At 37.8% G+C, this 237,145-nt stretch overlaps 7 protein-coding genes, 1 long non-coding RNA gene and 1 pseudogene across 8 annotated transcripts; 7 read left to right on the top strand and 2 right to left on the bottom strand.

Moving 5' to 3' along the window:
* Positions 1-759: 759 nt before the first annotated feature.
* On the top strand, positions 760-35,840 carry LOC149079590 (echinoderm microtubule-associated protein-like CG42247). Its single transcript, XM_089240430.1, has 18 exons — positions 760-1,410; positions 3,756-3,843; positions 4,313-4,391; positions 4,642-4,794; positions 4,929-4,998; positions 6,159-6,260; positions 6,354-6,443; positions 6,554-6,694; positions 7,650-7,796; positions 14,191-14,316; positions 14,411-14,545; positions 16,221-16,334; positions 16,446-16,602; positions 31,881-31,978; positions 32,343-32,436; positions 32,526-32,618; positions 32,734-32,870; positions 35,603-35,840. Exons 1-18 carry the CDS (start codon positions 760-762, stop codon positions 35,732-35,734), a joined length of 2,607 nt encoding a protein of 868 aa, XP_089096556.1. The 3' UTR covers positions 35,735-35,840.
* Positions 35,841-41,380: 5,540 nt separating this feature from the next.
* LOC149079589 (DNA oxidative demethylase ALKBH2 pseudogene) lies at positions 41,381-50,364 on the bottom strand (annotated as a pseudogene).
* Positions 50,365-50,711: 347 nt separating this feature from the next.
* LOC149079588 (uncharacterized) lies at positions 50,712-53,779 on the top strand. The gene is made up of 3 exons (XM_089240429.1): positions 50,712-50,765; positions 51,647-51,926; positions 53,693-53,779. Exons 1-3 carry the CDS (start codon positions 50,712-50,714, stop codon positions 53,761-53,763), a joined length of 405 nt encoding a protein of 134 aa, XP_089096555.1. The 3' UTR covers positions 53,764-53,779.
* Positions 53,780-72,066: 18,287 nt separating this feature from the next.
* LOC149079587 (uncharacterized) lies at positions 72,067-74,226 on the top strand. Its single transcript, XR_016193675.1, has 2 exons — positions 72,067-72,400; positions 73,991-74,226. It is a non-coding gene; the product is annotated as an uncharacterized LOC149079587 (long non-coding RNA).
* A 4,337-nt stretch (positions 74,227-78,563) lies between these two features.
* Positions 78,564-116,597, bottom strand: p115 (General vesicular transport factor p115). The gene is made up of 21 exons (XM_089240196.1): positions 116,463-116,597; positions 112,691-112,777; positions 111,655-111,793; positions 109,973-110,076; positions 109,663-109,821; positions 108,629-108,749; positions 108,021-108,202; positions 105,401-105,476; positions 104,792-104,856; positions 101,544-101,632; positions 101,273-101,430; positions 99,726-99,931; positions 95,975-96,085; positions 94,058-94,194; positions 93,575-93,756; positions 92,113-92,228; positions 91,014-91,152; positions 89,713-89,843; positions 85,743-85,916; positions 82,162-82,344; positions 78,564-79,081 (listed from the first exon to the last, which is right to left on the bottom strand). The coding sequence occupies exons 1-21, from the start codon at positions 116,538-116,540 to the stop codon at positions 78,971-78,973; spliced, it is 2,748 nt and encodes a 915-aa protein (XP_089096322.1). The 5' UTR covers positions 116,541-116,597; the 3' UTR covers positions 78,564-78,970.
* A 248-nt stretch (positions 116,598-116,845) lies between these two features.
* Positions 116,846-134,010, top strand: LOC149079585 (DNA polymerase beta-like). Its single transcript, XM_089240195.1, has 13 exons — positions 116,846-116,992; positions 118,723-118,847; positions 119,022-119,096; positions 120,776-120,834; positions 121,654-121,703; positions 124,930-124,981; positions 127,317-127,371; positions 128,017-128,089; positions 128,949-129,019; positions 129,162-129,248; positions 131,090-131,148; positions 131,782-131,921; positions 133,670-134,010. The coding sequence occupies exons 1-13, from the start codon at positions 116,932-116,934 to the stop codon at positions 133,762-133,764; spliced, it is 1,002 nt and encodes a 333-aa protein (XP_089096321.1). The 5' UTR covers positions 116,846-116,931; the 3' UTR covers positions 133,765-134,010.
* A 12,353-nt stretch (positions 134,011-146,363) lies between these two features.
* On the top strand, positions 146,364-169,648 carry LOC149079584 (clotting factor C-like). Its single transcript, XM_089240192.1, has 15 exons — positions 146,364-146,507; positions 149,053-149,158; positions 150,810-150,934; positions 151,099-151,174; positions 153,068-153,186; positions 156,551-156,718; positions 158,104-158,364; positions 159,558-159,812; positions 161,086-161,367; positions 163,193-163,366; positions 163,459-163,734; positions 163,839-164,072; positions 165,376-165,641; positions 167,811-167,978; positions 169,283-169,648. Exons 1-15 carry the CDS (start codon positions 146,483-146,485, stop codon positions 169,619-169,621), a joined length of 2,874 nt encoding a protein of 957 aa, XP_089096318.1. The 5' UTR covers positions 146,364-146,482; the 3' UTR covers positions 169,622-169,648.
* A 5,642-nt stretch (positions 169,649-175,290) lies between these two features.
* LOC149079583 (uncharacterized) lies at positions 175,291-192,029 on the top strand. The gene is made up of 3 exons (XM_089240193.1): positions 175,291-176,448; positions 185,014-185,200; positions 190,930-192,029. The coding sequence occupies exons 1-3, from the start codon at positions 175,708-175,710 to the stop codon at positions 191,916-191,918; spliced, it is 1,917 nt and encodes a 638-aa protein (XP_089096319.1). The 5' UTR covers positions 175,291-175,707; the 3' UTR covers positions 191,919-192,029.
* A 9,806-nt stretch (positions 192,030-201,835) lies between these two features.
* LOC149079582 (clotting factor C-like) lies at positions 201,836-232,249 on the top strand. The gene is made up of 14 exons (XM_089240191.1): positions 201,836-202,307; positions 206,041-206,149; positions 207,816-207,940; positions 208,635-208,712; positions 213,121-213,196; positions 216,436-216,554; positions 217,519-217,686; positions 217,789-218,055; positions 218,155-218,412; positions 220,019-220,258; positions 221,687-221,926; positions 222,190-222,443; positions 226,691-226,858; positions 231,893-232,249. The coding sequence occupies exons 1-14, from the start codon at positions 202,277-202,279 to the stop codon at positions 232,223-232,225; spliced, it is 2,466 nt and encodes an 821-aa protein (XP_089096317.1). The 5' UTR covers positions 201,836-202,276; the 3' UTR covers positions 232,226-232,249.
* The last annotated feature ends 4,896 nt before the right edge of the window (positions 232,250-237,145 follow it).

Below are 237,145 nucleotides of genomic sequence, written 5' to 3'. Positions count from 1 at the left end.
CTCACGGCCATAACGCAATACGCAATTTACTGATGTTAACGAATCGGGTTGGAAATAAAGCCGCCATATATCAGTGGTCGCCTCAAGCTCGTTTGGGAAAATATCTTGTTGTTTATATATTCTTCGCCCGAATCGAACCTGGGACCTGATGGCAACCTTCACGATGGCAAACGAGTATTATTACCACAACGCCACTCGGGCTATATGGAGTATATAAACTCTACGAGTTTTCCGTGTGCGGCTTATACACCGGACTGGCATCTCTGGTGCGCAGCTGATCAATATATTGGTCTTCGAACGGAGAGAAATTGGCCACCCTGCCATATACTGTATGACATTTCCTCACAATTTCTGTTACTTCAGGAAGCTAAAATTGCTCATCAAATCAGATGTGAAAGCATTTTCAGAGATTCCTATTTTAGACTAAACGAGGACGTTTGGACTCATCGATTCAGTGTCATGTCACGAAGAAGAAAGAAACTGCTATCTCTATAGTAACAAATCAATATTTAATTTGCGTGACATGAGAATCACTGAACTCATATGTAGAGGGTATGTATAAAACTACATCACGTCACGCACATTCCGAGACACACATACACATATATGAGAAACTTTGGCTTCGATTCGTAATTTTCCGACCCGTCTGTTCCTGTCTAGCATAGCATTCTTTGTCTGATATGTGAAGTCTTCTGCGTGTGGTGTATACGCCAAGTTCCGGTAATGGACTCGGTATCAATGCGAACAGATGAATAGAATATGAAAGGGTATCGAGATAGGAACCAACCTAAAAACAACAACAACAACGCTAAATACACCGGAGTGCAATCGAAATTCCGGCAGAAAGAGACCAAAGCCAAGAGGGTTTCGTTCTACAGGAACGGCGACTACTACGACTACGGCGTGCACATGCCGATCCAGGGGCAGAAGCACTTCCAGACGATGTCTCACTTGTCCGATTACCTGAGCCAGAAGTCGAAGCTGGCACAGGGCGTCAGGTACATCTTCACCGAAGACGGCAAGCTGGTGAAGAGCCTGGAGGATTTCGAAAACGGCAGGACGTACGTCGTGTCCAGTACCAAGAACTTCGTCCATCTGCCCTACGGTGGCGTCAGCCGCGTGAAGACGTCGTACGCCGCTCAGACTGTTCCGGTGAAGGACGACGATTTGAAACTCATCAGACCTTTATCTGAGAAAACGCGGGTGAAGAAGAAGACTCAGCAGCAGAAGTCGTCGCCAAAGAAAGCGGGTCGCGAGATAACAGTCGTGGACAAGTCGGATCACAGCCGCAGGTCGACCGTGCGACTGTCTTCGGACGACATCGGGACATTCGACGATATTTTATCGCAATGGGGCAAGTCCGTCAGCCTGAGGAACGTCAAGAAGATACTCACGCCACTTGGTGGACAGGTAAATGATAAGCAACTAGTTTTCTGGTGATTTGATAAAGCTGCACAGCGTTCACTTGATATATGACAAGACATAGTCTACGACACATAAATTACGATAAAAGTAATCAAATTAAAGTTTCATCGGATTCCCAAATTGTCCAAGCGATGGAAACCTCTTTTCCATTGTTAGCGCATGAATGGTTGCTTTACAGACGAGGCGTCTAAAAGAAGGTCATTTTACAGACCCTTACTTTACCAGGGGTCCTTATAGAAATTTCAGTCTTAAGTATCCTCATAATGGGAACCCTTCTCTATTGTTAGTGAAGGGCGGGTAGTCACCTTGCAGTAGAGGTTCTTAACCTAGGGTCCTCATAGAGATTTCAGTGTATTCATGAGCTTGGACACACACACACACAAAAACGAAAAAAAATTGTTTTTACATCGTTGTAAATATGTAATTAATGTTATTTATATCGCTATAAATACATACTTGATATTAGTTTGCATACGGTTCCGTGGAACGTAAACGGATATAAGAACCCTTTTCTCACAAAAGCAGACACGCGTAACACGTATTATTCGAATCTAGGCTTATATTTTTAAGGCTGGTAGTGATCTTATTACAATGGAACAGAACAATGACATCTAGTCATTTTCGCTTACTCTTGGCTAGTAGTAAAATCAAATTAAATTCTGTTGTGGGGACAACTGACAAATCTTGCAGGACAGGACTTCCACGCCGAGATGTCTGGTCACTAAAGTTAAGACCAAATTAGAACGTTTAAGCGAGATGGTTGGATTTTATAGGTGGTGATCGCTGTAGTGCTTGTAAAACTCGGAAACATCAATAAAATTACATAAAATTTAGGTATTCATTAATGCAGTGGTTCTCAACCGGAGGTGCGGGAGAGCATTTTTTGGGGATGCGAGATGGAGAAAAATTGCAACATGTTGACTGATTATCCAGGAAAATTAAAATGACGATAAAAATTGAACTTTTTTTTCAATTCTTAAAAAAATATGGATCATACCAATATTTTGGTATGTTATTACACTTCTTCATCTGTACTGACTTCTGCTCGCAGAAATGTGTCACAAAGAATTTTTGCGTTGTGAAAGTGTCTTTTTCAATTAGCGATCGTATTTGTTTTACGTTTCGGGTTGAGGAAAAAAATACCATTATTTTTTTACCTAAAATATTTCGTGGTTTGTTTACATTGGTACCTCGTGTTATTAGCATGTTGTGCTTAGATTTGATACTGCCGTGAACACACGACTCGGAAAAAAAAGCCTCAAAAAATTTAGTCAACTGTCAAAAGGAACATTAATTTCTAGTTGTTGCGGTTGGAATCAATAATTTTAAGAACTATTCAATGAATATTTTTTTCCAAATCTGAAAATAAAAATTGTAAAAAAATGGTTTTTCTAAGGGAAAAAAATGAAGCCAAAATTAAATATTAGCCATAGACGAAAATACATTAAACGGTAAGTAAAATAATTCATTGACATTAATTATTGGATATAATATACTTAATTACAAAAAAAAAACTGAATTTTCCAACAGACAAAAAACCGTATTATCCAAAGGGGTGAGGGAAGGTAAGTCGCATTGCACTGGGATTGCGGGAAGGGAAAAAAGTCAAGAACCACACACACACACACACTGCATTAATGTATCTTCCCAGTTACATTGCTTGTGAAGAGAAAAAAATATCGTGAATGACATCTTCAGCAACGAGGAAGATGATGATGTCTGTTTGTTCATCGTGAGAAGAGATTTGCCCGCGCCTTACAAATACAAATACAACGCCACAACTGGCAAAATGCCCAACGAGGTGGCTGAGAAAAGAAAAACCCATAACAAATATGGATGTCATGTAATTCAAAAATACAGCAACCCAATTAACAAAAATTATAAACAATATATACACATGATACAATGCCCATAAAAAATATTTATGGTTGCCTTATACTCTAAGAATGGATAGCTTCTCGATTTACCCCAATATGTTTATCGTATTTCTTTTTAAACGTGCCAATTGTGTTACAATTTATAACCTCCGGTGGTAAGCTATTCCATTTATTGACAACCCTATTAGAGAAACGTCACGTGATATCCAATGATCAAATTGTTTGTTTGGTTGAAGGGACGCTAAGAATAACATCCGGAAAACGGTGATGTGTGAAAACTCTTTCTAATTGAGAGAACGTATAGGTCACCAATAATTATCAAATTATTGGTGTAAATAATAATCCTGCAACGAGACTTGTCAGTGAGGCTTGGCCGAATCTCTTTTCGTGATAGACAATCAAAAATATGAAAAAATGCATTACTTTCCATCTCCCCCACTTTCTATCTCATAGGTGCGGAGCATTTCTCAGCTGAAAAACATATCTCGCGACGTACAGACTTTCTACTTGGAAGGAGAACATTCAAATGCATCTAAAGATGGTGAATATTCCTCTCTTTAGTATTAATTTCCATTCATTTTTCATACACGATCCTGGCTTCTGCTGCTGATCGTGATTGCAACAAATCTTGAGAAAATTTTTCATTTGGCGATTAAACGAGAGATTGGATTGGCTACGGTCACAGAAAGCCAAAATTTGGCTAATCTTTTTTTGCTACAAATTGCTTTGATGTAACCAAATCGATGGAATTGAAAAAAATCCAGGGGAATCTCAATGGGGGAATACAATTTTATACCAATCTTCTTTCTCCCTAAACCTAGTTATAACGTCACCCAAGAACTCTCTATAAAGCCAAGACGTCATGATGAGATTTAAAAAAAATTTCCCATAAATGTCAACTTCCGTCATGGGTTCATATAACAGTCACCTTGTGCTAATAGTGACATTAAAAGGAGATTTGACTTTATGAATATTGGAATTTTACTGTATTGTATCGTATTTGTCTATAGTTACAGAAAATTCGAAAATGCAACAACAGCGCAACGTACGCGAAACTTCCAAATTGCCACCGAAGAAACCTCAAATAGAGTGGGTGTATCCTTTTTTTACACAAGTTGGGGTACTTTGATGATACAACTAAATATAAAATAGGGATGGAAGTTATAGCAAGGTCTAGCTGTATAATTTAATATATATAGTCATACAGAATTTCAGTTCATTTTGGAACTCCGATTTCTTGTGGCTTTATATTTACAGTAGAAATGTCACTAATAAAACAAAGGAAAAAATAAAGCAGCCGTGGGAAAGAAAATTTTCTTTGACGATTGATATTTATCAGACACGGATACAACGGAAGCTCTGCTAATGGATCGAATCTGCATCTACTTGGAACCGGTGAGATCGTGTACCCGGCAGGTGCCATAGTTGTACTCTACGACAGATCAGAAGATCGACAACGGCATTACGCGAGGCACACGGAAGACGTCCTGTGGTGAGTAGATAGATACGTATTCATTGAAATGCAGCCAATGTAGCTGATGAGTTTTCTTTATGAAATTAGAATAATGCTTTTGTTACTCATACTACATACTATACACAACCCCTTCCCCCTCCATTCTCATTAAGCATCTGCATTCATCCAACGTCAAGGGCAGTCGCTTCTGGACAAGCTTCAGGCAATGGAGAAACGTCTCAGGTGACACATCGTATTACAACACTAGGGTTGTATTTTTTTAATGGCAATGCAAACTGCTGTACAAATACCATGCATCTAAACCAGCCAATATCTCCTAGATAAGGGGCTCTTGACCGATGGATCATGGCCCTAAACTTGATTAAAGGTGCTTCCTAGATGAGTTTTTCAAATCCACTTTTAGCCAAAGGCTCTTGAGCTATGGGTTATGACTCAAACTTGGGTAGCAGGAGATTCCGAGATGGACAATGCAAATACACTTACAGCCAAGGACTCTTAAGCTATACGTCACGACCCAAACTTAATTCGCAGGGGCTTCCTAAATGAGTTTTACAAATCCACGTACAGCCGAGGGCTCTTGAGCTATGCGTCACGACCCAAACTTGATTCCACAAGGAATGGGCAGTATTGCTTTAGAGATGGATATTAACGATTCCCTTACAGCCAGAGATTCTTGAGCTATGGGTAGTGACTTGAACTTGATTCGCAGGGGCTTCCTAGATGAGTTGTACAAATCCACTTACTGTCAAGGGCTCTTGTACTACAAATCCCACTATAAATCCACGTACAGCCGAAGGCTTTTGAGCTATGCGTCACGACCTAGACTTGATACCCAGGGCATTCGAGACGAGTAGTACGGCTTAAGATATGGGTATTAAAAATCCACTTCCAGCCAGGGATTCTTGAGTTTGGATCAAGTCCCAATCTTGATTCGCAGAGGCTTCCTAGATTAGTTGTAAAAAATCACTCACTGCCAAGGGCTGTTGAGCTATGCGTCACGACCAAACTTGATTCTCAGAGGCTTTCTAGACGAGTTGTACAAATCCACTTACAGTCCTGTTATAAATGGCATCACTGGTTTCACTAATTTCGAAAAACAAACGGTCCCACGGGTCACGGAGCTGATCTTGTTGCTAATTTTGAGTAATGACTGAAGAAGGTCAAGAATACCTTGTCTTAGATAGTTTACGTGGTATCTAGAAAGTATTGAACCAGCAGGCAAAGTAAAATTGGTGTACAAGGATCCGGTGCAGTGTGATTTGTACAACAAAGTGTTGCCATTATTTAAAAAATAACTGCTATAGCTTTCGAAAAATCGCTAATATTAATGAATGTATTTTAATGTCACACCAATCGAGTAAATTTTTGCTAATTTTATACAGGCGCAAATACACGTGTGGAACATCGCCAATCTGGAGACGATCGCCATCGTTGGCCAAGACAGACTGGAAGGCGATGTCATAGGCATCGATTTTTCTCGAGAGGTGGATGCAATTTAGAAACTTTTTTCGAATTGGAATTCAATTTACATAAAATCGAAAACCAACTGCTCATTACCATATTAATAATATTTATAGGATTTCATGATGGTCAACGTAGAATCCGGAAAAGAAGAAGCCCTCACACTTTGGGATTGGGAAAGCGATGCTGTACTCGGAAGAGCTCAGGTACGAGACACGTTCAGTTCATCGCCAAAGTTCCAATATTCACCAAGTTATTAGATCTCATTTTTAAAGTGTGAACTTAATTTTTATTTGGTGAATATTCGGTTTTATAGGCATCGTCGGGTGATCGTATGACAGGAGTGGCTTTTCATCCAATCGAGAATGACCTGATGGTGACTTTCGGGATGCATCACCTGGCATTCTGGAAGAAGAGGAAAGATGGCTTCCTGGCGAGGAAAGACGCCCTCTCACCGGTTCGTACTTGAAGATAATATAGCCAGAATTTATATTTGTAAATTATAGCAATGTGAATTATAAGGCTAAAATATTATTGTAGCCAAAAGTCTCCAAATTTATCTCCTATTAAAGAAAAGCCGAATTGATTCTGACAGCCTCGATCATCCATTTACTCGTCACATGCATCATTCCGTCGTCAATTCACGCACCCTTGCAACCTTTTGACTATGACGATGTTGATCATGTCAATTGCTTTTGAATGAGCATGATCGGCAATCATGAATATAAATTTACCTAATCTCCTTCCCAGATAGAATCGATTTCAAAAAGTGCCAGAATAACACGAAAAACGCCAAACAGGAAACCGAAAAATTATCAGTGATGTAGGCGTGACCAAACAGCCCCTCCTAGAGATAGAAGGTCTCTGCACTGTTTGCCATAAACGTCATTCAGACTAGCTAGCAAGTTTGCCACATTTTGAAACACAGCATCTTCATTTCGTTTCTTCTTATTTCGGCGCAGAATCTTCCTGATTGACTCACAAATACCGCATAGTGATTGGATGTGGGGCATAGAAATCACCAATTCTGAGCCTGATTATTTCTTTTCCTCACAACGGTGATACTGGCACGAGAAGGGAATTTTTTCTCCTGAATATTCTGAGGGAAAATGGACTGCTTACTGACGTCACAAGTAGACTGCGGCGGCCTTCTATCTCTAGGGGGTGCTGGACCAAATTTCTTCTTGTGGGGGGACGTACTATAACTAGAGAGGGATATTTAGCCTTTGCTTCACTGAGATTCATAAATGTTAATAAGTATGGTCATGCGTCCCTTTATTTCATGTTTTCAGATCGTTTTCATCGTCGTTCCGATGAAATCTTTCTCCATTTATATTTCGATGCTACTATTGATTTGTGAATTGTTTGAATCTTGTTTTGTGAATTTTCGTCTTTCATAAGCTTATTTTCAGGGCCATTCTGGTAGAACAATCAACTCTTGGGCGTTTTTACAAGATGGCAGCTTCGCTGTCGGTGACACGAGTGGTTATTTGACATTATGGGCGCCTTCGGATGATGAAGAGATCTTCCTTATAGAGAAAGAGATAAAAGCTCACGAGGTTTGTGTAGTCCATCGATTATTTTAGATTATTGACAATCATTCGATTAACTGACGATGGCAAGATTCCTATGGGAGGGCTATCATCGTATAATCTTGTTTATCATTCCGATTGTCGATTGGCGTTTGATGCTTCGAGTTTGATCACCTGTTATATGATTTTAGATTCACGATCGTCTTCATATATATATATATATAATAGAACTTTCCGGATGCACCCACCCTCCGGGAACGCTTCGATATCTCTATGAGATGGGAAGCGGGGTGTGTCCGGTCTTCAAAGGTCAAAGTCCATCGATTATACCGACTGAACCATGCCTGAAGTACCAACAACGGCAGATATTTATTCATTCTAGCATATATTTATCATATAGGTATATGCTGGATAAGTAATATCGATTAAAAGGGGTATTCTATTAATTCTATTATGTGGGGAGCAAGTGGAGGGGGGGGGGCCGAATTAATAGCGGTCACCTAAGGATAATCACATGCTTCATGAGTAATTTGTCAGTCTTTTGACAGAAACTCGTGATAACTGATGAGCTCCTCTTTGCAAAAACTTAATTGGATTTATTCAGGGGGGGGGGGGTTGCATATTTTTTTCACAAAAACAATTTAATGAAAAATCAGAATTGACCGGTATTACCACTAGACTGGGGTAATGACAGGTCAGTCATTTTACCCATTTAAAAATCACATGATATTTTGGAAAATAAAGCATTAAGAAGTATGAAGCGATCTGCATGATTCAAGCGGAACTTGGTCACGTTTTTCAGAGGAATTTTCATTCAGGGCCATATTTATTAGGGGGCGGTTACCTCAGGCCCCTCTCAGCATAGACGGCCTTCAGGCTCCCGTCGCCCTAGGCACTACTACTAATTTTGCCGACCTCTTCAGATGCTCTTATATTTCGTTTCTTAATTTATTTCCGAAAAATCATTCCCTTCCGCTTAGCTATTTTCAAAATAAAAGTCATCTCTTCACTGTTTGTTTTTCCAAATATGGCTTTATAAATATTGTTTCATACACACACACACACTAATAACTAGAGCCAGGAAATCCAGGCACTAAAAATGGTCAAAATAAGCAGCCAAAAAGACACTAAAAATGCCTAAAATAGGCATTAAAAAATCATTTATAATTAATGGAGAAAGGGGAAGGGTAACTAAAAGCTATGATGTTAAGGGTCCGGAAACTGGCTAAAAATTGACCGTACTCACTGAATCTACTGTTTCTATGATGGATTATAATAATTGGCGTAGGAATACAAATAAAGTATAAAAAATATAGTTGGAAAATACATAGAAAAATAGTAAAAAATAGAAAGAGTCTACGCCGATGAAAATTTTTCATGAAATTATCAAATCGAAATTAGTTCACAATCGTGAGCCGAAAGATAAAATCTAGACAAAAAAAAAACAGTCGACCGGCTTTAATGAAAGTTGGGACCGCGAAAATAAGTCGTACTAAGCGGTAAAACGTACAGTGCGAACGTCATAAGCGGGGTCCAGTGTGTAATATACAATGATACCGAAAGAAAACCGGTTAGAAGTCTTTTTGGAAAATCATGCAAGTAGAACACAGTGCTTTTCGTCATTCCGAAAACATCAGCGTTAAAGAATAGAAATATCTTATCTTTTAATATTCTTCTTCTATTTTTATAAATTCTTATGAAAAATTTATGGATCGAACGAATCGAACATACAGGCATATGAAAAATATATGTCCGGTCAAAATTATTATATGCCCTGGGCATGTCGGGCAATTTGTCCTGCCCTGTTTCCTACATTCAAAACATAATAAATATACCCTAGAAATACAAGTTTTTTCAATAGTTCTGGATCACGAAAACAGAAGAAACATCGTATTAACGATATTTCACTGTATCCGATTTCTTTATAAGTGAGCACAACTTAACAAAATAATAAATTATTCAGCATTTTTTCTTTCCTCGGATAAATGAAACGATACAAATTTGAAAAAAATATAGCCAAAATTTATACGTGTAAAATTATAAAATGATGTTCACAGTCAAAGATAGATGTCGCTAAAAAACGAAACTATTTTATTTTGATACGCATAAAATCGAAACTAAAACTTTTTCGAAATGTAATAATATTTGTCCACCACAAAATAAAAAATTAATTAATTAATCGATATTTAACTGAATAAAATTGCGCTATAATGGAGCTTAATTATAATAAGTTCTATCAAAGAAATAACTTGCAACATATTTTTTCCCGAAAAGAAAAGAAATAAATGATCCTGTATTATGCGTCAATTCAGAAATTAGTGTTTTAGATCGATAACAGAGAACGCGCTAATAAAAACGTTTCTTCTCGCACATGTATCAACATATTCATCGCTTTTTTCAATTTATTAACCAAACGGCACATAATTTTTACAGATGATTTTACTTAAATGAAGTTCGAGAAGCTTCTAAATTCCCCCCCCCCCCTCCCCCTTCATTACCTACAGCAGAGGTCTTCAACCTTTTTCCTTGAAGATGCCTACCTAACCTACAGTGATGAAAATAAGACAGGACAATCGACCTGTAGCGGGAACACAAAAATTTTAACCTTTCCATTTTGATAACAATCGACAGAGCACCCTTAATTAATGCGTACTGGTTAAGGATTTTAAACATAAAAATTATTTTTAGAGTTCTCAATACTGGAAATATCTAATTTCAACAAAATAAGGCCTCTAAAATTCACGAGAGAATAAACATAAAACAATATCAAAATATGCATTTACGGCAGAAAAAATTCAAGAAAAGCATTTTTACCAAAAAAAAAATGAGAATTGGTGACAAAAGGCGTTTATGGCATTTTGGCTGAACTTCCGGGATGTACTATAATATAAATGAGATGCCGCATAAAAATTTTAAACTGTAAATTGTTAGACTTCATCATGGCAACTTATTGTGCTAATCAAGTTAATTGTGTTGCAGAATTACAATCAAAAGCTGTGTTGCAGAATTACAATCAAAAGCTGTGTTGCAGAATTACAATCAAAAGCTGTGTTGCAGAATTACAATCAAAAGCTGTGTTGCAGAATTACAATCAAAAGCTGTGTTGCAGAATTACAATCAAAAGCTGTGTTGCAGAATTACAATCAAAAGCTGTGTTGCAGAATTACAATCAAAAGCTGTATTGCAGAATTACAATCAAAAGCTGTGATGCAACATGTAAATCTTCCAAAATTTCTGAATTGGAACTGGGGGAAAAAAATCTCATTTCAAAATCGTTACAAAGGGACTTATAAAGTGACTTAATCAATTTTTAAAGCGTTATAACTCATTAATTATGGATCAAATCAAAAACCGGAACGCACTTCTCCATATTAGTTTTTCACAAAAAATCTCGTATATAATTATTGGACGGTCAATAGTTACCACTCTGTATAGCCAAAAGTCTGTATCCACTCAGTAGTTCAGACATTTTCTCGAATTTCTGCAAAAGTACCAAGCGAATCACTCCTAAACTTCGGTCATAAATACAATATGGTGTTACTTACCATTTCCAGTGAAAATTTCATCACGAGTGCATTTAGGGCTACTGACAAAAAATGAAATAAGAAAAGAATGTCTTTGATCAACTCTGTATCAAAAAAAAGCTGCAAATGACTTCTAACCGTGAGAATATATTGCACTAATTTACATATTTGAATACTTCTGTGCATTTTCGTGAGAATAGTGTGTATTCTCGAAAATACACAATTTTTTTTATAAAAATTCCAATTGTCATTGATAAGAGTATTTTTATTAGATGATTAATAATTGCGTATATGCAAGAAACATGAATTCTATTTTTTTTTTAATTTGATTCCCAGATATATAGTGCAACTTATACAGAAATTCCAGCTGAATGTCGTGAAAATTCAGAACGACACCGGTGATACAGTGAGCAGTAATTTCGAAACTTACTAAAAATAACTGAATGGTAAGGGATTTCCCACAAATTTGTACTTCGATTATTTTCTGTTATTTCTCAATTGACTCAGTTTGTTCATTTTAGCCTGAGTGACGTGGAGGTGGTAAGATGCTCGTGTACAACCGTGAAGGTTGCCATCGGTTCCCAGGTTCTATCCCGTGGGGTAGAATATAGAAACACACACACACACAAGATATTTTTCGTATAACGATTGATAGATAGCGCCTTCATTTGAGCCCAACTGGTGAACGGCAATAAATTCTTAAAGCGATGTGGCCGGAGTTGGCCGGTGTGTGGTGAAATAGTTTGTTCATTTTGGCACCATACACGCGTTATACTAAACCACTTCTCTTACACAGCATCAGATACGCGTCTTCGCTCATTTTAATAATGATGTGGACTTATTCTCGAAATAATCGGGTAACAGAAAATAATCGTCTATATAATTCAGTTATTTTCAGCAAGTTTCGAAATTACTACTCACTGTATCACAGTATATCTCATAATTTTTACGACACATTCAGCTGGAATTTTCATATAAGTTCAATATTAAGAATACATAGCAAACTGGGGATATAGCATTTTACTGACACACCGTTGAACCTACGATTATACTTCCAAATAGAAAAAGTTTTCAAATAATGCGTAGAGCTCAGATACTCATTCATGTTTCAAGGGCATTTTATTAAAACAAAAAGAAATTAACTTTTTATGCTGTTTCCATGAGCCCAGAAACCCAATCGGAGAGCTGTTGCCCTGTCTCTTCTGATCCCAACTAAAAACATTACACGTTTGAAAGTGAAATATTCACTGAGATTCGAATTAAAAAAAAACGGAGGAAGTTTGGGGGAAAAAAAAGCATTAAATGCGGGTAAAACGGTTTTTCCGCATTATATAAGAACTGTTTTTCCCAACTTTCTTCCGTTTCTTGAATTCGATTATCTCAGTGAATATTTCACTTACAAACGTGAAATGTTTTTATTTGGGATCAGGAGAAACAGGGCAACAACTTTTTCTAATTGGAAGTATACCTCTAGGATCAACGATTCACCAATAAAATGCTATACCTCCTGTTTGCTATGCACACTGTTTATCTGGTAATCACATTATGAAAAATAAAATTAATATCCACGCATGCGCAATTAATAGTCATTTACTAAAAATACTCATATCTCATTGGATAATTATTTATCCACATTTCAAATTTTGTATTCGGTATGGCACATGCATAGCGTAATTTTTTCTGTGAATTTCGTAAAAATCGGTTAAGAACTCGCATATAAAAGCATAAAACATGCGATGTAAATTAGAATTTTTAAAGAAAACATATATACTTTTGTGAATATATATACGTGATATTCTCACTAAAATTCACAGAAGTATTGCATGAAATTAATACAATTTATTGTTATAGTTACAAGTCATTTGCTGCTTTTTCTGATACAGAGTTGAGAAAAACATTTTTTCTTAATTTTTGTAGGTTCCCTAAATGCATTCGTGACTAAATTTTCACCGGAAATAGTAAGTACATAATATATTTATGACCAAAGTTTCAGAGCTATTCGTTCAGTATTTCTCTAGAAATTCGACAAAATGTCGTAAGCTCTTTAGTGAACACAGAATTTTGGCTAAACAGGGTGTCTCAGCATCAGGTTTAAAATCTTCTAGGAGGGGGTAGAGACGACAAGGGGATTCTACAGACGACTCGGAATCACATAGCAACGCGTGGTTGGAAATGCGTCCCTGATGGGGTACATAGAAAACGCCAGGAGTGAAGGGACACCACGTGAGTGAAAATATGTATTAATATTAAATGTTCATCGAAGAAAGTAGCAGGTCGAAAATGTTCGAAATGTTGTCCACGAGCTGTAATGCAGGTCTCCCGTCTCAGTCGCATTGAATCTCGAACATTCTGGAATATTCCGGGAATGTGTGGGATTTTCCTGAAACGCAGGCAGCAAGCTCCTCAGTGCTGTCAACAAGGGTGTCGTACCATTACCTCATAGAGGCTGTAGGAGGTAATGGTCATACATCAATGTTTTGATATGCGTCCAGCTTGGAAGCTGGAAATTACTTCCGAAAGAAGTAATCAAGGCGTGATAAATTCGGTGATCGAGCAGGCCAAAATTCACCAAACTGAAACCACCGCCCCCCTACAACGCCATCTAAAGCGCCAGGAAAGCATTTAAGGCCCAGCAATGCTATGTGATTCCGAGTCGTCTACGTGTTCCCTACTCCTCCTAGAAGTTTGTAAACCTGACGCTTAGACACCCTGTATAAGGTATCTGTATCACGTAATACATATATACAAATAACATACAAAATCGTTCTGTTTTATCAATGTCGTCATGTGACTAGGGCATGGCCAAGTCTCTTCTCTTGCAGAAGACGGACTTTTCATGAAAGATTCCTACAAACATGAATCTGATGCCACAACTAGCTTCTTGCCATTTATTCCAGAGTGACGTAGATGCGCTATTCCTGTTACCTGGTGGAACACTTCTTTCTGGAGGTAGGAGCAAAGAAGACGGTGAACTAAGAGCATGGGATTCCGAAGAAGATTATAGCAACATCGCCGCTACCAAGGTCTATTGATTAATACTAATTAAATTTCAATTCCGAAGAAATTGTAAAACTATATCACGACAGGTATCACAAAACAAGTTTTATGACATTTCAGATACCCAACATCGGTGGTATCCAGGCGATATGCCCGCAGAAACTCAAATCTGATGACGGCACGATCTTCATCGGGACGTCGCACAACACCCTTCTCGAGGGTTCAATTCACATGAAATTCAGGATATTATCACAGGTAGGAAGTTCTGTTCCTGAACACACACTATACAGAGTGCATAGCAAACGGTGGGGGAGAGGGGGGGGTGTATGGCGTTTTTTACTGACGAACCGTTGATCCTAGGACAGTGGTTCTCAACCTTTGCGAGCCCGCGGCCCGGTTTCATTAATTTTTGTGAGTTGAAAGCTCAGTCAAACACACGACCACCAGAAAATGAAGGAGAAAAAGGAAACGGCTAATCACTCGCGGCCAGGTACGAATGATGTCAGGGCCCGGCGGTTGAGAAACACTGTCCTAGAGCTACACTTCCAATTGGATAACCCTTTTTACCCGCATTTAATGCTATTTTTTCTAAATTGCCTTCGTTTTCGAATATCTCAGTGAATATTGCACTTAGAAACATGAATTTTTTTAGCATCAGGAGAGACAGGGACAAGTCTAAGCTCGTTTTTCAATGCACTTTTCGCTTTGTGCTCAGTTATTTATATTTCACGAAATGGCTCAAAAGTTTTCTGGAGGAGAAATAGACGAATATACTAATACAGTCGAATCCCGTTTTAAAGAATACAGTTATAGCGAAAAATTCTCGTTTTAACAAACACTTTTCTAATCCCCCTAGATAAGTTTACATGGGAACAAGGCAGAGACCTGGAATTTCGTTTTAACGAAGTAATTTCTCTGGTCTTTTGGAGTTCGTTATAACGGGATTAGACTGTATACTAAATAGACGATTTACTAATACAGTGACACCTCGGTTTACGAATTGAATTTTCATAAGTTTTATTCATTATTTTTATTTTTTTTACTAGCTTTCACACCCGGGTTTTCTTCGATTACTGGGAGGATTGAAAAAGTGACAAACTATTATAAAGGCATATACACGTCTGAAACGCATTGCTAGGGAACCACGGTAATCAAAGTAAACGTGTTACTTAAAAGTGATTGTTGAGGCCCAGGATTTGTTGCCCAACCATTGTTGCGCGTTTCGGGCATTTGTCGAGCTCTGGCGAAATTTTAAACTAGCCTATCATTCAATCCGGGTCTTGTTTGGTATGTATGCAAAATTTGACGACTATAGGTTCGAAATTGTAGATTTGTATAGAGAACACACACAAACACAGAAAATCAATTTTATATACAGTGGATCCCGCTTATAACGTTTTTTAAGAAATCGTCGTGAAAAACGTCGTTGTAAGCGGGAAAACGCTTTGAACGGGAAATCTCAATGAGAATTTGTTAGAGTTGAGACCACGATAATGAGTCGTACTAAGCGAGAAAACGTTGTATTTGGGAGCGTTATAAAGCGGGATCGACTATTTATAGATTTTTTCTTAAATTTTTCATGTTTAGTGCCGTACTTTGGCTTTTATTAGATGGATTTTCCTTCTTATTTCTCGCTCATATTTTTGATTTCATTGCATATCTCACCATTTTTGAGTGCAGATTTATGTTTTCAACGCAATGTTTTATTTCGGCGTTATTTAGTGCGTTTCAGCCTTTTTTTAGTGCATATTTCAGCGTTTTTAGTGCATATTTCAGCGTTTTTTAGTGCATATTTCAGCGTTTTTTAGTGCATATTTCAGCGTTTTTTAGTGCATATTTCAGCGTTTTTTAGTGCATATTTCAGCGTTTTTTAGTGCATATTTTGCCACTTTTTAGCACTCTAATGACGATGCTTTGAAATTTTTCGAAGGGCCATCGCCAAGAAGTTGTAGACGTCGCTGTAAATTCGGACGAGATGGCTTTCGTAACGGTGGATCGAGATCATTACACTTACAAATGGTCGCTCAGGCACCTCAATTGGAGCGTCAGAACTGAGGTGGCTAATTTTTTTTCAAGTTTCCCAATGCTAAACAATTATGAAAATGTACAGAAAAATTACCTATCACTTTTGGTATTTGTTTTTGTATATCTATAGAACTATCCAGTTTCAGTAGCCATGTATCCTGAAGGTTCTGTGATCGTTTCCGGGGGAACGAACGGGAAACTAGCTGTCCTTAGCTCGGAGAACGGAATGACCGTATCCAATATTTCTGTGGCTTTCGCACCTTTGACGGTCCTCAGCTACTCTTCAGGTAAATTATTAATTTCCAAATTATGAATGTAATTCTTAACAGGGGTCTTCTAAGCATGACTCTCGGAGCTTTTTTGTCGCGTCAATCCGGTCATTTTCAGAAAATGGTTGAAAGCATTAAAAAATGATTAATTCTAAAATAAATGAAACAAATAATTTCGGTATAAATGAATGAATTTTCGGATAAAAATAAAAATAGTTTTGTAATAAGTTACAAAAAAATAATATCGAAATTAAAGAAATAATTCTAGAATGAATAAAGGAAATAATTTCAGAATTAATGGATGAAATAATTCCAGAATTCAAGAAAGAAATAATTTCGGAATGTATAGAAAATAATTTCGAATCAATGAAAAATAATTTCAGAATTAATAAGAGAACTAATTTCACAATAAATGAAAGAAGTAGTTTCAAAACTGATGAAAACAATGATTTCAGAATTGAGGAAAGATATAATTTCAAAATAAATGAAAAATAATTTTATAATAAAGGAAAGAAATAGTTTCGGAATAAAGAAAGGAAATAAAATTCTAGAATAAATGAAAGAAATATTTTATAGATAATTTCAGAATTGATAAAGGAAATAATTCCAGAACAAACTGATGAAAATTCAGAATTACTGAAATTTCACTTGTAAGGTAGATGGCAGCGCCCCCCCCCCCACACACTCACACACACTTCTCAAAAACGGGACGAGCATACCACTGGTATCATAAATGGGATCCGGAAATTTCGCCTCCAACATTCCGTACCCGATACATTTCGCCCCCGACACTTCACCCCTGTACGTTAAGGCAGATTTATGGTTTTATCACTTGTGGATTATATACCAATTTCGCCACCCTTCGCACATCCAGTCATTTCTTGACTACTCATTCCTCTAAATTAGCATCCCAAGACTGTATAGCACCACGTACAAACCCGCACCCCCCTCACCGTAAATATGTCTGTGTCACTCTTTTGGCCGTTCACATCCTCTGAGTCAATGGTTCTCAACCTTTTTTTGTCCATGGCCCCCCCCCCAACCATTTCTCATTCCTATGGCCCCCCTCTTGCAAACACAAATAATTTTCTACTCCCCCCCCCCCCATCCGTTTTTCCATTAATTGCCTGAAGTATATAAATATGTTTGAATTTAATTTGATTAATTTTTAATTTATGAAAATAACGAAAGAGCAAAATAAATGTAATAGAATACAGTAAAAAAAAATAGAATAAATTATTTTCAATCAATGTAAACTCTGCGCTTGAAGACGACACAATGTCATCAAGTTATTGCAAATACAAATACAACGCCACAACAGGCAAAATGTCCAACGAGGTGGCTGAGAAAAAGATGCCCATAAAAAATATGGATGTCATATATTTCAAGAATACAGCAACCCAATTAAAAATGCCCAAAGCCTTAGTCACGTGATCATAGAAGCAAAGGGGGTAAGTTACACATGACTTTCCTTTCCTGAACCCATGCTGATTATCCGACAATACATTATTCTCGTCTATCCACTTCACAAACTGCCTTTTGATGATAATTTCCAAAATTTTCGAGATGGAGCTCGTCAAACTCACTGGACGGTAATTGGGCACCGCTTCTCTACTACCCTTCTTAAATATCGGAACAACATTAGCAAGTTTCCAATCCCTTGGGACGATAATCTCAGCAACACTGCTCCTATATATCTGTGCGACTGGCCCCAGCAATTTATTAGCACATTCCCTGAGGACCCTGGGATAGATATCATCTGGTCTTGGTGCTTTGCTTGCACATACATTTCTTAGAAGATTTTGGACGTCCACGTCTTCTACTTGAATATCGTTGAGGGTTTTATTACCCCATGCAACACCCGTGTATCGAGTATCATTATCTCCATTAAAAACCGACGCGAAAAAGTCATTGAAAGCACTATACATGCCTACATTGCTCTCTAACCTAGAGCTTCCTATCGATAGGGGGACCAACCGTCCACTTACATCCATTATTGATGTATCGAAAAAATGATTTTGGGTCAAAGATAATGTTATCTGCCAACCTAGATTCAACTTCCTTTTTACTATCCCTTATCACTCTCTTCAACACTCTTATTTTATCAGTAAACAATGATAGGTCACCTCGTCCACTTTTATACTCTCTGAATGCTCTTTTCTTTTCAAGATAAAGGTTACGCACGCTATCCGTGAACCATAGAGGGTGCGATATACAAATACGCTTTTTTCGAACAAAGGGTATGACATCGTGCAAAACATAGGACAGCTTCCTATTAAATTCTTCCAATTGGCTTACCACCCCCTACTGATTCCAACCGGTCTTTGAAAACTTCCTCTCAAAACATCAAAGTTAGTTCTTCGAATACAAGGAACCAGTCTTTTGTTATCAACCTTACCCAAGGAAAAGTTACAGTGAAATCTGACTATACGATGATCACTGGAAGAAAGCTCTTCCCCTCACCGAAACATGTTCAACAAGATCCTCAGAACTAGTAAGAACTAAATCCAAAATAGCAGTTTCCCCTAGTGGCTTCTGATACATGCTGATACAAAAAATTTTCGAGCACCAACTTAAGAAAGTCTCTTTCATACTGATCTCTAGATGAAATGTTCACCCAATCAATACCTGGGTAATTGAAATTCCCTAGTTTGAGAACCCTCTTACGCTTACACATGTAGGAAAATTCATCATGAATGAAATTTGTATTATTTCAAATTAGCTTATTTTTGTATAAATGATTATGGTTTCGTTGAGAAAATGTCAGTTGTAGCTTCCAAAATACGCATTTTTGTAGTGATAAAAATCGCAAAAAGTGGTAACAAGCAGTTTTATTAATTTTATTCTCTTCACGCGGATAAAAGTAGTTAAGAGTAGCCACAAAAATTAATCACAATTGAAAAGTTCAACCGTTCACATCGTTTTCAATAATGTATCAAGGATATAGGTTCATGTTGTAGCCATACTATGAACTTAAAAAAATGAACTAAAATACGTGGGAAAAATTGTTAAATATTTGTTTGAAACATTCATTCCAGAGAAATCATGTGCGCAGTCTCAGAGCCGGATTAACCATTAAGCAAAATGAGCACATGCTTAGGGCGTCAGTACTAAAGGGGCACCACCAAAAAGATATCAAATGACATTTTCTTTTTAATGCACGGATTTTTTTTCAACATCCATCATCCGATAGAAGATCCTAAAATTGTAAGAACACTTGATTGTATAGTTGAAGATCATTATCACAAGAATGGCACGAAAGATGAGAATCTAATAATATTGCAAACTAGACTTCACATTATTGCCAAGTTTTTCGATTTTCTTTTCGCAATTTTCATAAAGTACGCCCAGGGCTGTCTCTTAACATCATCATACGCCCACATACAAAGCGATTTTTCTGAGAGAGGCACTACTACCTATAGCTAAAAATTCCTACCTACCTATTTGTATATTTACTCTTGAAAATCGGAACCAGATCTAATTGTCACTTAGTTGCTAGAAATGACCAGATGGGCCCCATGCAGCAAACCAAGTTCTACAGACCTAAGGACGTGATTTTTGTGGGTCATTAGTGGATCAACTGTATAGTTTGATCTATACAAGTAAAAGAAATGCTACCAGGTGTAAATTACGAACTTGAGAATGTATCTAAAAATAAAAAATACCCAATATATATAACGGTGATTCGTCAGAAATAAGATACCTAGTGGCAGGGGCCCCAACTGGATACTTGGTTAGCCGGGGCAACCACTCATTTAGGCACCCCCCCCCCCCATAATGCTGAAGGATAGGTTGAATGGTTAAATCTGCGCCCCCTTTTTGATGCGCGCGGGGCATCCAGACTCGCCTGCCCCCCCCCCCCCAACTACTTGCGGCCCTGCCTATTGGTAATATTATGGCCATTCTAAGATTCAATGGTTTCTCCTTGGAGTGTTGTTACAGCCTTTATCTCATCAACCATTCGTCGTAGTGGTATGGTTCTAATTTTAAAAATTCTCAAAATACGACCAGAAATCACCCTGTACGAGTTTTGAGGATGAAAATACAGTGTACACAAAATAAAAAATGTACATTTTTATACGATCCCTCCCCTCTAATTTCCAATCAGACAGTTGTTGCTCTTTCTCTTCTGAGCCCAACAAACAAATTACATGTTTTTTACTGCATTATTCCCTGAGATATTTAAATTCAAAAAATGGAGACAGGTCCGGGCTCAGGAAAATTTCGCGACCCAATGCAGAAAAAATTTTTGCGGCTCCCTCTAAAAACATTTTATGTAGTTGTTCCCGACTTACAAACTTTTCGAGTTGCGAACATAAATCTTGGAGGGGAATTTTTTTTCAGAGAGAACGCATTTTATTACTCTAATTTTTTTCATTATCTCAGGAACGCGTTGATGGTCTGGATCGTAATCAAACACGATCCATTGAGAGAGAAGGGCATTTAAATTAATTTTACAAAATTCATAGATTATTAATAATAATTAGCACGTGGTCCACGTGCTGACACTTCATCGTGGCTCGAATCATATTGAACAGACATCAGTTTTTTGTCATACTTTTAAAGCGCTTCATCATCTCTTTGTCAAATATACGTTGCACTTCGATAACTTTGATCATTTTTCGAATTTTTTATTGCTATTTTTGTGTAATTCATGTAAATTAGTAGAAGTAAAAGAACCAAGTACTGGAATTCCATGACCCCCACAAGAGTGGGGCTGACAGGCAGGATCATCGTAATAGCATCATAGGCCCCGAGCCAAGGAATTTTTTGGAGGCCTTACATGGAAAATTCTCGAAAAATTCAACTACGTCTCGTTTTTCTGAGGCACCTCTTCTCTTGAGGCTCTTCGGGCACGGCCCGGGGTGGGGGAAGCATGCGTTAAGACGGCACTGCCTAAGGTTCGCACCAGGCGTCCTCCTTTTTCAGTTTTGAATCTGGTAACCCTATCTGAAGACCACATAATCCGTGTTTTCACTTATTTGTTCGATCATCCATATTGTCCGAATGTTTTTGTGGAAAGAAATAATTATTTTTTCTACATAAAATCGATTCTTGCAAACGTACGGATTTTGCTGCCGAAATTTTCGTCTCAGAAAAATATTTTATGCCAAAAAATAACAAAAAGAACTCTTCCCGATCTCTCTTTCATCATCTCATGAGTCGCCTGAAATTTCGAGATCAAATGGCAGCACCAACAGTATATAAATCAAGCCTCCGGAGAGAGTATGACGTCAGCGGTCTCCGTTATTTTCTTAGGGCATAAATAGAGTTTAAAACAATAAATTAAAAAATAATTTCAGCATGGACGAGATAATTCCAAAATTAATGAAAGTTATAATTTCAGCATTAAAGAAATAATTTCAGCATTAATGGAAGAAAATATTCTAGAATTAATGTAAGAGATAATTACAGCATTGATAAAAGTGATAATTCCAGAATTAGTGAAAAACTTATGAAAGAGATAATAACAAAATTAATGAAAGATAATTTCAGAATGAAGGGAAGAGATAATTCCAAAATTAATGAAAAAGACAATTCCAGAATTAATGAGATATAATTTCAGAATCAATGACAGAAATAATTCCAGCATTAATAAAAGAAATAATTTCAGCATTAATGAAAGAAACAAATCCAGAATTGATGAAAGCAATTATTTCAGAAGTAATGAAAGTAATAAAATAATTAATGAAGGAAATAATTCCAGAATTAATGAAAGAATATTCAAGAAATAATGAAGAAAAATTTCAGAATTAATGAAAGAATATTCAAGAAATAATGAAGGAAAATTTCAGAATTAATGAAAGAATATTCAAGAAATAATGAAAGAATATTCAAGAAATAATGAAAGAATATTCAAGAAATAATGAAAGAATATTCAAGAAATAATGAAAGAATATTCAAGAAATAATGAAAGAATATTCAAGAAATAATGAAAGAATATTCAAGAAATAATGAAAGAATATTCAAGAAATAATGAAAGAATATTCAAGAAATAATGAAAGAATATTCAAGAAATAATGAAAGAATATTCAAGAAATAATGAAAGAATATTCAAGAAATAATGAAGGGAAATTCAAGAAATGATGAAAGAAATTTTTCCGGTATTAAATGAAAATAATTTAATCTTTTTTCATCCTTAGATGAAAGTTCTCTGTCCTTTTTTTAAAACCCAATATTTAGAGACCAAACTATACATTTTTATGGAACAATTGCCAGGCGGGAAGTTTGTTTTCACCGAGTCCCGTAATTTCCTTGCATTTGATGTCGCTGCAGTCGCGGTGGCTGGATGCTCCCTCCTGTAATATATAATCTCTGTCGTCTGCTTCTCTCCAGGTTACTTGTTTTGGGCGTCTCCTTGAGTCCTGCAAAAATAACTGACCTGGCAGTTCGAACTTCCAGTTTCTGTATGTGATCTTAGCTTGTAGGGAACCGACTTCTTCTCTGTCGTCTGCTCATTAAGAGGCTCTTTGTTTTGGACGTCTCCTTATGCTCAATTAAAATAACCGAACTTATAGTTCAAATTTCCAGTTCAGTTCACGAGCTTTGTTTATAAGGAACCGAGCGGAATAAAGAATATAGTTTTTTCACTTTGAACTTCATCACCACATTAGTCACTTTTAAATTTGACATTAGATGGCAGCACATTACTATAAAGTGCAGTGTGGAGAAATTCACTTTTTACGATCTTACCTGTCGTCTGCTTGTGTGGAGGTATGTACTTTGTTTTGGATGTCTCCTTGGGTCTTGAAAAAATAACTGAACTGGAATTTTGATCTTTCAGCAGGTCTGTTTATAAGCTTTATTTATAAGGAGCGTAGCTGAATGAAGAATTCAGTTTTTTATACCTGAGCTTTTCACCATCACCACATAAGGCACTTCTGATTTTGAAAGTAGGTAGCAGCACCAACAATATTTTTAAAAATAAATTTCTTAAAGTATTCTAGAGTATTAAATATTAATTTTAATTCCCTTAAAACTGTGTTAGTGCCATTGTCAATTCGCTGCAAATGTTACAAGGCAAAAAAACAAAAAAAAAACTGCTATTGGCGGACGGCGCAACATTTCGAGTCACCCGGTATATACGGATTTTGTCATTGCGTAACGTAGTGACAAAACTGTTCATGTGAACATAACAATGATTCATTATCAGGATTTCAAGCCCATCGTAAAATATAAATAAGGGCCATTCAAGTATTACGTAAGCAGATTTCCAGCCATTTTTTACCCCATTCCCCCCCCCCCGTCAGCGAAAGTCAGCGAAACACTCACCCCCATTCTCCCCCCCCCCGTCAGCAAAATTTCGTCAGCAGCTTAGAATATTTCATATCTTCAAAAAGGGATGACGTAAGCAAACGCCCCCCCCCTTATCATCAAAAGTTAGCAAATCCGAAACCCCCTCCCTCCCCTCGATGCTGACGTAATACTTGTATGACCCCTAATCAGATTTTCAAATAAGAAAATTATCAATTTGTTGACTTCAATTTCGATACGGTGAAAAGCTGATATTTCGTTGGATGACAAGCTTCCTTCAAGTGGCTTTTTGGTTCATAATGTGGCCGCTCTCTCGCAGGCGAACGAAGCAACGTGCGAGTTGGCTTAAAAACACAACACAATATTTCACATATAAGTTGTAATAGTATATACTTGTAATAGTCTGTACTATATTTAATATACAAAGTGCATAGGTAACGGGCATATGGCATTTTAATGGCGAACCATTGGTCCTAGAGGCACACTTCCAGTTGGAAAAAGTACCCAAATAATGTTACTCAGATATTTGATTCATGTTGCCAGGGGTTACATAGTTATTAAAATAAAACTTAACTAATTAACTTTTTATGTGGACACCCAAAACCCAATTGGAAAGTTGTTTTCCCGGTCTCCAACAAAAAAATTCATCGTTTCTAAGTGAAATATTCACTGAGATAGTCGAAGAAAGTTGGGAAAAAAATCATTAAATGCGGGGAAACCATTTTACCCGCATTTAATGCTGTTTCCCCCCCCCAAATTTCCTCATATTTTTTAATTCGCATATCTCGGTGAATATTGCTCTTAGAAACGTGAAATTATTTTAGTTGCCATCGGAAAAGACAGAGCAACAACTTCTTAATTGGGTTCTTTGGCACACGGGGATGGTATAAAAAGTTTTTTATTTTTATTTTATAACTATACAACCCCTTACAACATGAATGACATATCTGTGTTGGGCACGTGATTCGGATACTTTTTCTAGTTGGGTAATACCCAATGGGTATGTCTCAATGACTAACGGCTCGCCAGTAAAGTGCCATACGCCCTGTTACCCATTCAGTCTGCATATGCACGAAAAAAATAGTTTGAGACGAAATACAGTCGACTCTCGTTTTAACGAATACCGTTATAACGGAAAAAAATATTATACAAAGATACGCATTGAGCGGGTTATGGACATTTCAAAGTGAAGACGTGAGAATTTATTGAACTTTTCTGTGAAATCAGCAGATGCATTGAGTCTCAAATAAACGGATTTTAAATTGCTTTAAATGTCGTCATACGCTATTTTAGATTTTTTTTTCTAATGTCCACAACATTGTTCTTGCAGGATAGGAAAATTGTATTGAAATTATTTGGCATGTTGCAGGCCATTAGTAGGCCAATGTGGTGTCAATCTTAGCGGAAGTCCCCATACATTATCTGCTTGGATTGCATATAGAAACCAATCAGCACAAACCAAATGACGTTAAGACCGTCTTAAATATGTTTAAAATCACGTTTTTCCTGTTAAATTGAAAGGAATGACATATGAACATTTGCGATTGAGACACAACAGCTAATTTATGCAATTAGGGGACGTTCAAATATTACGTCATCATCGATGGGGGGGGGGGGTGGTTTGGATAATGCTTACGTCATCAACCACCTTTTATGAAAATATGAAATACAAATACAAATACAACGCCACAACAGGCAAATTGCCCAACGAGGTGGCTGACTTAAGAACATCATGGATCCCCGAGCCATTTTTTGGAGTCCCTACCTACCACTGCTACACCACACATGCACCCCCCCCCCCGCGGAACCCCCCAACGAACCGGTACATGCGGGAATGTGAGTGTACGTGTAGTGCAACCTGACGTAAAGTTTGTTTCGGTGTAATGCTTGTTATGTGTAGTGCTGTCATCTGCCCCCAGTTTTTCTAACTATGAGTGAAGTGTTATGGTTGAATGATTTATCGTTGTAGGACTGTTGCTCTCTGTGGCGAGACTTTTTAACGGGGAGATCGGCTCGCATTTGCGCCTTGAAGTTGGGAACCACAGAAAACCAACTTCAGCCGACCACCACTGTGGGGTTCGAACCCGGATCCTCGCATCACGAGTCCGGCATTGTAACCACTCGACCACCACAGCGGTAATATTTTAATGGCCTTTTTTAATTCCAATATTTTTAATGGCATCCAAAAACGAGAAAACCTTTTCGATAGTTTGTGGGCAATTGAAGCAACATCCCCCTATTGATAAGTGCCCTACAGAGCCACTTTAGTGATCTCAATGTTTCACGGATCCAAGTGATCTTGAAATGTGTCCGGGCCGCTTAAGTGCTCTGGAAATGTGCCACGCATCACTTAAATAATTGAGAATGTGCCGCTGGTAATTTGAGTGATGTGAAACCGCACTGGGGGCCAGTTAAGTGCTCTAAAACTACGTCACATGTCACTCAAGGGCTCCCTAAATGTGTCACGGATCTCTTAAGTGTTCTGGAACTGTGTCTCAGGTCATTTAAGTGATCTGAAAATATGCCACGGGCCGCTTAAATGTTCTGGAATTGTACCACGAGACACTTAAGCGATCTGTAAACGTGCCGCTTAGTTTATTTTTACAAAATTAGGTTTGAAGAGGGCAGGCAGCATCAAGTAACTCCCAGGGCCATATTTGGTCCACAGGCCAAGGAACTTTATGTGATTTATCATTATATGGCTTAGAGGGTGGGTCGCAATGAATTTATTAAAGACAAATTTTGAGTTCATAGCCTTCAAATAACATTGAAATTAACAGAAATTGATTATAACAACATATAAAGGTATTTTCTTCCAAAATTTTAAATTTTATAAAACTTTTTTTTTTTGCATTAAAAAAATAAATTTTTGATCTTAACACGAGAGAGCGCCCCCCCCCCCGTATACGTCTCTGATCCCACCAATATGTGTTAGGTTTCAGAGGAGCAGAGCTGATGGCGAAATTTTGCTGATAAGGGGGAGGGGGGTCAGCGTTGTGCTTACTTTTGCTGACAAGGGGGGAGGGTCAAAAAGGGCTAAAAATTTGCTTACGTAATACTTGAACGGCCCCTTACAGTTTCTTAAGTTATACAATAATGTAGTTTTAAAAAATTTAATTTCGCGGGTATTTTTCCTCATACACATGTTAAATGGTCTTTTGGAGTTCGTTATAACTGAATTCGACTTTGTTTCTTTTCAGTGGAGGCAATGGGTGTTGGCACCCCCCCCCCCTCCCCAAAAATTCATTAAAAAAATACCCCAGAGCAATCGTTCTTTATTCGATTTTTATAAATATATTCCCCATAAGACCACTCAAATTCAGAGGTGCCGCGAGTTCAATACCCAGTTCGTCCTTGTCAGAAAACTTTATTGACACAGGGGTACAACAAAAAATGGCGACTTGACCGCAGCGAAAAATTGCTACCGCAGGGAGTCTCCCATCGAGGGGGTTAGCGCACCAACCTCTCGATGAGTATAAGAAAAAAGCCTGCCGTTCGGAATCCGCAATAAATTGTAGGTCCCGGCAGTGGCGGATTACCGCACAGGCGCATGAGGCGCGCGCCTAGGGCCTCGGCAGAGCGGGGGGGCCTCCAAATAGTTGTGTGCTTCATCCTACATATGAATTTACATGCGTAACAACAAAGCTCTTGAACTAAGTACAGTATCTGCTCTCCCTTTTTTTTGAACTGAAAGAAAAGAACAATTTACAAGACGCAGCTCTCAAGGGCCAGTTCTTCCCCGACAAAGAAAGAAGAGACGTTGTAAAGCGATCATTCAGGGAGGGTCATTTTCAAACAGTATTTCCCTACGAGCACAAGCAGGAGGAGGGGTGAGAAGAGCAGGTCCTAATGTCTGTCCGAAATGAAAATTGGAGTGAAGGCATAAACAGATGTCTCATTCCACAGTATTAAATGCTTTTATGGGCACCAATAATACGACAGCTTGGGTGTAAGCTTTTGTATACAGTATAATGGATGGCAAGATGGCTATCGGCAAGCGGCGACATCGACAGGAAGAGACACTCGTACTAATTAAAATGAATGTAGTAGAGCTCTTATTGTGATTTTGTCTCCCACTTGTTTGAATGAAATACTATAAGCTGGTTCAAACAACATATACATTTGCAATCTATGACTGGAACCATACGACCATATGACAAAAAAAAAGTGGGGTTTGAAATGAATGCTGAATGACATGCATTCTGAATCACGTGATTTTTCTGTTTCTCTTTTAACACTCCCTCCCCGGCTGAAAAAAATCAAGGGGGGTTTCTTTTCCTTCTTTCTAAAAAAAAGAGCTACATTTTTGGATTGATCAAGGAGGCTTGGGTAGACAACATCTTTGTGTCAGACCGAAAAGTGTTTATTGTTAATGTAATTGTAATGTGTGTTATTGTAATGAAAAAAATTTTCATGCCGATCCTCAAGATTTCCTTTAGGATTTAGATTGCAGAATCTCCAAAAATAACGGTAAGCAAAACTAAAAATATATAAATTATCTGATAAATTTTTATTTGAGCATTTCAATTCAACTACAGTAGTCTCTCGAGAATTCGGTCGTGCTCTAATCCAGCACGTCCAGTAGTCCAGGATATTTAGGTGGTGTGGTGTCACTTTTCTCCTGATGCCCTAACCCCTTAACACGTCCTAATATTTCTTAATTGCTGATCAAGTCCTGACTATGTCTTTGCGCGAAATTTCATATATTATTTCAATGGGTTTCTTCAAAGTTAATCCAGCAATTTCGGTAAAATCTGGCACACCGTGGTCTAATACGTACCGGATTAGCGAGAGTCTACTGCAGGGGTCTTCCAACCTTTGAGGCATAGCAGGCCATATTGAAACATTTTATAAAGTACGCGGGCCACAATGTTATACTGTGGCATTTTTCGTTATTAAACGAAACGGGGGGGGGGGCATAATATAGAAGATTTTTATTCACTCTGAATACAAATAATACAAAGGCAAAGGCCACAACAGGCAGAGTGCCCAACGAGGTGGCTGAAAGAAAAAATAATAATAATTCATATAATAATAGTAAAAATAAAATAGAATAAACAAATAAAAAATAATAATTTCTAAAAAAAATTTTTTAAATAATTTCTTTCATTAAGTTTTATTCATTCTGAAATAATTTCTTTCATTAAAAATATAATTCTAATATTTACTCTGATATAATTTCTTCCCTCTATTCCCTCTATTGAAGAAATGTTTTTCTATTAAATATTATCAGTATCTTTATATCAAATCAAATATATTATATTTGAGATATTATCAAATCTTTATTAATCAGTAATATTAAATTACTAAAACTATGACGGATCTCCATTTTTGCCGTGTGGCTGAAGGCACCAGGACGGACATCTTAGATTACTAAAAATATGATGCAGAATTTTACTGTGATTTTTTTTTTTTTAATGGGAGTGTGATTATTTTTCATCTAGTACCAGAGAATATCATTATATTCCCTTATCTTATTTTTGTGTTTATGGTTTCGGTGATGCAAAAATAAAAAAAAAGTTATGATTTTCATAATATTGTTCATTTTAGTGAACCATCTCGTTCTTATTAGGGCCAAAAGGGTGCAGTGGTGGATAAACGCAAATTTGTGGGTGGGGGCGGTGGTTGTGACCATGTGTTCAATTTTTCAGGACGGTTCTGATTTTTTTTGGAAAAAATTCTGAATTTTCCCCCTTTTTTAAGCAAATTTATTTTCTTAGTTTGTTATTCAGTCAAAAACGTAGAAAACATTTTTTTCCCCATTTAATTTTTCTGCTCTCGGGGGGGGGGGGGCAGCCCCTACCTTTAATCCGCCCCTGATAGGGGGGGCCTCCAGTTCAGGTTGCGCCTGGGGCCTCCCAAAATCATGATCCGCCACTGGGTCCCGGGTTCTAATTAGCCCTCGTGTGCAGAAAATGACCGTGGTACGACAAAAATGATTAATGATCAGACCACTCAGTGCCGGTTGAAGATAGCTTTGAGCTAAACTAGATGGCTATCCGTCTGTCTGTAATAGCATGAAAACGATGGGGTTTTTTTACAAGTTTTCATTTTTCACCCATCTACTTCTTGGATTGCATTTACTACTAGCACTCAAAGGAATGTCAATGAATGGTCAATAAATCTTTGTCTGCTTTGTCTTTATGGCAGCCCTCTTTGAATGAAAAGTCTTCGAACACACACGACTTTCTGTTTTTACAGTTACTCCATTTTGCTTTAAACCTCTTCTATAGTTTGTGTCAGGGCCTACTGCCCCCCCCCCCCAAGTCGTAAAACCACCGAGATCACATGCAACGCTTTTTTTTATTTCCTTCCTCATGTTAATGTTACTTGAATAGCGGAAAAATTGCGAAAAATATATTCTATGAATTTTTTGTTTGAAATTAAATTTTTTTTAGTCAGAGTGACTGAAAAAATTTAATTCCACAAACTTCTTCGTGGCCCCAGTATCAGTAGCCGTGGCCCCCTGGAATATCATAGGGGCCCCCCTGAGGCCATATTGCCCCCGGTTGAGAACCACTGCTCTAGGTCATGGTTTCGTTTCTCGCCACTTCAAAAGATATATACACTGAAGAGCCAAAAAAACTGGTCCACCTGCCTAATATCGTGTAGGGCCCCCGCGAGCACGCAGAAGTGCCGCAACACGACGTGGCAAGGACTCGACTAATGTCTGAAGTAGTGCTGGAGGTAACTGACACCACGAATCCTGCAGGGCTGTCCATAAATCCGTAGGAGTAAGAGGGGGGTGGAGATCTCTTCTGAACAGCACGTTGCAAGGCATCCCAGATATGTTCAATAATGAGGGGATTTAGGTGGCCAGCGGAAGTGTCTAAAGTCAGAAGAGTGTTCCTGGAGCCACTCTGTAGCAATTCTGGACGTGTGGGGTGTCGCATTGTCCAAGTCCGTCGGAATGCACAATGGACATGAATGGGTGCAGGTGATCAGACAGGATGCTTACGTACCTGTCACCTGTCAGAGTCGTATCTAGACGTATCAGGGGTCCCATATCACGCCAACTGCACACGCCCCATGCCATCACAGAGCCTCCACCATCTTGAAAAGTCCCCTGTTGACATGTAGGGTCCATGGATTCATGAGATTGTCTCCATACCCGTACATCAGCTCGAAGCAATTGGAACCGAGACTCGTCAGACCAGGCAACGTGTTTCCAGTCCTCAAAAGTCAAATGTCAGTGTTGTCGGGCCCAGGCGAGGCGTAAAGCTTTGTGTCGTGCAGTCATCAAAGGTACACGAGTGGGCCTTCGGCTCCGAAAGCCCATATCGATGATGTTTCGTTGAATGGTTCGCACGCTGACACTTGTTGATGGCCCAGCATTGAAATCTGCAGCAATTTGCGGAAGGGTTGCACGTCTGTCACGTTTAATGATTCTCGTCGTTGGTCCCGTTCTTGCATGATCTTTTTCCGGCCGCAGCGATGTCGTAGATTTAATTTTTTACCCGATTCCCGATATTCACGGTACACTTGTGAAATGGTCGTACGTGAAAATCCAAATTTCATCGCTACCTCAGAGATGCTATGTCCCATCTCTCGTGCGCCGACTATAACACCACGTTCAAACTCACTTAAATCTCGATAACCTGCCATTGTAGCAGCAGTAACCGATCTAACAACTATGCCAGACACTTATTGTGTTATATATTCGTTGCCGACCGCAGCGCCGTACTCTGATTGGTTCCATATCTCTTTATTTGTATACGCATGCCTGTACCAGTTTTTTTTTTCTTCAGTTTATAACCGTTACCACGCTCACCAGGGATTCCTCTTGGGTTGCTCGGAGGAAAAATAGGCCTGAATGACTTAGACATATTTTTCAACTGAGCAACCAAAAGTTAAGATTTGGTAACTGACCCCCGTGGGATCTCCAGTAGGCGTGATAGCGATTGCATTTGCCCTCTGAAGACCGCACACATAGTGTGTTGAAATGCATTAGGATTTTAATATTTTTTCCTTGAGTTTGCCTTTTTCGTTTGTTCCTTCTCGGACCAATTAGCATTACTTAAGCTTATTATATACGATTACAGATGGGAAATGGTTAGCCATAGGCAGTGAAGATGGAAGCGTGTACATCTATGCTACACAGAATAAAGGTTACCTGTACAAGAGATCTACAGTTCTGAAGGTAAAATGAAGCAATATTGAAAACAATATTCTTTCTCTTTATATATGCGTGCGTGCGTTGCGGTAAATATGATAACTCCATTTCGGTTATTATGCATAATCACTGAGCATTTTGGTTTGACAAATTTCCCTTATTTCATCACTTTTACCAGTGATTATGCATAGTACCCAAGCGTTGTTGATAAATTTTATTAAGTACTAACAACATTCACTTCTACTGGCTATTATGCATAATACCCAAAGGTCCATATCCAGACTCAGTTATAGTTGACTATATGTCAAGTTTGACTATATTTAGTAATGTACATACTAAATAAGCAGTTTCTTATGTATCTTCTACTATATTGGAAATGATTACTTATCAGGGAGATAGCAAAGTTCTGAATGTGGACTGGTCTCTCGACAATAAAAAACTCCAAGCAGTGACCACAGACAATGAATTCTTTGAACTCGTTTTATGTAAGTATTTGCATTCATTTACTGTAAAAAGAACGGGCCAAGTTCTATTTGTGTTTCCAATTCAAGGAATGTTTCTTCTTTTGAAAAAGGGGATATTGCTCAAGCACGAAAAATAAAAGACAGTATATCAAATCCAATCGACTGGAATGAACACACATGTACCATTGGGCACAATATAATTGGTGAGTAGAATTAGTTGATGTCTATGTCTCTCTCTCTCTCTCTTCACGATGTCTTCAAAAATAAAAAATGCATGGCGCACACACACAATCAGAGACATATGTGTTCTCGCCATAGGTATCTGGAGCAGCTTGCCTAGAAAAAGAGTAATTCACTACAGTTGTCACAAGTCCGAGTCTGGGAAATTGTTTGCAGCTGGTGATAAAGATGGTATCTTGCGTGTGTATGAATACCCATGCAAATCATCAGATGAAGTAAGTATATACTCGCTTATTCGTGGAGTTTAAATTTAATCTTGCATCAAACGAGTAACTGAAAAGAGCCCCACTTACAGTTTCAATAGGCCTTCACTTCTCTATATTTATATGAGGGAGGTAAAGGGCACCATGTTCATTTTCGTCAATGTTGAGATAACGCTATTAATTTGAAGTACTTTCGTTACACTACACATAGGTATAGGACACCAAGTCCTATTCCAATAATAACAGAGATATTCACATTATGAAAAAAAAGCAAGCTCCATAGAAAGACATACTTAAAAAATCGCTAAACTGCTCTCTAGTAAAATTCACCTTTCGCAACATGGCGCCCTTTACCTCTGGGATACAGAAATATAGGTGATTCTCACGAAATTGGACTAAATTGTGTCCTCAGCAGTTCACATTAAATACATTTCCCACACTTTTTTTTTGTCACTTTCTATCTAATTTCTGAGAAAAGTTGCCACTCTATAATAATTTATTCATCAACCGACTTTTAAAATTTGCTTGAACAAATTTTTATTTCTTAAGGAATATGTTCTCCTGGCTGTCCCCAGCACATTTTTCCAATTTTAAAATAACTTCCTGTCTTAAAAAAAAAATTCAATAATATATTTTTTATAGGTTCGGTATGCTTTTTCGTATTTAATCTTTATGATTCTAAACATTTGTTATCAATAGCTTATAGCCAAATAAAAATTTCGCCCAGGTTTACTTTCCCTTTGGAAAACATTGGTTCAAGTCTTAAAACATCAGTTGTCACCAATCAAATTTTATGCAAAGATGGTTAAAAAAAATGTAGCAATCACTTGAATCTATTTTTAAACCATTAGAATTAAATTAATTCACAAATTAGATTTATTCAGGAAAAAAACGAGGCGAGTTTTTTTATTAAATATCCTTTTCCTGGAATTTTTTTGGGAGAAATATGTAATTGGAAATTATTTTCACTTTAACCATGTGTTCCCGTTCAGACATCTATTATTTCTGAAAAGCACATGTTTGCAATTTTTGCAATGTGCTTAGTTTCTTTTATCATTGTTGCAAAACATGAAAATGTCTTTCTCCTGGCATTAAGTAACTAGAAGGAAGGTTTGATCATAAGTTAGGGTTGACAAAAATAAAAAATATTCAGGTTTCTCGGTCGCAACATCAAGCTGCCGTAATGTTCCATCTAAAAGACTGCTTTGAGAGTGCATATCATGCTCTAGGAAAACAAAGACAAATTAGAGATCTGTTGTCTCACACAAACTTGACGAAAAGGAACAAGAAATACAAAAAAAATTTCAATTGACAAAAAAACTGTTTGGACTATCATTGCTTGTCCAAGTTGTAAATGGGCTACCAAAATAGATGGAAGATGTTCTGATTGTCAATCATTTATATCAAGTTATGAGCTGAAACAGGCAAAATATTTCGTCGGATCTCTCTTTTAACATTGTTAAATTTAAATTAATTTTTTTCATCGTGAATTTTTTAACAAACTTCATTAATGACTATATTTAATTCATCAGCAGGTAAAGAAGTGTCCCTAAGATTTTATTTTTTTGTTTGACATTCAAAATGGCGTCTTGAAAAAAATTGTTTTTTGATAATGTTTTTCATTTTTTGTCTAGTTTTGTGAGAGAATGATTTTACATATACATCATATGACGAGAGAATTCTTCCAGTTTCCGTCTGATTTCTGGACAACTTATGAGAAACTAAAATTATCTGCGCTATTGCTTGCCATGTTTTGTCCACTCATTTTTCTGATTTAATCACAAATTTTTTTTTATTCCAGTAGCATAGAATTATTTTGAGTGATCTTCAAACCATTGGAGAACTGTTTGAATGTCTTTGCCATCAATTTGAAACTCAGTGATTATTCTTTAGAGAACAAAAAGTTTAAAATTACTTTATATATGTCACTGTCAAAGCCTGAAGTTGACCGGTTTGTGAACTGGCCGACCAAGTTGACTCGGCCAATGTACGAATATGTTGATCCCTATATATGAATCACTATCATATTACTTTGATCGTTAGGGTTAGCTATGGCTAATTATGAATGATCATAATTATCACACAAAAAATATGCCTATGTAGCGATGACCCTGAATCATAGAGATCATTATATGAGGGCTAGGCCAAAGCTAGAGGAAAGCCAGAATTTCAGACATTGGCTGGGTTAACTGAGCCAGCCAGTTTGCAAAGTGGCCCAACTTTGGGCCAGTAACATATACTGTATATATGTTCGTTGCACTCCCCTCCCGGAAAAAGTTGAAATGATGGGCCTGATGAGGGTTACCCCAAGATAGATTTGCTTGGTATAAACACAAATGAAAGCAGCATGTTGGCTACCAGACACACCCTACATGGTGGTAAAAGATTAAAATTTCAGCAGGTTTTAAACTCTTCGATCAGAAATGCCATGACCATGCACTACACCTGCATAAGAGTTCAATAGTCAGATGTTATCATAAATAAAAACGTGCAATTTGCAACTTCCACCATCTGATGTCAGACATAGACTGGAGTTGATAAAATCAGTAACTATTTTATTTAAGTATTGGGACCAGGTCTGAACATTCACTTGGCAACCTACGTGTGATTATTATCGAAATAAAATTTTTGCAACATGATTTCTTACATGTTCCATTTGCTATTTACATAACATTAATAACAGTATTCTAACCATGTGTGTGGAAAAAAAATTGATTCTTTCCCCCCCCCCCCCATGTTATCAGGGTATGTATCATCAGAGAAAACAAGGATCCCATGGAATAACTTCCGTTCGTTTCATGTCTGATAACTACTTAGTAACTGCAGGTGGTCCAGGAGGTGCTATTTTCATTTGGAAGCTTGTAACATTGAAATAAAAATCACCATATATTGATCATTTTGACTTCTCATTTGGACATTGGAAAATCATGGTGGATGGTAATGCTAGTTGTGATTTAAACTGATCTGTGATTTTTTTTAATTTTAAACCAGCTATAATTTTTGCTCTATAATAAAACTCTGTTAAGCTTTCCTTTTATAATGTGTCTCTCTCATAATAATTGAAGTTGATGGTATATAGTTGACAAATCAGGGTCTCTTGTTGGCCGTATAAGTGCTCTCACCACTAAGGGTAACCAGTAGTTTGTATAAAATGAACCAAAAAATTTCATATTATCTGTTCTAGTCCCTTTGTATTTCAAAAAATTCAAAATTTCAAATTATAACTAATACTTTGTTTTCATTATAGTAATAAATTAGTGTTTGAAAATAAAACATTGTAATATGCAAAAATTAAGTTCCTCCCCATTTTCTCCATGTGTGTTCATCATGTTTCTCATACCTGTGTTCAAAGCATTATCCAAAAGCATTCATTCAGGTTTTTGATGGTTTAAACCACAGTTTTTGACAGTTTATTTAACATGATGAAATAGTACATGTGTTATTTACCTGTTAAACCAGTTCTTCATACTTGCAACATCAAAAACACAACCCTTAAACATAATTCCCAACTTTTTGATCTAGAACAGTGGTTCTCAAAATTTTCATGCTTCATGGTGAAAATGCATATGTGACGCCTACCCCTCCCTTGCATGTCATCTCATAACTAATGCTTAGCATTACCTACTTTACTGATAATCTTTTCATGCTTTTTTGAACAGATATTTTCATGTAATCCCTCCCCCTCCCAGGGCAAGCAAAACTGATCTCAAACTTGGAAATTTTAAGAAAAACATATCACTAAAACATATCACTATCCGCTTCTTCCATATTAGAAGCAGTTTCATGAAGAAAGTGGAAATCAAATGAACTTTACATAGGTTTAAGAAATTGTACAGTGGCTATCATATGAATCTCAACTCACGGTTTCTCCCAAAGCTTTCAGCCGCCTCCTGTAATCATCTAATTTATCTCCATGTTCAGTCAGGAGAACAAGCAATTCCTCATGCTCTTTTTTCAATATGTCGTAAGATAAAGTTGCTTGTTCATTTTCACTCCTTAATTTCTCATTTTCTGTCCTCAACTTTTCCTTCTCCTCTTGAAGATTCTACAAAGTTGCAAAATAAATATTAATAATGAAATAAAAATATAAAAGAGCTTCCAAACTTGCATACATATTGTCCCCTTTATACCAGACATGAATGTGCAAATCCCCACTTTTTGGGTTCATCAGCTGGTTGAATAATTTGTTTTGCTATATACATTTTGCCAGGAAACTTGAATGTGTTTTCCCTATTCAAAAACATTTGTTACCCCGTTACAAAAAACATGTTGCAATTTTTTTTGGGAAAATGAAATTCATAGACAAACAGTAAACATTCAAACATCGTTTCCCAATTTTCGCACATTCATGTTTCTGTCATAAGGGGGCGGGGGCCATATACAAAACAATAAAATCCAGGCTTGGATTGAAAAAAAGTATATAGAGGGTAAAAATGTGATGATGAGTGTGAAATTGCCAATAGATTTATGAACTTATTCTCGGCTTATGTCCAATATCTGGATTCTGATGGAGCAAACGAAGAAGTAAATCATGATGCGGTGCTGAATACTGCGCAAACTATTTTTGATGAGTTGAACACAGTATTAGGTACACATTTCGAAATGACAAACCACATTGAGACACAATCTACGGAGAATATACCTGAGTTGATTTTGGGTAACAGGATCAAAAAACTTAGAAAAAAGAAAAAGACTTTGAGTGAATCAAATAACGATGTTAGTAGTAATACATCCTTGTTGGCAAATTGAACCCCTCCCCGTAAAGGTATCAAAAGGGGTGTAGATATTTTTGAAACGCCACAGAAAGAGTCCAACATAGCAAAAAATAACAAAAATGGGTCTAAGAAAAATGGAAGTGTCAAGAAAAAAAATCAAAAACAAATAGCTGTAATTCTAGCTCCGATGTTGAAGTGAATAACAAAAACATTAGTGAAGATAACAATGAGTTCTTTCTAGTACCTAACGAAGTTGAGGAAACTCCTCCAAACTTTTATCGAGAGAATTCTGATTTAGATGATAACTCATTAAATGGATCAACAACATCCGACACCACTAGTGAATGTGACACATGTACAGGAAGTACATCATCTAGTGAAAATTCTGATGAAAAACCAACAGACAAATCCATTGAGGGTAACAATAAAGAAAACATTGAGGAACAAACACATACTGAAATAGTTAGAGAATCCTCACAGAATCATGTACACTGGATGATGGCAGGAATAATAACTCTTCAAATTCGTGATAAGAAGACTGCCGGCGAATGTCAAACCTCGGGATATTCAAAGTGATCTTGAAAAACAAGGCATTCCCACGATAAAGATTTGTAATTTGAGGAATTACTCAAATGGTAGATTATTTCCACTCTTTCTTGTTGAAGATTCCATTGAAAATAAAAACTTTGCAAATTTAACAAACATTGGTGATATCCCCATAAGTGTTGAGAGGTACAGAGGTACACAGGCGATTCTTCAGTGTAGAAATTGTCAGGCCTATGGACATAGTCGTTTTTTTCCGGGAACTGCCTGCCTGTGCATTCTGTACTGGGAAACATGAGACAAGAGTGTGTGTACATAAGGGTGATAAAACATACTTAAAGTGCCTCTTTTGTGGAGGTAAACATACATCTACTTTTCCAGGATGTAAAAATAGACCTGAGATACCTGGAGGGAAAGGTAGAATTTTTGAGCCAAAAATTTCAACAACTTATCGACCCCAAATTGACAGTGACTTTCCCACTCTTCCAAATCAGGAAGACAATATTATTTTTTAAGGACAAAATTCACTTTTTGTGCGTTCCCCAAGTAACAAACTGGTGTAACAGTAATTGTGATACAACAAAACAAACTTCTGAGCACGAAATTGACACCTTACGAAAAAAACAGGATGAATTAAATAACATGATACATAAGGGAATGCATCCCTTAGGAAGAGGGAAAACAAAAATCTGATGAAGAATTACAAAAAGAACTACACAAACTAATCTATACAGATGTACTTCATCAAATTATCACTCACACAAATGAGCTAGATATGAGTGGTATAGAGTCACTTAATGAAGATAATTATCAAACCTCCAACGAGGATATGGGCAATTTTGATCGAAAAAATAATGACAAAAACCAAGCAAATACTAAAACACTCACAATTGACACGACTACTAACAAAATTAATGAAAACACTGAAACAATAATTGAGGAATTTGGAAGAATTTTGGGAAATGCTAAGATTGGCTCCCAAAAAATGCAGAAAATACTTGCAGTTTTGATTCAAATTCTTATTACACCTGACAATAGGTCAAAAAACTAATGCTCCACCCAGGCCATTAATTATAATGCGTTTATAATTTGCGTTCCAGGCCATTAATTATAATGGCCTTTAACGCAAATAGCCTACAAGGTTCTAAAACAATTTTTCAACAAACTCTTTTTGATTATCAAGTAGACATAGCTCTTGTAAATGAAACTCGGTTTGTACCTAGTACAAAGTTTAACATAAATGGTTATCAATGTGTATCACTGTGTAATGATCGAATTCACAATCGAGGAGGAGTGGCTGCTTTTATTCGAAACAGTATCCCTCAGCTTCAACAGCTAACAGTGTCACACTCTAGTGATCTGGAAATAGTAGCTATTGCAGTGCATATCAATAGAGTTCCAATGAACTTTTGCGCTGTATACAAACCTCCTCATAATGCTATAGATATTAACATCCTAAGAGAAATATTCAACACAAGAACTCCTGTACTAGTGGCGAGAGATTGGAATTGCAAATCCTCGCTATTCTTTTCCAAATCTACAAATCGTAATATCAAAATTTTGTATTGACAATTTTTTGCAAGTTATATCGTCACCTAAACCGACACACTTTCCGCCACAAAATAGAGGAACGCCCGATGTTATTGTCTTCGGTATAGCTAAGAACTTTCTCTCTGTGACATTCAAATGTATACAAAAGAAATACTTAATTCCTCACACAACCCGTTACTTTTAAATATTGATTTCCTTGTTCCTAGAACCAAAATTATGGTCAAAAAAATTGATTGGGCTGCATACACAAGTAAATTTGCAGATATAACACCCACTATTGTGGAAAATCCTAATTTAGAAGACATTGACCAAGCTGTGGACGAACTTACTGATCAAGAATATCACTGAAACATCTAGTGTTGTATACAAAACCAAAAATTAATAACCAATTTTGACTGCCACGAGAAATCGTGGATAAAAAAATTAGGTACAAAAACAGAATTCGTAAAAAGTGGCAAAGATATAGAGGTGCATTAAAAAAAATAATTTTGAATAGATTACAAAAAGAAATTAAATTAGAAGTTGAAGCGCACGTAAATGAGAGATTCTCCGACTTTGTTGGAAACGCAACAGCGGAAATTTGTGGAAAGCGTGGTGGATCTGCAAAACCAAAATACATTAACAAAATCAAAACCAGTGACAATAACATTGTATACACAAATCAAGAAATTGCAGATGCATTTGCAAAAGCATAGAGGAATAGGGTGTTTGGATAAATCGTCTTTCAGCCTCCTCAATCAAATCTGAAATACGAATCGATTTGAAAAAACTCTAGATCGATGTAGTCTGCGACACGTATGTCACCAGAAAATTCGATAATTTCATTTTGGTCATTGTTTGATATGAGAGTGTCCTTGAGTTTAGAAGCGAAATCATCTAAGTTCATGTATATAAGTGCATGGTAAAAGTCTTTCCATGAAGCACCGAGGGTGAATTCAAAATCATTCCAATCAACGTTTCCCAATAAAATACGAAAAACAAAATCACAGAACACATCTTTCACAAATTGGTGGAGAATAGAAATCTGGTCTTCTGCAAGTTCTAAACTTTGATGTGGAGGGTCATATACCGATAATAAATCGGCGTCATTATGCACTAGCAAGGTTAAACTAGAAAGTACGTTATTTTCATTGAAAATTAAATTGTTCCACTGATCTTCAGACAACACGATACATGTGGAGACACCCTTGACTTTCTCTATAAAAGCACTCTCACCGAGAACGCGCACTTTTACGTGATCGTTAATTAAATTTTCGTACTCACCCTTGTCGCATGCTAGAGACCGGCGAATCACGTCATCACTGTCACATAATCCCTTAAAGTCCTCTTTCGTGAGAGTGATACCATCTTTTGTAGGGTAATATTTTTGTCCATATAGAGCGTATCTTCTCAAATGGCAATTCACATCACTTCTAAAATTGCACACCTTTACGTAGACCGCATTACCCAGTTCATAATGTATCAAATGAATCTCAGAAATAAAAACATCATTCTGATAAATGAAAAGTTTGAAAATTCGCTTGCCTTTACATCTGTCTAAAGGCTGAAACACACTACACTGACGTGATGTGTTGTCACGTCGTGTCGGACACGTTGTAAATTCCGATTCTTGGAAATTCTGTGACGTGGGAATTTCACCTTATATGATTTCAACGTCACAGAATTTCCACGAATCAGAATTCACAACGTCTCTAACGAGACATGATAATCGCGTCACGCCAGTGTAGTGTGTTTCTGCCTTAACTTTTTCATCGGTGATGGTGAAACATCAGGATCGTTGCACATCTTACGGAACGTCAGACTGACTCTTGCTTCCTTCCCCTCAGGGGCGGTAGGAATCCCGTGTGTCCAGAATCGATTCGTTGACGCTTTCATAGTTAGTAGGGAGTTGTCCTGAAGAGTGTATGTAACGGGGTCAAAACCTTTACGGGTGAACGTCATTTTTCTTTCAGCGCCAAGTGATACTGTTGCTATCGGATAATCAGCCTCCAGGTCAGATTCATCGTCCCGATGATTCCCGATTCGACGAGTCCCGTCAGCATAGCGGTTGATGAGGACGAAAGTGAATAGGCATCCCGTAGCTGTTTGTATAACGTCTCTCACCTCTTGGAGAACTGGCAACCAAGGCTTGGCTGTGAATCTGAGACCACTAAAAGAATACGTAAGTCCGCTATCGCCATAAGCAGCATGCTGTCGTGGTATTGGGTACTCTTTTCCACAGACGACGACTTCGTTCGTTCACCAGAAAGTTCTGGTGACAAATACTCGACTTCTTTTTCTAATGTATCTAAGAGTTTTTTCGGAGATTTCAGAATCTGAGCCTTGTAATCCACGTTCTTCTCCATCTCATCAGTTACAGAACTCGAGCAGAAATGATGAGAAGCACAGACTACGAGCAAGGTTTCAAAGAAACGGGGTCGCACTGAGTGAAATCAAGGAACCCTCGCAATTGGACGAGTATAGCCCCGCCCAAATTTAGTTTTACTATGGATTTGCGTGTCCGGAAAATTCACCGCCGGAAAATTAACCGCCGGAAAATTCACCACTAGGAAAATTCACCGACCAACAATTCACCGCCATGCAATTCATCGCTAGGAAAATTCATCGCCGGATAATTCACCGCCATGCAATTCACCGCTAGGAAAATTCACCGACTAACAATTCAATGCGAATCAGTTAACGAGGGAGTGAGCGAGGAGTGAGTGAGTGAGTGACCGACCCAGTGAGTATGTGAGTGAGTGAGTGACCGACCCAGTGAGTATGTGAGTGAGTGACCGAGTGAGTATGTGAGTGAGTGACCGAGTGAGTATGTGAGTGAGTGAGCGACCCATTGAGTATGTGAGTGAGTGAGTGAGTGAGTGAGTGAGTGAGTGAGTGAGTGAGTGAGTGAGTGACCTAGTGAATGAATGAGTGATTAAGTGATTGAGCGAGTGATTAAGCGATTGAGCGAGTGACCAGTGATTAAGTGATTGAGCGAGTGACCAGTGATTAAGTGATTGAGCGAGTGACCAGTGATTAAGTGATTGAGCGAGTGACCAGTGATTAAGTGATTGAGCGAGTGACCAGTGATTAAGTGATTGAGCGAGTGACCTAATGAGTAAGTGAGTGAGGGAGTGAGTGAATAATATCAAAGTGATAACAGGAGATGATTTTAAACATTTTATGGAGTTAATTCATCGCGTATCAACTTACTTTATTATCTTTTAATTCTCTGTTATTGTTCCTTTTAACGTTTCGTTAGAAGATTCTGAGTGAAATATAGAGTTAATGGAATTATTGAATATATTCTATTGTGCAACAGCAATTTGTAATTTCTTCCGTATCATCTCAATTTCTTCTAATAAAGTCATTATTAAAACTTCCCGCCATATCATTTAGGATCACTCACTGGGTCACTCACTCACTTATTCACTGGGTCACTCACTCACTTACTCACTGTGTCACTCACTCACTTACTCACTGTGTCACTCACTTACTCACTCACTAGATCATTCACTTACTCACTAGATCATTCACTTACTCACTAGGTCACTCACTTACTCACTAGATCACTCCTCCACTCAGTAGCTCACTCACTCACTTACTCACTGGGTCACTCACTTACTCACTCACTAGATCATTCACTTACTCACTAGATCACTCCTCCACTCAGTAGCTCACTCACTCACTTACTCACTGGGTCACTCACTTACTCACTCACTAGATCATTCACTTACTCACTAGATCACTCATCCACTCAATAGCTCACTTACTCACTCACGGATTCAGTAGCTCGGTCACTCATTCTCTCACTCACTCACGTACTCAGTAGCTCACTCACGGATTCAATAGCTCGGTCACTCACTCACTCACTCACGGATTCAGTAGCTCGGCCACTCACTCAATCAGTAAAATATAGAATAAGTTGGAAAGGCTTGAATTTAAAAAATAATATCAATGGAAATAAAGTGAACTAAAACAAGTGAAATAAATAATTTTTAAGTGGTGGAATATAAAAATAAACTATAAATGAAAAAATAAGCTAACGCTGAAAATGAAATTATGACACTAAGATAATAAAATCAAATGGATAAAATAAAGAAAAAATTAAATTTTCGAATATAAGTTTGAATAATTAAATAGAGAATAAGTTGGATAAATCAAAATAAATTTTTAAGTGTTTGAAGTGAATAAAAAATAAAATTGTTAAAATAAAAGCATGAATAAAGTGATATAATGAAAAACTAAAAGTAGGTTTAAATTTAAAAAAATAATATCAATGAAAATAACAAAGATAGTGAAAAAACGATATAGATGAAATAATAACGATAAAAAATAAAGAAATGAAAATAAAATGATGACACAAAGATAATAAAACCAAATAGATAATATAATAACGATGAACATTAAAAAATAAAATTTTGAATGATTGAAAAATAAACAAAATGAAAAAGATAATAAAATAAAGAAAATATTAAAATTTTTGAATAAAAGTTTGAATAATTAATAAAGTAAAACATATAGAATAAGTTGGATAAAGTAAAATAAAGTGAAATAAATAAATTTTTAAGTGTTTGAAGTGAATTAAAAAAATAATAAATAAAAGTGATAAAAAATAAAAGCCATGAATAAAGTGACATAATGAAAAACTAAAAATTGGTTTAAATTTAAAAAATAATATCAGTGAAACAAGTAAAATAAATAATTTTTAATTGGCTGAATGGAATATAGAAATAAAATAATAAAGTCCGGGAAGACACAATATCTTTCTTATTTATGTGGTATAAGGAGTGATGTCTAAAGAATAAGCTTTTTAAGGGTGCTGTTACAAATCTCGTTTCGTTATGGAAGGAAATATAAAAATGTTGACAATGAAAACTTGTGTGTGTTTTTTTGTGCATATTTTTGGTATCTAATCTCTTAAAGATCCAAAGACGATGGGTAAAAATAATAACGCTTGGGAAGTGAGCGTTTTTTTGGATCATGTTTGATTAACTTGGATATTTTTTTCATAAAAAGGCTCTTCTCGAAGCAGCATAATTCGAACACTAGTGGTTAATTAGCATCATCATCAACCACAAACGAACTATATCTTTTCAAACTTGAGGATTCGAAACAGCTAGAGAAAAATCTTGGTTAGTTTGGTGCCAAAATTGACATTTTCGCCGTAATTTGGCGACTTAATTTTTTTGTCTTTTAAATTCATTTCTAATACAGCTTCATGTCCAAAGAGAAAATCGGGAAATTGGATAAAATCTTTTATATAACGACATAGTGAATAATTTTCACGGAAGTTGAATAACGGTAGGGCTGCCCTCTAGTATCGTCATCAACGTGGGTCACGTGATCGACCATTTTGAGAAAATTTTTTAAAATTTATTTTAAAAAAGGTTTGTGGAAAATAATTAAAAAACAGTAGCTATGGTTCACAATATTCGCCCTTTTCACCAATAACTCCGTGGACGATCGTCGATCATAGGCACATCAAAATTAGGAGCGACGTTTTTTTAATATACTTATTTAATATACGTACTATTATTTTTATATACTTATTTCATAAGGCACTTCTCTAGCAAGTCTATTTGGTTCAGTAGTTGTTACACTAGCCTGGTGAACGGAGGGTTTTATCAGTTGTCATGGGTTCGAATCCCGGAAGGTCACTAAAATAGTTTTTTTTTTCCAAATAAATAGGACCAACAGCGATTTTGAAAATATATCGGACATTTCCAAGGCGACAAGTAGTCTGGTTCGAGAGGTGTGAAATCCGGAAAAAAAAGGAAGTCAGTCAAAAACGCGCGAAAATCGAAAACATTTCCGGTGGCGCCATCTAGCGGCAGAAATTGGCATTATCGCGGTCAAGCGACGCGTAAGGTGAATTGCATGGCGGTGAATTTTCCGTAAACCATGGATTTGAACTCTAATGAGCGTACAGTCGGCCCCCCGTATTCGCGGGGGGTCGCGTTCCTGGGGTGACCGCGAATACGGAAATCCGCGAATAACCGAAACCATAGGTTTTTTTGTTTATCTCGTTTATTGAACATCTTGAGAAGAGCAGCGGTTGTTGGAGATGCTATCTGAAAAGACACTGTGATTTCTGTTTGAAGTTTCTTCTTCTTCATATCATCAAGTATGTTGGAATATGTTGACTAGGCTTCCTCTAATAATTTTTTTGCATGTGAAGGACGTATCATAAAGACATCGGTGAACTTGTCTTCTACGTAAGAGCTGCCACGGCTCTAGTTATGACAGTAATGGCATTAGTGATAGTGTGTAATTCGTCCATACCTTCAAGACATTTTATGCATTGACATCTTCTATTGCGTGCACAATCATCTCCATTGAGTGGCGTGTATAGTGAGCCTTGAATGTCCGCTTTACCCCCTGATCAAGGGGCTGAATGATAGATGTTGATTAGGAGGCATATAAAGGACTTCCACACCATCAGCTTTGAACACATTGACATCTTGTTGTCCAGGAGCATTATCCAGTATCAAAAGAACTTTGAATGACATGTCTTCACTCTCAAGGTATCTCCTGACTTCCGGAACGAAAAAACCAATCCAGGAAAAGTGCTCTCATAGTCCAAGCCCTCTTATTGTTCATCCAAAATACTGGGAGCTTTGACATCCTTTCTCTTCAATGCTCGCGGATTCGCAGATTTGAAAATTACTTTGGGTTTTATCATGTACCCATACGCATTTGCACAAAACAACATAGTAAGTCTATCTTGAAGTCATAGTAAGTCTATCTTTAAACCAGCCACTCGCTTTTCTTCTTGATTGATAAATGTTCTTTGCTGCATTTTCTTCCAAAATAGAGCAGTTTCGTCAGCGTTAAACACCTGCTGAGATGCATAACCCTTCTCTTCAATAATTTTCTGCAGCCTTTGGAAATTTTCTAGCTGCCTCCTCGTCGGCAGAGGCTTGTTCGCCAGCGATTTTTACAGTGCGTAATCCGAATCGTTTCTTAAACATTATCGTTCTTAAACCTATGAAACCAACCTTTACTTGCATAAATTTCTGATGAAATAGACGTTTTACCAGCCCTTCCCTTTATAGAAGCGTAAAATGTTATTGCCTTTTCCGTTATAATATTAAAATCAATTGGAATACCTTTTTGTAGCAGTCTTGTACTCACAAAAAAACAGCATCTTGTGTACGAGAAACACATGGATCCAGTAGTCGATGCAAAACTTCCGCTGCCACAGGTGCAGCTATACGGCTGAACGAATTTCAGATTCCTTTTTCTTGATATATCTCACCGTAGATTCGTTGATTCCATAATGGCGGGCCACAGCAGCAGCAATTGACTTACTTTCGCCAAGCATAGTCAATATATCCAATTTTTCTTGTAAACCTTTCACTTTTTTTTGTCTTTCCGAAGCATTATCAGTAGCACTAGAAAAATGAGCCATCGTAAACACGCACAACTAAAATTTTGTAAACAAAACACGTGAATGACGATTGCGGAGTGTTTCCATAACAAAAAAATTTCAATGAAGGAAAAAAACCGCGAATACGGGGGGCCGACTGTATAGTAGTTATCAGGTAGAACATTCACCCCGTGAGAACGGAAATTAGTTGATAACCGCAGAGAACATTCCTTGGTCAAGATAACGCCGGAAAGTTAAACGGATTAACATGAGGGACGTGACATTAAAGATAACGTCATTTCGAAAATATATCGGGCATTTCGCAGGAAACAGGAAGTCTGGTGCGAGATCCGGAAAAAAAATATCGCCATTTTCCCAGGCGACAGGAAGTCTGGCTCGAAAGTTGCGAAATCCGGCTAAAAAAAAGGAAGTCGGTCAAAAACGCGCGAAATCGTAAACATTTCAGGTGGCGCCATCTAGTGGCGGAAATGCGCGACGTAAGTTCCGGCGGTCAGGTGTCCCGTACACTACTAGCATGAATGCATCAAAAATAAGTCCAGAATCACCGCAGCCATGTCTTACTCCGTTTAACGAGTCACTCCGCTTATGAGGTCATATTTTTTTTGTCTCCCAACAGTGACTAATTAACGAGGTTTGACTGTATAATGCAGCAATATTAAAATCAGTTTCGCTCATATATATATAATTTTTGTTTTAATTTCAGCTGAGATGCAGTTTTCTAAATAATTTTACAGCAAAAAAATTTATTATTCGACATAAACGGCTGAGACGATGTAAAACGACTGCTAATCGTGATTCTCCCATAACGGATTCTTCGCAATCAATGTATTACCGCTGGGAGAGTTTTTCGCTACTTGTCCCGCGATCCACTGCAATTTGTTTAATCACTGGACTTTGAAATCATTGGTGGTCTGCTGGTCTAACACTGTCATATGATATGTTAATTAAATTATTTCACCTTAAAATGCTAATTTTTAAGGTTAGTATCGCAAGATTTTTCGGAAGATATTCCCTGCATCTTCCGTATGACCTTCCATATCCTGCTGCAGAGCCCCAGACCAGACATTTTATGTGCCCTTCTATAGTGAATTTGTAATGTGAAAAAATGATAAGCGAATTTTCTCGAGCCTCAAGGCTGGAACTCTGTCGGCGAGCCGCCCCTTCCCAATATAGAACCTTTTGCTATACATTAATACAATAGTTTTGTGTTTTTACATAAAGGATTTTAGATATCAGTGGTTTTCAAAGTGCATGTCGCGGCTCCTGGAGGGTATCGCCATGAGTTTTCAACATTGATGCGTGCCTGTTCTAAATTGATTTCTTTCAGCACTTCTGGAAGGCCGAGGAGAAACAATGGCTAGGACAATGAGGGAGGGACCCGTAGTTAGGAAACGTTCGAGAACCACTTGATACTGTGTAAATGAAAATATTTTTTACATAGTCACTCCAAATAAAAGAGGCTCAAACACTCAGAAATCTTGCCTCGATGAACAGTCTAAAGCATCGGTCCTCATTCTTTATCGACTCACGGTGCCATTTTTAGTATATAATTTCTATGGCGAATCACAGGCTCCACTCTTTTATTTATTTATGAAATTTACTGATTTAATTTATTTTCATCGAATAAGGCAGCGAAGTCTCAGGGAAGTGCGCATGGAGCTCTTTGGACTCTATAGAGCACCGTTTTAGAACCGCTGGTCTAAAGGAAATAAACGCACGCAGAAATGGATTAGCCACTGTCAAGATCTTATAAGCTAATTATCCCATATCTGCCTGTATCAGTAATAAACAAGGAGACAAATTTTCCTTCAAAAAATTCTTGCATTCTTTTCAGGCATTCATTTAGTCGACTGAAACAAGTGTCTGAATCGCTCTATCCAGGCAGAATTTCATACAAGGCTACAACAGACAAAATGCCCAATGAGATGGCTGAGAAAAAGATACCCAGATTCATTTATCGGTGGGCGCCCTACGAAGAATGTCTCCTTTATCGTTGCTTAAGAGCTCTATAAAGTTTTTTCGGCAATGGACGCTCCAGCAAGATTCAAGACGCATAGGGAGGAAACAGGCAGTTTTTTATTTCAATTTTTTTTTTGTGTTTGATATTAACGAAAAAGAAAATCAGAAATCTATATAGATTTTTATTTCAGAATCAATTCTATGGGTGCTTTGCTCCTTGAAACTAAACAGCTGGGTACTCGAGCATCCTGACTCTGACACCACTGGACATGGTGCTAAAAAACGTTTCTTTCAGTTAATTTTGTGTGCTTCAACTTGGCAACAGTCAATTTTGAATGTTGTGAGAAAACATTTCATTCACGCTTGAGCATGTAAATAATGAAGTATATGACAGTACTAACTTTCAACTGCTTCACGGATTCGAAGACCGATGCATGGTCATAAAACTATTCAGCAACAATGGTAACCGGGATTCAACAATGACTTTTAGCATGATTATTGTGGTTACCATGACCTCCTCCCCCAAACAATGCATTTTTAATAAAATAATTCCAGTTCTTTTATTTTAGAATCTTTGCAACAATGGCCAAGACTTCCTTATAAGTATAAAAATGATAATAAATAATTCTACTCTGTATTTTTTTCTATAAATCATAACGAGTTGATTATCTTGGTGGGTTTCGGGAGGGATAGAGATTGTAATTTGTGTACTAGTGGAGGCGGGATACTTGGAAGGAAATTTTCTTTCCCTTTCACGTCATTTTACAATCTATTTGGTTTTTAAATACGGATGTAGTGGATGCGGTGTGGAGTGGCGTGGCAAGTCGATCTTTCAAAAACTACGTACAATAAAGACCAATACTCGGTACTCCTTGGTACCGAGAAAACTGGTAAATTTACCAGATCGGGGGGACCTAGTGTCGCTCCAGGTGCTCATGCGTGTGGTTGGAGGGAAAGACCTGGGTTTGAAAGCTCTTCCCAGGCCATGGCATCGAATTACGAATGAATCAACTGAAATAAATAAATTTAAATACCGCAATTTGCACGATGTTCAGATTAGCGTTTTCCCTATGTACATACTTGGAACATTAAAGAAATAAAATCAAACGTGCCTCTGCCTTGTTGGAAACGTTAATTGATTCATTTTCATGGAAAACGTCTTACAAAACGATCAGAACAGTAGCCTTGGGGGGTCACTTTATAACCGGAGGTGGCGTCACCCATTTGCGCTGATAGATGGCGCCACCGGAAATGTTTCTCTGCTCTAAAATGTATTCTTTGCTCTAATAGCTTCAACGTAGCACAATATCCTCTTCTCATTCTTTTCTCCCTCACAAACGTTCCCTGATATGCTTTTGGCTTGCATTTCGCAAGGCTCCTGGAAATTCTCTCGGCGGACGTGACACGCCCCTGACCTTTGTGACGTAGAAAATCACCTTTATCTTCTTTTCCTCTCTCGAAGGGCGAGCGTCCCCATTTCGTCAAAAAGTTGGTTGGGTGGCTTGAAAGAAAGAGGTTCGAAAAAAATGTAGCGTGAGGAGAAGTAAGCCCCCTTGGGGGTGCACGCCGCCCTAAAAATTCGTGAATATATTCTCGTAAAGGGTTTTTTGTTATGAGCAAAATTAGTAGTCAAAGGTTGTACTCAAGATCCGTGATGATTTTTCACAGTGGATGAGCGGAACGACTTCAAAAATCGGGGTCTGTGAAAGGAGAATGTCGTGCAAGAGGTTGGAGGTACGACTCGGCACTTCCGGACAGAAGATAACTGTGAGTAAGGGCTCTCATGTAATAAGTATTCCACCGTTACCCTTAATAAGTAGTCGTCGCACAGCACGTACCTTAAGTGGCATTCTAAAAACTGAAGATATTCCGAGGGCCCGTAACCAGGGTCCTTGGCCGTCTACGTTGAACTGTGGCATTCGTGGGCCTGGAAGTGACCCGAGAACCTGCAACCTGAGATACTCGGGGCACCTATCCCGAGGGCCCGTAACCAGGGTCCTTGGCCATCTACGTTTAACTGTGACGTTCGTGAGCCTGAAAGTGACCCGAGGACTTGCAACCTGAGATACTCGGGGCACTGTCATATTCTCCGGGAACTCATCGTAGAAGCTCATCAAAAAAAGCCCATCTTTCTTGGGGTGGATTGGGGGTCGACACCGACCTTCTCTCCCATAATCCTTTGCGCCGCGTAAACAACCGTCAGCTGCTTCCGTCTGCCACAGTGATGGTAACTCGTGGGAAATTTCACATATTCGTGGGAAAAATTGGCCAAAATTGGTCCTCATGGGAAATTTCTTGGCGTTTGTGGGAAATTTTGAGAGGTCATAAAACAAAAGAATTTTTGTTGAAAAAAAATACGTATATAAACCAAAACAATGCTTTTCTAGTGACCAAATATTATCACCGATAGATGGCAGCACAAATTTCGGAATGTGTGGGAAAAATTTAGTCAAAAGGGAAATTTCACTTGACGAGCTTACCATCACTGGTCTGCCATCTTTACATTTGAAGATCCTTCCGTCCCCATCTGAATCGAAGCTCCTTTCATCTTTTTTTTTTTTTTTTGACAATGGAAACGAAATGCGACAGATGGAAGGATGATGAGGTCAAAGAATTGTTATCAATTTATGAAATGTATTCTGTGGAAGGAAAATTTGACGGTACAGTTCGAGATAGTGAGCTGTATCGTCGAATTGCTGAAGAGTTGTTTGTCTACGAAAGGTATCACAAAGTCCGTTCTTCAAGTTCGCAACAAAATAAAATGTCTGAAAAGGCAATACAGAAATAAGCGGGATAATCTCCGTAGAAGCGGTGCTGGATCCAAACACCATTTCAAACAATTTGAAGAGATGGATCGCATCATGGGGTGTCGGGATAGCACGACATCCGTGATATTTCAGGACCTGGGACTGCAAGAAGCTGATCCAAGTGAGTGCTAAATTATATCTTTTAAAAAAAATGTAGAATGAATGAAATGTAGAAAAAAATTGTTACATGTCATACGAAATTTCACATAATATAATTATAACTATGGTCGCACATTGAGTAATTCAAACTTCACATTGCAAAACATGCCATAAATTTTATTTAAAAAGTTGTCATACTTGTGACAATGTTTTGTGACTGGTAGAATGTGCTTTAAAGTTTTAAAATTTGTTAGAAAATTTCGTTATCTTTTCCATGAAAAATATTTTTCTTAACATTCAAAACTACTTGACTCATAATTTACAATATACCTCCCTGCTCATTTTCTTGTGTAAAAATAAAAAAAAAGCTTGCAGTAATAGCTGCTGTTTGTTAATGTGAATTTCAAAAATTATTTTTGCGGTTTCATTTATTTCTTCAGATTTAGATATATCCGGAGACCCAATGATAATTGGATCTGAACTCGAGGAGTCTATTTTGTCAGAGGACAATGAGTAAGTGCAAATAATCTTACAAATGCCTTTGAATTGTTGATAAATTGATATTGTAACATACAATTTCAAGGCAATTTTATATCATACTAGATCGGGGAATATATAGGCCTGGTAAGGGTTTTTTCATCTCTATGTAAACTCGCTCACTACTGTGGCGTAAGCACTTTATAGCAGACATTGGAGCAAAGCGACAAACATATGAATGAATTTAACAAAAATTGCTGCTCGCCCTATGCCTGTGAGATAAAATGTATACGACAGAAGGAAATTAGCGAGACCTCTAGCAAATTGTTCCTGTCAGCTGGCCCATGGGTATCTCATTTACAGACAGGGCCTGCCTGTCTGTAAATGAGAGAAATACATGTGCAAGGGTCTCACAGACCCAACCCATGCACTATGCTGTTCTTAAGAACTGTCTGAAGAACACATCGTGGGCCAAATAATTTTTCTCTAGCCTGACCTGGCTAATTCTTGAAAATCAAACTTATTTTCCAATGATCCCTCTGTCATGCTCGGGTGGGCACATGCATTAAGACGACACTGTCTGTTAAAATACTTACCGTTTAAGATGTGGAATCTGGTGCAATGAGACTAACAGAGCACTTTCATAACTACCCACGTTCAGTAAGGTCGTCAGCGGACAGACTGTTATGCACACTTCCACTATTACTTAACCATACATGTACGTCGTCCACATTCCTCTACTGAATTTCTAATGAACTGATGCATGCCCGAATGTGCGTGGCGTGTAACTGTTTTGACTAACGTGAAAGTTGTTACTGCGTCATAATTGTTATGTATAGTGCTGTCATCTGCCGTAAACTTTTTCCAGCTAAAAGTGTACTGATTAAATAATTGTACTGTTGAGGCTTTCTGCTCTGTGACGAGAGCACTCTCACTGAAACCTAGCCAGATTAAGAGATAGATACTCAAATGCGCTAGTGCCAGTCGCATGTAGGAAAGAGAAAATGTGAAGGAATTATTAGATCAGTTGTTCCCGACGAAGGGTTAATACATGGTGAGTGAAAGAAAATCAAAAAATTATTAAAACTTTTGTCAGCTACCTTGGAAATGAGCCCTAAAGGCGGTTTACACAAGTTATTAAGTAACTTAATAATTAATTGAAAACTAACTCTCTCTTTTCTGAATTTGAATTTGCATCGTAGTCATGTAATCAAATGTTACAAGAAAGCTTTACTGGCTATAGTGCATGATGTATTGCATTAGGATTCAAAATGCATTGCATAAGTTTCATTTCACATTTTTAAATGATAGGCAAAGGACTGCAGATGAAGGCTTGGAGCAGCTCCCTAGCACGTCACAGGAATCAAATACTTCGAGCGTAGCCAGTGGAAATGAGAGGGGTATAGCTTTATTTATTAATTCCGTATAGCTGTTTCATATTAATAACATGTTATTGTCAAGGGTGAAAAGCATATGAAAGGTTTCAGCAGGGCCATGACTGTGGCTTTTGTGGGGGGAGGGGATCAAACATGATTTTGCTGGTCATTTTTCAGTGGTAGGAGCAGCAAAATTGTGTTTGTCCCATGAAATAATAAATGGTATTTTTGTTTCCTTCTGAAATTTAATGCCACTTAAATTCCACTATCTGGGTCAGTTGCCAAGGGATTCGTCAAGCCATGCTCTAGGGCTAAAGTTAAAATGAGAGGTGATGCCTGCATCTAGTTAGAAATCATACTAGCTGTATGTAATTAAAAAACTCACTGAGCTAGATAAAACCTACTTGATGTAGCTAGCTAGATAAAACCTACTTGATGTAGCTAGCTAGATAAAACCTACTTGATGTAGCTAGCTAGATAAAACCTACTGAGCTAGATAAAAACCTACTGAGCTAGATAAAACCTACTACTAGATAACCCTACTTGAGTTGATGGGGTGTCAGTCAGAAATTTCGAAATCATCAGTGAAGGTCAATTTTCTGAAAAATGACTTTTGCATGACAGTTGCCAATGTAATCAAGTCGCTACATTTATACTGCAGCAGCAGATATTGCTTACTGGTACCACACTTATACTGACCATAGAATAAAAAGATTCTGTTATATCATTTTTAATACTTATTTACTTGCATTGATAAGCTTCTGAGGTATCTATTTACCTTACCCTAGGCGTTAATATTCGAACAAATTACTTGTTCAAGTTGTGGTCTAACTATTGATCCAGATTTAATAACAATTTATTGACATAAATATACAAAGTGGGGAAAAGACAAACCATGAATAGTGGAAAACAGAGTGGCATAATAAAATGCAGATATATGTTTGAAATAAATTTGTGCAGGTGTAGTATCATCTTCGATTTTTAATATATTTGATTTTGTAAAGTAATTTTCCAATGCATTTATTATTATATGCATATGTAATAAATCATTCATATTTCAGGCCAACGCAGCAAACGTAGGCGAATAAATGTGGTAGATGAAACTTGTGGTCTAGTTTTTTGAGTGGGAGTCCTGCGTTACAATGAAAACTCTGTACATAATTTTTTCGAAAATGGCTTGATAGTTTTTTTTTTTTCATTTGGACATTTATTGATTATTGCAACACCATTGAACTAGTGTCAGTCTTTTCTTTTTGCTGTTAACATTGACATGTACTGTACCATCAGTACATTCCAGATCACCTTGTAAATCCCATTGGGTAGGACAGCAACCCAGTTCATCTTGGCAGAAATTATGCAAAACACAGCAAGCCACAACCTGGTGCTGGATGTTTTGTAAACTGGATTCGTTAGCCTTCAACAGGCAGCGCCATCTCCCTTTTAGCAAGCCGAATGCATGTTCTACGTTGACGCGCAGCTACTCAACTTCTTGTTGAATAATGAGCTGAGCTGAGCTGAATAAAGCCTATTTTGCCGGTTCCGTGGCACAAATTCTATGGCCATTCTACCGGTCTTATTAGGGGGTCACTATGGAAGTGACCTATCATGTATCGTGTACGTGCATGAGGTGTATAATGTGTGTTTTGTTGTGTAAAAGTTGGACAAAATCGGGATTCAAAGCTCATAACAACACAATTTTCGCAGGTAAAAACGCCGCCTTCTGAAAACAAGAAACAGTAAGTCATGAGATCAATACGCTATTACAATGGTCAGTTCCGGTTAGTTCGTTCTGAAGCTTAGATGTTATTTCGAGGAAAAACAATACTCGATCTTTTTGAGCATGAAAAAACCTCAAGACTTCTTTTGAGGGCCGTTAAAAATAGATTAAAGATAAGATAACAATAAATAAAAATAATAAAATCGACCATGCCGATTTGAAGTGACATCATAGAGGTGAACTCTAATTTTTAACTGTTTTGCCTTCACACAAGTATCAATGTCCATAAATGTTGGGGCGCCATCTATTATCAACATTTAGAGTGACTATTTCTGATATGGGGGAGCAAATCCTCTACCTGGCTTATACACATGTTTCAAGTTTATAAAATACAATTAGGTAAAATACAATTAATGAAAAATTAAGGAGAAAAAATATCTACAGTGTATTTACAGATTTCCTATATACAAATTTACACTTGCCAAGTTCTATATAGAAGATTCTGCGGCCTTCCATACCTGAAAATTAGCGCTGGATCATAGTCAACAAGTTCAGCAAGCTGAGCATTCTCTGAGTTTCTCAGAGTTTCATACTGGGTCTCCGCAAGTCTCTTTATATGCTCAAAAAATGAATCCATATGAATGTCTCTCCGTATGTCTATGTTCCTCATGTACCAACTGGCACCCGTAAATTTTCTGAAATTTTTATTTTCAAAAATCTGAAGTGTCTGAATATTTTTCTTTGTAGCAAAAGCCCATACAGGTGACGCATAAGAAATAGTAGGACGAATAACTGTTCTATATAGATGTAGCTTATTTCTAAGAGAAAGACCACTCTTTGGGAAAAATATTTTGTTTAGCATCCCTAGGTTCTTTGTAGCTTTCATTCTCACTTGCTCAGTGTGAGCTTTGAAGTTAATTTTTCTGTCCATTACCACTCCTAAATATTTGATATGTGGCTTCGGGGCAAGTGTGACATTTCCTAGCTCTATATGGTAATTAGGGCCCATAGGAGGATTGTGTCTTTTATGAAACCAGATAAAGTTACATTTCGAGTGATTCAACGCTATATCAGAGTCTCTACAGTAATCGTCTATTTCGTCCACAGTTTCTTGTAAGTTATCAAATGCTTTGCGTGCATCTCTGCAGTTCGTACTGATTAAAACATCATCAGCATATTGGCTTAGCAAACCTCTTTGAGGACCAGGAAAATCATTCACATATAGTGAAAACAGTTGAGGGCCTAGGACACTTCCTTGGGGGACGGAAGCCCTGACTGGTCTAATAGTCGAGTATGCGTCCCCTATTCGTACTTGGAACTGCCTCCCACTCAAGTAGTTTCGTATAAAGTAAACAAACTTCGAAGGAAAATTCATCCTTATCAGTTTATAGATAAGCATATCATGGTTTGTTCTGTCAAAAGCCTTTGCAAAGTCCAGAGCCAAAGAACACACATACTCTTTGTGATTCACAGCATCCATTATAAACTCAGTGGTTCTAAGGAGTTGTGTGACACACGAGTGCGCCCCCCTGAATCCATGTTGTTCAGGTCGAATTATTGCATTGTTACTACAGAAATTATTAAACCTCTTGATGTAAATTCTTTCAAACAATTTCCCTACATTAGACAATAAACTGATGGGGCGATAATTTTGTGGGAAGAGCGGATCAGTGCCCGGTTTGTGAATAGCCTTAATAACGGCCATCTTCCAAATCTCAGGAAAATGATCAATCTGCAACATGTTGTTAAAAAGATTGACCAGTGACCTTATGATGTTCGTAGGCAGGGCCTTAAGGGCAAGGTTCGAGATCTTATCACGCCCTGGAGCCTTTCTATTCTTGAGCTTTCTGATAAGCTCATTGACTTCCTCCATGTTAGTAAGCGGTACTTCTGCCGATTCCAAAACCGGGGGTGTGTGTGACTCAGTGTATTCTCTGATACATTCTTGTATCTGTTCCCTCGTCGATGAGGGTTGCAAGTTATTCGGCGCAAATTGCTCTTCAAATGTGTCAGCAAAAGCTTCCGCAATATCAGGGGGGTTAAAAACAACGCCACCCCTTTGCCCGTGAATTCTGCTAATAATTGCGGCTTTTGGCTTGCAAATCTTAAGGGCCCTCCAGAGAGAGCCGTCAGCAATGTTGACTTCCTGCATAAAAAAGTTAAATCTCTCATGAGTGTATGCTCTGATCTCAGCCCTAATTTCCCTCTCCATGCTATTGAGAAGCAATTTGTCACTTCTGATTCTAAACCTTTGCCACCTCTTCCGAACTTTGTTCTTTGCCCTGATTTTGTTCAATAGCTCCCTTGAGAGCCCAAACTGATGCTCACTAGTTTTAACTTTGATAGTACAACGACAGATGGCGCCATTAATCTCGTCAGTAAGGGAAGCAACACTGTCATTTATTGCTTGCTCCGTGGGATTTTGAAGACTAATTACTGGGACAGCCAAAAGTTCATTAGTGAATTTTTCCCAGTCAGTCTTAAGAATGTAAGGAATCTTCCTTGAGATTAGAAAATCAAGTTGCAGTACAATCGGATTGTGATTTGAATCAACAAGCTCTGGGGATGTGATCGAAATTGCCGATTCAATGTTCTTCGCTAGCGCAAAATCAATGACCGAAGCACGTTGCAGAGAGCATGAAGGGAAGTGTGTGGGGTCCTTAGTCGCAATAATATCAATAACATTGTTTTGACAATAATGAAATAATTTAGTGCCTGCCCTTTGATCGTAGTCACAGTTCCAGGCAGTATGATGTAGATTCCAGTCTCCTGCTATAATAGTGGGGGTGTCTTTGTTAAACAAATGTGTAAGCAAATTATAATCCAGGTTATTGTTGGGGGGTTTATACAGGGAAACAATATTAATGTTGATGTTGTTAACACAAATGGTTACTCCCACCGCCTCAGTAGTATTAGAGTTCGGTAATTCAAGTACATCATAGGGAATGTTGCTACGAATGTAAGCAGCGACTCCTCCCCCCCTATTATGAAGTCGATCGCGTCTGACACACTGGTATCTAGGAATTTTAACAGTGACGCTCGGTATGAGCCATGTCTCCTGACAGAGAAAAACATCCACATTATATTCCACAAGTGCCTCTGTTAATTCTTTAATGCTGGGTTTGAGACTCGTGGCATTCCACGAGAAAATCGTAAGTGGCCTCGGAGGGCCACAGGTAGGCATTGTTGTTGTTGTACTAATTTTTGGTGCCTTTTGATAGGAAGTTAAGAACTTCAGTGAGACTACGAAGGATTTCAGAGAGAGTCCTTTCGACCTCTTTGGGCGGTTTACAACAATTTGTTATTTTCTGCATAGATAACATAATAGATTTAATTTCATAATTAACATTAGTCTCTGAGGGAGAGAATTCCATAGAATTAATAGGTTCCTCCTCTCCCCTTTCTAATAAAGTGGACGTGTCTTGTTTGTTTGCATCCAATGTGTTTACCACTACAGCGGGTCTCTCCACTACCTCCTTGACCATTTCTGTCACAATTTCTTGCACATCGCTAGCCATCTTTCTATCCAATGCTTTCTCAAGTTCAATGGCATAATCATGTTGCTTCAAGGAAAAGCCCTTGTAGAGAGGGTGTGCCCCCTTTTTGTTATAGTAGTGGGAAATTTTAGTGAAAGCCAATGAGTTTGGTTTCTCAGTGAGAGGCGTAAACGAATTTCGTCTTACAAGTGGAACATGTGATGATATCTCCATGGGAGCATCTCCCTCTACTTCTTCTGCTTGTACACAGTCCCCAATGGGCTCTCCCCTGATCACTTCTGCAAAAGAGCGGGTTTTATTACTCCGATTTATAAGTGGGTCATCTCTAATAATTGCTGGGAGGGAGGGAATAACTAGTCGACCTGATCCCTGCTGCTGTCTTTGCAGTTTCACAGGGCATCCCCCATAAGTAGAACAATGCTTACCATTACACAAGTAACACTTCTTTAAATTGATGTTGCCTTTATTGGGGCAGTCCCGCCCACTGTGCTGTTGCGCACAAAAGGCGCAACGTGATCTTTCTTTACAAGACACCGATGTGTGCCCTAGAATAAGACAATTTCTACATTGCAGGGTATTCCTGTTTCCTTTATACCTTTCAATTTGTACAGGTATCCCAGCAATCTCTGTAATATTAAATATCTCTTTATCCTTGATTGAGAATTCAACAAGGTATAGTGGGTAGTCATAACCAGTCCTGTAGTTTTTCATTTTTGCTACTTTAATGACCTCATGCCCTTGTGACATGATATCCTCCGCTATATCATCAGGGGGCACATTCACAGGGAGTCCTCTAATCACTATTTTGAGGTTTCTCTCACTTTCCATTTGGAAAGTATGAAATTTGAAATTTTTCTCATTACAGTATCTAGTAACTTTCCTATAGTCATTTTCACAAAATACTTTGATGGACACCGTTGTCGGAGTTGACTTAGACTCCGGCGGGAAATCACACATTCTCCTAATCTCCGCATAATTTTTTAACCATTTGGGGCCCCATTCAGAAAGAACTATTGGTGGGATATTGCTTTTTCTCTTCTTATAACTAACTTGGGTGAAACCATCATTATCATCTGTGTCGAGTACCTCTGAGGGCATGTCTCCACTGTTTATGTTTACATTCTCTTCCAGGAGAGTCTGGGAGCAACTCCTTCGCTGTGATTGATCAACACTACTTATGCCACTGGATATTATAGGAGGAGTTGGTGCCTCCTCATTAGTCTCTTCACTAAGTCTCCTGGGATTGTTAATTTCAGAATCCAGCACCTCACTAGACATCAGGGTACTTCGTCGAGGGGACAAAATAATTGGAGAAGTACCCACTCTAGGAATTATGGGAGGGTTATCCTCCTGCGATATTATGTGATTGTCCTCCTGCGAACCTATTTCACCACCCATATTAGCGGTCCCCACGCTAGAATTAGGGCTAGCAGTAATATCTCCTTCATAGCTTATAATAGAATCTTGCGTATCATCAGAATCTATAGCAAAAGCTAAAGTCTTCTTTTCTGGGGAAGGGCTGATTACATGCAGCCTTTTCCTCTTACGAGAGGTATCCAATTTTCGTGCAATGCTTTCTGGGGACTTGTCTATTTTAGGTCTCTTACGAAATTCAAGAGCGAGAATATGACAACATGGTTTGAGGGCAATAAATTCAAAGAACTCGCAAAGGCCTGTAACTAGAGCCGCAGAGGGGTCCTGCTGAAAACTTTCGTCACTGTTTAGGTGATCAGAGAACAGAGACAAAATGTTATCAAACTTCTCGGCCGTTTCACAATCAGCATCCTCAATTGGATATAGATTAAGTTGAGCATCATGAAAAAATCCCAACCAGGGTTCAATAATACTAATCAATTCCTCTATATTTTCATTAAACAACCGAGCAAAATTATCTCTAATATAACAAAACTTATCATCTATATTGCCGCCATCAACGGGACGGATTGCCGGACAAAATCTGACCATCATGAACAATAGCGCATAATCTCAATTGACTTACCCGGGATGACAAACGCTGGGGATTCGTGGCTTTTCCGCAGATCCTCGATAGAACGTTATGAAACTGACGTCGTCGAAGAGCTCCAAATAGTGCGACTGTTCCTCAGCTTTTCAAATCATCAACTCTCTCATTTGATTTAAATTTCGCCTTTAATGTCGTTTGTACTGAAAGGACTACCTTACCTTCATTTGATTTGATTTCTTGTTGAATAATGCCTGATCGGGTGATAGTGCGCCTCCTGTGAAAGGTTTCATCACCCAATCTTTCAAGGGATATGCTGCATCAGCAACCAAATACGGCGTTATGTATCAGTGCCAAGCAATTGGCACCGATAGTTCCTAAACAACCCATTCTCGCACATTCGATATATTTCAGAATTGGCCAACACCCTGGCATCGTGGACTGATCCAGGCCATCCAAAGTTCACGTTCGTGAACTTTTTCCTGTGGTCGACGATGGCTTGAATTACAATGCTATGGAACTGTTTCCTATTGAAATAATCTTTAGCATTGGGAGGCGGTGCTTTTATTGGTATGTGGCAGCCATCTATAGCACCACACACACCAGGCAAACCATTGTTGAGCAAAAATGCTTCTGTTACAACATGAAGATCATTCCCTCGTGGGAACTTAATCTGATCAATGAAGATTGTATTTATTGCCAGACAAGTTTCCCTTGTGATAAAACACGGTTGACCGGGCGATGCAAAACAAATGAGCGAGATTTCTTAATTCCCCTGAACTTCCCAGCCTTGCCAGAGTAACAGCTACTCGTCTTTAAACAGATAATGATGTCCCGGTGAGGGTTTTCTTTTCCAGTGCTAGCCGCAGCTTGGAAGAAGCTGGAATGTTGACCTGATAAAAAGAAAAAGGAGTTGAAAAAATATGAATTACACAAATGGAAATATTATTATTACAAACACGCAATGTAGATCTTCTGTTTAACTATTAAAATAATTGCGAACTGATACAAAAAGGAGGTTACTACTATTAAGCAGAGCCAGAGGAGTGGGCAGGTTGTTCTCCCTCCCCCTCCCCCCTCAAAATCAAGTGCCAAAAAAATTAAATGTTTTTGTAAATCTGAAAGCTATTGAATGTATGGACCATCCCTTAAAAATTTATTTCTCCACTTATGAGCCAAAACAGTGAATTATCAAAAAGTGTAACACGACCAAAAAGTATATGGTCAAAACATATCTTAGCCAATTTGCAGAAGTTTGTTTTTAGCTGCATAAAGTCAAATATTGCTCAATCGCTATTTGAGATTTCTTGACAAGAAGAATGCAGGAAAAAATACTTGACGTTGAAGTTTATGATATTCGTTTACTTGTATACTGTTGTATCGAACCACTGGAAGAATATGTATATATGTAATTATCTAGATTAACCCAGGCTCCTAGTGCTCCAATATACATTTAGAATAAAACGATGACTCATGAAAAGAAGGAATCAGTTAAATTTCAATAGCATTTAATATTTAGCCAAATGATCATATGAAAAGAACGAGTTATATTTACACAAATAAAAGTCAATTAAAAAATCCATTTCCACGATACCAAAATCTGCATAATACATAGACAGAGAGTTCATCAAACAAAAGAATTTTTTGAAAAAAATAAAGAAATTAATGCGGTACAATACTTTTATATTGTAAAGTACTTGATTACGCATTCTCCCCGCTAGATGGTGGCACATTTTTCGGAATGCGTGGGAAAAATTTGGTCAAAAGGGACATTTTTGAGGGAAATTTTACTGTAAGAGGTTACCATGTACGGTGCCTTTCAACATATATACGCTCCAAGGTTGAAATATTCTCTCTGCTTCCATAGCCTAGATTGTAGAGCACTCGTCCGACAAGCGAGAGACCGCGGTTCGAGTCCCCGTGGGGGGCAGTGATGAATTTTCTTCCTTGTAATCTTCATCTCTACAAATAACCAGTCTTTCGATGAATCTTGTATTGACAAGTGGAGAGGACGTTACTATATGTATATATGAGAATATTAATCTCCCACATTTGCCTTGGTGAACGTTTTTTTTTCGTGGAATACATTTTAATCCACTGCAATCGGCAGTAATGCATTATTTCCCGGCATTGTGATTTTTCCGTAATTTGAACAATATTTGGCAACATTGTTTGGTTTTGGCGTCGTTTCTGGCGATAATTGACAATGTCCCGTATTTGGTATCCCAATGTCCCGTATTTCTCTCGAGTAAATATAGTCACCTTGGACAAATGGGTATAACAAAAAACGGCGACTTGACCGCGGCAAAAAATTTCGAATAGCAAGCCTGCCATTCGGAATCGGCAATAAATTGTCGGTCTAATTAGCCCTCGTGTGCAGAAAATGACCATGGTGTGACAAGGTAATCATATAAGAAAATATGACAAATATATAATAAATATTCTTATTTGTTGTCGTAATTATAGTAATGCAATTTCTGAGTTGGAAGACAATTTTAATCGTTGATTTGAAGGATAAAAAGTCAAGTTGGCTTCGTTGTAAATACGTGAAAAACCGTGACATTTTTGCAAAAGAGTCGGGACCATTCAGAAGAAATATGTCTTTTTCTCTATTTCTCCTTGGGATGGGGGGGGGCAGGTCGTGACAGCTAAAAAACAGAGAAAACCGGCACTGTCCTGGGCCTACGGGACGTATGGTCACTGACGTTATCACCGGTATCACACTATAAAAGTTTGATAAAATATATTTTACAAAATTTTTATAGCGTAATCCCAGCCTATGACAACGTCATTCATCGGTAGCCGGAATATGTCATAGTAGAACTCCTTAATACACCGTATATGAAGGCGTCTTATGTCATAGGAGTCATTCAAGTATTACGTCAGCATCGAGGGGGGAAGGGGGTTTCGGATTTGCTGACTTTTGATGACGGGGGGAGGGGGGTTCGAAGGTTGATTATGTCATCAACCACCCCTTTTTGAAGATATTAAATATTCTAAGAGCTGCTGATGAAATTTTGCTGACGGGGGGGGGGGGGTGGTTAGTGTTTTGCTGATTTTTGCTGACAGGGGGGGCGGAGGGGATGAAAAATGGCTGAAAATCTGCTTACGTAATACCTGAATTACCCCATACGCCGGAATTACATTACAAAAGTGTTCTTTTATAGAACTTTAAAACAACCGTTGTATTTGTATATTGTATATTGTTTGTAACCAATAAGTCTATTCGGTTCATTTGCTCGAATGTAACCAATCTAAGATTATTGGCTGCATTATGTTGCTTTTTTTCTTTATCATCAAACACGCTGTGAATAGTAATTTTCTTTTCGTTTTCTTTAATAAAAATAAATTTATTCTATTTCTCCTCTAAGTAGGGTGTCCACGCATCCGTATTTCCCGGGAGGCACAATTCCATTATGTACACAGGTTTTAACATGGGATACGCTCATTGGCGAAGATCACAATGACGTCATTTAAGATCGAGGGAAATTCTAACTCCGAACCTTTTTCGTCACGTACTAACCGAAGAGCCGAACATTACCGATTCGGAACTATGGCTGTTACGTTTGGCAACTTATCGCCAAACACCAGGATTCATTAAAGATCACGATATAATATTACAAAGATATAAAATTTTATAGCAACATAATATAATTATCATAATAATGATATCTACTCTATAATATAAAATCACAAACTCGAAAAGGGCCTGTTGCTAAGCAACCGAGTGACGGAAGTGGGTAAAGTTTTTGAGTGACGGAAATCTGTTACGTTTTTGTGTTACGGAAGTCGGTTACGATTTTGAGTCAAGTATTCATTTAACTCTAGCACATATTGGGACCCTTTTGACCTATCGGGACCATGTTATGTGCATGTACCGAGAGGCTCCCATATCCTACAGCAGGGCCCTTTGGCTGGAATTTAGATGGCGAGCCCCCAAACCAGCTTTTCAGGGCCCCTCTGTGGTTAATTTATAGTGTGAAAAATCAAAAAGTGATAAGAATCGTTGTGGCCCCTGTCCTTCTGGGGGGGGGGGGTCATTCCGAGAGGTATGTATATATATAAATATACACACAACAGCAGTGCTCCCAACACACAGGGTCGGGGTACCCAGGGGGGATTGTACGTATACCTTCATGGGAAAGTTAAATTGTTTCCATTTCCAGGGAATGATGAATCTTTGATGAATCTCATTGGTTTCTTGCTGCTTTAACGTTGAAAAATTTTCGATAGCGGAAGCACAAGATATATCCAGTCTGGGGGCTCCAAAAAATTTGCGAATTCGGTCACGTGTAGCTGCGTGGGTGGTCCTGGATTTTATTCGTCGGTAAAACGAATACAAATGAAAATTTTTCATGTCATTCGCACCGGGGGATGACCGACAAGCTCCAAGTCGGGGCCCCATGTTTGCAGGTTTCATTTTGGGGGCCCTGGATGAATCTCATTCTTTTCTGTTGTAGAATTTGCAACAGCGGAAGCCCGAAATAAAGCCAGTCTGGGGCCCCACTAAAAGTATGCGAATTGGTGTCCCAGGTAATTGGTTGAGGCCCTCGATTTTATTCGTTGGTAAAACGAATACAAATGAAAATGTTTCATGGCAATCGCAGCGGGGAATGACCGACAAGCTTACAAGTCGGGGGCCCATGTTTACAGGTTTCATTTTAGGGGGCCCCTGGATGAATCTCATTATTTCCTGTTGTAGAATTTGCAACAGCGGATGCTCGAGATAAAGCCAGTCTGGGGCCCCACTAAAAGTATGCGAATTGGTGTCCCGGGTAATAGGTTGGGGGCCCTGGATTTTATTCGTTGTTAAAACGAATACAAATGAAAATGTTTCACGGCAATCGCAGCGGGGAATGACCGACAAGCTTACAAGTCGGGGCCCCATGTTTACAGGTTTCATTTTGGGGGCCCTGGATGAATCTCATTATTTTCTGTTGTAGAATTTGCAACAGCGGATGCCCGTGATAAATATAGTCTGGGGCCCCACTAAAAGTATGCGAATACAACGGGCAACTGATTGGGGGGGCCCTAGCTTTTATTCATTGGTAAAACGAATACAAATGAAAATTTTTCATGGCACTCGCAGTGGGGGATGACCGACAAGCTTCCAAGTCGGGGGCCCCATGTTTGCAGGTTTCATTTTGGGGCTCTGGATGAATCTGATTCTTTTTGTTTTTTAACATTACACAATTTGCAACAGCGGAAGACCGAGATAAATCCAGTCTGGATTCCCCACTGAAAATCTGCGTATTGTGTTCCCGCTACTGGATGTGGGGCCCTGGATTTTATTCGTTGCAAAATTGAAAAAAATGAAAAATTTTCGTGGCCCCTTACAGGGGTGTGCCCGACAAGCTTCCAGGTCAGTGCTCCATGGGAATGTTGATAGGTTCTAATTCGGGGCCCCTGGATGTATCTCATTGATTTTTGTTGTTTAACATTGTAAAATTTGCAACACATCGGTAGCCCGAGATATATCAAGTGTGGGCTCCACTAAAATTCACCGAATTGAATCTGGGGCCCCAGTTTCTGGGGGTGCTTGATGAATCTAATTTTTTTTTTTTTGTTGTTGCTTTATCATTATTTTTATTAAAATTCGCTTCTTCAGTAAGCTGGTGCTTTCACACGTCTCTTTCCATAGCACGCTGATGAAGTGGGACGAAATAAACAAGATATGTTGTGAAGTGAAGTGGGGGGGGGGGGGTTGGCCACCAAAAGCGGCAGGGGGGCAGAGCCCCCCCAGTACAATATAATATCACAACTCAAAAAAACATGCTTCCGACTTCTTTATTAATAAATGCCCCTGTAGGCCGAACTTCGTTCGGGCTCGGACGTCGCTTCGCTCCTCCGGCCGTTACAGGGGGAACTGCCCCCGGACTGAAAATATCAACTATGGTGTCACCACAACTGGAAATATGGCAAAACTTGTAAGATATTCCAAAAACAGACCGCGGGTAACACTATTAAAAGAAAGATTCGAGTGGAACTACAATGAAACTCGAACCCATGACCATTCAATGCACAAACCCCGTACTTTAATCATTTCACCGACTGGCACACGCCGATTGCAGCTAAAATTAGATATATGTATTACTAAACGTTGCCAGTATATTGGCGCCAACCAACAGTCGCCGGAAAAATGCACGCCAATAAATGTCGCGCATGCGCATTACATCGAGTTCCGAAGTCAAGATCGGGTGTGGCGATTTAGTGACGTAATAGTGATCTTAGCCAATGACGCGCATCCCATGTTAAAAATCCTATGTACGGTATGGAATTACGCGTCCCGTTCCCGTGATTGAAAAAAATATGACTCATTTCTCTTGCAAGCACTTGCAAAATAACTGTTTGTCCATATTCCTCTGTAAGTAACTGTTGGGTAATTTCTCACAGATAAAAAAAAGAGACCTCTCTTTTAACAAAAATACCCCTTAAAATTTTGGAGAGGAATGAAATTACCCTCCGAAATTAAATATTGGGTAATACTAGAGTTCAGCGTGTTTATTTTGTTACCTTTACACCCGAATCCGGGCAATAGGGAAAAAAATTGAAACAAAGCTACTGATGCTGCTTTGACATACGAAAGTAGTAACTTTTTAGGGAAGAAGCACAAAAGCCACAATACTAACCAATATAAAGGCACCCTTATCTTTTTGAGCCGTGAAATCGAAAGTTGATAAATTGTTAGAAAATAAATGATTGGATAATGATGAAAATTCAACCAATCGTACGCTTCGTATTGGTCGATGTGTTTATCGCCGCGTGTTTTGAATTTAGCTGGTCCGCTCGGATTGGAACAAGTAGAAAGTGACGTGTTTAGTAAGGTGAAGGTGCAGGTGTCAAGAACTTGTGTCAATGCTCAGTATTTGGATTGAAATTTTGCTGTATTTCCATAAACTACTGTATGCCCAGGGCTGTCTCAACAGCATCATAGGCCTCTGGGTAAAACAAATTTTTCGGAGGCCCCCTCCCCCACTTAGCTATGCAACCTGCCTACCAATTTGCATTCTTACTCATTCCGAAACTAACCAGATCAAATTGTCATGAGGCCTAACGGCAATCAATGCTCTTGAGACGTGGGATCATAGCAAGGCAAAGCGGGGGGACGGACTTGAGGGTCTGGTCCCCCCAAAACATGAGAAAATGACCAAAAAGAAAAAGATGGCCAAATTTATTGTTCTATCACTTTTGTCCCCCCTTGAACGAAATTTCTGGCTACGCCCCCTGCATCATAGGTCTGGAGTGAAATGATTTTTCTGAATCGCCCCCACTTAAAAATAATTGCTTACCAATTCAAACACTTATTACATTATTGAAAATTGTAAACAGATCTTATTCTAATTGTCATGAGGTCCCAGGTCATTTGTTAAGGTTAAAAGTAAAGGAGGCACTGAAATCACTTGTGTGTTTAGGGCCTTCATATGGATTAATCCGACCCTGGATGTAGTTTTAGAGCATTTATGTGGCCCCCAGTGTGGTTCTACATCACTCAAGTTACCCGCTGCATATTCTCAGATTATTTAAGTAATCTGCAGCATATAAGCAAGAAAGACAATCTCTCTTCTTTTATTGGTATCGGATGTGTAAGTTTTATGGTTGAATATACATTTTTTTTCATTGAAAATGTTTGTAATTTTTTTTTGACAGGGTTGGCTTTGTTTTTAAAAATTTTAATTTTTTTTTATTTCTATGAAATCTCTAGGGTATGACCATCTACTGAATAGATCTCGTCAGCTAGCAACACCCATCAACAACATGGTCATCCTATTTCAAGGTGGTCAACTTCCTATAGACAATGAACTGGAGCAGCCAGCAGCAGATGCAGGAGCAGCCAGTAGCGGATGAGCCTGCAGAATGATTCATTAGTGAGTATAGATGACCAACCTTCTCTTGTTTCTTGTATATACGGGGCTCGGCACGGGTCACTTTTTTAGAAGCTGGTCACTTTTATTACCTATTTTTGGGCCCAGGTCACTTTTTTAGCGACTTATTTCACCGATGTCATCTGATCTGGAGGCTATAACACCGGGTCATTTCCTGGGCGGTCGTCCCATCCAAACTATTCCAGAGCCAGACCTGATTGATGTGAATGAAAATCGTCTGAATCGTTGGCAACGCACAACCAAGTTCGTGCAGAAGAGATGGCATAGGGACTACTTGAACACACTGCAGCAGAGAAACAAGTGGTGCTGCCGCCTGGCAGTCGAGTGGTTAGGGAACTAGCTTCTCACTGTGCAGGTCTGGGTTCGAATCCCGGTTCGGGCATGGATGTTTACTAACACTAACAAATTCCCTGGACGGATCATGCTGATCCCTTGGGAATACGTGTGGATCACGTTATTATTATTTAAAAAAAAAAGAAAAAAAAAGACATTGTGAAACAAGGTGATGTTGTCCTTAAGGAAGATCACTGCCCCTCTTGTAGTAGGAGACTGGGTCGCATTCAAGCTGTGATCAAAAGGTGCAAGTAGTGTTGGTCAAGACAAAGAATGGTGTCATAAAGAGAAGCGTCTCTAAAATTTGTCCCCTTCCATTCCAAGAGCAATATCCCTGATATGATTTGTACCTATTCATTTCATTTATGTGTTGTGATGCGGAATGCAAGGATTTTCACGCCGAGTCCTGCCCTCAGGGCTATTACAGCGGCTTACGAAAGGCCTGGCAGCTAAATGTCAATGGGCCAAGAAATAAATTTCCTGACCCAAGGGCCATGGTCAAAGTTAGGTCGAATCCGCTAATGAAATTTAAATTTTCGTAATTTTTTGCAGTGGTGCACAATAGTGCTGGGGGAGAAGCTTTAGAAGACAATGCGACAGGAATATGCGCTGAGATGAATTTGGAAGAGTGGATCCATATCTCGAAATTAATAAAATTAATTCCGGAGTTGAGTAATGCCGTCACAACCCCAATGGGTTAGTCGTTTTAGTGAAGAAGTATAGCTGTGGAAGAAAGCCGGAGAGACTGGACCTCGATGATTGGACCGCTTCGTTCGAGCCCTGGGATTGGCTGGACCTCTCTGCTATCCAGGATCTGAAAAGAAAAAATATGGGAAGGCAAAGTTCCTAGACGATAGGGAAAAGTGTTAAGAAGTAAAATAAATGTTAGTTAAAAAATGGAAAGATTTTTTTTTTTTTTTTTTTGAATTATAAAGTTTTTTTTGAAGAGATTTTTGATTTTTGGAAAGAGGATACCAGGAAAATAAAGGAAGATAGATAACTCAGAATAGGCCTAAGTTATCTCCAGCGTCCATCTTTTTTTCAGTTGCTCCGCTTGCTGGAAAAACGAGCGTAGTTCATCAAGAGCAAGTCCGTCCATAATGTTGTTGGCTGCCATGTTGCCAACGATGGAGGTGAAGTCATCAATTACTTCTCCAAGCGACCTTGATTCACCTCTCGGGCGGGCTGGTGAGACGGTTCGGCTGGAGTTTGCTGTCGGAGGTCTGGACGCGGGAGGCCCCGTTGACCTAAGTCCGGGGGGTCCCCTGGTAGTGGCCGTGGGCAGAGATGTAGTTCTGTCCTTCAGATAGTTGTCGAATTTGGTCAGGACCTTCGCCGGGAGTACAGACTTGGACGATTGTCGGCTACTCCTGTAAAAGGAAAGAGAGGGAAGGATGTTTTTTCCTCCTTGAGCCATGGATTTTTCAGTCTTTTTTTCCCCGAAATTTCAAGAAAGACGGGACATTTCTTGAAATTGGCTGGGTGCGGTCCGGAGCATAGCACGCACACCGGCGAGTCGGTTCCCGGCACCCTGAGGCATTTTCTCGGTTCATGGGAGTCCGTGCACTTAACGCATCTATATGGAAGTGTGCAGGTCGCCGCAAAATGCGAGAACCCGAGGCACCGGTGACACTGGAAGGAGTGGAAGTTCCGGATGTGTCGCTCCACAGAAATGTCCAGATGGTGAATTTTTTTTAATTGCAGAATTTTTCTGTTCTCTTCTGTTTTGGGGAGCGTTACTCTCCAAACACCCGGTTTGGTTGGGTTTGCCTTGCGAAAGAGTTCAGCTTTCCTGGTAGTGAAACCTAGGGTTTCAAGGGCCGTCTTTATGTCGGTAGCTTTGGCAGATTTCTCGAGACCTCTGATGAGCACTGAAAAAATGCCGGAGCGTTTTTCTTTTGGCTTGGGCGTGAGCCCTTCGTTGTGTAGCCAGTCTTTTGCCGCCAGAAAGTCTTTTTTTTCCTGAAAAGAAATTTTGATCAGACCATCTATTATGGTCGCAGAGAAATGTTCTGTGCAAATTCCGGATAGATGAGCGTCTATGCCGAACCAATTTCCCTTGCTGTCAATCATGATTGACCAGGCCTCGGAGCCTTGCTCTGGTTGGCTGTTGGAGGCTGCTGGACCAATGGGCGACGTGTCAGGGATCTTGGGCTGAACGGGCGTGTCCTGAGTCGGGATCGTTGGTTCTCTGTCTGGTTGGGTGGAAGCCATACGTCCTTCAGGGGAAGCATACGGGACGGGCTTGTCTCGTGGCTCCAAGGGTTGGGAGGAAGATTCAGCGTCCGGAAGAGGCGGCGGTTCTTTGGCAGGGATTACCTCGGGTGTCTGTGTGTTAGCACCCGGACATTGAGATCTGAAAGTAGAGGTGACCTCGGGCGGATTTGGCAAGGCCTGATCCGGGAGGATTTCGCTTGGAGGTTCGTCCTCGTAGAGAAGACAAGAGGTTCCCTCGAGATCCTTTAGCCTGACCACGACGTCGTTCTCATAGGACGATGTTCGATGAGATTGAACAATTTCCAAGAATTGTCGTTCAAGCTCACATCGGATCTCGGTGGTGATCCTAGAGCTGATGCTCGTCGCGACGTCTATGAGAAGAATCACGGCCTGGCTCTGGAGATGGGGGTCATTCGCTGTCTCCTCTCTGGAGCGAAGTTTGTAGTCCCGCCGAGTACAGTCCACTTCCGTGAAGAATTTTCGCCATGCAATTGAACACTTATCAAAAGATTCGTGATGCAGCAGGCGCTGGCTTTGCTGCGGCTTGCCTCGGCTTCTTTTTAGTCCTGGCCATGTCTGGACCTGCAATGAAAAAAGAAATGGCTCCCTAGTCGGAGCGAGCAAAAACACGACCGTCCCCTTCAGAGTCTGGGGCTGATGTTTTTTGATGTGTTGTGATATTGATTGAAATTGACATTTCAATGCTAGGCGGGATGTTAGAGCCCAGGTTGTTGCTTGAGTTTTGTTTCATAGATGGCAGCATCTCCTTAGCATCCATGTAGTTGCTTGTTTGTGTTTTTCCTTTTGTTTGTTTTTTTAGTTTTTTCTGTGTGAGTACAGGTGTGCACCTGTCTGTAGCATTCCTCCGGGAACCGTTTCACATTAAGTTCTCTTTATAATTAAATGTTGAATTTCTAAGTGAGCCAGAGTTCTGCTTTCATGAGCTGAAACCATTCAAGTACAGTCCACTATTTGTGTGTCATCAAGACCTTTTCAATATATTTTGTTTGGGGGTAATGTGTGCTATAGTGATAAGGTTTTGTATTAATTTGACAATTTTTAACAAAGATTTTCTTTGATTTTGAAAACATGTCTTATTTGGAAGAGGACCTGGTTGAATTATGTTTCAAGTTAGTGTTCAGATAGCTGGAGAAATTGTATACCATAAAACCTTATTATAGGTCATATTTTTGTATGGCCAGATAATTGTGCTTGTATAATATCACATTTCAAGTCTGATTAATGGGTTTTTTATAGTCTGCTGGTGTTTATAGTGGGAAGAATTTTTATTCTGTTTTTCATTGTTATAAGGTTAATATTCAATTTGTAACATTTTGGTATTATTCTATTAAACTATAGTACTTTCTGCATGCCATTGTTTCGAATAATAAATTTAGACAACATTTAAAGAAAATAGTTCATGTATAACATATGAGAGGTGAGAAATTTTCTACAAATTTTATGAGATCAACACAAAGTGCAGACCTGCGAACTCTGGATTTAGGTAGGAGATTCCAGATTTTTCACCTTTCTTCCTGCTCTGGATTTGTTAAGATTTTTCCTGAAAATTAGATTTTCTGCAAGCTTTCATGTCGTGATGTCAATGACTACCGTTTTTGTTAGGGAAAATACCCATAGAGTGCAGCCGTGATAAATTTTGTCGAAGTTTATCCACAATCATTTATCGGGGGAATGCTCAGAGGCTGTGCAGAACCTGCTGGCAAGGGGGTTGGAGTTTTTTCTTAATCGATAAGAAATGAACCAAAATTTTTTTTATTGGGTCTGTGTTCCCCCCCCCCCCCTTCGGAGAATATGTATTTCTGGATTCCAAAAGTGTTGGCATGTCTGCAAGTGGTTTGGTTATAACAAGAGTTCCGGGGGGGGGGGGGCTAACCTTGAATTGTGGGTAGTGTCATTTATAGGGATCCTGGTAAGTTGAGGTAACATGATCATAGCCAAAAAAATTATATTTACAAGATAATGCATACATTATTTTCTAGTATGGTCATGATTTTTGAGTATCCGCTGGTTTAATATTTAAATAGCCTTATACCCTAATGTGCTAGAACATGTATTTTGATACTGGGAATGAACTTGGGAGTATCTGGGTTTTCTAGGGAAGATGTAACTTTTAACCATGTAATCTTGAGTGGCGTACATAATTTTTATTTAATAAATATTCGGTTAACAACAAAGCATAAATTGTGTTGATTTGAAGAACAAACCTGAGTAATTTCCTGATATCAGAAGGCAATGGTCATTATTAGCGTTGGCTATGGCTTTTAAAATTCGATTCTAAATACCAGCTGATCTCTTACTTGAAAATAAACAAGGTGTACATTGTGTATCGTGTATGAACAATAAAATTAAAGGAGTTTTAAACACTTCAGGACGTGACGTTTCATCATGTTGGTATACACACTTGTGAATTCCAAATATTTTGGGTTGCTCTCAATCTGTAATTAACTACACAAAGAAAATTTTGGATGCTAATACCATTGTTTTTAAGTTGCCCATGTCGATTTGTCCAGCCCTGGTTTAAAATCAAAAGTAATTTTTTTTATATTTGTATCTAGTATGAATATGGATGCTGAAGTGGTTTTTTTTTTTTTCAAATACGGGCAAGACCATCAGAAATGGAAGTTGGACCAAGTAATATATTATCAAAAATCCAGGATAAAGAAATTACTTCACCAGCAGCCACATTCTCTTTTATCAAAACATTCAGAAGGAATCCACTGTTCATTTGGTCCTCGTGGTTCTTATGACTTTTGAAAAAAAATTTGGATTTTTGTTTTTCTTTTCTAGGGATGAGTTTTCTTTGAAGCTGATGGAATAAATGCAGGAGCATTATTTTTTTGATTTGTTTTTGTCATAAATTTTGACTTCTGTGAGTTTATGGGTAATTTGGACGTCGTAAAGATATTAAGAGTTCTGTCTATTTATAAATTTTTATTGTCCACATTGGGAAACCTTGACTAGGCATTGAATTTGCTAAATTTTTGTATTGGTGACAAAAAGGTATTTAATGTCTATATTAAAGCAGAATTGAATATAGGGAATGCATAATATTCATCTTACGGGTCACTTAAGCGATCTGTGAATGTGCAGCTTGGTTCATTTTTACAAAATTAGGTTTTAGAGGAACAGGCCGCAACAGAACCCCCAGGACCACATTTGGTCCGCACGGGCCAAGTGTTTACCGTGGGTCAAAGGTTACCTATGTGGCTTACTGGTATCACTCAAGTGGCTCGCGGCACATTCACAGATCACACTTGTAACCTGTGGCGCTGTTCTAGATCACTTAATTAAGTGGCCCGCGACACGTTCTCAAATCAATAAAAGTAGCCCCGCACTCTTCAAAAGGTTCAGTTAAGTTGAAATGTACCGTGAGTCATTCAGGTGGTCTGAAAGTGTGCCGCAAGCCCTCTGAGTCATCTGGAAATGTGCCGCAAGTCACTTGGAGATGATCTGAAAGTGCGCATCGGGCCACTTGAGTGGCCTGGAAAAGTGTCAAGAGCGCCACTAAAATAATCTATAAAATATGCATTGAGCCACTTAAAGTGTTAATGTAACACAGACCATTAAGTGATCTGTGTGCTGCGAGCGACTCAAATGATCTGTAAATGTGCCTCCAGTCACTTACAGTATATAATCTGCAACTGAACTACATGCCACTTAAGTGAACTGGGGGTTTGCTGCAGGTCGCTCAAGTGATTTGGAAATGTGCTTGGGGTCACTTAGCTGATCTGGATATATGCTGTTGGCAGCTTGAATGATCTGCAAATGTGCTGCAAGCCACTGAAGTAATCTGGAAATGTGTCCCACTTAAATGATTTGATGATTGTTCATGGGCCACTTGTGTGGCTTTGTTATTCGTCCTGGGCCACGTGAGATGACTCCGAGGGTCATGGGTTAGCATGTTTTAAGGCATACGCTATCGATGATCTGGATGTCTATTATTTCCAGAAAGTGGGTAACCATCCCTTCCACAAGAAACAAATTGTATCGGAAAAATATATCTGTTCAAAACTGGGTGATGCAGTGAACTTACAAGCTAAACCGATCTTCCCGACGCTTCACCCTGAGTCCACAACTACCCTGGGTTAGAGTTCAGTAAGCTTCATTTTTTTGAAGGGGGGGGGGGAATTATGCATGACCGTCTCAACATTGGGCAAAGTGATGTTTTGGGGTCCGATACTTAGATGAGAATTACAGCTCACTTATATATATACATACATTTAAAAATCATAGTATGTACGGATCTCACTACTAACGGATATGGAACCCCGGGTCATGCTGCATTTTGAAAATAGTCACATTTCCCCTTCCCCATATTTTACCTGAAAGATTTAATTCTTCAGAGCTGTCTGTGGCCACGGGCAGAGGCACAGACGTGAAGAAAACATTGGGGGGTGGGGGGCTAAAAGTTGCTGGTCGTCCCGTATATACGAGACTCAATCGCGTACACAAAAAGGGTTTTTTTCCTTAAGTTATTGGGGGGGGGCAGCAACAGCCCCCTAACAATATCTATTGTTGGTGGATCCTCAAATGACCTCAGCCACTAGTTTCCTTGATCAAAATTAATATTTTGTCAAACATATTTTTATTCTGGAAATTATCTTATTATCCCCACCCCAGAGGATCGCAACCCATACTTTGAACCCTGATATACTGTATTCATAGTTTCTAATGCTCTCTTGGTAAGTCCCACTGTTCTCCCCCCGACAAGGCGCAATACCATCCATCGTATGGAGTAAGTATTCACAGGATTAAAGAATGATAACTCTGACTCTAGAATAATGCCATTATCCGAACGATATAAAAAAAAGCGATCTGCAGATTTTGTAGACTGTGCTTCCAAATGCCAAAAAATTTCATCTTTTTTCAAAAATAAATCTAAGTCATCAGAACAAAATCTACAGAACCAATCAACCAACAAGGTTGTTTCAATTGTATCGACCCCTGTTACTTCTAGTTGTCTTCAAACTGTATCACAGGAGCTGCAAAAATCAGATGGAGATGAGTGGTGCCAAGGAATGAAACTAGATCTGAAATGGCTACTAAGAAACAATGCATGTTTGACCGACGGGAAATAAACGAAGTGTGTAACATATACTACGAATACGAGTATATATCCAAAAAACACTCTCGAAATGGTATGGTACCCATAGCTGAAGGAATTTGAGTGGATTTTAAAGAAAAATTAAAACTGTGTGTGTGGTAGTTGAACATCTTCAGTCAGAGATCCACAAGAAAGTCACAGAACATCATGAACTGGAGAAAGGTTCCACAAAACATCCATGGATGAAACAATTCCAAAAACATTCAACAGAAGTATTAGGATGTCTTATTAAGCTCGCTTTTAATGCTTATTCTGATAGTTTACTCGTTCGGTTTCTCTCTGATCAGGCCACGCACCCTCTTGTTTTTTTACCTGTTTAATGTATTTTTTACATACCTTCATGTATATATTTTATATTAGAGTACAATATCCCATACCAATAATGCCAGTTTATCGAACACTGCTACAAAAATGACTACTGATTGCGGGGGTCGATATTTTCTCATCAAAAACTGACCCGAGTATAAGCCGACCCTTCCACTTGAACAAATTTTTCTACAAAAAAACTCTGCTTATACACGAGTATATACGGTAATTGAAAATTATTTTCACTTTAACCATGTGTTCCCGTTCAGACATCTATTATTTCTGAAAAGCACATGTTTGCAATGTGCTTAGTTTCTTTTATCATTGTTGCAAAACATGAAAATGTCTTTCTCCTGGCATAAGGTAACTAGAAGGAAGGTTTGATCATAAGTTAGGGGGGACAAAAATAAAAAATATTCAGATTTCTTGGTCACAACATCAAGCTGCCGTAATGTTCCATCTAAAAGACTGCTTTGAAAGTGCATATCATGCTCTAGGAAAACAAAGACAAATTAGAGATTTGTTGTCCCACACAAACTTGACGAAAAGGAACAAGAAATACAAAAAAATTTCAATTGACAAGAAAACTGTTTGGACTATCATTGCTTGTCCAAGTTGTAAATTGAGCTACCAAAATAGATGGAAGATGTTCTGATTGTCAATCATTTATATCAAGTTATGAGCTGAAACAGGCAAAATATTTGCGTTAGATCTCTCTTTTAACATTGTTAAATTTAAATTAATTTTTTTCATCGTGAATATTTTAACAAACTTCATTAATGACTGTATTTAATTCATCAGCAGGTAAAGAAGTGTCCCTAAGATTTTATTTTTTTGTTTGACATTCAAAATGGCGTCTTGAAAAAAATTGTTTTTTGATAATTTTTTTCATTTTTTGTCTAGTTTTGTGAGAGAATGATTTTACATATACATCATATGACGAGAGAATTCTTCCAGTTTCTGTCTGATTTCTGGACAACTTATGAGAAACTAAAATTATCTGCGCTATTGCTTGCCATGTTTTGTCCACTCATTTTTCTGATTTAATCACAAATTTTTTTTATTCCAGTAGCATAGAATTATTTTGAGTGATCTTCAAACCATTGGAGAACTGTCTGAATGTCTTTGCCATCAATTTGAAACTCAGTGATTATTCTTTAGAGAACAAAAAGTTTGAAATTACTTTATATATGTCACTGTCAAAGCCTGAAATTGACCGGTTTGTGAACTGGCCGACCCAGTTGACTCGGCCAATGTTCGAATATGTTGATCTCTATATATGAATCACTATCAGATTACTTTGATCGTTAGGGTTAGCTATGGCTAATTATGAATGATCATAATTATCAGACAAAAAATATGCCAATGTGGATATTAAAATGTGTGGTTATATCACAATGTGTGGTTAAAAGTCGATAGAATGAATCAATAGATCAATTGATAATTTTTTTTTTTAATTTGCTTGAAAAATTTTTTGTTTCTTGAGGAAATTTCCTTCTCCTGGCTGTCCCCAGATCATTTTTCAAATTTTAAAATAACTTTACATTTCAAAACAAAAATATATTTTTTACAATACTATATTTTTTTAGGATCTGTATACTTTTCATAATTTTTAATATTTTTTTAACAATACTTTGTAGTCAAATGAACATTTTCCCCACCTTTTTTCTTCTATTTGTGATATTTTGGAAACATTGGTTCAAATCGTACAACACCAGTTGCCACCTATAAAAAAAATGTTCTTTCAAGCACCTCATAGAGACAAAAATTGAAGGGGGAAACTCTTTATTACATTAACTGTACAATAATACAAACATCTGATGCTTTCTCTCTTCTAAAAAAAGGAACAAAAGCATCCATAAAGACTGTTGTGATAACAGCACTGCTGTCAAAATTTAGATATCCCATGTTTGTTCTCATCCCGAATAAACCATCCCTACCTGAACACAGTTGAATGCACATGCAGCCTACCAAATTTTGTGAAAACAAAATATCATAATTTTAATTTTCTTAAAAATAAACTATAAAAAAATTTTCATATTATGTAGGAATCAAAACGTAAAGGAATAATAAAAATAATGAAACTGAATCCACCGAACAGCAGCATGAACATTTAGCTGCAACTGCTCAACTCAATGTGCCGCCTCCAATAATAAGTCTTAAAACCGGAACCTGTCAAGGATCTTGTTGAGAATCGTGAACATCTTCTAGATATTTGACTTCAGCCAGATCACATTCTTCATCAATTAAATCGTCCAAATTATCATCATCATCATCATCTTCCACCTGGAAAGATTTCAATCCACATAATTGTCTATCACAAGTAATATGTTTGAATTTAATACACTGTCTGGCCAAAAAATAACTTCACATCTGACAAACAAAAACAATTTTATGGGATCAGCTTTAACAAAAATTAAACATTTATTCATTGTGGCATTAATTTTGAGAGGTCAATCAATGTCTTAACATCTATATATTTTTAGCTTGATTTCCATCAATGTTTCACCAAGATCTTTAGTGAATGTATCCTAGAGGAGTTTAATAACTCCCTAACAAAAGCATAGGCTCTCAATTAGATTAAGAAGGGGTTTCTGCGAATGACTCACATTATTTTTTTCTAGCAAATTTTCCGTAGTTTTGACATATCATGAACAATTGAGACATATACCATAACTAGTCATTCCTGTGCAAGAATTTGCATTTAGTTCCCCCAAGTGTGCCTTGTGTGGGTGCAACACTAGGCAGGTGCCTAGTTACGGCACTGGTTGAGACACCAAAAAATTCTTGTATTGATCCAAATTTAATGATATTTCAAAGTTGACCACTATGAAAGATAGCTTATTCTAATAATTAACCACCTTAAATAGAAACAATCTCTCAACAGTATAACAACTCAAATTTACCCATTCTTGTACAATGGAAATTAATATCTCAATGTTTTGGTGTTAAACTGATGGTTTGTATGACAAAATGTTAAGACCTTAGTTCATTAAACATTAAGTATCGCAACATTTTTGAAAATTACCATCACACAAAAAAATAGCACGTATCCCCCTCCCCCTCTTTTTTCTTACTTGCATTACTCTGATGAATGTACATTCAAAGTAGAGAGATGAGACAAATATTCTGCTGCTATTCTGCTTTTTTGCTGAATATTTAGTTTGATTGAATAATACTAAGGTATTCGACAGAACATCTGTGTTTTAAAAAATTATATTAATTAGAATTTTCCATACAAATTAAAAATTTATTGTGAGGTGTATATCCATTTCTATGAAAGAGGTTATATCAGGGTGAATTTCTAGGATAAGGAAAACATGGAACTGAAATTAGATTCCTACTGCAATAAAGTGGAAGTGAACATGTATGTGTGTGTGTGTGTATTACACAAGTTCACTAACTGCTGAAGGATGCACCTAGATAAGATAAGTATTGAGCTACTGAAAGAGGCAAAGAACATCTGAAGAAGAAAAATATGTCAGAAATTTTATGATGCATTACTAGTTGAAAATAAATAATAGTTTACATTTTCTTAATTAGATGTAAAATTGTAACAAGTGTTGAAAAAAAATTGATTCTGTAAGTAATGCAATCAAATGTAACCTGTAATCAAAATGCAATACATCATCGTTAAATTTGCTTGTCAGTATTATGGCAATAATAATCTTTCAATTACCAGTTTTTTTATTTCTATTTAATTGATAAATTGCATGATTAAAATTTTATATCAATCATTTAAAATCACCAATAATTCAATTTTCAATTAAAAACACCAATTTTACTTATAATTGTGATAAATTTTAAGAACATTGATATTTGGACATCGAATATTCGCCACTTGGCCAAAACATCCCCATTCATCCCATCCCTAATCTGCTGTAATTTTTAATAGATGAATTAAGAAATAGATGTTTAAAAAAGTGCTTTATTCCACATATGTACTGTTTATTTCTGTTATTAAATTATCTAGATAATCACTGTACTAAACAATACTCTTATCGTGCATAACATTAGAATATATCTAGTAACCAAAATATTAAATTGTAGGACTAAAATGTCTGTTATTTGGCAGTGCCGATTGTATACGATGCTTAATAAGCTCCTGTAACTTATTCTTAGTGTAAAAGTAAGAATAGCCAAGTTTGACTATGATGTGGTATATATTTACTAGCATTTCTAATGCAACGCTTTTCCAATTGAAGATAAAAGTACAAAACAATTCTTTGAGTATCAAGCCCTGCCAGCTGTTTAATTAGGGTATTGACTAATTAGTAATCTTGAGAATAAATAAACTTGAGAATTTTCAATATGGAATAAAATTTTGGGCAGACCAAGAAAATTTAAAACATCATATTTTATACTCAGCAATTATAATTCAAAATAATAAACACTTTAATCTACATAAAAGTTTTTTGTATCATATCAGGTTCATCATCAGAAAAAAACTATTTGACAATATTCCAAAAAGTTTTTGACAGCTTTAATAATTGAATTATATATGACATGATGTCGCTCTCCACTTGTTAATGCAAGATATACAGAAAACTGGATGTTGTGAAGATATTTATTTTTTTAGATGTTCATTTTTTTAAGGAAGGAAAAAACTCATCTCTGCCTCTACAGAGAGTCAAATCAGGGTCTCTTGTTGGCCGTACAAGTACTCTCACCACTAAGGGTAACCAGTAGTTTGGATAAAATGAACCAAAAAATTTCATATTATCTGTTCTAGTCCCTTTGTATTTCGAAAAATTCCAAATTTCAAATTACAACAAATACTTTGTTTTCATTATAGTAATAAATTAGTGTTTGAAAATAAAACATTGTAATATGCAAAAATTAAGTTTCTCATACCTATTGTGTTCAAAGCATTATCCAAAAGCATTCATTCAGGTTTTTGATGGTTTAAACCACAGTTTTTGACAGTTTATTTAACATGATGAAATAGTACATGTGTTATTTACCTGTTAAACCAGTTCTTCATACTTGCAACATCAAAAACACAACCCTTAAACATAATTCCCAACTTTTTGATCTAGAACAGTGGTTCTCAAAATTTTCATGGTGAAAATGCATATGTGACGCCTACCCCTCCCTTGCATGTCATCTCATAACTAATGCTTAGCATTACCTACTTTACTGATAATCTTTTCATGCTTTTTTGAACAGATATTTTCATGTAATCCCTCCCAGGGCAAGCAAAACTGATCTCAAACTTGGAAATTTTAAGAGAAACATATCACTAAAACATATCACTATCTGCTTCTTCCATATTAGAAGCAGTTTCATGAAGAAAGTGGAAATCAAATGAACTTTACATAGGTTTAAGAAATTGTACAGTGGCTATCATATGAATCTCAACTCACGGTTTCTCCCAAAGCTTTCAGCCGCCTCCTGTAATCATCTAATTTATCTCCATGTTCAGTCAGGAGAACAAGTAATTCCTCATGCTCTTTTTTCAATATGTCGTAAGATAAAGTTGCTTGTTCATTTTCACTCCTTAATTTCTCATTTTCTGTCCTCAACTTTTCCTTCTCCTCTTGAAGGTTCTACAAAGTTGCAAAATAAATATTAATAATGAAATAAAAATATAAAAGAGCTTCCAAACTTGCATACATATTGTCCCCTTTATACCAGACATGAATGTGCAAATCCCCACTTTTTGGGTTCATCAGCTGGTTGAATAACTTATTTTGCTATATACATTTTGCCAGGAAACTTGAATGTGTTTTCCCTATTCAAAAACGTTTGTTACCCCTGTTACAAAAAACATGTTACAATTTTTTTTGGAAAAATGAAATTCATAGATGAACAGTAAACATTCAAACATCATTTCCCAATTTTCTGAAATTCGCACATTCATGTTTCTGGCATGAGGGGGCGAGGGGCCATATACAAAACAATAAAATAAATTATTGATTTTTCATCGTTGATTATTACAATAGAGAAGAGTATGCAATATGAGCTTCAAAGAAGCAACATGTGTTAATCTAGCATTAATGTACAAACCATGTACCTGAAAATCACTAATGAATAAGCAGTGGTACCTCAAAATATGAATGTCTAAACTTACAACTAATCTAGGTTTTGAGTGAAAAACATAACGTACCTAATGTGCAAGAAAATATTTGGCTGATATTCATGATAAGTATGCGAAAAAAGTTTTTGATTTAAAAATATTTTGGGGGATCTGATGTAGTTTGAGCTGCTTTCTTATTACACTGTGTACTATCACACAATTACAATATATACGTACAATCAGAGATGTATGAAGAGGATACTGTGCCCCCCCCCCCAGCCATCCAAAAATTATAAAAAAAATTAATATTTCAGTAAAAAAATTTAAATATCAAAATAAATTTTTTAATTTAAATGATTTTTGAAGGATGGTAACTCAAAATTTCTTGGAAAGAAAATTTTTGTGTCCCTTTAAAAGCCTTTTGTGTCCCCTCCAAAGGTCAATCCTGTGTATACGTCCCCTGCTTAGAATTACAATATATTATATTGCAGGGTTGTTTCATTTAAACCACTTTGGTTTTTTTTTAAAAATCAAATAAAAGTTGCCTAAATATCATTTTTTTCCTTGAAAAATATCATATTGGTTAATTATTAGCCAAAATGTTTCATTTCTACCACATTTTATATCCTTAGGGTACATTCTGATGATATATCTTTAAATGACATAAGATATTATAAGTGGTTTTTTTCAAAAAGTCTCATAAAAGTGGCCAGAATATATATATATTTTTCATATGAAGTATCTTAGTTATTTAAAGTTATATACAAAAGCCGAAATTTCTCATTCTTACAACATTTTCTAACCTTTGGCTACGTTCTGATGCTCTATCTTTAGCAAATTCATGAATAAGGATTGCATCACACATCTAAATGTAGTGGTGTATTATCTCACAGGGTTTCTTTTTCCCTTCAAAAAGCAGCTACAGTAGTGACACCATCATGCTAGGGCCAGGTGGTCCTATAATCCAATAAAGACACCAACTGTCCTTAAAGGACAAAGACTAGTGTACTAGTAGTTACATTACCTCACATACATTTTCATTTTCTTTCCCATAAGAAGTAGCACATCTCCTACTGTATATCTCCCAGTCTTAATATTCAATAGTTGTTTTTTTTTATACTTTCACACACACACTGTTAAGCCCATTTAATCAAGGAAGGTTCTACTGTATAGTAGTAACAGATTTATGAAAAATAATCAGCTATATACAGGGTGATTATAATTTAAGTTTTGATTCCAAAACTATACAATAAGTACTGATCGGAATGACTTGAAAATTTGCATGGATACTCCTGAAGCAATGGAAGTTTCTTTCGCAAAAGAAAAAAGTGCAAAATGTGCAAGTAGATGATGCTGTACTTGGCCAGCAGTATAAATCTATTTTGTGCAACCACATCATTACGGCACCAGCAAAGCAGCTGCTGAAGACCCATTTTGACAGGATGCACCTTGCATCCTTCTGGCTGTGGGGTTACCTCAAAATGTTATAAACAGTGGTCAGATAGCAAACTTTGGTGAATTGCAATCTCCAGCACATTCCCTATATGTTAGAAGTTCATCAGGAATATTAACGGGGGGGGGGGGGGCACGTTTGGTTTAATAAAGCTGAATTGCAAGCACATCCACATTATGACCATGGCATACTCCGATTCTGTAGTTGAACAAGAATTTTTGTGCTTTCAACCTCATAGCCAGAACACGCGGTGGACAACATATTTAACATTTCTTAAGTAAGTTGTAGTTATTTGTTCAATTACTTTGTTTTTTGTGATGTTTCCATGAATTATGAAATCGTGAAATGCTATAATTAAGGTATCATTTTGGCTATCGTTTCCATTCTGCGAGAAAATTTCCCACATGTTGGATGATGTCATTAATTTTACATTTTTAAGTATTTTTTCCCCTTTACCAAATAAAATTGCATTTTTTCAGGAATATTTTTTTTTAACGTGATCCTCACGTATTCCCAAGGGATCAGCATGATCCATCCAGGGAATTTGTTAGTGTTAGTAAACATCCATGCACGAACTGGGATTCGAACCCAGACCTGCACAGTAAGAAGCTAGTTCCCTAACCACTTGACTTCCAGGCGGTGTCAATATTCATGTCAATTTTCAAGTCATTTTGACAATCATTCTTTTTTTACAGTGTTTTGAAATCAGAACCTTAGTTATAATCACCGTGTATATCGTAAATCGTTGCTAATTAATCTGCATTATTTATGCTTCATTAAATACATTATATTCACCTAATTTTTATTACTTTTTGCAAAATAGCTTCCCAATTAAGTATACTGAAAGTAACTGGAGAAAAACCTTTATATATTATATGATTAATAATAACATTAAAAGAATTTTCAAACACACAGTAATCCATTGAGTTAAGCAAAAATAATTAAATTGCAAAAGTTGGTTTTTGTTAAAATGCAATAAATATTTATTAATTAGCATGGGAATAGTGTTAATTACATTAATAAACATTTTATTTTAGTTAATTATTAGAAGTTTGAATGATTTTTCAGAAATTTCATTGTTTTTAATGTTAATACTACTATTTAAAACAAAAAAACCTGGTTTAAACAAAAAAAAACGTTTTTTTTACCAACCCTGTTATATTGCAAGCACATCGATTTATTTCATGTTTCATTCTGCATGGATTACACTGTACATTAATTGAATTCTATAGCTGCATTAATATTGTGAAGATGCAGAATGCGTTAGAAAGATACCATCACTTTAAATGGGAAAGACTGATATCCAAAGCTTTTTATGATACGAATAACTACGAAAGGATTACACTTGTAAGTCAGTGGTTAAAATCCAGTAGAATCTGCATAAGTTGAATTAAATCCACAGAATCACTTTAGAAATGTTTTAGTGAAAAAAGAATAATATAATCAAGAATGCACATAATATTTCACTAACAAACCTGGATGTCAACAGCACTTTTGGTCTTCAAAGATTTGAATTCCTCTTCCAATTTTTCAGATTTTTCCTTCCATTCCTTCAATTCTTCTTGAATCTTAACAAGAGTTTCTGACTGGTCTATTTCATTTGAAGCAAGAGAAGTTTTACCAGATTCTTCCACACTACTTTCCTGGAGCTATAATATTAAACAATAATGATACAAGGCTATGCTTCATTAATACATAATATCTTAAGTAGGATCTGATTTTACAATGCAATAAAAAATCCTAAATATCAAATAAAAAGTTTGAAGACAACCGAAATATTACTATATCTTGAAAACTTCTGCTTGTAGGTGCATAAAAATATTAGAGTGACAACTGCAAGTGAAACTAAACATTTCCTACTAAAAATAATTTGTGATGAATGCTGCATTTTTCAGAAAAAAGTTGAATTTATAGTAAAGATCAGAACTAGAATTTTAAGGTGATGCCTGGCACTTAAAGATCGAAACCTGGAAAAAAAAGTATAAAAACATGCATCGGTTTCCCTGACATTAAAGGAAGAAATTTACATTTTTCTCATATATGTGATGAGACTGTTTCGATCAATCATGCACTGTGAAATCACTTTTTTTTTCTGAAATGAAGATGCCAAAGGCAACATATTTATTGAACACTGAAAATGAAACATACTTGCTCTCAAAGAGCTTTGATGCCTGGTCATGAAATAGTGGGAAGAATTTAAAGATTGAAGACTGGTAGTAAAAGTTTCACAAATGGGCCCATGAATTATGGACTGAAAGATTGCACAAAACAAGGCTTTTTATCCTACCATTCGTCAAGAAAAAAATGATTATTCACAGTTTTTGCATGAAAAAAAATTTTGGTGCAATTGCAGAAGGAATACAACTATTGTCTTGCACACATCAAACTGTGTCCAATGCGATAAAAAAATTAAATGTCTAGTATGCAAAACCAAATGAAAACCTTCCCTTAGAAAACAGCACAGATAAGAGCAACATGAATCAACCAAACAGCATATATCTCACAGTGTCTAGTAGCATGAAGATGTTTTCTTTAATGAAAATCAATTTAGAGATGGACTCAATTTTAAATATTACTGGCTTATGCAATGGTAGAGCCACATCTTAGGAATATAGAGACAGTTTTGACAGAATTTCTATTTCTTGAGGCACTTCTTGTAACTTTTAGACAGTTTTTTTAACAGGATAATGCTCCTGTACATGTTTTAAAGCTTAAAAGATATTGGTTTGAAGCCAATTCAGTGAAATCTTTCGAGTGATAATCAAGAATTTGTTTCCTTAATCACAAAGAGCACTTGCGTGGCATTTTGACTGGCACTCTAAAACGTTGACTTGTCACTCTAAAATTTTCATGCAAGTCATACAAGAACAAGTTTTCAAGATTAGGAGTTTTTTGATAGTCCTTAATTTTTTTTTCTGGCACCTTAAGGCTTTTTGAACAAAGTGAAAACAATGAATTCTTTGAAGGTATTCAAATCAAACAAGTCATGTTTCTGAACTGAATTGAATGAATTATATGCTGAGTACTCATGGATTATGACCACCTTACAATGGATGGCAGCTACATTTATCTACAAAAACTGCCTGCCTAACCAGCATAAATTTGAGGTTGAATTATATATAGTCAGATCCAGGGCGGGACAAGCACCAGGTAGCCATGGTGACTGAAAAATTTGGTATTGGCACCTGAAATTTTCTTTGTGTAGTTACTAAACTGCAGGCTGAGAGCAGCACATAATGTTTGGAATATATAGCAACGGTGTGTGTCTGGTCTTCAAAGGTCAAAGCATATCTGCAACATGAAAGAGGGTTGCTACGTCCTGAAAAAGTCAAAACAAGCATTATTTTGAACCTTTTCTTTCAGGTAAAAATATTTTTGGCACCTAGATTTTTTTTTTTTAGATTTGTCCAGCCCTGATGATCTGATTGCACATATGAAAACAAGTAATAAAAATTTCACATTTTTTTCCCAAAAGCATATTACGATTCCAGAGCTGCTAACCTTCAGAAGGTAAAAACCTTGCAACTTTCGAAGAAAATAAGGCAATTTACATAAAAATCCAGCAAACGTACCTTTGAATGTTTAAAATTTTTCATAGGCAAAATAAGAAGTGCATAAGGTGACCATATTACCCACATTTTTTTATGAAATACAGCTGTATTTTTCATTATCATTTGGTGTTTGAGTATTCTAAAGAAATGTCCAGTTTTTCAATTATGCTATCCATGAACTTTTTATATTTACTGGACATCAGTTGCGCCAGTGTGTATCGAATGCAGCTGTGGGTGCTCGTCTTTATTTTAATGTAAAAAATTTTAATTTTTGAATCAGTTCTCAGGGAAGGGGGGTGCACAGACCGATTCCACAAATTTCTGTGGGTGCTTGAGTACCCATAGCACCCCTGGCTCAGACACTACTGCTTTACATTTTCTCTCCTTAGGGTTTTTTTTTTGTGAAATCATTATATTTGATCAAAATTTATAGACACCCTCTATTTCAGGCCCATCAGCAATTTTCAGCAATGAATTAAGGCTTTGCCCACAACTGGCAATGTCCCTTTCTTTACCAGTATAATTGTGTGTATATAGATCATGATTTTTTTTGTATGTAATTTGCACTGGAATATGGTCAGCAGAGTAATATATGGAAAAAAATGGTGATTTAATCATTTACCAGCAGTTTTATGACTGAACTTGTATGTACAAAAAGTTTTCAACATGAACGGGCTGCCATGTTTGTTTATGTTAATAGATTTAGATGGATTTGACCACCTTTCACACAGGCTAGCATGTCTGGCATCTAGGAGGTGCGATGTCACAAGATCTTTTTATGTGGTGGAAATGGGAGCTCTCTTTCTTATCAAAAAAAAAAAAAAAACAGCCACAAATCAGCAAATTCAACATTCCCATCTCTCTTTTCGAAGTTTTTATTCTTTTTAAGTGGATGGAAATAATTGAAAACCGGCAATACGAATTCGTCCAAAAGCCCTAAGAATGTCATACAATTTATCATTTTCGAGGTAAATCCAGAAAATTGGCAGCTCTGATTCCCAGTGCCAGAACGTGTAGTACACCAATAACCAAGACTGTGGCACTTTTTAGTGCAAGCATTCCAGTTTACAGTAAGTGACATAAAAATTATACAACCATTTACAAGTAGACCAGTAAGTATGTAGGAAAGTATTACTACTATTACTACTCTTAACCCTACAAATGGAATTTAAGGAAAGTGATATTGCACAGTGAGCATCAAATAAATCACTCATTAAAAATTTGAATATGCAATCATTTTCTGTTGCATTGCTATTACTTTCAGCACAAAAGGACTAAAGAGCCCAGGATCACAATCTATCTTGATCCCAAATTGCAGTGGTAGACAATTTTTCTTTCGTATCTCTTGCAGAGAGGCTGGTGCAACTTCTTTCAGTAGCAATATGCTCTGAGATCATTTTGTCATACCTCTACACGAAGAAAATTACGCAACAAGAATTACTACTTAACTTTACTTGCAAACCGTAAAAATTCCTCCATGGAATTTCTACTGCTACAAGGACTGGGTGAGTATGGAACACTGGACACATCTCTTAGTATTATTTTTTACTGTAGGCAAGTATGCTAGTGTCTTGCCGACCAGAGATACCATGCCCCATGAATGGACTATCCCAAACTGATGGCCTCATTACAACAGCATAATCAAAAATTTTTAACTCAAATATCACATGAAGAGTCCAGGCTGTCCACTATGAATGCCAAGATAGTTTGACTAAATGTAAGGCTGGTAGTCCCAGTTTAGTGAGCACGCATTTAGAAAACTCCTCAATGACATTTAAAAATTATATTTGAATTAGATACAATACCATAATTCAATCAAAGCAAAATTTAATTTATAAGACAGAAAAACCTGTACAATCAATGAAATATTCACAATGAAATAATTCATACTTACAAGCTGATTCAATTTTTCATCTTTTTCATCCAACTCTTTCTGTTTGAGTTTAAGCTGAGATTGAAGCCCCTCAATTTCCTCTTTGAGTTGGGCAACATCTTGATTTACATTAGAGCTACCAGAAACTGCAGCTGAAATTTGTGCAAAAAATATAAGTTCATAACTATGAACAAAAATTGTGGTACATTTACAAAAATATATACATATATTCATGAATAAAACTAACCTGTTTTGTTTTTGTTTTTCATTATAGATGTTTGTCATGTACTGAGATTTTCAAATACATAATATGCATTATCACATTACAAAAATAGGAAATAAACTTACCTCTCGTAGCTAAAAAATTAGGACAAGAATTAGGAAAAAAAAATTATTCTCAATACAGAGGAACTTCAGTTTTCAAGGTTTCTAGTTTTAACTTGTTCCATAAACACTTGCAATCAGATCAAACTTTGCCATAACAAATGAGAATGTAAACTCAAAATGATTTGTTTCGTAGCTATCTCCCTCACGCTAGACTCGATTATTTTCAAAAATGAAGAGCAGATTAACTTATTTATATTATTGTATATTGATTAATTTTATATCAAAGGCTCAAGTATTTTCAGAATGGCAAAAGAGAAAGAGCAGAGGAGCTTCACTTTGATATCCCTGCTTGTGCAAATACTCTTGCAAAACTGTCTTGCATGGGCTTGTGTTATAAGCACTATAAATAAGCTGATAGGGCTCAGGAAAGTGCCCTAAGTATAACAATGGCTATTAATCTAGGGAAGATTTTCATTAATACATATATGCTTACAATATATATTTTTTTAATTTGTCTTGATATAAACTAAAATAATATTAGAAGTTCCAGAAAATGCTTAGGCCTGCCTCTAAACCTGTTAAGATAGACTTGCCTGTGTATATGTCTGTCTGTATAATATTTTTCTAGAAATTAAAAGTCCTATAATGGTAAATGAATGGGTTTCTATCACAAACTATAGACATGACAAAAAAAAATAATTGGATGGGCTTTTGTCAGAGTTCAAAATTTTAAGATTCCGCAATCTAGTGGCAAACTATTGAAGTTGTGACTTAGTTCATTTTTTCCTTTCAACATAGTTTAGCACTACTAGATTACATTTCTAGACTTGACTTAGAACTATTGAAAAGTGATTCACACTGTAAAAGTTACAACCTGTCCAATTTTGTTAAGTGTTAACCCAAGATAACTAAACTTAAACCAGTGTTACTCAGTAGTCTATTAGATAAATGTTTAGTTATCTAGGGTTAATAGCACAAAAAAAATCATCACCTACCTTTCTGTGCTTTCAACAAAGCATTCTGGTCCCGAAGTTGTTGGACGGTACTGGAGAGATCTTCAAACTGAGCCTTTGACTTTTCATATTCACTGCTTGTTTCTGAAAGCTTATTCCTCAGTTCTTGAAGCTGCAAATCCTGTAAATAATATATTATTTTTATTAGATATTCAGAGTTGCCAACTGCTACGAATTGTCCGTAGTTTCTACGAACAGCTGCAATGAACTACAGAGCTACAGGAGACTCAATACTACGGAAATCTGTTTTAAAAAATCAGGTCTGAGTTTCTTGTGGTGTTTACTGTTTGTTTCTAATTTTTATTATTACTTTTATAAAATTGCATTGATCTTTACTGTAATGAGGAATTCGTATACGCATGTGTGAGAGTTCAAGAGAAGACAAACTCGGAGCCGATCTGTTTTGTCTGTGCGCAGAAGGCAATCTTTAAAGCGGCATCTAAACCTGCCGATCTACTTGATGCCCAAACACAAAAAAAACCTGTTTTCCGTCAGAACCGTCCCATGCTGTAGGCTAAAAACAGGTTCAGCAAGGGGGGCTTGGACCTGGCTTCATTTGCATAGTCCATAGTGTATGGTCCAGCTTGCAGAACTTGTGTTGGTTAAAGAATGTTTGGCCGTAGGTGCTCTGATACGAAGAAAACAGGGATGGAAGGGGTTCTTGCATTGCTAGACGTCCGTTCATACTACCCACAAGGGCATATGCAGGTTGGGATTGCATTGAATATTCATGAATTATTAAGGGACTCAGCAACCTCGGAACATTGCTTCGGGGAACGGGGGTCTCATGTGGGCTGAGCCCTCTAGGTTCCAGTGCCACTGAGGTGCTGTATTTAATGAGCTTTGAATTAATATTTTAAATAAATTAAATTTTTGAGATTATTTTTTATTGTGCTATGGTTATATTATCTTAGGGGGGTATCCCCCCTCCATGGCAAAGCTGAACATTCACCACTACTGGCAAACTTAAAGCCAATGTTGGCATATCTGGATATTGTCGGGAGGGCATTATGGCAAACTGAGAAAAAAATTCATAGGAGGCAGAAAAATGTTTGGTGGATAGCTTTTAAGATACACTAACCTGTTCTCTGATCAAGTCTTTGTATTGCTGCAACATTCTTTGCTGCTCTGGGGTCATAGATGATTCTGGACCATTCAGAAGAGAGGGTTTTGGCTGTACTGCTTTGATGATTATGCCTTTAAAAAGATTGTTAGAAAAGCAAAAGAAACCTGTCAGTTTTTTGTGAAGTTATAATTTTTTTTCTCACATATTCTTTGTGTGTACACTGTTTTCTTATTTTTAAAAAATGTGCAAGCAGTTTGTGAACAGAAAGACATCTTTTATTACAGTTATGTATGCTCAACACTCACTAAATTACGAACACCTTTCCAGACTACCACTAAACCGTACATGCACCTCATACACATTCCTTTATGGAATTTCTAATAATGAATCAGCACATGTCGGAATGTGTGTGTTCTAAATGGTGTGGCTCTAATGTATTTATGTTGTCAAATGGCATTTGTTCCATGTTTTCATTCTGCCATCTGTCTTCCATTTTCTGAAGTAAAGATGGATATGCTTGAATTCTTATGTTGTGTCAGTATCGTGTTGTAGGTCTGCCTGCTCTCTGCGGAGAGATTTGTTCCAAATGTGAGACTTGCTCACATTAGTGCCTCAAAGCTGAAAAACACAGCAGAGAACCAACTTCAGCCGACCACCACTGTTCTGTCAATGGTTTCAAACCAGGATCCTCAGGACGAGAGTCCAGCACATATGCACACAGCGGCTACCTTTCCAGACTGCAATATGGTTGCTAAAAAATGCTCAAGTCCTGGGGTAATTAAAAATGCAGGCAACTCTGAGAGTATAAACACATAGCTGTATTTTCAATCTAAAAATGATTTTAAAATAGAAGATAAGTATTTATCCTCTATTTGTTGAGTGGCTATTTATCCTCTATTTGTTGAGTGGCTATTTATCCTCTGTATAAGTATTTATTCTCTATATAAGGAGTGGCTATTTGTTTATTCCTACTGTCTACCTAACAGTCTGTGTGTGTATCTAGTGTTGTGCCTGATTTTTCAGTGATGCCATCTATATTTCAGAAGTGAAGTGTAATGACTGAATACTTGTACTTTTTGTAGGTCTGTTGTTCTCTGTGGCGAGACTTTTTAATGGGGAGATCGTCTCATATTTGCGCCTCGAAGTTGGGAGAGAACCAAAGAAAACCAACTTCAGTCTACCACTATTGTGGCAACAGAGGGGCTCGAACCCGGGTCCCTGCGATGCAAGTCTGTCATGATGACTATTCGCCCACCACAGTGGCTGTATGCGGCGACTGTTGATATGTATTGGCTATTGAACAGCTTTATCATTTGAAACAGCCGGCTGTATTTTGTATTCCCGGAAGCAGTCTGTGGCCTTTATCTTAAAGGCACAAGGGGACTTGGAAAAAAAAAAAGTTAACCATTTTATTTCAAAGAACCCAGCCTAGAATGTAGTGTGATGAGAGAAAAAAAATGCAAGCAAGCAGACATACCTTCTAGAGACTTGAAGAGTCTGCAGAATTCATAATCAAAAAGAACATCACTAGCTTGTTGGAACTTTGGATATGGATTCTGAACCGATCTGCTGTAGTGTTCGCTCTTTGACACACCATTCAGCTTTGCCAAAAACGATTCCAGTCCAATCCTTTTCTCTATAAGTTGGCAGAGAGCTTCCCTAAAAAACAGCGAGATATTTAATTTAGTTTTCAAAAAATATGCATCTGTATATCAATTAAAGTAATTTAAAAAACTAGGGAACCCAAATTAAATAATTAAGTGAATATCGATATACTTCAAATGAAAAAGCTGTATATAAGGAGCAATCCCTCAACATTAGATACTCACTAGAATTAAAAGTCTATTCAAAATTTTTCAAGCGCAAGTTATCATTTATATTCATAAACATTCACTTCAATTACGAAGGAGGTTTTGTCAAACATGCTTTTCAAATCGAAATGAAAGAAGTGTGAACATACTTTGAATAATTAGGTTCCACAACACCATGCATGGAACTATCATTAAATTCAATGCATATACCCAAAAGAAAAGCACAAAAGCCTTGTACAATGTCTTCATTCTCATCATGTTCAACCAAAACAACCTGGGATGTGAGCTATAATCCACAGTCAAGGTGATGAACAAAATTTTGAAGTTGCATGAATATTTACAACAACATGATTTTTTTTTTTTTTTGGATTAAAATAAAAAAACAAATAACACTGTTATAAAATTTAAATATCATACCTTAGGGGAAAAAGATTCAAATATTAACATACTAAACATACTATAAAAACTTAACTATATAAATATTTAACCAAAATTTCTCATGATCATGTCATCATGGTGTAGCGACCTCTAGTTGAATTTTTACCCATGGTGGCAAAATGATCTCACACTTCACATTTTTCCCTTGTAAAAGGATTGTTACTTGCAATGCACATTGCAAAGAAAATGAAATGTTTTTCTGAGTAGATGGCGTGAAACCATGCCAATGAGAGGTCCTAAATTTTGCACTGTAAAAAAAAAGGGGAGGCGAGGTAGCCCGGGCGATAAGATGCTCGCTTATACCAAAGGATGTTTAGAGGTGTCGCGAGTTCGATACCTGGTTCATCTTTGTCAGAAAACTTTCCTGACAAAGGGGTACAACAAAAAATGGTGACTTGACCGTAGCATAAAATTGCTACCGCAGGGAGTTCCCCCATCGAGGGGTTAGCACATAAACCTCTCGATGAGCATGAAAAACAAGCCTGCCGTTCGGAATTGGCAATAAATTGTAGGTCCCGGTCTAATTAGCCTTCGTGTGCAGAAAATGACTGTGGTGCGACAAAAATGATCAAATGATCAAAACCTAAATTTTGCTGTGTCCGTACCTAATAGATTATGTTGTTTATTTATTTAAACACCCAGCCATATAGATAGGTGCATAATCCGATGCCTATAATGATATCAAATAAAAATATGATTGCCATCTAGTTCAGCCCATCCAGTAATCCAGCGCCTTTTTAAGTGAGCTTTCTTTGAGCATAGAAGAAAACATGTCAAGTGGATGTCTTTGCACAGAATTTTATATTATTTAAATGGGCTTTTTTTCAATTGATTTCCAGTAATCCAGCACACGATGGTCTGATATGTACTGGATTAGTCAGAGCCCCCAAAGCAGAATGTGCCAAAATCTGTGACGTACGTCGCAGAACAATTAGCGCTACTGCAGAACAATCCGGAAGAATTTTAAGAAAAAGTGCAAAATACACTATTACATGTATGGGGATTTTTACTGCAGAACATTTCCAGTCAAAAGAGGGTTCGTCGCAGAACAGTGCTAAACATTCTGCTTTGGGGGTGAGAGCCTACAATAGTTATTTTCACATTTTATTTTTGGTGACCCCTACCAATCTCAAAACTTATCTCCCCCAACTATTCCTGAAAAAAAAAAATTTCTTTTGCCCTTTCACCTCAAATTTAACGCTCTTCACACAGAAATGGTGTTTTATAACTCAAAACTTTGATTTATAGAAAGTATAGCATAGGACAGTGTTTCCCAGCTTTTATTTTCTATGGGAACCCCTTTTTGTGAAATTCAATGCATTGTAGACCCCATGCAAGGAAGATAAATCCCCCTTATTAAAATCCAAAATACATTGTTTTGTGCAATTTGCATATCACAAAATAAAATTATGTACTAAATGAAAATTTCGCAGCACCAAATGTGTCATTCATGCAATGATAGTGAATAAAAATGATACCATGGACTACAGGCTGGGAAATACTGTCATGGGAGACAAAAATTTTAAAAAATCCAAAGATAAATTTTTAGAATTTCCACTGTAATTCAATACACATAATAAACATTTGAAAACACAGAAAAGGTAATGAAAATTACTTCAGAAGGATACAAAAGGTATATTTGTAGCAATACTTAAAAAGTGCTTTACAGCACTTGGGCAATTACTCAACCATGTGCACATTAGTATCAAAAGACCTATTCTTGTCTGAAGCTTGCCAGCCTAAATTGGATGAGAATACAAATGAATGAATTATTGATTGAATAATAGATGAAATTATAAGAGAATAATTATAAACTGAGGAGATCGAAGTTGAATTCTATTGGATCATGGCTTCTTGGAGTGAAATCCTTTCATAATTATACCAGCTGGGAGATCAATGGATGAAATTATGATTAATAATGAATTCGATTATAAAACAAAATTTACTTGTCTTTTATGACATGCTATAGATTATATGCTCATAATTTAACGAATGAAGTCTGAAAATTAATTATGCAAGAACATTTTAAGGTCATGTTACAACCATACTCAATCATTTCAGTTTCATATATTTATATGATACATACAACATTGTAAAGATGTGTTTTGGTTTGTGTCATACATCAGGGATATGCAACCCATGACTCATACAGTGGAACCTTCCTTAACGGACGCTTCTCGTTAACAGTCACTTTTTTTATCCCCAGTCCTGTGAAATAGGGCTTTAACGTATTTCACTCCCCATTAACGAACACTCTTGATAGCAGACAGTAAAATCAGGCAACCTTTTTTTTTCCAAACTCTAATTTATTAATTTTTGGTCATAAACCGAGTATCTATCACATTCAACTGAGATTAGTATATTTAATCCCAAATCATGCTGGGAAATATGGTAAATCGTCAGATAATTACTTAATTAACTGAACATAACTATGGTCCAGGATGGTGAATCCGAATGGCAATATGAATGCTGGTTTTTTTTGTTTTTTTTTTAAATGTGTGAAGAAAGCCAACATTATAACTGATAATGTTCTCATGAATGTTTTTATCTTCTTCACACTTGTTTTAATATAATTTTTTTATTGCAAATATGTGTAGTGCACAAATCATGCACGGGTAAAAATAATCAATTGGTTTAATGGAGAGAAAAGGTTATAAATTTTTCCGTATTTATCAGACTTCCAACTTTATTTGGGAATTATGCATAATCAGCGGTAAAAGTGATAAATGTGGTAAAATTTAATCAAACTTTATCGAGACGATTGGTTATTATGTATAACCACCAGTGTATCACTTTCATTTTTTAAGTAACACAAACATTTTAACATTAAAATACATAGGAACCAATTGTGACTTAAGCAAAACGTTGTATAAATTATAAAGTTGTATGAGTGAGGTTCCACTGCACATTGCACTCCCTATTTGCGGACAAAACTTTTGGTCCCATGAGTGTTTGTTATCGAGAGGTTCTACTGCAATAGGCATTAATGCGGCCCAACTAGCTATTTCAAATTAAAGAATTAACCATTTCAATGCATATTTAGAAATATCATGCATTTATTAATACCATGCATCAACTATTGCTTGTATTTTGGGTGAGACTCAAAATAGGTTCTTAATACAGTATGGTCCAGAAAACTCAGAAGGTTGCACAGCATTGCTATGTACCATAGAAATATGACTTGAATAACATGGGAACACAAAAAGAATAAATTTTAATGAAATAAACCAAGTAAAATATATAAGCAAACTAAAACAAGGTGATATTTTTCAAGGAATAAAAAAATCAAACTGCTTAAAAAAATGCATGAAATATGAAAAGCATTTGCCAGGTCCATTTCTCTTATTAAAACTGCATAAATATGCTGGCTGATTATAATCAAAATTAATAATTATCAATATGCCCTATAAATAATTTTCCTTAGTATGTTTAACCCATCCATATTTCTGAAGTGATGTTACATTGGAAGTTAAATGGAAGAAATAGAAACACCTTTATTTTTGCTGCTATTTTTATGCCATGTGTGTACGTAAAAAAAAGCCAACCCTATAACCTCTCGTTTGAGACAATAAAAACTTTTTTTCACTCATCTTTGTCTCAGGGAATGTATTTTAAAATAAATTTGCACAAATAAGACAGAAACATATCATGCCAATGCATTTTTCTTACATAAGATTTTCTGATCAGAAATCATGTGAGGTCCCATATGTTTAACTCATTACTTTCTCAATATTATGTGCAATGTCAATAACTGTTATTTATTTTTGACATGATGTTAAGGCTGATACACAATACTCACTGTAAACTCTTCCATGGTTCAAAATGTCCTTTAACCGTTTGAGTCCCAAGCAGCGCAATCGCGCTGTTGAGATTTTATGTCGAGAAAACCCAGTACATTTCAAATATTGTGGACAACTGACGGTGCGTTACCGATTGTTGAAGTCGCGCGCTCAGATTTACTGAAGCAAGTACATCACACAGCTCCTTTTAATGTAAATAGTATATTTTACAATAGGTAGGATAATACTATAATAATGCAATAATACATTACAAAATAAAATTTTTTATTTCATTGTTATCTTCTCAATAATTTTTATCGAACAAAACTTGAAATATTTATAAATTTACAGTACGCATATGTAATAATACAGATGTATTTTATAAAATAACGAATTACAAATTAACAATACTTTTGTGTTATGAACAAACAATTTAAACTGCAATAAATGTGACGGAGCGATGAGAAAAAGACGAGAATCGCGTTACCTAACAAATACAAGAAGAGCTATTGCTCCGATTGGGATTCATCGATGTAAAATAAACAAAACGCTATCGCGCTGCTTGGGTCTTTTCGTACTCATTTAGAGAAAGCGCGTTTGCGCTGTTTGGCATTCTTCGATAGTGTTTTTTCAATACCCCCTGGGACTCAAACGGTTAACAGAGAATAATTGTTATGGGAAAAGTTTTACTTTATAATGAATTATAGAAACTATTCATATTGTGAAAGAGGTTCCGCATCTGAGAAGGGCAGCCCTGTTTCGTCTGATCTATGCTACTATGCGTAGCGCAAGAATTTGAAACCTCTTATCAAAACTTTAGTAGGTGAAAATAAATCTACATACTTCAATAAAAATCTTATATAAATGGTACAAACATATTTAATCTTAAAAACCAACGCCAGGTATTGAATACAAATTCCCACCGAAAGCAAATTATTCTTGTCCTTGATTTATATGTGATCACAAAAAGCTGAAGTTTCATGGAACTTCCAAGCTTGACAGAAAACTATAAATTCACCAAACACTCACTCATAAACGTTTTCTTAGTCTCTGTATACAGTATATATATGTATGTGTACATTGCCTATTGTGGTATCTTGAACTTTCTATTATTATATGTTTATCTTTTCTCACAAAAAGCATCATGAAAACCAGTTTGAAATCCACACTGGGAAGAAAATTTAACCAGACATATTATTACTCCCTATTACCACATGTTAATTTAATTGTATCTCCCTTTTTTAGTCAATTTCTGCTCAGAAAAACCTGAAATGCATTTTATTTAAAGAATTGAATGGTTAGAAAATTTTTAAAACCTAGAATGTTATAAATCAAGATTTCCAATATGAATAGTAAGAAATAGTGAGAGAAATAATTCCAGATTTGACGAAAATTTTCAGAATTGATTAAAGAAATTATTTTTGAAGCAAATAATTTCAGAATTTTTGATAAAAATAATTTCAGAATTAGTGAACAAAATAACATAAATCAATGAGAGAAATAATTTCGTATAATTTCTAACTGAAATTATTTCTATTCCATTCATAAGTTTTTGATTTACTCTCAAGAGCTTCACATATCATTTTTATTTTCTACTCACCTGCTGAAGCATCATGCTGCACTGGCTGATCAATGAAATTGCTGGACTGCCAGGCGCTGTAGCAAGCTGAACCCTCAGAAGCTGTTCTTTTTGTAACTGATTGTCTACCAAAGTGTGGGATAAGGCAACAGCAGCAAACCAATTTGATAACGGATCCGTACTGAAAAGGCCACCACAAAGCAACTGTCCGACAGTCACAGTCATAACTACATCGATAGAGGAAGTATACAAATTTAAGACATGTAACTACAACTCAATATTATGCATACATAAAAAGTATTTACATATCAATTTATATCAAATATTTACTGGGCATTTAAAGATATAATTAGCCTGAAAATAACTATTACAATATACCAACAGCAAATGTCACCAAAAACATTTTTTGCTGCACTGCAATTTTTTTTTGTGCAAATGCTGATTTCAATATACACCATGTGATTCTGAACACATAGGATAAACTTTGAGGTATATGGTAGAGCTCACAAACATTTTTTGTCAAACAATATATGTCTAACTATGAATGAAAGCATTACAGAGAGACTTGTTTGAGTTTTATGTGAAAATAAATTTGTTCTTTAGACACATAAAGAAATCTTAAATATGTATGCTGCTCATATTTGGTATCTCTGCAACAGGATGAGTCTGGCGGCAGAGTCACAGCATTCATTGTTCATGTTAAGGATGACACTAATTCTTACTCTGTAAGAGCTATATGCTTCCCAACAGCAATTCTTAGTTTGGGAGGGTTTTACCAATGATTGTACGGTTTGATTAAATCTGCCATAACCTTGACTTAACAGAAAATAACATTGAGTTAATATTTTATCTTATCTCTTTAGGTCTTGAGGCTTTCATTCCCTTCAGTCAAGATAAAGTGATGTAATCAAATTATGAAGTCATTGATGACACTCTGCCAAACTTTAATACAGAAATGTTACTGGTAAGCATGCAACTGCAAAAATTAAGACTAGTGTCAGTCCTAACAGGAGCAGTATGCATATTCAAGATCTAATGAGTAAACATCAGAAAATGGGGGGGGGGGGGAAACCAACATATTTTCAAGTATGCCAAATTTAATTCAAATGAAGCACGCTCTAGTGCCTTTATGCAAAGTTATAGACATATATTCTTTGACTGAAAAAAGTTTGCCAGTGTTACCATTATTTCTCAGTTTGTTAAAAGTTCAGAGTGAATTAATACCTCATCTGTGTGGAATATTGCAGTGGAAAAGTGCAATATTTATGAATAGACAATTATTTTTATGGCAAGAAAAATTATTGTTTCTCTTTGGTGAAGCCCAAATTAAGTTAATTCTTGTTTTATTCCTGTCATGCAGAAAATCAAAGAGAAAAAAAATTTATATTTTTGGTGTATTTTTTCTGAAATAAATTCAGTAAGGGGTTAAAGGCACTACTGTCTTCTGAGTTAAACTATTGTTAATTATTAATTATGCTTCATAGCTGAAGCCTGCCATAACTTTTTTTTAGTACTGCTTTGCTGAGATATCAAGCTGACTTAGATTGAAGTTTTAATAACAAACTAACTTTCAGTTGTGCTTGATGGAAGTAGAGTCTGTATAATCTGTGCTTGACAGAGTTCATTTCTGTACAGAAGACATTGGAAACAATATAATACTGAACACCTCAGAACAAATGGCTGTTTCTCATTCACCATTGACATGAGCAATATAACAATTGCAGGTCTAAATTCAGAAAAGAAAAAAAAAACACCATTAAACATAACTTTAAATATGTTATATATATGTGTGTGTTACGCATGAATTTTTAATATATTTTTTAACATTTGTCAACTTACTTCGGTGGAGTTGTAGGTGCATTGAAGGTAGAAAAGTACTCTTGATTGCTGTGGTTGCCCCTAAGTGTTTCGGCTACTGTATTAATCGTCTGAAGTAAACAAAAATTGAAAAAATCAGATTAGCTTGTTTTTTTCAGAGCTTTCACAATATCTCAAACTTTTCATCACAACAAACTATAAATAAAGTGTTATACCCAATCATATTTAGCAAAAAACAAAGATATATTTTCGAATTTGTGATAAAAACCTCTGATGAAAATATTTCCATTAAAGTTTGTATGTTGTTAAACTATTTTTTTAATTATAAAAAAGCCTATATATAATTTTAAATTTCAAAAATATATATATTGAATTGCATTTAAAGAATGGGGAGAAAAAAGTTGTGGTACTAGTCATTTAAAAAATACTTGTTAGAACAATTATTCATTCATGGAATGAATAAAGCTTGTTATGTAAGCTTATATAACAAGTGATAATATAATAAGTGATATTGAAACTATATGGGTTGAGCTTGAGAACAAAAGACGTCATAAACTTATTGTTGGGGTTTGTTACAATCCACCGAATAGGGATCAAAACTACATCGCCAAATTGCATGATGAAATTTTCTACATGTGTAAGCGAAAGAGGGTTCTCATACTAGGGGATTTCAATTACCCAGGTATTGATTGGGAGAACCTTTCATCTGGAAATCAGTATGAAAGACTTTCTTAAGTTGGTGTTGGAAAATTTTTTGTATCAGCATGTATCAGAAGCCACTAGGGGTACTGCTATTTTGGATTTAGTTCTTACTAGTTCTGAGGATCTAGTTGAACATGTTTCGGTGGGGGAAGAGTTTTCTTCCCGTGATCATCGTATCATCAGATTTCACTGTAACTTTTCCTCGGGTAAGGTTAATAACAAAAGACTGGTTCCTTGTTTTCGGAGAACTAACTTTGATGTTTTGAAAAGAAGGTTAGCGGAAGTTTTCAAAGACCGGTTGGAATCAGTAGCGGTGGTAAGTCAATGGGAAGAATTTAGTACGAAGCTGTCCTCTGTTTTGCACGACATCATACCCTTTGTTCAAACAAAGCGTGTTTGTACATCGCACCCTCTATGGTTCACGGATAGCGTGCGGAACCTTTATCTTGAAAAGAAAAGAGCATTCAGAGAGTATAAAAGTGGACGAGGTGAGCTATCATTGTTTACTGATAAAAGAAGACTGTTGAAGAAAGCGATAAGGGATAGTAAAAAGGAAGTTGAATCTAGGTTGGCACATAACATTGGCTCTGACCGAAAATCATTTTTTCGATACGTCAATAATGGATGTAAGGGGACAGTTGGGCCCCCTCTCGATAGGAGGCTCTAGGTTAGAGAGCAATGTAGGCATGTATAGTGCTTTCAATGGCTTTTTCGCGTCGGTTTTTAATGGAGATAATGATATTCGATATGCGGGTGTTGCATGGGGTAATAAAACCATCAACAATATTCAAGTAGAAGACGTGGAGGTCCTAAACTTCTAAGAAATGTATGTGCAAGCAAAGCACCAGGACCAGATGATATCTATCCCAGGGTCCTCAGGGAATGTGCTAATGGAATTGTTGGGGCCAGTCGCAAAGATATACAGGAGTAGTGTTGCTGAGGGTATCGTCTCAAGAGATTGGAAACTTGCTAATGTTGTTCCGATATTTAAGAAGGGTAGTAGAGAAGCGGTGTCAAATTATTGTCCAGTGAGTTTGACGAGCTCCCTCTCGAAAATTTTGGAAATTATCATCAAAAGGCAGTTTGTGAAGTGGATAGACGAGAATAATGTATTGTCGGATAATCAGCATGGGTTCAGGAAGGGGAAGTCACGTGTAACTAACCTCCTTTGCTTCTATGATCACATGACTAAGGCTTTGCGTAAGAGCAAAAATGTAGACGTTGTTTACCTTGATTTTCAGAAGGCATTCGATCGGGTCCAACATGGCAAACTCTTGAAGCGTTTACATGAGATTGGAAGTAGGAGCAACTTGCTGAATTGGATAGAATCGTGGTTAAGAGATAGGTCGCAACGAGTTATGGTGAATGGGGAATTCTCTGGTTGGACAGATGTCACAAGTGGAGTTCCTCAGGGAAGTGCCCTTGGCCCCATACTTTTTTCATTTTTTAACGATAAACTCGATCAGGGTATCGATGGGATTACTAGCAAATTCGCAGATGATGTGAAGCTAATGGGGGTAATTGGGAATGAAAGCGATAGGGAGTTGCTCCAGACCAACTTAAACAAGATTGCAGCATCGGCAAATGAATGGAGCATGACGTTTAGTGTTGATAAATGCATGGTCGCTCATTTTGGTTCGAACAACCTATGGTTCTCTTACGAGTTGAATGGTGTCACTATCCCGTATGCAACTAGGGTCACCGATTTGGGAATTCTCATTAACGAGCGGCTTAGGTTTTCTGAACATTGTTCAGCGGTGGTCAAAAAAACGAATAGAATGCTTGGTCTCATTTTCAAAAAAGTCTCTTCGCATTCTCCTAAAGTCATTCTTCCGCTTTTTCGAGGCTTAGTTCGTCCTGGACTGGAGTATGCTGTAAGGTTTTGGAGACCATACCTACAGAGGGACATAGACTTGGTTAAAGGGGTGCAGAGAAGAGCTACGCGTGTCCTTATTGGCACACAGGGCTTGAGTTATGAAGAGAGAGTTCATTTTTTGAATATGTTTACATTGGATGAACGCAGGTGTCGAGGAGATATGATCGAAGTGTTCAAAATTTTCAATGGGATGGATAGGATAAACCATGAACTTTTAGTACACCGCCAATCGACTGCTTTTACAAGGGGACACCAGTATCGATTGGTGAGGGACAATGCAAGGTTATGGTGTCGCAGGGAATTTTTCTCTAATAGGGTTGTTAATAAATGGAATAGCTTACCCCCGGAGGTAGTAAATTGTAACACAATTGACACGTTTAAAAAGAAATATGATAAACATGTTGGGGTAAATCGAGAAGCTATCCATTCTTAGAATAAGACAACCATAAGTATTCTTTATGGGCGTTGTATAATATTTTATCATGTGTATATATTGTTTATAATTTGTGTTAATTGCATTTTTAATTGGGTTGCTGTATTTTTGAAATATATGACATCCATATTTTTATAGGCATCTTTTATCAGCCACCTCGTTCGGCATTTTGTCTGTTGTGGCGTTGTATTTGTATAAGTTAGACATTCTTTTCAAATGAGAATATAATAATAATTTTATAAAGATTACTAACATTACCTCTGTCAATATGTCAGCTGGAACACCAGAAGCCATAAGTATATTGCACAAAAGCTCAAACAAACCTATGGCAACAGAAATATGTATTATACTTCTAGTAAATTGTAAAGTACTTTTTTAGTTTTATTCATTTTAATTATTGGAATAGCTTATTATCCAAACATATATTTTTTTTGTTCCGATCCAGATTTAGAGATTCAAGATATTTACTTGCATACACACAAACTGATTTAAACATTTGATAAACATAATTTTTTACCATACAAGCTCTGTTAATTAATTCCATACTCACTAAAAACATGCTCTCTTTTGTAACCTGAATTTTTATTCCACAATATTTTGGCATAATTTTTTGTCACTAATATTAGAATTTTTGAAGAAGTTCTAACACTAAAATATCTCAATATCACATGTCTTCTAAGTTGAAAAAAAAATACTGCATAAACCATACAAGATGGAATAATACTGACATCTTTAGATATGTCCAAGTTTGTCTACAGAAGTATTCCTCATTCAAACATTTTTTTGTTTCGATTAGAAAATACATCAGCTTCAATAAACAAAAATTTGCAAGCATTTGACAAAGAATAATCAATGATGTTTACTCACCACACTGAAACATAGCTTTCTGGGCAAACAAGGTGACCTGATGAGGATTATTAGGAGAAACTAATATCCTAAGAACCTGTGAGTAGAGATGGGATAAAAAATATGAACCATGAAATTGAAATAATGAATTATAGCTAAAACAATTAAGAAAAAATCCTCTGCTTGAGAATTTTTTTAATGTTGTGGCGCCGCCGCCGACACGTGTAGGAAAAGAAAGCTACTTCCTCAGAGTGATGATTGATGTACGTGCTCAAAGTGCCATCATGTGATTATTCGAGTTATCAAGCAGTTCGTTTCTCGTCCTGTACATAGTATGTTGTGTAAATAAAGTCTGTCCTTTCGTGTAAAATAAAAATGCATGTCTCTGTCTTGAAACTACACGCAACCGTCTAATAATACAACCGATGCCTCTCATAATTCCTGATAATGTCTCACTTCCTAAGAAGGTTTTACATTATTCAACAACAAGCCCTCAGATGACTGAAAATATTCTTATTCTAAGATAAAAACTCCCATAGAGTATTTTCTACACGGAAGAGATATTTTCTTGAAATTTCTCACACAGGCTGTTTTACAGTAGCACTGATTGTTCTACATCACAGTTTTCAGCATATTCTGCTTTGGGATATCTCATATATAGGATATCTCTGCTTGGTCACACATTCACGTAACTCTCAATGTTATACATGACAAATGCTCAAGCTACTCAATCAGTATCAAATACATAAGTTTATTCAGGGTTCACATGCAATATATAGATTTTTTACACTGATTCAAATTCTTTGAAATTCGCAACTATGGATATTGTAAAACATATATAGCAGGAACTGTATCTAACAAACATCTATTTATAAAAATGTATGTAAAAATCTGCATGCAAAAAAATGTTAATGGGAATTTTCATATTTTTGTTGATTCACTCTACATTGAAAATTTCAGTGCTGCAAAAATTTTTCTATACCACAAATTTTTTGACTGAACAAAGTGGCATTATATGAAGACTGCACTATGTATGCCAATTTCACAAATGCACAGACATGTTGTGGCATGCTATACACAGACAATCTTTCATATGACATGTTCCATGTTGTATATTACAATATTAGAAAATTCTCTCAAAAGTACGAACATTTCTTCATCTATATATATAAAATTGGTTTTCTGTCTGTGTATGTTCCCTATACAAATCTATAATTTTAGATCTATTGTCACCAAATTTTGCAAATGTACCAAACGGGAACCGAATTGAATGATAGGCCACTTTAAAAGTTTGTCAAAATTGGGCAAATGCCCAAAATGGGCAAAAACGACTGTCAGGAAACAATGGTTTCTGAACCTCAACAATCACTTTCGGAATGTTTATTTTGGTTACCATGGTTCTCTAGCAATGCGTTAGTGCACACGCCTTTACAATGGTTTGTCACTTCTTTAATGCTGCCAGTATTTGTATAATAGTTTATCCCTTAATAATGGTTTGTGATTTTTTCGATCCTCCCAGTAATAAGGCTTTTTGAATAGGAATCATCAGCATTACTTTGAGAGACAGGAAAGGATGATCCCCATAGAAATCAGTGTTAAAATTGCTGATTTTACTGCAGAAACGTGGAAATTTAGTGGGATTTTCCGCCCCATCAATAATTTTAAAAATTGTGAATTGAATTCTTGATTTTTGAAATATTGAGTTCACTTAGAGATATACGAAGCCCAGGAGATTAAATATGAAGTAATTAGCCGGCCCTACTGTTGAGTTGGATATCCATGCAATACCACTGATTTCAACTTTTTATTTACAGTCAAACCTCGTTAGTGCGTCACTGGGTTAACAAGTCACTCCGCTTACCGGGTCACTTTTTGGAAGTCCCAATTGTCTTCAGGCAGGAATCGGCACAGTTATGGCTTACTCCGTTTAACGAGTCACTTCGCTTACTAAGTCATATTTTTGCTCTCCCAAGAGTGACTCATTAACAAGGCTTGACTGTATATCTTCTCGAGCATGAAAATTAATGTCTCCGCATTGTCTTTTAATATTCAACTGCTTAAATTCGTATAGCTTAGGTTGTTTTAAAATTAATTATGGGTCCGTAAAGTACATCGAAGTAATTCCACAGCTTTAACTTAGCATTTGTGGAAGCTGAAACAGGCAGATGGATAACTTGAAGTTCAAGGGGGGAATCAAATGCCTAGTGCCTTTTAAAGAAAAAAATTCATTTCTACGTTTCTTTAAATCTAAATTTGTTTGTTTCATGAATCGTGCAGGAAGTTACCATATTGGTTAACTTGGACACAGTTTTTATGCCCCTCAAAGAAAGAGGGAGATATCATGTAATCCGAAAATTGTTATTGAAAAAAACCAGGGCAGCGTTAGGTTTTATAGCCAGTTAGCTATAATTTTCTGCATTTACAAATTTCCATCTCACAGGCTGAGAATGAACCTTCTAAATAAAATCATACTGAAGTTAATGAATAAACAGTTGTAATGAAACATGGTTAAAGAAAATATACTATTTACACTGGAGTTAATGCAGAATTGTACTCAAAGCTATCTATGAATGCCCTACTGCCTGTAGAAGGATGGGGGATGAAAGAGAATGAAGATATTTAATGCATATAAAATTTTCACCTGCAACATCATGTGTATGTTATTTGTCTTCTGAGCAGACCATCCTCTTTCATTTGTATCTTGAAGATCAAAGAATGGTTGTAAGTGCTGTATGTAACTCCCTTCTCTGAAGAAAGTCTGATTGGAACTATTGTTCTTAAGCAGAGTCTGTAAGACTAGTAAACAGTCTTCTACAATAACACCTTCAAATTAAAAAAAGAAAAACAATAATTAATTTTATTAATCTGTCTCGGCATTTATCTCATTTATCTGCAACACATCTAAGTTACGCTCAAATAAGTGATGACTTTCCATATTAGTCTGCAAGAAAAAAGAACTTTCTATGAAAAACTAATTGAATGATTAAATATTTAATATCTTCAATACTATCCTATTAAATATTAAATTAGACTAAAAAAACCTGCAAACTGGTGGTCTATTGAAGTTTTGCTGCATTTTACTTTATATAAACATGCTTACACAATCACTTCATAATTGGTAATTATGAACAATTAATACACGAAACAACAGAAATGTGACATACAAGGCTTTCATGTTTCACAAACAAATGTAAACATGAAAATAAAAATCTACACTGAAAATGACTGGATGGCAGCCGAGCAGCTCACCTCCATCACTATATCCTTCATCTTTGATAATTGATAAAAGTTTATCAAATGCATTCTCAAATGCGACTATCTTTTGTATGTTGGCATTATTCTTTGTCAAATGACCAAGCAGCAACAGTGTCTGAAAAATAAATTAAAATATACATACATAAACCTCATTTGAACTGTTGACAAATGCTGAGCATTTCACTTAGGCCGGGACTACACTATAAAAGTTTTGTATAAAAGTGCTTTTATAAAACTTGAAGAATACAACCAATAAACTGATCAATTGCATTTGCTCAAATGTAACTGATCAGCTCATTGGTCGTGTTTTCCAAGGTTCATAAAAGCACTTTTACAAAACTTTCATAGTGTAATCCAAGCCTTACACACATATACACACATTTATTTACAAAAACTTTTTTTTACTGAAATTTGAGAGAGGAAAAACGTTCCTATTTCTAAAAAAAAAAAAAAAAAAATCTAGGTTTCTTTATACAAACCTAATTTATATATATATCAACCTGGGGGGTTTTCTATGCAGGTGAATTTTGCTAAGGGGAAAGGGATTTTTTTTTTTCCGACAAGCTTATTTCCAAAAATAATATACATATTATTGATTGATACATATGATTGATACATATTTTCATTTTGAAGAAATGATAGAATTTGTGGGCCTCACCAAATGAAAGAATTTTTAATGATCTCAAAAAAGGTTTCAGAAGTTTTGATTTATTTGTTAACTTTGGCATTAATTTAAATTATCCAAAAAAATGTAGAGTTTTTATTTGTTGAGTATATCAACAGCAGTGATCCACCAGGAATTAATCTTAATTGAAAATTGGTTCTCAAATAAGCACATAATAAGGTACTTTTAAGAAACAGTGTTAAGGATTTTCAATGTCTGGTGGCTGGCTAAATCATACATTATAATTTACTATAATCCTATGGTTGACTACTCATTCTATACAAGATTAGTAGACATAGTGGACACATTCTGCTTGTATTCAGATTGAAAAAAAAAACACAATAAAAAACTAAATTATACTCACATCATTTCTAATTATCTCCCGGGTATCTAACAACAAGTCCATCAGCCTAGAAACGCCCATGGGGATAACCAATACACAATCTTGCAATTCTTTTGGCTTATAAATAAGAAGTGCTGTCAAAAGTTTCACAACAGGCCAGCGGACTTTAAAATCATATTCCTATTGAAACATTTAAAGTATCTATTTGATGAACCATATAAAAGGAAAAAAATACAATGACATTGAAGCACGTGAATTAATGTAAAAAACATATAACAGTTAATGAACAGAATAACCTGATTCCTGATAAATCAGTATTTATTAAACTAACCTCAATGAGATTCAGCAGCAAAGGCACATTATCAGACTTTTTTAAAAATATTTCCGTGAACTGACATCCAAGATTTTCATCAGCCACTGACATCTGTTCATAATCTTCAAAAGAAATTGAAACATTAAATATGGTTTCATTAAATTTTAGCTATAGAATCCACAAGTTCATACAAAGTACAGCCAATGCTCGTTATAACACCCCAATTCGTTCCACAAAAAATGTATATTATACTAGGAGGTCGTTATATCAAACGTTTTGAAAAAATTTAACTTTAGCTTATCTGGTAAATATTGCGAAAATGCATCGATAGAATAAAAAAAACCTTTTTATTTTTCATTATAATGGTGCAATGAAAATGTATCTGGCTTAAAAAAATCAAATACATTATACAGTATGTATAAACATATAACATAAAAATATATAGTTTACTTACAAAATACTGCATATGGCTTAAACCTACATTTATTCTTTACTACATGCAGTAAAATCATTGCTTACTTGCCTGTGCATTCCCCCATTCAAAATTAAGCAAAATTGTCCAATAAAATTTAGAAAAAGATACAAAACTCCACCTCATGGGAAGTGGGAATGAGCCCTCATGTGACAAAATGAAATGGTAAGCAAAGTTTCAAGTGATGACACTAGCTAAATGCTAGTGATAGCACAGACTTTTATGGAAGTAGAAGTACTGTAGAAATACTAACGTTTTATCTTTAAAACATTATGTTTCATGCCTTTCTTTAAACATCAAAAGTCAATGTGTTACACACTCAATCACAGATTTTGTTCATTTCTTTGCAAAAAAAAGAACGGGAGCTTAGCTTAGTTCAGTCACTGTAATGGAATAAATGACTTTTACTGGTTGTTGTATTGGATAAAAATCAACATGGTGGATATAGGAAAATATTTAGGACCTATTGTACCAGTCATTATAGCGAGCATTGGCTGTATAATACAGGGGTTCTTAACCTACGGGCCACATTGACTTTCAGGATGTGTTGCTGTCTGAATCCAAACAGTTCTAATCCATTCACAGCCGGGTGCTCTGATCCATGGGTCCCGACCGAAACTTGATTTGCAGGTGGTTCCGAGAACGGCCCTACGAATCGATACAGCCATGGATTCTTGAGCTATGGATCATGACCCAAACTTCATGAGAAAGAGCTTCTGGGAGGGTCATACCAATCCACTTACAGCAAAGGATTCCTGAGCTATGTCACGACCCAATGTTCATTCGCAGTGGCTTCCTAGATGGGTTGTACAAATTCACTTAGTCCTGTTATAAATTGTAGCCATTGAAAAGCATTTCAGTTGTAAAGGAAGCAGCAGACTGTGGTAGATTTAATTGGAGTACATCACAAAGACCTATTGCATTTTATTGCAATGATTATTATGTATTATTACTGCATCACCAGTTTCACTAATTTTCAAAAAAAAAGTTTCATGGGTCGCGAAGCTGATTTTGGGTTGTGGTTTGAAAAGGTTAAGAACCCCTGGTATAAAGAATGCTAGATCATCAATAAAAATTTAAATTGTGTTTAAAAATTAAATATGAACATTTTTATCACCGTGTAGCAATACATATATATATATATCTGTGCAAAGCTATATATATATATATATAAATAGACTTGAGTGCTCAAATGATGCAATATGAGGAGCAAGTAATAAAATCTTACCATCGTCACCCTGAACACCGCTAATCACATTACAAATAGCTTCTAAAGCATAGCCCACTATTTCATTATCAGTATGATCTTGTTCCAACACTTGAACCAAGGCATCCATTGCACGTGTTCCAACCTCAACACGGAATTTCTGTAGAGAACAATAATTTATTGTAATTCATAGAATTAGAATTGTGAAAAAATATAATTGACATTGGTGCAATAAAACAATAAGCTATTATAAAAGAAAATGTAGCCATTCAAAGGCATTTCAGTTGTAAAGGAAGCAGCGGACTGTGGTACATCACAACGACTTATTGCATTTTAATAGAGAAATCAACAGTGTAGTGCAGAGGTCTTCAACCTTTTTCTAGTCGCGAGCACTGGTTGTGCCCAATCTTCAAAAAAGTAGTACTCTTACGGCAAGTTTGACATCATGAAATTAGAATTTCAGTCCTTGAATGTAATTTGTACAAGGTATTTAATAGGAACGTTGATCAAGTGCTCGCGAACATGAAATCTAATGTATCTAATGATCATAAGCATCGAGCACTTTAGGTGCTTGTGAGCAACGGGTTGAAGATACCAGGTGTAATGTGTATACCTAGTGTTACACATACTATATTTTCAGGAGGTGCTGCTTTAAATTTGTAAGTAAGAAATCGTCAGTTAAGTGTTTCACAAACTAGTGGTTTATTTAATTGTGGATGTGATTGATCAATGTGACAAGACTGTTTTTTAAGGGTAGGCTTGTAATCTGGCCTCAAATTAAAAAAAAAAAGACCACAGAAAAAAGTTGAACTGATCACCACTATGCTGTTGCTGGGATTGATCACAAGTTTTGGCATCATGAAATCTCTCCATGTCCACACTGCAGCTAATTAAAACATGTTTCATAACTACTTTCACTGAAATCTGCGCACAAATTAAATACTTTTTTTCATTCGTACTTTGGTATATTCACTACTGAACGATTTTTTAAGAAAAAAATTTACAAATCTCATCTTAGAACATTATATTAGAACTTAACTCCTGTGACAAAATTTACCTTTGATAAAGCTTTGAGGGCACGACATGCATCCCTTCGATCATCAAGAAGAGTGGATGTGAGAACTCTTTCCACAAGTTTCTCAACCTACAAAAAATACACATAACTAGTTTTTAAAATCATTCCTGCAAACAAGAAATTTCAAACATATCAACTGTGACTACCTCAAATATAAAAAATTACATACTCCTCTTACAATAATAATTTGATAAAACCAACATATTTACATTAAGAATATGAAAATTGTTTTGATCCTAATATGAAAAATTAAGTTGAATGAAGAAATAAATTTCAATGAAGATTCAAAAAAAGGGGAAAACATATGCACTCATTGATAGCCAACAGCTGTGAGAAAGAAGAAACATAGAATGACATACACAATAAATTTATGGGAAAAAAATGCCAGCTGCATCTATTTGATGACAGCTCGTCTTGACAGTAACACATGTTCAATAACTGTCTTAGGTCTACACTTCAGATGATAAAGGAAATAATTCAGCCTGATAAAAGATGCATTTATCATCCATTGAGTAACTCAATTTGTGAGACTGAAGGTTTTTATTTCCTTTTTCATCTCATAAGTACACATGGTTAGGATGATGCAAAGAAAAATCACACACATTAGCAAGAGACCTCTCCCCCCCAACGCTTTTTTCTTCTTCATGAGGCTCCCAAAATAATAGCCAAAAAGTGTACTTTTGTTTCTGCACCTAGTCACTTTTTATTGATGATTTTTCTTATTAATTTGGATATAGTCGACCACGTTCTCTCAGAAATTTTCATTGGAATATACATAAAATATTGCTAACAATCTATTAGCTTTAGCAGAAACATTTTTTCCTTATATAGTTTCCCATTTAATCTATAGATATTATCATTATCACCCCCCCCCCCAGCACTTTTCAATGTACTTGGAAATTCACTTAGATATTAACAGAAAACAATGAAGCGCTGTACAAGTTCTACGGTTAACTTTACAGCGTGGAGAAATTATAAAAGAAAAGTTCTTTTGTGATCAAAGCTGATTTTCTAACTAATAACATCCATTATTGTTCACATAATCGCTTCCATCATTGTTTCCAGTTTTACAGAAGCTTAAAAACTACAATGGGCACTAACTATACTTTGGGGGAGGGAGAAAAGTGGCATAAACGTAATTCAGATAGGCTAAAGAGAAAACATCAAAGTCTCAGATTGAGAAAAGAACAATTGCTGTAGTCCTATAAGGGTTCTACACAAAACATGGATGTTATTTCAGCGGTTTTGCAAGGGTGATGAAAAGGTTGGAGAAATGCCTCTCTAGAGCAGGGTAGCAAAACATTTTCAGCCTACAGGCCAAATATATGATATGACTACTGCTGAACTTATAATCCTCCTATCACAAGTAGAGACTTGGCCATATCATGCCAGAGGATTAAATTTCAATTTATTTCCGTACATGAAAATATTACAGTATATAATATTATATACTGTAACATTTTCCGTAATATAAATATAATATTCAATTATTTTAAGTAAAATAATATTGCACATTGAGAATGGCTTGTCAGCAACTGAGCTTTTATGTTTGGCTTGCCTTAGAAAATTATAGAATCCCTCAATGTAACATGACATGCCCTAGCCAAGTTTCATCTCATGTGTGAAGAACTATCTGTCCAGGGCAGCAAAATTTAGGGGGGGGGGCAGCAATTTTAGGTGGGAACAAAAAAACACTGTTTTAAAATTATCTAATTCTCAGGTTGTGGGGGCAGCTAAATCATGTTTGCCCCAGGCAGAAAAAATTCTAGTTATGGCCCTGCCCTGCCTTCTGTGTATTTATACTTTTCTTAGAACAAATTTGATGGGCTAGATCTAGATGGAACCACTTCGCTAGCCACACTAAGCCTGTGGGCCGCAGGTTGTGTGCCCCTACTATAAAGTACATATACCTCAATGGTAAACCTTCAATTAGGCCACACACCCCCCCCCCCCTCCATGAACTGGGAATTAAATTCTCGCACACCTACTAAACCTCAATTTATACTCTCCCACTCCTTCGAATGGACAATGCAACATCCATGAAATCAACAGCTTGTATAACCGAACATTTCGCAGCTCACACAGTGACATATTTATAGGGACTCAGCTGGCTATAGTCCAGGGTGGCAGGTTCAGAGACAGCAAATTTGAGGAATGAGTGACCAAGAAAATTAATAAAATTAAGGATGGCAAAATTTGTAAATCTCTCAATAAATCCATCTCTGACCAGACAGGGACCAATTGGGTCAGTAGGTGACCAAAAAAGTGACCTAGAGTTTACAAGTGCAAGAGTGGCCGAGAGAGTGCGCATGACCAAAACAGTGACCTTGTTGTAAAAATGTTTCTCCCATATAAGTATTTTTAATTCCTTTTAGCGAATCATAGAATTGAACACTTTTTTTTTTTTTTTTGCTCTCTTTTGACTGAACCCTGCCTTTACTTCTAATTTTCGGCGAAAGCCTTTAGAAGTTCATCATATACCGACCTGTTGTATTTTTTCACTTGGTGACTGTTGTCATGCTATAAACATTTTCTCTTCTGTCTCGTTCCCCCATTTGGACGAAATTCCAGAAATGGCACACGATTCCTACTGACCAATCAGAAAATAACATCTGTCAGATTGCTCCAAATCTAGAAGTATCACACACGTCTTGGCAAGAACTTTAACGGTACACAGAGGTCCAGCTTTTCCCAGCCGGACCAACCCAGACTGCTTTGAAATTCAATTTAAAAATGTGATAAAACAGAATAGACCTTTAAGTTTTCCTGTTATAGGGTGATCCCAGGTGCAGGGGTTGATGGTACGCGAGTGTGGTTTTTATTTTATTTATTGTATTTAGAAATGCTTTTGGTGAGATTATCCTAGTTTTTATTATAATTTTTATTTAAGCGGCTTTTAATACGATTCTTTCCGTAATGTGAGTTTCTTTTTTGTTTTAATTGAATTCCTATATAATGATAGGTCACAGATTAAATGTTTTTAAACTATATTTTTATATTTGTGTTGGATTAATTTTTTGAAGCTTCATAATTAAAATGTAATGTGCTGCACTACGTCAATGTTAAATTTTTTTTTAATTTCGCACACATAGTTTCTATTTTTAATCAAAATATGTCGCACTATTCAGCTCGCAACAAGCTAGGGTGCGTGCAAGCACGTGAATAACTAAAAGAGTGACTTATAGAGTGTGCGAGCATGGGAGTGACCAAAAGCATGACTTAGTGGCATGGGTGTACTTGTAGGAGTTGGAAATGGGTTATAGTACAGGGTGACGAATTCAAAGAAAAAGCCATCAAGAAAATTAGACTAGAATGGGAGACGGGGGGACAAAACCATAAACGCGCCTCTGAGCTTACAACAAAATCAATAGCTAGTACAACAGAACATTTTTCAGCCCCAGCCTCAAGATTGTACACTCAGTTAAAAATCACTTTTATAAAGTAAATACTTTGAATTTTGATTAGCACAAGAAGTTTAACACCAGTGACACATTTAATGGGAAATATATATATTTATTTTTTTGATACAGCGAGGAATTAGAATTGATTTTTAGTCAAATATGAAAGGTTTTTTTTTTTCACAAAATTATGAATTATACACAGTCAATATAAAAGGAATATTTTACATTCAGTATGGAAACCGAATTACCGGTATATGTCAATTAAATGGGAAATATTTCTTTACAGCGTGTAATAGGTAGAGAATTAATTGATCTTATTGAACACTATGGGCGTTAAATGATAAAATAATTACCGTTTCGGCGCCCGTGGGTTGATGAGCATCTTGAGGTCCACCGAGAACTGACTTCAAACCACTCTTGAAAATCTCCATGTTTACATAATATGACGCCTTTGAGAGAGAGACGTGTCTTCCAGCTCCCAAGGAGCATACATTAACATATAGAATAACATGACCATATTTTTTATTAATGAAAACGGGACATCCTTGATCTTGCTTCTTGGAAAATATAGAAATAATCAATAGTTCTTGCTGAATTTTAAAAAAAATAATCGATAATGATCATTGAGAAAAGTAATTATTGATTGTGAAATAAAGTTCTTTTTCCAAAAAAAGTCAACTTTAGATAATTTTTTTTAAATAATTTTATCTGAGTGGTAGAAAAATTGTGGCAACAGCACCTTTGTTTACATTTGTTTTTTTCAAAATTCGTTTATGATGAATTTCTCTAAAACATACGCATTAAAGCGTTTTTGAATTTATTATGGCAACAAAACGCAAAAATCCATCCGGTCCTAACAGCGATATATGTGATTTTTTACTCGGTAAGGAATACAGTTTATCTATTATATCAAATTACATTTATATTACTAATAATTTACTTTAATACTCAAATATACTTCACTGTTTCTCTAATATTAAATCAATTATCATTTTTACATCTTCATTAACTAAGTTTTTGATTGTGTTTGCAGGCATTCAAAAGAGTTATAATGTGATTTATACTCATTCAGTGATCCTCAACGCAGGGCCATGTGTCCCACTTGCTGCCCTGAGATATTCTAATGGGGGTTATAAGTGGAAATCAAGTGGAAGGAGAGCCCCAGCGAGTGTTGAAAGGGACCACATGACCAGAGAAAACCTGGCTCATATGATTGAAACAGGGCCCGAATTTAAAATGGTAACAGCTATAGTATAATGTGATCCCTTTTTTTGGCGATGATTTGGCAAACGGGCGCCCTCGAGGAAAAAAAAAATCTCTACATGCGGAACCTATTTTTGGTGCTACTGAGCACGGTTTTTCTGTTGGTCGACAAAGCATTTTTCACCCTTTCAACTCTATTTGGCACCCCTCCTAGAGCGCTGCCCAACATGGCCGCACGGTCTATCCCTTCTTGGTGGGGGAGGGGCATGCTCTTAACCCATTACTGCGCACTACCCTTCAAAGTTGGAGCTTCAACAAAAAAGTTGTAGGCTGTCTACTTAGGTCTAAAGTGGTACACAGGTATAATTTTGTAAAGATTGCACTTGCCGCTTTGATTTTGTCAGTGTTCTGGGTGTTCCATAAGCGAGAACACTGCGTCACCAGAGCTCTGAAAATTGTCTCTAAGCGAGCATCACAGTGAAGCGCATAAATGAGTAGGCACAGTGCCAGATTTCCCTAAAAGCTAGACAGGCTGCAGCCTAGGACCTCAAAAATCTTGAACTGTTATTTTTGCAGAAATTGCTCAAAGATCAAATTTTAAAACATAGAAGTAGAAAGTTTAGAATTTTGTTACCTCTCACAGTGGCAATTAGTAATTAACAAAGGACAGCTAAAGTTGGATGTATGGTGAATTCTGAGGCTGACACTATATGAGGTGGAAACCTGTTTTAAATGGAATCGAAATATAGTCTTTTCAATGATTAATGCTTTGATTTGCACCTTTATAAAATAGACATCTGTCTACAACGAAATATTTTTGTCTCTTGACGTTCCATTTCATGCAATTTTCACTGTCTGTATGAAGAGTTGGACATATAACAGTCCCCCCCCCCCATTACCTTCAATAGTCTAAGGCCCCATCAAATAATGTCATTAAATCCAGCCATGATCTGGCACCGGGTGCCATAAGCCGTAACTGGGGGTAACCCGTAACATACGGGTCAATAACTGATGAAAGCCATAATTGTGTATGTAAACAAAGACATCAGTTTCGAGATTTATAACTGCATCTATGAAGCTTCAGAATTTGAGAGTGCCATATATCTGTCAAAAGAAGGTAAAAAATTTTTGTTTAACTCAGCCATTTTGAAAGCAGCTTTTGTCTGACTGTTCCCGCCGCCTAAGGGTTAAGGCACTATTTGATGCACTGTTTATTTATTTGAACTCACATAAAATAAAGTTGCAATTTAGCTTACTGCTTAATTACTTAACCCATGCTTATATTCAAAGATGCTGAAAACCAAAATAGGCACAGAGGGCTGGGGGCTCATTGATTGTTTTTGCCTCTGTTAAAATGAAAATTATTAATTCAGGTTCTATCTCATTATAATTATTTCAACATTCTTCTAGAGATTGCTGATTATGAGCGCAATGTTGAACGAAACATATTCAAATACAATGCATATCGAAAAGCTGCATCTGTCCTTACTGATTTGCCAACGAGAGTGGAGTCTGGGAAAGATGCACAGAAACTAGTAATTATTCAATTTAATTATTAAATTTTGCATATAATTCTATATTTTAAATACATTTTTCACAGGAATATGATTTGATTGTTTTGTTATTTTTTGTCAGTCTGTCTATCGATTTACGGCATATTTATATTTAATTCAATTCCTGTTGTTTAAGATGTTTTTTTGTATTTTCAGGATGGTGTTGGTAAGAAAATTGCTGACAAAATCGATGAGTTTTTGGCAACTGGAAAAGTGAAAAAACTTGAAACGGTAACTCAGTTATTTTTCTTATAATTATACAGTAGAACCTTGATTATCCAATGAAATAGAGATACCTACTCATATGTGGGAAAATTAAATTTTCCAGATAATCAAATATACATCAGTTTAAAAAGCTAATAATGCATAAAAAGCAATAATTATAATTCAACATAAGTAGGTAGGAATACACACTAAATATCTGTATTGTACTTTCAACCAATTTGGTCATTTTTGAAAGAAATGGGTATTTTCTGAATATTATGCTGAGGTGAACCCAGAAAGAAAAGTTGTATTGTTTTCGCCAGGACTCAAACCCAGGCCCACTTGCATACAGAGCAAGAATGCTGCCATCTACTCCACTTGAGACACCACTCTGCCTTCCTTATTTCATGCGCTGAAGTAAAGGCATTATTAGCCTATCTCAATTTCAGGAAATCACCTCCAGAGGTAGGATGGTAGAGAAAGAGATAGACTGCTTCTTGTCAGCTTATGATATCGAGGAAACAGATGTTTTCCAGATATTATGCTTAGGTGAACTCAGAAAGAAAAGTCATCTTGTAGGTGGTAGCATGCTTGACCGGTATGCAAAAGAGCATGGGTTTGAGTCCTGGCAGAGACAAGATGACTTTTCTTTCAGAGTTCGCCTCAGCATAATATCCAGAAAATATATGTTTCTTCGATATCTTGGGCTGAGAAAAAGCCATCTATCCCTCTTAGTCATTCTTTGTTTTACAGATGTATCACAAAGTTGTTTTATTTCGACCCTCATTTCTATTCCAAGAGCATCCAATAACTTTGGTATTTTGCAACACATGATCACTGAAAATGTAGATGAAGCTGTTGGTATTGCCCATTTCTTTATAAGACACAAAACTGCAATGCTGTTCTACAGGAGTAATGCATTTGAATGAATTTCATTAATCAAGTAATTAATTATGGTTTTTTACAAGACGGATACATACATTTGAGCTCATTTTCTGATTATACTAACAATGCAGATTTAGGAGAGATGCCATCCACAGCATAAATTTGATGGCATGTGATGTTAATGTTGCCTCTCGATATAACGATAATCTCTCGACAACAGTATTTTTTCCTTGGTTCGCAGAGTATAGTTATAGCAAGGTTATACTGTATTTGTAAATAAGCACTGCTATTTTCAAAAATAAGAACTAATTTTTTTAACATGAAAATTTTTATCTAACTTATGCAACCATCACTCACTCAAACATTTCAGATATCATTCATACCTATTATTTGATTTTAGTAGTCCACAGGTCGAGGTTTTTCATTCCAAACAAGTGACCCTATCCTAATGTGTGAGGGAGAATCTGATCGATGGAAAAAAATGAAATAAAAAATATTGAAATACACGCCGTTATGAAAATTTATTAACTGGCCAATGCCTGATCAATTTCAAGAACTTAGTGATAACGCAGTACAAATTGTAGTCAACTTAAGGAATGTTTAGCCACTTTATGTCAAAGTAGAGAGGTCCCACCCCCTTCAATAAATTTAGTATTGTGACAACCACAGCAGTTATAAATATTGAGTTGCTGAGGTAGTCAAGTTATCAAGGTTATACTGTACTGCATCAATAATTGTATTGATTTGTATTTATTGTATTGAACTTGATTTTCTTCTTTCTGTAGAACTAAGCTCATGTTTTTTCCCCTTTCTTATCAAAGATAAGAGCAGATGACGATAATGCAACCATCAATCTACTCACAAAAGTTTCAGGAATAGGGTTAGTTTTTCTCCTCCTCCATATGCTCTTATAAGTTAATGTTTAAAAGTTATGTTACGTTTATATAGTTGAACTTGGTCAATTCGAAGCTCAAGGACACAGCAAAAAAAGTTTGAATTATGCTATTCATCAATGCAGGATAAATATTTTTCACTAAAACAAATCAGAAACTGTAAAAACAATAAAAATATATTGTATGACTGAATGCTATCGCTTACTATTGCCTTGTTTTCTTGTTGTTGTAACTAGTGTTTGTATAAAAAGTAAACAATCACGAAAATTATTTCATTTGTGAATTTGTATTTTTTACCACCAAACAAGTAACTAGGATTTCAGCACTTCAGCTTTTAAACATTCTGTCTATGGGGAGATCCACATACTCTCACACAAACTTTCTTATCTTCTGAGTAGCCTTTGCATCTGCAATTGGCAGGTGCTAATGAAGTCCAGTAAAAACTGCAGTTTCTTGTGGAGAGTGAAAGACCCATGTATGTGGTACTGATAGCAAAAGTGTTGTTTCTCACAGCCACAACAAAAAAAGACCACAGATGCATAAAAATGTTATGCAGGAATTCAGAGAAAAGAAACATTTTACTAATGACATACCTGAATCAAATGTGGAATAATCCAAAACATGAGGGAAAAAAATCAAACAGGTAATTTTAACATTAAATTGAATGGGAAAACTCAATGGAAATTCTTAGAATTAAAATTATCTAAAAATTTGAATTAACCAAGTTCACTTGTACTGTGATTCCTGAGAAATTTTACACTCATATAGTCATTGTCTGTATTTTATACTTTTGGTTTCTTACTCAGCCCTGCTGCAGCAAAGAAGCTTTTGGATAAGAAGATTACTAGTATTGCAGGTAATATACAATAATACAATCAGCAGTCCAACTAACAAATATATTGTATTATTAATAATTTGATCGAAAAATTGTTTTGCCATGGAAAAAATAGAACATTAGAAAATTTTAATATGCCGGATATATGGATAGGTGATGGTTTTGGCCATTTTGTATACAGCCCTTGTGTAAATTATGAAAATGAAAAAAGAATAACATTGAATATTGTAACTAAAGGCAGACTTTTTAATTTCTGCTGACAAAAAGTAGAGTCCTTCAGGAAGTTCTGTGAATTTTGTCCAACACATTCGAGTCCTATTGTATTAATGTAATAAGCAAATCAAAAGTCACTTGTATAATCATAATAGCAATGATGTCTACACCAGATAGTCAAAGGAGCCAAAATCTGGTTATACAGGAGAGCCACGATATTAGGATTTCCAAATTCCCAACATTTTGAAGCCCTTGAGAACAGGAAATCGTATTTCCAGAGAATTCTCTGGAATTCCCAAAATTACTTATTTGCAGTGAAACCCCATTACCATGACTTCTTCTTCTTATACGACATTATTTTAGGCCTCGGTTACTCTTTATACTTTTTAAAGTTGAAGTATTTCATTTACGTGCCACACAACTTCAATTACACAACGTTTTCATGACGCGAACCCCAAATTTTATAACTTATTGATTAATATTTCAAAAATTCTGGGTCTAAATGAGATTTGTAGCTTCAACTGTACAAAGTGATTCCCCCCCCCCCCAAATTCTACATCACTGGTTTTTTTGGCATTTAAATTCATTCAGATTGAAAGGCTGATAGTCATCCCACTTAAAAGTAAAAAAAAGGAACCCCCACGCTTCTTTCTGCAATCGCTCTTTTATTTTCTTGTAGGATAGCTTAAAAAACGGAGTCAGTTGGGAACAAGTTTTCCCGCCAAAGTGGGCAACATAAAGCCATAAAACTCCCTCCCCCCCCCCCCCCCAATCACTATCAGGTGATTAGACAAGACTGGTTGGGGAGATATTACACAATTATTCTCCATGACAAGGGTGAGGAAAATATATTAGGTATAAAGCATGTTTGACTTTAGAATAGCAGAGAGCTTTCGTCTTTTTCAGAAATGAACGCACTCCACACACAATAATTCGGATAGCTATTGATACCCCCATTACACATTTAGAAATCACACCACCATGCCCTTTTTTCAGATGTTATCTCTTTCGTTCATCTCTCCTGTTTCCACTTCCCCAAAATAGTATTAAGATTTCATGGTAGGGCAGTGTGGGATTAAACTATCTCTGGATGTAGTATGGTTTACACAAACTGAAAGACCCCCCCCTCCCTCCACGGTTTTCTTTTTTTCAATCTATTCTTTCTCCCCTTCCGCATCTCTTTCCCAAGCAATGTTACACTATAGGTATAGAAGATTAATTAAATTTTCAACAAATATTCCCAATGATGGTTTTTTTCATTAACTACTTTATATTTCATTTTCAGTATTAATGTGTCACAACCATAATTTTCCCGATTTCCCTGGAATTTTTCTCGGATTTTTTGAGAATGGGGAACCGCAAAAAATTCCAGAGAATGGGTTTTCTCTCCCAGAGAAAGCCTATACGTTATCATTCTCCTCTACTTTTAGGCTCAATGGGAGTTACGATAATTTGATTCTTTCCGCAGCATGAGACAGTGATATCCAATGTTTCATGATGATAATTATAATTCAATATAAAATGCTTTATACAGTCATTGCCATAAAAATTTACGCACCCAGAAGAAGTCGTCAAAATGAAACGAAATTTTGCACATGTAAGTACTACGTTGATATAAGTAAGTAATTAGAAAATCCAAGATAAAGGATCATTTATTGCAGAAAAAAGTACAGATGAACAGAAGTTTTAGTACTCTGTTGGACCCCCTCTAGCGCGAATGCACGATGCGGTACGAGCGAGCATTGAGGCATACAAGTTCCGTATGATGTCCTGAGACATCTCGTTCCACAGTTGCTGTAAATGCGCCTCTAGTTCGACCAACCTCATAGGGTGTCCAACTTGCCGTCCCAAATGATCCCAGATATGCTCGATTGGTGACAAATCTGGGGATAGAGCAGGCCATGGAAGGATGGTAATGTGGCGGAGGCAGTCTTGTGACATCCTTGCTGTGTGTGGCCTAGCATTGTCTTGTTGAAAAATTTCTCCTGGGAGCCCTGCCATGAGTGGCAACACATGTGGCTGAAGGATGTTATGGACGTACCGCTGGGCTGTCATTGTGCTCTGGATCAATATTAGGGGTGACCGTGTATCGTAAGCAATGGCACCCCATACCATGACACCAGCTGTGGGAGCGGTGTGTCGCTGTAAAGCGAAGGCAGGATTGAAGCGTTCACCACGGGGCTTCCACACACGAACACGATTGTCATCACTGCTCAAGTTGAATCTCGATTCATCGCTGAAGACGACCTGGTTCCATTCCGTTGCAGTCCAATCCTGTCGTGCTCGACACCACTCCAAACGGAGGCGTTGGTGGGTGGGTGTCATTGGCAGCACACGTAATGGGCGCCGCGATACCAGATGTCCTTCAGCCAGGCGCCTTGCGATGGTTCGAGAAGACACAGGGGCCCGTAGTGAAGCTGCTGCCTGTGTCTGGATAGCGGCCAATGAGGCAGTTGGCTCTATGCGTGCGTTTCGGATGATGTGACTGTCTTCTCGACGACTGGTCTGTCGAGGGCGTCCTGAACCTGGTCGCCGTGTAAATGCCGTCTCTTCTGTCCACTGGTCCCGACACCTCCTCACAGTAAAATCAGAACGGCCTAGTTGACAAGCTACTCGCCGAGCTGACCACGCTTCCATCATCCCGATGATTCTTCCCCTATCAAACTCTGACAACTGCTCATATGGTCTTCGACGGCGGCGTAACGGCATGTCTACCTCAGCATTTCCTTTGCAAACGATTAAATACACTCCAGCAAGCTCTGCTTACCTGTTTTATACTCCAAGGAGAACAAAGTTCAATGCCCTCTAGTGGCATTACGCAATGCGCAATCACGCTGCATTTCTAATCATTTGCATATCTGCCTGACATGTACATTCAGGCCAACTTTCGTTTCGATCCCACAATTATTTCTTGGTGCGCAAATTTTTATGGCAATGAGTGTAAATGCAAAAATTGGATTGGAGTTAGGTTTCTCTGTCTCTCAGGTATTTATAATATAAAAAATTATAATTATAAAAGACGTTTCTTTTATAGATCTGAGAAAGCATCAAGAACTATTGAATCATCATCAGCAGATTGGATTGAAGTAAGTTTATGAATTTGACCATGATCATTATGCACATAGCTCCGAAAATATATGTTTGAACTTTCCAAGACACCAGATCAAGAAGCTGTGTCTACCCTCTCAATGACAGCCTGTATTGGTCTGATCAGTATGCATGGATTATTCATGTGAGAAAGATATATGCTATAAAACCCCCGGATGCAAAAAGCTGTGGTACATGAACAAATCTGGCCCCCAAAGCTATTATAAAAATATTCCATTACTCTAAAATAGTGATTCTCAACCTATGCTCCGCGGCCACTCCAGAAAAGTAAAATTGATCTTTAAATTCAAATAAATGAATGAAAAAATTGCCCATGGGGCTCCGCCATACAAATTATATACTAAAAAGAGCTTCATGAGTCAAAAAGATTGAGAACCTCTGCTCTAAAAATATGATATAAGGTAGTGATGGGCAAACTACGGCCCTCTTAGAGGTTCTATCCATCCCACCACATATTTCAAAATAATGCTACAGAAATTTTCAATTTCAGTGCTTAAGAAAAAAATCATTTAAGGGGAAGCTCTTTTTTTTTGTATACAGGAAACATAATTGTGAGAATTTAAATAGAAATTGATTTAAAAACTTTTGCATATGCAAAAAAATTAAACACACATGCAATAAATATGCATAAAGTTATCAAAGTATACTTATTTAGTTTTTGGCAGTCATAAAGAATAAACAATTGTCTCTCATTTGCAAACAGTGGCAGTCTTCAAAGCAGCATTAGAATTTAAAAAAATTTAAAATGTATACGAAAACCTACTGGTCCACAGACATCAAGACTGGTCCGCTAAACGAAATCTGTTCTAAATAATAATAATTAATCTTTCTAAATACATTAGCATTCAGAAGAGTGATATACCACCAACGGGGTGCAAAAAGCCATAAAAAATCCACTGCGGATTGGTGATTCTCCCGTAGGAGTTTTTTCCGCGATCAATCTATCACCATGGGGAGAAGAGCGCAATGTTTTTTGCTACTGTTCCCATGGACCACCACACTATTTTCTCGGTGGTCTGATTGTTTAATCAGTGGAAGCCAGTGGAACTCCAATGATTTTGGACGATGTTTAAATTATACAACACATTCCACTACTTTATTTCTAAGCATAAAAATTCCAATTTATAAATCAATGTTTTTTCTGCCTGCTCTGAAAAAAGTTTGCAGCTCACTGATATGACACTTGGGGGTTAATATATGTACAATATGTGCGCATATCACATTAACCCATGTGTTTTGTATCATATTTTGAGAGCCAATTGGGAATGTACATTATACATGCTTAATTATGAGTATGCAAGAAAGACCTCAGCGCTAACAGCACCAATCAAAAACAAGTATGATTGTAATCAGTATTTTTCATTAATATTCACCCTCAAAGAAGTCATTTAGATATTATACAGCAAATTAGAGTAATTCTGGGAAAAATATGAAATGCAAACGATAAAATTTTGTGCATTCACACTATAAAGCATTTACTGAAAATTATTGATTTTGAAGAAAAAAAATTATGTACCTATAAATATTTCAGTACGTAGTTCAGTGAAATTCATTGAATGATGCTCAAGGGACCAGAGAAAAGTATCATTATAGTTATAGAATTAAATAATACTATAAGAGGTGTGCCAAGACTAGAGAAAAATATTGTTATAGAGGGTATCATGATATAGAATGTTGATTGTATTACAAAACATAGGTTGGCATGTTGATATTGAAGATCAAAATACATTCATTAAATTGAAAGATTATTGATCATCACTGTTGGAGAGTTGACATGTCCTTTCAGTGCCTGCACGGCATGTGTGTGTGTGTGTTGCTTTTCAATATGACATTGGAATCTGAGTTATTTTTCAATCTGTCTATGCTTGAATACTGAATAGTTGAATACTTATTTTTAATTCAATTTATACTGTTTATGAATTACTCAATGTTGTAACGTATTTATGAGTGCAATGACATTGGAACTCCCCCCCATAATTGATTCATAAATGAAAATCTACTATATAATGATTGCACCAACCGTCTACAGATCTAAAACACTCGAATGCCTCTGTCTGAGTGAATGTGTGAAATTGAATGATTTATGTATTCAGAACAGGGGGTTCTTAACCTTATGTGTCTCATATATTGGTTATGCCAATAAGATGAAGGCCACAGATCCCTTTGCAGAATATTTTCACAATAATATCATGAAAATTTATCTTCTCATTCAATCTCCTACATTCCCTTTAAATCTTCCCAAAGACCCCTGGTTAATTACAGGTTTACATTATTTTCATTCAAAACATCAACTCATAAATATCAAATTTATAGGTATTTTGAAGACTTTGAGAAGAAGATTCCAAGAGAAGAAGTGGAAAAAATTGAGGTAATTTGGAACAAAAAATTTTATTTGTTACCTGATCAATGAGTTTTATTTTCTCAAAATGAATTTTTCTGCTCAGTGGATTGTCGATTTGAGCACTTCAACATAAAAACAACATCTCTTTCTTGTGGGGGGAGGGGGACCTTTGTGTAAGATAATTTATCTGTAATCAATTACACATTAAGATATCATTTAAGCTGTGCAGCAACACAATTGGCCTTCAAGCACAAAATGAGACTTTGCTACGTCAGATTTTTTCGGGTGATTCTGTTCTCTTCTTTAAGGTAAAGGGATTGTGCATTGAGAATCACTTATCAGCAACTGATAGTGATTCACATTTGGTTGCTTCTTCTGGAAAAAAATAGAATCATCTGAGCATCTGAGATGATGTAGCCAAATCTCATCTCATGCTTGGAGGACTATAGTCACACAGACATCGTGAATATCACTCATTAGAAATGTTTCTGTAAAGTCTCTGTCTTTCCTCTAGAGTACTGGAGCAAGTTTAATTTATCTCTTATGTGTTTTGTCTTCAGCGTTAAGCTAGCTTTTGTGGTTCATTTTCTGCAAGTGTTGTGTCCTTATCACTGTGCAGCTTTATCTGCAATAAATATTTTATTAATGTTCCTGATTTTTTCTTTCGATTAGGCCATAATTTCAAAAGAAGTTCATTCAATGAGTAAGAAATATGTTGTCACAGTGTGCGGAAGCTATAGGCGAGGTAATTTTTTTAAACATTTGCTAGCAATCAGCCATTATGTCAGCATTGAGGGAGGGGGGGGGGTTAGATTTTCTGACTTTTCAGGACGGGGGATGTGAATTATGATTTGGTCATCAAACACTTTATAAAAATATTTTTAATGGCATCTTTACTTTACATATTTATTTACTATTCTCCGGAAAAACTTGACCAAGCGTGGTGTTGGCAAACCTTATGCTGTAGTCAAGACCACGATAATTCCAGGAAATTATTCTCGTTGATATCTAAATAGGAAGGAATTACCCCGAAATTACTAAAACGGCTGGTTTAAAATAACCATTTCACCGTGATGGGGGGGAGAGAGAGAGAGAGAAAAAAATGTATATATATATATATATATATACCAACTTTTGACAATTATTCAGAATCATGTCTTTTGCTATCAAACTTTGGCCAGGGATTACCAACACTTTGCGAACTGGCCGGGTCAATATGTAATGAAATTGGCCAATTCATGAAGTGGCCTTCCCCGTTGCGAATTTCTGGCTTTGGCAGTGACATATATTTATTTGTGGGGTGGGGGGGGGGGTGAAGTGCCCCTATGCCCAATATACTGTAGGCTTTGAGATACAGCTTTTGATCCCAATATGCTGTAGGAGGTGGGTGCATATATATATATATATATATATATACTTGTATATATATATATATATATATAGGTGACAAAATTTTGCTGATAGGGTGAAATGTCAAAAATGGCCAAAATCTGCTGACGTAGTACTTGAATAGCCCCCCAATAGGATATTCATGTGGGCTTTTGCACATAATTTCATTGTTGTGGGAATTTTTAGCTAAATTTTTTTTTGATTCTTTTATGAAGGGGTTATGGAAAGTGGAGATGTAGATATTCTTCTGACTCGCAAGGATTACACCTCAACTGATGAAAATAAGGTAAGTTTTGTTTGTTTTATCTATTACATGGGCTCGAAAATTATAGCTGTACAGGATGGGCATTTTTATATGTAAAAATTATTGCTATGTATGGTGTATATGATTCTTCCATTCTTCTTATTTTATGAATTTGCCTTTACAGCCTCATTATTTGAAAGATGTTGTGAAGGGATTAGAAGATGTAGGCCTCCTTCAAGAGACTTTATCTTGTGGTGATTCAAAATACATGGTAATTTTTTTTCCTTGCAACATTTTTATGAAACAGATTAATTTTTATTATAACTTTTGAGTTTTGTTGTCTAGTGAAGTAATAATTACATAATAATAATGCAATTATAAATTTAAAATTATGATACAATTAATATTTACATACACAATTAGTTTTTGCAATGTTGAGATGTGTGAGTATCATGATAGGCTCACATTGTGAGGGATTGGGCTCAATGTCCCACAGGTGGCACATTAATGGTGAGCTGAAGTTTGTTTTCCAACTTTGTAGCAAGAATTCAAGCTGGGCTGCCATTTATAAAATTGCTTGCTCTCCAGCAAGGACAACAATAAAAACTGACTGTTCAACATGATGCTTACAAAAATACAATTTGAGAATTTGCCATTTTAACTTCCAGTGTAGAGTGTCATGCAGTTGATGCTCTCGTAGCCTTTCAAACCCTGGTAGTACCTTTCATGGTCTCCTGGAAATGTGCTCACCACTTTAAGTGTTCCCCTAGTTATCCTCGAGAGGCATACATTTCTTACCTCTAGAAATGCATGCACACCTTCAACAAATGAGAGGCTTGTATTCTTCCCTTGTATATTGTGCAATATTAAATATTTCCCACTTATTATTTTAATCATTCTGACTCTCAGTGCTGGTTATTTTTTACATGTTCCTGAATGTCTCGTCATGTACATCCCCACTTACTAAAACACTGTTTACTTAGCAGAACAGGATTAAACAGTATGAGCTATTAGAGCAGAGGTCTTCGACCTTTCAGACACAGTGATCTACCAACTTATATAATTTATTCACATCTTAATATAGAAGGGGCCAATGTGGGTTGCCCCAAGTTAATTAGGGACAAAAATAATTGAAGGTTTTCATTTATACTAAAATTATTTATTTTATTAATTATCAATTTTGATCAGTTCTCAAATAATTTTTACAATAATTCTGAAATTTTTTTTGATAAATTAGTGATTGCATTAATTTATTCTGAGATTAACTTCATTTAAAATCACTTTGAATTATTTTTTATTTATTTCGATAATTCTGAAACTATTTTCCTTCTCAATATATCTTGAAATCATTTCTTTCAATAATCATGCAACTGATTTTTTATTTATTGTGAAATAATTTCTATCAGAAATTACAAAATTATTTCTCTCTCATTGATTTATAAGTTATTTTTTTCACTAATTCTGAAATTATTTGTTTCAAAAATTCTATAAAATGACTTCTCTCAGTAATTCTGAGTTTTCATCAATTTGTTCTGGAATTATTTCTTTCATTTATTCTAGAAGTATTTTCTTTCATGAATTCCCAAATTATTTCTTTCATTAGTTCAAAAAAAATTTCTGTATATGTGCATACATATGGTTGAACACCTGTTTGCTTTTTTTTTTAACATCAGAATATTACCACTACATGCCTGTGGCCACCATAATTTATTAATTCATATTCTGTATAGGAAGTTTACATGTAATCATATACTTTCTTGATGAAACTTTTTTTTCACTAACTTTGTTATGTATATATTTATTTATCATTATTATTATCATATGCTGCATGTTTCGTATTAAGTTTTGATCGCCGGTGAGGGTGAATTGGCGTCTTGGTAATTTTTCCCCCTCTGTATTTAGCATTTCTTAATTAATAAAGTGTTGTTTGTATTTTTAAACTGGCTGATTTTGTAAAGATGGAATGGGACTAATACACTTACATTTGAGCAAATGTAATCAATAAGTTTATTGGTTTTTTTTTGTTAAGTTTTGCAAAAGATTTTTTATCAAACTTTTCAAGTGTAATCTCTGCCTCATAAAATTAGACAAAATTTTCCAAACATTTTTCAGGGTGTGTGCCACTTAAAAGAAAAAAGTAGAAGGTATCCCTACAGACGGATTGACATCAGGCAAGTTGACAGCTTGTTTCTCCCATTTGAAAAAGTCTCTCAACAAAGAGCAAGCAGATTTTCAACACTATACACAAAAAACATGAGAATTCTGATATTTGCCTCTTTCATTTTAGTATGGGAAAACAGATGGCAGCACTTCTTGAACAGGATCTGTTTAACTCGAGGAGCCCTTTTTCGTATATTATTTATATGGCGGTACCCTCTAGGCCTCTTTTTTTTTTCTTTCTTAAATTTATTGATTTATTTTATTATTCGTTATTCTCGAGTGGCCACGGAGTCCCTGGGAAGTGTACACGGAGCAGAGAACTAGCGCTTATATCCCAGGAGGAACAGAGCCTGGGTCGTGTCTGGTCTGACAGACAGTTGAGAACCGCTGTGCTAGGGCTACATATTAATCATATCTCTGGCATTATAAATGTGTTACGGCTGCATATTTATGCACACAGTTTCTAGTGTGTACAGATTTGGTAGAAAGTTTCTTGTGGAATGTTTATGAGATGTGATGTAATAGAAAAAAAAAGTTTTTCTGTGTAATCTTAATTGAAGACTCTCGTTGGTCATGCTTTCTTTCAGATTTGTAATTACTTTCTGCTCATACGTTTTAATACTTTTGTTTTTTTCATATCGCAGGCTGTTCCCTCATGACCAGTATTTCTGCGCAGTTTTATATTTTACAGGTAGTAACCTGTTCAACCAAAAAATGAGAGCACATGCGCTGGAGCAAGGTTTTACCATCAACGAGTATTGCATTCGTCCTTTAGGTAGCAGAGGTTCGTGTGGTTGTAGTTCATTACACTCATAATCTAAATTCAATATATATATAATTTATATGCATATCACCAAAGCACATAAAAATGTAAACCTATCAACAAAATTTTCAGACTAGCCTTAACCCTCTAAGCAGTACAGCAGAAATCACTAAGCCCGCTTCAAAATGCAGTATCTTTTATCGGGCTGATCCAATTAATCAGGTCCTTAATCGATCAATTGTTGATCGCAGTTGAAAATTTTAATTGAGTTAATCAACTTGATTGAAAATTGAACAATTGAAATTTGATTAAAAAAATTTTGAAAATTTTGTAAATTAATTTGACTTGTTTGACTAAACTGTTTACGTGTCTTATAAATTATGTCAAAAACACCAACGAAACTCGTTGGTAGAGTAATAAAATTGCATGGTTTCTGGCATTAGTTCCCTTTGTCTGTGATTTCAATTTTGTGTGTGCACGACACTCAAAACCTAGATTTTCTCTGCTTACCAACTGTAGAATTATTTTTTTGCTCAGTTGAAAGCCTGATATGTAAGAAAATAATGGTTCCCCTACATCATCCAGCAGGACCCCAAGGCTAGGATCTTTGACGACTTCTGGGCCTAGTGAATTTCTAGCGTGAAGAAACAAAAAATGATAAGAATATTCTCGTTCCCTGTCCATGGATAAAATAAATAAAAAAGATGAAGATTCCTTTCATTTTGCAACATTGTGTCAGTGAATGCAATGCAGTAAAAGTGCAAAGATCCAGAGAAACACTAAATGAATTGAATAAAGTACGACCACAAGCTTTTTCAAAATGTACCATTAAATGGTACAAAATGGGTACTGGGAAAAGCAAACCCCATGACAAGACATCTGTTCCCTCAGTATTAATATTCGCTTAAGAAAACTTTATTTCGCCATGTGTTTTGCAACCATTTTAGTTAAGTATCTCTAAAGTGGTTGAAATAACAACTACTGTCATTCTAAGTAGAACTTGACTACCACTAAACTAAGAAACCTAGAGCATTTATATTTTAAAAATGTAAGAGCTTTAACAAGATGAGAAAAGTCATGAAGCGTGAAATAAACCTTTTGGATGAAATCGCATGTCAAAGTAGCTTTTCTGTCAAAATGACCCCATCTGTTAGTCTAGTGTTAATCTATTCCTATATTTGTTTCCATCTAGCGAATAGGGGAGTGAAATAAATAGAATATATTTTTATAGCATCAGCTAATATATACTTTTGAAAAATGTCAGTCACATTCGATTAATCAATTAAAAAAAATTTATGAATTCATTCCGATTTTCAGCAGGTGCAAAGTAAGAGGAGGGTGTTTCATATTGTGAGAAATAAACTTTAAAAATATCTGGGCTTGTGTGTGTGTCAAATCTAAAATAAGAGGCTTTTCAGGGTGCAAGATATCTTGTCAATGACACTTAAAGGGTTAATGTAAAGCAGAGGCGCCGACATAAGGAAAACATTGACGGAGGGGGATAAAATCGCCATTCGTGTCGTATATACAGGACTCAAGCTTGTACGCACAAGATGGAATGGTGCTTTGAATTGTATAATCATGAAATATTGGCAAGGCTGAACTTCCCTCACAAAATTTGTTAGAGGTGCTCAAATAGCAAACATTTGTGTTTGCTATTTGAGTAAACTTTGTCTACCACAAAATTTCAGTGTTTTAAAGACACTCCTTGATGCAAGTTCGGTTTGAAATTAGCAGTTTCTAAATTATTTCTTCAATTTATGTTCTAGGTACTCCTGGTGAACCATTGCCTGTTAGTTCTGAGAGGGATATTTTTGAGTATATAGACTACCCATACAAGAAGCCCAAAGACAGAAATTTATAGAATTATACGTGTACCATCACCAAAAAGATATTTTGTGCATTTGAATTTGTGTTCATTATTGTACTATATTCACACAATCTTAGTTTGATCCGATTGTGATAAAACTATTAATAACTCATGCATTTGTATATACAATATACACAGGTTATTTATATGTATTTTGTTATAAGAGTGGTGTTTATATAATGGTTCCCCCCACCCTGCTTTGTTTTGAAAAATTAAGATTAAATAAGAATGATTTTTTTTACCTTTCGGATATATTGTGATTTAATAAATTTTTCATTGCACTCTATAACATTTCAATCTTCAGTTTCCGCTAAGGTATTTGAATAATTATTAATGTCTAATCCAAAGATTTTCAATAAGAAAAACAAATAATACTCGGAAAGCAGTGAAAGTACAGTTTTGGTAGTGGGGCAATCTATTGAAGAAACAGGCAAGTGAACCTTTGTCGAACTTCCTGACTAATCTTCAAGATTACGAATAATATTTTGACACTATATAAAGAAGCTCGGATGTGTAAAAGTAGAATTCCTGACTCTGGATTTGAACCAGATATGGTTCAAATTATTTCTGGTACATGGGGCAACCAATTCACTGGAGCACAATACCAACTACCCAGAGCAAGGTCAAGGGCAGAAAACGCTCTAGTGCACAGGTTTTGCAACTGTTGTGCCGCAGAACCCTGGGGTTCTGTGACAGTTTCTTTGGGGTTTCACATGATCAAACTCCATGGAACTCTTACAAATTCCTGATCCCAGAGAGCCATCAAAGAAGAAAACTTGTTGCTGATATTTACAAGACTATCTTTTGTTTTGAATTTTAACGAGATAGTTTGTGTGTGTCGCATTAAAAAAAATCCAGACCACTTGAATGACTCACCTAGAGAATGTGGAAGCATTTGTGTGACTAAAAGAATGATCTGGTGAGTAAGGGACAAAAACTGACAGAGAGGGTGTGAAAGCACGTGAACGACCGAAAGATAGTGGCACTGATACGTATTTACGGTACGGGGGGAGGGTAAGCAGGCTATTGTCCAGGGTGGAAAATTTGGAGGAATGAGTAGTCAAGAAAGAGTGTTAGACTACAATGGGAGAACGACTGGTGGCAAAATAATTTGTGTAGATCACGGACCACAAAACGATAAATCCGCATACGGAGGAGAGGGGGGCAACACCCTCATCGGACTGCCTAAAGTTATGTGGTACTTGTCAATTGCTCGAATTTCGTGGAAAAATAAAAAAAATTATTTCGGTGGTACCAAGTATCCTTTTTATTTTCTAGGTAGTGGATACATTCTCTTTCAATTTCACCTGCACAGACATGTTTCCCTGCGCACAGAATTTCGATATCTTTGCGGAAAGAAAAAATATTGTACTGCCGTACTATCAAATCGCGTATGTACTATCATATACAATATACGGAATATTTTTCTGCATCTGAGAAACTATGCAAACGGAAGTACTCTCATTCTTAATCATTCTCAGACTGAAGGTTACTTTTGTCCATAACCAACAAATGAGTAAAAAGAAATTTTATCAGCCCTATCTATCCCTTTTAGAAAATAGCTATACACTACTGGAAGTATACTGAGAAATATTATTTAACTGGTACACCTGTCACCTATTAAGTAAAAAAAAACAACCGTTAATAATCCTTCAAAATAGAATTGGTGAAAAGTAATGTGCAATATAGTAAGTGTGATACCAATAAATATTTATTTAGCAATATAAATTGAATTACCAAGTTTGCGTGTGCTGCAAAACTTTATCAGTTGATGTTTATGTATAGTAAAATAATGTTAGTACTTCGCAAAAAGTGTGACTATAACTATGGCTGTTTTGCTTACATAAAATTTATCAATAGTAAATCCCCATTAATTTCTGATGCACTGAGTTGAAACAGAACTTTATTACCTGTATTGCATTTTTGATGTTACAGCTGGGGTTTTTGCGTCACGACTCCCATGTGATGTTTTTCCCCCATTCCACTTTGAATATATGTTGCTAGCTGCAGATTGTGTGACCTGCTTCTGTGAACTGTGATGACATTTGCCTGCTTCTGTGAACTGTGATGACATTTGCCTGCTTCTGTGAACTGTGATGACATTTGCCTGCTTCTGTGAACTGTGATGACATTTGCCTGCTTCTGTGAACTGTGATGACATTTGCCTGCTTATAGCCAGATCATGACTTTTCACCAATTTGACCAGTTCTTTTTACATACACTACACATTCATGCAAACACATATCTATCTACAAACATGTACACATTTTCTTCTTCACAGGCCTTCTTGGCCAGTTTTTATGCCGGCAGTTGGCCCTCGCGGGCTGGGAATCGGCTTAAGGTTCAATTCTGGTCTGGTCTGGACTATAACTATGGCTTAGCTAAGAAAGGCACCATTTTTTCTTAAGTTAAGAAAATATGGTAGTTTATAGTCTGAGAATGCTTCTCCGTGTTGAAAGAGTTTTTGCTGCGCAGATAAAAAATTCCTATATTGTATAAGGTAGCATATTGTTTTAAGATTCTGCACAGATATCGAAATTCTATGCGCAGATGAGAAACAGGTCAGTGCAGGGGAAATAAAAGACAATATGCTCCCATCCCTGGAAGAAAAATTTGGAGGGCATACTTTATGTTGGAATAAAATTTTCCCTTTCCCTTCGAGCATTTCTGTGCTCTTCGTGACTCCATAGCCCCCAGACTAGGATCTTTAGTGGAGTCCTCCTTAATATTAAGTTTATGGTGTAAAAAACTGACAACTCAGATAAACACCTTATGATTCAATGATTAGCATCCTGATTATTTAGAGCAGTGTTTCTCAACTGGGGGCCATATGACCTCAGGGGGGCCCTAGGATATTCCGGGGGGAGGCGCGGATGAAAATCTGGGAAAAGGGGAACCACTGGGGAGGTTACTGATACGGGGGCCACGTGGAATTAAATATTTCTAGTCACTCGGACAAAAAAAAATTTAATTTCAAACAAAAAATTCATATAATATATTTTCCGCAATTTTTCCCCATTCAAGTAACATTAACATGAGGAAGGAAATAAAAAAGGCGTTGCATGTAATCTCGGTGGGTTTACAACTTGGGGCTGACAGTAGGCCCTGACACAAACTATAGAAGAGTAAGAGACGACTAAGGAAAATGGAGTAACTGTAAAGACAGAAAGTTGTGTGTGTTCGAAGACTTTTCATTCAAAGAGGGCTGCCATAAAGAAAGCAGACAAAGATTTGTTGACCATTCATTGACATTCTTTTGAGTGCTGGTGGTAAATGCAATCCAAGAAGTAGATGGGGGGAAAATGAAAGCTTGTAAAAAACCCCATCGTTTTCATGCAATTACAGACGGATAGCCATCTAGTTTAGCTCAAAGCTATCTTCAACCGGCACTGAGTGGTCTGATCATTGATCATTTTTGTCGCACCACGGTCATTTTCTGCACACGAGGGCTAATTAGACCGGGACCTACAATTTATTGCCGATTCCGAACGGCAGGCTTTTTTCTTATACTCATCGAGAGGTTGGTGCGTAGCCCCCTCGATGGGAGACTCCCTGCGGTAGCAATTTTTTGCTGCGGTCAAGTCGCCATTTTTTGTTGTACCTCCATGTCAGGAAAGTTTTTTGACAAGGACGAACCGGGTATCGAACTCGCGACACCTCCAAACCTGAGTGGTCTGATGGGGAATATATTTATAAAAATTGAATAAAGAACGATTGCTCTGGGGTATTTTTTTAATGAATTTTTGGGGAGGGGTGTGCCAACACCCATTGCCTCCACTGAAAAGAAATAAAGTCGAATTCAGTCATAACGAACTGCAAGAGACCAAATCATACATGAGGAAAAATACCCGCGAAATTAAATTTTTTAGAACCACATTATTACCTTAAGAAACAGTAATTGCATAAATTTACTGTTGTTTCAAAATCGCAAGTGTTCATATGCCATTAATTTCAATTTTACAGGAAAAACGTGATTTTAAACATATTTAAGATGATCTTAACGTCATTTGGTTAACTGATTGGTTACTATATGCAATTCAAGCAGATAATGTATTGGGACTTAATAGGACTAAGATTGACACCACATCTTTAAAGTTTCTGTAATCTATACTGTAATGCTTCCTATTAACTGCCCTACTACTGGCCTGCAACATCCCAAATAATTTCAATGCAATTTTCCTATCCTGCAAGAACAATGTTGTGGGCATTAGAAAAAAAAAATCTAAAATGGCGTATGACTACATTTAAAGCTATTTAAATCCGTTTATTTCAGACTCACTGCGTCTGTTGATTTCTCAGAAAAGTGCAATAAATTCTCACGCAAGTCTTCACTTTGAAATGTCCATAACCCGCTCAATGCGTATCTTTGTATCTGTCAACCTAAAATTTGCGGTTTTTAGTGTTGTTGATAATACGCATGCAAAACCAATTCAGCGACACATTTTTCACGATCTGCAAAAACCTCGTGGATTTGATAGTTGGAAATGATGTCTAAATGCCAAAGATTTGGAGTTAGAAATGAAATATTTTACTATTGAAAGAGCTATATATAGAGGTTAATCGTAATCGTAGTCAAAAGTCTCATAAATGTGAAATTTTGTCATAAAACTGAGAGTGAGGCCCGAATCCCCTTGCGTGCAAGTAGAATTTCAAGGCATTTACGCACAACCGAGCCCCCTTGGCCCTTTTTCTTTTTTTCTCCCCACCCTTTCTTTCTTTTGTTTCCTTCTTAAATTTATAAAAGTAAAATGACATAATCATTATAAAAAGGGCTGCTTTCACATCAAAAATATCAGATTTTTTTGGTGGGAATACAGTCAACCCCATTATAATGAACTCCAAAGGACCAGAGTAATAAAGAAATTTCGTTAAATTTCAGATTTTTATATTGTTCCTATGTAAACTTATCCGGGGGGATTAGAAAAGTTTTCGTTAAAACGATATTTTTTCCGTTATAACGGTATTCGTTAAAAGAAGAGTCGACTGTATTTTTTTACGTGTATATGCAGACTGCATGGGTAACAGGGCGTATGGCACTACTTGCGAGCCGTTAGTCTTAAAGACATACCCAACTAGAAAAAGTATCCGAATCACGTGCCCAACTCAGATATGTCATTTATGTTGTAAGGGGTTGTATAGTTGTAAAATTAAAATAAAAAACTTTTTATACCATCCCCGTGTGCCAAAAAACCCAATTAAGAAGTTGTTTCTCTGTCTTTTCCGATGGCAACTAAAATAATTTCACGTTTCTAAATGCAATATTCACCGAGATATGCGAATTCAAAAAATTGAGGAAATTTGGGGGAGAGGGAAACAGCATTAAATGCGGGGAAACCATTTTACCCGCATTTAATGATGGTATTTTTTTTCCAACTTTCTTCGAATATCTCAGTGTATATTGCACTTAGAAACGATGAATTTTTTTTGTTGGAGACCGGGAAACAATTTTCCAATTGGGTTTTGGGGCACAAGGTGTTCGCATAAAAAGTTAACATTTTCATTTTAATAACTATGTAACCCCTGGCAATATGAATCAAATATCTGAGTAACATTATTTGGGTACTTTTTCCAACTGGAAGTGTGCCTCTAGGACCAATGGTTCGCCATTAAAATGCCATATGCCCGTTACCTATGCGCTTTGTATATTAAATATAGTACAGACTATTACAAGTATATACTATTACAACTTATATGTGAAATATTGTGTTGTGTTTTTAAGCCAACTCGCACGTTGCTTCGTTCGCCTGCAAGAGAGCGGCCACATTATGAATCAAAAAGCCACTTGAAGGAAGCTTGTCATCCAACGAAATATCAGCTTTTCACCGTATCGAAATTGAAGTCAACAAATTGATAATTTTCTTATTTGAAAATCTGATTAGGTGTCATACAAGTATTACGTCAGTATCGAGGGGAGGGAGGGGGTTTCGGATTTGCTGACTTTTGATGATAAGGGGGGGGGGCGTTTGCTTACGTCATCGACCACCCCTTTTTGAAGATATGAAATATTCTAAGCTGCTGACGAAATTTTGCTGACGGGGGGGGCGCGGAAGGGGGGTAAGTGTTTCGCTGACTTTTGCTGACGGGGGGGGGGGAAGGGGGTCAAAAATGGCTGAAAATCTGCTTACGTAATACTTGAATGGCCCCTTATTTATATTTCCCGATGGGCTTGAAATCCTGATAATGAATCATTATTATGTTCACATGAACAGTTTTGCAACTGCGTTACCCAATGACAAAATACCGGGTGACTCGAAATGTTACGCCGTCCGCCAATAGCAGGTTTTTTTTTTTTTCTTTTTTTGCCTTGTAACATTTGCAGCGAATTCACAATGGCACTAACAAATTCAAAAGGGAATTAAAATTAATTTAATACTCTAGAATACTTTACGAAATTCGTTTTTAAAAATATTGTTGGTGCTGCTACCTACTTTCAAAATCAGAAGTGCCTCATGTTGTGATGACGAGAAACTCAGGTATAAAAAACAAAATTCTTCATTCAGCTCCGCTCTTTATAAAAAAAACTTATAAACTGACCTGCTGAAAGATCAAAATTCCAGTTCAGTAATTTTTTCAAGACCCAAGTAGACATCCAAAACAAAGGTCCTCCACACACAGGGCCGTCTTAAGAGCATCGTGGGCCCCCGGGCCAAGTGGTTTTTTTGAGGCCCCACCTGGTTAATTATAGAAAATTTCAACCAGATTTAATTTTTGTGGGGCCCCTCTTCTCTTGAGGCCCCCGGGCCGTGCCCGGGTGGGCCCATGCGTTAAGACGGCACTGTCCACACAAGCAGACGACAGGTAAGATCGTAAAAAGTGAATTTCTCCACACTGCACTTTATAGTAATGTGCTGCCATCTAATGTCAAATTTAAAAGCGACTCATGTGGTGAAGATGAAGTTCAAAGTGAAAAAAACTATATTCTTTATTCGGCTCAGTTCCCTATAAACAAAGCTCTTAAACTGAACTGGAAATTTAAACTATAAGTTCGGTTATTTTATTTGAGCATAAGGAGACGTCCAAAACAAAGAGCCTCTTAACGAGCAGACGACAGAGAAGAAGTCGGTTCCCTACAAGCTAACTCACAAACAGAACTGGAAGTTCGAACTGCCAGTTCAGTAATTTTTTCAGGACACAAGAAGACGCCCAAAACGAGTAACCTGGAGAGAAGCAGACGACATTACTGCTCGGACTTATTACTAGAGGGCGCATCCAGCCACCGCGATTGCAGCGACATCAAATGCAAGGAAATTACGGGACTCGGTGAAAACAAACTTCCCGCCTGTCGATTTGTCCATAGAAATGTACAGTTCGGTCTCTAAATATTGGGTTTTAAAGATTTAAAAATAAGGATAGAGAACTCATCTCTCTAAAGGTGAAAAAATATTAAATTATTTTTATTTAATGCCGGAATCATTTCTTGAATATTCTTTCATCTTGAATTCTGGAATTATTTCCTTTATTAATTATTTTATTTCTTTCATTACTTCTCAAATAATTGCTTTCATCAATTCTGAATTTGTTTCTTTCATTAATGCTGAAATTATTTCTTTCATTGATTCTGAAATTATATATCATGAATTCTGGAATTGTCTCTTTCATTAATTTTGGAATTATCTCTTTCCTTCATTCTGGAATTATCTTTCATTAATTTTATTATTATCGCTTTCATTAATTCTTTCACTAATTTTGGAATTATCACTTTTATCAATGCTGTAATTATCTCTTACATTAATTCTAGAATATTTTCTTCCATTAATGCTGACATTATCTTTCTTTAATGCTGAAATTATTACTTTCATTAATTTTGGAATTATCAGGGGGGGGGGGCGGTCGTGTTTGTTTTCACCGAGTCACGTGATGTTCCGACGAAAGATATTGGGAGACACAATTCTCCGCACTGCCAAGGGAGACTGCTGACGTCCTACTCCCCCCAGAGCAAGGGCTAGCGAGGGGGGGGGGACTTGGGGGCCTGGTCCCCCCCCGAAATGTGAGAAAATGACCGAAAAAAGGGAAAAAGATGGCCAAATCCATTGTTCTGTCACTTTGGTCCCCCCCCCCCGAAATAAAAGTGGTCCCCCTCGAACGAAATTTCTGGCTACGCCCCTGCTCCAGAGGCTTGATTTATATACTGTTGGTGCTGCCATTTGATCTCGAAATTTCAGGCGACTCATGAGATAATGAAAGAGAGATAGGGAAGAGTTCTTTGTTGTTTTTTGGCATAAAATTATTTTATGAGACGAAAATTTCGGCAACAAAATCCGTACGTTTGCAATAATCAATTTTATGTAGAAAAAATAATTATTTCTTTCCACAAAAACATTTGGACAATATGGATGATCGAACAAATAAGTGAAAACACGGATCATGTGGTCTTCAGATAGGGTTACCAGATTCAAAACTGAAAAAGGAGGACGCCTGGTGCGAACCTTAGGCAGTGCCGTCTTAACGCATGCTTCCCCCACCCCGGGCCGTGCCCGAAGAGCCTCAAGAGAAGAGGTGCCTCAGAAAAACGAGACGTAGTTGAATTTTTCGAGAATTTTCCATGTAAGGCCTCCAAAAAATCCCTTGGCTCGTGGCCTATGATGCTATTACGACGATCCTGCCTGTCAGCCCCACTCTTGTGAGGGTCATGGAATTCCAGTACTTGATTCCTTTACTTCCATTAATTTACATTAATTAAACAAAAACAGCAACGGAAAATGATCAAAGTTATCGAATTGCAACGTATATTTGATAAAGGGTTGATGATGAAGCGCTTTAAAAGTATGACAAAACTTTATGTCTGTTCAATATGATTGGAGCCACGATGAAGCGTCAGCAGGTGGACCACGCGCTAATTATTATTAATAATCAATGAATTTTGTAAAATTAATTTAAATGTCATTCTCTCTCAACGGATCGTGTTTAATTACGATCCAGACCATCAACGCGTTCTGAAATAATGAAAAAAATTAGAGTAATAAAATGCGTTCTCTCTGAAAAAAATTCCCCTCCAAGATTTATGTTCGCAACTCGAAAAGTTTGTAAGTCGGGAACAACTACATAAAATGTTTTTAGAGGGAGCCGCAAAAATTTTTTCTGCATCGGGTCGCGAAATTTTCCTCAGGCCGGACCTGTCTCCGATTTTTGAATTTAAGTATCTCAGGGAATAACGCAGTTAAAAACATGTGATTTGTTTGTTGGGCCCAGAAGAGAAAGAGCAACAACTCTCTAATTGGAAATTAGAGGGGGGGGGGTCGAACAAAAATGTACATTTTTTTATTTTGCGTGCACTGTATTTTCATCCTCAAAACTCGTACAGGGTGATTTTTGGTCATATTTTAAAATTATAATCATATCACAACGACGAACGGTTGATGGATAAAGGCTGTACCAACACTCCAAGGAGAAAATATTGAATCTGAGAATGGCCATAATATTACCAATAGGCAGGGCAGCAACTAGTGAGGGGGGGGGGAGGGAGAGCAGGCGAGTCTGGTGCCCCAGGCGCATTACAAAAGGGGGCGCAAAAAACCATTTAACCTATCCCTCAGCATTACGGGGAGGGGTGCCTAAATGAGTAGTTGCCCCGGCTAACCAAGTATCCAGTTGCGGTCCTGCCAATAGGTATATTATTTCTGACGATTCACCGTTTATATATATTGGGTATTTTTTCTTTTTAGATACATTCTCAAGTTTGTAATTTACACCTAGTAGCATTTCTATTACTTATATAGATCAAGCTATACAGTTGATCCACTAATGACCCACAAAAATCATGTCCTTATTCTGTAGAACTAAGTTTTCAGCATGGGGCCCATCTGGTGATTATTGGCAATCAAGTGACAATTAGATCTGGTTCCGATTTTCAAGAGTAAATATGCAAATAGGTAGGTAGGAATTTTTAGCAAGGTAGTAGTGCCTCTCTCAGAAAAATCGCTTTGTATGTGGGCGTGTGATAATGTTAAGAGACAGCCCTGGGCGTACTTTATGAAAATTGCGAAAAGCTAATCGAGAAACTTGGCAATAATGTGACGTCTAGTTTGCAATATTATTAGATTCTCATCTTTCGTGCCATTCTTGTGATAATGATCTTCAACTATACAATCAAGTGTTCTTACAATTTTAGGATCTTCTATCGGATGATGGATGTTGAAAAAGAAATCGTGCATTAAAAAGAAAATACCATATGATATCTTTTTGGTGGTGCCCCTTTAGTACTGATGCCCTAAGCACGTGCTTATTTTGCTTAATGGTTAATCCGGCTCTGAGACTGCGCACATGATTTCTCTGGAATGAATGTTTCAAACAAATATTTAAAAAATTTTCACACGTATTTTAGTTCATTTTTTTAAGTTCATAGTATGGCTACAACATGAACCTATATCCTTGATACATTATTGAAAATGATGCGAAAGGTTGAACTTTTCAATTGTGATTCATTTCTGTGTGGCTACTCCCTTATAATATACTACTTTTATCCGCACGAAGAGAATAAAATTAATAAAACTGCTTGCTACCACTTTTTGCGATGTTTATCACTACAGGAATGCGTATTTTGGAAGCTACAACTGACATTTTCTCAACGAAACCATAATCACATTTACACAAAAATAAACTAATTCGCAATAATACAAATTTTTCATCCAGTACAAGTAACTTGATGACTGTGTCATCTTCAAGCGAAGAATTTACATTGATTGAAAATAATTTATTCTATTTTTTTGTTACTATATTCCTATTACGTTTATTTTGCTCTTTCGTTATTTTCATAAATTAAAAATTAATCAAATTAAATTCAAACATATTTCAACATATACTTCAGTCAAACATATACTTCAGACAATTTTTGAATAACTATCTTCTAATGGAAAAATGGACGGGGGTGGGGGGAATTAGAAATTTATTCATGTTCGCAAGAGGGAGACATAGGAATGAAAAATGGTTCAAAGGGGGCCATGGACAAAAAAAAGGTGAGAACCACTGATTTAGAGCATATATGGCAGAGTTCTTGTACGGGAGCTCTGGGGATGTTTACAATCAAAGCTCTTTATTCGTGAATATGCCTCCCAATAGGATGACAGGTTGAGTCCCAACTTGCATTTTTATCAATTATGGAACGGAATTTTCATCAATTCTGGAAGTATACTTTCATTTAAGCTGGTTTACTTTGAATTTTCATTGATTCTGGAGTTATTTCTTTCATTTACTCAGAATTTTCATGAATTCTAGAAGTACTTCTTCATTTATTCTATTTATTCCGTCACACACACGACATCTGGTTCTTGATTCATCGATTCTGAATTTACATTAGTTCTCAGACAATTTCTTTCATTTGGTCCCAATATTTTAATTGGTTTTGAAATGATTTCTTTCGTCATTTAAAACTTTTTCTGTAAGAAACATTTTCAATAATTTTTTTTTTGTTAATTCAAATTTAAACGTGTCTACATTTTTTTGGTATGAAAATGTTTCAGCATTCCTGTATATTTTAATAATCACGAATTTTTTTCGCGAGTGTGGATTTCCTCTCCCATAGAATAAATGTATAAAATCTCGGGGCTACGGGGACTCCGAAATTATTAAGACGCCTCTGGCCCGCTGTTATTTTCTCACTAGGGCCCCGTGTCTGGTAAGGGTGACACTGCATGAGATGCGTCTGGTTCGGGGTAGGGTTGCCAAGTTCGCAAACTGAGGAAGAACGCCTGTGCACATGCACCTAGAACCCCTTAATACAGAAGGCGTCTTACATGCACCCTTAGTGACGTCATTTATCCCAATTTTCCCAATAGATGGCGCCACTATTTCGATCAATAAAGTCGGCCGTAACAATAATTTTTCCCAACTTTAAAACCGCTAAAAAAACCGAAACAGAAAAAATTCTGGGAATTTCGATGGCTTTTGGTGAATTCGTGTTGTGGGGGAAAAACACTCATATCAATGAAGAAATACGTTTCAAAATTTAGAGAAGAAATTTCCTCAGAAAAAAAGAAAAATTCCGGAAACGTGAAAAGGGGACAAAAAAATCGAATTTTCCCAAACGTGGGGGGACGCTTGAAACATGGGCGGAGATACAGGGGGGCATTGCCCCCCCCCCCCAGCGTCAAAGGTGGAGTCGACTGATCCAATGTATATATGTATATATGAGCTGACATCATCATCATCATCGTGCCCCCCCCAGCAATAATGACCTTGCCCCCCCCAGACTTCCAAGTCAATCTCCGCCTACGGCTTGAAATGACATAAAACAGGACACGTCCTCCTTAAAAGAGGACGGCTGGTAACCCCCTAGTTCTGGGTATCATTTGGTGCTGCCATCTATACCTTAAAATAATAGGTTTCCGCGAAACGTGTCCCGTATTCCGATTTGCAAGACTTCCATACAGTATTTTTGTTCACTTTTCCGACAGTTTTTCACTTATACGTAATTTTTAAGACAGAATTGATTTCATTGGTAAATGAATTATACAAAACGGTTTAGTCTAATGTCGGTATCACGCTGATAAGATCACAAGGAAGGGAAACGAGGTTAAAAAAAAATTGCGGAAATCGGATTTCCACCGAACGCTTCCAGAAAATTCGAGACAGAAGACAAAATGAGATGAGAAGATGCTTTCCTTCAAAACCGAGCACCAAACAGTATTATCACATCGTAGTTCACCATCGACAAAGTAATATTGTCATCGCGCTGCGTTTTTGTTCTTCTGCCACGTGTTTCACGTCGTCTGGGACCATGTTGAAGTCCAGCATAACCTCAGGTGATAGCTATTGCATTATATATATTATATTATATATTATATTATATATTATATATATATATATTGTTCCTGATCAATTTTGTTTGCAGCTTAAAAGTAGACGGCAGTGCAACCTGAAAACTTTCCAGCATGCATTTTGGCGATAATCGTGATGTTAAACGAGTAGTCAAAGGAGGGAAAATTCGCAGCCTCCACAGCTCCGGGCCAAGAAAGATGGGGTGGGGGGGGGGGGAACGTTCCTACTCTTAGTTCCTAGTTGTTCTGCTAGACCAGCGTTTTCCAAAGTGAGCAATATCGCCCTCTGTTGGGCGATGGAATGGTCCGGGGGGGGGGGGTGATAGAAACTACGAGTATAACATAGGACCCTATGGGTTCACTTGAGTCGGGGGGGGGGTTGATGGGAGAGAAAATTTTCTGGATAAGGGGCGATGTAACAAAAATGTGTTAGACTCTCGTTGTGAGGATCTAGGTTCGCTCCCCGTTAGCAACGCAACGGTGGTCGGCTGAAGTTCGTTCTCTACGGTTTTCCAACTTCGAGCCGGTCTTCCAATTCGAAGAAGTCTGACCAGACCAGAATCAACAATTTTTCTCTCGGGACTGGCCCTGACGGGCCATTAGTGGGCTTATTGGAAAAAGTCTGTCTGCAGCGAGCAGTGACCTGCGCTATGGCAGGTTTTTTTTTCACTTTCATTTCATTTCCCACTGACGAAAGGGGCTACGGTAGCTCCGAAACAGCTGTCTGGCGTTCATATTTTCAGCTAATATCGTTGGATTTTTTTGCGTTATGTCCCGGTTTTCATCAGGGTTTGTCCCGGTTTCCCGCACATGCTCAAGTCCAGCCCTGTTACCCGCCTCTCTGGGCTCGTCATCGCCGAAACAAGAGAGTTTTAAGGAGGTGAGATGTCTCGTTGTTACCGCTGAGAGGGTTAATAGCAGGGCGGACTTGGGCAGGTGCGAAGGGTGTGGCCGGACCGGGCCGCAAAACGGGATAAAAATGCTTTGATTCCATTTTGACTTTATTTATAACTTCATATGGCTTAAAACTCTATCCAAGACTGTCCTAATATTCAGACATTCAATACTCAAGCCTAGGGTTTTGAGAGACACCCCCCCCCCACTCCTTATGCCGGGAACGGGGGTGCAATTTGATCTGGTGTCCCCGGTGCTGGACCGTACGGGACGCTTAATTCTTCCTTTGATCAGTAATTCAAAATTACACAGTGGAGCTAAAATGCATGCTCAATCCGGCGGAAAGAGAGCGAGTCTGTAATATATATATAGTATAATATATATATATATATATATATATACGGGGTGATTATAAAAAAACTATCCCGACATATGGGCCCCTAACTATCATACCATTTACAGAAACTGAATGAAATTTTGGCATAAGGTATTTTGATGTATGCGCTCAAGAATGATATGGAAAACAACAGTGTCACTCTAACAGTTACGGTTACAGTGAGAAAATTTCGAAAATATCAAATGGCAACACCAAGTTTTTTGTATTGGAATGCGATCTCCATACTGAAAAACACTAAATAGCGTTGGAATGGCACCTGTAGCACGAAAATCCCCGGAGCTAGGCAAGGAAAAAGTAAAAAGGACTTTGCCGTGCACCAGAGCATTAATGTTCGTTTCATTCGTCACACCGTTTCTTCGGCTGAGATCCCAGCAGCCTGATTAGTCCTCCACAAGGTCATGTGGAAAATTTGTGAAACACAATAAAATGCTTTATTTTATGCTGCTTCTCTGTCCTTATTGGTTGTCCTCGCTTTTAGCCTATCTACCGCCGGTGATTTTCATGCTACAGTTGCCGTTCGAACGCTATTTAGGGTTTTTCACAATGGAGATCACATTCCAATACAAAAAACTTGGTGTTGCCATTTGATGTTTTCGAAATTTTCTCACTGTAACCGTAACTGTTAGAGTGACACTGTTGTTTTCCCATATCATTCTTGAGCGCATACATCAAAATACCTTATGCCAAAATTTCATTCAGTTTCTGTAAATGGTATGATAGTTAGGGGCCCATATGTCGGGATAGTTTTTTTATAATCACCCTGTATATATAATATATTATAGTTCTGGTGAATAAGCCTCCGAATTCAGCCTCCGTGAATAATCGGTTCTCTTCCCCCGACAGCCCTTTGCCTCTGATTCTCTGTATACAGATATTGTAGAGCAGTGGACCCTGTGGCACAATTTTTGCAAATGTTTGCAAATTTTTTTCGCTTCACTGGGCAGTAAGAACCCTACTTTCTACATTTATTACCGAAAGGGTTTTTTTTAATCATCATGAAAAGTAGTAGTTCGATAATCATTCTTGGGTGCCAATTTAAAGCAGACGGGCGCCCTGCTACCTACTACACTGGAAGAATAGCAAAACCAGTTTTAGAGGGCCGCAAAGCTATTTTTACACCGGGTCGCTAAACGCTTGGGCTCGTCCCTGATTAAGAGAATGCTGGCTCATATTTGGGACATTTATACTAAATGATACGATATTTTCAGTCGTTCTGCATGTTTTGTTTTTCACCCTCAGTTCTCTACGTAAGTGTTGTACTTTCACTGCAAGAAGTTTACTGTGATGACACATCCAGTCAATTGGTCACCTGTCCATGTGGAAGCAGCGGAAGAAACGTGACCGTGTAAGTGAAATCCTTTTTGTTTTATATATTAAATTATTATTTTCAGTTTTCAGTCTTTTTAATTAGCGGTGTGTGTGTTGCTGTGGAGGAATCCTGCCGTTGGTTGGCTTGGGGGGGGGGCTGTCTGGCCTGGCGCGGGCGGTTTTTGATGTCGTTGAATTTTCCACCGTAGAACACGTCTCCTGCGACGAATCAGTGTATATCTCCTAGGGGAGATAGAACTGGGGTCTCGGTTGGTCTGGTGGTGTGTGTTGCTGCGGAGCGCAAAAACTTTCTTTTTCCAAGTATTTCTGCTGTTATTATTTTTCACCTTAACCCTGATTCGGCATCCTTGCCGAAGCGGTGCTCCGCGCGGCCGTAAAAGTCGCAGATACCTAGAGCCGCCTTTTTATACGGTCCCCTTGTCCTACAACTTCCACTTGGAAATTTGTTGCCCTGCCCTGTATCTCCTGAGGCAAACAGTAAAAATTCCCTGTTTTTAACTACAATATTCGCTGAGATACTTGAATTCAAAAATCGGAGAAAATTTGCGAAATATCAGCAAACGCTAACACAGACAACTTTCCCCTCATTTATGTTGTTCTTCTCGTTTTTTTGAATTCGAATATCGCAGCAAATATTGCACTTAGGATTGTGGATTTTTTTTTTGCCTCAGGAGATACAGGGCAACAGCTTTCTAATTGGAAGTTGGAGGTCAGGAAGACCGTATAAAGATTTATATTTTTTATTTTGTTACACACTGTATTTCCACTCTTAAAACTGGGGCAGGGTAATTTTTGAACGCTTTTTTGAGCATTTTTTAAATTGGAATCATGTCTTTACCGCGGACGATTGATGAGATAAGGGCCGCATTAGCACTTACAAGAGACCTCTATGCTTAATATTATTCTCTGTGGGAAAGGCCTCAGGGTGCGGCCCTGCTCTCAGGCAATCTTACTGTGACTCGGACCTCATGTAACATTTTCCTGGTGGCCAATATAGAAAACTTTGAAGTAGGAAGGGGGTGCAAGACTCTTTTGAGATGCAAAAATTTGTGTTGCATAAGATACAGCGTGAAGAAACTGTAGTTTTCCCATGAATGCGCGAGAATAGGCTTTAAAGTACGTAACATACGTAACTTGACATCAGATGTGTGTGTGTGTGATTTCATGCTTTAAACTATGCAAATCAGAGATAGTCAGATTACTCAGACTCGTTTTTGTCAGAATGCTTCTGGTAAACGCCTGTTGGGTTGCGAACTCGCGGAATGTCCTCAGGTATACATGTCAGATTTCCGCAAAAAATGTTTTTGCGGATGACTGCAAAATTTTTTGCGAGTGAATGCAAAATTTTTCATTTGAATTTTTTTTGAGAGTGAATGCAAATTTTTTAATTGAACCTTTTTTCGCGAGTGAACGCAAAATTTTTCATCTGAAATTTTTTGCGAGTGAATGCAAAATTTGCGGAGGAATGAGATTTTTTTTTTTGGATGAACTGAAAATTTCTGTTCAAAAAAAATTTCCGCGATTGAATAATGATTCTAAACTTGATTTTCTTTTTTTTTTAACGATCAAAGTAAATTTCAGACTTGAAACATTTATTTTACGAATTTTGTATTTTTGACTCGCGAAAAAAATTTGCGTAACTCTAACTACGATCCTTTCTAATATAGCCCTAAGGAACTAGTTTCTGAAGAAAACCCATGCAGAATTTACGTTTATTGCAAATCCTGTGAAGATCGGTTACCGAAGTGTTCATCATGTTCTGAAGGATACACCGGATCATTTTGCAACAAAGGTATGTTTACTCATAATTTTTGAACACATTCAATAAATGAATGCTGTCATTCGTTTTGGAGACGGTCGATCAAATTACCGGAGTATGTGACGGGGAAGTGTATGATCCTTGTACTTCTTTTCCGTTGACTTGGGCGCATCAATGTTATTTCTTCTCTGATATAGGTTCAGTGGATGACTGTCCGTATATGAGAGTACCGAAATTTGCCTCCATGAGATGCATCACCAGCAACCGAGCAAAGTATGAACTCCTTATTCACAGTATCATGCAACTGAAAAATATACAATACAATACAATACAATACAAATACAACGCCACAACAGGCAAATTGCCCAACGAGGTGGCTGACTTAAGAACATCATGGATCCCCGAACCATTTTTCCCCGAGCCTACACCCCCTCCCCCCCCCCCGCGGAACCCCCAACGAATCGGTACATGCGGAAATGTGCGTGTAGTGCAACCTGACGCAAAGTTTGTTTCTGTGTAATGCTTGTTATGTGTAGTGCTGCCATCTGCCACCAGTTTTTCTAACTATGAGTGAAGTGTTATGATTGAATGATTTATCGTTGTAGGACTGTTGCTCTCTGTGGCGAGACTTTTTTTAACGGGGAGATCGGCTCGCATTTGCGCCTTGAAGCTGGGAACCCCAAATGAACAATTTATGTTGGTTTTTTGCGGACATTGTCGAGGGGGCTTGTTGCTTGGCGTCAAAAATCATAGCTGTTTGGTTGTAATTAACACTCTCCGCTGTCTTTTCATTAACTGTAGCCGTTTGGCGATCGATTTTAAAGGGATAAATTGTTCGCCAATTCATTGGAAAGATCAGCCAAGTTGATGCAAATCCCTTGTAATTTGGCAGAAAAAAAATTCAGGTTATAGCGTATGCGTTGATTGATCATATTTTATCTAAAATAAATCGGGGCATCGAAATAGTCACCGCAACCGTGTAGCGAATAGTCGACAATTATCATCGACGAACATCAAGTTAGGTTATGATTTGAAAGCTGTCATCTCTACAACCAAGCCAATGGAGAAAAAATTATTCACATAGGTAAAAATTGGGATTGGGAATAAAGAAAAACGATTAAAGTCGGCTACACGTGCAACTGCAAGCTTGACAAACATGCATGTTCGATTTATTTTTGCACATGCATGCTTGAGCCATCTTTATGAGAATTTCGCGCAAACATTATAATAGTTCAAGCGGTTCGAGGATTGAGCGAATTTTGATAATGCATGCTTGAACAAGCCCCGCGTTTGAGTAAGGGGCCGTTCAAGTATTACGTCATCAACAATGGGGAGGGGGTTTCCGATTTGCTGACTTTTGATGACAAGGGGGAGGGGGGGTTTGGATAATGCTTACGTCAGCAACCACCCTTTATGAAAATATGAGTTGGGATTCAGAGGGGCAGAGCTGATGACGAAATTTTGCTGACAAGGGGGGGTGGGGAGAGGGTCAGCGTTTTGCTGACTTTTGCTGATAAGGGGGGGGAGGGGGTCAAAAATGGCTAAAAATTTGCTTACGCAATACTTGAACGGCCTTAACCATGAGGGTAACCGTGTGAGTCTTCTCGTTTCAGTGAGCTCTGCTTGTGAGTGAGAGAGCAATTGAGCAAGTCAGTGAACAAATGAGTGAGCGAATGAGGAAGTCAGTGAAATGAGTGATTGAATGGGCAATGAAGCTAGTCAATGGGCAAATTAGAAAGTGAATGAGCATTATCACTTGGTCTCTCACTTACTCATTCGCTCACTCATTTGTTTATTCACTCACTTCTTCAACCCATGGGATCTTATACTAAACCCAAAGCTTCTATCGCCCTTTTGGACCCTTCCATTGTCCCCAGGGGAGATATTGGATACTTGGTTAACACTGGTATACACGCTGATTGATACATTGCACTTTTAATAAAACCGGTGAACATGGAAATCAATCCAATTAATTGACACCAATGTAGTGCCAATTCTTTTTTTATGAAGGGAGAAAAATATATCTTCCCTCCTCTCACAGTTTACAAAATGATGTCTTCAGTCGTATGTTCGTGAATATTCCTATTTTTGTTAAAATGATATATTGATATGAATATACAGCTGTGCAATGTTGTAATGTGTGTTCGGGTAATTATTTTTGTAAAGGCATTGCAGAAGCGAGTGCCTTCCTGGATATCACTTTGTGGAGACGGAGGCGAAGCAGCTGACTTTAACATGCTATGGTAGAGGCTGGGAACCGATGCCCAACTTCCCCGAATGCCAATGTGAGTCAGTCGCGTTAAAATACAGAATCTTGTATAAGTACAATTTAATTTCAAACTATCATAATCATGATTTTCCGTTATTTCTGTATATGTACATTTTCATTGGAAGGCAATTGAACCAAAGCAGACATATGCGCTAATGTCTATTCACTTCTCAAAGTCATGAGTCTTTATGAGATTATGTTTCTCTGCTATAATTTTTTTCGCACGAAATACTATTCAAGAATCAAAATTTAGAAATTAATGGTTCAAAATTTGAAGGTTGAAAGCGGTAAACACCGTAAGTGCCAAAATGGAAAATGTTGAAAAATAGGAAAATACTTTTTGCAGCCCGTAGTGACATTCATTCACATTAGCGGCCTCTTTATTTACAAACTCTTTTGAACTGCTTAGAGGATTACCACACGCACTTATCACGTTTACAACATCATAAAGCATTGTTCGTTTGACACTTTAACGTTGAAAATTGTGTCTGAATTTTTTGGCATTTACAGTGTTTGCCATTTTTACCCTTCATTTGTTATTCCTCTGAAAATTAACGTTTCCAGAAACGTTTTCGAGGCACTGGAACATTCTTAGAAATTCGGGACGTTTGGCAACCCTATGATTAGAGAAAAGATGATTTATGTTTTTGTATACCTGAGCTGGCCATATTTCCTCGAGTAAAATAGGGAAAATTGTGATATTGTCCTCTTTACGATCACGGACGTATTAATGCGTTCAAACACCAGTGGAATGAATTCGAACAAGTTCTCTGTGTTTTCTTTCCTCTCTCCTCACCATCGTGAAGCTTTATAGTAACCCTATCTATATACGGAAGTTGCTTTTTACTTTCCCTTCTTTGTTCTATACTGTTGTTAACGATTTTTTTCCACACATATAATGTATCCTTCTACTATATAACAGTATATTTCTTAATAAGAGTATACAGTCGAATCCCGCTATAACGAACGCCAAAAGACCGGAGGAATCACTTCGTTAAAACGAAATTTCCTTACGAAGGAATTCCAGGTTACCTAGCATTGTTCCTTTGTAAACTTATTTGGGGGATTAGAAAAGTGTTCGTTAAAACGAGATTTTCGCTATAACGGTATTCGTTAAAACGGGATTTGACTGTATTTCTACTATGTAAGAGTGAAAGAGAAAAGATCAAGTACGGTGAGAGGTGAAAAAAAGAGACTCTTTAAAAAACTCTCTTATATATCTACCTTATATATACTTTTCCTTTCTCCTTCCTTTCTCTAACATTCGGCTAGGTTAGGACGAGGTAACCAGATTTATCACCGATTCGTCAAATAGAGATAATCCAAATTTCTTGCCAAATGAAGTGGTTAAATACGAGAAATCGTTAATTATCGCCAAAATATGTGCCAAAGTTGAGCAAAGTTGTCAATGATCACTGAATTCACCGAAAAATTGTTAATGGCGGGAACTGACAGTACCTCCTAGAGATAACCGCACGGGTTGCCAAGTTCATCTGCAACGTCATTAAGACTACCTAGCAAATTTGCCACATTTTTAACCATATCATCCTATTTCGTTTCTTCTTATCTTGGCGTAGAATCTTCCTGGTTGATTCACAAACACTGCATGGTGATTGGATGTGGGGCATAGAAATCGCCACTTCTGAGTCCGATTGTTTCTTTCCCGATCAACAATGATACTGGCACGTGCAGCGGAATTTTTTTCACTGAATATTATGAGTGAGGATGGATTTTACTTGCTAACGTCACGAGCAGCGTGCGGAGAGGCATTTTGTCTCTACGAGGTGCTGGAACTGAAGCACTACTGCAAATTCCAGTGCATAAAAATGAATTTTTCGAATAAAAAAATTTTTCAACATGACAAATGTGTGAGACGAATATTCGTATTTCTTGTCATAATCACCATATTATACTGTATTTCGTAAGTTGGGAAAAAATGGGAGCATTTTCGTAAAAAAGAAGTCGAGATGTGCAAAATTACTTGAAAATTCAGAAAAAAAATACAGGTCATACGCTTACTTTTTACTACTATGTGACGTATGTAGTATTACTAATACTATTACCTACTTATACAACTGTTCAAAAATAACTGGAGCTCATGCAAAGGATTGAAATTCGTTCTAAATCAAGAGTGCACACCTGAACAACGGGCCGCATTTGGCTTGCTGGTCGAAAGGTGCTCTGGTAGAAAAGTATCAATTCACGCATCAAGGCTGACCATATTTCTTTCATAAAATATGGGGAATCACAAAATAAAAATGTCAAATTGTTGTCGATTAGAGCCAAAAAACTTGTAAAAGACAAGTAAATTGGCCGACTATCTTTAAAAGTTTTTAAAAATTACGAATGGTAGTAATTAGATGGTTACTGCAAGTTGCATTGAGTAAAAATGTAATTCGCTAAAAAAAACTTCTACGAAAACGTCTAAAAAACCCATGTTTGACAAATATATGAGATGAATATATTTATATGACAATAATTAATTACCATAGCGTAATAATTATCATAAAATAATCATAATATAATTTATGAGCATGGAAATAATCTTTATTTCAAAAAATTCAAAAAAGCCTCGTTGAAAATTAGGGGAAAAACGGGACATTTTGTATAGAAGTTGAAGTGGCATAACTACGGGAATGTGTGTGTGTATGTACCGTAAAATACATGTCATGGTGTTGCAGTACATATACAAGTTTCTGGCCCCACGAACGGCAGAAATACGGTATATGTGACCCGCGGACTGAAAATGTTGTGCACACTTAAAATCTGAAGGAATTGCTCGATTTACTAGTAATCTAGCTGATTTCATCGACACCGAAATGGAGCAGTCAGTCTACTATCACCAAAAATTGTCAATAAATTCCATTAACTAATTTTTTTCTTCTTCAATTACTGTACGTTTAGATAGATATAATAAACCTGTTGTATATATACAGGGATTTTCTGAACTCCACCGATAAAATGAGAGGCAACAAATATATACCAACAATTTCCAGTGGAACGTAAAGTCGCAAATGACTTTTATTTTCAGCGCATGTTAACAAGGAGTTTAAGCTACCGGTGCAAATAAAGGAAGGGGAAAAAAGGTTTTTTAAAGTAACTCACAGGGAGTGAGGGGAAAAAGTGCCCCCCCCGCACACACACACACACACACACACACACATTATTCCGTTAGAGAAAAATTTCCTTATTGTTTCTCATAGTGTGTGCAAGGTTGCCATATTTTGGCGATTTCTGAAGGGTGGAGGGGGATGCGAGCCTGGGTTCCATTCCACTAGTTTTGACGTGTTATCGACCCTCGCATTGTAGTGGCAGTTCTGGGAACCCTGTATACTTCGATAATTCAGTTACTGATTGCGTAATCTTTATTATTGCAAAAGCTGGTGGTTTTTGTGATCTGTATGTCACCAACGGTTCTTACAACTGCACGACTGGCAAGAACGGAACTATTTGCGACATCAGATGTACCAATCAACCCCAAAGACGGTACACGTGTCACGCCGATAGATCTTGGAGTCCATCGTTACCTGATTGCGTCCGACGAAAAGGTAATCTAATTGTCGATTCATTGAACACAAATCAATGGATCGACTTACATATGTTCTTCTGATTGATTACAAATTATTAATTTATTGCATCTACTGAGTATACGAGTGGTGTTGAGTACGAGGTTTTCTTTTGTGTTCAAAATATGTTTACGTATATTGTGTGTAGGTTCGAGCACAGGTCTTTCTTGAAGTCAGCAGAACCTATAACAAATCTTTAATTAACCATTTTTACGCAATAATTTCTGTTGAATAATTGGATTCAAGGCAGCAGCGAGAGCAAGGGACTTGTGGGTCTGGTTCCCAAAATGTGAGAAAATGGCTGAAAAGGGGGGGGGGGGGGAGATAGCCAAATCTATTGTTCAATCACTTCGCCCCCCCCCCCCCGCCAATTGCAAGTGGTTCCTACTCCGAACGAAATTTCTGGCTACGGGCATGATTGGATGTTCGCTATTATTTATTTGATTATTGCAAGATAGGCGAGTTTCTTCATATCGCGTAGTTTCCAAGTATTTTTAGACGTGGTGGGGGAATGCCTGAGAAACTCCAGAATTCATTCAGAAATCAAAATATTCTAAGTAAATTTCGTGCCGAGCACCGATGATCTATGATGTCAACTGATGACCTCTGGGGACAGTCAGATAGTAGTGCACATAGCAGATAGATAAATAGAACACCTAATCTATAAATATGAGTTCAGTTGCAGCCCATTAAATATGTATAGCACTTCCATGCTTGATAAAAGTAAGTTATCTCTCTCTCAGTCACCAATATGCTTTTGAATGGGATGAGGACGCTTTTCTGATAAGAATTGTCACTAAGAATTGAAGATTTTGAAAAGAACAATTCCTTGAAGATCTCAATGCTAATTTCCGAGTTCCAAAGAATTTCAAAGCCTTAGGGCCGTCGTAACGGTATCGCGGGCTACTGGTCAAAGTGACATTCTGAGGCCCCCATACGTGGCTGAGTACAACTGCCTACCAATTAACATACTTACTCTCGAAAATTATGGTGTCTGATCTATTTATCACGGAGTCCCTATGCAACTGCAGCCCTCGGGCCGTGCTTGAGTAGACCTAGGAACTAAGATGACTGTGTATAGCCTCTAATATCCACGCAAGGCTGCAACTGTGAACAGAAATTCAATCTGTCTCCTGGGGCAAGTATTCATTTTAGCAACCGGGTTATCGGACCACCACTTAGTTATACTCTCCTCTGTATCCACGGATAAACATGAAAAAATGTTGAAAAATCTTATTTTTAAAAAAAATTTAGTACTTATTTACGGCATTTGCTTGAACTTCATACCCTGGACAAATATGAAGAGAAAATACAGTATGTTCAAGGGTATGAAGTTCATCTCAACTCATGACCCCATACACTTACAGCGCAAACGTCACCGAGATCCCGAAGACAATGTCGCGATCCCGGCTCCATTGAGAATGGTTTCAGAGCTGATTCAGGCGTCAAGCCATCGTCGGCACCAAAGTATTTCCCAGAAGGATCGTCCGTAGTCTTCTCGTGCAACGACGGATTCGTCATGGAAGGTCTGAGTCTGCTCACGTGCTCGCGGAGTGGACGATGGACACCAAGCCTACCCCAGTGCAAAAGAATGGTAGCCACGGTGACTTCTCCAGCAACAACAGAAGGTATTCTGTTATTAAATTATTTCTTTCACTGTTAATCGGTTTGAAAGCGAGATATATCTAACATTAGTTAAAGCAATGGAATTTGATCATACTTTTGTGGTTTTATTGGTCGTCTTCGGCGCAAGACTTCAAGTGGCTCGTTGTGAGGATTCAGGAGTCATTCAGAATGGGATGAGACATTATCCATAGTACCTTTCGGAGGAAATTTCTAACAGAGGTGAATTCATGAATTTTACCGCCAGTAGGGATGTACAATTTTTGCCGTCCTTCCCCAATTCAACTCATTTTGTTGATCACTCATTCCTCTAATTTGCTGCCTTGCAATATATAGTCCGTTTTGCCACCTTCCCCCCCCCCCGCCCTTGTTAATACGTCTCTAAGTCACTTTTTGGTCATTTACAGGCTGTAGGTCACTCTTTAGGTCACTCACATGCTTACATTGATCATTTGTGTCGCACCGCGATCATTTCTGCACACGAGGGCTAATTTTAGACCGGGACCTACAATTCATTGCCGATTCGGAACGGCAGGCTTGTTTTTTATACTAATCGAGAGGTTGGTGCGCTAACTCCTCAATGGGGGGGACTCCCTGCGGTCATGTCGCCGTTTTTGTTTTTTGTACCCCTGTGTCAGGAAAGTTTTCTGACAAGAACGAACCGGGTATCGAACTCGCAACACCTCTACACATCCTTTGTTACTTTAGGCAAGTATCTTATCGATATTGGCTACCGCACCCACCACATGCTTACAAATTCTCTAGGTCACTCATTCGTCCCTCGCTCCCTATGCAGAGTTGGATTTATGGTTTTACCGCAAATTTTTCCGCCTTTGTCCCATACTCCCAATTTTCTTGGCCACTCAATCCTAAAAGTTACTGCACCTCCAAACTTACCGCACTCAGATATAATAGACTGCTTTAGTTCCTCTCCCCCCCCCCCCTTCCCGTGAAAACACCTCCGAGTTCGTGGCAAGGACCAAAGAAACCCGACACGAGTATCTGCCTGCAGTCAAAATAGAATACTCCTGTCGAAGTGATTACAAGATCAGACGCAGAATCCTGATGGTATCCGCAGAATTTCTGTGCTTGTGTGTTATAGTGTTGCTTGAATTCCTGTGTATAGTGTTGCTTCTCTCAGTTTTTTCACGGTGTATATGTTTTCAATAGGATGTGGCGTATTTCTCTCTACTTACAGTACCAACGACAGAAAGACCCAGAGGTCAATGCCATGATCCTGGCTTCACTGAGAATGGGTTGAGGATGGATTCAAATGGCCAGCCAACGTCAACGCCCCAGAATTTCCCGGAAGGAGCGTCTATTGTCTTCTCGTGTATGGAAGGTTTCATCCTGGAAGGTCTCAGTTTGCTCACGTGCTTACAAGATGGACAATGGTCACAAAACCTACCACAGTGCAAAGAAGTGACCTCGGTAACCATTCCACCATCGGAAGGTAGTCATTCAATCCGTTTCGGTTTTAAAATGAACTAAAAAAACCCCCAGAAAAATGGTACTTGCAAGATTCCCAAGAAAGTCATGGAAAATGATATAAATTATTTGGTAAAAGTCAGGGAAATTTTAAAGGGGAAAAACTGAAACTTGAAAAACATTTGAAGTCTTGGGTCAAGGAAATTTTGAGCATTGCTTGGGGAAAGGGAGGGAAATTTTGGAAAAGTTCTGGCCAAAGAAAATTAGGGCAGTTTTTTAGTTCTGGTCAGGGAAAGTCAGGACATATTTTTCAGTTCTGGTAAGGATAGTTCTGGCCAAAGAAAGTTAGGGCAGTTTTTTAGTTCTGGTCAGGGAAAGTCAGGACAATTTTTCATATCTGAAAAATTGTCCAGAACCTTACCAGAACTACTTCTGGTTTTTTTTTTACCTTTCCCCAATTTTTCGTTTTTTTTGGTAAGGGTAGTTCTGGCCAAAGAACATCAAGGAAAATTTTGAGTTTTTATTAGGAAAAGTCAGGAAAATTTTGGGTTTTGATGGAAAATCAGGGAAAATTTTGGGTTCTGATGGAAAATCAGGGAAAATTTTGGGTTTTGATGGAAAATCAGGGAAAATTTTGGGTTTTGATGGAAAATCAGGGAAATTTTAATTTTTATAGTCAGGGAAAGTCAGGTGAGCTTTTGAGTTTTGGTCACAGAAAATTTGAGCTTTCGTCACGGAAAATCAAGGAAATAATCAAGTAGCTTTTGCTGAGAGCCCTCTGACATGTTTTATCTCAATACCTAAGGGGTGACCATATTTCATCGAGAGAAAAAAACGAAAAATCAAGATGTTGTTCATGGGAAGGTTGTCACCGGTCCATGTTGACAAAAATGTCAATTATTGCTGGAAACGCCTTGCAGAAAAACTTTCGCGAATTTAGGATAGTTTCGCGATTACCCGAAAAATATACGAGATAAATATTTATAATTTTCAAAACACTCGTATATAATTATTACATGTTACGCAAATTGTCTCTATCTGTGATTTCGGTCAAGATTGCGAAAAAATATTCTTCATTAAGAAAAACGGGACGTTTTCATTTAAAAATTCACATCAGAACCAAAAATAAGAAGGAACTACAGTAATTTCCCCGTAAAATATGTATCGTAATATGATTTATCATACGTCACCATATTATGGCCATTCCGGTGACACTTATTTTGAGTTTGCCATTGTCTGATTTTGTTGCACAGAAATGTAAATTTTCACATGATTGAGACACTTCAAGGTATTCTTAGGAATTTTAGCTTATGGACTTGAAGCGCCATCCACAGAAATTCCCGGAAGGCGATGTCCTGATCCTGGCTTCATTGAGAATGGTTTGAGATCGAATTCAGATGACGTACCATCTTTGACACCTCAGTATTTTCCCGAAGGAGCGTCCATAGTCTTCTCGTGCATGGAGGGATTCATCCTGGAAGGTACGAGTTTGCTGACGTGCTTACAGGGTGGACGATGGTCGCAACACCTACCACAGTGCAAGAGAATGATCCCCTCAGAAACCACTCCGACACCAGAAGGTATTCCTTTCAGTATTTATCGATTTGAAAGTGTGGCGATGGCGTGAACAATTTTGAATAATTTTCAAGTTTTCATCAGAGCCGCCCTTAGGGGTGTGTGACAGGTGCAGTCGCATCGGACCTCGCGGTTTGAAGTGAAAATATCAAAAATTCATTTTTTTTTTAGCAAGTAAGGTGTTTGAGCTTCAACTGATTTGATTCTAGAATTTTCATGAATTCTGAAATTATTTCTCTCAATAATTCTGGAATTATTTATTTCATCAATTTTGAAAAAAAAAAAATCTTTCATCAATCCTGGAACTATTTCTCTCACTAATGTTGAATTTCTATCAATTCTGGAATTACTTTTCTCATTAAATCTGAATTTTTTTTTTCACTAATTCTGAGATTTTTTCCTTCATTTTTAATTCTGGGATTTTTTTTTCTTCCTTATTTTATTTTATTTAGTTTTTATTTATTTTGAATTTTCCTGAATTCCGGGATTTTTTTCTCTCATTTATTTTGAATTATCTTTTCAATTTTCTGGGACTTTCTCTTTCATTAATTCCTAATTTTCATCAATCAAAACTGGAATATTTTTTCTATCATTTTAATTCTGGAATTTTTTTCTTTCATTAATTCTGAATTTATATCTATTACGGAATTATTTTTCTCATTGATTAGGAATTTTCATAAAGTTTTCTCTCATTCATTTTAAATTTTCATCAATTCTGGAATTTTTTCCTTTGATTAATTCTGAATTTTTTTCTTTGATTAATTCTGAATTTTTTTCTTTGATTAATTCTGAATTTTCATTGGTGAGCAGATATTTGACAGCATTCCTGTACATCTGTGATAATACATAAATCTTTGTAGCCGCCGACAAAGCTCCTCCCCGACAAAATATATTAAATTTCGGCTAAGAAGCCCCCGTAGTTATTTTTGCCATTTGAATTTTTCGATTTTTTTTTTGCGGTAACCGCAACCGCTACAGCTGCAGCAGTTGTTTTTCTTTTCATTCTCCAGCGCATACTCAGAAACACATTTCATTCGCGTTAAGCCGGGTTTTCCTAGGAATAGGTTTGTTGCGCAGCGTGAACCGAATTAGACTATTTCGCGCCGACAGAAACGAGTTGCATAATCACGCTACGCGTTTGTGTTTTCCTAGCGAGGCGCATCAGATCAGGGCGGCTATATAGAGTATAAAAAAAAAAGTCCGCCGACCACGAGATGAATTTTCGCTGCGTCATGTCACGTCACGTCGGATGATTTTATTCAATTTTTTTTTTGGTAAAACGATTGCACATCGAGAAAAGTTCATCAGTGACTGAGCTTTCACGATTAGCATGCCCTTCTAGGATAAAATAGAATCGTTTCACGTGACATGACGTGCCGTAGCCAAATCTCATCTCGTGGTAGGAGGACTGTATATGGCTTTGGCATCAGCTACTCTGTCGTCTGCATGCTCCGGTTTGAAGGGAAGGGAAGGGAAATAAAACACACAAGCGTGAAGAGAATATCGGCAAAACCGCGACGCACGACGCATTTGACTCCTCCAGAAGGAGTCAGCCAATAACGCCCAACGTAAAGCGCTGTCGTGAGCCGTATTGCCCTCTGTAGGAAAACAGTCATACTGCTTTTCTTATTGATAAGTGGATGGCGTGTCGCGCTGGGCGAAACCTGCTCCTAGGAAAACCCAGCTTTAGTTAATTTTTGCTGCCGCTAGGGACTCACACATCGGCAAAGTTATATTATGATCACTTTGTATAAAATAAATCATGTTACGATAGTAGTTTTTTTTTTTTTTTGTGAATACTCGCTTAACATCTGTAATATTACATTGCAGATACCGGTAATTTCTGTGAACTGTTGTTCATCATCGACGGTTCCTACAACTGCACAGTCAATAAAAATCTGAAAATTTGTGACATCAGATGCACGAATATACCCAAAAGACGATATACATGTGACCGCGATAATTCCTGGAGCCCACCATTGCCCGATTGCGTTCGACAGAAAGGTAAATATCAGACCTACTAAAAGCAGTCTTAAAAAAAGTGCACTATGTAGTCCTTTTATAGACTTTTCGCTTATAAACATGAACGTTTCCAGCACCAACAGAAAGTCCCATGAGACGATGTTTTGATCCTGGCTTCATTGAGAACGGTTTCAGAGCTGATTCAGACGGCCAGCCATCGTTGACAGCCCAGTATTTTCCGGAAGGAGCAGCCGTAGTCTTCTCGTGCAACGAAGAATTCAGCCTGGAAGGTATCAGTTTGCTCACGTGCTTACAGAGTGGTGAATGGTCACCAAACCTACCCCAATGCAAGAGAAAGATGACCCAAGTGACATCTGTAGCTCCAGAAGATACTTCTTTCACCGTTTCAGGTGGACAACTTTTATAAAAAGTGACGTAATTTCGTGATCACAAATGTTATTCGCCGCATTAATCTCTCCCTTATGCAATTTGTCTTGATATTTTTTCCACACAGAACTCAAGGTTCATCGTTGTGTCGATCCAGGAGTCATCGAGAACGGGATGAGACGCATCCAGTACCCTTCAAATGAAAGTTCCGGACAAGGACTAAACGAGTCTGCCGCGTATCCACCTGGAGTGATAATCAAATACACTTGTCAAATTGGTTTCCACCTAATGGGACAGAATACATTGGTCTGTTTGGAAACGGGGGAGTGGAACAGTGAAGTTCTACCTGTGTGCAACGAAGGTAATGGAAAATCCAAGCACGTAATCACTGCACTTCTTTATGAGTGTATTTGCTTAGGAATACGTACAGTAGGTGGGTTCAGAAAGTACTCCCTAACTTCGAAATGGTATAACTTGGAAACAGTGATAGATAGAAAGATGAACAAGTACTTCATTCATAACCCTAAGGCTGCGGAAATTTTTTTTTAATTTGCCTTTGTGAAAGATAGGTGGCACTCAAACGAATAAGTTTCAAATTCCGTGAAACTAATCTAAGATTCGAAAATATTGCACGCTGGTTTCTGATTCTGCAAGTCGACGATGTTGCTGATTGGTTAAAATTCTAAATTTCAATTTTTTTTTTTTAACCGATCCATAATGACACCGACTCGCAGAATCCGAAACCAGCGCGTAGTATGTTGAAGCGAGTAAAGTGAAATGATTTAATATTTGTACCTTTGAAAACCGGCTACACCCCGCTTCCCATCTCAGAGAGATATCGAAGCGTCTCCGAAGGATGGGGTATCTGGAAAGTTTTATTATAAACAACAGAACATTGTCTCCTCAAACACAAATTCAACAAAAAATAAAATACATTAAAAACAATCGTCTACCGTTGTAGGTCTGTTGCTCTCTGTAGTGCGTCGATGTCTCTACTGCGATGGATGCGTATGACTCACATATGAGGCCTTCAAGCTGATACAGCGTTTGAGAGCTTGAAATAACATGGCTGTGGGCCATCTATCCACTGTGGTGGTCGAGTGGTCATAGTGACGGGGCGTTCGAACTCCACTGGCGCCACAGTGATGGTCGGTTGAAGTCGATTTTCTGTAATTCTTAACTTAGAGACTCGAATACGACCTGATCTCTTCGTTAAAAAGTCTCTTCACAGAGAGCAACGAGAGCAACAGGCCTACAACGGTACGAATATTCAATCATTACACTTCAGTTATGAAACATAGATGGAAGCACTAAAAAATCAGACAAAACACTATATACGCACTCAGACTGTTAGGTACACATGTTCCAGCCTCTACCACGAAGCGGTGCTGGAAGAGATCACGGCAACAAGATAAGTCCCGCGGCAGAGTTCTAACATTCATTCATTATGGCGCCATCTATTAAGTTAAACTTAGATCATTTATTCAACTTATGACACCGGTTTACACACTTAAAAAATTCCAGTCCATTAAATAACCACTTGTGTCGTCTTTCTTTCCATCAATCTTTTCCACTTTCCAAGTTATGTCATTTCCAAGTTAAGGGGAGGGGGTCCTTTCTGAAACATCTCGTATTTATATAGTAGGAATTTTTATCCCCTGTAGGATGTGGCGTAATGTTTGACGATGATGTCTATCGTATAACTAACAAGAAGTTATTACATAAAGAATGGCCTTGGCAAGTGAGACTAGCCGAAAAGCGGAACGATGGACCCGTCTTTTACTGCGATGGTGTGCTTATCAACAGAAGGACTGTTTTAACGGTTGCACATTGTCTGGAAGACAGGAAGCTGAGCAGCACCGTCTTATTCTTTGGGAAGAATAACTACTCCGTGGGAAATCCCAACACTGCTTATATTAAGACCCGGAAGGTAATTTTCATCCAGTTCATACATTTTTTCCGTTCAGAATTCTGTATGATTCCGTATGTGTGTCATGCACTTATACCGAGGTATGTCGAGATTGATGTCTTCTCTCCACTTGCAAGATATACAGAAAACCTCTTATACACAGGGTGGGCAAAAAGTCCGTAGAAACTTTAAAAATTCATAAAAACCGGAAAAACAACCGAAATAAAAAAGCGGTTTGCAGGGTTAGCATCGCTAGGTCACGGGAATTTTTTTAAGACAGGAAAAAAAACTAAAAAGAGCCGATAGGTGGTGCTGACGTACACAAGTCAAAGAAAAGATACGCAAATAACGAATAAAATGCCTCCTAATCGTTTATTACAGCAGCGTGTGTTCCACATGACCACCACCACAGTGCATAACACATTGCAGGCGAGTCACAAATCTAACAACGGCAGAGTGCAGCAGGTCTACATACACGGTTTACAACGGTGAACTGGGTGTGGATTGGGAGTGCGCATGTTCTTATAGCCGTCTCATTTGCATATTTCCACCTAACTCACTCGTACCAGCACCACCTATCTGCGGTTTTTTGAGTTTTTCCTCTCTTAAAAAAATTCCCGTGGCCTAACGATGCTAACCCTGCAAACCGCTTGTTATTTTGATTACTTTTCCGGTTTTTATTCATTTTTAAAGTTTCTACGGACTTTTTGCCCACCCTGTATATACAGAGATGCTGGTGTCTTTGTTTTTAAGAAAAAGGCATCGCTGCCTCTACGGGGGACTCGAATTCCCACCTTCTCGTATGCGGCACGAGTGCGCTACCCTTACGCAATAGAAGCAGATAGAATACCTCTTCCTTAAAGCGTATACATGCTGAACGACACCACGCGATGGACGACACTAGCAATCAGCTAATGGCTCTGAAAATTTAATTTTATTATTTAATTAAATTAGTTTTAATGTAATTCGTTAATCACATCAAGGCCGCCAGTTGGCGACATACATGTAGAGAAAGACGACACTATAGAGGCTTTGTACCGTAGAGGCAGAGATTAATTTTTCTTTCCAAAAAATAAAAAAAAATCAGTATCTCTATAGATATATAGCCATTTTTCTGGTTACATTACAGTCCCTTGTATTAGCAAGTAAAGACGCCACCTTTCTCTGTGCTCTGGAACTCTCCGATTATTTAAGTGATCCGCGGCATATAATTACAGATCACTTGAGTGATGCGTGGCACAGTTCCAGAGCACTTAATCGGCCCGGACACATTTCCAGATCACTTGGATCCGTGAAAAATTTAGAGATCATCACTAAAGTGACTCTGTAGGGCACTTATCAATAGGGGGAATGTTACTTCAAGTGCCCACAAACTATCGAAAGGTTTTCTCGTTTTCGGCTAACCGAGTAAGATGCCATTAAGAATATTTCACATTTCCATAAAGGGCGGTTGATGACGTAAGCATTATCCAAATCCCCTCCCCCCTTGCCATCAAAAGTCAGCAAATCGGAAACCCCCTTCTCCCCCCCCCATCGATTATGACATAATACTTGAACGGCCCCTTAACACAATCTTACTTATGTTTTGTTCGGGACGACGAATTTTTCAGTACAGTTTCGGTTTCGGTATCTGTGCGAATTATAATTAATTAGCATCGTTTTTAGCGACATCTATTTTTTATTTTAACCACTACTTTCTAATTTTATACGCATGAATTTTGGCAATATATTTTTTCCCTTTCTATACGTACATATGTATATTTTAATTTGAAAAATCAATTTCTGAATAATTCAGGGAATATTTTATTATTTTGATTAGTTGTGCACTTACTTATGAAATAATCAGATATATGAAAATATCAGTTAATATGATGTTACTCGATCTGCATCAATAACCATTAAAACAAGGGTAATGGACCACTTCCTTTTTTTTTTTTCCCCCAAACGTTTCGCGGACTACATTAGTGATCTGCAAGTGCGAGGCAAATCACTGAAGTGATCAATAACTAGGCAAGGCCCACTTAAAAGGGGGGCCTAAATTCAAATTCTTTCACATTGATGGCTAGCTACGGCCCTGTGCCGCTGGTCATTTCGTTCTTCTTTTTAAATGAATTTCTGTCCTTTGAAATATTTTTCTTTTCTGTTTGCATGTATCCCTATTTAATTTTTAATTTCATTTTTGTTCAAAAGCCCGTGCAGTTTAAAGTCCATCCCGAATATAATCGGATAACACGGGACTACGATCTGGCCGTCATCAGGTTCGCTCCGCAGTTGAAACTCAGTGGAGGCGTGTATCCAGTATGCCTGCCGACTAGTCAGAGTACCAGAAAGAATCTGGCTCCAGGACAAATCGGCATCGTAAGTTGGGGGAATAAGCCATTTATTCCCGTTGTCTCTTGTCTCTAATACAGTCAAACTCGGTTGTAACGATATAACTCGGATATAACATCAATGATTGGCGGTCCGGACTGATTCCGATAAAGAAAACTGTTAATGAGCCTTCCTTATGAAATGTATTTTTATTGAAATTATTCTAACTATACCTCGGATATAACGACAAATTTTTCCGTTAATTTTGTTTCCGTTTCTCTCACACAATCACGTTTTCGTATAAAATTCTTAAGATTAGGGCTGATCAAATTCAGGGAGGAAAAAAATTTCATATCTAACGTGTTCCGACTTGCTCACTGACATGACCACTATATGGGACGTTTCCGTGTGTGTTTTGCTCTTCCGGACTTTTTGCTTTAAAAAAATGTCCTGTTTTTTTCAGTGGAAAGCTTGCTTTAATTCCCAATCTTTACTAGAATCAGGAATGAAGATGATTTGAATAATTCATAAATTGTGCTATAAGGAATATGACTTTTATGTAATACATATTTGCCGACTTTCATTTTTTTCCCGTGATTTCAGCAGACTTGCTGTAACAAAGTGAGCAACCTGGTGAGTGAATGACAAAGTGAGAAACCTAGTGAGTACGTGACCTAGGAAGTAAGTGTAATCGTTCACTTGCGCTCACTAGATCGATCATTCATTCACTCACTCAATCATTCATTCACTCAAGTAAAACAGTTTTCGGTGAATTGTTAGTCGGTTATTTTTTCTAGCGATGAATTCTCCTTGCGCTGAATTGCATGGCGGTGAATTATTGTCGATGATTCCGGACAAGCTAATACACATAAAAAAATCTGTAATACATAAAATAGATGGCAGCACTTCCGCTCGCGTTGAACGCAGTGTCTGAAATTAGAAATGGTGACAATGAGAGAGAGAAAAGTGTTTGTGTATTAGAATATGTTAGGGTTGTTTCCGTTACTTCTGTGCATTTGGGAATTTATTACTGAAATAACAAAGGTATAGTTCAGTCAATTTCAGTTACTGCCTTCTACGGAAGTGCTGCCATCTACTGAGCTATGTTGAGAAAAAAATTGGAATGTTTTTCTTTATTTTTTATGTGTCACAGAACACAGATTACATTATATGTAATAGTTTAAAAAATATAAATTTTTTCAGTCGTGTCATTTGTGTGAAAACCCTGTATTTTATCTAATTAGAAATACATTGACTCTTACTCTATCAGTTACGTTCATGCTGCTGCCGCCTGGTGGGAAAAGTGTTGCATTTTAAGTATGAATTCACATTAACATTTGTTCCGAACATAGGTTTCAGGATGGGACTTCGATCCAAACACGCCGCCTTCGGACGTTGTGATGATGTCTCCGATTCCGGTGGTATCGACACCCGTCTGCCGAGAGGTGTTCGACCTGAAGGGTATCGCCATAACGCCAAACATGTTCTGCGCGGGCGACGAAGATTGGGACGTGGCCACTTGCAGTGTTGTTAGCGGAGGACCGATGGTCTTTTCCGATGAGATCACCAAGCGATGGACAGTTGAAGGCATCACAAGCTTCACCGACGGAGAAGAATGCGGTCAACCGATGACGTACTCAGTGTACACCAAAGTTGCGAATTTGATGAGATGGATAAGAGCTGTCATGTAAAAACGAAATAAAGAACCTTTTATGATACGTTTATTTGGTATTTGTTTTTTCCATGTTCAAAGGCGAGTTGTTCTTAATCAGGGATACACGGAGCCACTGAGGTCCTTGGAGAGATTTCGGGGGGAATGGTCGGGGGGGGGGGGGTCCATGAGCTTCGGTGGTAAAACAATTATCAAATGTGGAGAATATTATTCTGGGAGGATTGCAATATGAACTTCATTTGATTGACACAAAAGGTGTGTGGAAAGTTTTTGATGAAGAATCTAGTTAGAAAATTTATCGACTGTTGGCAACACTGCGTGTAAACCTTGGATCTCGCGAAAAGGGAAAATGCAGGCAAGCGCATTTCCCTAACAATTTCTTCATATCAGAGTCACCTTATGAGTTTCTGTAATAAAATATCGACACTTACGTTCAGCAATATTGAAATGTGCTTTCGTATAGCAGCTTGGCATGAAACATTGTAGAAACATCTTTTAACGTCTAGCATTTAGGAGTACAGCGCTAATGAAATGTGTTCTTATGTATAGCATCTTAACATACAGTATCGTCGAAATGCTGCCTTTACATACAACATATTTAGAGAAATATGTAGGCCCTACTATCCACTTGTTAATACAAGATATACTGAAAAACTGGCTAATTTTGTAGAGATACTGATTTTTGTAAAAATTCACTTGCAGCCAGGGATTCTTGGATTGTCTCAAGACCTAAACTGGATTCGCAGAGGCTTCCGAGAGAGCTCGTTCAAATCCACTTGCAGCCAGCGATTATTGAGCTATGGGTCACAATCCGAATCCGATTTGCAGGGGGCTTCCGAGATGGGTCGTGCAAATCCCCTTACAGCCGGAGATTCTTGAGCACGGCCCAAACTTGACTCTAAGGGGCTTTCCAGATGAGTCGTGAAACTTCACTGTTACAAATGCACTCATTGGGTGACTGGTGTTTCACTAATTTCGAAAAAAAAAAACTGTCCCACGAGTCACGAAGATGAATCTGTATTGATTTTGGGTCACTGCTGAAAAAGGTAAAGAACCACTTCTTTAGCGTACAAGCGTTATTGAAATGCCTTTTTACATGCAGTGTTTTATCGTGCAACATTGTTTTTTAAATGCAAAAAATACCTACACATTACACAAATACTGGGCAATAACAATCAAAAAGGAATATAGAAGGAAAAAAGACGTATGCATATATGAACATACATTATGCAGCCCCAAGGGACACCGGTCCCTTCGAACCAAGTCCTTTCAGGTCCTTCCTTCAAGTCCTTTTAGGAGGAAGCCAAAAAGGATTTGCATTATTTGTTTAGCAGCCATTGTGATCCAGGTATCCAGTATAATATGCATAAAAAAACGTGAAAAATTCCCAAGACGTGATATAACATTTCAGAGTACGATGTACATGACATCGGAGATTTAGTGATTCTTTGAAAGCGATGCGAGTATAAAGGGTGTCCTGTAAGTGCTAGCACATGTCATCAAACTTCCATCGTAGAGGTATGATTCCAATTTAAAAAATGCTCAACAGGCGTTCAAAAATTATCCTGTACCAGTTTTGAGAATGAAAATACGGCGTTGAACGAAATAAAAAAATCAAAATATTTATACGGTCCCCTGTGCTTTAAGTTCCAACTAGAAAGTTGTTGCCCTGTCTCTCCTGATGCCAACAAAGAAAATCCATGTTTCTAAGTGTGTGCAATATTAACAGAAATATTCGAAAAATGGAGGAAATTTGGGTAAGAACAGCGTTAAACGTGGGTAAAACGGTTTTTCCGCATTTAACGCTGTTTTTTTTCCTAAATTTCCTCCGTTTTTCGAATTTGAATATCTCTGTGAATATTTCAATTAGAAACATGGATTTATTTTGTTAGCCTCGGGACAGACAGGGCAACAATTTTCTGATTGGAAGTTAGAGCGCAGGGGGACCATATAAAAATTATGATTTTTTATTTTGTTCCACACAGTATTTTCATTATCAAAGCTGGTACAGTATAATTTTTGAACGCCCGTTGAGCAGTTTTCAAACTGTAACCATATCTCTACGACGGACAGTTGATGAGATGAAGGCCGTACTGACACTTACAGGACACCCTGTATAGTGAGAATGCTTACAGTGTTAATACACACATCATAATATATAAAACAAATATCTTGCACCAAAAAGAATAGGGTAGGATCTAACTTTGGAATAGCTAACAAACTATACCAATGTCGTCTATTTTCGTTGCGAACTGCTCGAGATATAGCGGAAAACAATTCGTTACAAATAGAGATATTGAAACCGAAGTTATATCATTGAGTACACCTTTCCAATGTGTGCATCTGGGGGTGATACCATTGCTTTTGACTTACGTTGCGTACTTTCCGAGATGAGCGTTTAAAGAATTTCGTCACGCAACTTTTTGTGAAGGCTCCCTGTAACGGCACCAGAGTGCCGTGGTGGTAAGATGCTCGTCTACTATCACGATGGTTGCTGTCAGGGTCCCGGGTTCGAATCCAAGGGAGGATATAGGTAGGACATTTTCTCTAACGAACTCGAAGCGGCCACCGATAGAGCCTTCACTTCCAACCCATCTCAGTATATGGCCAGAGTTGGTGTTAGGTGAAATAGTATCGTCAGGCAACTTAAAAGTCGTGTTCACGTCGAAACATGTATGAAAGTATGTTCTAGGTAATACGTGCATTATTTTATTTTGGAACATCTTTTTACGTCTAGCATTTTATTATGTTAAATTGTTGAAACATTTCTTTGGCGTTTAGCATTTTGACGCACATCGTTTTTGAAATGATTTATTACGTCTAGCAGAGGTATACACATTGAAGTGGGCGGGGGGGGGGCATAGGAAGCCCGCGCTCCCCTCACCCGAGCCAGCCGAAAATTAGAAGGAAATATTTCCGGGAAAGAAAATATTAATGCATCGAAAAAAAAATACCTTTCATATGCTATTTTCATCAATTTTTTTGAAATTAAAATGGGTTTTTGAATATGGTGGCAACTCAAAATGTCTCGGGAAGAAGATTTTTGTGCCCTCCTTCAAGTCTTTTGTGCTCCCTAAAAAAATTAATACTAATTAATACTAAAAATTAATTAATACCCTAAAGTCAAGCATTTTGCCGGGCAGCATTTTGAAATGACGCCATGAGGTAGGAGAGGGATTCTGCGACAGGTTTGGCAAATTTTAGATTAGCCTCGACAATATTGAGTGGGAAATTATCCAACATAAAAGCGATCAGTGGAAATTTTGAACAATGGTTGAATTAGAACAAGGTTCTCGCGTTGTGTGTGGTTATCTTCAATCATACCTCGCTGAATTCCTTCCAGAGAGCGTTGTTATCGATTCTATATTAGCGAATTTTCTTCCAGAGATTCCAGGAGTCACTGCGCATGCGCAGAATTAAGAACGTTTTTTTTAAAAAAAAAATCATGTTTCTCAATGGTCCTTACTTTGCAATAAAGTTATTGGTCACAAATCAACGCCTAAAGCCAATCTCAATTAATTTATGTCATGTAACCAGTCATTGAACTTGAAATTTCGATCTTCTCGTCTAATTACACGGGCCAACGTATCAGTGTGAGAAAACAAATTAAGATTCTTGTCAATGATTTGATCTCCTTGCCCCGAGGAGATCAATACACACATTGACATTTTCCTCTATCCAAGGATACGATCATCCGTACCAAGTCGTATATATCTATGACGGACTAGTGACCATCGGGTGTCCGTCACTGCTATCGTTCCTGAGCACTTCTTTTCGCTGAGGATTGATTGATATTCTTGGACACGGACCATTTTCCTTCTCCTTTAATGAAGAGAAGCGTACTCAGTTATGCGATTGGTACTTTGTTTCAGGGTCACAGGGTTTACAGCCCTCGTTCATTGAGCATTGTTCAGTCGGACGTGATAGGAATTACTCCATATCAAATAAGAGAGATGTGAGGGAAAGTGTCTATGCCTATCATTTTTCTGACCGATAGTAATGGGCCTAATGATGTGTGTTTGTTTGTTAGGACGGTGCTGATCTGAGTTTGTCAAGGATCGATACAATGGAACGTTCCTGAAGGTTGGAATCGGAACGTAAATACGGTCCGACTCGGTTGGAACGAACGTCAGTAATTGGTGGTCTCGGCTGATAACAATGATATTAATGAGTTTTGGCTTACAGTCGATGGAAATGAAACGACTCCGGATATATCGTCGGTTTTGTTTCTTTTCTTGACGTAACGACTTCGGATATAACGACACGTTTTATATTGTTCATTTTCCATTCTCTCTTATGACGTATCCCAAGAATTTCCTAGAATCAGAGCTCACAAAATTGAGGAAATGTACGGCTGTTGTTGATACCGAACGTTAACAAAAAAAAGACATGTTTGACCCTCCGTCGACAATCCTGTACACAAAACAGAAATCGAAATAAAAGGTATTTAGAATAGCTTCTGAACAATATGTTGTATCCAAGACAGCCTACGACAATCCAGTACGAAAAATAACTTTTGTGCAATGTTTCTACGTTAAATGACCTTTGACAACGCTGCACGCAAAATAGACTCCGAAAATGTTGCATTCAAAGGAGCTTCCGAATGAAGTTGTTCGCAAAATAACTTCTGAACAATTTTTAAAGCAAAACAGCCTTCGACAAAGTAGTACGCAACAGCACAAAATTTCTTCTGAATGACCTTGCAACGCAAAATAGCGTTCGAACATGTTAATTCTAAAATTATTTCTCTCATTAATTCTAAAATTATTACTCTCATTACCTCTGAAATTATTTCTCTCATTAAATCTGAAAATATTTCTCTCAGTAATTCTGAAAGTCTTTCTCTCGTTGATACTCAGATTATTTCTCCCATTAATTTTGAAATTATTTCTCTCATTAATTCTGAAATTATTTTTTTATCAAATATTAATTTTCATCAACGATTATGAATTCATTTCTCTCATTAATTCTAAAGTTATTTCTTTAAGTAATGCTAAATTGATTTATTTTTCAATGACCATGAAATTTGTTTCCTCATTAATACCAAAATTATTACTCTCATTAATTTTGAAATTATTTCTCTCACTAGTTCTGAAATGTTTTCTAAGAGCAATTCTTCAATTATTTTTTCCGCCAAAATTCAATAACACATCTCTTCATCATGGTTCTTTTTTTTTCAGCATTTCCATGAATCCAGTAACCATGTAAGAAGCCTTTTTCATCTGCGGGCCACTGCAAAAAGCTTCGAGGACCACATTTGGCCAGCAGGCTGCATGATGAAGACTCTGTCCTAAGTTTACTGAATTATCAGTGCAATTCGCAGTCCCGCCCGAAAATACATCAGTTGTCCCTCTCGAAAATAAATTTCTGTCCGAAGCCCAGCATATAAAAAAAATTACATACGTTCAAGCTATAACACAAAAATTTCTCTAAAAAAATTCTCAAGATAACTAAAAAATTCCGATCCAGTCAATTCCCTGATATAACTTCTGGTTTTTCCTATCTCTCTCTCTTATATACATACTCTATTTTTTCTTTTCTTTTCTATTTTAGTTACCTGTCGACAAACATTTATCTCGTCGGCAGTGAGTTGAATCGCCGCCGGGTGGGTCACATGACGAACCAGTTATCACAGCCTCAAGGTGAGTTATACAAGACTCTCAAGAGAAGAGGGAGAGAGAGAGGCCTGTAAAAGATGGCGAGATTTAATAAGAAAAGAACAAGACAGAGATGTAAGGTCGTATGGCTCGAGGAGAGTAAGAGCAAATCAACCATCAACATCCAGCTGAAAGGGAATCCAACATCTTTCTGCAACAAGCGAACGAGTGAGAGGACATTGATTCTCTGAATATGGGCTAAAAGAAGTCATCGACGCGGAATTAACCACCGGCCGCTACTTGGATCGATGACAGCTCGGAGACAGTGGTGGTGGTGATGATCAGCATCGCGGCAGCTGAAACATCCGTCGGAATTCGTTTGAGTTCGGGGTGAGTGAATACCGGTTAATGATTGATGGTCTGTGTCCACGAAAGTGAAATTTGGCCTTCGAATGACATTCCAAGATGTGCATCGGGATAGACCTATAGTCGTGGTTATTGGATAACTATGATGAGCCCAGATCTGTTCAGCTGGTTGGGTACGGCAGCCGTCGCCCCTTTCGCGACCATCCTGTCCGCGTGGACTCTGATCGTTTTCAACAGCTACCGTCAGAAATGGAGGGCCGTGGACGTGTTCTTGTTTTCGGTGACTGCGTACGAGATGGCCTACTCGCTATTCGGTTTTTGTCTGGCTGTCCTCAGTATAATACGCCCGACTACGAGCGTACCGTGCGACGCCGTGGTTTTGGGACTGACGGCTGGTAGGACGTTCCACCTGGCCGCAGTGACGTCGTGGCTGCTGGATAGGGCCCTCATCTCCAGGAAACCGTATTGCCGTGCTTCCCATGGAAGTCAGATCAAGTACAACATGGTGGTACTGGGAGCCATCGCAGTGTTCGTTGGCCTGACTGCGGTTTTCGCGAGGTCTTCGGCGGAGTATCCGGATGCTTGTTCTGTCCATCCGTTGTCCTGGGACTTTAAATTCTCGGCGTTTCTGTCTTCGGTGTATGCGATGTTGATACTGACGGGACTGATATGTTGCGCGGTGTGGTTCTTTAGTCCGAATCTGCAGTATACTCGCAGTATGACGCCGCCGTCTTCGAGTTGGAAATCCGGGATAAGTTCCTGTTCGAGCAACAGCAGCGAGTTCTTGAAGCAGGAGAACGTGTGGGAGAACGTCCAGTGTGACTGGAGGACTGTGATGCTCGTTTGCTGGATTCCGTACTGTTTGAATCATGGACCTTACGTGGTAAGTAATGACAAGCATTTATTATAAATACTTCTCTTTTTGGGTACAGTTGTTTATTGAACGAACATCGCTTGATCATATGCACATGTCAAAATTATAAACATTGACATTCCTAATTGGAGATCGGATACTTGTATTGTTGATTGTACTGTCAATTTCAAGAAAAACAACAATTAGGTACGCACTGAATATTATTCTTCCAATTTTTATAGTTGACCTATATATGTATAAACTTGCTCACATATAATTTCCATGATACAGTATATATACATAAATATTCATTATAGTTTACTAATGAATCCGATAATTTATGAAACGACTCGATCGATTAGAGAAGCCTTAGTCGAACAATTTTCCAGTGCCCAGGAAAAATTTTATTGCTTTCAAAAATTTAAATATATATATACGATATGGAAAATTTGAAATTACGCGCAATACGAAACATACGAAAACGCTATTTTGCTTATATTTAATTTCAAAGTCTATTTTGAGTACAACATTGAAGAAGGCTATTTTGCGCACAGTATTGTCGAAGACTACTTTGAGAACAGCATTGCATTGAAACTATTTTGAGTATAGCTAAGCCGAAGACTATATTGTTACAACATTGCTAGGAAGCTGTCATGCATACAACAAAGTCGAAACCAACATTGCATACACATACAACATTGCTCGGAAGCTATTTTGCTTACTGCATTTTCGAAGAATACTTTACTTACAGCTTTGTCTAAACGGAGCAGGACGTTTGGACGTCATTTGGACGCAGCTCATTGGACGTGTGACACTTGGACTCGTGCCGTTCGGACGGCAGACTATCGCAGGATCATCGACAGACAGTTTTTCCTTTGCGGTCCAGAAGTTTTTTTAGCACTTCGTTGGTACAGTTCGAGTTTATAGCACCTTTATCTCAATGAGGAAGGCCCTTGGAAGTGTGTCCCTTTGCAGTCTTTAAGTAGATTATGAGTTTTGTCAGGAAGCAGAACTCATATAAGAGCCTTCCTATTATCGTAAGGAGCTGTTGGAACAGTGAAGTACCGTTGTTTCCTGATGTACACCTATGTGGAGTCTTTACCTATAGCGTTTTTGAAATGTTGCCATTACATATAGAAATTTACCCAGGGCCGTCATAAGAGCATAATGGTGCTCCCCGGGCCAAGTGATTTTTCTGACACTTCCAGCAAATGTACACGCATACTCTACAAATTTTTCAACAAGAACTCGTTTTTGTGAGGCCCCTGGGCTCATGCGTTAAAAGGGCACTGATTTTACCATTTAACATTGTCGAAAGTTTTAGCTAAATTTTAGCTAAAAAAAGCATAAAAATAATTAAAATTTAAAAGTACAAACAGAATAAAAATTCAAAAGAATAAAAAGGATAAAAATATAAAAGTATAAAAGAATAAAAAAATTGTATAAAAGCATAAAAAATTGTATAAAAACATGAAAGGAATAAGAAATTTAAAAGCATAAAAAGAATAAACGTTTAAAAGAATAAAATTGAAAAGAATAAAAATTAAGAAGCATGAAAATAGTAAACGTTTAAAAGAATAAAAATGTAAAAGCATGAAAAGAATAAACTAGAAAAGAATAAACGTTTAAAAGAATAAACGTTTAAAAGAATAAAAATTTAAAGGCATTAAATTGAAAAGAATAAAAATGTTAAAGCATAAAAAGAATAAACATTTAAAGAATAAACGTTTAAGAATAAAAATTTAAAAGTATAAAAAGAAGAAACGTTTAAAAGAATAAAAATTTAAAGGCATTAAATTGAAAAGAATAAAAATTTAAAGGCATTAAATTGAAAAGAATAAAAATTTAAAGGCATTAAATTGAAAAGAATAAAAATGTTAAAGCATAAAAAGAATAAACATTTAAAGAATAAACGTTTAAGAATAAAAATTTAAAAGTATAAAAAGAAGAAACGTTTAAAAGAATAAAAATTTAAAGGCATTAAATTGAAAAGAATAAAAATTTAAAGGCATTAAATTGAAAAGAATAAAAATTTAAAGGCATTAAATTGAAAAGAATAAAAATGTTAAAGCATAAAAAGAATAAACATTTAAAGAATAAACGTTTAAGAATAAAAATTTAAAAGTATAAAAAGAAGAAACGTTTAAAAGAATAAAAAGAATAAAAATTTAAAATCACAAAAGGAATAAAAATTTAAAATCATAAAAGGAATAAAAATTTGAAAGCATGAAAAAAAATATAAATTTCAAAGAATAAAATTGTAAGAGAATAAAAATTTAAAAGTATAAAAATAAAAGTTTAAATGTATAAAAAAAAATAAACTAACAAAATAGAATGAATAAATAAATATTTAACGGTATGAATATTATATTGAAACAGAAATCTCTCTGACGGAAGCAGCATGTCGGTCGAACGAGAGAAATCGAACAATTTACGATCCACGTATCATGTAACCCGTTAAATAACACACATTTCAGGCTTCAAAATTGTCACAAATAGCTCGGAGAGAGAGAAGGGAAGTGCCAAAACGTGTTGATGGTAATCATTAAAAAAAATATTCTATTTCGAATCACGTAATTTTTCTTTTGTAGGCTTTCTTTCTATTAGAAGCCACGACACATAGACCGGCGATCCCGTTAGGAATAGATCCTGGCGAAAAGAACGAGGCCAAATATTTAGGAAGTTATACCAGAAAAAGGATGTTCGAGCATTACGTTTGGAATTCGAAGCGCTTAATTTGAGATAAGTGAAAAAAAAAAAATTGCTCTGAAAAAGTAGTGACAAATAGAATGGCACCGAGTGTCTTCACTGCATCTTAATTAATTAGTGACGAGGACAAGGAACTAAGACGTGGCGAGAACCTGATTCCGGGTCGTTTAGAATCACTGAATGACAGGTATTTTCGGTATTGAATGGACCTGTGTTCATGTTGGGAATTGTTATGAACGTACATATGCATTAAATCAAAAATATTTATAAAATTTTAATGTTTGCCGACTATACAGCAGAAATTTAACTTATCGTGAACAAAGATTTCGACATTGCTGTACGCAAAATACTTTACGAATACGGTTGTACGAGAATAGCCTCCGGTAATGCTTTCAACATCAGAATAGCAGCATCAAAATATCTTTCGAACAACGTTGTACGCAAAATAACCTTCAAAAAAACGCTGTATCAAAACTAGCCTTCGACTACACTTTACTCAAAAATAACTTTCGAAAAATGTTTTACTCAAAATAGTTTTTGAACAGTGTTGTGCGCAAAATATGTTCTGAAATAATGTTTTACGCAAAATAGCTTTCGACAATGCTGTACTCAAAACAGCTACCGAACAACATTGTACGACGTAAAATAGACTTTGACAACGCTGTAGGTAAAATAGCAAATACGCAAAAAGCTTCCGAAAACTGTTTTAGGCCGGTATTACACTATAAAAGTTTGATAAAATCCCTTTTATAAAACTCAAAAAATTCAACCAATAAAGCTCATAGGTTACGTTCGAGCAAATGCCAGTTAATCTTATTGGCTGCATTTTTGCAAGTTTTATAAAAGGACTTTTACCAAACTTTTATAGTGTAGTGTAATACCGGCCTTACTCCAAATAGTTTCTGAGCAATATTATACGCAAAATACGTTCTGAAACAATGTTCTATGTAAAATATCTTTCGACAATGCTGTACTCAAAATAATTTTCAAACAATGTTGTACGTAAAATAGCCTGCAATAATGCTTTACGCAAAATAGCCATCAAGAATGCTGTATGTAAAATAACTTCGATCAACGTTGTACTCAAGACAGTTTCCGTATAATGATGTACGCGAAATATCTTCTGAGCAATGTTGAAAATTAAATAGCCATCGACAACTCTGTACGCGAAAATAGCTTCCGAAAAGTGTCGTTCGAAAAATAGCCTTCTACAATGCTATACGCAAAATAAGTTCGGAATAATGATAAAAACAGAAAAATTATATTTTAACAATGCTTCGGAATAAAATTGTTTTTTAACACTACACGTTGCACAATAACGCTACTTCAACAACGAGAGCGAACGATTCTGTTGTACTACACAGAAAAATATCCCTTTAAAAATTTCATAGGGAAAGACAACGTTTTTGAATATACTGTACCGTGCTGTGAAACTTCTTCAAATGCCGGAGCAAAAAAAATATCCGTTCAACAATGCTTCATGCTGAACAGTTTTTTGATAATAGTTTCTGCTGAACAATGTTTCAACAAAGCTTCATGCAGAGAAATGTCGTTTCTTTAATACTTCAAAAAATATCTTTCATTAGTAATAAATATTGTTTGACGTATGCATCGCAAACGTAAACCAATTATAAGTTTGCCATAATCACCGCATCATACAACGATAGCTTGAAAAACACAGTATGAATGAAATATTCATAAATATAATATTTTTTAGGGGTTTTTCTACGTCAGTCTTTTTAAAGCTGTACGTTACAAAATCGAAAATACTATGATGGCGTATAAACATCATGTTCGCAAAAAAATAAAATTATAGGGACACTCAAAATAATACTAAACCTGCTATTTTTAACCCCAAAACTACCAATATATTCGATTTAGGAAAAAACAACCATTATCCCTTGAGTTATTGGCATTTTAAATGCTCTATCAGCAGTTTTCAACTAAAAATATCAACAATTTCCATCAGCAACCGAATTGTTTTAGATATATATATATTTTTTGTTTATATATACAATACTCCCAAGCATAACTATTACATATTTACAGCATTCTTACAAACAATGTTTCATTTTCAAATATTTTTATAACAATAGTTTCGTAAACAATTTGTAAGAAAGTATATGTTTTATCAAGTAATACAAGCCCAACGATGATTCAAACAATGATCGAAGATAATAATAATTTCTAGCAATTGTTTATATAAATTCCGATGAAAACATTTTTATTACATTCCACATACACAATGTAATTCCTTCGCGCAAAAATGGGAGCTACTTTCTTAAACAAAAAAATTTTCCTTTGGATTTACGCAAGGTTCCAACCTTGCTCCTCTGAAAAAATAACAATAAATCCTACAATGTAATACAAACTTTTAAAAAGGTCATCTAGAAGACCTTGCAGGTTACAATACGACGTTGGTCAAGCGCCCTAACGCCCATCAAAAGAGATTGGGGAAGTAACACGCGTAGTAACTTTGTAACTTTCTTTGGTCCAACGATTCAAATGAATAGGGCGAAAGTAAAAACGGTTGTAGGGGTCGAGATGACCAATTGCGAAAAATTAAAGAAGAAGAAAAAAAAAACGACTATAAGATTGTAGACTATTATTATTATTAATAGAATGAGAAATGAATGGGGGAAAAACGATCCATGGCCGACAGATTGTCTTCCATTTTGATCTGGAGTTCTGCGTGACCGAACTAATTTTCACTTCGTGATAGGCTGGTAGCTGGATAACTTGTTCCTTTTTTGATTTCTACTGTCTAATAGAACCTCGAGGGCCCTTTCCCTGAGTCAGTGGAAAAACGGACAGCAGCAACAACAACAAGAATGTAATCGAGAAACAATCAGTTTTTACGGAAGGCGTCGTTTGTTTGTTTGTTCGAATTTAATTGGTTCCTTCCGCTTGCTTTGGCTTCTCTTTCTTGTTCCATTTCAATTACTTCTCTCTCTTTCCCAATCGATGGGCAGTCATCACAGCATCCGTGTTGTGTGTGAGCACCTGAGATGGTTGTTGTTGTTTTCTGCCTCGAAGTACGAGACACAATAAGAAGAAGAGAAATCACCACCTTTTGTTTTGTTATGCTGCCGAGAGCACCAAAAAAAGGTCGTTCACTCAATATCGGATCCATCTATAGACTGACTACTTATACTAATCGAGGTTCCTACCTTGCACAGTAGCCTATCCTCGTGTGCTTAACCTTTACTTATTACGCTGTTCGAGACAGGTCTTGAGGAAGGTGAATGGCTTGATTTACATTGAATGAGAAATATTAATGGATCTTTTCTCATGAATATATTTTGAATTTGTTAAATTCATGAATGTGAATGTTTGCTGCACAAAATTGACGGAGGAACAGTTACAAGGAAATTATCAAAATAATTCGTCATTATTTATCCGTTAAGACTATAGAAAAGGTCTACGACCTTTTTTAAGTCGTGAGCACCGTTTATGCTAAGCGACAGAAGCTAAGCACCCATCTGGCATACACTTGAACTAAAATCACGATACGAATTCTTGAATTCAACTACACTGGGATTTGGGATGGTTTGATTGGAGTGCCGATCACAATCTGGCATATTAGACAGATGCATCGAGCACTTTTTTATGCTTCATTAAGTACCAGACGTCCTGTATACAGGGATTTGCCCGGTATTTTTAAGAAATCTTCGTGCCCAGAAAAAGTTTTATTGGATTCAAAAATTTAATTACACATGCGATACGAAACATACATGAACACTATTTTACGTAAATGTTCGTTAGGTATTTTGTGTACAGTGTTATCGAAGGTTATATTGCGTACACAAAATTTTCGGAAGCTATCTTACGAAGGCTATTTCGCGTAGAACATTGTCCGAACTCTATTTTATGTACAGCGTTGTCGAAAGCTCTTTGCATACAAAGTGTTCGGGAGATATTTTGCTTACAGCATTTTTCGGAAACTATTTGGCGTAAAGCACTATTAGGAGCTGTTTTGCATATTATTGTCGATATCTATTTTGAGTATTTTGCTTACAACATTATTGAGGATTACATTGAGCACTGCATTGTTCTTATGCTATTCTGCGTACAGCAGTGATTCACAAACTTTGTCACCCGCGGCTCCCTCCTTGTCTAATTCTTGTTTTATCCCGGCTCCCCAAAAGAAATTATTAGATATTTTTACTTATAAAAGAACTACTTCAAAGCATGAATAGGCACATAAATGAATATGTCCAGCTCGCCGCGGCGCCTCTGACAAAGGTTGGTGACGCCCCTAACAAACAGTGAAGCACAATTCGAGAAACACTAGCGTACAAGCATTGTACACAAAAGCTGCTTTGCGAAAAGCATTGTCGAGGGCTATTTTGCATATTGCATTGCAGAAGGTTATTTTGCGTACAATATGGTTTGGGAGCTATTTTGCGTATAACATTCCCGAATGCTATTTTAACCACTCGTATTTATTTTAGGCTTTCAACACTGTAAATGATCCTTCTTATGGGTCTGAAACTTGTAAATTCGGTACACAGCGGGATACATTGCACTGACATCAGTAGAAAGTCTTCATTTACAACCAAAATTGTTTTCTCGCATATGACACCGTGGTGCACGAAAATTAAATCTTCAGTTGTCTTTCAAAATTTTTTGTTGAAAATCGGGTGCCATACTTGGTACCACGGCTGTCATTCTATGGTTAGCCAAGTTGACTTTTTCAAGATTCGAGATAGTTGCCGGCGATATAGGACCAACGTTTTTATAGGAAAAAAAATCGGAACGGCAAAAATTACATAAAAATACAAGAATTTTCTTAAAATACGGGTCATTTCAATGCACACTTTATTGACGCATATTACAAATGCAATTTTCTGTAGTTTATCTATTTTCTATTGTCAGTTATTTCCGTAGTTATTCCATGTACTATCTTGCCAAACTTTCGCCAAGGCCATTTCAAAACATTCATCCTACGTTTAATAATACGCAATATAACAATTCATACTTACGAAGAAGTTTAAGAAATGAAACGTGTTCGTAAGTCGGGAAATAATCGTACACGAAAAAAAAAATATAGAAATGAATTAAATTGCATTTTCCTTCACTTCAAACCACACAAACTCGCTTTCGAAGCGGAAAAATAGAAATAAAATAATTCAATCTAATTCCTTATTCACCAGTAATTACATGAACAGTCATTGGATGAATGATGACTTCCAGTCATCCATCATAAAAAATAAATAAATACAATTATAAAAAATTGCCGGTAATTTTATTTAGACCTTATTATATAAAAAACACAATTCAATTCCACTTGGGGAAAAAAAAAATATTTATTATAAACAGCGATGATTATAGTAATCACACCGTAAGGCGCATTCCTAACCCAAAGAATATTTATATAAAATTGACAAAAATTAAAAAAATAAACATATAAAACATTTTGATTATAAGAAATGATTCAATGATGACGATGACTGAAATTATAGTCTTTTTTTTTTTCGGGTTCCTTATAATGAAGAGCGTTAACCTCTTGTCAAAAGGGTGAGCGTTTCCATAATAATATTTATCTTTTTTGAATTTTAAATTAAATTAAATGCCAAAATTATTATTCGGAAAATTCCTGTACTTATTTGCATATATTTAACTTTTTTTTTTTTTTCAATGTGTTATCGAATCTCTCCAAACGGTAATGATAGGTTCTTGTTTTTCTGAAGGGTCCTTGACCCCAGTCAGGCCGGTACCTCATCAATCACCGGATTTCTTTTTTACCTTGTAGAATCATTTTTCAGGTTCTAACATTAAGCTAATACTTAATTTTACAGTTCCATTAAGTTTCTTTGAAGAGGACTATGAAGTAAATCTGTTGTTTAATAGCATTGCGCTACTTTTTCCTGTTTTTTTTTTTAGGTGATGAGCTTCATGGGGATCTTACATCCTGATTTCTGGACTTCTTGGGTCGATAATGCTACCGTCTGGATGGGTCTCGCCCAGGGGTTCTTGGTCCCGCTGGCACTCATGACCGTGGATGTACCGTATCGTCGGGCGATGAAGGCTATTCTGAGGCGCCCTGGGAAGTTCTACAGTGACCTGGCTGGTAAGTAGGGGGAAAAATAAATAATGGATAGGGATGTGCCGGAAGCCAAAATGGGTATTGGGAAGCGACAGATATTCTCAGAGAAGGACAAGAGGTGGAGCAGGAATTCAGAAAGGGGCCAAGTACAAATTCAGAAGGAGACAAGAGGGGGGATTCTGAAATTGGGAATGAAGAGGAAGGGAGACAGAAATTCCGTAAGGGGGCAATGGGGGGGGGGAGGGTGTAAATTCAGAAAGGGATAAGATGGAGAACAGAAATTCAGAAAAGTGTAGAAAGTGTAGCAAGAGAGAAGGGCGTATAGATTCAGAAAGGCTGCAAGAGGAAGGAGCAGAACATAATTAGGCGGAGATTGACTTGGAAGTCTGGGGGGGAGGGGCAAGGTCATTATTGCTGGGGGGGGCACGATGATGATGATGTCAATTCTTATATACATATATACATTAAATCAGTCGACTCCACATCGGACGCGGGGACTTACGTTTTGCTCCTGCTTTCTTTCCTACATTTTTTGAAGAATACTTTTCAGGAGTTTCCTAACTCCTCATCCTCGTTGTTGAAAAATGTATCTACCATTCCATATATATCAGCCGGAATTATTGTCACTAGATCATTTTCAACAATGTCCTCTTCATCCGTGATGTTCCCAGGTCCATCAGCAGGTGATTGGCACTTATAGAGGATATACGGGGTGATTATAAAAAAACTATCCCGACATATGGGCCCCTAACTATCATACCATTCACAGAAACTGAATGAAATTTTGGCATAAGGTATTTTGAGGTATGCGCTCAAGAATGATATGGAAAACAACAGTGTCACTCTAACAGTTACAGTGAGAAAATTTCGAAAATATCAGATGGCAACACCAAGTCTTTTGTATTGAAATGCGATTCCCATACTGAAAAACACTAAATAGCGTTGGAATGGCACCTGTAGCACGAAAATCCCCGGAGCTAGGCAAGGAAAAAGGACTTTGCCGTGCACCAGAGCATTAATGTTCGTTTCATTCGTCACACCGTTTCTTCGGCTGAGATCCCAGCCTGATTAGTCCTCCACAAGGTCATGTGGGAAATTTGTGAAACGCAATAAAATGCTTTATTTTATGCTGCTTCTCTGTCCTTATTGGTTGTCCTCACTTTTAGCCTATCTACCGCCGGTGATTTTCATGCTACAGTTGCCGTTCGAACGCTATTTAGGGTTTTTCACAATGGAGATCACATTCCAATACAAAAAACTTGGTGTTGCCATTTGATATTTTCGAAATTTTCTCACTGTAACTGTTAGAGTGACACTGTTGTTTTCCATATCATTCTTGAGCGCATACATCTAAATACCTTATGCCAGAATTTCATTCAGTTTCTGTGAATGGTATGATAGTTAGGGGCCCATATGTCGGGATAGTTTTTTTATAATCACCCTGTATCTATGTCCTCTAATTTGGAATCTGAAAGAGTTTCTAATATCCTACAGCTTCTTCTAATGTGAGATATCTTTTCAACATGGTTACACACAGCTAAACATAACAAGACCATCTCCAATTGCCGATCTCAGTTTAGACTGCGGTTTGCGAAAACATGCATTTCTAAGAATGCAAGAATAGAAAAGCACTCATCCAATATAAACAATCTACCCCAGAAAGCATACTCCTCTGTGTCTTACTACTCAGTATTCACTCCTATACACATGTCAAATGATGACAACACCCTGTGGTTCGAACGGGAAAATTAAAGTAGCACACTTCACATTAGATTCCTTAGAATCCCGCTCTCTTGAGAGGCCAATGTTCCATGCATTTGTGAACGCATGTAGCTTGTTTACGTGTAACAGCACAAAGAAACTAATTGATTTAATATGATATATTAAGTGATATAAAAACACATAAAATAATTTATTTAGTATTATTTAGTATTTATTAACTGTATTTAGGTTTTGGCAGCATCTATATAAAATTCCAATCTACATTGTTTTTCTTCGACAATAACGACATTACGTTCTTTTAAACTTCTTCAACAATTTTTCAATTTTGGTGTGTCAGTGTCTGTCTCGTGTCAGGTGCAGTTTGTACATTATCGTCTATGTTTATGTAATTCTCAACATCTGGGCCGTAACTAAGAATTTTGTGAGGGAAACACACACACACACAGCAACATGATTTTGCCACCACTAACACTGTAAAATTCGATGATTTTGTAATGGTGTTTTTGTTCCCACCTAAAATTTTCCGCCCTCTAAATTTTGTCGCCAGAGCAGTCACCCTCTTTGCCTCTCCTCAATTAATTCCTGCCCAACGCAGCCTTGCGATCACAGAATGCACACAGCTTGCATACTATTTTGTAAGTCTTGCATATATCATTTGTAAATTCAACTTTGCTGATTTCTCAAGTAGACAAGCCTGCTTTTCCGAAAACTTTTGTTACTGTCGTTACAGTTTGTTACTGTGTTAGCAACTGCTTTATTACACATGGCTTATCAAATCCACAGTATCAAGTACTGAAACGGTTTTTGCTAATGTAAGGAAGGATGTAGAACTCACATTTGCAAGCAAAAATTGTGTAAAAACTTCGGTGGAGCACTTTAACGTTTTGTGTGATCCTTCCGTCACCAAACACTCACATTATTTGCGAGAAATTTTCCGTTAATGGTACAACTTTTCCCTTCCGTTTCCGCGTTAGACAGGTTCCGTTTAATCCGAGTTTTTTAATGTTTATTTTGGCATTGAAATCACGGGACCAAGATTTTTTCCATTGAACACAGGTTTCCCCGCTTAATACAGGTTCCGTTAAAGACAGGTTTTACTGTATAAACAAATTACTTAAAAATACTTGGTGTTAGTTAAATTTGCACGCAAAACCACCCCTGCGGCGTTGATAGATTGCGGTAGTAATATTGTTATGATTTGGCCAAAAATTGTACTTGTGGTGACATCCCTCGATAGGAGTATGAAACATTATTTTAGTTCTTTTGCAGTCTAGTGGATGCCATTACTATCGCCTCACATTTGCTATTACTAGATGGAATGTACTCTATTGTTCGAGAACATTCTCGCTGTTAGATGGCTACTACTACTACTAAACCGTACATTTACCTCATCCATATTCTTCAGCGGAACTTCTAACGAATTGGTACCCGTTGGGATGTGCGTGTCCGTGTTGTGAACCTAACGTGAAACTTGTTATAGTGCCGCCATCTACCGCATATTTTTCGAACTATGAGTGAAGTGTAATGTTTTTGATGATTTTACCGTTGTTAGATGGCTGTAGCTTCTGCTGCAACAAATGGTGGTCCATGGAAGACTACGGTCCAGTTACTACGTATCCAGTATACGAAGATTACGGTCCAGTATTTCCCGGGGTCCTTGACTAAAAGGAGGGGGAGGCAGACACCATAATTTCTGGGGTTCCACGGTTGAAAGTGTTTGGGAACTGCTGATCCCGTTGGTTTTTTTTTTCTGTTACGTTAAAAAAGTTTCACTCACAGATGGTACTGTAAAACGAAAAAATTGACATAATTATAGTTTATGACACATTGCACCTTCGCAGTCCTACCCTCCTACTGCTGTATGCAGTTCGTGCTAGAACTAATGGGTGAAAGGGTTACTTATGGGGAAATATGGTAGCTTTATGTTAACGGACATTGTCATAAATATTAATTATGTAATGTTTGTGTAGTTTTATGTGTTAGTGGAGTGTTTTGTGGTACAGCGTCATCTGTGAGTGAAATTTTTAACTATTTTTGATTTATTAAGAAAAGAAAAAACACAATACTTTGAGCCATGATAAGTATTTTAGTGCCGAACGCACCTTTTTGTGTCGGTTGGTTGATTTTTTATCAGGTTTAAACTGTGTACGGGACATTTTGCTGACCGTGTATATTAAATGAATTGTGTTGAATATAATTTTGCTTACATTATAAATATAAATTGGCTGTTTATTGTCTTACAGTCATGTATTAATATTTAATAAATATGTCAAAATCCAGGTTCACAGACTTAGGTAAGAGTATCGGCTAAAGTTGGGATTCTCAAACATTTTCTCGTAGCCTATGTAGCACCTTACGAATGAAGTTTTAAATATCGCGCGTCATCTCTGTCTGATCTCAAAGTTCTTTGTTGGCACCTAAAATGATGTGACATAGTGATTGGGAATTATCGAAAGAGCTTCAGTTTTGAGTTGCAGATTTTCAGGGATCGAAATGGAACAATCTGTCTTCAGAAAGAACCACCCGATTTCAATTGCTATATATTTTCAAAATTAGACGTTCGATATCATACGGTAGGTCCCATGCTTAAAAGTTAAGCAACAAACTGATAATTCTCCATTGAAACGGTATGATGATCTGGACGGAAACTGGTGTTGGTGTTGCAATTTCCCGCATCGTCCTTAATGTCTTCACTGGAGGTTCGGAGACGGAAACGCACTACTGACACACTTGCACTGCACCAGATGCTCGCACCATTTATTTCTGTAGCGGGACGTGACGCAATGTTTGTGGACGATGATGCAAAAGTTTGCGATGTCGATCTGAAACGCTGACTCGTAGGGATTAGCCATCTATTTCTTTCGACTTGAACCAAATAGATTATATATTAGACATCCATGGAAAACATTTAACTGATCTCCATGACCCTTCCCAAAGCCTCGGTGAACTGCGAACAAGTCTTTCGCGTAAATGAGCCGATACCGCAAACGTCATTGATGATCTTATTATTGGTATGGATCGACGTTGTGGAGCCTGTGTACCGACCTTTTTGAAACTTGTTCTTTTCTACGCCAGTTCTCTTCTATTTTCTTTGTAATTTCACCAGAGAGGGCCTTTTGCTTTATCTTATTATCTATGTAAAGTCTAACAAAATAATTAAAAAATTTGCTTCTATAAGTATTTTTGATTCTCTTGCTTAACTTTTGAGCATAAGTGTAAGTAATACATGAATGCAAAGGAAAAAAAAGTTCAAGTTTTTAGAACATGAACAATCGATGACGTTAGTGTATCGTTTATGAAGCTCTTTCGGTGAAATGATGACTAGTTTTCAGAAAGCTATTTCGATTGCAGGATGTTAGTTGGTAATTACCCATGTTTCTCAACCTACTGTTTGGCGCGTGTTAAGGAAACAAATGGATTACACAAGCAATACAAATTACATAACCTACAAGAACTGAAGCCTAATCATAATCTAAAAACAATTGAAATTGTACACAGTAAGGTTTAAAGAAAATTCGACGACTGAGAAAATATTTTTCAGAATGGAGTCAGTGTGTGGAAAAGGCTATAGAATATAATTGGTGAGTGACGAAAGCTCTAGAATGGAATCAGTGAGGGGGAAAAGGTTCCAGAGTGGAATCGGTGACTGAAATGGAAGTATAGAAAGAGAGATAAGTGGGGTAAAAAAATACTATTCGATAAAGGGAATCGGTGAGTGAAAACGGTTTTAGGAAGAAAAATTGTATCAGAATGGAATTGGTAAGTAAAAAGCGATTATAGGAAGGAATTGAGATGAAACTTAGACAGATCGTAGACAGGAATCGGCGACCCCAAACGAAATGAATATACATTGAGCCGCTATGTGTCTTAAAACACGTCCGCGAATCCCGTAGCAACCTATTGCGCGCCCCCAATGACGATTTTCGAATAATACTGGTCTTAAAACTTTTTCAAAGTTCAGACATTTATAATATTCGTATAATTTAAGAAAATAAAAGTGATTAATTTTTCGATTTTATGCTTTCCTGCAGATGGAGGTGCATTCCAAAAGCAATTGCAAGACGCCAAACAGAGAATTTCACCAATTTTCATGTATCCGTCACCGAGATTCCTCCCGTTCCAAACCTCTCTGCTGCACATGCCGCATAAGCTCCGGTGGACGCCAACAAGCTTGCCGAGCCTCCAGTCCTTCGGCCAAGACGCCAGCAAGAGCCAATCCCCCGTCTCTTACGGTTCGACAGACCAGACGAAGGAATCCTACGAGGGGTATATGACTCCTTCAGCAGCGTACAGTCACGACACTTATTCGACTCTGGGGAGCAGTTGCTACACGATGCTCAGCTTCAAATCGCGGTCCCAGGATACGGCAACGCCGACGTCCGCCGAGCAGAACGAAGCGGACTGCGACCAATCGGACGGAGCTTCCATCACCACCAATGCGTTGGATGACTTTGAGTTCCTTGGCGGGAAGGTAAGCGAGGCCGTTCCAGCTCACATAAAGACCGTCTCCGGCGACCTGGTGGAAGGACACAAACGTGAACATTCTCCTGCACCTAAAAAAGATGTAAGTGACAAAAAAACGCGCAAGACAAACGGCGTGACTAAGATTTCAGGGACCAAGGAGGTCCCGATCAGAGGGAAAAAGTTGGCCCACAAGAACCTGCGAAGAAATCAAAGTCCTCCAATGGCCAACAACAACAACAAGACACGCGAGAGTGTGAACCAGAAATTCGTTAGTCATTTCCCCGATCGTCATGCGATTCCGAATCCTGCGCATATTTGTGCGTACGTCGTCGATGGCTTTTCCAGTAATACTTCAGCGACACCCGATGTCCCACCGAGCCAGATGTCTGCGGATTCTTTAGAGACACCGTGTGATAACAAAAACCATACTGTGATTGCTGGTTCGAGTCCGGAGTGCCGACCTCCTTCGTCTAGAAGCCCTGTGGAGAATGCCATCGGTTGCCGTTTTACGCAAAGACTCTGGAGGTCTGATGTCCTCTATTCTGAATACTTGTAGTAAATGTGTTGGACATTTCCTCATGGTCCCTAAGCAGCTCTTGCTAGTGAATCTCCTATAACAAAAAAAATGAACTGAATTTCAGAAATAAAATATCACTTTTTTGTTTCATTACATGTCCATTTCATTTATTTATGTTGATATTTCATTGCGATTATCATTAATTGTGGCAGGTCTTTAGGAACGTCTATGACAGAGGTTCCAGGAAACCCGCAGAATCGCGTACGACAAACGGCATAACGAAGATTTCGGGGATGAAGGAGGCTCCGATCCGAGAGAAGAAGTTTGGCCAAAAGAGAACCTGCGAGGAAATCAATGTCCTCCAGTGGCCAGGGCCGCAACTAGATGCTTGGTCACCCTGCAACTGCGCATTTTGGCGCCTCCTAGTGATGTTGAAGGAGTGGTTACAAAATAAAATTTGCACCCTCTCTGGTCCAGCACCCGAGGCACGAGACCCGCCTGCTCCCCCCTAGTTGCGGCCCTGCCACTGGCCAACAGCAATATGAGACAAGACATGATAAAATGTGAACTAGAAATTTGTTAGTCATTTCCCTGATCGTCACGTGGTTCCGAATCCTCAAACCGAGAACAACTCAGGTCCATCGCAATGGGCAATTTACTACCTAGTGAGTTGTGCCGGAAGGAGGGTATGTGTGTGCGCCTAATAGTCTCAGTGCCGTGTCTGATTTTTCAGCGCTGCCATCTACATTTCAGAAACGAAGTGAGTGTAGTGTAATGATTGAATATTTATACCGCTTGTAGGCCGGTTGCTCTCTGTGGCGAGACTTTTTAACATGGGGATCGGCTCGCATTCGCCCCTCAAAGTTTGGAACCAAAGTTTCCTGGCAGCGGTGGGATCGTTCTGGAATCAGCATCACTGCGGAATTTCCTGACCATGCTCAAAGCTGCCGCTGTGGTGGTCGAGTGGTTATAGTGCCGGACTCGTGATGCGAGGATCCGGGTTCGAACCCCACAGTGGTGGTCGGCTGAAGTTGGTTTTCTGTGGTTTCCAACTTCAAGGCGCAAATGCGAGCCGATCTCCCCGTTAAAAAGTCTCGCCACAGAGAGCAACAGTCCTACAACGGTAAATCATTCAACCATAACACTTCACTCATAGTTAGTAAAACTGGGGGCAGATGACAGCACTACACATAACAAGCATTAAACAGAAACAAACTTTACGTCAGGTTGCACTACACGTACACGCACATTCCCGCATGTACCGATTCGTTGGGGGGTTCCGTGGGGGGGTTCATGTGTGGTGTAGCAGTAGTAGGTAGGGGCTCGGGGATCCATGATGTTCTTAAGTCAGCCACCTCGTTGGGCAATTTGCCTGTTGTGGCTTTGTATTTGTATATTGTATATTGTATAAAGCAGGCCCGTCATCTGGCTTTAAAAAATACTCTAGAAATGATATATATGTGTATATATACACACACACAAATATAAAAAGCAACGAAGATGCATTTTGAAAACAAATAGCTCAGTGTAAAGAAGATCCGGATTCAAACCCCACCGTCGCCGCAGTGGTAGTCGGCTGAAGTTGGTTTTATGCGGTTCGCAACTTCGAGGTGCGAATGCGAGCCGATGTCCCCGTTAAACAGTCTTGCCGCAGAGAGCAATAGGCCTACAACGGTATAATTTCACTTCACTCACTATGAGAAAAAACTCATAAATAAAAAAAAATTGATTGGAGATGGCAGCACTACAAATAACACGCATTAAACGGAAACAAACGGAAATGTTTTCATATAGCAACTGTCATATATGTTTTCCTTTCGATATCATCGTCACCCGATATGACGTCAATTTTCGACGGAACGACGAGGATCACTATAAGGAGAGCCGACAGGAAAATTTTTAGTCTAAACATGATATGAAAAATAGGAGCCAAAACCAGCTGTTAACCATAGGCCAAAGGAATCAAAAACGATAAAAAATTTATAAAAATTGTATAATTAATGTACCGTAAACTGGGTTAACTTTGTGCCACTTTTTGAGGTTTTTCCTTGATATTTCCCCTTATACTGTACTTTGCCTAGGCGGCTGGGGATTTCATTTAAGGTAGCCTCACATCTCAGCTTTCGATTTAAGGTTTAAAAAAAAATTTATGATGACAAGGATGGAACAAGGAATTTTTTTTTTCGCGGGGCACATGGTCGCCACCTCCTCCATCAGGAGGCGACTGTCCAATCACTTTTTCTCGCCTATAACCAACTACCCGGAAACAAATCACGCCACACTGACACGCCCAGTTTTATTGAATTCTGAATGTTAACTTTACTAGGAACCCTTTGAAAAAATTATTTCTGCCCAAATAAGCTCATTTTTAAACTTTTAAATAAAATAAGTCTCTGAACTCTAAAAATAAAACAAGCTTATAGACATTTTTATATGAAGAAAACATTTATTTCTACTTTTTTGAAACACTCTAATTTGCTGAAACATAAAGAAGACTCAAAACTTGAAAATAAACTGAAGAGCCAAAAAAAATGGTGCAGGCATGCGTATGCAAATAAAGAGATATGGAACCAATCAGAGTACGGCGCTGCGGTCGGCAACGCCTATATAACACAACAAGTGTCTGGCATAGTTGTTAGATCGGTTACTGCTGCTACAATGGCAGGTTATCGAGATTTAAGTGAGTTTGAACGTGGTGTTACAGTCGGCACACGAGAGATGGGAACGACATAGCATCTCCGAGGTAGCGATGAAATTTGGATTTTCACGTACGACCATTTCACGAGTGTTCCGTGAATATCGGGAAACCGGTAAAAAATTAAATCTACAACATCGCTTCGGCCTGAAAAAGATCATGCAAGAACGGGACCAACGACGACTGACGAGAATCACTAAACGTGACAGACGTGCAACCCTTCCGCAAATTGCTGCAGATTTCAATGCTGGGCCATCAACAAGTGTCAGCGTGCGAACCATTCAACGAAACATCATCGATATGGGCTTTCGGAGCCGAAGGCCCACTCGTGTACACTTAATGACTGCACGACACAAAGCTTTACGCCTCGCCTGGGCCCGACAACACCGACATTGGACTGTTTGAGGACTGGAAACACGTTGCCTGGTCTGACGAGTCTCGGTTCCAATTGCTTCGAGCTGATGGACGTGTACGCGTATGGAGACAACCTCATGAATCCATTGACCCTACGTGTCAACAGGGGACTGTTCAAGCTGGTGGAGGCTCTGTGATGGTATGGGGCGTGTGCAGTTGGCGTGATATGGGACCCCTGATACGTCTAGATACGACTCTGACAGGTGACAGGTACGTAAGCATCCTGTCTGATCACCTGCACCCATTCATGTCCATTGTGCATTCCGACGGACTTGGACAATTTCAGCAGCACAATGCGACACCTCACATGCCCAGAATTGCTACAAAGTGACTCCAGGAACACTCTTCTGACTTTAGACACTTCCGCTGACCACCTAAATCCCCAGACATGAACATTATTGAACATATCTGGGATGCCTTGCAACGTGCTGTTCAGAAGAAATCTTCACCCCCTCTTACTCCTACGGATTTATGGACAGCCTTGCAGGATTCATGGTGTCAATTACCTCCAGCACTACTTCAGATATTAGTCGAGTCCATGCCACTTCGTGTTGCGGCACTTCTGCGGGCTCGCGGGGGCCCTACACGATATTAGGCAGATGTACCAGTTTTTTTTGGCTCTTCAGTGTATAAGGCTCTTCTTGGAAAAAATAACATATAAATATAGCATTCATTTCCTCAAATCCACTACAAACTTGTTATCACTGCCAATATGGCCGAGGTTTCTTGATTTTCATTATGATCCGGCTCCTCGGATACCAAATTTCCTCGGTTGGGTCAGGCCATGAGTAAAATTTGCCAACTTTCTTCATGGCCCTTACACACGTCAAATTTGATTCCTTTGGCCTATGGTTAACAGCTGTTTCTGGCACCTTTTCTTCATATCAGTTTAGAAACTAGACTAAAACTTTTTTTGCAGTCCTCTCCCAATATGAGCAAAAAGGGCTAAATCCCCCCCCCCCGCCAAGAATCCATGGAAATACGTTGTAATTGTGTTATACAATGCATGTGTCCCTATACCTACGATTAAATCTCACACACGTTGGATGTCCGAAAAACCAAACAGAATCGCATTGAATATAGAAGACGTCACAATTATTATTTCAAATGCGCCCACCATACTAAATATAGATGTTGCAGCCTACAAGACCATCATTCATAAGAAAAGGATTGTCTTTACGATCAGGGACGTAATATTGCATCCAAATTCCAGTAGAATAAATTCAGTCCTGCCGATTGTTTCTTTAACCTCTTTTTTTTCTCATATCGAAGTTTTATTGTAACCCTATGAAACAAAGTTGTGTGTGTGTTTTTCTCGTTCTACACGGAAAATCCCCACTCCCCCCCCCCACACACACACATAATGTATCTTTCTTAGAATAATCCTTCTATTGTATACTGCATATGAAAGTGAGAAAGAGAACACTTAGTGGAAGGTGAAAAACCAAGGTAGTCTACCTTTCTTATCTCTCTGTAACTCTCTTATCTAATTATCTACCGTCTATATATACCTCCATACCATAGTTTCCCAACCTTTTTTGTCCCATCGGCCCTTCTTCAGAAATTTTTTTCTCCCATCGCCCCCCAACGCAATCTAACCCATAGGATCCTATGTTAAACCCGTAGCTTCTACCTCCCCTGGAACATTCCAGCTCCCGCCACCATGGGGCGTTAACGCCCACGTAGGGAATCACTGGTCTGTATACTGTTCCCCCCCCCCATCGCTTTTTTTCTTTCTTTCCCTTACTTCCTTTCTCATTTTAACGAGCGAACAAGGCTATCGTATTTATCACCTATTCGTCCAACACAGATCATTCAAATTAATCTCCAGCTTGTACGCGAAGGGGGTCAAAAATCGGTGAGAATTTCTTTTTGATCGAAAAATGTAATACAGTCGAATCCCGTTATAACGAACGCCAAGAGACCGAAGGAATTATTTCGTTGAAACGAAATTTCGTTAAAAAGGAATTCCAGGTTACCTAGCATTGTTCCGATGTAAACTTATTTGGAGGATTAGAAAAGTGTTCGCGTTAAAACGAGATTTTCGCTATAACGGTATTCGTTAAAACGGGATTCGACTGTATAAAATTTCTATAATTTTTGAAAAGCGTTCGCGTGCCATTCCTGATAACATGCCGTTACACTTGTGACACGCGTGCCACGGGTCGGCCACCTCTGATCTAAGCAGGCCATATTTCATACAGAAAAATACTTAAATCACCAATTGTGCGCCTCACAAAAATGTTGCCATTCGTTTCACGTGTAGGTGAACTTACAGGTACGTCCCGTGAAATACGGGGTCGTATGGTCAATCCCATCGGGAAAAAACATTCAAAATCGAAAATTATTCATATCCATATAATCCATTCGGCCATAAAACCACCGTTGAAGCCGTTTCGGTACGGGATCAAGGTCAAGATGACGGGCATTTCCTTCAAGGCCAAGGGTTAAGAACTGAATGAGAAAGTCCTTAATGAATAGATTACGCAATTAATAACCACTTTGTAACCAAAGAGAGAGGAAAAGAACCAGAAATCATTTGGGGGGGGGGCAATGTTTTTTTTTCCCCTTGCCGAATCTACACGATAGAGCAGACATTCCAGATGCCAAGACCTTTTTTTTTTTTGCGGGCCCTGACAAGGAGACTCCCTGAGCACCTTGACGCTTGTATGTGCTCGGAATATCTATGAATATTATTATATTCATAAGGGACGCAGGTATTCATTTTTATTTCTATGACCAAACTGGTTTTTCTCGTCCGTCAAATTTCGCTGCTGGTGCAGGACTTTCATCAACGAGAAATAATAATAATAGAAGTCCCTTGGGACTATTTAGGTTTCTTAAACCGATCGAAAGATTTCTTTTTGAGAAGTGAAAGGATCTGGGAAATGAATGGGGCCCAGTCACAGGTATTTCGCCTCCGAGCGGAACTGATCCAAAATAAATGAAAGTATATGCTAATTTTTTCTGGTTCAATTGATTCCGTGATATCGAACACGTTTATGTAAAGAACAAAAAGGTTTCTATATAATTCAAAGATATTTATCGATATCTGATGTCGTTACTTGATGTTATCATGGTACAAGGTGTCCCATAATTCCGTAAGTAGTTTAAGAATTCGTAAAAATTGAAGGTATTGATCTATTACAGCGTTTGCTAAAGTGGGCAATACCACCCACTGGGGAGGGGGAGGCAATGGAAGGGTCCAAGGGGGCGATAGGAGCTAAACATAAGATCCTACGGTTTCTCTTGTCTTGGGAGGGGTGCCTTACGCATGGTCCCACCCGGGCACGGCCCCAAGGGAAGAGGGCCCCTCAGAAAAACGAGAAGTAGTTGACTTTTTCGAGAATTTGAAAGGTAGGGCCCCAGAAAAATCACTTGGTCCGGGTGCCCATGATGCTCTTAAGACGGTCCTGGTAATGAGAGAGAAAAAAAATTACCGACGGAAGGGGCGGATGGTCATTTGATCATTTTTGTCGCACTACGGCCATTTTCTGCACAAGAGAGATAATTCATGGAGGAAAGAATAACAGGAGGTGACATCAGGAACGAAAATTGAAGCCGTTGTGGCAACCCTATGGTCTGAAAGTAAGCCCAAACAAACCGCTCTTTTCCCTATACTTAACATGTGTTTTGCCGGATCAAATTCTCTTAAAATATTAATAACTAAATAAATTTAAGCACCATGACTATTTAATGCGACTTCAGGTAATCTACATGATCCAATAAAGGGGAAAAATAAAATCTTATCCTTATATAAGGGGTTGTTATATTTTTAATTTATTTTTGAAAAGGGGATCAAAATCATTTTTGAAATCATTTTTCACTCTCGACTCGTCATAAGTTTTAGTTCAGTGCTTCAATTTATTTTTAAAATTTGATGCATCACATTAATGTCTATGGGAATATGATTAATTAAAATACCATGAAGCTCCAATAAAATGCAATTTTCATAATTTTATTCTTTTAACTGTTTATCTTGCCTTTTTGTTTCGTTCATCATTATGATAGATCCGGGACATTTCGAAAGTGTTTCAGGCCCGTAGGCGCTCATCTTAAGCTTTACATGAGGAATTTTGATTTCTGAATCAGTTCTGAGGTGCTCGAGCACTTTCTGACAGGGCCGTAGCTAGGATTTTTGCCACCCAGGGCAAACATTATTCAGCCGTCCGGGGCAAACAGCATTTTGCCGCCCCCGTGCCTCAAAGTACTGGAAGTGCTCAAACGTCGTCCGCCACTGTGTATTTATGGTTTTGCTGCCTGTAGGCTGTACAAATTTCGCCACCCTTCTTCCGTTCCACTGTCATATTCTTGAATACGTATCACTTTAAATATATGCCGAACTTTCCGCTATGTAGATGTAGTATTGAGAAAAAAATATTAACAAATAAAAAACTTTTTATTACGAGCCGCGATAAGTCATCTCTCTCTGGCCTATAGTATTTAGAAAAATAATCTGGGCTGTTTTTTTTTCTCTTCATTTTGTACCAATTACTTTGCTTTTAAAGTGGTATGTGTACGAAAATTTGACAAAAAAGGTTCGAATTGAATTTGAAATCTAAAATTGTGTCTGTGTTCGAGTTTTTGCTTGGAATGGAGAAATATTTCTACAATATTTTAATATAAACAGCTGAAAGGCATTATATATGCTAATGTTTTGCATATATAATGTTTTTCGCAAAAAAAGTCAGATTTTTTCAAACACCGCTTGTTCAAGTGTCTTTAAACATTGTCTTTCTCTCAGCACTGAGGTGTTACATACTTTGGCATAATTTTTTTTAAATTAAAATGCCGAGAAGAAATTTTGTGGCACAAGATATGAGTAAATTTTGGTTATTTTTGCAAAAGGTTCCATGTTGTTGAAGTTAATATTCGAAAACAAATAACAACTAAAATTGTAAAAGCTCTCGTTCAATTGTATAAATATATCCAAAGAATTTGATGGGAAAAAATCGAGTTCCTAAAGTGAATAGTAAATTTTTAAATGATTTTTAAAAACGGGGATGTTTCTCATAGGAAAGCATGGGAAGCCACGGTTTGTTTGGGCTTACTTGGTCCCTTTAATAGAGCGATCACTGGCTTCATCTGGCAACCCAGATTCCCCATGCTTTCTCAACGGAGGCGCTGGTCGCGTCACCTCCTGTTATTCTTTCCTCCATGGGGATAATTAGACAGGGACCTACAATGGGGGAGATGGAATGAAAAGTTTGGGAAACTATGATCTATTAGAATATGGTGTGAGCAAAATAGGACGTTCAAATATTACGTCAGTAGATTTTTAGCTGTTTTTGATCCCGTCTCCTTGTCAGCAAAAGTCAGAAAAACTCTGATCCCCCACCTCTTAATGCATATTGGAATCAGAGACGTACGTGGAGGGGGGGGGGCAGATGACATCTATGCAAAAAATATTTAAAACAAATTAAATTTCGTAAGAAAATACCCTTCATATGTAATTCTAATCGATTTCTGTTTATTTCGATGCTATTTGAAAACGAAGAACTCGAAAATTTATTTTTAATTTCATTACGATCCACTCTCTAAACCATATATGCTAAGCCAGGGATTCTCAAACTCTGCGCTTCCAAACTTTGTCAGGGGTGCCGTGGAGCGGTGGAGCCTCTATGAGCCTGCTAATGTTTCAAAGCTTATAAGGAGGAAACCACTTTTCTGCTCAATGTGACGTCAGAATGATCGTTAAAAAAAAGACGGCTTAGAGGACAGCTATTATTTGTGCGATAATACTGACGTCACAATGCGCATAATGGACGATGATAAGTCGGCGTGGATTTATCCACTGACTATAACTAAGAATATCAGAGCAGCGGCGTCACGCAAGAACACGCCCACTGGACCAAGGCGGCAAGCGCGACTTCAAAGGAATGAAACAGCCCTTACTATATAGCCCCGCAAAGACCCATGGAAAGATTAATAACAGGACAAAGAGGGTGGGGTTCCGTGGGTGAATGAATCTTAAGCCCCGTTCACATGTGCAAGATTGGGGGTCGCTTTGGTGATAATTACCGGCATGGCAACTTTTTTCCCCTCGCAGGGAAAAAAAAAGTGGGAGAGTAGCTCATCAAAAAAAGCCCATCTTTCTTGGGGTGGATTGGTGGTCGACACCGACCTTCTCTCCCATAATCCCCTTTGCACCGCGAAAACTACTGCAAGTTCCTCCGTCAGCCATCTTGAATCAACCACTTCCGTTAATCCCGCGTAACCAGTGACGACTTCCAGAAAGAAGAGGGGGATTACCGGCATGAACTGAACGTCATGTGAATGGTTTGTAGCGAAAATCCCCGTTACCGGAAACTTCGCGGGATGTTTTATTGTACATGTGAACGGGGCTTCAGACTGCTGGGCTCGTGAGAGTTAGTGGGGCAAGGAGACCGAAGCCCAAAAAATTTGAGAACCACTTGAACAAAGCTAGTGAGGTCTTGCTACTGACTTTGAAGAGCCATACGCAGATAACGGACGCCCTTCTAAACGCGTCAATCTCCCTAACTTGCAATCTCCTCAAAGTAAAACGAATGACGTTAAAACACGTGACCTCACTGCAGCTCATTCCTAGTATAATGCACGGTAATGAATGAAATATTCATCAACAGCTAAGTCAAGGCCACCATAACAAAGAAGAGCTTTTGCCTGTGAGTTATTCAGACATCATTTCTGTGGAGAGCTCGCCAATTTACATCACAAGTTACTTTAGGTCATACTTTTCCTCCCCTCGTAATCTTCCCCCCCCCCTAATGTTTTAAAAGACTATTTTTTTCTGTTTTTTGGCATGAAACAAGTCGTGCAAGTCGGGCATTTTTTTTCCTTCTCTTTCATGCATTTCCTCATGCACAACACAAAAAATGGTATATTTCTTCAGTGTGTGTGTGTGTGTTAGTCTAATGACGGTTTCGGCACCGGAATTTAATCAGTTACAATTCCGGTAGTGACGACAGAGATTTCGTAAAAAACAAAAATTATGATATTCCGCTTGATAACGCGTTGACGAAAAACGAAGTCGGAAAGCCGGAAACCGTGAGCTCCGAGTGAACGGCTTCTGGTGGTGATGGAGAAAAATTATTATCATCATCATATACTAGTTTAAGTAGACGAGAAAAAAGATGCTTTTCACGTTGAGGTCATTTGCGACGAGCACCAAACATTTTCTTACCGAAGGTCACCATCCGCACCATCGATAAAGGGGGTTTTATCGACGTGTTTTCATTTTTGTTTGCGTTCCTTGTCCCCTTTTTTGTTGTTGTCACGTGTCGTCGATGATTAGTCGTTGTCGTGGGACATGTTGAATTTCAAGACCAGTATAGCCTCAGGTAGTAATTACTCCATGTTTATTTTGAGTGTATATTGATTACATTTGCTTGAAATTGCCGCTCTAAATGTTCTAGAATTACGAGTCTAAATATATGCAGCGAATGATTCACTTGAAACCCTGGGGTTGCCAATGTATGAAATCCAATCAGATTGCGAACCTTACAGGAAATTGTAGTGATGACATACGCTCTATACGCAGAGCTGCATTATTATGTCTAGCCGTTTGTATAGCCGTATAATACATATTAAGAGACCGTGAAACTGAATTACATTCTAACATTTTTGACTGTAACTGCTTTATAAAACTATATCTTGAAATTCTATCGAACTGTATATCAATGTACGAGGGTCGTTTGATAAGTGAGGTAAATTAGGCACGAATTCCAACTGGTGTTCCGCAACAGCCTTTCAAGGGATTCCGTGGTATCGAAAGCTGTAGAATTTTTCATCGGTGTTTTAATAAGAATAGCTATACTGAATAAATATTCATAATTGTTTGGGTTCCGTGTAGAACAGTCTTGTAACCATATCAAGAGTTGGGTTCCGTGGAACATTCCAGTAAACTACCAAGGGTTGGTTCCACACGAATTGAACCGTTAGAAACCTTTGCTCTAGAGCAGAGTTTCCCAAACTTTTGATTCCTTTGCCCATTTTTCTTCAGCAATTTTTTTTTCTCATAATTTCCCTCCTCCAACTCAAGCTAACCCATACGATCTTATATTATACCTGTGGTTTCTATCAACCCCCCCCCCCGGACCATTCCATTGCCCCTAGGGGTGATATTGTCCACTTTGGGAAACACTAATCTACACATCTGTATGAGACAGCAGCACGGTCGCTTTCAAATTATTATACAACTTTATCGCTCTCCAAAACCTGACAACAAGTTTGAGCACAAATAGCTTTGTGGTTTATTTTTTGGTGTCGTCTCAAGTTCGTTCCTCTTCTACGGCATTGTGTTTACATTTCACACTCATCATTGCCTTTTCATATCATATATTACATACTCATAACATTGCTTTATGATTTAAAAATTTAAGTGTTCTCTGTTATTGCGATCATCGAGAACATTTTGAATTCCATTGTTTCGTCATTCTTACGTTTTATTGGAGTGGGTGATTGGGATATGGATTGGATAGTGAGTGGATAAATGGTTTGTAGCAGTTATACTTTGGAAATGGATGATTATATGTACCCTGCCGGTGAAAAAACATTTTTATCCAAAGCAGTCGTAAGCTGCCCAGATCAAATCCTAATCGGAATAAGTTCATTGGGATTCTCAATCATTTAACTACATTTATTTTTGGATCAATGAATTTAAACGGGCCTTACATCCACCTAAGAAGAATAACGTCGTCCTGGGTGCCCGGTTTAAGCCACCACCCTGGAAGTCAAAAAAGTGCATGGAGCATGGTGAAACGACACCAAAAGAGGCAAAGGCTATCTTGTCTGCTAAAAAGTGTTGGCCTCATTTTCTGGGATTCTCAAGACATTGTCTGTGATTTAGACAATTAATGGACCCTTCTGGAAGTAGTCCATGTTATAGACTACTTCCAGGAGGGTCAGAAAATAGTTGGGGGACATTATGCCATACTTCTAGAAAATTTGAATTAACAACTGGAGATAAAACGTTCAAAACTGACGCACGAAAAAAGCCCTATCTCACCAAACCCATACCCCCCCCCCCCCCATCTAACAGATACACCACTGCAATAGCCAGATTGCATTAATTAAGCAACGCACCATTCATCGAATTCTACGGATTTGGCACCACGTGACTTTTTCCTGCTCCCAATATTGAAAATTTAGCTTTTTGAAAAAAACTTCATCAAATGAGGAGACCATTGCAGAGCTGTCAATGACTTTTTTTTAGAAGAGTTAGAGAAAATATAATTTTCTGATAAAAATTTGGACATCATTGAATAAAATATGTGGAGATTGAAGGAGATTATGTTGAGAAATAAAATAGAATTTTTCTATATATCAAACGATCGTCGTATATGTGATACACCAAAAATATGCGTCACACGCCTTTTGATAGACACACGTATGGACGCAAACAAATTATTATTCTTTGAATGGGTCCTTTTTATAACAGGACCCGAAGTTAACATTTATGACTTCCTCCTTATATTGAAATTTCATAAAAGAAGTTTATAGTCTAAAAAAAATAAAAGTGCATGAAATTGATCCCTGGGCACGTCTCCAATCTAGAGCCCTGTTAGATTCTCCTTTGTGAGGATTATCATTAGCCTCCAGACAAAGTGATTCTTTGAAGCACAAATTTTCAGCTGGGGTTCGGCAAGATCCTTTCAAGAGTTCAGTGGTTTCAAAATTTTTAAAATTTTTCATCGGTTTTTTAATAAAAATAGCTATACTGGAGAAACATTCATATTTGTTTGGGTTCCGTGTAGAACCGTCTTGTAACCATCGAGGGTTCCGAGAAACATTCCCGTGAACTACCAGGGATTGATTCCACATGAACTGAATATTTACAAAACCTTCGCTCTAGAGCCAGTTTCCCAAACTTTTGATTCCATTGCCCCCTTCTTCAGAATTTTTCTTTCCTCATCATTCCCCTCCCCCTAACTCAAGCCAACCCATAGGACTCTATGTTATACCTGTGGCTTCTATCGCTCCACGGACCATTCCATTGCTCCCAGGGGGTGATATTGCCCACTTTGCGAAACATTGACTTGAAAGCTCCAACCCAACCCGAATTCAGGATCTTATATGAAAATCATATGTAGATCATCATATATGGTCATATGTCTACGTTCGTTGTTTTATTAAATGCTTAATCACTTCAATATAAGACTTCCCCCACTCATGTTCACCCCCACTACCCGGTAGGTCACGCATTAGGATGGCCCTGCGTGCAGAACCCTACCTCTCTCTTCTTCTTGGGACAGGGGACGGGATGATCCCTCTCTTCTTCTTCTTGGATGATCCCTCTCTTCTTCTTCTTGGATGATCCCTCTCTTCTTCTTCTTGGGACAGGGGGCGGGATGATCCCTGTCCCAAGATAGGCGGGGGATACACGTATCATCCCGTCCCTGTCCCAAGAAGAAGAGAGAGGTAGGGTTCTGCATGCAGGGCCATCCTAATGCGTAACCAATTAACAAAGGTACTCAAAACTTCTCGATAACGGACTCCCTTGGGACCATGCGGCAGCATGGAGCTTCGCTCCAAGAAGGGGCGCTAAATCTGAGTTGAAAGGGCAAAAAAAAAAAGGATTGCGGACCAGGAAAACGTGGTCTGGGAGGAATGCTAAGAATAGTTCCCACACGGGTAGAGATGTTTTACTCGAGCCGCCTCTGTCAATGGGATTCGAAAAGAAAATATATCCACTAACGGGGAGGAAACACTGTGTAATAATAATAGCAATAAAATCATCAATATACACATTATAATATTATACAGTACCGTTATACACATTTACTCTCCGAACATATATCACTTCAGTAATTAGTATTACTTATATTCTTTATTATACGGGGTTCTCAAACTGTGCTTCGTGGAGCCCTAGTGCGCCTCCAACTTTTGTTAGGGGTACGACGACACCGACAAAAGTTTTTTTCCAAGAGATTTTTTGTTAAACTGCTCTGTGGAGCAGCGGATAAGCGTTGATTAGGGAAAGGGGCGCCGCGGGTGTAAGAAGTTTGAGAACCCCTGTTTTTTTTTTCAGAAACTAAATCACAATATGTTTAAGCTTTTGTTTATCTTCTTCAGTTCTCTTCTGTCTAAATGTCGTAGTTTGGCTGCAAGATGTTTGCGGTGATAGTACAGCCCAAAGATTGGTCATCTGTCCATGTGGCAGCACTGGAAGCAACGTATCCGTGTAAGTCGAGTCTTTCCAATTGAGAAAAATTGGTATTTCAATAATTGCAACGAAACATATCTCAAAGAATAATCACTTTGTTGATTGTTTTTAAACGAGCATTGTTGTAGACGAGCATGGTCTCAAAATTTTAGCGTAACTTCTTCAATGTATTGCAATGAATTCGAGACTGATATAAGAATAAATCGAATGGAGCCTGTTATTAGTGGATTTATTAACCCTCTCACAGGTGCGGGTCCAGGACGATGTGACGGAAGGGGCGAATTATGTATTTTTTCTCGAATTTTACACATGCAACTTTTTCAAAAATCACCAAAATTTACCCTTATTTTTTGCCATAAAAAATTTCAAAATAATTTAAATAAAAAATCCTCCTGTTAAAGTATGTAACACAATAATGTTGAGAGACAAACCCAATGAGAGTGGAGATATTGATCAGTCAATGGCAAAATGATTGCTTAAAAACAACCCATCGGTGATTTTTTTTTATATATAATTATCTAAAACCCTTATACATATAATATTCTCACTACTACAATACAATATTATTATATTGATTTACATTCTCAACAATTTGGAAAAATTAGAACATCTTTTACTACTTCTCTCAGATTATTCATATTTTTTTTTTAATAAATATCGATCATTACAAACATCCTCAATATCTACAATATTAAATATAATTTCACTAAAGTGATTCACTTTGCCACAAATTGCAAAATTTAACAATCTTTTACAACATAAGTTTACAACATCTTTTACAGTATATTTCAAAGTAAGGTGATGTGTTTATATACATGAAAACCCCAACAAAGACATCAGAACCATTTAATGTGACTTTTGCGCATTTGACAAACATATTAAAATAATTAAATAAATAAAATAGAGTGAAAGGTTACAAATGGTTATTACAATTTTTACAGAACATTAATAGACCCCCCCCCCCCCATACAATCAGATTCATTTGATTTTACTTTTGCACATCTGTCAATTATACTAGATTTAAAAAATACATGCTGATATAGGCCATATAACAAATGGTTATATAATTCACAAAGCGTTCATATTATACTGTATACCTTTCAAATATTACAATGATCAATTTAGTGAATATAAATGTATTTGCATAAAACATTCTCACTCTACTATGTCAAAAAAAAATCGATCTGTAGTGATTAACATTGCTATTATTTGCAGTAATTTACAAAAAAAATAATGCAATTTATTTAACGTAATATTTGTCTATACTATACTGTTGGTACATTATCAATAAAAAGTGCACGATATTTTCAACATCATAACTTCAGTATGATTAACCATTATTACTTGTTCTTCTAACAATTAAAACTCCTTTCTAAAATTTGTAACCAAGATATTTCTTGGACATTAGCATATGTAATGGCTGCCAGCAGTTTATATTAAAGTATTTTTAAAATATTTCTAGTACAGGGGGATAGAACAAAAACTTGAACATAGACGCAGAAAATTCCATAGTATTTAAAAATTCGAAAATGGTTTTTTTATTGGAAAATTTACGTGCACCGACCCCCTTAACGTGAGAAACACGAGTCTTTTTGATATCAATTTAATTTATTGCCTTTGGCAATTATGTAACAAACTGCGCATTCACCCGTGTAAAATGATAATAATTCCTCCCAATACACAGGTCGGAGGATCTAGTTTCCGAAGTGAATCTGTGTGAAATCTATGCTTTCTGCGAAAGCTGTGAAGATGGGTCACCGAGGTGTTCGTCGTGTTTTGAAGGATTCACTGGACCGCTATGCACTGAAGGTAATCAATGTCCAGAAATAATTTTGGAACTGACTGATTTAGAAAGAGTAACAATATTCAGTATTATATACAGGGTGGGCAAAAAGTCCGTAGAATCTTTGAAAATTCATAAAAACTGGAAAAATAACCGAAATAAAAAGTGGTTTGCAGGGTTAGGTCACGGGAATTTTTTTGACAGGAAAAAAATACTCAAAAAACATATTACCACAATTTTCCGATAGCTGGGACGGACGTACACAAGTGAAAGAAAAGGTACGAAAATAACGAACAGAATGTTCCCAAATCGTTTGTTACAGCAGTATGTGTTCCACGTGACCACCACCACAGGAGATAACACATTGCAGGCGAGTCACAAGTACAGCAACGGCAGAGTGCAGCAGGTCCACATACACGGTTTACAACGGTGAACTGATTGTGGATTAGGAGCGCGCGCAAGTTCTTATTACCGTCACATTTGCATATTTCCACCGAATCCATTGTACCAGCGCCACCTATCGGCTGTTTTTAGGGGAGTTTTTCCTGTCTTGAAAAAATTTCGGTGACCTAGCGATGCTAACCCTGCAAACCGTTTTTTATTTCTGTTATTTTTCCAGTTTTTTTTTTTTTTTTTTTTTAATTTTAAAGTTTCTACGGACTTTTTGCCCACCCTGTACATGCGTGTATCTATTTTTGCCGTTTTTTTTTCAATCCACAGCTTCCATAGTAGACGTACCTTCTGGTGTTGCCGAAATTCATCCGAGAAATGAAATCATTTTAAGTCGTCATGTTAGAGGTAAAAATTTATGGAATTTATATTCAAAATGGATGTATAATAACTAGGACTGGGAATCGATTAAAATTTTTAACTAGTTAATGAAAATTTTTTAATCGATTAATCGAACGATTAACCGAATTTTAATCGAATATTTTTCGTAACTACATGATATTAAATTGATGTTGTAAAAATATATTTTATTCATTTCACGCACCTATTCGCTAGATTTAAACAGATATAATTAAAATAGATTGAAAACTTTTGAAGCTGCCCACTTGAAGCAATGCAATATGCTGAACGTATTTGTCAAATCGTGGAATTTCTTCACTTGGATCTTGATGTTTATTATGAAAAACGAAAAAAACACATTATTTTGTAGGTTATATATAGTCGCTGATTTTGAAACTACTTTCGATCGAACTGTCATCGAAGTTCTACGATTTTTTTCATCACTTTACTTGTTTATCCGAAAACATTAATGATTATCTTCCTAAACAACACCTCAGAGGTACGCACTCGGCAAATTGGGAGTCACTGTTCCGAAGTGTTCGAGAACAGTGGTTCTCGACCTTTTTCCAGCCCGCGGCCCGATTTCGTTCACTTTTGGTGAGTCGAAGGCCCGGTCAAGCACACGACCAACGAAAAATGATTGAGGAAAACTTAAACGGTTAATAACTCGCGGCCCGGTATGAATGATGTCAAAGCCCAGAACCGGGCCGCTGCCCGGCGGTTGAAAAACATTGTTCTAGAAGATGAAACAGTGTGATAATCCAAAAATAATAGATCAGATTGTTCATAGAAAAATACATATCATGATATTCCATTTAAAGCCATGCTAATCCACCCGTCCATAGTAATTCATTTTTAATGGATTACTATGGAGGTGTAAAAAAAACCTTAAAAGGGGGAAAAAGGAGTACAGATGACATATATTTCATCAAAAGGGTACGAAGGAAAAGAAATTCTAAGCTTCATTCGAAATTTCAAGAAAAAATTTAAAACAAAAAAAAAATAATCAGATTTTAAAACCTTCCAAAAATGATTGTTAAGGGAAATGTAAAAATTGAAAATTTGTGCACGGCCTCAATCAATAAATTATAAGTTAGTAAAATTTGTCCCCACATCTCTATTATACTAAAATATAATAAAATAAATTTAATATACTATATAAATTAAATATACTAAAATAAATTTATCCAGCAACGATGAAATGGAAATTCACACGAAATGAATGGAATTCTTAATTTTTTTGCCACTCTTATTATTTTGTCACGTGACAAGAAGCAAATATCAGAGAATTTTTCGATTCTTTTCTCTTCTTTCGATAATTTTAGCACTTGACATGCAGCAAAAAAAAAATTAAGAATTTTCATCACTGATGCTTCGGTGAAAAATTCTTCATTTAGTCACTTTTCACGTGTCTTTTTTTTTTTTTTTTTTTTTTGATTATTTTAGCAGGTGAATGCAGCAAATTATAATGCAGCTGAATTATAATGAGCTTTTTTTTATTCTGTATAAGAGAGAGATGGGGGCGAATGGAAATTATGTTAACCCCTTAGGCGGCATTGGCGAAATATCTGGCCTTCTTAAAAGTTTCTTGTTTTAACATTGACAAGCCCGAGTATTTTGTAGAATTTATTTCTCAATGAAAGATGAAACACGTTTCCCAAATCGGAAGAAACCCTACTTTATTTAAAAAAAAAAAAATATATATATATATATATATATATGACATTTAAAAGGGGGTCAGTCGCTCAATGGGTTAGCTGATATTTTTTGATCGGTGGGAGGGCAATTTTAGTTTTCGTATTTCACCAAAAACAGTTTGTATCCAACTGCTATGGAACAATTCTGTTATATTTGCTGATAATTTTTCATAAGAATTTTTTAATTAACCGTAGAATCCGACACTTTTAATGAAATAACCGACAACCCTTTTTATTAGCATGCTAATTGGTGGACCAAAAAAGGCACCCGTACTTTGTATTAATTAATGAAATGGCTCTGTTACTAAAACTTCGTCGCGACACTTTAGATAACCACCATAAGTGTCTGTAGATCAGATAGTAGTGCCGCAAAATTTCTTAGAATTTCCAAGGGTGCCGCAAACTTGAAAATTTTGGAATGTTTAAGTTCTTAGTCTCAGAGTCAGCTTTCTTCAGATGCCCCTCCCCCCTTTTATGTGACCCGCCAGTACGAATTACTTGTAAAATGGCCTGACACCCGATATAGTACTATGTAAAAATTTTCTTTGTAGCTAGTTTAAAATTCCTCACACAGCAGTCAAAATGTTATTAATTGTAAATCGCAAAAAGCATATGATATTCGAGACGGATTCTTTCATCCCAATGTTCAAAGAATTAGACATTTTTCTGGATACAATGCCAAGGTGAATTCGGCAAGAAACCCCATCTGGTCTCCACTGAAACCCAAGTCCTCCTTGAAACCGGGCAAGCACGCTACCACATACACTACTGAAGATACGATCCTGCCTTCCTTATTTCACGCACTATAGCTTGAGACACTGAAGTAAAGACTAGTAGACCCCCCTTAACTTTAAGAAATTGCCCCCAGGTGGGCCAGTGGAGAGGGAATCTGGGTTCGAGTCCCGGCGGAGACCAGATGGCTTTTCGTTACGAGTTCATCTTGGCAGAATATCCAGAGGATATATAATCAGAGGCCCATAATATCCAGAGGATATATAATCAGAGGCCCATAATATCCAGAGGATATATAATCAGAGGCCCATAATATCCAGAGGATATATAATCAGAGGCCCATAATATCCAGAGGATATATAATCAGAGGCCCATAATATCCAGAGGATATATAATCAGAGGCCCATAATATCCTCTGGATATTATGGGCTGAGAAAAAAGATGTTTCTCTACTGTCCCACTTGGGAACCATTTCCTGAAGTTAAGGGAAACTAATATAGAGGGTGCATATTATCTACCGCCCATTAATTTCACACGTGATTCCTTGTGAAATACTAATGAGGAAAGGTGTTTTCGGTTTTTTGATTTGACCAATAATTATGGAACTTTAACGCTTTAAAAATTGATGACGTCACTTTCGAATACTGCCAAATTCACCGAACGTGCGCCAAACGTGTAACTTAGCGTTTTTAAAGCTAATAGCAATGCTATAACCCTGATGCAATCACAAAAGCAAAATGGCTGTATTCACCGACAGAGTTTAAACTATAATCGCAGGTTAGGATTAGCGATCGACACGGATTGGTTAATATCCTCAGTTTAACCAATCCGTTTCGATTTTCAATCCTTTCACCTGCGATTACAGTTTAAACTGTCTTGGTGAATACGGCCGAAAGTTGTGTAAATCTTTCCCTTGCCTTTTTCCCTGAAAAGATTTGACGTAACAGTGAAAAAAATAAAATTATATACCACATTTTGGCTAAAATTGTTGATTTTTTGGGGGAAAAAAACGTTCCCGATAGATCTCGTTTGGCTAACACTTTGCACACAAATCTGGTGATTAATTTGCCAATATTGTGGGGCAAAGGTTACACGTAATAACAAGGCCAGCATCACTCTACACAAATGGGAGAAAGCACCAATAGTGAAAGAAAATAATTTGAACCTGGCTTCTAACGAGGTTGAATATTTTAGTTCATTTTCAATTCGAGGCAACTCAATTTTGCATGGAGACATTTTTTTTTCATTGGGTGTTTATCACTTATCTGACCGTTAGAAAAACTGACGCGTCGCAAAATTTCAAAACGTTATAAGTCTCTTAATATTCGTCCGATCCTAAGAAATGGAAAACACTTTTCTGCATTAGTTTTTCACAAGGAATCACGTGAGAATTATTGGACGGTCGATAGTGTATCCTGTATAACGTCTCAACTTTAGCGCTTCACACAGTGTGTGAAATAAGGAACTCAAGATCGTGTCTCCAGTGGTGTAGGTAGTCCCCATAGCACACCGATATATAACGACGTAGAGATTTCGATATCGTTCGGCGTAGTTCGACAGAGAAATTTGTGGATTATTTCAAGAGACTAATTATCATACAAAATATTCTTTTTAGAAACCAAATGCTGTAAAAATGAGAGTTTTTTTACATTTTTACTATATCGTTCGATATCGGACACATAGAAATTTTCGACCTCTTTCCGACGTTCGGAATTCATTCGACGTTGGACCGGTATCGGTGCGATATCCTAACGCTATCGTTGTGCTACTGGGGGGAGTGGTTCACTTTTCCGGTTTGCAAGAGGACCTAGTTAGAGTCCTGGAGGAAAGCAGATGGCTTTTCTTTCCGAATTCACATCGGCATAATATCCAGAAAAATGTATAATTCCTTATCATATGAAATTTTGTCTCAATATTTATTGACAATTACATGATTAAAACTATCAATTTTTCACGTCACGAAATTCGAATGGAATTTTTTCTTTCAGGTTTGATAGATAGTTGTCCGCATCTTAGAGCACCGGAATTGGCCTCGATGAGATGCGTGACAAGCAGCCGAGAAAAGTATGAATACCAACTTCTTTTTTGTGTATTTTTAAAGAGATTCTACATTATCATTCGTGACATGGACGGCTCGTAGACACAAAATATACACGAAAAGTGTTCATGTGCATCTTCGAAGAACATTTATCCCATAACCATGGTATTTAAAATACCATCATCATTCAGTATCTCTTAATACAGTTTATACAAGCGATGGTGGTTCCCATGGGAGAGAGAGTGTCATCCGTAATTCGTATGTTTTCGTGATCGCACGCGCGAACCCTTGTCTCAAATAGGTGTTCGTTTCTCATGGAACCACTTAACCGAATAAAAGTTTCTTTTCGGAATCATTGAGCGTCACACACAGAAAACGTTTCCCGAATACAAAAATACACAAACAGAACTATATTACGTGAATATAATACCGTATTATTCACGTAATTACAGTATTACGTGGCTTATGCTTTTTCAGCCGATGAAACATCTTGATACGACTTCGTTTAAACCAGTGTTTCCCAAAGTGGGCAATATCGCCCCCTGGTGGGCGATGGAATGGTCCAAGGGGGCGATAGAACCTACTGATTTAACATAGGATCCTATGGGTTAACTTGAGTTGGGGGGAGGTGAGAGGAAAAAAAAAATTCTGATGAAGGGGGCGATGGAACAAAAAGTTTGGGAGACTATGCTTTAAACCATACATGCTCAACCTATGACCCGCGCGCCAAATGTGGCCCCTCGGAATCATCTGATGTGACTCGTGGACTTAAAACTAATTTTGCAAAAATCAACTGTGAGAGTCATTTACAGATTACTTAATTGACCCGCGATACATTTAGAGACCTACGGTTCTAGCACAAGTGATTGAGCACCCTTGATTTAAACCAGAGGTGCTCCGCCTTTTGGAGAGTACGAGTGACTTCATTGGTTTGGAATCGTGTCGCGGACCAACTGTGTGATCCGAAAATGTTCCGCGAACCACTTAGATACTGTGAAAATGTTCCGCAGTTATATAAAATGGGTCGTGGGCCACTTTACTGAACTGGAAGTGTGCCGCAGGCCACTCCGGTGATCTGGAGATGTGCCGCGGGCCGCTTAAGTGAACCAGAAATGTGCCACCGGCTAAATGATCTGGAAACGTGCTTCATATCTCTTAATTGATCTGGAATTACGCCGCCGTCCATTCCTTAATTTAACCTGAGCACAACTCCGGTCTATTGTAATGGGAAATTTACTACCGGTTGAATTGTGCCGGAAGCATGAGTGTCCTTCCTCCCCTGAATCCCGGGGTTCCCCCGTAACTCCTGGAACTCGAGTCTCCTTGGCGGGGCCTCTCCGGGTCCGGGAGAGTCAGCCACCACCTACCAAAAGGAGCAAGCACCGGATCCTGAGCCTGGCTCCGCCCTCTCTCAGAGCCCTCCACAGTGCCCCCTCCCATCGCACCGCCACCCGAAGGCTCCCAAATTGGCGTCGCCCATTCGGCGCCCATCCAGTGCCACAAAACAGGACGGAGTAGCACCATTCGCTGCACCAGACCAGCGTTCACTCCCTCCGATACATAGGCGGACATAGAGGGAGGTCGAAGGCAGGTCACCCCTGCCCCCGTTCCCCAAAAGATTTGTATTACTAGCATTGGGGAAGGGTGAAAGTGGAAAATCCATCCACCCCCCCCCCCCTCGTTCGAAGAGCCTGTATCCGCTTATGTTCCGATATGCGGTAGTCGGCTGTTGTCTGATATGTTCCATATCAACTGGATCCGTAATATAGTTCTCCCTCCATTATTTCCCTCCAGGAGTCTCCCCCCCCCTTTATGGTCTTCTCCTTCGTCTAGGCCTCTAGGTGCCCTCCCCCACACTCACAGAGCCTGTCGTCTTGACTAACAGTTCAGTTTCAACCTTTCCATCCGGTTTTTGCGCAAGCCGATGGGTCTCCTTGACCCATCTCTTTGGTCTCTGTGCCCCCCCCCCCCATGGTCCTTCTTCATAGTCCACTTCTCCATCTTCGTTCAGGACCCCTAGGTGGACCTTGCTCTCAGAGAATTAGTCGTCTAGGCTTTCGTGTTTCAGGCTTAGCAGCCTTCTATTATGCCGGCCAACTGGTCTTCGATATCTACGGGCGCCCCTGACAGTCTTCTTGGTCCTCTCCTCCGTCTACATTGTAGGACCCCAGAAGGGCCCTGCACTGGCATGATTCGACAATTCGAGTGTCAACTCGTTTTTCAAATTTGCTGGCCGGCTGTTATGAAAGCCAATGGAGTCTTTCATTTGTGCTGTCCCTTGTGGCCTTTCTTGATATGGTCCTGTTCTTCAACCATGATGCCACGGGTCAGTAAAGCTATCTGGAAATTTGCTGTGGGCCATTTATATGATTTGGTAAAGAGCCTGGTTACCATCAGATGCTGTTGCCATCATATAAATGGCAACAGCATCTGATAGCGATGAACTGGAAACGTAAAACATGAAATTTTCTGACGAATTACATTTTTTTGGGGCCGTGATGGATCGGAGTTTGTGCTCAACATTTCCCCAACTATGCAGTGGTGTATTTACCGGGAAAGGGGATTAGCGGGGTGTAGCCCAGAACGGAAAATTTGATTAATGATTGGCCAAGAAAACTAGTAGAGTGGGAGAAGGCAAAAGGGAGTTTTTAAGCAGGTGAGTAAGCAAAAGAGGGCTTTGAAGCGTTAACAAGCATATGAATGATCAAAAGAATGACCTAGAGCATGTGTGATCAAACGAGTGACAAAGAAAGGAACGGTGTGAGTGAGCAATCAAAAGAATGGCCTAGAGCATGTGTGATCAAACGAGTGACAAAGCAAGGAACGGTGTGAGTGAGCAATCAAAAGAATGGCCTAGAGCATGTGTGATCAAACGAGTGACAAAGCAAGGAACGGTGTGAGTGAGCAATCAAAAGAATGGCCTAGAGCGTGCAAGCACGGGAGTGAGGAAAATAGTGTGCAAGAATGTGAATGACTAAAAGAGTGACTTGAAGAGAGTATGAGCATGGGAGTATCCAAAAGAGTGACAGAAAACACGGGTGCATGATCAGGAGTATGATGGTAGCGCTCCCACCAGACAACTCTAGAAACATCTCCTGACTATGCCAAGCCAACTATTATAGTTGAGGGGGAAGTATTGGAGTGTGTTGAACCGCCAACTTCAGTCTATGACGACCTAGACTGCCTTACATGCTTCTTTTAAGTATTATTCCATAAAGTGTTTATATATAATGTTATAATATTCAGGTAATTTACTTTTATAAAGACAGTGCAAAAGCCAATGTGTCCCTGGATATCACTTTGAAACGACAGAAGCCAGTGAGCTGACTTTGACCTGCTACGGCAGAGGCTGGGAACCGATGCCGAAGTTCCCGGAATGCCAATGTGAGTCATGTTGAAATCCTTTCTTTCACTATACTACATGTGCAGCTGTGAACAACAGCTTGCTTGAAAACTACTATTGACTAAATCTCTGTTCAAATACCATCTTTAACTCGTAGGCGGCGATATAGTTGAAAGTCGGGGAGGGGGTAGGCACTATGACGATGGCTAAAGGGGGCATGAATGATGATGATTATGCCAATTTATATATATATATATGCATATAGACTAGATCAGTCGGTTCCACCATTGACGCTGGGAAGATAATGCCCCCCCCCCCCCCTCCGCATGCTTTAACTAGAGATTTGTTCAAACCCCATTCAAGAAGAGCTTTGTTCAGAGCCATTGTTCAGAACAGCCATGACAGCGTTGTTCAGAGCCATTGTTCAGAACAGCCATGACAGCGTTGTTCAGAGCCATTGATCAGAAGAGCTTTGTTGAAAGTCATTGTTCGGAAGTGATTTGTTAAAATTACTGAAAAAACGTTGAGCCTGACAAATATATGAGATGAATATTTATATTTATAGCCATAATTATATTATAATATAATTTATAAAGTTATAAATGTGAACACTGTTTATTCACGATATTATTAAAAATTCAAATAAGTATTATCACAAAAATTAGAAACTTTGCCTAGTTTTAATTTATACAAAAATTGACAAGTTTTCAAGACAAATAAATTCAATTGGTCGAATGGTCGACGCGTTTCGGCTCTCCATTGAAGAGCCAAAACGCGTCGACCATTCGACCAATTGAATTTATTTGTCTTGAAAACGTGTCAATTTTTGTACAAAAAAGTATTGTTGAACAAACGAGAAAAATGTATTTAAAAGAAAGTCGGCACAACCAAAACTACAGAAATGTCCCTGAATGCTGAAATCGCCGCAATCAGAAAATTTTACGTAATTTTTTTCATTCCCTTATTATCCAATAATACAATGGCATTTGTGTCTTCTCCCTGAAGCCGGTGGATATTGCGAAATCGATATCATGGACGGTTCCTACAACTGCACCATCGACAAGAATGGCAAAGTTTGTGACATCAGATGCACCAACAAACGCCAGAGAAGGTACTCTTGTCATCCCGATACCTCTTGGAGGCCGTCATTGCCTGACTGTGTTCGACCGAAAGGTAACTTTCCTACCTGTTTGAGATGCAGTCACTCGTTAGGCATTATAGACGAAAATGAATAAAGGGTTTGAAAATTCTAAAATTTATCATTTATTTTTCTAGCAAATGAAAGAAACAGCCCCATGATAAGACCAGTCTGTAAGTTTCCAGGTGTCATATCAAACGGCGTGATAGTCGCTTCCCGAGGTGACACCCACGGGGTATCCGGGCTTTTCTCGGTAGGAACCGAGATAATCTATCATTGCCACCCGGGTTTTGAACGCATCGGTCAATCCGTGCTGACCTGTGAGTCTTCAGGTTCCTGGACTTCATCAGTCCCTTATTGTTTGAGGATCACCACAACCTCAACTACGACGACAACCACGAGAGGTAATTTAAATCACTTTACTTTAGGTACTACGATGACTGCTTTACATAGTTTTTCTTTGTCGAAACTCTTCCAAAATGCATTTTATTGCTCAATTGCAGCACCACCTGCGACACCTAGATCAAGGATACGATGTCGTGATCCCGGTTTCATCGAGAACGGTTTCAGACTCGATTCAGCCGGCCTACCATTGACGACATCTCAGTCTTTTCTGGAAGGAGCGTCTGTCGCCTTCTCGTGCATGGAAGGTTTCGCTCTTGAAGGACTCAGTTTGCTCAGGTGCTTATCGAGTGGGCGATGGTCGCGGAACCTACCTCGATGCAAGAGGATGGTCCCGGTAACCATTCCACCTCCAGAAGGTATGCACTTACTCCTTTTACAGTATGATCAGATGTGTCAGAGGCACGACCTTACAGACATTTTGTGAATAATTCTACGATATCTAGTCTCTGTACAACATATCGTGATAGGGCTTTAGTTAGACTGAATATCTTAGCCTGGGTTCCTGCTTAAAAATATAATTGGTGTCCTGTCGATAAACTAAAAATCTTATCTAGCCTGGGATCCTGCTTTAAAAATCAAAACCCAACTCAAGGCCATGGATTTGTGTCCTTGTTAATGAACTGAAAATCTCAGCCTGGAGTCCTGCTTCAAAAAAGTAAGGCGCTTTATTAGTGTCCTGTTGATAAACTTTAAATCTTAGCCTGGTATCCTGCCATAGAAATCATGGCCGATCCAAGGCAACGGATTAATGTCATAATAACAAATTAAAAATCTGAGCCTGTGGTCATGCTCTGAAAATTAATGTACGATCCAAGGCCATAGGTTGGTATCCAGTTGATAAACGTTAATTCTTGGCCTGGGATCCTGTTTTAAAATCAAGGCCTAATCCAAGTTCAGGAAACGGTATCCTTTTGATAAAATGAAAATATCTGCCCGTGATCCTGCTTTGAAAAAAAAATCGTGTCCTCATAATAAACTAAAAATCATAGCTTGGAGTTCTGTTTTGACAATCAAGGTCCTCATCCAAGGCTATGGATTGATGTCCTGTTGATGAGCTGAAAAAAGTCTCTGATAAAATATGACTTCAGTACATGTACAAATACGCCTTCTCAGCAGGACACAATGCATAGTCTTGAATGGGAGCCCTGATTTTTAAAGCAGGAACAGTACCTGATCCATCCACATTACATCAATCCATAACCTTGCTTTTTCTTTTAAAGCAAGAGATTTTCAATTCATAAACATGGAATGATGTCCTGTTGATGATCTGAAAATCTCTGCATGGCGGTCTGCTTAGAAAAAAGCAAGGCTATGGTTTGATGTGCTGTTGATGAAATGAAAAACTTTGCCTGGGATGCTGCTGTAAAAAATCTTGTCCCGATCCAAGGCCATGGATTGTGTGGTGTCCGGATAATAAACTAAAAATCTTAGAATGGAAGTCTTGCTTTGGAAATCAAGGCCCCCCCCCCCCCCCCCCCATCCAAGGCCACGGTTTGGTGTTTCGTTGATGATCTAAAAATCTCTGCGTGCTTAAAAAAAGGCAAAGCAAGTCCTGTTAGTGAATTAAAAATCTTCGACTGGGATCCTGTTATAAAAGTCAAGGCCTGATCCAAGGCCACGGATTGGTGTCCTGATGATAAACTAATAATCTTAGTCAACTCCTGCTTAGCCTGAATCCTGTTTTAAAAATCAGGGCTCCCATCCAAGACCATGCATTGTGTCCTGCTGAGAAGGCTTAAGTCACATATTTTTCATACGGCGCATTTATAGACATACTTTCAAGCCATGGTTCTTTGTTGAGCAGTTTTCTGAAGTCGAAATACGTAATCAATATATTAAATTATATTCGAATCCGAGGGGGGTGAAAAGTGTGCGATTCGCACCCTTTTTTAACCCGCGGAACTGCTAGTAGGAGATTGCTTTTATACAATGATTTATTCTTTTCTATTTTTTGCAACACAGAAGTTCAAATGGCTTACTGTAGAGATCCAGGGAACATCGAAAATGGACAGAGGATCTTGGTACCCTATATAGATCCGAGAAGAAGGAACACAAACCGTCAACCGGACGAATACCCGGAAGGTACAAGAATGGTCTTCGAGTGCAGCGAAGGCTACTCGTTACAAGGCCCATATCTCCTTACCTGCCATTTCGATGGGACTTGGTCGGACCGAACCCCGACTTGCGCGTCGACTTTCGAAGGTAAGTGGACAGTCCGATGATGCGTCGGACATTCAGTGGAGCTACAAAAGGGTGCACAACCTTTTAAGTCCTCGGTCCAGAAACAATGGGGATGGGTGACCATATGACCGGTATGTCACAAGGCATACGGGTAATTTCGGTCGTCCAACTTGTATAAATATATTCATCTCCGAGACCATATTTTCCCCGGAAAAATACGGAAACTGGTATCCGAATCATGGACGGAGATACGGGGGGGGCATCAAAGGTGAAGTCGACAGATCTAATGCATATATGTCTAGATGAATCGACATCATCATCATCATCTTGCCCCCCCCCAGCAATAATGACCGTGCCCCCCCCCCAGACTTCCAAGTCTATCTCCGCCTATGATCCGAATACGGGAAATCACCAGAATACTGGAGTGATAAGGTGGTAAGATGCTGGTCCACAACCATGAAAGCTACCATCGGGTCCACGGGTTCTATCCCGCGGAAGAACATTGATAACAAGTTCTTTCCCTACCGAACCTAGGGCGACCACTATAGATTGTGCCTTCATTTCAATCAGCAGTGAATTGCTGTACGGTGATATGATCCGAGTTCGTGTGCAGTGTAGTGGGAAATCGCCTACTGTGACAACCATTGATGCCAGAGATAAAAGCTAATTATTGCTAAAATCACCAATGACGGGAAATGGGGAACTACTGCAAATCACAGTGAATAGAATGAGTGCAATAAAACCTTTCAACATGGCATAAATGAAAGATGGATATTCATACTCACTGTCATAATCATCATAATATAATTTATAAAGTTGGAAAAAATAATTGTATAATCTCTGTCTTTTCAGTAAAGAATAAAAGTAGGCTCCGTTGAAAAAAACGGGATATTTTTGCATTAAAAGCCGAGACACACAAAATTACAGGAGAATACGGTAATGTCCTGGGATATACGAGGTCACCCTATTCAATTCATATATTTGTCATACTTTTAATGGTGAATAACTCGCTTAATTGAATTACCCTCTAATCGATTGTGACTTGCAATGCTTGTGTATGAACATTGCTCTATATCCGGCCAATAGTGATTTTGTTGAAAACCTTTCAACATGGCATAAATGAAAGATGGATATTCATACTCACTGTCATAATCATCATAATATAATTTATCAATCAGCATTATCAGCAATTTTCGCGATAGTTGGCAACTATACCTCCGACAATTTCTTGGTGATAATTGGCGATGTCTTATATGGATCCCGAGGTTTCCGTATTTTTATGAAGAAAATGTGGTCCGACTTTTACTACTGATAGATACTTTTCTTCCGGGAAAACTTTTCACGGGCAGGATGAAACCCACCCTTGGTGGGCCAGATTTGGCCCGCGGACATGAGGTTGTGTGCTCCCTATCCGAAACGTATTTCATTTCGGATCTCTCGTTTTTTCAGATGACCGTAGCAACCAGAGATACTGTCGTGATCCCGGATTCGTTGAGAACGGAATGAGGAACATCATGTACCCTGTAAATGCACGCCGTGGACAAAGACCGAAGGAAGCCGACGAGTACCCACCGGGAGTGACAATCGAATATACATGTCAAAATGGATACCTCCTTAGGGGACAGGATACCCTGACTTGTTTGGAAACTGGGGAGTGGAACAGCAATACTCTTCCAGAGTGCAATGAAGGTATCGTAAAATCCATGCCCCTTGAGTAGGATCCATATCCACAGTGCTACGCAGCTTCGACCAGCGGCAAAACCTGTCTTGGGGTGTTACTAGCACAAAGCACGAGCAGTTTTAATGGTCGATTTTGTGTAGCCACACCCCAAAACCGGTTTCTTCCCCGGGTCGAAGCTGCGTAGTGCTGCGGGTGTGGACCTGGTTTAAAAGTGTTTTTTTTTTGTTTTGTTTTTACTTCAAATATTTAAAGCTATGGTTATATCCGATAGGATGTGGTATATCTTTTCACGGTGATCCCTACCGAATAACTCATGGTAAGCGGACATCTCCTAAAGAGTGGCCGTGGCAAGTGGGAATAGCCGACGGCGTGGTGATGAACTGTGCAGGAGTGCTCATCAATAGAAGGACCGTCTTGACGGCTGCACATTGCCTCGATGGGCGGAATTTAAACAGAACGCTCTTGTACTTCGGGAAGTACCACTATTCTACAGAAAACGACAGTTCCGAAGTCGAGATTCGCAAGGTAACTTGGCTCACATTTGTACTTTTTTTGGAATATAGCTCAAGCTTTACTAGATCCACTCTAAAAAGTTGGAGGGGTGATAGTACCCATCAAGACGAACAGCATTTACGATGGAACCTATGGTCGCAACGATAGGTGTACGCAGGATTTTATCGGGGGGAGCGGGGTTAATTTTCTTTCTCTGTAGAGGGAGCGATTACGTTCTCCCCCCTGCAAAATGATCTCCGTTCAGAGCTACCCCGCCCCCTCCGCCCCTGATTATCGCCAGAAATTTTTAGTGAACAAACAAATCTGCCACATATTGTATTTACAACGGCTTGATGATTATGATCCCACATGACGCCAAACTCATAAGAATTCTACGGGGCAGATGGTGTTTGAGATTTAAGGGGTCAGTTAGATTAAGTGGGTCAAGTTAAAAGGGGAGGGAGAGGATTAAGAAAGATAAGAGGTCAACAAGAACAAATCTTATTTTAAAATTAAATTTAAAATTTCTAAATTAAATTTTACATAATTAAAATTGAATGTAATTGAGGTGAATCTAGTCACTTGTCAAACCTAGAAGTTTCACTTCTATCGCTGGAGATTCTCACGTTGATTTTTTCCCCCGCTTGGGCCCGTCAATTTTAGGACAAATGCAGGTTTCGCAATTAGATGCTCAGTTGGCATCAGAAGTAACTGATGTTGCCAAAATGAACTTTAGCCGGGTTTTCCTAGGAGCAGGTTTCTACAGCGCGCGCCGCGTAAAAGTGCTGATTGATCAAAAAAACCTGAATTTCAGGTTTTTAACCAATCAGCGTTTTCACGCTGCACATGGCGCAGAAGTTCTCCTTCTAGGAAAACCAGGCTTTATGATCACACTTACTTTTTCCGCGAGTCCTAAAAGCAAACAACAGCTGTTTTTTTTTTTCTTCCACCGTTCATTGAACTGCAGGATTTTACAACACTGGGTAAGAAACTTGCTTTTTGCACAGTGTTGAGGAAAATAATTCCGGTAGTTACGTAAACGATTGTCAATTGGTATTTTTAGGAAAGCGGAAATCTAAAGCGGATGAGGTCGTAATCGCTTTGGACGAATGAAGAACGGAAGATTGAGCTACACTGTAGCCCCTTGAAAGATTCAGGCCGACACATCATCCGCCATTGCTGAGCACTGTGACGTCAGTATTATCACTATAACCAATAACTGAACGATCAGACGTCACTTTGAACAAAAAACTGGTTTTAGTGCCTTCCGGTACGAACATAGTGCACGCTTTTCCGATTCTGCAAGTCTGTGAGGTTTCGGATTGGTTAAAAAACTTGAAATCCAGGTTTTCAACCCATCCGTAACGAAACCGATTCGCAGAATCAGAAAACCAGCACGCACTATGTTCGTACTCCGCTAGGGTTTCAAGGTGTCCAACAAGCTATACCAACTTGTGATGCAATTTTTAAACTTTTGTACGCTATCGAAAATGCTGTTGTTGCCGTTCTTTTTTGTTTGTTCAGTTCAGTGCGTAGTTTCCTAAACTTTTTATTTCACACATCGCCCCCTCCTTCATAAATTTTTCTCTCTCATCGCCACCACCTCAAGTGAACTCATAGTATCCTATGTTAAATCCGTAGTTTCTATTTGCCCCTGGACCCTTCCATCGCCCACCAGTAGACGATATTGTCTACTTTGGGAAACATGGTTCAGCGGTTCTTAACCTACGGGTCACGTGCCAAACTTTGGTCACAGGAGGTTTCTAATTGAGTTATATAAATCCACTCGCAGCCAGGAATTCTTGAGCTATGGGTAACGACCCAAACTTTATTCGTAGGGGCTTCCGAAATGGGTCGCACAAATGCACTTACATTCAGTGATTCCTAGGCTATGGGTCATGGCAAGAAGTTGATTCGCAGGGGATTTCCGAGATGGATCGTACGAATCCACTTGCAGTCAGGGATTCTTCAGCCATGGGTACCACGCGAACTTGATTCGCAGTGGCTTCCTTAATGGGTCATTTTAATCAACATATAGCTAGAGATTCTTGAGCTGTGCACCACGACTCAAACCTAATTTGCAGGGGCTTCCGAGAATGGTCTTACGAATCGAATTACAGCTCGAGACCCTTGAGCTATGAGTCACGTGACAAATTTGATTCGAAGAGGCTTCCGAGATGGGTCGATCGATCAGGGCCACAACTAGGAGAAGAGAGCAAATGATTCTGGTGCTTCTGACCGGGGGGGGGGGGCAAATTTCACCCATTAACCTCTCTTTCAACATTACAAGGAAGCGTCAAAATGTTTGGCCCCTGCCTTCAAATCCCCTCTTTGGATCAAGACCCAAATTTGATTCGCAGGGGTGTTTTGTGCTAAGGGGTCACGGTCCAAACCTGATTAGAAAGGACTCTCTAAATAAGTACAAATTCACAGCTAAGGATTCTTCTATGCGTCACAATCCAAACTTACTTCTCAGGGGCTTCCGAAATAGGTCGTACGAATCCATTTTCAGCCACGAATTCTTGCGCGAAGGGTCGCGGCCCAAACCTGATTCGAAGGGACTTTATAAATGAGTTTTACAAATCCACTGACAGCTAGGGATTCTTGAGCTGTATGCGTTACAGTCCAAACTTAATTGGCAGGAACTTCTGAGATGGTTATATGAATCAACTTACATCTAGGGATTCTTAAGCTACGCATCACGACCTGAACTTGAATCACAGGGGTTTCCGACACAGGGCCGTCATTTCAACCTTTTCCGGGGGGGGGGGGGGGGCAAAACACATGTACTCAATGTATGTATATATATATTTGTGTGTATATATATACACCATTTTTAGTGTATTTTCAAAAGCCACCCCCCCCCCCAAATGACGGGCCTGGTTTCCGATATGAATCGTACGAATCTACTTACAGTCAGGGATTCTTGAGCTATGGGTCACGACCCAAACCTAATTCGCAGGAGCTTCCAAGATTGGTCGTACCAATCCACTCACAGCCATGGATTCTTGAACTATGGGTCACGACTTAAACCTGATTCGCATAGGCTTCAGAGATGGGTCGTACAAATCCACCTACCAAACGCCACAGGGGTTCTTGACCTAAATTTTATTCGTACAGACTTCCGAAATTGGGTTGCATAAATCCACTACTACTACAACTACTATTTAACCGTACATGCACCTCGTACACATTTCTCTACGGAATTTCTAACGAATTAGTACATGCCGGAATGTGTGTGTGTACGTATTGTGAACCTAACACGTGAAGTTTGTTTCTGTCTAATGCTTGTTATGTGTAGTGCTGGCATCTGCCGCCAATTTTTCTAACCCTGAGTGATGTATAATGATTAAATAACTGTATCGTTGTAGGCCTGTTGCTCTCTGCGGGGGATTCTTAAGCTTTGCGTCACGACCCAAACTTGATTAGCAGGGACTTCCTAGATGAGTCATGAAAATCCACTTGCAGTTCTGTTACGGTACCTTGAATATATTGCACCTTAACGGATTCACCCCCCCCCCCTCCCCCACCATCTTAGAGTGTCAAAAGCAGTTTTCTGTTCAAAGTGACGTCTGACCGCCACTAGAACAGCGTAACAGCTGTTGTCAGTTGATAATAATATTGGCGTTAAACTTCTCGCAGAAAAATATGGCGGGTGAACCAGCCAGGGCGTTTCCACAGAAGCACTAAGTAATGTTATAAATGCACTTATTATGCGTTAAGGTTTCACTAATTTCGAAAAAAAATTCCATGGGCTTAGAGTTCTTAATAGTATCATGAGCCCCCGGGCCAAGTGGTTTTTCGGAGGCCCTACCTGGTAAATGCTAGAAAATTTCAACCGGATCTCATTTTTGTGAGGCCCTCTTCTCTCGAGGCCCCCGGACCCATGCGTTAAGACGGCACTGTCCATGGGTAGCGGAGTTGTTCTTGTTGTTTATTTTGGAATCGCGGCTGAAAAAGTTAATCTTTTGCGGTTCTGTGCCGAGGCGGACTCGACACCAGGAAACGCGACGCTTCATTGTTATGACGGACCCTCACAATTTCAGGAAGGTCCCTGTGAATTCGGCTTTTTTTAGCAGAACTTATAAGCTGTCCAAAACACACAAGACCTAACCCTCGGGTGGGGTGGGAGGGGGGCCACAGAGTACGGACTGTACCAACGAAGAACCGAAAAAAGCCTTTGGATCACAAATGGTTAAGAACCCTACCCTGTAGCTTTATCGTTTTACTTTTCCTTTCATTTTACGTTACTAATTATTTATTTTTTGTTTCTTCAAAAGCCTTCGCAATTCGTAATGCATCCGGAATATAATTCCATGACGGTGAACTACGATCTAGGCATCATCAGGTTCTCGCGGCCATTGAAACTCAGCGAATTTATATACCCGGTATGCCTACCCACTATCGAGAGTACAAGGAAGAATATAGTTCCTGGAGAAATTGGAATCGTAAGTCCACAGTCTAAGAAGAAAAATTTTATTTGACTTTACTTCATCCACTCGTGGATTATCGTATTCTCGGAAGAGCAAAAAACGAACAAACAAGGAAAGGACCCTCGAATGCCGGTCGAGTGCTCTGATATAATATTATACAGGTATAATCACGCATATATACACTGAAGTGCCAAACGTCATGGAATACCTCTTAATATTACTGCACTTCGCCGGGTAAAAGGAGGTCCCACACGATATTAATAGGTATCCCATGACTTTTGGCACTGAAGTCATGGGATACTTCGTCATATCGTGTGGGACCTCCTTTTACCCGGCGAAGTGCAGCAATATTAAGAGGTTCCCCGTGACTTTTGGCACGTCAGTGTATATACACTGGCGTAAGAAATTAAGAGAATTTGCAGACCTGGTCGATTATCTCTAGAACTACTGTACCGATTTTGATGAAATTCGATATGTACATACATTGATGCAATACAAAAAAATAGCCATTCAATAATTGTAATACACACGCATGATCGTGCGTAACACTCGTTGGAGTCGGAAGGTATGAAACAGCGGTTGCAGAATAAACAAAAAAATGGGTTAATAGATGGGTTAATAGGGGGTATGGTTCCCCTCTTACAGATATACAGGTCTCGCAGCATGATTTCATACTTGAAATAAGGCAGTTTATCATTTCCTGTGGCAAGTGGTCCCACTCGTTCAGCAACGCTGTTTTCATTTCCTGGATGGTTCCCGGAGGGGGGTTGCGAGTTGCAATTGCCCTTCCCAGAGCGTCCCAAACATGCTCTATAGGGTTAAGGTCTGGAGATCTGGCTGGCCAATCCATCCGGCGAATATCTTCACTCTCTAGAAAATCGTTGAGCAGAAGAGCTCTATGTGGCCTCGCGTTATCGTCCATTAAAATGAACTCAGGGCCAACTGCACCCTTGAAAATGCGAACATAGGGCTCCAAGACCTCATCCCTATACCTCACACCAGTCACAGTGCCTCTTTCAAAGAACTGGAGAGTTGTGCGTCTATCCAACATGATGCCTGCCCAGACCATTAAACCTCCTCCGCCATAATGGTCGATTTCGCGGACATTGGAGGGTAGGTAGCAGGTCGCTGGTTCTCTCCATATGAACGTACGGCGAGAATCGGTGCTTAGGCTGAACCGGGACTCATCAGTAAATAGAACGGTCGCCCATTGATCCATACTCCAATCTGTATGCTCTCTGCACCATGGTAAACGGACAGCGGGAGACAGCGGGACGCAAACAGCAGGTCTTCTTCCAAACAACCCTCTCTCATGAAGTCTTTTGGAAATAGTCACCCTTGATACACGGGTTCCTGTGGGTGCATACAAGTCACGAGAGAGCTGAGAAGCTGTAGCACTCCTGTTACGCCTCGTTATAATCGACAAATGGCGACCTTCTCTGGCCGTCATGGCTCTTGGATGACCTTGCCCAGGCTTTCTCTCGATGGATCCGGTATCCTGGAACTGTTTCCATAAGTTACACACGACGCTGGGCGTTAAATTGAACTCTCTACAAATCTGGACTTGAGATTGGCCTACTTCTAGCTTCCCCACAATTCGCCACCTCATTCCATCATCTAAACGTTGGTGGTTACTTATTTTTACTGTTACAATTTGAAATTAACCGATTGCTGCAAAATAACACCAATAAATTCGCCGAGGTGTGCTAGCGAACGAAATGCGTCTTAACTTACGCGCGCTTATAAAGCCTGTTTCTCTACTGGCTCCGCCTACACACACGTGTACGCTTACGTATTTGACGTACAAGGTTTGCATTTTTGTCTAGAAGCAGTGGTTTTACATTCAGTTCAGTTCTTTTCATAAAATTCGATAAAATATGCAAATTCTCTTAATTTATTTCACCAGCGTATGTTACGGTAAAAGCCCGAAATGCTGGTAACACCTAGGTTTCATCAATTCACCAAGGCAGGTTGATAAATGACCGAAATATGTTTTTAAACGTCTTCATTTCAGAAATTTACTAGGTCGAAGCCCGAATCATCATGAACTCATTAGTTCCTTATTAATTAATAATTATATGTATAATTATTTAATAATAAACAAATAAATTAATTAACTGCCCTGAACCTATTCGTTCCTGACACTAATTAAAAAATTGTTAAAATTATTTACTCCTGACATTGAAGCAATTATTCGTCATATTATTAATTACCTAATTAATCAATACTCCGACCATAACCATCATGACCATCAATGGTGAATTGGTTCATTGAAAACAGGTTTTAACTGTTCAAATTAATTTTCTCCGAACAGTATGAAAAAGTTTAAATAAATCGATTAATTAATTAATGATAATTGGTCATTATTTCGTTAGCGTCAGAAACTGGAGTTCCGCGTGGTTGATTAATTCAATAAGTAGTTAAGTATTAAGTTATTATGATTATTAAAATAGTATAATAATTAATTAATGAGAGTCAGGAACTAATAAATTCATAATGGTTAATTTATCCATTAAAAATGTACTTTGACTTGGTAAAAGTCTGAAATGAAAACGTTTTCAAGCGTATTTCAGGCTTTTACTAACTCGCCTTGGTAAAACCTAGGTCTAAGGCCGGTATTACACTGTAAAAGTTTGATAAAATTTTACAAAACTTAAAAAATCCAATCAATAAAGGGATTTTATCAAACTTTTATAGTGTACTAGCTGATACCCGGCGACGTTGTCCGCCCCGTAAAAAATGTATAGCTTATTAATTATTTCTTAATGAAAAAATTTCTGCATCAAGTAAGAAAAAATTACTTTTATTTTTAAATATTTTAATTAAAAACTTCAGGCAATCGCTTGTGGATACACAATATTTTTTGTTTTTCCTCCTGGTGTGTGTAGATGTACAAATTTTTGGGGTTACCAACACGCGAACAGGCAACGAAGAGCTGTCCGTGAGAAATACAGGGCTCAAGTAGGTTGATACCTGCCACTGCTAATGACTGGTCTTGCGCTTTGTTGATTGCCAAGGAAAAAGCTAAATGAATCTGGAACTGTAATCGCTTGAAAGTGAATTTCATTTCTGCAGTGATAATTGAGATACGTGGAATGAAGACCTCTACTCCTTTGGCACATCCAGTTAGAATCGTTGCTTCAATGATGTAATTGTGCAATTTCTTCACGCAAAGTCTGATGCCATTGCAGAATCTCGGTGTCTCCCAATTTCTTAAAAGCCTTATAAGTGCTCCGACTTGGAGGGTCAAGTTGTGTGGTGGCACCAAGACTGAAACTAAGGGGGAGCAGGCGGATCCCGTGCCCCGGCCGCTAGACCCGAGGGGGCGCAAATTTCATTCTGAAACCTCTCCTTCAACATTACAAAGGCATCAAAATGCGCGCTTGCCCCGGGTGACCAAGCATCTAGTTGCGGCCCTGGGTGGCACACCCGGAATATCCAAAAGAGTTCAGAAATTCTGCAGGATACAGAACTGTCTGCGCTGAGTCTGTGACAGTGTCAACCGATTTTAAGATGTGGAATCTCCTGGAATAATTTTTAGGATTTTTTCGTTGATCTTGTTCACATTGTCATTTTTCGGTGCCAGAATCGCTCTCTGACAAAGCCACTCTTGGTTTCGGTGATTTTGTTGAATGTTTGGGAAGATCTTGTCTGCAAGTTCTTGAACTGAGTTTAACAACTGGCAAAATCCATTTGGGAACATAATCAGTCCAGTGCTTGGGTCTACTGGTTGGTCAACTGATGTGAAAATGATAGCACTGCTGAGTCATTTTTCAGTTGAACTCGCATGTTAGTGGATAATGATAATTTTTTAACTTCGTGCCAGAGTGTTAATGATTTGAGGCAAGCATTGAGTTCATCAGCTGGCGTTAAACATTTTTATTCCCAGTTTTGTCAGCGTAGTTGTTGTTCTCTGTTGTTAGCGAGGTCATACGTCCAGCTTGTGCAGCGAATATTATTCAAACGCCTTTTAAGCATTTTTTAAATTGAAACTATACCTCTACGATGGGCGGTTGATGAGATAAAGGCTAGCCTATATACAGGATACCCTGTATATAGGCTAGCAGAAATACTCGGCACTCTTCCTGGGTTTTCTTCAATTACTGGGAGGATTGGAAAGTTACAAACCGTTATAAAGGAATAAACTGTTATAATAATGTTTTCCGCCCATTTCGGACATTTGCCCAGCTCTCACGAACTTTTAAAATAGCCTACGGTTCATTCCCGGTCCTGTTTGGTATGTATGCAAAATCTGGCGGCGATCGGCCTAAAACTGTAGATTTGTATAAGGAACAGACATACATACTTTCACATTTATATATAAGAATCCCGGCCTTGCCAGTAAAACCTAGGTTTTACCGGTCATACGGACTTTTGCCATAACATAAGTTGATGATGCCCCGGGAGAACTCGGTTGCCTCCGGGAAACCTAGCCATTTATTGCAGCCTGAACAAATCTATATACATAGGACCTTTCATAGCATTGGCCTTTCGTACATATCGCCAGAGAGAGAGAGAGAGTAAACAAGTGTAAAAACTATTAATAATCGCAAAAAAATGACGGTGGTAAAATTCAAGGATCTGGGTGGGGGCAGATTCATTACGATATGTATGTCTGTTAATATAAATCGATACATTTCCTTAATTAATAAATCAATGGAATTTCAAGTTTTGGCTTTTTAAAGCAATTATGGTAAAATATTGTGCGTGATCAATGAAATAAAATCCAGTTATATGGGCTCTATGCGATCGCACCCTTTGCACCTACCCATGTCCGTCCCCGCTTGACTTGGGTACCTTTGAGCCATTCCGCTGGTAATTATGTCGACTTTATGAACAGCTCACAAGTACAAATTGAATGTTTAAGAGTTGCTTAGAGTAGCATCAATGCCGAAAACGAGCTCAAAATATAAAATGTCTTTACATGAAAAAAATATAAGAAAATAATGTGATTGAGGACAAATGAAGGGTTGCATACGTAGAAATAGATTTAGATATCTTATATAGTATTGATGTTTAAATTTTTCGTTTTTTTCTTTTCCTATGAAGACCACAGGATGGGGCTTGGATCACTTCAATAAAATCCCGGACGTTCTGATGATGGCTAGGATTCCTGTGGTGTCGACTCGAGAGTGCCAAAACGATATGGAGAACATCACCATAACACCGAACATGTTCTGTGCGGGCTACAAGGAAGGCGGCATGGACACTTGCAATGGCGACAGCGGCGGACCCGTCGTGTTTTTCGATCCGGATACAGAGCAGTGGACAGTTGAAGGCATCGTTAGCTTCGGTGTCAGCGAAGAATGCGGCAAGATATATTCAGTCTATACGAAAGTTGGGAACTTGATGAGATGGATAAGGCGTTTCACGAGAACATAAATAAAGAAGTTTTTCAAAACTACACACACTCATTGTTTGCCTCTTTTTCAATTAATGGTATGAAGCCGATCTCAAACAGAATCGCCCTTATATGGGTGAGCGGCAGGTGCTGTCGCACGTAACCCCCCACGTTTTGTTGGGCCCCCCCCCCCACACTCACGGTAAATTACTGAAAGCTTTCACCAATTCTGGAACTATTTCTCGTACTAATTCTTAATTTTCATCAATTCTGGTTTTTTTTTCTTCAGTTAATTCTGTTTTTTCATCAATTCTGGTGAATTATCATTTTCGTCAATTCTGAAATTACCATTTCCATTAATTCAGAATTTTCATCAATTCTGAAATTTCCACTCCCATTAATTCCTGCCAAAAAGAAATGGGGAACATCACAGCAAAACGCCGAGCACGTTCTTCTTGGGCTACATCAAGCATCTTCAACCCGTTGTTCGCGAGCACCATAGTGCTCTACGAAGCACCCAGAGTGCTCGATGCTCGTTTCCGATTTGGTGCTCGCGAGCACTTGATCAACGTTCCAATTGAACACCTTGTACAAATTGCATTCAAGGATTGAAATCATCCGGTGTTTTCGTGCATTCGTATGTCAAATTTCCGTGAGGCTGCTCTCCTTTTGATGATTGGTACAGGCAGCGCTCGTGACTAGCAAAAGACCTCTGGGCTACATGGAAGGCGGCATGGACACTTGCAATGGCGACAGCGGCGGACCCGTCGTGTTTTTCGATCCGGATACAGAGCAGTGGACAGGTAGTTGAAGGCATCGTTAGCTTCGGTGTCAGCGAAGAATGTGGCAAGATATATTCAGTCTATACGAAAGTTGGGAACTTAATGAGATGGATAAGGCGTTTCTCGAGAACGTAAATAAAAAAGTTTTACAAACCTATACACACATTGTTGCCTCTTTTTCAACTGAGGGTATGAAGCCGATCTCAAACAGATCCGCCCTTATGGGTATGCGACAGGTGCTGCCGTACCTAGCCCCACGCTTTGTTGGGGGGGGGGCTCCAACTCACGGTAAACTATTGAAGGCTTTCACCTCAATTTTGAAACTTTTTCTTGCATTAATTCTTAATTTTCATCAAGGTAAACCGCAGGGTGAACCGTTTTCCTCACACACATTTAATGTTTTTTTTCCAACTTTCCTCAGTTTTTCGAATTCGAATATCTCAGTGAATATTGCACTTAGAAACGTGGATTTTTTTATATTTTTTTTTTGCATCAAGAGAGACAAGGCGACAACTTGCTAATTTGATTTTAGGGCACAGATTGCCCGTATAAAAGTTATTTTAATAACAATACAACCCCTTGCAACATGACTGGCGTATCTAAGTTTTACATGTTATTTGGATTCTTCTAATTCATAGTTTCCCAAACTTTTCATTCCATCGTCCCCCTTCTTCGGTTTCATCGTCCCTAACTCAAGTGAATCCATAGGATCCTATGTTAATCAGTGTGGCTTCTATTCCCCCCCCCCCTACTATTCCATCGCCCACGTTGAGAAACACTGTTCTAATTCGAAGTATGCCTCTAGAATCAACGGTTTACGATTAAAAATGCCGTGCATGCTGTTACTTATGCAATTAACATAATCATGCAAGGATCACGTCACTCTCCGCTACCATATACGCAGGATTTAACAGCTGGCTGTTGCGAAGATATATTTTGGAAAGAGAGAAAATTCAACTGCCCCTGGGGGGAATCGAACCAACGCCCTTTCACTTTCCGGGTGAACGTCATAGACCAGTGGTTCTCAACCTTGTTTTGTCCATGGCCCCCTTTCAACCATTTCTCATTCCTATGGCTCCCTCTTGCGAACATTAATAATTTTCTAACCCCCGTTTTTCCATTAGACGATAGTTATTCAAAAATTGTCTGAAGTATATGTTTGACTGAAGTATATGTTGAAATATGTTTGAATTTAATTTGATTAATTTCTAATTTATGAAAATAACGAAAGAGCAAAATAAACGTAATAGGAATATAGTAAAAAAAAATAGAATAAATTATTTTCAATCAATGATAAATTCTGCGCTTGAAGACGACACAAAGTCATCATGTTACTTGTACTGGATGAAATTTGTATTATTTCAAATTAGTTTATTTTTGTGTAAATGTGATTATGGTTTCGTTGAAAAAATGTCAGTTGTAGCTTCCAAAATACGCATTTTTGTAGTGATAAAAATCGCAAAAAGTGGTAGCAAGCAGTTTTATTAATTTTATTCCTTTCACGCGGATAAAAGTAGTATATAATGAGGGAGCAGCCACACAGAAATGAATCACAATTGAAAAGTTCAACCTTTCGCATCGTTTTCAACAATGTATCAAGGATATAGGTTCATGTTGTAGTCCTACTACAAACTTAAAAAAACGAACCAAAATACGTGTGAAAAATATTTGTTTGAAACATTCATTCCAGAGAAATCATGTGCGCAGTCACAGGGCCGGATTAACCATTAACCAAAATAAGCACGTGCTTAGGGCATCAGTACTGAAGGGGCACCACCAAAAAGATATCATATGGTATTTTCCTTTTAATGCACGATTTTTTTTCAACATCCATCATCCGATAGAAGATCCTAAAATTTAAAGTACACTTGATTGTATAGTTGAAGATCATTATCACAAGAATGGCACGAAAGATGAGAATCTAATAATATTGCAAACTAGACTTCATATTATTGCCAAGTTTTTCGATTAGCTTTTCGCAATTTTCATAAAGTACGCCCAGGGAATGACATTTAAATTAATTTTACAAAATTCATAGATTATTAATAATAATTAGCGCGTGGTCCACCTGCTGACACTTCATCGTGGCTCGAATCATATTGAACAGACATAAAGTTTTGTCATACTTTTAAAGCGCTTCATCATCTCTTTATCAAATATACGTTGCAATTCGATAACTTTGATCATTTTTCGAATTTTTTATTGCTGTTTTCGTGTAACTAATGTAAATTAATTAATTAATTAATTAATTTACCCGGGGTGGGGGAAGCATGCGTTAAGACGGCACTGCCTAAGGTTCGCACCAGGTGCCCTCCTTTTTCAGTTTTGAATCTGGTAACCCTATCTGAAGACCACATAATCCGTGTTTTCACTTATTTGTTCGATCATCCATATTGTCCGAATGTTTTTGTGGAAAGAAATAATTATTTTTTCTACATAAAATCGATTCTTGCAAATGCACGAATTTTGTTGCCGAAATTTTCGTCTCATAAAAAAATTTTATGCCAAAAAATAACAAAGAACTCTCTATCTCTCTTTCATCATCTCATGAGTTGCCTGAAATTTCGAGATTAAATGGCAGCACCAACATTATTTAAATCAAGCCTCTGGAGAGAGTAGCACGTCAGCGGTCGCCGCCTTGGCAGTACTGAGAACTGTGTCCCCCAATATCTTTCGTCGGAACATCACGTGAAAACAAACACGACCCTCCCCCCTTATTTTCTTATGGCATCAATAGGAGTTTAAAACAATAAATTAAAAAAATAATTTCAGCATTAAAGAAAGATAATTTCAGCATTAACGGAAGAAAATATTTTAGAATTAATGTAAGAGATAATTACAGCATTGATAAAAGTGATAATTCCAAAATTAGTGAAAGAATTAATGAAAGCGGTAATAATAAAATTAATGAAAGAGACAATTCCAGAATTCATGAGATATAATTTCAGAATCAATGAAAGAAATAATTCCAGCATTAATAAAAAAAATAATTTCAGCATTAATGCAAAAAACAAATCCAGAATTGATGAAAGCAATTATTTCAGAAGTAATGAAAGAAATAATAATTAATAAAGGAAATAAAATTCCAGAATTAATGAAAGAATATTAAAAAATAATGAAGGAAAATTCCAGAATTAATGAAGGTAAATCCATAATTGATGAAGGAAAATTCAAGAAATGATGAAAGTAATGAGATTCCGGTATTAAATGAAAATAATTTAATCTTTTTTCATCTCTCTTTAGATGAGTTCTTCTCTATCCTGTTTTTAAATCTTTAAAACCAAATATTTAGAGACCGAACTGTACATTTATTTCTATGGACAAATCGCCAGGCGGGAAGTTTGTTTTCACCGAGTCCCGTAATTTCCTTGCATTTGATGTCGCTGCAGTCGCGGTGGCTGGATGCGCCCTCAAGTAATGAGTCCGACCAGTAATGTCGTCTGCTTCTCTCCAGTTTACTTGTTTTGGGCGTCTCCTTGTGTCCTGAAAAAATTACTGAACTGGCAGTTTGAACTTCCAGTGCTGTTTGTGAGCTTAGCTTGTAGGGAACCGACTTCTTCTCTGTCGTCTGCTCATTAAGAGGCTCTTTGTTTTGGACGTCTCCTTATGCTCAAATAAAATAACCGAACTTATAGTTTCAATTTCCAGTTCAGTTCACAAGCTTTGTTTATAAGGAACTGAGCCGAATAAAGAATATCGTTTTTTTCACTTGAACTTCATCTTCACCACATGAGTCGCCTTTAAATTTGACATTAGATGGCAGCACATTACTATAAAGTGCAGTGTGGAGAAATTCACTTTTTACGATCTTACCTGTCGTCTGCTTGTGTGGAGGACCTTTGTTTTGGATGTCTCCTTGGGTCTTGAAAAAATTACTGAACTGGAATTTTGATCTTTCAGGTCAGTTTGTAAGCTTTGTTTATAAGAAGCGTAGCTGAATGAAGAATTTAGTTTTTTGTACCTGAGCTTCGTCATCACCACATAAGGCATTTCTTATTTTGAAAGTAGGTAGCAGCACCAACAATATTTTTAAAAATGAATTTCTTAAAGTACTCTAGAGTATTAAATTAATTTTAATTCCCGTTTAAAATTGTTAGTGCCATTGTGAATTCACGGCAAATGCTACAAGGCAAAAAAAAAAATGCTATTGGCGGATGGCGTAGCAGTTCGAGTAACCCG

This window comes from Pholcus phalangioides, unplaced genomic scaffold (assembly GCF_987345545.1).
Source record: "Pholcus phalangioides strain wild (caught in Gottingen) unplaced genomic scaffold, Ppha-v1.0 ptg000012l_1, whole genome shotgun sequence".
In the NCBI taxonomy this organism is placed as follows: Eukaryota; Metazoa; Arthropoda; class Arachnida; order Araneae; family Pholcidae; genus Pholcus; species Pholcus phalangioides.
This window is presented reverse-complemented; position numbering and strand designations above follow the sequence as displayed.

Excerpts from the sequence above, each read along its gene's own strand:
- LOC149079590 (XM_089240430.1), top strand. The coding sequence starts at position 760 with ATGAAAGGGTATCGAGATAGGAACCAACCTAAAAACAACAACAACAAC. Across the intron at positions 14,317-14,410 it reads GCAACATCGCCGCTACCAAG|ATACCCAACATCGGTGGTAT; the intron begins GTCTATTGATTA and ends ATGACATTTCAG. Across the intron at positions 16,603-31,880 it reads GGTCCTCAGCTACTCTTCAG|ATGGGAAATGGTTAGCCATA; the intron begins GTAAATTATTAA and ends ATACGATTACAG.
- LOC149079588 (XM_089240429.1), top strand. The coding sequence starts at position 50,712 with ATGTCGTGCAAGAGGTTGGAGGTACGACTCGGCACTTCCGGACAGAAG. Across the intron at positions 50,766-51,646 it reads CTTCCGGACAGAAGATAACT|GAAAATTTGACGGTACAGTT; the intron begins GTGAGTAAGGGC and ends ATTCTGTGGAAG. Across the intron at positions 51,927-53,692 it reads ACTGCAAGAAGCTGATCCAA|GCAAAGGACTGCAGATGAAG; the intron begins GTGAGTGCTAAA and ends TTTAAATGATAG.
- p115 (XM_089240196.1), bottom strand. The coding sequence starts at position 116,540 with ATGGAGATTTTCAAGAGTGGTTTGAAGTCAGTTCTCGGTGGACCTCAA. Across the intron at positions 99,932-101,272 it reads TCCATCAAGCACAACTGAAA|TTATGACTGTGACTGTCGGA; the intron begins GTTAGTTTGTTA and ends CTATCGATGTAG. Across the intron at positions 79,082-82,161 it reads TGAAAGCTTTGGGAGAAACC|GTGGAAGATGATGATGATGA; the intron begins GTGAGTTGAGAT and ends AAATCTTTCCAG.
- LOC149079585 (XM_089240195.1), top strand. The coding sequence starts at position 116,932 with ATGGCAACAAAACGCAAAAATCCATCCGGTCCTAACAGCGATATATGT. Across the intron at positions 127,372-128,016 it reads AAGAAGTGGAAAAAATTGAG|GCCATAATTTCAAAAGAAGT; the intron begins GTAATTTGGAAC and ends TCTTTCGATTAG. Across the intron at positions 131,149-131,781 it reads TACAGACGGATTGACATCAG|GCTGTTCCCTCATGACCAGT; the intron begins GCAAGTTGACAG and ends TTCATATCGCAG.
- LOC149079584 (XM_089240192.1), top strand. The coding sequence starts at position 146,483 with ATGTTGAAGTCCAGCATAACCTCAG. Across the intron at positions 150,935-151,098 it reads CGGATCATTTTGCAACAAAG|GTTCAGTGGATGACTGTCCG; the intron begins GTATGTTTACTC and ends TCTCTGATATAG. Across the intron at positions 158,365-159,557 it reads TTCTCCAGCAACAACAGAAG|TACCAACGACAGAAAGACCC; the intron begins GTATTCTGTTAT and ends CTCTACTTACAG.
- LOC149079583 (XM_089240193.1), top strand. The coding sequence starts at position 175,708 with ATGATGAGCCCAGATCTGTTCAGCTGGTTGGGTACGGCAGCCGTCGCC. Across the intron at positions 176,449-185,013 it reads TGAATCATGGACCTTACGTG|GTGATGAGCTTCATGGGGAT; the intron begins GTAAGTAATGAC and ends TTTTTTTTTTAG. Across the intron at positions 185,201-190,929 it reads GTTCTACAGTGACCTGGCTG|ATGGAGGTGCATTCCAAAAG; the intron begins GTAAGTAGGGGG and ends GCTTTCCTGCAG.
- LOC149079582 (XM_089240191.1), top strand. The coding sequence starts at position 202,277 with ATGTTGAATTTCAAGACCAGTATAGCCTCAG. Across the intron at positions 206,150-207,815 it reads ACTGGAAGCAACGTATCCGT|GTCGGAGGATCTAGTTTCCG; the intron begins GTAAGTCGAGTC and ends CCCAATACACAG. Across the intron at positions 222,444-226,690 it reads CCGAAGTCGAGATTCGCAAG|CCTTCGCAATTCGTAATGCA; the intron begins GTAACTTGGCTC and ends TTTCTTCAAAAG.